Source organism: Melopsittacus undulatus, chromosome 2 (assembly GCF_012275295.1).
Source record: "Melopsittacus undulatus isolate bMelUnd1 chromosome 2, bMelUnd1.mat.Z, whole genome shotgun sequence".
In the NCBI taxonomy this organism is placed as follows: domain Eukaryota; kingdom Metazoa; phylum Chordata; class Aves; order Psittaciformes; family Psittaculidae; genus Melopsittacus; species Melopsittacus undulatus.
The window spans coordinates 110,323,177-110,584,501 of record NC_047528.1 but is presented as its reverse complement, the minus strand read 5'-3'; the positions used below and the strand labels follow the sequence as shown (position 1 = coordinate 110,584,501).

Below are 261,325 nucleotides of genomic sequence, written 5' to 3'. Positions count from 1 at the left end.
AGAGAGCTCCTGAAGCAGTGTCCACCCTCTGAGGATGAGGTATTTGGCCACCTGTGTGACACATCTAGTAGACCATCTAAAATAAAGAGAAGAAGACCAGTCACCGGTCCTGTTCTGTCACACTCAGTATCAGAATAGCCATTGTCTGCACTAGGACCTAGAGCCCAGCCCAGCCTGTGGTGTCAGAGGGTCCCTTCCTATCTGTGAGTGCTGCTACAGGGAGATCCCATCCATACCTTGGCTCTGCAGTGCAGTCTTGACAAGCTTTCCTCGCCTATATTCACCTCCCTCTGCTCACCTCACCACCATCCCAAAAGCAAGAACTTCACTTTGTTAGTATCATTGAGTGGGTAGTTTATTATTATGTAGATCTCTCTTGTCTGAAGGTCTGTTATTCATTCTGTGTGGAGGTGTTTGGCTTCAGTCACATTTATCTGTCTGTGTCCGTGTTTCAAGGATTTCCATGGTATTGACATTTCCATTACAGGAATTTGAAGAATGTTCAATTATATACAGGCCATGAAACATATTTACTTCTTTCTTTTTTCTTGTTCTTATGTCTGCCAACTGTTCCCTGCCAAACTTTAAAATGGGCTACTGTAAGATATACATTTGGGGTTTTTTTAAACATACCTACTATATTGTAGCATATACACATAGTGCATATGTGGAAGCTTATGCTGTAGCATTAGAAGGCAGCACCAGATTTGATGTGGAGGATTATTGTGGGCCCGTTTCTAATTTCTCTAATGTTTTTTGTTAATAGCAGTACCTTTTTAAAATGCCTAATAAAATAGTGTAGCATTAATTTAAATAGAAATTTCAGTCGGTTTAGATATCCCCCCCATTATAACAGGTCAGGCTTTTAACAGATGTCTCAATAACTTTGCTATTAGGAATATTTAATGAATTAAAATCAGGCCTCTTTGTCTCTGTCACTCATTGAAATGACCTACATATTTGGCAGATGGAGAGGACTTGCTTGTGCATTAGTACTGATGGATAGGGGTTTTTTTTTCAGTTGTGTATTTTTGGAGAAGAGAGAAAGATTTAACATAAGTTAACATCGTTTATTTTTTATTAATACCACACTTCAGTTGCCCTTTACAGAAAAATCGTATTAGGCACATCTTGCCTTTTAAGCATGGAAAACATCTAGGACATTTCTCCTGGGCACAAGACTTCTGTCTAATGTAAAGCTTTCAGTGAAGCAGTGGACAACTCCTTTGCAAGTGCATGGACTAATGGAGCTGGAGCAGAAGGTGCAGTCACTCAGTTGCTGCAGAGGTTCTAGATGAAATCTCCTCTGGGGACCTGAGCACTTGCAAGGCTTTTTGGGGTGTTGGGTTTTGTGCTTAAGTATCTTCATTCCTGACATAGTCTTGCTCAAAACAGTTAGTTCGCTGGCACGTTGTTATGCCCGCACATGTCTCTGTATTCTTTGAAGAATCAAAAAGGACCTCTCAAGTTGAAGATTATGATGACAGCAGAGCCTGAATCCTGCTGTAAAGAGGAAACCATAGAGAGAGATTTAGTTGTAGATGCGGTCTTTTTATCTACTGCAGAATCACTCTCTGGCGTCCTGTTCACGAGTGCAGGTAGAGATGATTTCTTATTATTTTTGTGGGGAATTTGATTGGAATGTAACTAATTACACAAACAAGTAGAAAAGCTCCACACGTAAATGTGCTGCCTGAGCAAGCAATACATCCCACAGTCATTAATCAAGAGATAAAAAACACAGTGGGATCCAGTGAAGTTACTTAAGGGATACATTTGACCCGCTATCATTGTTTTTCCTGTCTATACTAAAGACCTAAGTCAAGGGAAGATTCTAACTTTCTGCAGTTTCCATTGACATCACAGAAAGCTGCAAACTGGTAGCATTTCTTCAAGTCAGACTGTTTGGATTCAAGTATATCAATACTGTCTGGTCAGATTTAATGACATTAGTACAGCACATTCACAAAATAGCAAAGTTGGTAGTTACAGCCACTGTGATGGTATTTTATTCCTGAAGATTCTCCCTGTTTGCAAGGAAGTTTAACTTTCTCCTTCCCAGTGAGAAGAGCCTGCAGGTCAGTTGGCAGCCAGGAGTGCTTTCCCAGTCATCTGTCAAACTGGAAGGATATTCCAGGGATTGAAGAGCCAAGTGTTATGTTATCATAAACTTGTCATAAGGTAATACTGTTCCTCTGGCCTGCACTCTTGAGGACTCTGAGTGGGGATGTAAGTGGAGTGGTTATTTGGTGGTGTGGATGATGATGATGGTAATAATAATGACCACAATTTTCAGCTCTTGACTGAACCACTTGCTTAGAACAATATGAATAAATTTATACTTCTGGGATTTGGTTTCCCTTCTTGGAATTTTAGGTCTTTTTCATACTTAATTCAGGTAGAACCTGAAGGCTTTCTGGATTGATGGCCTGGTTAATTTCAACTCCACACTTCCCATTTTAAGGAGCTTCCAGGGATATAGGAACTGCCGTCATTCCAATTGGCCTGCTCTGTTACATGTTTTGTGCCTGTGTGCTATTAGAGGAAAAGAAAGCAGACACCTTTTCAAAGGAAAACAACAGTTCTTGAGGTAAAACCAGGAAATCATTGGGCTAACCATGATCTTGCTGGGCATCAGTGTTGTCCCTTAAATGGAAAATACCACTGGATGTGTGTTGTGTAAGTAAAAAAAAAGATAAATCAAAAGTTGTGATGCCCTTTTAGCATTACCTTTTAACTCTTTTTCTTCTTGCACAAAGAGTGACTGTAAGGAATAAGAAACACACTTAGGCAGAGACAACAGGCGAAAGGATGTGGTACATCCTGCACCCATTAACACTGTCAATTAGCACCATTTATCTTGAAATTTGGCCAGCTTGGAACACAAAAGTATGGATGTCAGGGTTTGGGCCAGACAGAAACATAGAAAATGATGGTATTTGTGGAGACATCAGCCAACGTGGGGGAGAGAGGAAAGGCGCACCGTGATTCTAAAAAGAGCTGCCTTTTGTGTGTGTGTGAAAATTTGATTATAAGATGATTCTTTCAACATAAACACAATTCTCTAAGGACTTATTAATGCTTCAGTAGCATAGTGGAAAGACTTTAGTGCAGTCCGCTTTAATAGCTTTCTGGCTTGAACCCCAATACATAATGTTCTAGTAATAGTTTATGGGTGACTGCAATAAATTGGTAGCAAGTGTTTTCCATTTTTTGGCTCTTCTTATCAGATCTGCTGGTGGAACATTTTGTTCTGAGAATATTGCAAAGGCAATTGATCTGCTTTGGATGTGTGCTCAAGAGTTTTGTGTCTTTTAAAATATATGTATGTAGGAGCTCTTTCGCCACCTTCTGAGATGTGCAGTGTAAAGCTCGAGGCCATTAAAATGTTATGGGGGATCTGAGCAGCTGGTTAGAACCAGCAGGACTCCACCTCCCCTAACTGATGTTCTGTGAATACTGCCAGAAGGGCTTTCCTTCCCCCTGCCACTTCCCTTCCCAATGCTTTCATTGTTCTAGTCTTTTCATGCAGCAGTGGGATATCTGTTCCTGTCCGTGCAGGTATAAAGATCTCTCACACAGGATCATTTTAAGCCCTGATGGCTTTTAGAAACAGAAAGAAACATGGAATATTTTGCATTTGGTGGTGAGGAAAAGAGCCAGTTTTTGATTAGAGATGGGCCTGACATGGTCACCTTTGATTTCTATTGGATTTGGAGCTGAACTTAACTGTAATTACAGAGTGAAATTCCATGGCCTCTATTATGCAGGAGCTGTCCCTCTTGGTCTTCAAATCAATTAATTCACAGCTCCAGATCGTCTCTATAGCCGGCCTAATTGAAACAGTCTGCTTTCATCTCCACTCCCACAACTACAAGAAGACTTTGGTAGCTGAACCCAGATTGGAAATGTCTATCTGCTTTCTGTGTGTGTAAGAGGCCAAACAAAAACCATCAACCTGATTGCCTCCGAGTTTTAATCCTCTGGATATGATAAATATTAAGTCAGAGGTACTGCGTATCGGAGAGTAAGCCAGCATTGTACATTATCCAGTGGATTGTGCCATTGAACATCCCATGCTTGTTCCTGGCTCCATTTAAGCATTCTGGCTTTTTGCACAATCATCCATCATAGCTTGTAGATTAGACACAAGATGAAAATGGGTACATTTCTGCAAGATAACATTAAACACATGTAAAAATTAAAGGACAACCGAGTACCTCCTTCATTCCTTTAATCTTCTGCATGTACTGGAACATTTGTTTTATATAAAAGTTATATTACAAAAATACTGGACTTGGGGCAAAAATCAAATCTTAAAGAATGTAAATTAAAGTCTATTCACAAGATATTGGAGAAATATTTGAAGTAACAGAATGTGGACTTTGCCCAGTTAATGTTAGAAGTATCCCAAATGACAGCAGGGGAGTCAGTTTGGTTGTCATACAAAGCTGCAGAGAGAGCTGGAGATGAACAGAAAGTACTGAAAATCTGGCCCTGAGACAATAAAATGAAGTGCTAAGTGGAGAAGAGGGAGCATTGATGAAGGAAGTTAGAAACAGAAGTGCAGAATAAGGGTTGTCATACCAGAACCACTTCTAACGGTGTTTATGCTGTCAGATGCAAAATAAATGTGGATATTTCTTCTCTGGTGTATGCTAGCCATGTTATAAAAGCGTGTTATGGACTCATAGAAGGAGAAGAGCATCTGAATAAAAGGGCATGCAAGTTGGATTCTGACTATGGAGAATTCAGTGCTTCATTTTTGCAGTTCCCATCCAGCAGCTCCGCTCTGCTTTCACAGCTTGTTGTGAGCAGGGATCTTTTTCCTTGCTGTTTATTTCTTTAACAAAGTTACTAGGATAATACCATCAACTGCTTGGGAGTGCCACCCTAAACAGTTTGATTTCCTTACTCTCCAAGGGGAAAAAACCCAACCCGTGTTCAGACACAGTTCTGGGAATCTTCTGCATATTGCATTCATGTAGAAGCTGCAGTTTCATCCTGTGTAACCACGGACAGTTTTCAAGCACTGCTGCTAGTGATGCACTAGGCTGACTGTTTCTCTCCACGGACAGAAATCTGTCCCATTTCCTGCTGAGGATTCTGGGCAGGGTTGTCCAATAGGTAATTTCCTGCAGTAAACACCACAGTAATTAGAGTCATCGTTCCAGAGCACTGAACTTTCAGTGTCTTTTATTACTGAAATCTCAGGAATTATATGAGAAGCCACTGCAGTCAGATGTGCCTATTGTTATTAGTTTCGGTTGTGCTAAGGCAAATATATATAATGTGAAAAATGAGAAACTAGATGGTCCTGTATTTGTAGCCATTTATATTACTAACATGCCCTTAAAATGTATGTACAGGAGCAAGCATGCAACTCAAGACCAAAGAGGATAATCCAAGAAGAACAGTGAAAACCCCATTTCCAAAAAAAAACACCCTCAACGTTGCTTTTTTTTTTGTGCTTCTCATATTTATGAAGTAGTTTGTTTATTTTTATTAAGGAGCAGGTTTGTAAGTCTGTGTTTAGAAAACTCCTCACATTACAATCAGTAAGGTCTAGTGTAATAGATAACATTGAAATGAACATAATATTTAAATTAGCAAAATTCAGACGCGTGGTGATGTTGAGAATGCACAATGAGGAGCCCTGCAAGAAGGCTCAGGGAGATTCCATTCAGATTATCTGCCCTGGCTTAGAGAGGGCAATATTTCCCTATACTTCTATTTTCTGATGGGTCAGAAGGAGAGAATTTGAGGGAGAATGTTCTACTTAAAATCAGTGCAAGTGGGAAGAGACATTTTTGAGGTGTGTTCCCTTTACGTTTACTGTATCTCTGCAGTGTATAAAGTGGTCTACTTACAGTGCCGGGATGTGTTTGGAATAAACAGTAGAGTGCTATATTTCACTGTAAAGTCTGTCTATAGAAAGTGCTGGCTCTCAGATCAGCTGTTTACATTTTTCTGAAGAAGCTCCCATCTGTTACATCAAACTTGTTAATATAGGTCTACAGCATACAATAACATTAATGCTGTAAGTATCCAAATGGAATGTCAGAGTCCAGTCGCAGATACCAGATTCAAATGTGGCAGTGTCCTGAATCCACCTCTTTTACTAACAGGCCATTTAATAATCCATGTAAGTATCTATAGATGTCTAAGTCTTTGAAGGTCTGTGAGGGGCCAGATGTACAAATGCAGTTACAACATCAAATCCTCACAAAAGCTTTTCCCCCACACTAACATGACCACATAAAATTTGGCCTCTTTTTTTTGGCTTCACAGCTACAGTACTGTCAAGACCTATTTAGATTGCAAATAGGCTTGGGAAGGGACATCTCTGAGCTTCATGCTGTTCCAGTGAAGTTAAAGGCAAAGCAACCACATAAATAGAGATACACCTCACTTCCATGTATATTTTGACCCTTGTTTAAAAAAACCCCACCAAAACAAAAGAATCCCAACCCATAAAGTTTATGATTTGTTTCTTTTTTTGTTCTGGTTTGCATTGTTTCAATTTAAAACATAACTGAGTCCTTGATATTTTTGTTTATTCCTATGAGCTACTATAATTTATTATTATAGTGGCCATCTGACTAGAATGAAGATGTATGCCCCTGTTTTGATCCTTGTAATGATGGAGGGTGAAATGTAAGTTTGTTATATTACCTTTCTTGTTTCTAGTCTTTTGTATCCATGGTTTTTTAATTTACATTGCATTGTGAATGAAAACCCTTATCTGCTGTTATGTTTTTTTCCTGCCACTCAAATTTTGCATCAACACAAAAGGTTTGTTCTTCAGTTCGTGTTCAGTATTTGGTCACGTTCATTATGAGGTGTATCTAGAATACACAGATCACATACATAAAATATCATTTCTCACTGTGTTTTCCTTGAGATCTTATTATTGAGGGCTATTTTTTTAGTGGACAGAAACCCAGTCTATGCATAAAACTGCATTCAAATAAGCTTTGCACATCTCATCATATCTATTTTTATTCCCAAATGCTCAGTGATCACCAGTAATTTCAAGTACAATGCTTATAAATCATATTACTCATAAACACAGTGAAACGGGCTAAATAGGTCCATGCAGAGGGTTAATAGTTCAATAATAATTAAAATAATCCTCTAAAATTCAGTAACAACTTTGGCCACCTGCCTTCGTCCAGCCCCCAACACCACCCTCAGTGCTCCTTAAAGAAATCCTCATGTTAAAGACAATCTTGTGTAACAGATTAACATATCTGGAACATTACTCAGATTTTTGGGCAGTGGCAGTCTGAACATGTACCAAAGTTAAGCTTTTTTTTCTCAACAGTGACCTGCTGTTACCTCTGGACTTTGTTTAACTCCTAACTGGAAAGCACTGCCTGTGGTATCATGGGGAGGGTTATGTCTGTGTTGGAGGGGCTCTACTGAACAGAAATACCTAATGTTTTAAGGGGCTTACACAGATAAACTCAGTACTGTGAGCACTGAAGTGTCACACTCGCTTTCAGATTTGAATGGCCACGATACCTATTTCCTAGATTGGTTTAGTCACAATAGGGGATCGCACAGATAGGGATGCACGGGTGGATGTGCAAGAGAGACATTAGAAATGCAGGATTTTTTCTCTTCAAAAAATGAGGTGATGTAATATGTCTGGGTCAGAAACAGTAACAATCATCTAAGCACAAGACTGGAAGGTAGGAAGCCTTTTATTCTCTTCTTTATCTCATCCCGACTCCTTTTTCTGATAGGTTTTCCTCACTTGTAAAGTAGGAATCATGCCAGTGGGATTTGTGATGGAAAGTGTTTGAGGCACCACTTGTTATTTTCTAAGTATGATACAACCTGCAGTTTATTGTCCCTGTTTTTTAGGTGAACAGACCTAGGAACAAAATAACTCTCTGCTCTGAATGGAATTTAACATATGAGTCCCATTTTTTTGGGTAACAGATTTCATCTTGTCCGTTGGTAAAATAATTGGCCTCTGTAAAGAACCAGTAAGTAAACAGCCAAGCAATTTTTGCTAGTACATACCGTAATTCCCATTTTTAAAATTACCTAATAAAGATTGCCTTTTAAATAGAGCTATTTGGGTATATCAGGGGTATGTTGTACTAAATAAAAAGAAGGGGAAAAAAAATCCCTGTGTCATTTGAAAGAGACCATTTAGCCTCTGAACATATTTGTTCCACACTAAATAATAGATGTAATTCTCGAATAAATAGAACATGTTCTATAGCCTTCTATTGGAAACTGTTTTGTTCTGAATACTTCACCCACTCCATGCACCTGCCCCAAAACAATAAACAGATTCAGCTAGTATGGGTTGTAAGTAAATTTTAGGAGCATCATATAAATTATTAATTTAATAAAGTTAATATTTAAATAACTTTTTAATCATTAGCAAAAGTGGAAAGTTCAGAGTTAAGATATTCTTCTTCCTCCCCATAAAAATAAACATTAACAAAACAGTCTTAATTCCTATGCAGAATGTTGGTTACTCTGGTTTGGAAAGTTAACGGTCATAGATGGATGTGAAGATATTACTCTTGGCAAAGTATTCAGGTTGTTTTCATGCCCTTGCAAACATTGTCCAAAAGTGTTATTGGCAGGTTAGTACCTGCAGTAGGAATTATTCGCGTTATCATTATTAGCATATGGATATACTCATCACTGAGTTAACTGAGAGCTTTTCGATGTGTTTTCTCATCCTGTTACCTGGGAGAAAGAGTCAAGGCCACTGTGTTTTTTGACAGGTCTTGTTGAGCATGGTTCTTTTTGGAACAGGTGGGTCAAATCAATAAATAGTGCATGTATGTGTGGAAGAAGGCGGTAAGATCGGTGACACAATTCTGTTCCAAGGAGAGGCCATTCCACTATTGGTGCCCTGGAAGATCCCTCTGCTCTTTGATAAATATGCTGATCAACTGCTTGCTGCAGCTTAGCTTCCTGGTGGCAGCATCTTTGGTTGGAGTAGTGCTCCTTGGCATCCCTCTCCCTTCCCTCCTCTCTGTCCTGAAACAGTGAGAGCTGGGCTTCAGCTACTTTGTTAAGTATCAGTTCTTCTCTGCTGGTAGCAGCCAACCAGCTATAATAAATTATTAATTTAATAGTGATACAGGTGATACATATACTTGTTGGGGAACTGTTAGCATGTTACTTTTGTTCTAAACAGGGTGAAGCACGAGCGTGGCAGCAGTGTTCCTAGCTATTGGCTCAGTGTTAACTGCTGGGCTTGTGATAAGCGTGTGTGGTTCAGGCTAGGTCGCTACACAGTAGTGCTTTGTTTTAAAGCAAGACTCTTTTGCGCTTACCTAATGGGTGATTTTTGCCAGTAACTGAAGAAAGAGGAAAAGCTTAAAACTGCAAAATCTGATTCTTGAGGTACTGCAGCTTCCTTGTTCCCTTGGTCTTGGAAGGTGATTGAGTGGAAGTGCTGGTATTCTTTCATGTAACTCCACTGGTATCCTGTGATTTCTTTAGTGAACTTCCAAGGTTTTATTTGGCAAACACACTAAGATACTTTACTTAACTTTCTATGCATAGAATGGAAGGTGTTAGTCTAAGCTATTCTTTCGTGGGAGAGACAAGCCAATGTATCTTTCATTCCCGTTGTCTGTTTTAATTGTGCAAGAAGCATCACTTTAATTTTGTGTTAACCAGTTTTCAGCTTGGAAGAGCTATTTGAAATACCACTTCACAGCTACTTCAGCGCTTCAAGATCCTATCATGTAGCATAGTGCCAGATTTGTCTGATATGTGCAAATATGAGTAGAAAAATCAAGCATTTTTGGATCCCTAAATCTGATCTCTGAGTTGAGACAGAAAATGGTACAAGCTCTCCTGGTTTTAAAAGGTATTTTGGCCACAGTCAGATTCGTTTTCACTGGGATTCAGAGCTATCTCCTTTTCTGAATAGTAGGAGTTGTGATCAAAGTCTGGTAGCAGACTTCTATCACCTTACTTGGAAAAAAATCTCATTGTGATGTGAGCTTTATTTATAGCTATTATTTATATTGTGACAACACCTTCATTATCTCTGTTGGGCTTCCAGTCTGGGCTAAAAGCAGCACAAATCTCAGCTAGACCTTGCAACTTACAGCCATTTGTTTGGCCTTCCAGTAGCTCAGGTCAACTGTTAGACTACCTGGATGCTTGCAGTACAGCTCCCAACATGGTTTCAACCCAAATACTATATATTGATGTATCTCAACTAAGAAGCAGCAATGAATTCTGGTTGTCTCGTTTATCAGTGCACTAATAGATCTATCAGTGTGCTCCTACCTTTCCTGGCATACACATATAGACCCTGGCCTGTCACCATTTTGCCTGTTAGAATAGATAGCAAGGAAATACAGAGATTTACTTTGTGATACGATATGGATATATAGCTCACTCCTCTAAATATGAGGCATGTAGTCTGGGTATTCTGTCTAGATGGAAGGGCACAAGAAAGGGAGAACCTTCTTTGGCAATTGACTTAGCCACGTATCCAAGAAGAGAAGGAATCACCCTCTCAATATGCCCACTTTGTTCCAGTGGTAAAAGGAGCAGTCTAGGCAACAGGGTCTTTTAGATGGCCAAAGTTAGGTGAGGTGCCTTCACTATTAATGCCTCCATGTTTTTATTTTATTGCTTGCAAAGTGTGGATGATCTAGTTCTATTTGGTTTTGCTTTAAAGCGCTTTGAGATTCTTGATGCTAGAGTTATGCAACTACGAAGTAGCATGACTGGAATTGCGAAGTTAACGGGGGAGATGTGATACTGGCATTTTTGGAGTGGGCTCTATATTAGTTAATAAAGAGGAAAGAAGGTTTTGTTGTTAAAGCAGTGGAGTGTAACCCGAGATAAAAGTTCATTACTCAGTCACAGATTTCCTAAGTAATTTCAACCTATGTGTCCCAACTCATGGGAAAAAGCAGCTCCTGCTCTTTCACTCATTTTCTGGCTTGTCTGAGAAGTTCTTTTATCGATGGCTGTCTCCCAGTCTGTGTTGCTGCAGTGGCCAATACACCATCTCACTGTGATCTCTAAGCCCTACTGCAGTATCGTTTATTACCTGAAAATTTAGTTTTGTATTACACAGTATGTCTCAGAATCTTTGTTCAGTCTCATTTAACATAGGAGGGCAAAAACCTGGATAATGCCTCCAAGTCTGTTAAGTTGAAGAAAAGTGGAGGTAATTTTGTGCAAGTTTGAGGAAAATCTGTGTGTAGGGCGTATTAAAAGTATATCAAGTGGATCACATGTTTTTAGGGGTATCAGCTCAAGAAACAGATTTTACTCTGTAAACTATTTGTTGTAAAGCATTCTCATTGTAAAAACACTACCATATAATAAGCAGCAAATTAAATTCATTCTTGAACCTCATTGATTGCACCAAAGGTTAGTTTGATCCACAGCTATCCCTTCACTTTTGCTGGTTAATTTTCAGCTAAAAACATAGAATCCCTTTTGGATTGTTTCCTTCAGATCTTAATCTGTACAAAGTTTGTATTTGTTCTATAAAATATGAGGCATTCTTGTAATGGGAAGATCTGCCTGCTTGCAGTGTAGCTCCTGACATGGTTTTAATCCAAATGCTGTATCTCAACAAAGGCTTTTACTAAATCAGCTGTCCTCAAAGCAGGATGAATGTTAGAACTAAAAATGTGCTGCGATCTGAGTATCTCAGTCTTCTTCATTAATATAATAGTTATTTTTGTAATAATCTTAATTTTTAATTAGACCCATTCTTATTATTTGCTTTCTATGTACTGACTTTCACATTTTAATCATTACAGAAAATAAATACTGTACCTGTAATGAATGATAGAAATGATAGGATAAAATAAGGGAAAAAGTGATGTGAGGTTTGCAGACGTGTTTTGGGTGTCATATTCAGTGCTATTTTAGGTGTGTACTTTCCTTCTAATTCTCCTTATATTTAGACTAGAGGAACCTAATGCAGCATGAAGGAGCTGTTTTGTGTCCAGAAGTCTTTGCAAAGTGGCGACTATTGAATATTTAATGTTCCCCACTGAATGTAACTGGGGAAAGAGACATTTTCTAAGAGATTCTGTCGATTGTTTTGTTTTGTGGGTTTTTTCCTAGAGGAAATGTGAACTGTGTTTCTCTATTGTGAGGCAGTTTAGGGTACGCCGTGTAAGTGTTGTACATGTATCAGAGTAATTCTGAAGTACGAGAAGAAAAAGAATGTGAAATAGGCTCAATTTTGTTTTGTTTTTGGTTTTCTTTCACAATAAAAATGTTCTTGAACGTTACTTGACAAATAGCAACTGAAGATGCTGAGAAAAGCTTTGGAACTGGTATTTTGTCAGGGATTGTGGTAAACAGTGAGGGCCCTTTGTAATAATACTGAAAATACTTCACCAGCAGAAAAAAAAATGCTTTTGCTGTAATATATTTCTGCAGAGAAGAGGTTTGTATTAAAACAAGTCTTAGCATCTGTCTAAACTACCTCCTTATTAATGGATTTATAGATATATTGACAAATTGTTTAGCAGAAGAAATATATATGTATATATATAAAAGAAAACGTTTACAAACAAGATTTCTTGCCTTTTGATGGACTTTTCCTTCTTAACTGGGGTATCGTGAGCTTCAGAGGCAACTGGAAGCAACTTGTCTTGGGAGGCCATCATCCTTCCTTCACGCTGATGTATTCACCTGGCAGATGATCTCAGAAGAACCTATTTCTTTTGGATGTCAATATTTCACTTCATCAAGAACTAGAGTTAGGGTTAAAGAAGAAACCTCCCCCAAAATTTACTATACCTGCTTGTTTCCAAGGGTATGTGGTGAAAAGAGACACCTGTATCTAAAGTGGCTGAAATAATTTGGAAGTTAAGAAGGATGCAAATAGACAAAATCGCTTCCTTTGCCCCTTTCAAAGTAATAAGTATTGCACCACGACTACTTACAGGCCATTTCATACAGGCCTTATTCAGGTGAGGCTGAAGGATTTTCCTTTACCTGGCCCTTACAGATGGCTGCTGGTGCAAGTTTGGTTCACTTTGTAACTAGGAGCAGGATGAAAAATAATACAGTTTTCCTCATAACTAAGGGCTAAAGTCAAAAATCTCCATTCCAGTGGTAGTTTCTAAACATCAGTGCACCAAAATGGCTATATAGCTATAGCTGGGTAAGTGGAGTCCCTGCTCAGGACTGCTTTCCAGCTCTTCCAGCAATACTTGGATCTGATTTGACCGAGTGATTCTCCTTTGGTACCACCTGCTGCATGTATGCACTGATCATCCTTCCCTGGGCCTTCCAGTTAGCATTGTGTATGTACATGGTGGGAAGGCTGCACAATGCATGAGTACATGGCCAACTTACCTGCCTCTTGAAAAGTGTCCTGAAAACACTTATAAACTCAAAGGAACATCTTACTTTGTCTTTTGGGTCTGGTAAAATATAAAAGGGTTGGGGAAGATTGGCTGTGTGCTTTATAGCAGTTGTCTCCACTGTTAGACTTCAGAAATTAAGAAAGCCACCTTTTCCTTCAGCTGGATGTGTGCTGAGGCTTCCAGAGGAAGATGTGAAATCAAAGGTGAAAAGAGGGATGGGCATTATCCCTAATTCTGCATCTTTGCTTTATCAATGTATTTGTAAGCTAGCCTTTAACTGCATCATCAGATACATTTTAGAGTTTTCGCTGCATGTCTTCAATTCCTCTTTATTTTCCGTAGCATTAGGTATACTTAGAAATACATCTATTACTTATACACTGTTCTCTTCTGTGTCAAACAGAATTTGTAAGTCATTTGTGTGAGCAGTACACAGTAAACCATTTTCACACAGTGTACTAAATATTAAATATACAGCATAACGTGCTAATAAAATGTTGCTAATGTAAGTAGGCCACCTAAATTAGAGGCTAAGGCAGCTCTATGATTAACTGTCTCATTTCTTCAATTGCAACTTTGGAAGGCTTCAGCAGGCAAAAAAGAAGAGTATAATACATAAATATTGGCAAAATTGCTAAGGTCTAAACCCAAGGAAAAAAACCCCAAATTATGTTGGACCATTATAGCATTTAAGAGTAGATTAATAAATATATTATCAGATGCCACGTTTGTGTGCCTTTGTGGCAATGCTGAGGGAATAGCAGTATATGAATACCTTGTTCAATATTGCCATAATGCTCTTGTGAAGACTTTTGCTTGTGTGCCGAACTTCAGAATAGGTTTTTAGTGGCATGTCTCATGTGCACAACTTCAGTATATATGCATATGTCTTTATTAATCCAAGGCTTCAAAAGCAATACGATAGAATCATTTCCAAAGAAAAGGTAGTTAAGAAAAATTGCCTGAGATTCACAGTGACATTTCTGCTGTGCTGCTGCTGTAACTTCTTCCTGCATGGTAATGACTGTATGCTGGCCTGAGGTTACTGAGGATGAGATGGCATTGTTTTACATTACTGAAAGCTGGATACTTGTGTTAAAAGGTTATGTGCTTTTATGTTAAAAAGGTGATGTGCTAACTTCAGCACTATAAAAATGTCACTGCTTTGTATCCAGCAAGGACCTTCCCTCGATTTCAGCACATCACCGGGGAAAGCTGCATCACATCAGCACTGGGTTAGGCAGAATGATGTGTCAGTAGGAGGGAGAACGTAAAGATGGACTCAGCTGGAGGTCAGGCCTAGAAGAGCATCTCGTTGTATTATCAGGGACTGGTGCAATGACTGTTTTATTTGCAGCACAGACAAGGTTTACTTCAGCAGGGTAGCTTTATTCAATAAAGAAAATGGGATTGTACCTGGCACTGTTTTATCCTTCATTGTAGAATTTCTGTCTGGAGCTTTCACCAGGTTCTCCCTCTGAATCTAGCATCTTCCTAGCACATGTGCAGAAACAGGAGAAGGTGCCTGTGCCTCACAGGAATCTCATTTTCTCTCAGTTGCAAGTCAGAAACAGCCGGCTCATTCAGTAGTGAATATGTGAATACAGGATCTTTATACTAACCCTTTTATTTCTGTATTTAAAATTCTACCAGGGCTCAGGGAGAGGAAGGTATTTTGGGGTTAATAAGAAATGTACATTCTTCAAAACAACCCCATCTCCAAAAAACAAAAAAAAAGTCCACAGCCTTATAAAATATCTGGTTTGTGTCCTAAAATAAAGCATGTATTTCATGCTCTAAAAGTCTGAGGTTTGTAGCTGAAAATGATTAAGTAAATAATTCAGAATTTGTTGTGTTTACTTGTTAATAATTAAGCAGGTTAGTCTGTGTGTTTTTTATAGACAGGGAGCTTTACTTATTTATTTTTATTTACTTGGCTCATGTTCTGATTTTTAAATTCGGAGAAGTTTCTGCCAAGGAAAAGATCATGGGAGGAAAGGCATCAAGGAGTTAAGTGTTGTACAGGAAGCAAAACCTGTAGGGACATAGTCTCTAGCGAGAATGGCGAATTGTCAACTCTCGCTTGCCTTCTGCATTCCTCCAGATGAGTCTCTGGTGCTTTGAGGGAATTAAATCTTAAAGGTGATAATGGTTTTTTGGACAAAAGCATCACCTTTGGGTCATACTTTGTGATGCCACTGACCAAGGATAGAGGAGTCTTTGTTTCGAGGTGACATTTGCTTCATCTCTGTCAAAGGGAAGTTTCAGCCTTGTTCTGAAATAGAACAGCAAAAAGAACTCGGGTAAACAGAGACACCGTGTATCTGTTTCCTTGTTGTGTGAGTTACAGTCTGGTGAAAGGGTGTAAGCTCACGGCTGTAAAGCCTGAAATCTTTTTTGTCATTTGAGGAGGTAAGAGAGGCCAACCGCAGTGTGAGCTGCTCTCCTAGGCACATTGAGATCCATCCGCTGTGAGACTGCATCCTGCGGCTGCTGATAGTTTGCTCCCGAGTAATCAGCCAGGGCATCCTTGCTCTCAGTGATAATGAACAGGCCAATAGTTTCCCAGGTTCCCGTTGCATCTTAGTGGCTGTCTCTTGAGTAAAGAACAGGGATGAACAGCAAAATAATTCTGTGTTTTCTATCCAGCATTTTTCGGTTGCTGTTTGCGTAGCCTAGACTTGAAACAGAGACGAGATTTGGGTTTGGGTTTGTTTTTCTCCCTCCCCTGGCAGGCAGTGATCCACCCCACTGCCAATCACATTCCCTCCCTGACTTAAGCAAAGGCACTGCCTAATGTTTTTCAGCATTTGAACTGCTCCTTTGGTCTTGGCAGAGTAAGATATCATTTGATATTTTCACTCACCTTTTCCAAAAGGGAATGAAAGCACAGGGTAGTGAGAAAAGTCAGTTGAAATGATTGGCATTAAAAGACAAAAGCTGCTGAAATGTGAGAGTGATCTTTGGACTGTATATTAAAAATTAAAGATTTAAAAAGACTGTTTATGTGAGAATTAATAGCCTGATTTTGTTGACAGTTGAAGTCTTCATCTGTTACCATGGCATGTTTTAATTCTCTGTCTGCATTGGTATTTCCTTCTGAAGAAATACTCAGGCTAGTTGCTACTACTTCTAATATTAAAAATGCCATTTGCTTAGAATCATGGAATGGTTTGGGTTGGAAAGGACCTTAATGCTCACTCAGTTCCAAACCCCTGCCATGGGCAGGAACACCTTCCATTGGACCGGGTTGCTCTAAGTCCTGTTCAACCTGGCCTTGAACACTGTGCCAGGGATGGGGCAGCCACAGCTTCTCTGGGCACCCTGTGCCAGTGCCTCAGCACCCTCATAGGGAAGAGCTTCTGCCTAAGAGCTCAGCTCAGCCTCCCCTCTGGCAGGTTAAAGCCATTCTCCTTGGCCTATCCCTACAGGCCCTTGTCCAAAGCCCCTCTTCAGGTTCCTTATGGCCCCTTTAGGCACAGGAGCTGCTCTTCCATGTGAGGTAATTATGGGCAGATAGTACTCTTCAAATAGAATTTAGGAGTGCACGTGTACAAAGCTTCCCTTTCTGCAAAAGAGCCAATTCATATCCAGTTCATTATCTTATACTTGCAGGCCGGGTTGATGTCTGCGCTAGGCATTTGCCTTCAGAAATTCTCCAGAATCTGTCTTTACCATGGAGTATAAAGCTAGTAATTTGATTTATTCCCCTTTTCTCTTGAAACAACAAACTCTAATTCTCAGTGGACCAAGGTGTGTATCACAAAAATATTGCTGCACTCAGTAGGAATTGATCTGTGGTTGTAAGTCCAAGGGAAGATGTTGAACCAGCCACAGAACTGCTCAGCAGGGTCCCTCTGTTTGAAGCTGGGGGGTAGGTGATGAGCCTGTGTGAGTCAATCTGTTCTGATGCTAGAAGTACTGTCCTGGAAATGAGAGGACTTTAGTCTCCGTGCCACATTAGACTTCTCCATAAGCATCGAATTCACACACAAGTTTGGGTTGTTTGTTTTTACAAAAAGCATTACAATGTCCATTTTGCTAAGGACATTCTTTACACAATGTTCATGCCAGGTTGACTGAATCTCAGAAGAGACTAGGAGATTTGATGGTAGTCTCACAGTGAATCATTGTCTGAAATCCTTTTGGCTCCTATAGTCTTAGTAATAATGAACAGTGATTCCTTTCATCCACCTGCTGCCAGAGTTTAGTTTGTGTGTGTAATGGCTGCTTTTGGAAGGAATTGAACTGTTAGAATTGATCTTACTCCCTGAATTTTGTTCTTTAAATACAGAATCTTAAAAGGAGAAGATCCTCACAGTTACCATCCTATAATATTTTTTCCACTCACCATGAAAGCTTGATAACCCTGAGAAAAAACGTAAATAAAATTTACATGTTCTTTACATATTCTTGAAGGGAATGTATTTTTCTCGGTTTCACTTCATCTGATGATAGTTCGCTGAATAGCATTTTTTTCATTAGTAGCAAATGTCAAAAGGCCATGGAGCTTATAAGGCATTAACATAAGGAAATGAACAAGTATGTATAGTTCTTTCTTGTTTGCATTTGAACAGTATGCTGTCGTTACTGTATAAGCAATTGGCATAGCACAGGAGGCATCTTTGATTTAGGACTGTTTAAGCTATCCATTTCAATTTTTGTGGTAGATCTCATTCTGCTTAGATAGTTAAAAAACACCAGAATTAATAAGTGTACCTAATATACTTCATCCTTAAAAGCACATTTTTCTAGGAAATTACCATGATCTGTCTCAAGCCTCTGAGGATTGTGATACATTGGTGATGCTGAGGTCAGGATGCCCTTTGTGAGCCTGTGCTGTGTTCACCTTTGCTTAGTACATGAGGGCTTACTTGCAGGTGGACGAAAAGTGGTTTCTTGAGTTGCGTGCATAGTTTTTCACTTCATTCGTGTCATATGGATGCATACACCCGAGTATAATACTTGATAGGCTATGATTTGAATCATCAAGAAAGTGTTGATCCAAGTGAAACCTTTAAATGTAAACATGGAGGTTGGAACTGAAAACAAAATGAATGGCCTGTAATTTTGGATATAGTATGGTCCAGTAGCTGTCTTGGTCCGACAAATAACCATCTCAAGTGTAAAGTGTGATTAATTTTAATCCGACATAAAAACAGTTCTAAAAACTATGTGGCAGAGATGTTGCCACTGATTAAACTCAGGCATTCAAATGTTTAGAAAAGATCAAATAATGATTGTGCAAGTAAAGAACAGTAACAGTTACAGAGGCTCTTGTACTTTTTGGCAAGATTCACAACTGAAAAGGACGGCTTTGTACAAAATTTCACATGCCAGTAGGCCACAGGATTGGAACTGAAACGTTTGACTTGGATTTAATCCTTTGCAGAGCTTGAGGATGTAACGTCTGTGCACAACCACGGGTCTGACTGATCAGTGGGTACAAAGTAGGAAATATTCCCTTTCACCTTGTGATCAGTTTTTCCCATGCTTTTCCCCCACCTTTCATCTCTTCCAGGTTCCACAGTGCCACTCTTGCTTGGTGGGCTCACTTAGCAGAGCCATCTCTTACTGCAGCACGTAGTTTACCAGCAAGTACAGAGTGGTTCAGTTGTTAGATGAGTTAGATGTTAGGCAAACAGCACAGTTTCATGCCTAATAGCATCGCTTAAATCAAACATATCCTTGTGCAGTACATCTAACAGCATTTAAAGGTCAAAAACCTATCCTCATTACTCAATATTTTTGGTCTTCTGGTTTGCTTTTATTCATTGTCTGCGCAGAACTGACAGACTATTCCAGACCATGGTTGTATAATGTTGGAAAGTGCTAACGGTTGCTGTCCAGCATGCCTATTCAGGCAGCTGCAGACTTTATGAAAGCTGGAGCCACGCAGCCTTAGTTCAAATCAAACAAAACTTCCCTGAAAGCAGTGGAAGCCACCATCAAACAGAGTGTGCTGCATATGCTCAGGACTGACCCATGTAGGCTTGGGGGATTGCCATAGGGAAATTTCCACAGATGCTGAAGCTGGGGCATCCTTTGGTTGTGATCATCAGAGGCTGAAAGCACACAGAAAACGAAGGCTGCAGATCTGAAAAGGAATTGTGAGCATGTCTCTGAGGAGGCAAGAGAAGCATCACTGTAGTAGCCAGGAACTGGAGGGAAGTCAGGCTTGGAAGCACTGAGCCTGAAAGCTTGCTGGTGTCAGGTCTTCATCTGAGAAAGGAACACTTTGTGTCCTTTCTGTCTAAGTAAGTAAGGGTGCTCCAAAGATCGGTTCCTTTCTGTTACACTCTGTTCTTACCTGTAACCTCAGTGGTGAAAATGCCTATTTGCCTTTGGAAACCCCTCACCAGTGAAGGATTAAACACTACTGGTACATTTAGTTAACCTAGTCCTGCCATACTTGAGCTGGTATTACATCTGGAAACAGGTTCTGCCTGGAAGGTCAGCACTTGAAAGGGATGAAGGCATCTCGCTGCTCCTGTGAAGAAGCACGAAGCCTGGGCTGGGTGTGGATGCTAATATAAATGAACCTCCTGTAATGGGGATTGGAAATGGTGCCAATCAGGTCCCTAAACCATATTCTGCACTGGTGGGAGGAGGGTGCCCAAATTTTACTTTCAGACTTCAAAATACTCTTTCCTCAGCTGTTTGGCAGCCAGTTTTGAGCATTTTAGTAGCAAGAAGTATATGGTACTAGGTCCACTTCCCCTTTTTCTTTCAAAATGCAGCCTATAGAGAGGTTTTCTGAACATTTAGTTATTCTTTAGTCATTTAGAGTTGAAAGATGTGAAGACTTTATACCCAGCTTTTAATTAAAAAAGGAAAATGAAAGAACCTCTTCAAGGTTTTGACCTGTTACAGTATTTTTACCGGGAAGTTCTTCCACAAATGCGTTTGGATGGCACTTGTAAATTGACAGATTTTGGTTGTGGTGCCCATTTGTTTTTAATTCCTAACAGGAATGAAACTACACTTACTGGAAAAAAACTAAGTTTGGGGTTGTTTTGTTTTTTGCAGCATGGAGTCTTAGAAATTGCTCCCTATTAATTTGCTGCTCAGCTGTATAACTTTTCCCTCTAAAGGATGCATAGAACATGACATTTCAGATGCTAGTACATTTAGCTTATTTGTTTGTCACTTGTATACTAAATATGAATGTGTAGGACTTTGTTTTGCCTTCCTTCAGATAACTATATATTTATATATATACAGCATTCCACCCACTTCCCCCACTGAACGTCTAGCTACTTGACTGTTATGAAAACTCACGGTGTTGTGTGTGCAAATCCCTAAACATAAGCATTTCTTTTCTTTACAGCAGCATAAGAAAGAAGTGTTGAGAGCTGCTCTTAACCCTTTTGGAGTCCGAAGTCAAAAGGTAAAACCAAGCGCCAGTTCTGGGGTTTCTGAAGGTGTTGATTGTAAGCGTTTGGAAATGCTATTTCCTTATCACATTTGAACTGAGATTTCCCACAGGAGAAAAGCAGGGATATGGTAACACGACACAAAACATTATTAGACCTCTTTAAGAGCATCAGTGTATCTGGGCATAAATTATCCAGGTAAGTTACAATTGGCAAACTGCAATGATCTATTTTAGTTAATATGAAAACATTGGCATTAAGAGTCAGTGGGGCTTTCACTGGAGTTTAATATTGCTAAGGATTTAATGATTTTTGTCTCACTATAACTTGACAGTTTTTATGATATATAAAGTTTTTTCAAATTACAGTAAGACAAATCCTGTAGCTCTTTTCTCAGGCAAGAGTCCCTCAATGGGAGTTTTGCCTGAGTGAGAACTGAATGAGGTCTAAATAATTAGCAATTAAAATATTCAGTTATTGTGCTACTGTATATAACAAAGCACTGGAGGTATTAAAAATTGCTAATCTCTTCCTTATTAAAATGATAACTGCTAAACATAATACAGTTTTGCATTTTCTATCATTCATTTTTGCAGTTCATTAGTAGAGGTGAAATGTTTGTGACAAATAGTCATTTGAACTTTTGAGGGATTGACTTTGTTTTCCTGACATTTCAGTTAATATTTCTGACTGTGTTGATTTACAAGCAGAAGTGTTGGTGGAAACCACAGATTTTAGTCAGACACTAGGTAATGTACAGAGAGTGACTTCTGATAAACCACTTGTGATCACTAGCAGATGGTAAGCTACTCACCAGGAGACAGAGCTAGGCAATTTAGGTATCCAGTTTGTATGTGTTTTGATAAGCAGCTTCTTGTAACCAGCTCCAGTAATAGGTTAAGGATTGTCCATGGAGCTCACTGGACAGATAACTTTCAGTGAGACATTAGCATTCAAACACTTCAGCAACAGGTTCAGAAGCAAAGCTGGTGAAATCCTTCAGTTGTGCACCCAGCTCTGTAAAGTAGCACATGAACCATTTATTACTATGCTGTTTAATATGGGGGCCAAACTGCTCTCATCCTACTTCACTGCACAAAAGAATAAGGAATAAGATGAGTGTTCTGCTTCCTTTGTCACACAGCAGCAGCAGGATGTGTAGAGAGGGAGAATGGTATTTGGTGAGTGGGAAAGCAGTGGTAAGTGAAGGTGGTAACTGGTAGAGAAAGAAGGTGAATTACTGAAAGGATCTGTAGACAGGTGAATTTCCCAAGGGAAGACAACTCCCTCAGTTCTGTTTCTCCCATAGCTACTCCCTGGGATAGATTTTGTTACTGATCATGCCTGAAGGATTTGTTTCTAATCTTTCTGCAGAGCCATTCTAGGCCTAGGCATCTAATTGTGCCATATAACGTTGTTGACAGTTCAGGCTGTGATTCTGCAAGGGTTTACACATATATTTCACTTACAGCATTATGAGTAATCCTGTTGAAGTAGATGAGATTAATTGCAGGACATAAAGTTAAGCATGTATATTAGTCTTTGTAGTAAAAGAGGTGTAGTCTCATTTCTTGATTTATTTTCAGTGTGGGTGATTCTTTTTAAAAATACATAAACACATGGGATTTTCCACCAATTTTGTGGCAATTAAAGAGGAGGTAGACGGTAACAACAGAAGCTTTTCTGCTTGTTACCAAAATCCACAGTTTTGTCAGGTTCTCCTCTGTAAAGTGTGAGAAAGAATAGGCTGCCATCATTTTCCTTTTTACATGCACAGTTAAACCTCCAGCCAGAATGAGATGATCGTATAATTTATTATAGAGGAGTGAACAGGGCAGAAATCAAACAGGAAGGCATGTGTGCTTGTGTGGACACTTGTTTATAATTTCATCAGATTGGTGCACACCTCATACATTTCGTGATAAGATATGCAAATTGTTCTGGAGCCAGCAGCAGTACTTCCACCTGAATGTCAGAACTGACAGAGATTTTTAAATCAAATCTCAACAACAACTTGTATTTTAAAGCATCCCTTCCTAAGATACAACCACCAACTACAGACAAATAAGCGCAGAATTGTTTTCCTGCTTTCCTTCATGCAGTTTTCCCTCCTTTATTGTGTACCCCCATGGAGAAACAGGGTTGCAAGATGAGGTGTAGATTCTGGGTGTAACTATGGGTAACAGTGCAGGGAAGCACTGTGCACAAAGCACAGAAATCCACATTGGAGGTGGGGAGACTCGCAAAATGAGATCTACCAGAGAAGGTATTTTCACATCATACCTTCCGTATCTGTGAAGGAATGGGTAGTGCAAACTCTTCTTTTCAGCTGCTTTCTCTCCCTTTGTTTTTAGTTTTATTGCATTTGTGTCCTTAGATCAGAACAGGGTAGTAGAAGCCTGTGGATACAGTGGAGAGTTGGATGATAGCTTTTTCTTGAGATAGAGAACCAAAATTCCTCAAGGCTGTGGATGTTTAGCTGCTGGGGTTTTGGTTTTGAGTGTACATACAGTCATGGGAGAAAGGGTGTCACTGAAAATACAGCTTGGGATTTAAATATTAAATGTGTTTATTTTTGGAATCCTTGTTCAGTGCCCATTACCCATAAAATGATAATCCTGTGTATTTTCTCTAGATTTGGTTCTTCCTTCTCTTTCTGTGAATGTGTGCCAATAACTGTGTCCCAACTCTTCATCCGAAGTTTTCCTAGGGCCTTTTGTGTTCTTGTTGTTTTTAGTATGTATACTCAATAACCAGAAAGACATCAAGGCTGAAAACATTCAACAAAGCCTAACAGTTTAAGTATTCCTCTATCTGTGCATGAGTCTATGTGTGTGTATGGGAGAGAGCTGTGGTTAGAGATTATGAAAGAGCGGTCCTTGGTTTTGATTACAAGCCTACCTGTGGAAATTGGCTTTCTGCATTTCTTTATATCACTTGGTCATTGTGTTCTAATAAATCCTCCTGTGTAACAGATTCCGATTTCTGGTCAGTTGCTTTAGTTGGTACCAGTCTCTTCCAGGTGGGATTTTACTTCCTGCATTTAAATAAGAGCATTGTTTTTGTTTTCCTACAAAATGAGAAAATGAATTAATATTTATTTGTGATTATAAAGATATGACCTGTCCTTATAAAGTAGCAAGTCCCACAATACATGCTCATGGACATGCTTCCCATAGCTTTTAGGGTTCCCAGTAGTATGCTGTGGAAAAGGACTTCTGAAAACTCAAGGCTTACTACTTGTATGGATTTAGGCCACTGCAGAACATTTTGTTTACAACAACTAATTCTAGTGCTTACTTTGGTGTTGTGGATACTTAACTCCTACCCACTCATACAGAGGCACTTCAAAATAATTAAAGTAAATGAATAATGCACACACAGAGCAAAGCCTTTCAGAGGGAAAGTGAGTTTATTGATGGAAGGAATTTGCCTTTTTTTGGCTAAATAGTTCCTTTCAGGGTCTTCTTAAGTAAGCAGCATATGCTTTTGTTGGAAAAGGAAAAATAAAACCGAGTCTTTGTCATTTCTGCCATGGCTGATGGAGTTTAATCATTGAGAGCTGGAAAAAAAACAGAATTTGTTGATGATGGCCAGGCAATAGTGTATTGCCTCTCTGCAAAATACAGACTGATGTAGTGCTGAGAGAAATACAGTGGGTGTTGTGGCACGTTCATCTTTAATGAACTGCTTTAAAAGAATCTGAAAGAGTTTTGGAAGAATTTCTGGAACTTTCTGGGGACTGCAGGGTAAAAGCACCAGTGGATGGGGAACAGCCATGATGAGTTTGATTTTTCCCTGATTGGTTATAGGGATGCTCATGGTTTAGTCTTTCACCTGCATGGATGCACTTTAACCATATGCTTCAGTATGAACTCCATGGCTGCAGCTATCAACATTGATACTTGCCAGTTGGCATTAGACTTGTTTGCTTGCTGCTGTGTGGGGAATAATTGCCTATAACCAATTAATCTTACCGTAAGCTATATGTATATATATACGTATATGTATATATTTGATAAATGGTGATATTTTAATTTGTCATATTCTGTCAACATTAAACATAACAGAAAATCTCCACTTCTGCACAAGTCTCACTTAAATGCAAACTCCAGTAGAGGAAATTCGGCTTCTTTCTTATGTTGTCATTGTGTTGTGTGGTTTTTCTGTGCTGAGTTTGATGCCAGGCATGCAGCAGCATACCAGAGAGAGAGTCAACCAGCATCACAGCCTGCACTGCTGCTGCTCTACTTGTTATGAATAATAGCCCACTGGTCTAGTTAATCATTACTCTAGCTTTTCCCTGTTCCTTTGTAGCTGATTGTTGCCCAGGGGACATGGGTTACCAGAGTCTGGCTGCCAACACAAAGTTCAGTATTGTGCATGAGTGTTTAGTTTACCTGCATACATATGCATTGTGTTGTTCAGGAGATATTCCAGTAAAACTAACCATGCAAAGCCAGTGTGCCTATTTTTCTGTATAAAAACGGGGTAATGTTTTACCCTCTCTCCTTTGCCAGTTTTGAAAATGAATGTGAAAGTATTGATCTCTAATCCACACACTGGCACAGCAGCGTTTCATCGTTCAGGACTTGAAGAGTGGAGTTTCAGGAGGCTTAAATTCTGTTTCTTAGAGCACATGTCTGTATCATGTGTCCAGTGATTCACATTAATTTGCCTTGGGCCATGATATGACACCTCTTCTATGTAAAAGACAACATTCCTGTCCACTGGGAGTGAAGAAATACTGACAAGGAATAGATGCCAGTGCAGTCTTTGAGATTCAGAAGGTGGTATTTAACCACCACAGGTTTTACTCAGATGTATGTAGCTGTATTGATTGCCAGGGTGGAAGCAAAGAAGAAACTTGCCTTTTGGTCATTTTGAGATTCTTCATCTTAAATGCAGAACGTCTGGTAATACCTGGAGGATGTGGTGCAGGTGACATTTTTGCCACATGGGACAAAATCTGGTATTAAATTCTTTCCTCTCTGCCAGCGAGTTGCTTTATCTTCACTTGAAAGAATAAATAGCAGTTTTGCTGTCCAGATGTCAATATTCAGGTGGCCAGACTGATTAAAGGACTGATCTTTAATATCTCTGGTGTTTGTTTTGGGAAAGTTAATTTTCTTCAATGGATAGCTCAGGACAGTGAAATTTTTTGCTCCTTCTTCTGATCAGATTTCTATTCTGTTGTCCTTTTTAAACCCAGTAGGCACTTGGCTTCTATGTTTTCCCATATAAGTAGAAATGGAGTTGACAAGAGAATAATTAACTGTAAAAGGGAGGATTAAAACCTCCATCTGGTGGTACAACCTTTTAACACCAAAACGTTGTTGTGTCCTGCATAGTTCAATAGATGCATCATTCACTGAGCAGTACTCTGAAATCCTTTCCCCCTTCTCTCCTTCCCTCTTTCCATCCCTTTATTACTCTCTTTTTGCTTTCTCTCTTTTCTCTCCCTCACTATATCCCTACCTCCATCTCTCTTTCCCTGTCCCCTCTTTCTATAGGTGGATGTCTGTCTTCCTGTTAGAGCTGAATCAGACATCGGTATGGTGAGATTGTGGTGATGCTCCTGAGCACCTTCCATGTACTGTTTTCATTTTGTAAACCATCCAGTCAAAACCAGAGTATCAGAGTAACCTTACTGCATAACTTATTGTTGCCAGCAATACAGGTCATTAAAAGACCAAACCCTTCTTCCTCCAGTACCAGCAAATGGAATATCAGACAGTAAAATGAGGGACAGCAAGAAGTCAGCGGCAGTGTGAGCTGGACCATTTACATGGCAGCAGCACATTTTAGTGCCAGGTAGATGAGGTAGACCATTCTGACTCCAAAAAACAGCTTTGAGGCCATATTAGCTATTCTCTTTGGTTGTTTTGACTCAAACTTGTATCATTTTTACTTATATTAGTAGGGCTTTGGGGATTATGCAAGTCTCTGCCTTCAGAAGGCATATCTTAAGGATGGCAGAGAGAATTCGCGGAAGTAGGCAGAGGCTCTTCTGAGAGACAAGCAGCTGAAAACTTGTATTTTTTTCTGTCAGGAAATCAATACTGAAGAAAACAGTAAAGAAGCAAAAAATGTTACTGCTCAGTCACTCATGGAGCATTTTATTTTCCTAAGGAATTTTCCTTTAATTTTGTAATAGCCAAATTACGGTCATTTGCAGGACTTTGATCGGAAACTTCTTCCTCCCTCTGAATTATAGCATCTTTACAATAATGTTTATAGGCACATTTGAATGTTCCTTATGAGATGGGATTGCCCCAAGGTCTCAATATCTGTGTCTAAGAGCTCTCGTGTAAGTTATGTTAGAACAATTTGATTGGTATGTGGCTAAAACACAATGTTCCAGTCCCACCTGCTTGCCTGGGCTATAAAAGTGAAATGAGCCAGTTCAATATAAGCTTTAAGCCTCCTTTAAATTCATCAAACTGTATGTCTCTTCAAGTAATCTCCTCCACCAAAACGGGAGACTCTCATCATTACTTCAGAGGTCATCAAGGGAGAATGTCTTTCTCTCTGCTGGGATGTTATACTGCAGCAGAGATTCAATTCATTTAGGGGTGACTGAACCTCCCTAGGTCTTGGGAAAACCCTGAATTTTACTGGAGCTATTTGGATATTTGAGAAATAGCTTTTCTTTGATTGTTTTGCAATTTTAAATATGCTTACCTTCCCAAGGTTCTCCGTTATAATTGTTGAATCTGAGCAGTGATTTATGTGGAGGCAACACTGTAATGGGAAAAACCTAGTTATTATCCAGACTGATCCAAGTAACAAAGCCCATCTTCCTCCCAGTCTCTTCAGGAAAGTGTTTGTGTGTGTGGGTTGTTTCCAGCCAGTTGTCTGAGGGGAACTGCACAGATTTTCACAGTAATGCCCACATCCATCTTTCTCTCAGGGAGATCTGCTTCCTGTCGTTTGGAGATCTGCCTATGGATTTTTGAGCAGAGAGTTACACGTGTATGTACACTGAACATCAGTAGCCTGCAGGTAATCCCATTGTCTCTAGCACTGTGCTTCAGTAAAATAGGCTCGTGTTCAGTTAACTAAGCCTTATGGCACTAACTCAAAGGCAGCAGCAGGTGAGAAACAACTTTAATATGCCCTCTCCTGGTGGTGGCCAGTTGTATTAAGTGCTCTTTTTCATTCTCCAGTTAGGTCTTCCAGAAAGTGTCCTTCAAATCATGAGTTGTTTAAATTATCCTGCTCCTCAGAGTCATTCTGTAGCATTGTAAGTCATTAAATTAAGCTAGCTGCTGGATTTTGTATTAAAGAAGTGACACCCCCCCACCTTGGTTGTGCTCCCTTCTTGAATACAAACCCTTGCCAATTTTCTGAGGAATATATGTGCATGTAAGTAATTTTCATCTCATAATGGACTCTATGTTTATCTGAATATTGATGAAAATAGCAAAAGGAAGAATATACTGTCACTCTGAAAGCAGGTATCTATTCTTATAAGACTTCTTATAAGAAGTTTTACATAGTGGTTAAACTTGTATTAACATGTTGAGATCAACTTTTTGAGGCGGGGAGACATTGATTAAAAATCTCACTTCTCTTTTAGAAGCCTTTTCCCTAACGTCCAGTAATATGGGTGTTAGGGTTAGTATGGTGTGTTGTAGGAATAATACATATAAGCCTTAAGAAAGAGACTTGAACTTACGTTTTGGAAGCTGTATGACCAGAACACATTGCTCTGGATGTAGTTTCCAGAGTTACAAGAGTTTTATCTTTGAATAAAATCTTACTTTAGCAACTGCTACTTTGACAACCAAATAATTGGATGTTTTTTACAACCAAAAAAGCATGATTTAGCAGCAGGTTTTCCCCCTTTCCTGAACAGTTTTCCAACCAGAATTTCTTTTCCTGAAGCCTTGCCAAGGGCAGAAATAAGGAGGGAACGTGTGGACTCATGCAGGGCGCTCACTAAGGCAAAAAGGAAACTGAAAGTAATAAAAGCCCTAAGCTGTGTCTGAGCAAGCGTCATGATACGTACGAAATGCAGAGCTCACTTCTTACTGCTTTGGATAAATGAGCTAAGCTGTCCATTTACAGAGCAGTTTTTCTATGTGTTGCACTTCCGTTTCATACTGGGAATCAAACAGCTTTGTTTTTCAGCACTTCTCCCTCCTGCAAATCTAATCGCTCATGCACACCCCTCTCTCCCATCCCCAAATCTATGCATCCTAGAGAATCAAAGGTTTAGGAAGGTACAATTTTCATAGGTAGTAGTAAATAGGTATAAGAAATTTTCCCATTGCATTAATTTCCTAAGGGAATAATACATGAAATCACGAAGGAAAATGCCATGGCAGAATAAGTAACAAAGTCAACTCAAATCTGGATCTTCGTTTTAGGAAGATGCAGCTGAAGTAACAGCATTGCACAGAGGCTAAAACCAGAGCAGCTGGAGTAGAACTGGTTTTGGATCTGAAGTTTTGCTTTTGACTTTGTCTTCGGTTTCCTCTGGAATATTTCTGGTTGTGGAAGATACCTACTTGTGAAATAGGAGTAAGACAAGAAATCTTTCTTTTGTATTAGTTGTATTAATTGTTATTAATGAACTTAATTTAAAGAACTTAAACTTTGGTGAACTTAACTTAAAGAACTTCGGTGAACTTAAAGAACATAGGAACTTCTACAGGAAGCATTCTTGGGAGTGATCCCTGCAGACAGGGGATAAATGCTTTGTTTCATTTAAATCATTTCTGTAAGAGGAAGGGCTTGGGGAGCATCTCTGTGGTGGGGTTTTTTGGGTTTCCTGTTTTCTCTAATGCATTGCATACTCTGACATAACCAGGCATTAAAACTTTCTCCTTACAGAAGGCCGTCATTGTTTTAAGGCCCTTCTGCTCCCTTTGATCCTGTGTTGAAACAGGTGCCTCAGTTGCTTGGCTCTCCTGGAGCAGTTTTACAGATTAAAGCATCACACAGTGCACAGTGGCACTGTTACCAGTGTGGAATGAGGCTGGGAGAAAAACTCATATAGGAGCTGCACACCTAGGTGCAGTTAGACAGAGACAGTTGCCCTCATTAAGCATAATTAAACCTAATATTGACTGTAAACTGTTACTTACCTTAAACTTCTCTGCAGACATTGTGGGAAAGGGATTAACTTTGCAGATAGGTACGCTAATTACTACCTTCTTCGCATTAAAGTTAACATCAGGAAGGCCTATATTCATAAATAAAACATAGTAGGGGATGGGAGACTGAGAAATATGTAAATTCATTTGCAGAAGAAAAGACCAAATTAAAAAAAGAAAGTTGAGTGATGCTACTGGAAGCAAAATGGCACTCTAGCTAATTACCATGAAAAGTATGATAAATCATGGTCGTGTATCCTTGACTTCTGACTGATAGAGCCTGCAGAGCGCAATCTCTCATGTGTAGCTGCCTCTGACTGATTTAAACCCCTACCACTGTCGGGTTTGATGGGAAAGCACAAAAGTGTGGTATTTTATTTCCTTGGGTATTGTTGCTACCTCTTTCTCCCAGAAATGACTTGCAATTATTGTAAAAATACAGTCTGATTTCTTGTCTGCAGAAGAATTGTTGTTTGATGCAATTGACAAACAAAGGCTCCGAAGCTGGTCTAGTTATGGTTTAATAGCTGCATTTTCAAATGCAATTGATCTGCTATATTGAGACAATTATAGAAATACAATAAAATGTCAAGGGAGGGGTTGCTTTTGCTTTGGTATATTTATTCTTATGGGAGATATTTTGTGTCCCACAGACAAGATCAGAAGTCAGAAATGGTTTTATTTATGAAGTTCTGTTTGTTTTCTGGAGATATTGAAGTGAGTCACATCGCTCCTGTGTGCTTCAGCTGTTGGCTGTGTTTCCTCTCAAATTTCATCATTTTCTGCACTTTACAATTCCTGCAAGGGACTGAACTCACACTTAGTTGGGGTGATTCAGATGAGGGAGGCTTGGGGATGAGGCCGTACTATGTGTTATTGTGTTGGTGCTGTTACTAGCTTAATCCTGTAAACACTTTACATTTGAATACATAAGAATGATATGATGGCTGTTTGTGGGGTATTTTCTGTTTTCTATGTATATCTGGCCAGAGTACTTTTTGGTTGAGTCATATCAGCATAAAAGTCTCTTCTGCTGAGCTAGCTCATGCCAGAATAATGGGAGGACAGAGTTATCCTGAGCTTCCTAAGCAGAGCTTTGCCTAAGCCCCAGGAATAGGAGAAGCTTGAGTACACCAGTATTAGACAGCCAAGGTGGAAACTTCCCATCACAGTAGTATTCTTATTACATGGGTATTTTAACAAAAAAAGTATTACTGGCTTCTATTGAGTATTACCCTTTAACTTTTTTGAACTTCCATCACTGGGCACACCTGAGAATAAATCTAGTATTTGAAATGCTCATAGTATAGCATTTTGCTAAAAGAAGGAATGGGAAAAGTGGAGTTGTTCCTTGAACATATGCAGATACTACCTAGTGAGTACCTTTTTGTTTGTTTCCTTTCTCTTTTGGGTTTCTCTTCTAGATTTATGCCTGTAATATTGATGTGATATAGAGGTAGGAATGTGTAGTTTCCAGGTATAGGTACTACGCTTCAAGAAACAATGCTAAGTAATTAACAGTATATTCTTGCTCTGGTAACCCCTATTCTTTGCATCTTTTTGTGTACCCAGCTGCAGTGTTTATTGATGTTATCCTCATATCCTCTTTCACAGTTTCACTGAGTTTTGACAGCATAGGATTTGAAGAAATAGATGAGAATTATTTCAGAGCTGCAAATTACTGTCAAGATTTGCGTGGCCAAATTCTGCAGTGTCATACACATTGTAACAGTGTTAGCAAAACAAAGAGATGCCCAAAATGACTACTAGCTAGCAAACCCACAGGTTAAAGGGAAAACAATTTATTGGAGTAAATACAAAGTTAGGGGTTTGGTTGTTCCAGCATAAAAGATATCTGTATCCCTTCTCTTGTTTAAGACTACAGAAGTGCAACAAGAAGCTTTCACCTGGGATTCACTTTTGAGGAGCCATTTCTTCTGCTCCTTCAGGGATTCCTTATTGGGTTCCCTTCTAAATCTTTTCAAAGGGAGGAGAGAAGGTGCAATGGAGAGAAAATGGATAAATAGGCTTGAGACATTGAGGCATGGGAGTTCTGAGGCTGCATAGCCTCTATATTGCTGCTTATTATCGAGGTGCCTGGCCAGATTTCCCCAGGCCTATCTGCTAGATGTCATGGGGAGTTACAGTCAAATTGCATCTGTAACAGTGGACAGTCTAAATCCCGAGCAAGCATTTTAGCATTTGGCCTCTTTGTAGCAACTGCATCTGTTTTCTGATTAGAAATTGAAATTGGGTATATCAGCTTCCTAGGGAAACACTGAAATCAAGTATTTTTGATAAATAATAAATATTGGGAAAGCTGCATTACATAAGAAATGGGAATATAAATGCCAACCGTGTTTCTGGGGAGGAAAGAAATTGCATGTTAGCAAGCTAAACCTAAACTGGATGAATTGCCATCTTCTGCCCATCCAGCTGGTGTCCACTGGACACTCTATGCCCGCCGGGCACAGTAGTAATTGATCTCTTTTATCTCTTGTCAAGCTCATTCCCTCCAGTTTCTCTAAGATTGCACTTGAGATTCTAGCAAAACAATTATCTAAGTCATAATATGCTTGAATCCCAGTTATCTCCACAAAGCATAGGCCAAATCCTGTGAATCCACACTGAGGCAGAATTTTCACTGAAGTCAAAATTAGAGGCTTTGTCACTTGCAGGGTTTTCTGTCAGGCAAAAATTCCCTACTTACTTTCTTCCCCTGTGGTAAGGATGAATAAACACATTTATGGATTGGTATAAAATTTGGACACAGAAAATTTGTTACAAAAAAGTAAGGCAGATATTTCTATTCTTATGAGCATTTTTTTTTGGTGGAGGGAATATCTCATTTCAGCAATAATATTTCTTAAATAATAGTTAAATGAAGTATTTGAAGATTAAAATTCCCATTTTCATCAATATCAGAACAGCTGGATCTTTAGACTGACTTAAGACAAAATGAATGAATGTGGACATATTTCTGCCAACTTTCATATATAAAAATGGGAAGCCAGGCTTTTAAAGATGGATGATACTCTTCATATGAATTTAAGACATATTCTTAATCAACTGGTTTAATTTTATTTGAGTTAGGCAGAATGTGTCTGCTTAAAACTCTTTTACGTTTTCTGCTGGGTGTGCAATAGGTTTCAAAGCTTTTTGCAGTGTGGAGCTTCTCTGCCACATTGAGATACACTCAGCTGTCCGTGATTTCTTTTCTCCATCCAGAGCTGTTCCTAGTGGAGCACTCTCCAGAATGACAGTAGTAGAGCTTCCATCCTTTCCCTCTGTTTGTAGTATCAGAACCTAATAGGAAATGTGTGAGGCTGTGAAGACATTTCATCACAGCAGGAGTGTTTCAGAAAGAATGTGAGGACACTTCAGCAGCATCCTGGCATCTTCCTGGTATGTAAACAGACAGTGTCAAGGAAATTGGTTCTAACGTGACTCCTTATGTCTTGGTTGCAAATTCTGCTCATCGTTGGGTCAGTTCAGCACTCTTCTGATATAATTCTTACTGAGCTGGGGCTTGAGAGAGCGAGAGAATCTGTTTCTGCTTTTTCCATTAGGGAGAGAAAAAAAAAGTGGTTTCTTCTCATCAGCAAACTGTTTGGATGAGAGCTAGAGGGGGAATTGAGCTATGAATTCATCTGGAGGAAGAGTGAGGGAGAAAGTTGGAGACTGACATTTTGGTATGGATGAAGAGAAGCACTTACAGAAACTCACCCCCAAAAAGGACAGCTTTTCCTGCTTAAGCAGGTTTGGTTACATGCCTTTTGGCATATAAATACTACAGTGTATTAAGCAGAGGAACATGCAGTCAAGCCTGTAAAAGCTTTAACAAATCAATGTGTCCGTTGCTTCTCCTGTTTCCTTTTAATCTCTTCACACTTTCCTGTTTACTCTTATCCTTCCCCAGTATGTTGTCTTCTCTAATGTTTCCTTGTCTCTCTGTTTTCATTCTTTCTTTCCTGTTTCTCAGTAGCTGTGTTGTTTTGTGGCTGAAGCCCTGAATTTCACAGCCTGTCCTTACACAAAGCAAAAAGCCTGTTGAAGTCAGACAGGGTTTATCTTCTCATGTTTTGGCCTTTGCTTGTTATCAGGTAGTTATGTTACATCCATAGCAAACTATTTTCATTCTGTGACATACATTCAAGTCAGATAAGGTCATTTATTTTATATTTACTTGTAGAATGAGACTGCTTACTTCCACCCCATCATTTGGAAGCCTGTTAGAAGTGTGCATGCTGCTATAACATGCAAATTCTAATGAGTAGGTGGAGAATAAGTATTCTTTTGTCTAATAGGTTAGTACTTTTATTTTACCCATTTAAACACAAAGATGGGCATCTGCTTGTCTAATGTTCAGTACGATCTCAGTGTTCAGTGTCCGGGGGGATGGAGTGCCTAAACCAAAATAACTTAGGAGCTGAGGAGATAATTATGTATGAGAGGAAATACTGGGAAGGGCAGGAATGCAAATGAAAGCAGGCCAAGATAGATTCAGATGCTACAGAATTACTCCCCATTTACCCCTCTCTCTAACACATAGACAATAACCCTCAATAACCTGCTCGAGTTAGTGAACGTTTCGCTGCATCAAAAATGTTGATGCAAGAGGTCATTACTTCTACTGGATGTCTGAGTGTCTGAGCCCACCCTTGTTCTTTGGAGTCCCAGCCTACACTTTTTTGTGTTGGGCAAAAAATACGAAATGTTGATGTCATTGGAGAAGAAGAGTTTTATTTGTGTGTTAAGATTTTCTGGTTAAGGCTATTTCCCTCTGCAGTGAAAGAGAACATAAGGACTTTTTACACAGAGAATAAACTGAGTGTCAGGTTGTTGTAAGAAGTAGTCCAAACCAATGTACAGTTGTCCATAATGAGTCCTGTGCTCCATTTCTCCCTTTGTTGAACCAAAATGTGGTTATCTTCTCTATTAGAAAATCATGAAATAGAGAATGTCTGTGTCTGAGGCAACGTTCTCAGCATGGTATCAAGAAATCCAAAGACCCTACTCTAAATGGCTGTTGAAATATAGCTAGTTAGCTCTATAGGGCAAGGTGGCCTATAAGGAAAAATAAAACCAGAACAGCCCCCAGAACAACAAAACTCAAGCAGAAAGCAGAGATGTTAATGCAGGAAGACTGAGATGATGTTCAGAGTTCCGTGACCACAGTTCCTCTGGACCTTGGAAAGATGACTGACTTTTGTTTCCTGATTCCTCTGCAGAATGATGCTACGTAGCTATCAATGTAAAGCTCTTCCAAACAGTGAAGAATAAAAGTACTGGTATATTTTGACTTGCAGCTATAACCTGAAGGATTTTTCAGTTTCCATCTCTGATGTGCTGTACGTGCGTAGCAGAATGCTTACAGATGAAGGTGTACTTGCCCTCTTTCACTTAGCATCCACTGCTGGCAGGGGAACATGGGCTTCTCAGTTAAACCAGTTTTTGTCTGCCCCACTTCGCCTGTTCTTCTCCATGTCAGATCCACTGCATTTTTGAAGCAATAGCTTTTGGTGCTTTAGGGACATAGAATAGCTACTACATGCCTTTGAGTTAACAAACTGTATTTAAATCACATAGGAAAATGAGAAATTGTTTCTCCTGTGCTTGTCATGACTAGTAGCTTTACAGCCGTCAAACTGAGCTTGGAATGACCAATTGACCCTTACACTTTGCATGTTGACTGGTTACTACAAATAAGAAGTCCTGCCACCCCTGCCATGAGGTTATAAGACATGGCTATGTAGTAATTAATGCGACTGTATCATTTTTTAACTGCTACAGAAATACAGTATCAGATGCTCAGATGGCATCAATTGGCTTAGCTCCACTGAAGGCAACAAAGCGCGATGCCAACTTACACCAGCTGAGGATCTGGCCCACAGTTGAAAGGAAAAAAGGGACAGGCTGCCAATATGGCAGGGAACATATTGAGATTTATGGTACTGACTTAATCAGTAAAAAGTTCTGCTTGAAGTGGTTGTCTCCCTGCACATTCACATTAGTCACTTGAGCTGAAGACATTCGAAGCTCTAATACAACCCGTGCGGGCATATTCCTGCTCTTGCACTACTCTCTTCCACATTCTGTGCTCTTAAATATCCAAGAGGATCCCACCTCACTCCCCTTCTTCTAGTTGGTGATTCCTCCTCACAGGTCTACCACAGGTTCAGGGCCACACATATATATGTATTTTAATGTAAGTTTACTTTGATGCCCTTGGTTTTTCCCTTTTACTTACATTCTGATGTAATCATTATCTGGTGTAATCATACCTAAAAATGGGGAGGAATTTCACGCGTTGCTGTTGTAACTTCTATCTAGCTGCCCTATTTGCACTGAAACACCATATTAATCTTTATGAGAATCAGAAAATCCAGGTTGCTGTCATTGTATTCAAATGTGTACTTATTTCTTTATTTGGAGATAAGGTGACTGTAGCTAACTTAATGCTTGTAAATTTTTATCTGCTTGAAATGTGATTGAATAACTTGATGGATAGAAATTCTTTTCTCTGTGTTATGAAGTTAGTGAATGAAATACTTATGAAATATGAAATAGCTGCAGATTCTCCACCACTGTTTTCTCCTGTGTTAATATAACTATTGTAGCGTTTGGTTTATAATAATTGCTGTCTCTAACTTCAAAGCCATTTCCAGTTCTGATATCTTGTTCTTGATTGTTAATAGTGTCTGGAGGAAATAATATTCTGGGCCTGTAAGTTTCCAAGCTTGGTCCCATCTGTAACATTGAGTATTTTAGAAACTCTGTGATCCATTCTTGTAATATAAAGTTGAGGAAACAGCTCTATTCTGCACCAAAATACCTGCCTTTAAAGATATAACTTACTGCTTAATGATTTGGAATTTGATGTACAATATGTATGTCCAGCCACTTTTAGATTACACTCTATGAGTACATATTTAAGCAGGATAAACTTTCAGAAGTAGAAGTATTTGAATATCTAAAGCCTGCAAAGAATGTTGAGTTTCAAACATGTAATGAACGTGCTCTTCTGTGCTCTAAAAGTATAGAAAAATAAACTTAATCATAAAACCATCTCCAGATAGAAAGGTCAGCTGCAGTTTTACAGAAGTTTCAAAGGATGCTTTGAATGACACTCAGTCTCTTACCATTATATGTTTTCCTGCACTTCAAAGTAAGAGTGAGTCTTCTGTGGCATCTGTGTTATGTAAGTGCTGAACAGAATGTCAGAGAGGCAGGACACAATGTTAGTCTCTTTTCCTTTCACTTACCTAATTATTGAAAAGAACACAGTGCTACCTCACTATTTTAGGGCAAATATATCTTACTGAATATACCTGATTCCATATCTTACTGGAGTCCATGAAAAGCTTTGTGTTTCAACCAGCAGTTGCATGTTTAAACTGAAAGCATGTAGTACCTTCAAATCCGGTTGCTAGAGGTATGCTAATTGTTGTTGATTCACTTAAACAGTACAAAAAGACACTTGAGAATATTGTAAAGTACTTATGAGAAAGGTATGACTTGTATTAAAGTATTGCAACAAATGTTTAAAGTAACACTTATTCCTGTATTCTTGGTGGGTTTTTTAGATATTCCAGTGCACTTTACAAGTTTCCAAATGGTAATATGTTTTTTAAAGAACCTCAGAGTGGCTTTGCAAAGCATCATTATCCCCATGTGATAGATGGGGAAACTGAAACAGAGCAGTTAAGTAACTTTCTCTGGGTTGTAGGATAATTCACTGCTAAGCTAGGGATAGATTATTTCGTGGCATTGAGTGTTCCACTGCTTCTCTGCTTTAAAGAATGCTGCAGTACCTTTATGATACAGTTTAAAGAAGAAACCCAACTAGTGGTGTCATCTTTACATGTCTCTTGAAAAAGCCCTTCTTTAGCTGAACATCTTCATTCGCTATCCTGACCTTTCATGAAGTTTTTTACACACGCATACCACGCAATAGAGAGGAGGACTGAATAACATCTTTGACTTGCCTGAGATCACAGTCAAAAGCAGAGGGCAGAATCTGGCTAAGAAATACTGAGTTGAAATCCTTATAAATGTACTTCAGCGCTCCAAATCCTGTTTCCTGTGTATTGGACCAGAACAGAAGGTTAGTAGGAGATGGATGTCCCTAGTTATAAATAATTGTGACAACAACTAGCAGTACAGTGCACTTGAAAGAACAGTTAAGTCTTGCTGCAAAATGCATCCTAACTACAAAACTGACAGCCTGCATGGTGCCGTGCATGGAGGGCAGCTTGTAGTGCTATTCAGGATAATAATATTAGCTTGTATCTGCTTAGAATATCCCAGAGTTTTAAAATATCTCAGAGAAAGTAATCTGCTGTTTCTTATTCTGGTATTATTTAGGAGGGCAAGAAAACATAGTTTGTAAGAAATCTGAAGGCAGGTTGTAGCACTTCTAGGACAGGATGTATAATTGATATTCTTTTAAAATCACCATAGCTTTTACCTTAGAGCAGAGTGTTGATGGTACACTTTGTGGTCTAGCTGGCACCAGTGGAGAGTGTGGTTAATTCAGTTTCTTATCTTACAGGAGCCACTGCAGAAAAGGGTATGTTCTTTGAGACTCCCCTAAGCTTTGCTGAGGGGCACACACTTGATGTAGTTTGAAGGAAAGATCCAATTGACAGAGAAGGTAACTTCGCCCTAAGATTGTCACCAAATCAGTGTGTCCTGGACTGTTCCACAGTGTCACTCAGAGTTTAAAAAGAGGGCTATTTTAAATCACTGTTGTCATTAAACTGCATTGCACGCTGTGTATTTCTGTTATTGGACAGCCTAAGAAATGTCTTTGCCTGCCACTTAGTCACTGACAACTGTGGAGACAAATCCGAGCTGCATTTACCTTAGAGCTCTTCCTAAACCTTCTCACTGTTCTCATGCCAGTGTTAGCCTTAAGGGTGACATTCTCCAGCAGAAGGAAAGTCAGTCTCTCCTACCAGTGGAGGCTGTACTACTACTTCTGGTGACAAGTAGTATTATGTGTATATATTGCTAGGGTTACTTGTCACCTTTGGTCCTTCCTGATGAATAGATCTACTTATTGAACAATGGAATGAATAGGCAGTGTCTTTTGAGATCTTAATTCTCTTTTAGATGGGGTAAGTTTCTGTTGCCACTGTCTCTTTACCAGAGGGTCATGTTTATTTGCCAAGTAATGAAATGCATTGGGTATTGTCAGTATGATTCCTGTACTGTGTTGTCAATAGGCACTTCATATTTCCTCATCTGTAGACCTGCAGGTGCATTAAGGGGAATCAAAAGCTTTTCCATATCTGTCAGCTGCACATGCTGTATCATCTCAGGCACAGAGAGGGAAGGATGTACCCTGCACTTAACATAGAGAAACATGAAGTAATGGGTGTTACTGTGTCAAGATCTTGGAACCAGCCACATGAATAAAGCTGAAGTGGTAGCCAGTAAAATGTCTTCTTGGAGCTTCATTACTGTGTATGCTTTCTGAGGTCTGTGCAGAAAAATAGGTAAGAAGCTTTATTGCTGTTGACATTTTTTGCTGGTCTATCAACTCAAGAAGAAAGTAGCTTAAAAAAAAGCTGAGAAATGAGCCTGTATTAAACATTTCTGTAGAATTTATGGCCTTTTACTCTCCAGCCTTTTGCCTTTAATAGAACTGTCCATTTCTTTTCTGATGGGAAGTAGATTTAAGTCCTAGTTCATGAACATTAGTCTTCTAGTTGAACGCCTCATACTCTTTCTTAGTGTGGAGGCAGAGCTATGACAGCAGATAACCAAAACTCAACCATGTTGGCCTTTTTCTACCTGGGGGATTTTTAGCAATGCAGAATGATTATCTGGGTTATTTAATGCCCTTTCCACTGCAACCCTGACAACATGCAGGACACCCTTAATATTCTCCACTGGAGAAGCTCTGGTGGTTTGGGATGCTGCATCCTTCACTACTGGGAGATTCTGGGTCAATAGATCTAACTGATCAAATTGTAAGGTAAGGGAGCACATGAAAGCTTTTTAGACAGAGATGACATTTCTGTCTTGTATTTGTACAGGTGTCATTGGACCATCAAATGACAAAAGCATTATAATGACTAATTCCAATTCAGGTTTAGATGAGAACATCAAACCACTTAATGCTAGATAAGGCAGCTCCAGATTTCAGAATATTCAGCTAATGCCTAACCCATGGCAATACTACCCTAAATAATTATATGCTACCACCAGCTCTCTCAAGGATCATTTTAGGAAGAGAGCAGTTGCTTTGCCCAGGGAAATTTAGATTAGATGCAAAATTGGATTTTTCATAAGGCCTTGTTTTTACCTAGCTACGAATGTTTCCTTAGCACAAGTGAAAACTTTACACATTTTAGCTCAAACTGTACTCTACTAAGCCTCCCACATTTATACCCATCTTCTTGGCAGTCATCCCAAAATATGTTTGGGTTGAGGCATTACACATTACATTTGGTGAAGCTTTAGCATTCCCTGTTGCTCACATCAATCCTTATTTCTGTTTGCTCTTGTAATTTACAGTTAATGAAAATTCTAAGTTTACCTTTGTTTTTGTTGGCGTCTATACAAGAGAACCCTTTACCCTTTTCAGCCTCTCATCCAAATGGAAAGCTGAATCCAAAAAGGAAGGTAAAACCTATCTGAGCAGTTTCATTTCTGACAGAAGCCCTTAGCACATGTGTCAGCATTGTAGTATTTCTGAACAAACAGCCCAAGTGCCTTGCTCAGGCTTGACCTGTGCCTGCTCTTGTGAGCAGGCTTTTAAGTAGCAGGTAGACACCAGGCTGGTAGTTGTTGATAACATCAGAGTGCCAGATCTTCATGCCATCTGGTTAATGGCCTTAACCAGTTCCTGCTCCCTTCCAATTTAGGCAAGATTCTGCCTGAAATTAACAGGAATTTGCCTGATTACCCACGTGGGAACATGGCTAATAACAAGCTTGCACTGATGACCTTAACACAGTGTAGGCAATATTGACAAAACAAACAACTCTGGAGTTAGTACAATCTTTTCTAATGAGCCTGTTAAAAATTGGCTTACAGTTCTTCAGTTCAGGGTATACTTTTTCTATCTACCTTCAGTACCACCTATGCACTGAGCTGTGTATGGAAAAGATTATAACGTTGAGCAGTGGGCTGTAAACAGATGGTACCTATATAATTTTTGTTCATACACGAAATCAGATAATTGTGTGGTTTATATTATGCTTGTTAAGACACTTATTAGACACTTTTGAGCATTAAACATGCCTATAAAGCTATCACTTAAGCTTTAAAATGCACCCCTTTGATTTATTTTTGGTGCTCATTACGTGTTCTGAATCATCGTGTGTTCAGAAACAGCATCTCTTACCTCAACGAAATATTTTGCAGGTGAGAAATACTGACAAATTTAGACAAAATGTGTAACGCAGAATTATAGTACAGTTGCATCTTTCTGCAAAGAAGTGTTTCCACAAAGGCAAGCCTGACCAAGCCTCCCTGCATCTGCTTATAGTGCTACGTGCAAGCTGTTTTTCTCATGTCATCACAGTGTCGCCTTATCGGTAGGAACTCTGATTGCGCTGGGAAAGTTCATTTCCTGCTCTCTGGTTCTTCTGGCGTTGCCATTGCAGAGGCTGTGCAGCCTGACGAGCTGGAGGACAAGGCATGGGAGAAAAGCACTGTTTGCACCTCTTTAAAATCTCCAGTGCTTTGTGTGGTTCCTGGGCAACAGGCAGGAATCCTGAAAGCTAGGCTGCACTTGCTCAATTGTTGCTGGCAGCTGTGACTTGGAGAGAGCACATAGCAGCTCCTTAGCAGGTTGCTTGTGTTATGTGACATGTACTGAGCATGGTAAGCGGTGAGCTGAGCTCTCTGCTGCCTGCAGGTGAGGCTGGGTTGCTTGGGGTTGGAGTCTTGGCTATGGAAATCGTTATAGAGATGTAAGGTGAGTTCCTCGTTGGTACAGGGGCAGGGAGGTGAGGCAAATAGATGTGAATCAGTGTTTTCTGGTTAGGAAAGGGGAACAGTAGCACAGGTTCTCTGCACCAAAGAGTGCTGTTTTCCTCTAGCAACGATATGTTCTTTCAGAGTGTATTTGCAATGATGCAACATACAAATACAGGGGATAACATGGGTTTGTGTGTGAATGTGTGTGTATGTGTACATGCACACGCTGTATGTGCACTGCAGTGTGCAAATACAAGATGACTTCATGGGATAATTTTAAATTTTATTATGAGCTTTGATTTCTGGGTTTTGTTTACTTTGAGGGATCAGAATTAAATCAAGCTTTGCAACCTTGATCTTGGCCTATTTAGGCAGCATCCAAGCAGCAGATGCAGTCATACTGCAAGTCTGACAGGCAAATCAGACCGTTTCACCTTCATATCTACCCAGTTTGTGCCTCTTGGCACAGATGAAGCATCTCTTTGCTTTTGTGAAAGGGAGTTAGTATGTTATACGTCTGTTTAAACAAACTGCAAAGCTACAGCATTGTTATGATCTGTTGAAATCTTCATCATGAGGCAGCAACAGATCTGCCATTGTCTTGAGATCTGTTTACACTCTGCTTTACACTGGTTTGGTCCAGGAGGAGTGATCTGCACACCCGTCTTTTCCTTATCTTTGTATCAGAGATTCTGCAGCACTAGAAAATCTTCTTTAGACATATGACACAAATATTGACAGTAGAAGTCATTAACCCAAGATGAAGAAAAAGCAGAAGGAAATTTGCCTGCTACACTCATGAAAGAAAAGTCCATCAAGGGCTGTTTAACACAAAGATGTTAATGTAACCACTTGCTCAGAAAACCCCTAGCCAGTGGTTGCCAGCAACTGGAAAGATTTAATGGAGGGCAACAAGACTACTCATTTGCAATGCTCACAGTTTGAGTAACTGCCTGCACTGGCTAGTGTTGTGCTGTTGGGCCTGTCTGAATGGTCTGCAATGGGATGTGATGTGGACCAAGTAGATTTTTAGTTGAGCTATGCTCCAGATACATGCTCCAGTGTTTTATCTATTGTTGTTGATTTTTTTAAGCTGGATAAAAGGCAGCACAAGTTGTCAGGTACTGAGGTTAAATGTGATAAAATAAGTAGAAACCAGAGTATGACATATCTCTGTATATTCAGCATGGGGCCCATGATTCATTTTGTGGTCTAGACCAGAGCTTTTGTTTCCTTATGTAGAAAATGGGAATAACTGGTGTTTGTACCTCATATTGCTATATAAAGGCAGTATATTGTAAACTTTCTTTTCATGGACCTATGTTTATCTGTTGTCACTTCATTTTCAGTCTTAAACTGGGATTATACTCTTATCTCACCATGGAGTGCCTTTTGAATTCATCATCTGACATTAGACCGGCTATCAAACAATAGAAGGGGATAAACTGAGCTAGGTATGCAAGTCTGTGTGCTTTCTTGCTCTGTTTTGTCATGCAGGCTGGAAACTGCATGACAGAACTTGCAAGTTGACATCACTTTAAAATATCTCCGTTTTTATTTAAGAAAACTATACCTAGGGTATTATTCTTCAGGAAAGTACTCATGATCTTTTTGGTTGGCCTTGTTTAGCTCTGTTCTTAATACCGTCTCCTGACTGGAGTGAGAGAATTGCCAGTTTCTTCCTCCTCTGCGGGTACAGTGAACACAGAAATTTGGCAAACTCCTCTTAATCCTGCCCCACTGTTTTTAAAATTCACAGAAATGAGATCCGTAGGACCTACTCTGATAGTTTAGAACATGTTGTTAGCTCGTAATAACAACTATGCTGCACAGTACACACAGAAGCCGTGGGCTGGATGTTTATGAAACACATGATAATAGGTGTTGCGATTTCTTATGTACTGATTCATTTAATGTAGACTGTATAGTACCAAAAACCAGCCACTTACAGGTAAAGTCCAATAGAAAAATGGCATTCAGATGCAAAGGGTATGACTTAAACTCTCACAACCACGGACAGTAAACAGAGAGACTCATTCTGGTTATATATCATACTGTTGTCTCAACTGTTTCAGCTCATGTGGTTGCAAGGACAGACCCCACTAAGAGGATTATGTGAGTAGCTGCATGCAGGTACAGTAAGTTGAATACAGTAGCATGAATTTTTAGTAGAGATGTGTTTGACAAGCATCTCTCTTTAATTTCTGACATGGGACCACTGTGGTTTAATTCATTCTGTAAATTACTCCTACGTTTTTAACATCCCCAGGTGCTGACAGTCTTCAAAATAAAACATCCCCTATCTCAGAATGGCATACGTGCTTTGTTGCCATAGAGTATAACTGCATTCATATGCCATGCCCGAGCTTTCACCATTTCACCATGAATAGAGTTGCAGAAGGAACATACTCTTCTGTGGCAGCCTTGTTATGCGAGAACAGCATGGATCATTCAGAAATGCCAGCCTGTCTCCATTCCAATAGGCTCGCTGGTCAGAATTCAGGCCTACCAAATGCACCTTTGTACAAGTTATTGTCACAGCATTCAACCCTGAAATGGTGCATTATCAGCTGAAGAACCTGAAGAGTTTTACTGATGTTAACTTGGGTCACATTCAAACACCATTTTAGAGGGAGGAGAGGAAAGAAAAACATGCGTCTGTGGGGATGTGAGCATGGGCAGAGCCTCTTTTTTTTTGTGAGGAGGGGAACAGGGCTTGTTTTCCACACTGCAGCTTCCACTTGTTTGGACAGTGGAAGGTAAAGACACTTGAGAGGCTAGGTTCCTTCTACATTATAGTTCCACCATTGCAGAAGGTAGTAAGTGACATCTGTTATCATACTTGTGGTTCTTAATATTACTCAGAGCCTGGGAAAGTCCACCTTAGCAGTGGATACAGTGCTAGCCATTGTTAACTTTTACCTCTTGGAATGGTTTATTCTAACACATGTCGTATGGAGGAAGAGAAAAAGCAGAGAGGCCAGAGAAAGAGATATGTAAAATTATTTAATAAAGCTGCACTGATAGATGATATAAAACTAGAATATCAACTAAAAGCTGAACTTTCCTTCTGAATTGCAGTCCTCACTCCCAGACTTCCCAAGTAGCCATCCTGTTTCACCATTGAGCTTCCTTGTCAGTATTCCAGAGCATGTGCAGCACTAGATAGGATTGCTGCTTCACACCTCGTTGGTGTAGCTTAGAAGTTGTCTATTCTGGCTAGCCACTGCTGGTTATGTCTCCAGATAGGGCATCAAAGCACAAACAATGCTTTGAGGGAGAGCATAACCCAAAGACACTCCTGGGTGCTGAATTTTCTGTTATGAGAATGATACAAGGATAAAATCCAGGCTGAATTTACCAGCACTTGCTGTGTTCTTGTTCTCCTGCACATTTGTGTTCTGTTACTGACCTGCAAAGAAACTTCATAGTGAAAGGTTCTGCTAAGAAACCAGACCCTTAGAAAATGGGGTAGTTTTCTGCTTCAGTAATCACCCACCCTACTTGTGGCTTCAGTTTGCTTCTTGTTAATCCAAATTCCTTTTGGTATCAGCTCAGCTAAACTCACAGATGTCCCAGAGGGATGTGCTGATTGTCTTGGTTAATACAAGTGGGCCCAGGTGGGGACAGTTAGAGCTTGAGACCACTCAGGTGCTGTAGGCAAAAGGGCCTCCCACATTTAAGAACCAAAATGGAGAAGTTGGTGGTATCTAGGATTGTGGTTCTCTTGTGGTAAGTGTTCTTTCTTTGATTGTGGCTTGGGTTGTTGTGTTATATGTGCTTCATGTATGGGTTTTCATATGTTAGAGGTGGTGGGTGAGGGAGGGGGTTTATGTTAATGTGAAAGCTTTCCATTCAAAGGAAGAGAGTTATCTGGTTATTCAGTTTGTGTTGATCCTGAAATAGCACTGTATTTCTTGATGTATCAGGATGTACTGGGTTCACCTAGCAGCTACAGATGTATGGGTTAGCCACCCGCTGAAGAAGTACTTACAAGGCAGAGTGCAGGATTGTGTTGTGTTTCTGCTATGTTGTAGCTCTAAAATGAGAGCTATGATAATACTAACAAGGTGCGTGAAGGGGGAATCTATTTTAATGGGATTTTTTCATGGAAGTGTTTAAAGCAGACTTGGAAATCTTTGAAGGTGTAAGTTTTGTGTAGGGGGTGGCAGAATATTATGCTCTTCTAACAAGCATCTATCATTTCATTGCTATTTACTCTGCTCCTTGATCATCCTTCTCCATTTCTGAGCTACCTTTATGTCTGTAACTGTCACCGAAGGCTTCCACTTGCTCTCTTGCATCTGACAAAGAGTCTAAACAGGGCAGATTCTGGTTGTTGACTTTGAGAGTAGATTTTAGCCCAATTTACATAGATAAGGTTTGGCGTGCTATCCTATCCCAGGAGTCTGTTCAGGGAAAAACATGCCGTTCTCTGTGCCTCCTATCATTTGGTTTGCCAGCAACCTGGCAGGCAAAACTCTTTTCAAGTCCTGACCTGGCTGATGGCTATTTGATGGCATAGAAAAAGAGGAAATAAATAGCAGTTAGAGTAGTCCAAAAAGTGTTAATTGGGTAAGGGTTTAGTCTAACATCCTGCAGTTCACTATCACCTTCAAGAATCCTATTGAACTGCGCTTCAAACCACCACACCTATGAGGGAAAGGCTTCAATCTTCATTTTTGTTTATAGGGAAAAGGCTTTTTCCCTAACCTGGAAGTAACCCTGTTAAAAGGTATGGGAATAGGTCAGCTAATGTGTACTGTGTTCCTGTAGTCACAAGATGATCCATCTTTCCCTTCAGAGCAATGTGGCTGCAGCATTGTTGTGCGTAACCACGCTGATGCTAAAAGAAGTACGAACTGTGTACATCTCGCACATCAATTTCACTGCCTTGAAAAATGAAGAGGGTGTTCTTTTTTCCTTTTCCCCCTTCCTTTGAAGTTTTAAATCAGAACTTGCTGCTGACCCACTTTTGCTAACAGTTCTCTTAACTAACCCCTGTACTCGCTTAGACTTTTTTTTTCCCTTCCCTTCCACCCACTGTCTGTCTAGCCTGGTTTAAAATTTTTATATATATACTTTTAAAAAATTGATTAGTTGGAGAGCTGCCCGTTCTTCTGCGCTGTATAATAAGGATTTAAAAACTGCACACTGAATTCTGTATAGTGTAATTAAAACTGACCCAGATTTGGACCTGAGAACACCAGGACTTAGCCAAACTTGCCATGAGCTGAGTTCTGATGGCAGATGGGAGCTAATGAGGACACGCTACTCTCCAGAATTTCCCAGCTGCTTGGCCCCTTTTTGTACAAACAAGGTTTGGAGTGAAGTCCCAATCCCAAGAGCATGTTCAAGCAAATGTACTGCACCCAGTGTTTTGGGAAACAAGGCAGTGCTGTCAGGCTGCTTCAGGATATTTGTGAGGCATTGTTTCCAAAGGGCTTTTACTGTGCATCCCAGTGTCATGCATATCCTATCTTCCATCTTATCCTAGGCTGAGTGTACTCAAATGCTTCAGACCCTGTCTGAATATTCTCTGGTTTCAGCTGGGGGATTTCCACCTTAATTTAATGGAGTGTTACAATCCCAAAGTACTGGGTCTCCGTTGGACCTGTGGTTCCCTTTGGTGGATTTGATGTCCTGGGACTATTCAGGCAGATGTAATTGAATCAGTTTGAAGCAGCTGTAGCTGGCATGTGGTCTCTCAGATTGCAAGCACCTGCCTGGTTGGTTGTGGGGTTTTTTGTTTGTAACTCACTAGAGTGAAAATAGTGCCAAAAACCAGCGCTTGGTCTTGGAGCTGATAAAGCACTCCAGATCCTATATCCCTTTCCCCTTCTGGCCTAGCCACCTCATTACTGGTGACTGCAGTAATGTTGGTAGTGAGCTGAAACAGGTTTATGCTTCTCCTCCAACTGCCTCCCTCCCTTTCAAACCAGTGCACTGCCAACACTGACTCTCTTCTTCATAAGCAGTACGACTTAATCGTGCTCAGGTGTGCAGAGCTTCTGCTCTCCTTAGGAAATTGGGCAGCCCATGGTTTGCTGTATCCGATGCATGCACCGAGTTTATCTATGGCTCTAACTGCCATGCCAGCAGTTAGACTGAGTTACTGTTCATGTCTAACAAATGATCAAGCAGTGCTGGGATGTTCCATTCAATACTTTACCTTTCCTCTGTGTAGTGCACTTATGTTTTGGTTGCTGTTCCTACTACAGTCTTAAGGTTTAATGGGGTGAGAGTTCAGAAGGGACTATGAGTCACTTGGTTGCCTCCCTGTATCGTGTGATTTATTGAAATCAAAGTACAAATCAAACACAGTGGTGCACTTGGCCAAGTACAGTAACAGCATGCAGCGGTGTGGATTTCAATGGGATATTACAAGATGGCATATGGAAACATTGATAATATCCCTCCACTGGCTTCCCCTTACTTTGTGTCTTCCTTTTTTCCCCTCTCAGCCTCAGAGGCAAGGATTCTTAATTCTAGCCATTCTCCAACTTTAGCCCCACGCCTCACTACTTGCTCTTTTTTTCTCTTGCAACTTTAATTCTGCTTCATGGACCACAGTTTTTGGCATCTTTCATGACCAAGATGCTCCGCTGTGGGATCCTGGTAGTGAGGAAGAGTGTGTTTCCTGACACAAGAGTGATTATGATGTATTTTTTGTTCTTTTGACTTTAAATATTTAGGTAGGCTTCTCTATTTCAGGAATTCCTGGATCAGCCTATTCCCTTGCCTTCTTTCTTTCCCTTTTTGTAAGCTCCTCTCTCTTTCCCCTCATTTATGGGTGTTACCACATATTGCCAGGGCCAAGGGGGCCTTGTCCTCAGCTTCTGTTACAGGCACTTAGTTGCTTCCTGCAAAAGCTTTAAAAATTGCTGTTGTGGGCAATTAAAAGACAGCTCCACAAAGTGTTCCAGGTGATTCTGAAGGTGTTTCTTTCTATTAACCTATATCTCTTATTTATATAGGATATAAAAAGATTATGTGATTTGACTGTAGATACTTGTGATGTAGGCAAAATCTCTTCTCCTGTGGAATATTGCATCGCCTCAGCCAACGTGCCAGTCTGCAGCTCTCTGTGTTTTGTTGAGCTCAGGCGTTTGAAGGGTGGTGTTGAAGGCAGCTTCTCCAAGGTCCAAAATACACTTTTGATTCCACGGGAGTGAAATGCCAGCTGAAATACATAGAATGAATTGTTTGTGCTTTTTCAAGGGGAGCAGTGTAGAGATGCTTCCCTTTATATGTTTTTACAGTACAGAACACTACTATTTTTACATTTAGGTTGCACTAGGTGTACTTAGGTGCAGGTAATACAAGGTAGTTTATCTGGGTGTCTGTGAAAGTGATGCAGCTAAACGTTTTTATAGTTTTCTAATGGAAATGCAAAGGAAAAAAACAAACCCTGGAATTCCAATCAAGCCAGAATTGTTTTTACTAATCCAGTAAGGGTGATGTCACCACTTGATTTTTCTCTCGTCCTGTTGTGATTTGTAGTGTTTTGTTTGTTTGTAGGCTTGTTTTGTTTTTCTTTCCACCCATGCTCCTGCTTTCTTACTCCATTCTGGTAGTCTCACAAAACATCTACAGATGAAAACACCCATTTGTAATGATAGCGTTTGCAGCTCTTTGTAGTCTGGAAGTGCTGCACGTACAGATATCATCTGCTGAATAAAATGTCAGCCACCAATTCTATGAGGGAAGTTACTAAGGCTTAAATTAAGCAATAGCTAAGGACTGTGGCTTTCAATTTTTAGGGATATTGTTGTAAAGTGATCTCGCTATAGAGCAGCAACAGTTGCTGCGAATTAAATAATGGTGAATAAATATGGAATATTTTTCACATGTTTTGGGTACCCAGGATTCATGTTGAGATCAGTAGGAATATGGAAGGCAAACTGTTCTTGAGACCATGGTGACTATGGCACCCGTCGATATTTAAATAAGCAGCAGTAGCAAATCGGAAAGTGTTGTTTGTATGCAAAAATACTTGTTATTGGTGGTGGTGGGGAACAAGCAAAGAGTAAGTATGCAAGTGTCTATCTTAGGATTTCTTGGTGCCATTTGTAGCCAGCCAGAACAAGAAAGCATCTGCCACTCTTATGGTTGTCTTGAAAATAAATATAGTTTTAGGTCAGCAGTGACTGCTAGCTGACATCTTTTATTCCTAGAATGCTTTTTTTTCCTTGTACTAAAGCCTGCTTGAGAAATGTAGGCGCTAAGTGATTGTGAGTTCTACACTAAGAGACAGTAGAAAACCAACAGGATTTGTCTTCTCAAGAAGTCAGTGTGGCATAGGTGAAAAATATATAGGTGTTTTTGTCAGTCTGCCTACATCCTAACTATAGGAGTTGTGAATCAAGTAGTGTTTATAGTGCTGAACCCTTCTTTTTATATATTTAATTTTAGGCTATCATTTTAAAGACTCTTTACATCTTTTACTTGGATGCAGTTAACTGATCAATTTTAAGTGAAGTATGCTAGCTTTTTGTGCACATGGAGTGCACAACTTTCCAAACTAAGATATATTAGTGACTGGCACAGGAGGGTGACGGAAAGGACAACAAAGGAAGTTAATAAATTGATAATGAAGTGGGATTATAAAGGATTGAGCATAGATATTAGAGCAGTTTCAGACATACTTTTTAATCACTACCACTCTGCTCTGATCCTGTCTAGTGGCTTTCTAGTGGCACCACCCTGAAATACATTGTTGGGTGTTTGGAAAAAGACCACTTGACTTGTTGCTTATTGGCAAGCATGACGGCATCCTTGACGGAGGCCAAGAGGTTAAATGAAAGATAGAGACAAGATTCTTCCATTTGCCATGCAGTTGGTTTTTCTAGATGAGCCTTTAAATAAGTTGACGAAAATATTTGGAAAACTTGCAATACTGTGTCTGATCTGTGAGAAAAGCTTCTATTTTCTGAGCTTTTCATTCCATCCTGAATCATAAACAAAACCAAGTGATTGGTGATCAAGTTAAAACTAAAGTTAATATAGAAGATACCACATTGGGCTTATAACTAACAAAACTGTGTAAGGGAATCAAACCAATACAAAGTATAGAGGAGGAGATGCTAAGCAAAAGGGAATCAGCTCTTAATCTCGGGGCATTTTCAAGAAGAAATCCAAGCCCAGTTCTTTCCATTATGTCAGCCACTTCCCAGAGCTTCAGTTTTCGCTTTTCCCAAAATTCCCTGCTTGACAACTGGACAGAAGGCTACACTGAATTAAATTTCATTGTTCTGGTGTTCTCCATCCATTTGCAATGCACATAATCAGGAATTCAGCTATGTCCCAAGAAACCCGTTTAACCTAATGAGAGCAAATGGCAATGGGTGTTCCTTACTCCGGACAGCAGTGCCAACGTTTCTGCTTAATTGGGACATATTTGGCTGGTTCCAGTGCTTCAAGTGGTTTTTAAACAGGTGTTTAATGGGTGTGGAATTCTGAACTCTGCCCTTTTGATACAGAAGTTGCCAAATAAAGATTATGAGAAATAAAAAGATCTAATGCACAACAATAATTTTTATCTTTGTGTATTTATTCAGCATAATTTTTACCTTAACTTTTAAGTCGCGGGCTGGTGGGGAGGTGTTTCTTCTCATAATTAAGAAAGTCCATTAAGGAGAACAACAGGATGTCTAACAGGGTGTCCTAATTAAAATTACCCTGTAATTTGAACAAAACATTCATTTGTATGTAGCTAAGATTGACCTAAAACCCATCTAAATAATGAAAAATTAGTAGACAATCTTTTTTTTGTCTGCTGAAATGAAACGTACCATTCTGCCAACAAACAGCATGATTCTGTTATTATACGGGATTCAGGAGTAAGGATTTGCTCCTCAGTGTTAAAAAATAATGCTTTGAGAAAATGTAAAGTGGATTTCTCTCCTACCTCCACCCTTTGATAGTGTTTGCTCATGGTTGCATTTCCGTCGTATCTTGAAAGCAGAGACAGTTTTGTTCTGGGTATATTATAAGCCCATCTGAAGCCTTTGGTTGTGGCTAGTGTACTGGTGAACTAATAAGCAACTGAGATAGCAGCTGTTTAGCAAGACTGATTGGCTTGGGCTTGACTTTGCTATCTGCAACTACACGGTTTCTGACTGGCTTGGAGTGCAAGCCGGGTGATTTTGTTATCTCGGGGAGTGTGGGCCTGCATACATAATCCAGGCTGTATACACAACTGGAGAGATTTTACTTCTGTATGTAAAAATGACCTACACGCGCTCTAGCTGTCATGGTTTAAAATGCTGCGGAGGCAAATTGTATTTAATATAATTTATCAAATCTAAGTGAGCGTTAGAGTTTACTGGCTTCAGAAATACTGTTTGTATTTAAAAGGGAATTCTCAGCGTCTTTAATTTGGTGGAACTGCACAAGCTGCAGCTTGTAGGTGTTGCATCCTGGCCACAGGATGGTGGGGTTTTGTTTCTGCTGGCTTTCTGGGCAGGTTGGGAAGGGGGAGGATTTTCCAGCACACTTGAAACTGGCCTGAATATGTTGCTGGTGAATTCAGCTTGAACTACTTCACCATGATTTGAGTGGAAAGAGGATCACACCCTTGTTCCTTTGGATAATCCCACCCATAACATCTAACACAAAATGTAATGAGACAGCTATGTACAAAAAGTGGAACTTCATAAATGCCAAAACTTAATTAGGTGCAAAAAGAGCTACTTTCTACTGAATGATTCTTCTGCTTATACCAACTCTTACATTTTCATATCTCGGCTTCAGTGGAGTATGGAACAACAAAAGAAAAGAGGGAAAAATCTGATGAACAGTTTGTGTAACCTGCTTTTTAGCTCCAGGAAGAATTGTTAAATTGAAGATCAAATTTGAGGCTGGTGTTGTGGTAAAACACTTTTAAACCGTTCGAGACCTTGACTAGAGAGTATTCAAATATTGACATATTTTAAGTTTCTTAGATCCTCCTTATTGTTCTTAATACCCTCAAAACTGATGTAGGCATCTGTTGTAACCTGGAAAGAACAGAATCAATCAAACAGTTGTTATGACAGCCAATCATACAGTCATAATTAGATATTAATAACAAGAATATGCCAGAGTGTTTTATATGTATGTGTATATATGTCTGTGGGTAGGTGCATATGTATGCATGTTTTCTGAGAGTTATAGAGAAACGTATTTGGTGACACCACAGCAAGAATATATGCACAAGAGCATTGCACTGATAAAGGCTGTATCTTGAGGTGATGAAAATGGATGATCAGGTGTCCATACTGATTCATCTAGTTCTCCAAGTTGTTTTAATTTCCAAAGATGATGAATAACTGGGGATGCTAACTGCCTAGTGCGACTGCTCCTTAGTGACTCCTTCTCCTGACGAAGTTGTTGATAATGGTGTTGTGTGATTCCTTACTGCTAAAGGATCTCTTTCGCAGGGTTTTAAATGTTCCAGTATTTGTTACCCCTAAAGCACTCAAGCTAAAGGAAGAGATTTGGACTCAAAGATATTCAGCTGAAATTCAGATACACATGGTACAACTTTCTGCACAGCTGTTTGGGCAGTAACTAGAAATGCTGATGGTTAGAGAGCTAGGTTTCTAGTCAGGCTGGAATTGTGCTCCAGTAAAGTAGCAAAAGAGATGATTAGTTGTGTAACTGTAGAAGTGTAAAAGGAAATTCCTGCTTTTTATTTCCAGATGTATGTTCTGAAGTCCTTGAAATATTTTTTGGGAGCTTCCAAATGCTTGGTTCTGGTAACAGTGGTTCTTAATCACACTCTTTATCGTTCGCCTTTGCAAGAAAACTCAATTCTTTCCTTTTGAATGTGGGACCTTGCCTTATTGCCTTAGGGAAGCGTTACTGAAATGCATGTCACTTGAGGCTAATTCAACCTGCCACTTGGAAATTGCCCCTGGTGCAGATTGTAGCAGTGCACCATTATCTCAAGCTATTTTTCATCAGAAGCAGACTGCATCTGTTCTGTATGATCTGCATAGCCTGCCAGGTTTTTCTAGGTTAGCATGTGAAGTGGGTGCTTTTCTACCTGTAAAGCCATGCTTGGTTTGGCTTCCAGCTATGTGGTAAGAGCCTTTCTTCCATGTCATACCAAAGCAGCCCCAGACATCTCAAGATGTGGTCCCACACCAGCTTAAGCTGATAGATGTTGACACCACTCTGTTGGTGTTCCTCCTCTTGTACAGTTCTGCTGCCTCCTTAGCTCTGACCACCAAGTGCCATGCTTGAATGTTGAGCTGCAACTGGGGGTTGATGTGGCTGAAAACACATGGAAAAGAAAACTGCATTCAGCTAAAAGCTCTTTGAAGCAGACATTTTATCTAGTCCTGGGTCAAGGATGGACTTGGGGGCATGAGGAGAGAAAAGAGGCGAGGGAAGGTTGGGATTATGGCAGCTCCAGTTAAAGTAAGTGTACATTATAGTTGGGTTCCGGAAATAATAACCCAGTGGTTTCAGCAAGATGTAGCTTTAAGCGTAGCATATGATAGTTAAAGGACCAGTCGCTTTGGAATCTACTTTCTGCACTGTTTCTAAAACTTGCATTTTGGTATGCATCAGAAACTCTGAAGATCACACACCTCAACCTTTCCACCCTTGAAAAGGGAAAATGATATGAAGGCTTGATTAATTTCTTTTATGAGGTTTCATTGCTATATGTCATTAGAAGCAGATCAGGCGGGGGAGAAAAAAGAGAAAAAACATATCTGTAAGCAGTAGGGAATTTTCCCCTTTGAAAACGAGCTAAAACTTCATTAACATTTCAGCCAGCTTTAAATTAAAATTTGTGTCTGAAAATAACCTATAATGTATTTTGAGTGCCAGTGAGGCATGTCAGGGCAGTATCAGCACAAGTTTCTTCTATGCACAGCTTGTGATGTGGATCCTGTATCTTCAGTCACAGTGTTACTGTGCCACACATGCCGGTGTGAGAATGCCCATCAAATTAACACTTGGCCTTCTGCTGATCATATAAAGCCAGTGTACCACATACCATGTGGCTGGCTGGGGCAAACTGAACAGAGCAGATGACTGCTGGATCCTAAATACTACACCTGCTTTGTATGCAAGCTAACTTGGCCTAATGCTTTTTACCATGAGTAGTCCCATTCCATTATGTTGCAATAGGTTTGCTTACACCAGAAAAGGTTTCACCTATCCTGTTTCTGCAGGGCAGGCCCTTATAAGATGCCACCAGAGTGACTGGGTGTTCTTTCCCTCATCCCTGCACCACAGATTGGTGGTACTTAACTTTTTCTGCCCCACTGAGCACAAGTCATTGAGTATGATGCTGGGAAGCAGAGAGTTAGGAAGGGAAGCTAGCAGCTCTGCTGTGCAGGCAGGAACAAATGGCAGGCCATTCTGTTTTGCTGGGTTTCACACATTTGAGGGGACATGGAGATGTGCAGCATGCAGCCTGAAATAATGTTTTTGGTCTGGTTTTGTTTCTTTTCCTGACAGATTTTTATGTCAAGTCCACACGGGTTATGTTTGTAGACACCCTCTGTAATTGGTACTCCCTCTGCAAAGCCTTTGGAGAAAAACCCTTTACTGATGTGTAATGGTTTTGGTAGGGCTGGTGCTGGAGTTCCTGCCAACAGTTTCTAAATGTTTTTGCTTCATGTGAGATGTTTAAGACCCTTTTTTCCTCTTCTTTTAGGGGACTAGAGGGCTTGGCGCATCCTTTACATCCTGCATTTACTCTGACCACAGTCCCTCCCTGTTCTCACAAGCGAAGCTCAGCCCTGCTTCCCTTCCTGTTGAATCCCGGTCAGCTACATGGTAAGTTTCATTATCTCTAGACTTGTTGCCACAAGGTAAAATGCTGGCAGGCTCTCTCTCACATCCATTAGCACTGGGCACTGAGGGCAGAGTACTTTGTGCCCATCGAAGATCATTCAGTTGTATTCCAGGCTGACTGGAAAGGAAGATAGTATTGAATTAGCATTGGAGCTGAACTTCAGCATAGATTGTTATAGGAATAAAATATGAAGTAAAATATGTGACAGAATTAAATCCATCAGTTCTAATAAAGGAAACAGAAGAAAGCAAAGAAATATTGGACTCTTAAATCCCATTAACCAGGCCAGAGAGAGAATGTGTTAAAAGGGAGCTGCGCTGTATCTTTTTTCATTGTTTGATGAAATAATCTTTTTCACCCTTTAAGTGGTGTGTTTAAAAATCCTGGTATTTCTGAAACAAAGAGAATACACAGCCACCGAGCTAGCTGGTTTTTATACCTTCCTTTTCTGAGTATTGTCCTTCAGTACAATACAGAGCCATTTCTTTGTTCTCACAAGCTAGCAGTTAAATTGTATGTAAATGTATGCAAATTAGATGCTGTCTAATAAAGAGAGTCATTAGATGGAAGAAATATTTAGTTTAGGGGGAAAAAAGAAAGAAAAGAAAGCAGGTGTATTTTGCAATAGAAAAATGTAAGATTGCGAAAGCCCCTCAAACTTTGGGTGAGGGCTTTTTATAAAGCCATTAAAATATTTTCTAAAAGACTTACCCTACTCTTGGTCCCTTTTTTAACATGATTTTTATGTCCCTTTTTTAACATGATTTTTATGTACATGTATGCGCACTTCTGTGGTCTTTTCATAAAGCTCACCCTGGCTGTGCTATATATATGTACTTGAACAAACATGTAAATACTGTATTCGTAAACCTATTACTTTAAATCATACAGCTAGGAATTTACACACGTGCACCTTGTAGCAAGGTGTGTTTCTTTGCTTGCCAAGTATATACAGGTGGAATTCATGTGTTAAATTTTACTTTCATGGATTGATTTATTCAAAACATGCTCTGACTGGATACCTTCTTCTCCCTAAATCATCTTCCTCCATTTTAACAACCCCCTGCTCAACAATTTTAAAGCTCCCCCCCTTTTATTTATTCACTAAATCTCAGTTATGTTTCCATTCTTTCACTTCCATTTTCTACCATGTAATCCCTTTAGGGGTATAGCCCTGACTTAAACCTAAAGCACCCGTGACCTTTGTAAACACAATGAAATCACAACTTTACTGTTGGGTGTCAAGGTGCTAAGATGCTAGAAATGTGAAGCTTTGTGTCATCCAAAGCTGGAGATTCCATACCTGTGGATGGAGCACTCGGCATCCATGTAGGCTCCAAAAGATTTAAAATTGATGAACCTTATGTTCTTGCCACTTCAAGACTTCAGTCTCTCTGCCTTAGAATCCGTAGTCCCACTTCTTGGCTCTTATTTTTGGGTGGATCAGTAAACATAGATGACATGGCTCAATTATTCTGAAGTCATTGTTGTGGTTTGTTTCTCATGGTCAGTTATCATTGTTCAGGCAGGAAGGCCTATAGCTGTATGTTGGCTGGCTTGGTTTTTCTGTTGCAGTTTTGCAAGTCTGGAAATCTAAAGACATATATGTATATGTGTAGAAAAGATATGTATATAAAAATAATGTTGTTTAAATATTTACATATAAAGCCAAGGGATTGGCTTCCTTCCCAGAATTACTGGAACTACCTTCCCCAGGAACATTTGGACTTGAAAAATCTGTACAGCAACACTTTCCTTTTGAAGCTAAGCAACTTGTGAAATGAGGGACTCGGTCTGCACCCTTTGCTGCTCACATGGGTTTCTTTAGCTTGGGGTGATGCAAAGGCCTCTGTGCATGGGTAATAAATTTCCAGCTGATTATGCCAAGTTTCTCTTTCACTGCTCTTTCGCCACACAGTTTCTCATCAGCTTGTTCTATGAGAAACTCTGGCACAATGGGAATGTTTTTGTCACTGTTCTAGGAGAGGTCCATGCAGTGTCTGGCAGCAGCAGCAATTCCTGTCTGGACAGCTGCAGGGCAGGGAGACTGATCACTCAGAGCAAACTGACTCCTTAGTTGCTCAGTGTCCCAACTGTACTGGCTGAGCAGTCAGGAGAGGAGCCATAACGTGTGTCTGCTACCCACTGGCAAATGTTGGCAGGGTCATTGTAAGGAGATGTCAGAGGGTGGGCAGTGACTATTTCAAGTGCTCTTGAAGGTGTAATAGAAAATGTAAGATGAAGATTTCTCTGTGGGCAATGCAGGGAAAATCAGAGCTATAATATCAGGATGCTAGAGAGACATTAAGTTAATAAAGTGAGGAGAAACACAAGCTGTTGTGGTGGCTAGGAGGGATGAGGTTGCATTGGCTTACCCACTCACCTGGGGCTCTGTTCTTCTAGGCTGTCTGGCATTAAATGTCCAAGAGAACTGAGTCACTAGTAATGCAGACATGTATGTAGACATTGATGTTTTCACCCAGTTTGCAGTCCAGATAGGTGCAGCTACACAGGTTCTTCAGACCTTGGGAGGTGGTTGTTAATCCTGAAACCCTAGATGTCAGATTTATACTGGAGATAGGACAGGCTAGCAGTCCCAGGAAGTATATTCCGTCTCACATTCTTGAACAGGTTGCAAAATATGCATATTTATACACAAGAATAAAGCTCCAATGGGGAAGATTGCTGCAGGCTTAGGGGCAGGAATCTGATTAATTCCATGTTCCTTTCCAGACTTCCTGTGGTCTGGAGTAATTGTTTAGGGCAGGAGAGAATTCTGTACCAACATACATTTGAGGGTATGTGTCTTTACTACCTTGCCCATCTTGACAATAACAATAATACATCTTTCCTACCCTTGTGAGCATATAAACATTTAAAGGTGTGAGATTCTGTATCTTGTGATAATGAATCCAAAAGCAGTGCTGTAGACGGACATCGGAATTGGTAGTCTGTCTCCTCAGGCATCATCCTGATAAGGTCTTTGGCTGCAGCAAAGGAAGGCACAAGGAAGCCTAAGTTGTAGTAGTGGAACAACCAATATCTTTCACTAGTGATTTTGAAAGTAAATGAGTATTTTTTAAGTTGTGTTTCTCGGGAGCTTGTGCATCTTTAAAAAAATAGTTTGAAGAAATAAAATATGCTGCACTAAACTAATCCTAGAGCTAACGAACAGGCATAGGGACTAGCAGCTTTTGCTATTACCTACTGCTTATTATTGTTATTATTATTATTTCTTTTTAATTATGCAAAGTGCTAATCAGTTTGATTATGCACAGTGCTAATCAGGTTAATTATGCAAAGTGCTAATCAGTTATTCTCTAAGCACACGAGGAGAGCAGAGGTGCTGGCAGTGAATGGTGGTTCTAGATGGGGGTAGTCACGGCAGTCATTCCTTATTAAAAGAGGAGTAGGTGAGATGACAGGGGGGTTTGCTTCCATTAAAAAGTAAATAATGGAAAAAAGAAAGCCATGAGGGTTATAGTTCTGGTGGGGTAATGTCTTCTTTCACAGCAAGGCAGACTTTTTCCAAGCCGGCTCATGCTGTTGGTTAATTTCCGTAGGAGTTTGAGTGCACTGATTTGGGCAAATACGTTGCAGAGGAGTGTTATAATGGGTGCGGGATGAGATGCCCCCACTTGATAAGTTGGGATGCATAAGTAGAAAATCACAAATTAAGGAAGTTTGTTCAATCTGGAGTCACCTTTTAAGCCCTGGTAAGTAGGATACAGATAATGTAACAGGAATGGTAGTTGATCATATGTTTGTGTGGTTGAAGGTACTGCATGAGCATACAAAATGTGTTTCTTTCAGTGTAATGCCCTCACAAGCTGTAAGAACGTAGGATGCCATCAGTGGAACGTACATTGGGCTGTGTTTCTTCTTCCTCTTTAGCGCTAAACTCTAAACTAGAATCTTGTGTTCCTGTGAAACAGGATCTGTTTTCAGTAAGCTATGTTCTTCTGACAATTACTGAAGATGCGCTGTGTCTCACTGTACTCAGTGTCTAATACTTAACCGGTATTCCTTATTTGATTATGTTTCAGGGCTGGTGTGGGATACATAGGCATTACTGTTTTGGGTTAGTAATGGAGTAGACATTTGCAGGCAGAGAGCTAGTTGCTCATGAAAGCCTTGGGTAAAGCATCTTAAGAGATGTAAGTTGTTAAATCAAAAGACTGCTTCTGTATAAGGCCATCTCTACTAGAAGGTTGCTGCACCAACAATGCAAGAGATGCTTTCCTTGAAAAACTAATCATTGAAGGTGCTCACTTATGGGAAGTTGTGGCAAATTTTCAAGTAAATTTAAGGTAGGAAGGAAAGCAGTGGTAACTTACTGCTTAACCCAGAGCCTGAATATTAATAGCATTGGCACCTTGGCTTCGTGACTACTCCACAAGTCCCTCAAAACAAGTTTACTACCAGATGTGTGGTACGTGTCTATTCTTACACATTTATCCTGGTGTTAGAAACCTAGACATACCAATGCTATACTGTCAAGTCTAGTGCCTTGGATCTGAAGGAGGGGAGTATGATACGAAGATTCTAAGCAAGAGTGAGTTACACCAGATACTAGTGTCCTGAGACTTCATATGCTTTCCTGTCAGTTGGAATCCTCTGATGGGAATCAGGTCACTACTGTCTCTAGGTGCTGCTCCAGAAGAACTTGGTCTGTTTACCTCAGACCTGAATTTGACTTGGAGTAGTCCATTCCACAACCAGACTGCTTCCGTAGACTTCCTGTGTTGCTTTCATTTATTGTCGGTGGCTCCATAGCCTGTTTGCTACTCTGAGTATGCTCCACTTTTCCCTCATCTGCTCTTTGCTGAGATGCTATAGGAGAGTGTGTATGATCTACCAAAACAGGGGGAAAATTGACTTCTTCATGGGATCCCTTGGCATCACACAGCCTGGCTTACTTAGGTTGCTGTACTGATAACAAAGCAGCAAGTCAGGCATGTTCTGGACTATTTCTCCATCTTTTGGAGGCTGGGCCTATTGTATCAGAAGGGAATTAGTTTTAAAATTACTGTGATGCTTTAGATATGTTCTTTACCATCATCCACATCTTTTCAAATGGAAGTTTAATCTTGTGGAAGGAACCCCCTCATAGTTTTCCTGTCCTATGAGTATTTCCCCATAGTATTTAAAAGCTGTTGTAGAGTGAGAGAACCCTTGAAAGGCCAGTAGCATAAACCACACACCATACTGTTTGCGTGTTAGAAATGTAATCTACCTGTGGCATAATCATAACCTCTGAATTTCATTGTCTCCAATGTCTAGCCTTCCAATGAGATGGGGAGCTAGAAAGGAAGAAAACCTGCATTCTGCTCCTATTTTTACTGCTTTCTTTGTAACCCTGCTAAATTGTACTGCCTTACTCTGCTTGAGGTTTTTCTTGATGGTAAAATGTGGATAGGGACCTAAAGCAGTGTCCTATGGGGAGTTATCTGTGTTATTAAGAAGCACCAGCAAATCTTGTGATACTGTGTAAATAGTGATAGCACCAAAATAGTTTTTGTACTCCCAAAAAGTTAAGTGGAGGGAGAAAACTGTTCCCTTGACATTAGGCTAAAGGGTTGGTGACAAATGAAGAAGCCCCATTGAAGAAATCTGTGCCTCCTGTGCTTGAAGAAGTGGATCTCAAGTGAACAGAGAATCGATTTGCTTGTATGGCAGAAAGTTACTGCTTCAGAACTCCTTTTGCATCTTCTTGAGGACCTGGTCTTCAGAGCTAACAGGCTAACTGCTACTCATTGTGTATCATTGTGGAGCTCTGTGTGTCTGCTCATTGGCATTCACACAACCAGGAGCTGGTGGGGAATTAATAACAAAAAGATTTTAAATGTTCAGCTTGACCTTTCAAAGTTACTGACCTGCATTCAGGTTACAAATACACAGCAATTTTCTCTTGAGCTGCAAAGACTCTAAATGTTACATCAGTAACTCAATCAGACTCACAGCCCTTCTCTCTGTTCACTCGTGCCCAGCTGCCATGACTGGAGTAAAGGAACAAGAAAACTATCTAAACACATCCATATCTTACTGTGACACAAGTACTTGGAAGAAGCCCCACTGACATAAACTAACACAAAGTGACACTTTGTTTAAAAGGTTGTTTTGAATGTCTTCTCCCATTGATCTTCTGCAAGGGAGACAAATAAACACTGTGTGTGGTGCAGCCAGGCTGAGTATTTTTGCTCCTCTGAGTGTTTATACATTCTCTGGTGGTTGTTTGTATTGCTGTTTGTTGACTGTAAATTCCAGACCTGGATGTTTGTAATGTATACATCTGCAGGAGCAGTGCAGTTTTGGGAGTATGGTCAGGGTGGTGATTTTATGAACACAACCAGATGAATAGTGGGTGGGGGTTTTTCCCCCCTTCTTCCAGAGCACTGAATTAGTCTTTGTGCTCCCATTGAAAGAAAGGGCTGCAGAGGCAGAAGTTAAGCAGGACCTTCTGTGCTCAGCTTACTGCAGGTAGGTACGGAAGGAAAGCTGTGTAAGGACTTGTCTGGTAGGAATCAAGTTAGTTTAGCTTTTCATCTAATTAAGCAGCAGATCTGTTGGGCTCTCAGTTTGTTTGGTGATGATAAGAATGATGCATGTTTTCTCTCAGGAGCAAGCAACTGAAGTTGTAACAGATGACAGAATTCCTGGTGGCAGAGATCCCTCCTGCTGCCCCTCTGTTCCTCTTTCACAGTTCTTTCCCTTGCCTTTGAACAAAATCTTCCTGCTTTTCACTTGCTGTTGTTGTCAGCATCTCAATCCCTAGAACGGTGGGAGTGTGTAGAAGATAATGGCAACCAATGCACAAACACTTCTTCATCCACCAAACTGAACGGCTGTAGCTTCCTGAGCATAATGTTACTTCTAAGAAGAGTTCAGCTTGATCAGCGACTGTTTCTCCTAAGAGGAATTTTCCTTAAACCTGTGCTTCTGTCGTGTTTGTGCAAGTTAAAATTGCATGTTTCTGATGTTCCAAATTGTTTAAAGACTGCCTGGTGCTTTCCTTTCTGCTCTCTCATGCACGTTATCCACATTTATGAGATGTGGATTCCACTGTCTTGCAGTTACTGTTACAACCACCTCTCTCATTTGCTTATAGGTTTTACTGAGTTTTAACTATTTCTAGTTAGGTCAATTAGTTTTAAACATAATTGTCAGGGAGAGCTGCATCTGCTGCAGGTGTGCTATTTGCAGATCTGAGCCTAGAGGAAAATACTTGATTTTGCCCATACTAAAACACCATAATAACATCTTTTAATTGTTCTTGTGCCGTCATAGTTTGGAATAATGCTTTGTAAAACATCAACTCAATGACCTTTTAGACAGGGAGGTGTTTTTCCCTTCTTGACACTCGTGCACCTCATCACTCTGACAGTAGTTGTTCCATGAAAACAACGAAGACCTACCACCATTTTCAGCTGCTTAATTAACTCGGGGGCAGAATCTGCCTGGTGGGCTGGAAGGTTGCCGCATGCACAAAGCATGAATATGTTGGTGTGTAGCAGATTCTCACTTTTCATCTGGCTATTTGAAAATCTAGGGGATTAAATGCACTAAAAAGGGGGAAAGCTTATTTGACTTTTCTAAAGTCAAATCTGTGAATCTAAGTATGAAAGTTGACTGAGCAGCCTTAATTCAACTTCCCTGCTCTTTTCCAGTTTTTAGTTATGTGATCGCATGCTGTTTTCTGTTCTCATAGTGCACCTAAAGGACCTGGTCTGAGGTTGAGTAGAGGTTCTTTAGTAAGACACTGTTTTCCTTAAGATTAATTGTGTAATTTACTGCAAACATGGAAAAATGTTTAACGTATGAGGCAAGAGATAGTGGGAAAAAGAAAGGGTGCTCTTATTCTCAAGATTACAGTGAGAGCATACATGTGCTTAAAGCAAATAATGCTTGAATTTAGTAACTTGTGAAATCCAACATCTTTAGGTGGCTTTAGACAGCATTTCTCCTTCTCTCACCAGTTCACTTACTCTTTTTAACCTAACCCTTCACTATTTCTACCTTTTAAAACTTCATGTTTGTTTTCCTCTAGAGAAAAAATAGTACCAGTAGCAGCAGCCCACCCTGGGCTTGCCTTCTTTCTCATCACTTTGCTGGTATACGAAAGACTTACTTTTGTTCCCCCCTGCTCCATTCCTTACCCTAAAGTAAAAACTTCCAGGATTTTGATTTCCAGTTAGTAGGAAGCACACCCGGATTCCACATTACTCACTAATAGAAGTGCGCACAGCTCTTACTGATGCTTTGACGGTTTCATTGGAGATGCCGCTCTAAGTAGAATGTGTCTGTCTGTAGCCAGGTCCTTTTGCTAAGCAGTGGGAATTCAGCTGTTTTCTTGTGAATTCTTCTTTTCATATTTTATTACTACGAAGAGAACACAAAGAGTGCTTGTTTCTTTCTTTCTCTTCCCCCCCCCTTTTTTTCCTCCTTCCAGTTGACACAATCAGTATTATTTGAAGGAAAAAATTACACACAGAATGGGAAATAGGGTGGGAAAATGTAATAGGATCTGCAAATCTTTTCTGTCTTGTCTGAGTAAATGAGAGCTGATGAGAGTTGCAGCACAATGAGGGCTAGGGAATGCTAGCTGAACTGGTATATAAAGATTGTTTCATTTTGCTTCATTTCATTTTACTGTATTGAATTTGAAAGGGAAAATTGCAGCAGACATGAAAGTTCGCTGTGGAAACACCTTGGGTTGCTGTACTCTTGACGTGAACCTGGGCAAACATGAAAAGGAACCTTAAATAAAGTGGTGTATGAATTGTGGAGGTGTGCTTCTGAAGCTATCCTGTGAAGAGTGCCCTTTCATGAAGGGTGGTCCTGTCTCTAGGGTTATTCTGCTTCTGATTTTGATCTCTTATTGTCCACTTAAGTTGCCAATGTGAGAAAGGTGTCACTGTGGGGGCTTTTGGTTTTTGGGGTTTTGGGGTTTTTTTTAGACCTAAAACCATTCTGATTTTCAGGTGTACATTTTGCAGGATTATGTGGCAATGTAATTTTCGCATGCAGGCTCTCAATATTACTGAGAGAACATTTCTTCCCCCATTCGTGTCCACGCTAAAGGTTCATCTCACCTTTTCAAATGAGTATAGACTCATAGAACCATCAAGTCCAATCATTGCCCAGAACTACCAAGATCACTGCTAACCCATGGTACTGAAGGTCTCATCTCCAAGGTTTGTGAGCACCTCCAGGGAGGGTGACTCCACCACTTGCAGCCTGTTCCGATGCCTGTTTCCCTCTCTGTGAAGAGGCTGGAGGAAGGGTGGTGGGTACAGGATGAGAAAGGAAAGGAAAAGGTTTTACTTTTCTCCAAGCAAAAGAATGGTTTAATGGCATTGTGTAATACAGCTCTTCTGCTGCTGTGAGCACGAAAGAGCACCTCTCCCTCTTAGTGGAGACCTGGCAAGTGTACAAGTGTCCATAGGAAGTGAGTGTCTCTGAATGTATGTCATTCCAGGGAGCATCTGTTGAAGTTAGTGTCTGAAGTCTGGGTGTCACTAAGTGCCCTGGATTCATATCACTGTGGTTTTGGAGGTAGAAAGGTTCCTCACTTTATTGTTTATTCCATGTAAACTCCATAGGCTCAGACAGGTGAATCTCAGATAACAGAAGTGAACAAAAGTTCTTCCTCCTTCAGGGTAGTGCACAGAAGAGGGAGACAATGTTCCTAATGATGCTGGAGAGGAACTCTTCATCAGGGGCTGTAATGATAGAACAAGGGGTGATGGGTTCAAACTGAAACAGGGGAAGTTCAGGTTAGATATAGGGAGGAAGTTCTTTACTGTGAGGGTGCTGAGGCACTGGAATGGGTTGGCCAAAGAGTGGTAAATGCTCCATCTCTGGCAGTGTTCAAGGCCAGGTTGGACAGAGCCTTGGGTGACATGGTCTAGTGTGAGCCATCCCTGCCCATGGCAGGGGGTTGGAACTGAATGATCTTATGGGCTTTTCCAACCCCAACCATTCTATGATGAGTAGATGTGATGGCTACCCAGTATTTAACACGGATCTGAGAATTTAAAAGCTGGTTGAAATGTGGAAGGGACTGCGGCTTTTGGTGGGAATGCTGTGTGGCAGGCAGTCTTTTCTGCCAGTTATTTTAGTCTTTATGCTGTGCAGTCTAAATAGCTATCCTATCTCATATACAATAGTAATTCAAGAAGTGTTCTTTTTAGTAGAATAAACAAATTTTTGCTGCTTGACATGTGAAATGCTTGTATAGTAAATTCCACAGGCAGCCTCTTCCCCCCCCCCAATATTGTTTTGTCTGATTATAAAACCTTGAAAGTTTAAAATTGACTGGTTTACTGTAAGAAGCATTAAGTAAATGTAGTCTCTCTATTTTTAATAACAGTAGCTCAAATTTCATGTGAGATCACACTAGTCCTCCAGTGTAATTAAGATTATGGTTTTCTTATGCACTTCAAATGCTTGTGATGTACAGTTAATAGTATTTTAAGTATTAGGACACCTCGGCAACGATGCCAATGTGGGCTGGTGTCTATCAGCAGTGCAGACACCACAAAGTAAAGGCGATTGCAAGACACTGCTATAATTTGCCTAAAAATATGCATGACAGCAAAGCTTTTTTTACCTGGGTTTAGAAAGTGATAAGGCTCTGAATTAGAGTGAAGCTTTGTAAATGAATTGGGCATGAAACAAGATTTTCAAGTGTAGCTCCAAGTCCAGTGTGTATTCGGAGCAAAGTGTGGATGAATATTGGGCATCTTCTGCATCTTGGGTTACGTATAATGTGTGTACCTCAAGTCTGGTTTCCACTACATAAATTTGGCTGTAAGCTAATGTAAGACTGCATAGGATGGTGTGGAGGAAAGCTTTGGATGAGTTTTTCTTGTGTGTACATATATACACACCTTTTTTGTTTGTTGATACAAGTACATTCCCTTTTATTTCTAAGGGAAGAAAATTATATTGAAGATGCTTAAGAATTCCAACCGAATAGCCTGAAATTAACTAAAGCAAAAAACTTCATTTAATGTAAACTGGTGGAGGTTTTTTTGTTTATTGCAAAGACATTTTGGTTTTGAAATGTTTTGAAGATCAAAGCCAAAGCTTTGGATTCGTGTGGAGGAAGATTGCTTCTGACTTGCTTGTTGAACACTGCAACTTATGGTTATATTTAGGTAGGTTTGGATGTAGGGCTGGATCCGTGTTTGCAGTGAGTGTTGCCACTGTGTAAATCAGATTAACATCTGAGTGTTCCGGTATCTTGGAATGCCTGGGCCAGAGTCTCTGGCTTAAAGAGTCTGGGAGTCTTGAGATTCAGCTTGGTTGTGTATGGAAGTGTTGCAAGTGAGCCTCTGATCCGTTTCAGAAACAATCCCCTCTAATATGGTGGGGCTATCAGAAGTATCGACAGTAATGGTAAGGTTCTTATTTTAAATAACCTCTCCTCCTCTCAAAAGCTGAAGTGCACCTTGCTTTAGCTAAGTATTTAGGGGCACAGTAAAGTCCAAGAGGAATATATGGGGCAGATTCTCAATAACCTCCTTTTTCAGCTCATGAGCTAACTCCTGTGCAATGCTTAGCAGTGTTGTGAGGACAGCAGATCTGCAAAATCTCTGGCATGTAGCCCTAAACTAGCCTTTCCCTTCCTTTCTTAAAACAGCATATGCAAATGCTAACCAACTGTTTATTTTCTTGATGCATATTTTTGCCCATGCAAATTTAGGCTGCAGGTTTCCTTCATTACACATAAACAGGTGGAATGCCCTTTTGAGTGGGAAATAACAAGAATAGTTTAGTAGCATCATCTTTTTCTTCTGTTTTCTCCTTAAGCAAGTATCATACAGATTTCAGTGAGACCACTTCATCAGTGAGGGCTGCTGGATGTGCCCCACAGGTATTAACTTGTGTCAGTCAGAGAGCGTTCTTTGCCTTCTATCTGTCTTTTATGGGGACTGATGTAGCAGGAAGCGGAGCAGTTGGGACAGGCAATGGGAGAACCTGCGTGGCTTCAGCTGCCCATTGTTGGCTGGAAACAGTGAGCTCGTATTTGAGAGAGCAAGCTTTATATCAGAGAGTGATGAGTGAATGGAAATTAAAACAAAAGGGTTGAATATAGAGTTTAATCAGTCTAGGCTGGTATCTCAATAAACCAGGGACAGTTTTTCATGGTGAGTTTGGGGCAGATACCGCAGCAAGTGCCACGATAACAGGGTCTTCTCCCCACTCCCTCCTCCCCTCCCATTAAATCTGCATTTGGAAGGTGGATGGTGCTGACTCATAAATTAATTTGGGGTAATACATACAGTGTATATATATTTCTGTCACTTTGTCTCAAATTAAACACGAACCTTCTCCCCTGACAAGATGATAGAAAAGTTAATTGCTCGCCCTGGCTTTAAATTGGAATTTGAATTTGCAAAATGCTAAAGGTTTATGAGATCTAAATCATGAGGAGCTTAAATTACATTCCTGTGATAAAATATTAATAAATCAATTAAAACATAAGCCGAGTATAATATTACTTTTTTTGTAGGAACCTTGAACACAATAATTCATTAGAGTGTGCAGTAACAATTATTGTATCTTTTTTAATTTTCTTTTTTATTAGGATTTTTTTTTCCTTTTTAAATTGGGGAAAAGGCAACATCAGATGGGAACACACCACACAATGGTGGAATAATATCCTGGTACCAAATCTAGTCATCTCCTAGTAACGATGCACATACATACAAAAGCATCTGAGGATCCTGAACTCCACGCATCCCATTGTGGTTCTACCATGTAACAAGATACATTCCCTGAAAGCTGGGGGCTGTTTTTCCCTTTTCCACCATGGGAAAGAAGGGCAGTAGCAGAGAAGGAAGGGAAGAAACCTTATTGCTGCTGTTTCTTTTTGGTTTTCATTCCCAGCTTCTTCCCATGCCATTCTATTCTTGTCTTATTCTCCTTTCTCTTTTTTTTGGTACAAGATTGGTATGATTTTTAGTGTCAAAACCATCAAAAACTCGCAGACCTTTCTGTGAAGCTGGCCTGAGTTTTGTGTTGGGGAAACCTAGGCTAAAACTGGGTTTTGTTACTAAATTCTCAGTTATGTTGTGAACAACTCTCGCAGCTCTAATCTTTACATAACCAATTTCTGTGTACTATATAAAGAGCACTTCAGGCACAGTATGAAACTTAGTTATTATTTGAGGAAGGAGGTGTTATGCTAGCTCAGCATGAATTTCTTATATGCAAACATTAATACACAAGGAATGCAATTATTACCTATACCTGCAAGCCTCTAGTGCCTGTGAAGGTGCGGATTCCTTATTCAAGTGCTTTTTCCCTTCTGCAAAGCGACTGGACTGTGTGTCTGATACAGCTGGGCTTGGTAAAGGGTCTAATTGCTATTATTACATTATTTGTGTTGAATTCCTGAAAGGTTATTTAGCACAAATTACGCGTTGGTGCCAAATTGCCAGCTCTGGGGACTGAAATGTGTATCGATGGAGTAGGTACCGTGGCTGAGTGTGCTCTGCCCACACTCCCCTACACCCTGGAGTCGTGCACAGCCATCGCTGCTGTTAGCATCGAAGGATCTGTGCTTGTTTTTGATGGATGCAGGCAAGATGCTTGTTGTGCTCTCTCCTGTGGGTTGTCTGTGCTGCGGCCAAGGGATTTTGGACTGAGTTTAGCTAGAAGCCCAAATGTGGTCCCCTGTTAGGGGCTGAGAGGATGCTGTGCGATAGGGAAGGGGTGCATGGCTGATCCTCCCTGCTCTGCCTGCTTGCAGCCTGCAGCCATCTCGCTCTCAGCAGCACAGGGCAGCTGCCTTTGGCCAGCTGAAAGCAGCGAGGGCCAGAGTCGGCTGGGGAAAGCACTGAGCAGAGATCCAGGAGCAGGTGGTGGTTGTGCTTCTAACCACCTGCCTGACTAATGCTTCCCTGTGCTGCCCAGGAGCTGTGGCAGGATGCAGCCTCCCCTGGGTATGGGAACCCTGGTGATGCTCAGGGCCCTCTGCATGGTGAGTTTGTAACTAGTGCATCCTGCTTTATTGTGCTTCTTGTTGTCCTAACTTGGAGTGACTTCAGCTTACAATTAAACCTTGGTTTCCACAAGCTTTTCCATTTGCTGATGGGTCTGTTTTGGTGATGCAGAATGTAATGAAACTTTGTGTTTCTAAGCCCATGTGCCATGTCAGCACTGCTGAGCTCTTCATCAGTATTAAAGAACCGGTTGTTAGGTTTTACATGCGTCGCTTTTCACGACCCCCTTTTTAAGGAGGAGGATGTGGGAGAAGTCACTTTCCATGCACTCTGAGTCATGGAGCAAGCCAGTGGTGGAGATTCAGACAGTGTGTCTTCCAGCAGCCCACCCTTGAACCAAACCTCACCAGAACTGGAGAAATAGGCCTGTTCATTGGGAAGTAGGTGGTGATCATTGAGTATGTTTTAAGCAGAATGAGAAGCAGCTATTGGATGCAGTTAGCTCCTTGTGGCTGAAATGGGCTAGTATTTAAACCAGTAAGGTAAAACTGAAGCTTTCAAATCACCAAGATGGTCTTGTCATCTTCTATGATGATTTTTATAGCGATAGATGGTTAAGGGTTGACCCAGTGTTGTTTATTCATGGCACTTGATAACTGATAGATTCTGTACTTACCAAATTCTTTCTTAGAGTGTGACTGAATCATTGCAAGCATTCCTGTAAATAAGTTACAGAAGCATGGATCACCTGAAGTTTATGTGTGTGTTTAAGGTGGTGGTCCAGATTTTTCTTGCGTATAGGGATGACTTCCAGCAGAAGCTAAGAACACTTTTAACGCCAGGCTCTCTGTCACTGATAGCTTTCTGCAAATCACAGGAGTTACACTGGGGAAATGCTTTCTCTTTGGCATGCTGTCCTTGCTGCCAGGGGTGGGAAGAAGACTTTGTGCACAAGAGCATCATCCTGCCCCTGCACTCCGCAGAGCTGGAAATGTATTTTAGCACTGGGTGACACCAGGTGCTTGAGGTGTTGAGTTAGGAGGTGGTGAATTGAGGCTGGCATGTTGGGCTGTAAAATGGAGAGGAGGGCATGTGCCAGTACAGGTGGTACCCTACAGCTTTGATCATCGTCCTGTCCAAAACCTTCCTTCCCTGTCCCATGCTGGGGTTGCCATCCCTTTCTTACCCATGCCCCAGGGAGGCAGGCTGCAGACGGATAGGCAGACAGATGCTGCAGTAAGGTTTTCCATGCCTGGTGGGGGCACTGAGGTTCTCGCCGACGATGGTAAACATGATTTGGCTCCCGTGCTCTTGTAATCAGGCTTGCTTGGGCTGCAACAGAGATTGCTCTATTGCAGTGCCAGGCCTCTAGCAATACCAACTGTTAAATAATAAACAGGCCCTGGTTGTTGGCAGCGGCTCCCCGGCCCCCCCGCCCCTGCCAACATGGAGTACCCATTCTCTGGGTTTACCTGCCCGCCTGTGCTCCAAAGCACAGACCAGTGCCCATGTTCAGTGGAGGTGGAAGCAGCACAAAGACATCAGTCTCTGTCTAATCTGCTTGGTTTATTATTCTCCAAGGACCTGGGGTGATATAGCAAACATGCAGTGCTCTGGCAGCATTAACAATGGCTGTGCTGTCGTTCTAGATAATATTACAGACTCTTGCCTAATGCATGGGATATTTTTTTTCAGTTCATCTCCCCATGCTCTAAGGTCTTATTTCCCTTTTATTCTTATTTGTTTCCCATTTTTTGGAGGGTTGGGATAGCTGGGAAAGGCTGGTTCCTTCTTAACCATCTCTGTTTTTTCCTGTGAATCAAAAAGATAATGTGTTTAACTGGCTTGTTCTTCTGGTGGCAGCATGGTATTTATCATTTTATTGCATTAAGAAGTATTACTAAGTCATTTCGATCTAGTTTATGGTTAGAACAGGCATTGGAATGAAGAGCAATCCATTTTCGTGAATGGAGGGACTCCATTATGGAAGTCACTTCACCAGTGAGGAAAAAAATACTGCAGGAAACAAGCCCCTATTCTTACCTCAATTTTGGCTACTTCTGTGTTTTCATTTGATTTCTGTATTACTGTGTACACTGTACACATGTACAAAACAGTATGTCCTGTTTTATGTAGAAGTGAAGTTCGAGTTGGAGATAAATCAGGAGAAATATTGTGATACTGTGAAGAAGAAGAGATTATTATACTGCAGAGTTAAGATGTAGCTGCATGAATAGACCGGAGTGTACATATTAATTTCCCTTTCGTTCTCTAAAACCTTGAGTGGAACACAAGCCAGGATTTTCACTTTGTGGGATAATGGTTTTGTATTTTTTCAAACCCATATGTGAAATTAATTTTAAACAAAGTGGATTTTTTTCCCCCATTCCATGCAATTAAGAAATCCTATATTTGGAGTCAACTAAACTTCGCATAGTAGAGACCACTTTTGTTCATCTGTGAGGGAATTTCCCCTGACTTGCGGGTTAAATGTGGTGTGGATGCCTAGAAAGATCTTTGTGTTTTCAACAAATATTTCAAGGTAAAAGGTATGGTGTTTTCCAGTGTTCTGGGGGGAATTCTGTCTTAAAATTTCCTATCGACTCTATTTGAAACTCCACCCTATATCATAATTATGGCAGGTGCAAATATAAGGAAGCAAATGTAATTAGTAATCAGACCTGGGAGCCCTGCCCTGTCACAAGCTTTTCATTTCCTCTGTACAGCTTTGCCATTATAGGTCTGAGAACCCTTTAAAGCCCTCACATAATTAGTGTTTAGTATTTAAACTAAGAAACGCAAGGCTGTGAGGTCTGAGGCACACTGGTGCAGTTTTGTCTTGAAATAGATTGCATAATATACGTATATCGCTCTATTTTCAATATATGAGTCATATTAAATGCTGCAGAGTAAGATGGGAAAACTTGAGTTTGTCTAAATCCTTGGGCCAAATGCCATCATATGGGATTTTCAAAGCATCTAGATGACGTTAGGAGACCGGCTCCCATTGCTTCCCATGGCATTTGTTTTCCTAGCATACTTGAGCACTACTGAAAATTCTTGTGTGTTTTTTTAATCATCCCTGAAGGCTTTGGCCTGAACAAGCATCTGGCGTTTGACGCAGTCTGTGTTGAGGCTGCAGTAATGACTTCTTCCCCTGTTTGTCGTTTGCTCCAGTAGGTCTCTATGGATGGTCTTTCGATTTACTCTCAATGGGAACAAGTCGGGAGTTCAGTGCTTCCGAAGGTCTTCAAAATATGGGAGAAGTATCAAACAACGAGTTTTTTGGTTAACATTTTCTTTCTGAAAGTTGTGGAATTTACATAGTTTAATATGTCTTTTTCCCTAATTTCATAAGAATGTTGAAGTGATGCCAACAGATAATTTTCAGGAGGCTAGAACAGGGCAGCTACAGGTATGCAGGGAGAGGCAGTGCACTCAGGAGATTAATTGAAGTACCTTTGCAGCTGCTATTGTAGAAGCTGGAAACCTTGTTTCATTAAGCAGAAAAATAAACTACAGAAACAGAAGACTCCCTCTCCTTCTTTCTAAAAGTGTTTCCTTTCTTAAAATGCACATTTTTAATCCAGTGGGAAGAGTCTTTTCTTACTGCTGACATACTCCTTAAATCATATTGTTTTCAGGCAGTAGGTAGAGAGTGTGTAGATGAGTGACATTTGCTTGTAACTGTAACTAAAACATAGTTTTAGTGACATCAAAAAGAATTTATTCCATTTATAAGCTGAACCATTTGCAGCAGGTAGAAGGAAAATTCAAAGCTAGAGTTAGCAATGGAGAACATCTCTTATCTCTTCCATGCCTGCAGCTGTGCAATCTTGGGCTGTGATTTATTTAGCCAAAAGTTGTCTGGTCAGTGCTTGGTCAAGAGAATCACCAGGAAGTACTGGAAGGAGCTGTGGGAGCGATTCAGTAGGTGGTGCTGTTCCCTTGAAGCCAGCTCTGATGCTATGCCCAGCAGGATATGTAGGGGTATGTATTTCTACAGCTGTAGTTTTCAGGTAGGACTTGAAAATCTAGCTATTGCCGTGAAAATCCCATTAATGCTTTTAATCAGCTGTAGCAGTATTCTTAGATACATATTTTGATACTTTTGGGAATATGGGGTGGAAAATACAGTAGAGGATAAACCATAATGGTTTCAAAGTCATGTCCTATGTACTTGAACCTGAAGCTTGAAGCAGATTTCAGGATCTGTGAATTCCAAGTCATAACTTGGAAAAAAATACCCCAACCCTATGGCAACAAACAGGGAGATTTTTTCCTTGCTGTGTGGATAGCATTCTTCCAGGTAGTACCAGACTTGGCTTCCAGCACAAGGCAAAGTTGGATCCAGAATCAGACCCAGAGAGCACTGCAAACATTCCAGCGCCAGGAGTTGCTTGACTGTAAGTTCTCAGTGATGGCTTTCCACTGAGCTACGCTCTGGTGAAATCCAGTCACTTAACTCACAAACAGAGCAACACGTTTCTTCCGAAGACGTAATCGGTGTCTTTCCAAGCTCTTCCCAGACTCCAGAGTTACTCTTCTCTGAAGTCTTCAGAAACAGTGAAACTTGCTGCTCTGAGCTGGGCATATGTGCATCTTCTTTGAGAGCTGCTTGTTATGGTCACTCAGAACATAGAACTTTAATTCTGTGGGTCACCTAAAATATAACATCTGAGATTTCCTTTCATATGATTTGAGGTCAGAAAGGACTGTTAGATCATCTAGTTTGACCTCCTGTGTGTCAGCAGCCATTAGATTTGTCCAGTCGTCCCTGTTTTGAACCTAGAGACGCACTGACAGCATCTGTCTTGAAAGCATCAGGAGGTTAAAGCTCTTTCTTTCCACTGATAGTTTTGTTCCAATGGTGAATTCCCCTGCTGTTTAAACAATGTGGGATTCGTTTCTGGTTTGATTTGACTTTTCTTTCTTTCTTTCTTTGCTTCATGTTCCAGACTTTGGTTCTTGTTATGCCTTTCTTCACCCAATTGAAGATTCCTTTAGAAAACAATGCAATAAAGAAAGTAAAAACGCCTTCCCCAGCCTACCCGCTACCTCCTGTTTATGCCTCCAGGGATTGCATTAGCGATCTTTGCCACGTTGCACTGGGTGTTCATGTTCAGTTGTTTATTTGCTGTGACCTCTAAATCCTTTCCAGAATTGCTGTTTTCCAGGGTGTAGCACACCCCACACGCACCCGTGCCCAATCCTGTGGGTGCACTCTATGCTTATTTTCCCTAAATCTGGGCCATTACTAAAAAGTTTAATTTGAAAGAACAGAAGCTTGTGCCTGATTCTCCCCATCTGTCATTACTCTGCTTACCTGATATTTTATCTGTCTTTGAGTCACCTGGAAGTTTTTATCAGGGGTGATACTGTAACTTAGGAGTTGCTGATCAAAATGCTGAATGGTGTTGGGGTTATTGCTCATTTTACCTGTGTATTACTAAAAACATCTGTGTTTGAAGACCCCATAGGTAATATTTTGCTGAGGATATTCCATTAAGTAGCTGTTCAACAGATGCTTTCATCGACAGAAGTGGAATATTCTGTACTAGTGCTAAGTCAAATGCTTATGAAACTGTAAATGTTTTTGTAAGCTCTTAGGCTTAGAAAACTTACGTACTTAACAAAGAATGAAATCAGGTTTGTTTGTGGAGACCTATTTTCCATAAGACCATGCTGACTAGCATTAATTATTTCCTTACTCTATAATTCTTTATCAATAAATTCAGTCTCAGCATACATGGGTTGCAACTTTACTGGCGTCAGTAGATTTGTACATTTTGCTCACTTCCAGTGTTTTTAATGAGCATGTATTACCAAAAAAACCTATAGGAATCAAGGCTTAAGGGTACAGCTGTGTAAGCAAGAGTACTTTAATATTTGGATAAGTAGTCTGGTACTTCTCTATGTGACTGTGGATGGAATGCACTGGTAAGTCTCAGTAACCATAGGCAGAGCAGACAGTGGGGAAGGCCACTAACTGGAATCCTAATCCATCAAAATGCTTGTGGGATTTCTTACAAAAGTTAACCTTGGATCTGAGTTATTTTATCTTACATCAAGCATATGTATATGCTCTGTGCGCATTGACACACTACCCCCACAGTCTTCTCTTGTTTGTACTAAGGCTCAAAGAAAAGCTTGGTTTTCCTTGGCTGGTCTCTTCTTTCACTGTCTAAACTCCACAAAGGCAGCCTAGCGGGGAAATCCTCAAAGCACTGCAGAGTTAGAGGTGCTGATGAGATGGCTACAAAGCATCTGCGCTGGTGTGGAGGCCAGAGGTTGATGAATCCTGTAAACACCTTGGTCGTCCTTTCAGATAGCTTGAGAGGTGATTTTCTTTCCTATCAGGTCTTGAGATGTTTTGCACTTTAAACACCTTCTTTTGTTTAGTAAGCCTGAAATATTTACCATTAGCAGTAGTCTCCAAATGAAGGGTTCTGCAAGCAAGATTCATGGGGTACTACAGTTGGCTGTCCGTTGTATGGAAATCTGCAAGATGTGGATGAGAGCTCTGTGTATAGAAGTATTTTAATCACGTAGAAAGTAAATGTGTGGATTCTGTTTTGTCTCTAGGGCATGGAGACTTGGCCAAAATTGGGCTGGCATAGATGGCAAAAAAAAAAAGAGAAAAAGAATTAGAGTATACCAGAATGACCTACTTTAAAAAATTAAATTGGAAAAAAGAGTAATGGCTTGTAGCTATGGGATAATGGAATTTGGGACACTGGTGACTACACTTCAGCCTAATCTTGCTTTTAATTGACAACAGACGTGTTTGTGTTTTATTGCGGAACGTCTTTGTGATCAACATACATTTGTTGCATGAAGAGCTTATCGTTTTTCTGATGCGGGTCAAAGGAAATAGTCCAGGATTCCAATGTCCAGGTCCAGGATTTCCATTTGTATCCATTTACACTGTATTCTGAGGGAAATTCACAGTAATTGAAAACCAAACCTGACCCTGTGTCCTTCTCCCTCAGAAAAATTCCCTACTTTTGTTCTAAACACTCAAACTTCTTTTTGTCCCAAGGATGGCATGGGGAAAACCTGTGTTTCTGATGAGCATTGCGTGGCAGATTAGTGTGAGCCCTCTTTCTGCATGGTGCAAATGATCGTTGTTTCTGATCCAGCTCTCTGGGTTTTATTGTGATACAAGTATTTTAGTTACCATGATGGATAGATTGGAGTTATTGAAAGAGAATTCAAGTGATTTCCATGTTGTAAAGACAGCTAAAATTCAGGAGTCTCAAACCTACTCTTTTAGCACTAGATTTATCAGTAGCCATATTCTGAAACTTCATGAAAGCATTCTGTCTTCAAGAAAAGATTCATTTACAAGGAAGTTTCTATTTGAAAGAGCGTTTCTTTTTTAACTTCCTGTAGTTTTTCACCCGCAAACTTATTAACATTTCCTCACTCTTTTTGATGACAGTGGCATTTTATGGCTTGGCAGTTTACCTATACGTTCAGTCCATAAGTGCCTCCACCTTAAAAGTTCATAGTACATTTGGTGAGATACTGTGTGCCTTGGGGAGCCTGAATGATTTATTAAAATCCCCACCCTTCATCCCCTTCCAAATACGACAGTCAGAACTCAAAGTGAGAATAATTACACCTGTGCAGTTACGGCAGTTCTGAAAGACAGGGTAATATGAAGACTCCAGAGGAAATGTTAACAATTCTAACAGTTTTTCATAAAAGACAGAGAGAGACTGTCAAACCAGAGGTTTAAACAAAGAATAGGTTAAAATCAAGTAAGAAAGAAAGATTTAAAGGCCATCAAGGGCCAGCTGAGCCATGGCACTAAGGATAAGAAACCAGAAACTTGTCTAAACTAGTGATATCTCCCTAGCAAAACCCCTCACATCTATTATCTGCCCCACTAGATGAGTCACAGGGGGATACAGAGGAAAGAAATAAATCTCTTTCATTACTTCTCCGAAATAATAAATTAAGCTTGGTGGCTACATTTGACAAAGTGTTTCATCTGCTCTGCACATAGTGAACTACTAGTGCAACTACTGCATTTATACAAATTGAATGGCACGCTATTGTCCGTCATCTTTTTCCTTTCCTTTTTTTATCCTTGTTTTGAATAATTCATGGGGAAAATGATCACTTCATAATGCCACAAACTCACAGCAGGCAAAACTAATTTTACATGATATGAAAACAGATTTTATTTATTTAAGAGTAATATTTAAAGAAAACAACAACTTTTTTGACACCAGCTGCTGGGAAATAAATAGAATATTTTATGACAGAAAAAAAAAAATCCAAATGCGTTAAAAGCTGTTCCTGAGAGATGGATTAAAAAATAAAATATAGACTTTGGGCAGATAAATTTAAACTTGGTGGTCACTGATGAGATTCTGCTCCTCAGGGGAGTGAAAGGATAGTTTTGAGGAGGAAAGAAAACTTCAGAGGAGTGGTAAGTTGTGCATAAGAAGTTCTTTGAATAGCTGATCTCTGTGTGCTGGTGACTGGGGGCAACTTGGGTGACAACTCCGCAAGACCTTTTACATCCTCTAGACCAGATGGGTTTTTTCCCTGAAGTGTCTGTTGCGTGAGAAGCGAGCCTCGTTTTTGTCTATTTTTTCCATATCTGACCTTGGCTCTTTAGCAGGAGGAAACACTGAAGAGCTAGGATGCGGCGTTAAAGCTCCGGCTTTCTTCTTTTCCTTTGGGCTGTGCTGCAAGAGGTATTCTGGAGAAGGGGGGAACTATAATAAAATGACAAGAATCTGTTAGTGGTGCTATGCGATGCTTTTCCTTTGCTTTCTGGGGGAAGAGGATGGAAAGCTGCCCTGCAGTGCAGGGGCAATGGAAGCAGGCAACGCTCAGTATCAAGCCTCTCCCCTCGATGCAATCTGGCTGCTGGTGTGGGGCTTGGCTGGGTGCCACAGGCTCTCCTGGGCTTCATCCCGGCTTCCCAAGAGTCCGAGGAGTGAGCGGGTCAGTGCCTGGTTCCAGCAGCACGGAGCAGGAAGGACGTGGAGAGCAGGAGGAAAGCTGTGCGATGTTTTAGTGCAGGAGCGGTCGGAATATGCCGTTGGTAATATAAATGGTGTTTATTGCATTTTCATGTAAAATTGTTTAACTTAAAAACTCTTAGTGACAGAGGGAATGTAAATCTGGGGCTGAGAGCCTGAGTCACCAGCAGAAGTTTATTATTATCCCTGATAACAGCTGAATTCCAGCCTTCCTGCGTGCTATAAAATGGGGCAGTTTTGTCTATTATTGGCGCCGTGTGCACCGCTATAGTTAAGGGTTTGTCAGCAGTCCAATGGTAAGCCCCTGTTTTCACGGGTTTATAACTCAACTGTTAAAAATTCACTCCAGGCTGAAACTTGGCACACAAGATGAAGTCTCTGCAAGTTATGCTGAAACTTAGGCTGTCCTCAGGCAGCTTCCTGACAGTGTTAAAAGACACGAGGTGTGTGTACAGCTCATCTCTAAAGACAAGAGAGAGCAAGGACAAGGGTTTGGCGTTTTCATTAGAAATGATACTGTGGTTGGATTCTGGCTTGCTTAGAAGCAGCACCCTTAGGCCCCTCGGTATTCTTGTATGTGTCCCAAGTTTGGAAAGACTTGTATTTAAATTTTATGTAACTTATCTATTCTTCTCTTTGTTAGTTTTAGATGGAGGAAAAATTCATCTATCCCTTTTCGTCTCTTTATTTATATGGGAATTAAATGCTATGTTTTAAGGTTTAAACACCATTTAACATTTCCATTTAACTAGCTGCCATTAATATTTGTATAGAGTTGAGTGATATAACGTGCTCTAAGTATACAAAGTATTTTTTTACTTAATACTTCCAGTAATATAATACAAGAGATAGATTTCAAAGCCATAATACAGTTGTAACTGCTGGGTAGTTATAATGATGCAACCTTTGCTCTGACCCAATGTCATCTGGTATGAGGCATGCTGTAATCATGTGAAGAGAGCATGGTTTGGTGTATTTGTGTGCTCTCGCTCATCAAAGTGTGAGGATCAACTCTTTTTTGAAGGAAAGTTCATCTTTTCAAACCAGTTGGATGCTTTTATGGAGTTGTCATCTTGGAAGTAATGCTGTCACGTTACTTTTGATTTTGCAGTCGGTCATGGTGTTCAGGGAGTACCTTCAGCACTGCAAACTGGCAAGAATCCTTTAAAGGAAGGAAGCGAATTGTGATAACTCTTCATGTGATTATACAGATTTATAAGTAGATCGGTTCATTTTTCCCAGGTCAACTTCAGATTTCACAGCTGGACTTTTCTGTTACATCATAATCAAAAGCATGGGCAAAATATTGTGGAAGAGAAAGTTTGTTTGAAGTTGACTGAGAGGGAAAGGGTAAAAAAAATGGGTAGGTTAAAAAGCAGCCTCTGAAAAATACCAAAAACTGGTGCTTTTCTGGCTATCATTAATAAATATAGGTATTTAAATAAAAAAGTTCATACTTTGTGCATACAGTGTTATTTAGAATATTTTTCAACACTTGACCCATTAAGGGTTTAATTCTTGGTTTATATCTGTTGACTAAAGAACAGCACTAGGAATGAAATCGGCTCAGTGAAACAAATTCTCTTAGGCTGTTATAAATCAGAAATAACCCTGCATTTTGATACAGGTGTCAGCGTTCTGGATTTGCACAGGCATATATCTAAACTCAAAATTTGGCCGGCTACCTAAAATTGAGGAGTTTCAGTTTGTGCTGTGAAGTGGCAGTTGGTTGGCATCAGTGTCCTTTTGCAGGTCATCTAGTCTGTCCGCCAACATCCATGCCTTCAAAAACATTTCAGTATCTTCATAGCCACCATTCTTGATGGATGACTTTTGTACCTAACCTTGATAATCTCTGGCAAAAATAGTTAAATACAGTCTCCTGGGATTTGTTACCAAATATTTAAATAGCTTATTGCATTGGAAATAATAAATCCATGTAATGAATTGTAACTAGCAACGAGTCTGTGGTGCATCTTCTGCAACTAACTCTTGCTAAACTTTATCCGAAGTCGGACACTGTTGGCAGAACTCCTGAAAGGGTTTGAGGTCAAGGGGTGCATAACTGATAAGAGTTCTGTGTGATCAGTCTTGGGGGTCTTAGTTTAAAAAGCATCATTAACTCAGTGTTACCTTTCAGTGCCTTTCTAAAATCTTTCATTTCAGACGAGAGGCCTGCGTGCAGAATTTAAGAGGCTTATTCTCTTACACAGAAATAATGCTGCTAAGCTGCTAGAAATCTCAGCAGCTTAATATAAATGTTCAAATAAAAAAGTTAGTATTTTAACTGTATAACCTTCAAATATAATTAATAATGAAATCCTAAGCAGGAGCCTAGGGGAAAGCATTTGGATTCTTTCTATTTGTGGAATAGGTGCAGGTCTCTGGTGTGCAGTTGAAAATAGGGACTAAATATGAGCTGATGATTTGGAAATCACTAATGTGTGCTGCTGAATACAGTCATAGTTGGGGTATAAAGTAGAGCACAGGAGAGAATGAAAACAGGGGGACCTGGGCCACCAGCTTCACACTTTCATAAACTAAGATACTTGTGTACCAGGTAGAGGTATTCAGATGCAGAGATTTTTTGTTTGGCCTGAGGATTAAATTATATGAGCCTGCCAGTGCAGAAGGTGATATCTTGGGTTTCTTTGCTTCAATCCACCCAAATGATTATTCTGGAGCATAATTATGGGAAATGAAAGTTGTAGTAAGAAGATGTATCATGGCCATATGTATGATGAGCCTGTTAAGTTTCCTAGTACAGCAAGATGTTTAGAAACACTTCTGCCTTCCATAGAAAGATGTTGTCAAGGGTTAATCCAAAAGTGGTTGGTCATATTTTAACTCAGAAAAGGCAGAAAAAAACCTGTCCAGTTAACTGGGGGCCTTCTCAAGAGCTGTGCATGACTGGAATGTGCTTCTCTTCCTGCACGTACTCCTTTCAGAACCTGTGTGCCACTTCCACTCTTGAAGGATGTATGGGAGAGCCACCAGTTTGCTCCTTGACCTAGTACTTAAGCTCTGCTGCAGTATGAGCTGTGAACAGGAGCTGTGTTATAATGTACCAGAATTTTGGCCTCAATAATGAAATGAGTAGAGAGGAAACCTGCCTGCAGGTAAACATAAGGGATGTCTACACAGAGCTCTTCCCGGAGTGTAAGTGGAAAAGGCAGAAGCCCTGAAAATGACTGGTTGTTTCTGCTTGTTTTCCAGTTCTTTAAGCAGCTTGCAGCACATGCTGTAGGTTTGATTAAGGTATAAATGAGGATCAAGTTGGAAGTTGCTACATGAAAGTCCTTGGAGTCACATAATTGGGAAACAGGGAAAAAAAAACCTGATGGGAGTGGAGAATGGAGTTTGGTGTACACAGTAGTTGGTATTCACACATCGCTCTCACACTGTGTGACCTGAGGTATTGCAGTTATTTCCTATGTAGGTATCAGTTGCTGTTTTACTGACAGCTTCTGGAAAACTGATGGTATTGGCTAATGGAGCAATCGTGCTGCTTGTCAGAGAAGAAAAAAATATTTTTAGGCTTGTCTTTTATAACAACAGCCTGAAGTGGTTGGTGATGCTGAAAAGGGACAACGTAAAAGTCAAACTGCTACTTCACAGAGCCTGCTTTTCAAATGGGAAGAAGCAGAAATCTCATAAACTGTGGAAAGGACACTGCAGATTCACTGCCAGTCTGCTCTTCTAGACCCCCACCCCTGGTAGCATGGCAGCTGCATTTCAATCCTGGGGCCACCTCCTATGTTGCAAGGGGTATGGTGTTGTACCTTATCCATTCTCTGCATCATCCCTTGTCCACCTCTTAATGGCAATAACTCTTCAGGAGTCATAGCCTAGGATTTTGTGACTGTCTGTGGTGTTTGTAGGAGAATCTCTGTTCTATGCTGCTTGGGGAAAATGATGAACTGATGGAAATGCTTCCTTGTCCATATGTAGGCTATTGCAAACCATTTAATGAATGCTTTCATTTTATACCGAATCTTTTTCCCAGATCAGGGAATTTAGGGATATATTAATGAGTGTCTGTTTAGCAACTTCAGATTGTTTATGTAGTCTTGAAGTCATTTATGTAACCTTTCACATGTGATGGTCATGTCTAAATGTGTCTTACTCCATTTAACACGGTTACTTGTTTCCTGAAGGCAGAAGCTGATTTGTTTGAAGTTGCAGAAACTGAAATAAAGTAGAAATAGACTTTTCCCTTACTCCAGATTTAGAAAAGTGCTTGGGACATCTGAAGGCATTAGCAGATAAAGATACCGGATACTGAAATGTTAATAGATTCCTCTAATAATGTTTTTGATCTTTGAGATCCTCGTTTTCTTTAGCAATGTTTGTTAAACCTCCTATCTCCATAAGGCATACAGACTGTTCATCTCGAGCAAAATTTAGTGCTTGATAGATCTGGAATGCAGGTTTAGTCTTTGGATGTCTTTAACTATCAGTTAAAAGCAGAAGACTTGGTTTTTTTTTCCTTTTCAAGATGGTGCTTGTTGATGATGGGTGTTTGTTCCACTCCAAGCAGTTAATAAGAAGACTTCTTGCCATAGGGTTAATATTTATCAGGACTGCTGAAGGTATTAGAGGAGAAGAATCCACTTGCAGTAGTTTTCAAGGAAAAAAAAACTGTTCAGTGAGCACTGGGATTCATGAATCTAGATTTTGTGTGGATTAGCGTTATGGTTGATTGACTTCCTGCCTAAGAAGGTGTGATCTCTCACTGAAGCCTTTTCTGAGATGTTTATAAGTCCAGTTCTGCAGTGCTTAGGTTGTGTTGTTGGTTCTGTCTGGCAGGAGTTATTAGTGTGTTTCTATCCCTATATCTTATGACAGTTATAGGATTCAGCTTTTACACTCAGAGTCATACCCATCTAGCAAATTTGGTTGAAATTGGTAAATTAAAAGAGTATTTAGGGAGTGGATGTGTGACAGCACAATTGTAGCCTTAAGGAAACCAAGAGAAAAAGCTGTTATCCAGAGACATATATCCTTAGTTATTCCAGGTTTAACCAATTATTTTCCCTGTAACCTTTGGCAAACCACTTATCTCCTTATGCAGTAAGAAACTATCAACTGATTAAATCCATCCCCCTGTGGGATGAGGGCCATTTTCAGATTCCTGATGGAGGATCTCACTGGTCTTTATAATCAAATACTGAGAAGGTGGAAGGTAATGGTAAACAGGCTGTCAGTATTTTCTTAAGATACGCTGACATATGTCTTGATAATGATTCATACTGAAAGGTTTGGGTAGGTTCTCCTGAATGAATAATGAAGGCGAAAATGTTTCTCTGAATTGAGGACGGTTTGGATATGGACTGTGCAGCCTGATAATAGGAAACCTAAAAGCATATATGGGTTTGAGAGGTTTTCATGAATATTAGCTTATCATTAATAAAAAATCACCCAGAAATTGGGAGAGATTTGTTTAACACTTCATGTATTATCTATGATTTATTATCAATTGAAACTTGTCATAAGGAGAAGCAGACTACCTAAGTTTACTTGCATACATGGCAAACCTCTGAAAAATAAAACATCAAGGCTTCTTTTTCACTTCTTTCATCTTTAACATACATTACAGCCAGTCCCCCCGTGGTTTTCTCAGTTGATCATATGGTATGTCATGTGAGCTGTGCAATGAGAAGCTGGGTATCAGCATCCAGTACCAGGGAGTTGATGCCTTGTGGTTGTCCTACAGTCCCAGTTGGTCTTAGTTTCCAAGGTTAACCTTGTCACTTAGGAGCCTTTTCATGAGGGAACTGCTGCCTTTATTCCTTATTTTTTGATTCATACTTTGAGGTTTTTATGCTTTGCATTCCTCTACCCCCCCCCCCCCCCCCAAAAAAAAAGGGAAAAAATGGATAATCTTGTCTGTTCCCAACATTATCTTAGTTTTCAGACAAGCACTCACTCTATCAGATGTTTTTCCATCTTAATCTTCAAGATTATTTTGGTTTCAGCAGATACCTTTCCTGCCTATTCTGTGTCCTTTTTTGTAAGTACATTACTTGTCCCGTATTTTCCTGTACCCTTTTTCTACACCAATAACATAAGTATCCATTTGCCCTTTTATTATAATTTACTTACACACTGATGCTTAGCTGTATTACAAAATGTATATGTATTTTATCCAGTTACTCTGTTAGTATTATGGTTTTACAAATTATTATATACACATGCTGGTGACTGATTGCAGTGTACTTGTGTTTGGGTTCAAGGCAAGCAAATATCCAACCTAGCATACTGAGATGTGCAGCAGCCTCTGCTTTAGCTACACCATGGCTTTTCCAAAACAAGTCACTTTCTGCTTGGGTCAGACTCTTCACAGAATTCATGTGATTTCTCTCTGGTAGCACAGGAATCTTCTGCGATGCTCCTTAGGTTGGAAGGACAGTGAGAATAACAGGTACAGCTCTGCACAGAAGATGCCTTATTGTTCCTGGCTTATAGGAGTTTATTCTGTGACCTCCAGGAACCCAAAATGGTTTTGATTAACTGAGCTTGCTGTCCCAGGGATTCTTGAGCTTTGATTGCTTTGTGTGCACAGAATTTGAGCTGTCTGTCAGGTATGAGGCTTGACCATTTGATATGTCATAAATGTCATGTTTCTTGATTGTGTAATGAAACTGTTTTAAGACTCTGTTGCAGCACTTCATAAAAGGGAGAGGGTGTTCGGTGCTGGGTTTCTCTGTTTTCTTGCTTGGGGCTTGTTTTTTCTGTGGTATGGAAAGTTGAGATGAAGCTGGTTCCTCTACAGGGGTCTGTGACACTACCAGATTTTCCACAGCTACTACTGCCACATCTGGCTTTGTGTATTGTCCGGTCTCAGCCTTCTGTTCCTGTGGGGCGTCTTCAGTGAATACCAGCCAGCAGGCATAATGAAAGGAATCTTGGGGATCATCAGTCAGAAGTTACATTAGACTGTGCCAGATTATATTAATGGGTTTTTTTAAACTCAGGTCTTCGGTTTATTTTTACCAACAGTTACTAACAGAGGGCCATCTCTGTCAAAGACGATGGGTAGCTATGACAAAGGCCACATCAGATTGCCTCTACAAATGAGGTGTGAGGTCTTGAGCTACATAGCCCTTATATCTATAGTGGAGAAAAGTAGAAGGCTGCTTCTGGGCATCTCTGTAAACAGGGCCGGGGTGGTTGTGGTGTTGCAGATGAGTTCATCACTATGTGGTTCCTGTGTCACTGCTTTTACATGGTCTCAGTGTATTCATTAAATACCGAATGGAGTCCTGACTATAAGGAGGTGGTTAAAAACTACGGGTGTTGTAGTTTGGAAGGGAGGATCCTGTCTCTGATCCTGCACTTTGTTTAGGCCAAGCAGAAAGGACTGTTGGTTTGCTTCTCAATGTTCAACTCGACATGGCATGTCATTAAGAAAATCATGCTAGTTGGTTGCAAGAAGGGATCTGCAGTGCTGATTCACTTCATTTTATTTCTTTCCTTCACCCTTGGCTGTAGCCATGCAGTGTATCATTTTGGCTTTTAATCTTCCAGTAATATCATTCATATTTTAGGGTGAGTGATACTAGCAGAATTATCTGTAGGACTTTCACTGAAAGTAGCACTCATTTAATTCTTCTTGAATAGATACAAGCTTAGGATCTTTGCATTTTAATCTCCTTTTGAGAGAGTTCAGTGTGATCAGAAAAGAAAGAACAGATCATCATTCTCTTCAAGATTCTTGTCCAGACAGGCTTATCTGTCTGTGTTTCTTTCCTTCAAGTAATGAAAATGACAGAAATTCTTTACTTTACTAGAGGACTTCTTGAAATCCTTACATGAGATTACACACAGTATCAGTTATATCTTGAAAATTCTGTGGGTTCTTTTAGCAAGATACATATTTTTTCCAAGTATTGCTTAAGAACTTGCATTAAGCAATTTAACAAACAGTATTTTGAATAACTGGAACGATAAAAATGATCTTCCTGCTTAATAGCTCCAACTTTAAATATAGTCATCCAGTGTTTGGTACTCACCAACCCAGAAGCTGTCCACTGTACCTTTCAGGGAAATAGCATTGTACCATTCAAAGCACAAAGGGAAAGTACAACAGAAAAGAAAGATAAGAAATCCTGAGACAAAAAGGCAGCTTTTAGGTAGATGAAACTATGACTATTGTATTTACAATCTGAACTGTCTGAATTTTGTTTCATAGGCCGTACCTCATAGAATGAAAACATGAAAGTGGCATAGAACACACCAAAACTTGGAATTGGTATTAAGTCCCTCAGAAATACATAGAAGGTTATGAAAGGAAAAGAACATGTGTATTTGTTTTGTATCATAGAATCATATCTACTTATATGTATGTGTGCATAAACAAACTTTCAAAGCAAAACTGTGGAAGTTTTTCACTCTCCTTTCTCTCCATCCCTACCATACTTAGTCCTTTCAGTCTCTTTTTCTACAGAAACATAGAAAAGACACAGGTTTGAATTTTCAGGGTTGCAAGGTCTCTTTACAGGTCCCTTCCTCTTTAATATTTCTGGCTTCTGGCTTTCAAACAATTGCCATTTTACCTAAAAGGGCAACGTGTTTACAGATTGTATGTGAAATCACTTTCGAGTGTAATGTGTTTCCTGAACATCTCTATTTTTAGCACGGTGATAGCTCAAAGCTAGGAACTCTTCCTAATTGGAACTGTACTTGTGGGAACTTTAAGATAGGGTTCTTAATTTTTTCCTGATATGGACACGTCTTAATGTGGGACATGTCTTAGGAAATCTGAAACAATCCTCTTATTCATAGCTGAGAGGCTTCTCTCCCCTCCAGATTGGGATTGTGTAGTTTTCTATTAGAGAACTTGCTTCCAGTGCAAAGTTAAATGTTGAGTGCATTTCTAGGGTTTGGGATTTGGGGTTTTTGGGGGTTGTTTTGTCATTTTCGTTTGGTTTTCTTTTTCTTTGTTTGTTGGGTTGTATGGTTTATTTATTTATTTATTATTTTGTAAATTTTGGATCTTTAAAATGCTGTTTAACAATGTGAGAGCCCCATCAGTGGTATGTGGACAGTCATGCTGCTTTAGGAGGAATGGTGGGAGGACATGATTATTCAGAAGTCCTACAAATACGCAATGGCCTGGAACATTTTGTTAGTATTTTAAGAATAATGAAGGAATGTAGATTTAACAGGCTAATATGTTGAAGTGACCTTGGTACCATCTTAACACAGTGGGATTTTCTGCATCCTGCAGAAGCAGGAAATAGTTCTGTACCCGTTTACTGTGTAGGACTGTCTTCTTTTGGACTTTATGTGGCTTTGAATGAAATACACCCCCAACTTTTCTCTGTAATGCCTCAGTGGAATTACATTTTGAAATACAGTAGAGAGATGTTCTTTGTGAGCATCAGGGCCCTTCTGTACTGGTTATTCTTTATTAATGCAGTCAGTGAGGACAGAAAAGAGAATCGTGACTCCATTAAAAGTTCTGGGCTGGTTTGAGTTACAGAGATGGAAAGTTCCTCTCTTGCGCAAATATAAGGTTCAATCACAATTAGTAAATACAAAGCCATTAACATCATAGCCATTGTTAAAGAGTTAAAACTTAAGCTAAAAGATAAATGCATTAGGGAGAGTAGAGTCTTGGATCAGATGGTTGCAGCAGAGGATCTGGTGGCTTAACCTCTCAGTTCTGCTCCAGCATCTCTGAATCTGCTGAGGCTATAACATAGCTGTTGTTGGTATCACTGTATCTCTTAACGGAAAAGAAAGCATATTTCCAAATAATTCTGAGATTTAAGGAGGAAAGTCACATATATATATATATATATATATATATATATATATATATATATTTGGGACTTTCTGGCCCATTATTGTACCAATTGATTATAGGAACATTTGACTACATGCAATTAAAAACACATCTCCATTCAGTTGACACTGAATAATACAGTATCCTATGTAATAGGCTCAATCAGTACGTGCAGATGCATAATGAGAACTTATAGGTCTATGTAAGTCCCAGACTATTGTTCTTGTATACTATTGCCCTGAAGTTTGGCTTCTTACCATATTTCTCTTTTCTGCTTACACACATTTGAGTAAGCAGACAGCAATCTTGGAAAAGGTAGCAACAGAGCAGAATAGCAGTTGGTGTTTTGTTTCCTGGTAATGTATTTTGGAAGTACCTTTATATTGCAAGATACAGGTTCAAATGTTATTCCTAATGCTTACCTTAATATTGGGAGGGAAGTGAATGAGATGGTGCTGGTGTCCATTATTTCAAAGAGTTCATAATCATATGAAAAGAAACTAAGCAGCTCCTACATGGTAGACCCACTTGCTTGTATAGTTATGTGTAGAGAACATATGAGAAGAGTGCTGAGCTCTTTCTGGAGGAGCTGCAGAGGAGAGAAGGGTTTTAGGTCTTCCATGCAGATTACAGGCAGGTTCATCTTTGGTAAATTCAGATGTATCTCAGTTTTGATGACGCAAAGTCTTGAATGATCTCTGCTTTTAATTCCATTATGGTATATTGAAGAAGTAAGAAGTTGTATAATATGTGAATGATCCTTTTCTTATTTGTGAATATTATCTTAGCAGTTGGGTCTGAAGTATTTTTCTGGGCTCAGTGGCAACCCAAAGACATTAGATCAAGAATGTTCCAAGATTCAGATTGGCTGGTATTTGCTTATATCACCATGAGTGAATGTTACCAGTTTTAAAATGCTTTTTTGTTGTTCAGGAAATTGTAAAACAGCTTTGATTTCAAACATGAAACTTGGCAAGTGACTGGTCCATAATGTGTTCTAATCACTTCTGGTGTTTTGGAAAAGACATGAAAAAGATTGAAGTTGTTATTTCATTAGAAATCTAGTTACCAATTGCATATCCGAACCTCTCTTCTTCTTTACCTGGAACCGAATTAGCACAATGATCTTGTAGCCCCTTTGCCCAGTATTAGTGTTAATGTGATGGAACTTAGTTTTGTGTTTTGCTGTACAGTTTTTTGGTTGGAATTCTTTTTTTAATCACTAAAAAACTATATCCCAGTTTCAACTCTGTAGTGTAGATGATCACCAGAGGGGTGCCTTTGATCTCATCTGTTCGATTTAAACATAGACTATGGAATGGGTTGAATACCCAACCATACTTTTCTAACAATAATATTTTATTGTGTATTTAGGGGTGGTTTGGGTTTCGTAGTGCAAATGGGGCCAGAGTGAAGTAGAGTCTTGGCAGTTTGAATGATTCAGTTGTTGCAGAAGCCCTACTAGCCTGAGCTCGTATCTTCATGTACTCTTCATCTTAGATATTTGAAACAGAGATAAATACTGCATAGATTTAAGCATGCCCGTGCTATAGGTCAAGGTCCCTGGTATTACTACAAATGTAATTTGTATTGGAGCAGGGTGGCAGGATGCTGAGGTCTCTAAATCCAGTCCTGCAACATGTTTAGATGCACTTTGCCTCCAGCAACAGTAGCCATTCTTTTTAAAAATCCATTTTAAACTTATCTAGTAAATGCTGTTTCTTTATTAGCTGGATTTTGCAGGATGTGGCTGGCAGTCTAGAAACCGTCTTCTTGTTTTTACTAATATTCAGAGTAAATGGAAGATTGTTTTCTCATTTTTTTCCTTTTTTTTCCCCAAAATAGTATTTCCTGTTCTGACAACATCATCAGTTCAAATCACTGCTGATATATTCTCTTTTTCTGTATTGTTTCCAGGGGGAAGTAGGGAATTACAGTAGAGCTTTGCCAAATCATAATGCAGTAACTGAACTTCTCTGAGCTTTTGTGTATTTCCAGCTTGGTCTGAATTTTAGTTACTGTATGATGATGTTTAATTAAACAAGAACTATATATATTGACTTTACTGGGAAATATTTGAGAACTCACATTAATGTTACATTAAATGTTTAAGCAGCAGATTTACAATACAGTCCAAAGGTCTTAAAGTCATCTGGTATTCAGCTTCCAGAGATTTGACATGAATTTGGGGTATTTGGTAGCATTTTCCTGTAATATTGAATGTGAAGAGCCTTTGCGATAACATATTGTTCAGTATCCTTCTTGGTCTTTGAGCTTAATATGGGCGTTACATAAACTGAAATAACATGGAACTTCTGGGCATGGTTTGTGTATAACATTGTGCAAGATGAAGCTGGTTCTTCACTTAAGGTTAATGGCGAAAGAAAAAATAATGTGCCTGAGTAACAGAGTGCATTGGTTTGTCCTTCTGTACATGGTGGGATAAACTTAGTCTGTGCATAATCTGGAAGAATCCTGATACCTGCTTATATGAAGTCCAAACTTAGCCTGTAGTCCTAACTTTACTTTCTATTACTGTACTTTATATTAAAGGGTAGCATGTCCCATCTTAACATGTCAAAATCCCAAGTTCCTTGGTAGCCCTGCAGAGATCAGTTCCAAAGGAAGTGGGCAAAAGACCCCTTTAGAAGCTACTTTATATGGGCAGAGTAGGTGGCTGCTCAAGGCAGCAGAACAGTGATGGACCTCCTGTCTGTCTAATGTATTCCAGGGACTCGGAAGCCCTGATACCACTTCCCTCCTTGTTTTCTCCTGTAAGAGGAATGTCACACCACCTTCATCTTAATCCCTTCTCTCTGCAGCAAAGGAGGGAGAATGGAAGCTTCTCATGTGGACAAGGATTTTCACAGTGCAAACAGAGGGAAGGAGGAAATATGAGGACTTTACAGACTCAGTTTTCTTTTGCTGTTTCAAGAAAGAGGACAATAGAATTTACTTTGTTCTCATTCTTAGGGCAGCAGAAGTAAGCTGAGGCCGTGGTGCTGGGGGTGTACTTTGTACAGGGAAGAGGAAGGTTCCTGCATTAGTTAAGAGAGAAAGAGGCAGGATATTGTGAACTTCATCTCTTGCTGATATTGCTGATTTTATCCTGGAACTATGGAACTGCCATGTTTAATTGCTCAGCACTCGGGGATCTTTAGAAATCAAAATAAGGATTTGTAACTTTGATCTTCTCTGCCATATGTCCCATAAAATGTATGCTCATTGCCATGTAGTTTTTTTTGTTTCACCTCACTCTGTTGCCTTTCAACCAAGATCTGGTACTTTTATAGATGAGGGTCAGACTGAACTTCTTTGGGACAGATCTGGGAATGAGGTGGAGAGGGAATACCCATTAGCCTGTGAATATTACATGTATACACTGTCTCTGAGTGTAACTCATTGTCATCTCCTGTACCAGAAACCAGACATGAAAAATCTTTAATATCTACTGTGCAGGACAGTGGATATTCAGGACTACAGTGAAAGGAGGACCCCATTCCCAAAGAAGCTTTGGGTGGGTTGTATTTAAGGACATTATGTGCGATTACTTTTTAATTATACATATATCATGTATATTTTAATCATTGGAACTAGTATCTGTACTCTTGAGAGAAGCCAGGTGATCTTGAGTTGGGGTTTTTTGGTATGGAGAAGGCTCAGGGAAGACTTTATCACAGTCTTCCTGTACCTCTGGAGAGGGACTTTTTACAAGGGCTGGTAGTGACAGGACAACGGGGAGTGGGTTTAAGCTGCCAGAGGGGAGATTTAGTTTATACTTCAGGAAAAAGTCTTCCCTGTGAGGGTGCTGAGTTGCTGGCACAGGGTGCCCAGAGAAGCTGTGGCTGCCCCATCCCTGGCAGTGTTCAAGGCCAGGTTGGACACAGGGGCTTGGAGCAACCTGGTCTAGTGGAAGGTGTCAATGCCCATGGCAGGGGTTTGGAACCAGATGAGCTTTAAGGTCCCTTCCAGCCATAACCGTTCTATGATCTTCACTGACAACAGTGGCTGGAATTTTTGTTTTGGTTTGCTTTGCAAGGGAGCCAGTTTCACAACTAGACCATATTGGTGCAGAGTAACGTGATGAAGTTGTACAGTGAAAACCACCTGAGCTCAGAGCCAAAACCTGTATCACTTTTCAATAATGTTACACACAGTTTAAGGTATGTTAAATGCCACATTATTCTGGCTTATGCACATCTTCATTATTTGGCTCTTATAATTTTGATTCCTTTCACATCTGGTACATTTCTTATTTCTGAATCATCGTTTTTCGATGCTATCAATATTTACCTTCTTTTTCTCATCCTTAATCAACCGTTTTTATAATAATAATCCTAGCACCTATTACTCTGTATTGGAGCAGATTCTTCTTTCTATTTCTAATACCTTTGATTAATAACACATTGCTTCCTATTTGTCAGACAGTTTTTATCCACCTTATTGTAGTATTACCCAGACCATAATTCTCTAGTCTCTCTATGAGCTTCCTGTGTGGTACTGTGTCAAAGGCCTTGCTATAATCCAAACAAATTATATCCGCCACATTTCCTTTATCCGCCCAGTTTGTCACTGCACTGAAATACCCATCACAATGAAACATTTATTGTTGTAAGTTTCTGTGTTAAACCAGAATAAATGTGAAGGTTCTGCTGTTATTATACGATAGAGCCTGCTTCTTAACAGTTATTATCATTTTATGCACTAAAGGTAATTTGAGCCATGGGAGATGATACCATTCAACAGGAGCGGTGAGGCTGTGAAGATCAAAGCATTATGAACCTTGAAAAGAAGTGGGAGAAGCTTATATGCTACAATAACTTGTAAAGGGCACATAAGCAAAGTCCTCAAGCTGTATTCCAAGGGATGCTCAGAGAATATCGGCTTCAGAGCTGCTTCACAAAAACCCTGTATCTTTAGAGAAAGAATTGTTTGGGCAAGGCCTCGTGAAAGCTGCATGCTGTCACTGTTCCTGTTCCTTGGGAACATAAACAGGATCTAGGGACAGCTTGTACAAGAAAACAGTTGGAATAGGGAATATCATGGTTTTCAGCAGCCAACTTGATTACCATCATCACCCCCGCGTAGGAGGAAAGCTTCAAGAGGTATTTAGAAGGATGCTGGGTCCCACCTGGCTATAGCAGAACTACTGGTTAGACTGCACTTTAGGAGTCCAGGTCAGGTCTTAAGTACAGTTATAAAGAGACTAACTCTTCAGCAGGTTGAGAAGTTCAGCTTCTAATGTGCTTTCACAGCTGGGCTTCTCAAGTGCTTGTTGCTTACCCTGTTAGCAGTAGGAATAAATGAGAGGGGTGGACTGTGCTATTAAGAGATCCAACACATTTAGCAGGCATGAGGGCCCTTGTGGTGAAATTGTATCCAGTACCTGTTGCGAAGTGACCATTAGTGTGGATTATGCATCATGGCTTCATTAAGTTGAGTGCCTCTAACTTTCTGAAAACCAAATTTCAAGGAGTGTTAGTCTTTGCCCAAAAGCAGTATTTTTCATACTTGAACGAAAATAGTTCAAACACTATTGGGGGGTGTAGGAGGTGTGTGAAAAGTAGCCAAAAATACACCTTTTTCTTGATTAAAATGCTTTTCTAGCTGAAACAGCCACAGTTTGAAAATTAAAATTTGTAATGGATACAGTCTTCACTGAGAAAGTGACTCAAAAGATGAATGTCATCAGGAAGACGAAATCTCTGTGGGCACCCAGCTTTGCAGTGAACTAGTAACAGATGGAGATTTACCATTTTCACAAAGAAACCTTTGGTCTCCTGTTGTCTGTTCCTGCAGTGTCAGGAACCCTCGATCCCAGCATGTTGCTGTAGGTTGTCCTCTGCTCCTGTTCTACTAAATCATGAAAAACCAGCTTTCTCCCATCAGCTGCCCTGTGACCCAGTTTTGAGCTACAGTCTTAAGGTTAGGAGAAGGCCAAGTTCAACACTGTTATGCCACACAGATGGCCATGAGTTCAAAGATAGAATTGGAAATGGTCAAAACTCCTGTGGACTTTTCAAAGTGCACAGAGGGCTCCAATGCAGGAAAGCATTCCTTTTGGGAAGATTCTTTAAGCAAAGACATTAGTCTCTCCTCCTCCTCCTCCCTTTGCTTTTTTCTTCTGTCCCCTCAAGACAAGAGAATAGTGACAAAATAAACCTGTATATAGTGAAATAATACCAGCTGAAGTACATTCACCTTAAAAAAGCAATAGTAGTGTAATGCCGTATCTATGTTACTAAGATTTATCTTTTGCATTACTGATAAGCCTAGAGGGAACATCATGCTGGTGTGTCTATACCAGTTCCAGTTTCAAAGTTGGCTTATTTGTTGTTAGATGAGGAACCTGTACAGCATCGACCTCCCTCTCTGATTTCCGTGATGCAATTAATCTGTGCCTCTGCTTATGTTTTGAAACCAAAAATGCCAGGAAGTGATCTGGCCCATATCCTAAGTCATTATTTGGATTCTGGAATGAGGTCTCTTGACTTACTTGAAAAATCTCTTGAAAGTAATGGGCTTTCTTAAATATTATCAATGATTATTTGTTTTCCTCGAGTAAGGACATCAGTATTCTGCTTTCTGTGAATGGTTATCGCTGGCAGTTGCTTCATCATTGATTTGCTCTTCCAGAAGTGAGAGCAATAATAAAGCAATAATATGAGCAAGTACTTTGAAAAAGATCAATTGACCCATGATGTAAATTCTATGTAGAAAATTCAGGAGGTATCAGTGAGTGTTGTGCTGTATTATCTCCCAGCCTTCCCTCTCCTTGTAACTAATCAACTGTCTGTGATCCTCATTAACCTGCTCCAGCTGACTTCAGGTATTCAAGGAAAAGCAAACCCTTATAGATACAAAACTTCTGTATTCCCAGGAGGTTGCAGAAGGGTGATGTCTTCTGAAAGTTTTCCAATAAAAAATGATACTTTTTTTTTCCTTCTCCTTAATTTTTTTGATGGAATGAATGTGATTCTGATGAAAGTGGGGACTAGATCATAAGCATGAGTCAGGCACAGTAGAATGGGGTGCCATACAAGTCATGGAATATTGCTAATGACCTTCAGTTCTTGTGCAGTTGGTAGCTTTGGTTTCAGATTTCAGGCTTTGCATAAACTTTATAGCACATAAGAATAATGAGAAAGCAAAGTGAAATGTATTTACCATCAGACACTTGTTTTTAAAGCCTTTGCTGAGAGCTAACACTTGCTCTCCAGTCAACACTCTACTTAGGTACCTCATTCCTGACCTGCCATACTCCTCATTCCTGCAATTCCAGCTCTTGGGCCTCTCAAGCAGAAGTTCACTGTCTGTTCTCAAGCCACGTCTCTTGCCTTCCACAAGGGGACTAAGGCACTCTTTTCTGACAACAGTCTCATGCCTTACAGTGCTAAGTGCTCACCTGTGCACAGGAATGCGGGCCTCCTGGCCTATTTCTACCTCTCCCTTGTACATACCTGTCTAAATAGTTTCATCTTCATGGGTTTCTCAGTTTGTAAAAAGAAGAAGGTACTGCCCAAGTGATAACAATTGGTATTCTGAGTTTAATGAGGTTTTCTGTAGGTTTTGCTCTGGGTTTAACTCCAGCTTGTACCTAAAATACGTCTTTAAGATGCTCTGGCTGTGTATGTTTTATGTCATGTGTTCTGTTAACTAGAAATCTTTAATTGAAGCTTTTCCACATGGCAGTGAATACACTCTCACAGTGAACTCTTTCCCAGAGTTCATTCCTTTTAATGGGTGGATAGTAGCATGTGTCAGTTCACTTCCATGAGGAAAGGGACAGCTTTATCTGCAGGCACTATGCCCTGGTGTTTAACTTGCAGAGTAACCTACATGTTGCATTTCTTCCTTTTCCAATCAGAAGAATGCACACAAAGCAGGAAGGACTTCAGGCTAAAACTACCAGGAAAATACACTCAAGAGCAGTTGTCAGGATGGTGCCCTGCATGGGAAAGGGGTGCTGTGCCTTTGTGCGTTGAGGGTACAAGTGCTAGGAAATGGAGGACACAAAATTAGCTCTAGGAGAGGGCTAAATGCTTCTACATTCTCTACAGGAAAATGGGGCTTTTGGTCAAAACTCGCTGTGATGAAGGCCATGCACCAATTTATTCCTATTTAGGTCATTGGAATAGGGCTTCAGTGGTGCAGTCTGTATGCTGGCTCTCTATACAGGGATACATTTCACCCTCAGTGAATGCTCTTTGTTTTCTCAGTTGAGGTCAGTTTTTCATTGCATTCATTAAAAGAAATAGCTTTGGATTGCAAATACTGCTGCCCCTTTCCTTCCCTGCCAGCAAGCCAGCATTACAGTCCTGAAGATGCTAGACCAGGGATAAATTTGGGAAGGGAAAGAAGGGGAAGAAATGGAAGTTCAGAGGCTGAAGCTGTTGTTGCTTATCCAGCAGCTGTGCTGTTGCCTATTCTGTGGGGTTTTTTGCCTGGATTTCTGCACTGTTCCTCTGTTTTACTGGATGCTAATCTGGAGAAAGTTACTTGGTAGATAGTCTAAAGGACAAGAAACAAGTTTCCCAAATGGTGCTTCCAAGAAAAAAATCATCCAAGCTTATAAAAGTTATCATATGGCAGCATCATCCCACTGCCTGTGCTCTTGTTCCTTCATTCAGATGTCCAATAAGTGGTTCTGTGTGAGATTCGCTAATTCTTGCTGTGCTCTCCACTTCTGTGCTATCTGCTTTGCATTCGCATGACAGTGTGGGAAAAGTTAGACCAAAAACCAAGGTCCTGAGCTTGTTCCTGTTTGTGATATCCATGTGTGCTTGAAACATGTTGGTGCGACAGTATAGCTATTGCCTGACACAGTGCATTGTGTTTTCAGTATCTGTAGGGACTGATTGGGAAGGCTGCTATAACACTGGAGTCCGGAGAACTGGATTTATACTTGTGGGAGATCAAATAGCAAATTTCACTTAGGAATTGCCCCCAGCCTGTGAGACATTCAAAAATCAATATGAAGTTCACATCCAGGATTTATTTGCAGCTCTGACAGTGTGTTGCTGGTGAAGAGAATAGCTTTGACTTTGAATGGGGTAAATTAAGCAAGTTCTGCCGTCACCTTTTAAAGTAAAATTAAGCAAGTTTTGATTTGTTCCCTTAATGAATCATTGGTACATTGTATGTGTCTGTGTATATTGCTATATGGTTTGTTATTATGAGGCCAAATCCTGACAACTTATTGCAAAATTGTTTTAATTTATTATTAATATTCCTTTGTTTTTCTCATTTCTCCTGGTTTTGGAGCCTTTATAATTAGCTATAATTAAAATCACAGGTTTTAAATTCCATCTAACATTTAAAGTCGTATTTATGGTGCAACCCCTGGAGTTTTATTGTCATTCCAACTGCATTTTGGAAAAAATAAAATAACATGAAATACTTCTTTTTGCATCTATTCAAATGCTTTGTCTACAGCCACCACTTCTAATCATCTGTTTTGCACAGTACAGCGATGTTTATTTTACAAGATAAGAAACCTTTCAGTTTTATAGAGTAAATATTTCGTATCCCTTAACAAAAGGGTGCAGGGAACCTTTTGCCTTGTACACTTTAAACCCAACTTTCCTCTTTTTGAACTTGTTTTTCTGTGCTCCTCCATGTAACAGTCTGAATGTACTACAACGACTATTAAAAATATGTTGTTGGCTGGCATTATGTAAAACCATATTTTCCCTTTTGGTGCGTATGTTCTGGTCCTAGCAATGTCCTTGTTTTGCTGAAATGAACATTTTTCCCCTCACAATCGTTGGTATGCGATGGTGTTTTTCTATCTTCTTTAACTGTGATGCTGCTTTCTTTTTGTTTAATTAGTATAAGGTTGATGGTTAAAATTAAGTGGCAGAAGGCTTCTTTCCAAGTTATTCAGTGATCTTTTGCTGAAGAAATATATTTTGCTACTCTCAATTGCCTTTTTCCCCTTCTTCTTTCATTGCAAACTACTCTGGGAAGAGCTTCTTTTAACAAGAAGGGGGGAGAAGAAAAAAAAGGCTACGCTTGACTGATAATGCATTGCTTTGGATGGTGAAACATTATGAAAGTTTAATTTTTAATTAAATCTGAAATAGCAATTATAACTGAAAGAGATTTTAACCTGTTTCTTTTCAGACTGCCTGAAGTTACATTGTAGATGCTGAAATCACTGCACCTTAAAAACAAAAAGATTAAGCCGCGCTGCATTCCTGTAAGTAAAAAGCTTTTCCGGTACCTTTTGTCCTTATTTTTCCTCTATATGCATCCAGAGTGTTAGCACAGTAGCTGCTCTTGGATAAAGGTCAGAGTCCCCTTGAATGGGATTTAGAAGTTCAAAGGATGTTTTAGTTAAAAATTAAAACTCAGCTTACATCTTGCAGATCTTTAGTTTCAGACCCATAAATAGATCATTCTTTTCTGCTTTGAATTGAATATTACTAGGAATAGTGTGCATCTCTGCATTTGTTGACATACAGCTCCTGTTGCTTTGTCAGTTAGGGTTTCTGCACTTCGGTGCAGAAATAACAGAAAGTAGAAGGTTCCTCATAGCGTAAAATACAGTGTATTCTCTTTTCATGTTTTCATAACAAATTCTTCTCCTTTATACATGAAAAAGCCTAACAACTTTGTGATGACATCACAGGGGATTTCCGCTGCTCTAAGGTGTAGATGAAAGCAGCAATGCTTAATTCATCTGTGCTGTGACACAACAAAACAGTCAGTGTCTTGTGTCTCTCAGCAAGAAAAGAGTCTCTTTGTAAAAGCATAGTTATTCCATAAATGCTGGTTGTACATCGGTCTGATCTACCCTTATTTAGAATCTGTTTATTGAATATATTTGGGACAATAATTAAGATTTGGAACTTCGGTGGCTGAGCAACACGCATGCAAAAGAATTGGAAAATAAAATAGATTTGGATCCTCTAAAGGTAATGGAATAATACATGAATTGTAAGTGGTGGGAAGAAATTGATTTTAGTTGGACACTACAAAGCTATGGAGTATTACAGAGCAAAGTCCATTTGTTTTCTTGCTTAAGATCAAAATGTGCAGTCTGTAATGAAATCCAGAGCCTTCTTCCAAAGTGGTACTTTTGTACTTCAGTGTTCAAATATTTTAACTATTCCATGGGATTATTCCTCCCACCCTGTTATTCTCTCCCTTTATCCCCCCTCCATTAACCTCCTTTTATAAACTCTATGTTTATGATTTTATTTTAACCTAGCTGAAGGGTACAGTACACTGTGGGCAGCTAATGCATGCCCCTTCCAGCGTGGAGTGCCAAGCATGACTCAGACAGGCAGATTGTGCCATTCTGGCTCTACTCCATTGTGTTTTTGCATTACTGGCAAGGGCCGTGCCATTGTGTTGTTTAAATATTGTGTATTAACTGCAGGCTGTGGCCAGTGAATGGTATTTAGCATTTTCTGCTCATCATTCCTGAATATGAGCAGCCTCCCTGGCCACCAGAGGTTAACCTTGCAATTGCAGTGGCGAGCAGAGCTGAAAACACTCATGGATTCGCTTGGTCCAGCAGCAATTTAAAAGGAGGTGTTGGGGGAAAAATGAGGGAACACTTCTGACTCTGTGAGTACAGACTATCAAAGTTGTCTTCCAATTTTGTGTGAACAACCAGGAGAAATTTTGTTGGAAAGTGGAAGTAATTCTCTTTCCAAAGTGCAGCAGCAGAGTCAAAAGTGAATTAAGGCAAGCTCTTTGAATTCTCAGGATCCAGATGGTCAGCAAGTTCTGCATGGATAGCCCTAAGGCAAAATACCAGGTAGCAATATATGTGCCTGATGATGGTTCTGGCTGGAATGGGCTTTTCTTAGTTCAAAGGCTCTAGGCTTTGGAAGAGAAATAGAACACAAGTGTAAAACTCATGTATAGGAAATACTATTTATTTTCTTTGTCAAGGGTGGCAAGCACGTCAAGGCGGAGATGTTGAGCAGCTTGCTCAAGGTCCAAGTAAATCAGTGGTCAAACTGGAAATGGAGTGTGGGATCACGACTCCCATCTGTTCTGTTCTGCCTAGTTCTTTTTTGCATTCCATGAAGTAAAGGCCCCAAGTCTCTAATCTTTGAGTTTCTTGTGTCATTTGCTTTGTAGCCTCAGCATCAGCTTGTCACTGGAACACAGAAGTAAAAGGTGGGAGAACTCTTACGTATGCACATGTATGCTGTAACATAAGGATGTGATTCTTACTGTACCTTGTCTGTGTATCTAGTAACTTGGCACAATGAAAATAGGGTACCTTTCTTACAGAGGAAAGTATACTTTAAGAATTTCCTTTGCTTCCTATATAAGTTTGCTGTAGTCAGATCTTTCTAATAGTAGGATCTTTATTGAAGTGAACTTCCCAGCATGGCTTTCCTGTATTAACCCCAAAACAGCAAGAAGAAAAGGCAAGCTGTGCTTTTGTAGTTTTCTGGGGGATGTTTTCTGAATTGCATTTTTTAATGCAAGGTGGAAAACTTGCTTTAGGGTAGGGATGTCCCTAAAGCAACTGATTACTGTAAGATGGGCCAAATTTTTGGCTAATCTAAAAATATGCTTGACTTGATACATGGCATTAGAAGAAGTTATAGATTCATAACACGTGAATGTCTGGCAGGCAGTTGCGTAAAAACACAGCCTTTTAAATGTAGGGTAGGCATGCTCTTACTGGGAAATGTCTGTGGGCTAGATTCCTGCTATGCTGGGTGCCCTGGCCATATTTTCACTATACTAAAGTTTCGTAGCTTAATAGGCAAGTAGATGCATTGAGGTCCACGGGACTACTCAAATACTTAGCTTTAAGGATGTGGTTAAGTACTTTGCTGTTTGTGACAAACCCCAAATATGATTAAGTCAAGCATGAGGCGTTACCTTCTCTCACTTTCAACATTGACTTGATTTTGGAATGAGACTATGACAGCGTATTGTGTGTGAAAGAAAACGATTCTGTGCATGCAACCTGATGAAAACCTGTAGAAGAGATGCACTGGATGTGCTTTCAAAGCAGTGGTTTTAGTTACATTGCCATCAGCTGAGGCCAGTAAGGAATGTAGGATACATTAGCGTTGTTCAAAAAAGGTTTGTCAAGGTTTCAGCCTTATGCAGCCTTACGATCTGATTATTGAGTAAGAGATCCGGTGCTCTGCTCTTCATAGGTGCTGGCTCATTAGAGTGGCATTGGACAAGCTGTTTCACTTCCTTGTGCCTTGTTCAGCAGATCACTTTCTCAGTCTGGTTCAAACTGATACAGCTCTGTGAACATTACTGAGTTTGTGTTTGCAAAGCTCTTAGGGGAGAAATAGTAACCATTGTTGTTATTATTAATAAGTATATTGTGTAGACAAATCATGTGGGGTGGAGATACAGTCACTCATGGGGGTGATCTTTCACAACTCGCTTATGCCTTTGTTTAATTCCATCACTCAAAGATATCAAGGCCAACTCCAATTTACAGAAGTATTTCTCATGTCAGTCTCCCCACTGTTGAGTATTTTATTGTTCGTGTTCCCTCTGTCTGTTCTACTTTCCTCATGCTGAATTAACCTTACGTACCAAACTTTATTCCCCTTTTTCTGTATTATTCAGCAGAACCATTTGTGTAGCCTCCAAATTGTAGACAGTGAATTCATTTTGTCTAGTGATTGTTTGCTGATGATGTATGAAACAGACAGAAGACAGTTTGAATTTTCATATGTTCAATTGAGCTTGCAGGCATAAGGAAAGGAACAGGCAGAACCCGAGTCAATGTGACATGGTAAGCTGGCATCCCAGAGTGCACACTGCATGTGTAGCGTCAGGATGTCAGGGTTGAGAAGGGCTTCGCCCATCACAGTAGTGCTTTTACATGAAGGAGGAGTTTTGCAGCAACAAACAAGCTACCCTAACCCCATGTTCTTTACAGTGCAAGGATCCTTGCAATTCCTGATGGATACAGAATCTGTCCCTCCCTCCTGTAACTTGCTGTTTTAAGTAGAATTTGTGTCTAAGATGGGCTTTGAGCCTTGCAAATTCCCAGTTTCTATTCCTCTGACAAAATGTAAACCCTCAATAGTTTAGTCTGTCCTGGGGTTTGGGTTTTTATTTTCATGTAGAGCATAGTGGCTTATAGAAGTTATACTGGAGAAGACGTGCAGATGTGAAATGAGTATGGAAGTGTGTTTCCTTTGAACAAAGATCAATGTCTTGGGGCTGACTGTCACTGAGGAATTGTGACAGCACTTACAAAGAGAATTAATTTTGCCTTTTCCCCTTCCTATACCAAGGCATTAATCCAGAAACTCAGGGGGATAAATTCTGCCCTGATTTCTACCTGTGAAACCCCAGTGGAAACGTGGAGAGGTCAGAACTGTTTGTCAAGGCAGAAACTGTCCTGGTGGTAAAACTGTTGAGAAAGCAGAAACTGGTTGATTGTTACCTGGCCCCAGGGCAAGAGGATAGGTAGGAGCCCTATGCGGCATTGTATGATTCTGGAAGTGTTGCTTTTGTTGTATGTTAAGGAAAATATGAAAAAGAAATATTCCAGTGAGTGGAAAGTTATAATCAGGAGCACAGTGATTAATTGTTCTTCATATCCACTGGGAGAAAGACCTAAAGAAATCAGTTCAATGAGCAGTAAAAATTACCAAGTTACATATTAAAACCATGTTCTGACTGTATCGGTTGTATAGCATTGGGATGCACAACCTGTAGGTATTGTGGGCGCAGGGGAGGCTTCTTTTCTAAGGAATGGCTTGGAAAACCATCTCTCGGGGTGTGCTAGAACTTGCTGTAAGGCAGACGACCAGCCCGGATGGGTTCTATTGCTCCCTGGCGTTTCTCTGATTCAGCGTACCGTTTGGGAATGTTGGTATGTGGCTGATACATTCCTGATTAATAAAGCTTAATGTTCCCGAAAGTTCCCCAGGGTTCTCATTTTTCCATCCTCTCATAACTGAAACCATACTGTCTCTTCAAAGATTTCATTGGGCTGCCAGCGTTTTGCTTTGACCCTTCTTTTTTTAGAGGAGGACAGGGGAGGGAGTCATATAGACACCGAAGGACAGATTTTCAGCTGTGGTGAGTCTGTATGGTTTCTCTCCGGTCAGGGTACAAATGTTGATCTGTTTCAGCCTGGTTTATTAAATCTGGATGAATGGAGACACTCCAGATATTGCCTTGATGTAAAGGCCTCTGACACAGATCATGGAGACAGCTGAAAGTTGCAAATTGGACTGATGATTAGAGGAAATACGTAATGAAGCTGGAGTAAAGCTTGCTACAAAAAGGTAAATGTCTCAGGGCATTGGGAGCTTTGTAATTGTCTCTGTTTTCTGATGGTTGTCTCTGCTTTCTGTATTTTCCTGTAAACATCCTGGAGAGATGTTTTCACTTAATGAAACTGCAAATCTCAAAGTGCACTTGGCCAGCCTGAACATTTTGATAGTTCTCAGGTTGGTTTTAATCAGTCCCATTCACAACTTAGCACAAAAAAGGAGTTGGTTGGTACTAAGCCCCTCGTGCTTTTTTGTTTTCTTGCAAATGTTTAAGGTTTGGGGTTTCTTTTTAGGAGGTGTTGTATGGGGCTTTATTCATTGTTGTAGGTTTGTATGTTAAGGGCATCAGTTCCAGTGTACAAACGCGTAGAGTCCTGATCTTTTTCGTGGGTGGCAGCTCTTGTTTTTGCAGAACAGTGGCCACAACAGATAGGAAAATGGCTCTCCAGTGTGTGGTTGCTTTAGTACATAAAGAAGTATGGGCTGTGATTCACTTGTATTAAAAAGGCATGGGAGTATTAGCATTGATTGCCATGCAGCACTACTTTTGTAAGTTATAAAACACGTGGGCATTTCAGCACCTGAAGATATTATGGTGAAAGCAGAAAAATCTTTCAATCTGTTTATCAAAGTATTTGCTGTCTATTTCAAAATAAAACAAAGCCTTAATATTATTGAGCAAGGAAAGTTACCTTAAACCAGAGATGTCATCAGATGAGCTACAAAAGGAAGAAAGGCAACACAGACCCAACCTTTTCCAAGCTTTGATGCTCTTTATTTTATCCTATCTGAAATGAAATTCTTCAGCTAAACCAGTGTATAATGGGAGGGACTCCACAGAAAGGCATTGTGGTTATTCTATATTTACATCAGTGTCCCTGAGGACACTCTCACTGAATCATTTCAAATTCCAGAGTCTGGTGCAGGGCGGTCTGATGAATGTAAGTTACCCAAGCTTTCTGGTGTGTTTTCTTCATTAGCATGAGTGGTCTAGCTCTGAATTTTACTATAGAGGATCTGGTTCTTATTGCCCTCTTCCCTATCATTGCCCCTGCATCTAGATAATAGATTAGAAGAGATTTTAATCTCAGTTTTGTCCAAATTGGTCTGTTGTTTTCAACAGTTTCCACTGGCACGAGAGAGATCAGAATATTTGCTTTATTTTATTAATAAATCATCTACAGAGCTGCACTGCTGACACATCTGTGACTGGTGCCAGTGCACGATCTGCAGGGCCTTCCGAAGTCTGACAAGAATGCTGTCCTTCAGCTATGTTTTTTAACAGGCCTGTATTTCCTCATGACAAAAGAATTCCTCTGTCATCTTTTGTTCTGTGTATGTGTCCTCATCCTATAGTGTTTTGGTTTAAAAGGACCTAGTTCTTGCTCCTTGATTCCTTCTCTTATACCTCTCTCCTTTAGGAGCTGGCAGCGAAATAGCTGAATTGGAGATAGCGAGCACTTGGCAGATTGGTCTGTGACGTTAAAGGCCATTGGAAAAGTGTTTGGCTTTGCAAGATGTTTTGGTGTTAGTAATAACTGAAGGCACCTCTGACTCAGAACCTTCATTAAGAAGTATTTTGAGCCCATTGCTTTCCCTTCCAGATTCTATTTTCTTTCTTTCCTTTTCTCTTTTTAAAGTTGTCTTCACAATGTTTCAATAGAAGTTTCATTCTAGTTCATTTGAAGTTTTGAATAATGAAAATCTTTCATGAAATAGAAGAGTGTCATCTCATCTCTTTCAAGACTGGCAATAAGTAATTGAGAATCCTGTGACTCTTAGCAGCGGAGCCATTTCAAGGGATTAGGTATATATTTCCCAGCAGTAATGGTGGCAGTTGTGTGCAAGATCACTGCATGTCCTCTCTGAAGATGACATGTTGGTTTAGGTCATGACCCTGCAGTCCCAGTTCCTTTAGGTAGGGTATAGTGGCATGGTTCCTATGTATATATTTGCACAATCAGACCACCAATGGGGAAATCTGTTGAGCATTAGAGTTTGAGCCAGACTTGGCTAAATTCTTTTCCCAGTTTCTTTTCCCATTCAGTAGGGTTTCAGTTGAGGGAGGGTAGTCTGTTCTGTTCTGTCTCCTGCCCTGTTTTGATACACAACTCACCTTATTTCTGAGTCTCTGTCACTTCTTCAGGACAAGTGACACTGGATTCCTGAAGCAAACAACTATAAAATGATCACCCTTAGGGGCAAACTTAGTGTGTAAATGACAGCTTTTGTCTGGATGCAGTTAACAACTGGAGGGAAATTCCATCAGAGGCATCACACAAGCCTGAGGAATGCAGAGAGAGGATGCTGAGGGACCCAGAAATCAGGTGACCAAGAGGATATAGAGCTGTGTTAGTGTATAAACTGATGAGGGCTACATCTGCCCTCATTCTGATTAGGCTTGACATTCAAGAAGATGTTTGCCATGATAAACTCCAGTTTGCTTTACCAGTCTTTGTTATGCTGTGGTGTTCTCTGTATGTGGTGTGTATGTGCTGAGACACATGGCTCTAGAACTGCACTGAAGAAAACATTCAGATATTAGTACAATGTTAAATATCTAGTAATCAGTGTCCTTTAGGATATTGGTCATGGTTTCCTGCTCTGTCCAGGGAGCTGTCCTTTAGCAAGAGTACAGGAGATGATAATCAGAAGTAGAGGCAGTGAGAGGGGCAACTCTAGAGGCTAAAGCCTCTGTGATACTTCCATGGACAGGATTTTTTACTAGTAAGAAACCCAGAAAGGATCTTTTCCTTAATGTAATCATTAGTGTCCCAGAGCATTCCAAATGTGCCAGGTAAATTTTCCTTTTTATGAAATTATCAGCTGTTAAAATACATTTCCTATCCCCCTATAGGATTTGACTTGCAGCAGCACAAGATAGACATAGATTTCCCATGCCTTCTGATGGCAGAAAACATGTCGGATGTCCCTGTATTGTCACACTGTCAGGGGCACAGTTTATATGTGATTATCTTTATTATGTTTTAATTACATTTAAAAGCATTTAATTTCTGAAAATCTCTTCCACTGTCTCTGTCATAATGTTTAGAGTATATCTATACCATATCGTAGTTATTCTTTAAGCTGCCTTACACCCTTTTAAAAAACCCTTATAAAAAGAAATACACTGTATAGCAAAATAAATGTTCCTTATTTAATGATTTTCAACTGATTTTTAAAGCTGCATTGTGATTAATCATGGTTGCGCTGGTTGAACTTCTGAAAGGGTAATAGACTTCTCCTCCTGCTTTTTCTGAGTTGAGACAGTAGGAAAACTGAATATCTGTGTTGTGAAGCACTGAGTCTCACTTTTGCTGGTGCCAGTACTTCATCCCACTGTCTGAATGGGCATAGGACTTTGCCTGTAAGTCCTCTCTGCTGCTTCCTAGAGCTGGCAACTTAGGGCTGTTGAGCTCAGTGAAATTAAGGGCTGCAGGTGTGACAAAGCAAGTTTTCTTTGTAGGTTATACAAGCATGATACTATGTGGAGTCCCTGCCGGAACTCTACACACCATTTTCTGTATTAAGTGATGCCATTTTCTGGTCATTTCTTTTAGAAGAGACATACATAGAGTATGAAATCCTGGCCCAAATAAAGTCAGTGAGATTCTTCCACATTCCTTTCAGTGAAGCCAGGCAGTTTGGCAAATAATGTGCTTGAGCTGCCCCTTTACATAGGGTAGGTTATGGTATGCCTGGTGCATTTACATATTTCTGTTCCCACCTCTGTAGCAGTGTTGTTAATGTCAGCCTCGAGATACAGGAGGAACTGCAGGACTTCCCTTAGTTGATACAGGGGGAAAGGATTTACACTGGGAAAATAAATATGTTGTGCTTTCTTGAGAGAGTTGTTTTTTTTAAAACAACTAAATTTATACTGTTTTAATATTAAAGTGACATGAAAGTTATCATATGCACGGTTTTCCCAGCAGTGGTTGAATGAAATGTTTGGTTCTGATCTCCTATTTTTACGTCGGTTTGAGTTCTTTTGTGAAAGTTTATATGACTATTGGTTATAAATCATTCCCCTCTCCATTTTATCTAGCCCAGTTTTAATACTGGCTCACGAAACAATTTGTTCTTCTGTGGAGCTGCTGAGGAGCTGTCAAATTTAGTAGGTGGTTCAGACAAATCGATCCTCTGTTGGACTGGGCTTGGGTTCTTGTTTGCACTGAAACCAGGTGTAAAATTCCCCATCTCTGTGTCTCATTTTGGCTTTTCTACTCCTCTGCAGCACTGATGCATAAATGAAAGGTCCTGCACTGACAGCTTTCAGAACTGAGACTTTATTTGGGCTGTATTTGTTTGTCCTGGGTGCAGCATTGTTTAAATGTAGAAAAATAAAAAGATAATGGAACTTACTCTGCACACTGGAATTCTCAGTCTTCTCACTCAAAGCTAGGTCAAATATTCTGTGTATTTGCAAGTCTCGCACTAATTCATTTGACTAAATGGGCAATAATGAAAGAATATTAAAGATGGGTGGTACTGATGCCCTTTAAAGCAGGGCTTCCATTTACTTGAATGTGATTTGCACCGGTATCAGTGCTTGGAATGTCAGGCTTTGTGTCTTTCAACATTTTGCTGGTATAACAGTATAGTTAAAATTCTTCCCTAGTCCATTCCTAATGACTGCATCATTAGGATGTTTAGGTTTTAGTAAGATATTGATGGTGTGATAAGAAAAGGTAAGAGGCTAAACAAAATATCCTAATGCAAATCTTGCCTAACACAAATTACAGGCAGAGGTGGCGCATATAATGGCATCCTCCATGCTGCTTTGTTTCCTGTGGCTGCTCAGTTTACTAGTCCCAACTAAAATGTACTCTCTTTTGCCCAGTAGATCTAGACCAGTAGAGAGGAAAACAAATTGTTTCCCCTCACCTCCCTGCTCTCCTCACTGCATAGCTACAATCCCAGTTGTCTTGTCAAAGAGAAGATTTTATGGGAAAAAGCTAACATATCAGCACAATAACTTCAGAGCAAAGCTCATGCCTCAGGACCTGGTGTAGCACAGAAAGTCTTATTTTACCTCTAGGCCCTGTACAAACAGAAATGCCTAGAACAGTGAGCCAGCAAAATGTGAAATTAAACAGGGGCAAATGTACATTTATTTTATGTATAGTCACACAAATCAGACACATCAATTTTCTTTGGAAATGACTGTTTCAATAAAAGCAAAATTATAGCAATTAAAAACATAAGGAGGAAAAATAATAGTATTGATTTTGTTTTGTGTGGTTTTGTTATTTTTTTGGCTTAATTTCACTGTACATAAGTACCAATGCATGTCTTGCTGCACGTCAATCTGTTTGTTAAACTCCAGAAGGGACTTAGGTTTAGGAAGGGTGAAGGTGAAGCGCTAAGCTAATGCTTAGCGACTTTTTTCATTGCACAAAACACTGCTAGTTTTTCTACAGTGAAATAATGCAAATGTAGAAATAGAAAAGAATGGAAGAGCTTACTTGAAAATTCTAATACACTGAACTTTCAAAACAAATTTATTTTTGGCTTTTTAATTATGTGGGAAGGTTCAGTATCACTTCTTTATGAATTCTGACTTTGAAAGCAAATGAGAAGTCAAATTTCTGCCTTTACTTGTAGCTTAGAAATGCCACAAAGAGCCTGGTAGCTCACTAGCAAAAGTAATGGATTGCCTTAACTTTGAACTGTGAGGCACAAGAAAAAAGATCTGGGATCTGTTGCTTTTTGAAATTCTACAGGGATGAACTGTGTGCTCTTTGCAGTGCTGCAAGCTGCTTTTCTCTCTCTAACTTTCTCTCTGTTCTTCCACCATCATTCATGTGTCTAGGTACATCTAATCCTTTGTTTTCTCTTGGGTCTTGAATAGATGAATTAAGGTGACAACCTCCCTTTTTGCTGACAAAGGCCACTGTAATAGATGAGTATATGCTATGGCTGCCAGGAGGAATGACTGTTTTGTGGACAGATATTGTTGTAGACAGAAGTATTGATTGGGTTTCATTGTAATAAGCATTGCCAGATGTTATCTCAGTGTGTACTGTTTGCATTAGTAAATAAATAAATCCTCCAGAGCACAATTATTCCCTATAAAGCTTTTTTCATAAGTTTACTATTGTCTCCTTTTATAAGCCTAAAGTGAACTTCCTCTGCTTTCTGTACAGCTTGAGTAACTAACTGGGACAGTGAAACTAATTGTAAGATTCAAATCCTGCTCTAGGTTCAGATACCATATCAAGACCAAATCTGGTATGTGTATGTGATGGCATCTTCCCTTTGGGTATTCTTTCTTTGTATGAGACTTTCTCCTGTAGGAAGTATCTGAACAGGGTGGTTTTTTTTCACTGTCCATACTGGTGATTACCTTGTCATGGCAACATAGCAGTAAACGTGTCCTCTGACTCTTGGTAAAGGCTTGTGTGTCACTTGGTGCACAAAATGATGATCACATTCCAGCATGTGTGTAGTCACTAAAGATGATGATTAAATGCCTGTGTTTGCAAGCCCAACATGTCAGTTATCAAGTAAATTAAACCAGTTCTGCATAAAGATCTGAGCTCCCATGGAGACTGACAATAAAAGTCCAGATTCACTGATGAAACCCCAAAAATCACATCACATTGATGTGAAAAGCACACCAGTGCACACACAGCACATCATCACAGTGCTTAGCATGTCGGTGTGGGCCTATGTGTAGCTCCTGCATCTTGGTTTGGCTAGTGCTTCCTCTTTCCTTGAAACGGGCAAGGCGGATTGAAGCATGCTGAAGTTGAGTTCTCTTCAATCCCTGGTGGTACCAGCCCTTCCAGAAACACTAAGTAAGTTCACAGGTGGTTTTTTGAAGTGCAGTCAGTGTCCATAAAAATTCATGTTAAATGAGAGCTGAAATGGTCTACTGGGCATTCTGAAAATGATTTATTTCTGCTTTCAGTGAAGCCATACCTGTTTCGCTGTAGTAGTGGTTCCATGCTCTGCTGGACTAAACCAGCAGAGACATGTTTTTGAGTCATGTGTGCTGAACACTGGCTTCCACAAGATTGGTTCCTTTGGCAAGCTGGCTTATTCCAGACTCTCCCTAAAATGTACTTAAAACAATTTCCAAGGTTTAGAAAGATGCAATGTTTATTTGAGGTCTCTGACGGTGGTATCAGCATTATTAACCTTACAACTCCTAAATTAAATCATCGTTCTCTGTGTCAGATCCTAAGTTTAAATTCATATTAAAGATGCATTTTTTTCCCCCAAATTCATAGTAGTTTTACTAGCTATGTTTGTCCATTACTTCCAATTTATCAGCTGAATTTAACTGTACTTTTTCTGTCTACTTATTTTGTATGCATTTTACTGGAACTTGCTGTGGTAGAAGCATTTGCACATATGTGTTTACTTGTAAAGGCTGCCCTCTCTTAAGAACTTTCATTTTGGACAGAGACCATCAAACCCATGTGTTCATTTTTCATTTGTTTGTGTCTTCCCTTTTCTTCTTCTTGGCAAATAGGGAAAACAAGAAGAAATTCATGATGAACAAAGGAAGGGGTAAATGTCTGACCTTCTCACCAGCTTTTTCTTGTTGTACACATGAATTCTTCCAGTGGCATGTCTGGAAACTTTGAGGAGAACTACTTGCTTCCTGATTTTGATCCCTGTGTAAAAGTAGGAATACTTGGCCATTTAAAATGCAGCTCTATTCCTCATCTGTTTGAATAGTCAAGTGCACGTCCAGGCAACAGACACTGAAGGAACAATTTCAGGTTGCATGCAAACGTGGCTCTTCAGCTGTGCATTTTTTCCTGTTTCTAAGGAATAAAGATCACAAGTGTGAAATGAAACATAACAGAGAGGCACCAGAGTGCAGATCCGAAGGTGGAATTTGCATTGGCTGCACTTCAGCACAGATGGTGGAAAAACTTAAATCTACTCTTGGGTCCTGAGACCTTTACCTCCCCTCAGGTTAGCAAATGTGTCTAAGGGAGGAAGGTGGAATAGGTAATTCCCAAGTGATTTTAATGATTCATGCTTCCTAAAAGAAGCAGCCATGGGAAATACGCCTCAGTATGGTTGTTTTGTTGTATGCCATAGGATGGTTGTTTAGTGAAATAGCTTTGTTAATCAGTCGTGTCCCAAATAGAAAGTGCAGCTCAGCCCTGCTCAGGTTTGGTCTTCTGCAAAGTTAAATGAGTCATTTGTTCCTCTTACTTAGGCAGCAGAAATGGACCAAAGAATGACCAAAGCCTGCAGTTGCTCCATGTGCCTTTTGATTTTAAGCAATAAGGAGCGCATGGTCTTGCTGCTTTTTCCTCGGGAGTGATGATGGAAAACCTTTGCTTTATTCTCCTCTCCTCCTGCCCTTCCTGTCTCTCAGCTCTCAAGTGAAACAGGGGCACACCATAAGATACCTTCTGGTTCTGGGGATGGTTAGGACTGCTGAAGTCTTTGAGAACTAGTTCATGGACAGAGTCTTGGGTGATGTGGTTTAGTGTCACAGGTGTTAGGGCAGAGGTGTCCCTGCCCGTGGCAGGGGGTTGGAACTAAATGGTCCATTCCAACTCTAACTATTCTTGATCTATGTTTTGGGTAAATACTGCAGTCCCTAATGTGACTACAGGTAGGTTGCTTTGTGTTTGGTCGGTAGATACATACGTGTTTCTCTGTGCTCCACATTTGTATAACCCACCCTGGTTTTAATGGCTGGTTCCCAGGATAAGGTGGGAAGTCTGCCTCCAGGACCAGTTTGGTTTTTGGCATCTCCGCTGTTACTGTGTGCAGTGATGCCAGTTAATGCTCATTGAGGCAGTGGATTTGCGATTCTGGTTCTTGGCCTGAAGTAGATTGAGATTCATAAAAAATAATCTCAAATCACAAAGCCACCATGGGAGGCTTATAGCTTCTGTGACTATCTCACTTGGGCTAGATTTGAATCAGCAATCAGGAGGTGAATGGTTTTGTTTTTATCCCACTGCCAATTTCCTGAGCTAACATAAACCGAGTGTGTGTTGCAAAACTTTATTTTCCAATTGAATGCATCCATCCTTTAAAAGCAGGTTAAAAAATAAGAGGCAAAATGTAAAGGAAATGTAACATCCAGAAAAATAAGGAACAGTGCTCAGGACTTTAAAATATATGTAAACATCAGCTCCTGCCAAGTTAGTCATTACTAAGAGTTGTTAACACGGGGGATTGATTGAGAGAATGATTGTTGCTGTAGAATGATGATTTAATAAGAGAAAATCTGATAGATTTGACATGCTACATAAAATGTGCAGAACGGTTTTTCTTCAGTAAATTGCAACTTTTGTTTGAGCCCCTTGCAACCGTGTTTGTTCTGTGTCTTGCCACATTCCCCTTACTCCCTGTTATTCTTCATTGCAAGACATCATTGGTATTCACCATTGTTACACATGACACCCACAAAAACATCCTCACACCCCATTTTCCTTCGCCTTTTGCCTTCTCTCACCCCTTTGCCTGATCTGTTCTGCATTCACCTAGCACCTATAGTGTTAGTAGAGCATTCCAAAATGCTCTGCTCCCTGTCTTGGAAAGATGGCTACCAAGAGCTTGGTTTTATTTGCTCTTCTCTAGCACTTTCTCCATATGCAACCACTCCTCACTGTTCTGTCTGATTATTATTTATCTGTTGCTTAGTTCTAACAACATGATCAATGCTTTTGAAGCCAGCAAATGAAGGCTGTCTCAGCACAAGGAAGTTTTGTATAGGACAAATAAATGAAATGGCCCTTCTATTGTTCCCATCTTCACTGATGTAAGTGAAGATGTATGTATGTAAGAAGTAAGTATGCAAGTACGTTGTCCTTGCATTTTTCAGTAATAATTTATGAGGTTGGTTTGGGGGTTTTCTTGCCTAAATCTGAAATGCCCAGTGCCTCTGTGAAGATGCTATTGCAAGTATTGTCAGTGCGCTTGGTCTTTTGTAAAGCCTAGCAGTTCATGCAAGGATCATGCCCAGGTAATAGTAATAACCATAACCTGAGCTGTGGCTGGGCCCTTTTATTGCATATAAGATATGCTGGTGTCAGAGGGTGTGCTACAAACAGACTGCTTGCTTTGGAAAAATGTGGGACTAGCCTTGGTACTTGTGCTCTATGAATAATAATAATAATAAAAAACAATCCTAGAGTCTGATTACAACAAATAAATTCCATAACACCCTCTGCACTATATCTGTTTTTGTGCCAAAGAGCATAACATTAAATGACTGAGAACAACAGCAATTCAAAACAACAGCACACAATAGTGTAATTGGACCCTAAGCACATAAAAATAATGGTTTAAAAGAAAGAAAAATAAGGCAAAAATGGGAGCATGGGCTGGCATCAGGGACGGTGTCATGAAACTGTGGTAAGATGCATGAGCCTAGTAGAAAGAAAAAGAGAAGGGGGTGTGGGGGGGGGGGTGAGTTACTTATGAATCAGTACAACTGTGCTTTGTTCTGCATGAGTGTTTTAATAGAGCAAGTGTAATATAAGGATCAGGTGGGCTCGTGGGAATGGAACAAAAGGTTTTGTAAAATTAAAGCAAAATAATTATAGCTCTAGGTGTAGAGTGAGCACACTCCAGCAGTTGATAGCAGGAACCTGCTCAGAATGGAGAAGGGAGGAGGGAGAAAGATGGGGTTAGAAAGGGGTTTTGGTTTGGTGTTTTTCATACGTACGTACATGCACATACATACACATGCATATATAATACAGATGGATTTGTATGTGTATGTTAACAAAGACTTTGATTCAGTGACAGTTGTACGCAACTTTAGAAGTGACTAATATACCCACACAAGAAAATGCATTAAAATGAAGATTTAAGGAATAGCCTCAAATGAATTGATTAACACCAACAACAAAATTCATGGCAGAACATTATCTTTCTAATAGAATAAAGGACTAAAGTCTAAAACAGAGACCAGTGGGATTAGAACGTGTTCTTGCTGTAAATGCCCAATGAGGAATTATGTATAGAGTGCCCAGTACACTAATAAACCAAACTCGAAGTTCCAAAAGTAAATGTGATCTTCTGGGGGTCCCAAGAAAGCTGTCAGCAGTGTGCTGTGTTACAATATCTCCTGCATTTGGGCAAAGCATTCTGCTGTGCTCCCTTGCAGAAAAAAAGCTGTTTGCTACCTGAATTTAAGTGTAGTTTTAGCAGCAGGATGAGAGCTTGGTTGATCACAAGGTGGCCTCCCTGTATCTAGTTGTGCGCTTTTTCTCTCCTGTACCGTATGTGTATATAGGTACCAAAATGCACGAGGATGCTTTGTAAAAGTAAAAAACCAAGAAAAAAAACCCAAAACAGACTCATATTTTCTCTTCAAAACATATTTTCTCTCCAAGTTGCTGATTGTTCTCAAAGATGTAATGAAAGTGGAGATGCCTGGGATCCAAAAATGGAGAAAGACTGTATTCAGGTGTGCATTCTCTTTCTAGGTATGTTGTGTTAGGTTTAAAAGGTTCAGAATCTGCTCCTGTTTTAGGCAGTGACTTCCAAACAAATAAGTTCGTTTTATTTGTGGATATATTGAAAGAGATAGGGAATTTTAATACCAGCCCCATTAACTCCCCGTGGCACATGTGAGTTAGGATGAGTTTTCTTCTGCCTATGCACTGCTGGGTGGCATGTTGTAAGAAGTATTAGCAACTACCTGTGATAAAATGGACCTAAAGTGAGGAAACTGGTTTTGTTACAGTACTCAGATGACTTCCCTCCCGTGGTGGATGATCCTGATGGGCAGGATGATGGCCACCTCATCGCAGTGTATGGTGCAGGCAGGCTGTGGAAAGGAGGCTCAGCAGCGCCCACAAAGCACAGTTGCAGGCACAGCTACTACAGATGGCTGGCATGCGAGATAAGGCCTTGGCAAGGGAGGGGGGCAATTAGCCTCCCTCCCACCACATTTCCCCTTATTCTGTAGTCAGATTTCCCTTATTCAGAGTTTGTTTGGGATAATTGTTCACAGACAATATATTTTTGTGCTCACGGTGCAATCAGGCTGTTCTCACTTGAAGCAGAGCACATCTCTTAGGTAGTGCTTTCTGCCAGAATGTGGAGGCTGAGATCAGAGTGAAGCTTTATGAGCTCCATTTGGTGCTTTTTACTTCCGTCTTGTTTCTCTCTCTGCAGGGGATGTGAAACTAGATTTGTCCTGTTTCCACAGCAGGGTTTTAGTTTATTTTGTTTTTCCAAAGCATTTCATTCGGTGGCGCAAATCCAGAGGAGAGTGTGTTGCAGAGATGGATTTGAATGTCAGACAGAGTTGTGTTTAATAAACTCTTTGTTGTAAATTTTAGAAACCAGAGAACAGGAGGCCCCTGTTTAATACAAACATTCTGTGGTTAAATTATCGCTTTAAGTATTTACCCCGTAACATAAAGAGCAATGAGACAAGGTAACTTTACTTTAGCTGCTTATGGGATCTGAAGCTAAAGACTGAAATTCTTTAGTTCTGGGTACTCCTCTCAAATGCTGCCTTCCATCTGCCTTTGTCTTTTGCCTTAGAGAGAAATGCCTAATAGAACTGAGTGAGAAAGTATAGCACTACTTAAAAAAAATCCCAAACAAAACCAAATAACCCTACCAAAACCCCACAAAACCCAAGATAACAACAAGCAAAAGTTTTGCAGGCTTTAGGACAAAGAAAGTATGGTTAATAATATGATGTAGTATTTGAGGATTATAGCCCAACATTCAAACAATTGAACAACTAGCTCATCTCATGTATGCTACTACCGGTTATCCCTGTTTTCCTTTCCAAAACACCTTTCTGTGTGTATTATAGCATGAGTTAAGTTTCTGTGTTGATCTCATTTAGAAGTGATTTGTCAACATAAAGTCAGTAATAGGTCAGGTATTCATTGGGGTAAGCACTGAACACTGCAGAGGGGAGGTCAGGGAGAGCTACGTGCATCCCAAGTCTTCAGATGTGCCTCGTGAGCACTGCATTTTGCTGTTTAGGAACAGAGATGCTGTAAAGCTTCAGAGCCGAGCTCTCATTCACAGCAAGACACAGTATGCCAGTATCTGTCACATTCCAAGTCCTTGCAACACTATTGAAGTCAGAGATTTCAAGTCCCAGATTCTTGGCTTCTTTTGAGAGCAACTCGTTTTCTTCCTTGCCATTCTAGTAAATCCGACATACATACATGCACATGCATACTCGTAGAGACATGCTGACAGTTTTCCAAAGCATGAAATTCAAGAAATAAATTAAAAACAAACAAACAAAAAAGGAACAATAACATGTTTGGTTGGGTTTGGGTTTTTTTTTCCCTTGTCCTTTCATTTTTTTGACAAAAAGAAGTTTCTTAAGTAGTTTATATTCCACCTTTATTTTCTTCTATTCGCTGGAGTGAAGTCTAAAGGGTTAATGCAAGAACAGCACTGTATTATTTCTATATATAATTATGTATATGTATTATATATGTTATATATTAAAAAAACCCAAGCCCTGTTCTAAATTGTACACAAAAAAGAGGATAGTATATCTTGCTTATAAAGAACTGATGCAACACTGCTTGCATTTCACTGCATCTGTTTTGGAACTCAATGAGCAGTAACATACAGGCATCAGTAAAAACTGCTGGCCCTGCCTTTGCTCTTTTGTCTGCTTCTCCTTTCCCCAGTCTGTAGGAGAATGAATCTTGTCTGGCTAGAGTATTTGCACCCTGATTTTCTCCTAAGGCGGATGAAGTTTTTGAGATAACAGTAGGGACAATTTCTGGTCTTATTGAAGTTGTTGGCAGTTCTCCAGATGATTTGTTATGAGATTTGGCCTTGAGAAAAAGGATCAGTCACACTCATCTCCTTTTATTCTGAACTAGAATGACCCATATCACTACCCAGTGATGGCTGCCTAGGATACTAGCAGTGAATTTTTGGAAAGTGATCAAAAGTTCAAATAGATGCAAGAATGCATGAAACCCACTGCCTAAGACACCAGAGAGAATGCAGTTGGACACAGGGAAATAAGTGATTAAATAGAACCAAATAAAACTGGGACCTTGTTATCTTCTATATCCATTTTGTTATTTTTCTGTATACTATCATGCTAGGATGAGGCCTGGAACAGTTCTCTCAGGATTATGTATTATGTCTTTCTGTGTTCTCTAAAATCTTTTTTATTGCAGACCACTATAAATGGTGCAAAACAAAGTCTCTTTTCCAAGTTCCCTACAGTGAACAATTTAAGAGCACTTAGTTTTAGCTTGTATTAGGACTTAGTGTCCTCAGAGAACAAATCCTGCCCCTTTGATCTCTAGATATAAAAATCACTGTTTCCCATGTTTTCCCCAGATCACTGGGGCCCCAGAAAAGAGCCAGGGAGACACAGAATGGAGACCTTGCAACTGCAATCCATTCCTAGCATTGCTGCTGCCTTCTCATATAACTGGAAAAAACCTATATAGTGATCTCCAGTAATCCCTGCTTCCGAAATGAATTTGAGAGTACTTACCTGATTTAACAACATGCATTAAGGAAGGTAGAAAATTATACTGAAGAAATACTCTTTAACCTTAACATAACTTCTTTCATGTTTTTATGAGTACAGATAGTAAATCACAAGCATGTGTTTTTAGATGTCTCTGTCCCATGCCGTGCCCCTTCCTATGGAAAAGGAGTTGATCAAAAGCAATACTCAAATCCAGCAGGTTTCCCTGTCTGTTGGAGGGAAGGAGAGGTAGCCAGTCACAGAGAATTCAAGACTTCATCACAACACAGTTGTATCTGCAGCTGATTTCACTCACATGTTGCTATCTGGAGTTCTCCTTTCTTTGTTTTTATACTTTCCTCTGGTTAAATGTTAGGAGTAAATAAGTTGAGGAAAGTTTTTATATCTTTTCCTTTCCTTCTTAAATTCCTAACCTGTTAAACAAGCTGCTTGTATCCATCTTTACAGAGATAATTTGAAACCACTGTGCTGAAAGTACAGTGCAGAAACACGAGTTCTTGCTTCAGAGGCAAAACCACTTCAGTGACCTTCAAACCCTGTGTGTTAAACTTGCAAGTAAAAATCCCTTATTTCATTATTCTTGTTACTTCAAGGTTACTTCAGGGCTAAGGTTTCCTGTGAAGATCAAACAAGAGGGCCTTTTTTTCCTGTCTTGCACATCCTCACTTATGCCCAGATTATACCCTCTGTGAGAATACTAAACCATAGACATTGTGGCCTTGAAGCTGGAGGGAGGATTGCTTGGTGTTTTTCAGGCTCTGATCAGCCAACCAGGAGAGATCTGGCTTCTCCTCTCAGGCTTGGTAGCCTTGGAAAAGGCACTAATATCTTTGTGCCTACATTCCCCAGCTACTAAAGGGAGGGAATGCTCTTTCCCTGCTGCAGAGGTCCTTTGGAGATAAACTGATAGTGAGCCCCAGAAAAAGTATGTGTGGGATGAGTTCCCAGCCTGCACCATGATCACATCATCTCTTGGTTTCCTCCTTGAGATCCACCAGGAATCCATCCACACTTCAAGGCTATCTTAGAGGATCTCTCTGTTCCACCTGGAGCACACAGCAGCTGCTTTGGGATACCTCCAAGGCATCCTCGCTGCTGAGCAAGGCTGTTGTTGTAGGAGAGGGTTTCTGTGTGCTCCTCTTACCCTTGCTGGATGCAGTGAGTGAACTTCCCCAACCTGGCTCTTTATAATTGGAGTTCTCAATCCCTTTTACAGGGTGAAAGCGGCTGGTTTAGAGCTGCAGTGTAGTGATTCTTCTGTGATTTATTATTTGCAAATGCTGGTGTTCCTGATACTTATCTTTTTTACCATTTTGCCTTATTCACATGGGCTGATTATGTGCAAACAGGAGCACAAATGTATCCAGTTCAATCTGCTGCAGTCCAGAACGATTTTATCCAGCATTCACCAGGGAAAGCAATTCTGAATTAAATGGCACTAAGCTGTGCATTATTAGTCTGATAGGATAAAGTGGGTTTTTAAATCTCAGCTGGAAATAAGTGCTCTGCATGAACTCTAAGATGTATAAAACAAAAAACCACCCCAACAACATTAAAACCTTGAGAAACACCAGAGGCTGGAACATCAGTGTACATGTACATCAGTGATGTCTGCTCAGCACCTGGACTGTTGTTAAATCTCTTCTGCATGATTCTCCCACCAAAATATGTGGCTAACCCTTCTCCAGCAACTTGCAGCAGAGGTAGGCAGGAAACCCCATCAAAAGCCAGCCAAGCAAACACATCCCCCTTGTATCCACCAGTGTTTGGAAATGAACAATTAACAACTGCAACCTCTTCACGGATGCCCTAAATTCCTTTGTCACTTAGTAACAGCCTGTGCAAACTACGCCTCCACACCTGACTTAAGTTGTATCATATTGTCATGTTGTGGAATAATCTATTGTTGAATGTGTACAGAAAATAAGATTTATTTAGTGGAAAAAAATCACTTTAATATAGCAAAATAAAAATAAGTTCACATGCCATGCTGTGACTGAGAGACATGTCACTACATACCTCTGAGGCTTCCTATGACTTCGAATTGGAAACAGCAATAGTGTTCATCTGCTCCAAGAGCCCTATTCAGAAAAGTGCTTGGCTGCAGTGTGGACCATGGTGAGACCTTTCCATAGCAGGCTGTCTTCTTACTAATCACAAAGTCTTTCTTAAGGCATTGCTGCCTTAGGAAAGGTTTAGGTTATGGTCAAATTTGTGTTAGCAGTATTGATTTTAGTAGAAGTAGCTCAGGTTTGTATCAATGTTACTGATGAGAAGTTGTTTATTTCAGTAGGAATAAAGACTGACATTAAACAGCTGAATTTCAAATGCTGGACTTTCTGTTACTTAGTGTACTTAAACATGGGCTTAATTTGCTGGACTTCTCTATCTTTTCCTCCAAATTAACGTTTTCTTTAAGTTTAATGTTTGGAGTTCTACTATCTTCATTTGTTAGTAGCTGGAGAGATGCTCAGCTGTAGCTAGTGTGTAGTGGTGGTACATGTTAATTCTGTGAGTTAATTCAGTGGGGAGATGGGATGGAGATGTTAGTATCGAGAGCCCTTATGAGATGTTAAAGGAGGGAATTGTTTTGAGAGAGACTTTTATTGCTATAAAAGTCATTGGAGGATGCCTGTCCAGCTTCAGAAAACACGAATACCTTTGAAAGCGAAAGCAAATAGGTGCTGCAAGCAGGGAGAAAACAGTCGAGGTTAAAAAGTCAGAGTGACCACAAACCCCTTTTCCTGTCAGTTGGATATGGGAGGGTTTCTACCCAACCGTGCATGTTAAGACACAGTGCTGCGTTCATCCCTGCTGCTAAAACCCCGTGCCACGTGAGCTCTCACTCGGGCCGCACAGTGGGAAGGACTGCTGCACTCAACTGGCGTCCCTCAGGGGATGAATGTGAAGGAAGGAAGCGGATCACCGTGTATGAAGTCTGAGAAGTGACAGCGTTTTGCACTGGAGGCAGCTGCACGGGGTTACCTGAGGACAGTGTCTGGCTCTACTAGCTGATTGCTTAGAGCACTTAAAAAAACCCAGTTAATGGGGGCACCTCCTAAGCAAACCAGATATCCCTTTTACTGTGCAGTCCCTGTTGGAAAGAGTATAATTTTATATTAACTACAGTGGATAAGTAAGAATTTGTTACGTTCTGACTTTATCCAGTAAATTCCCATTTAACCCAGTTGTCCCTATTAAGTGTGTCAGCTTTCCTTTCAAAAGCTCTGCTGTGCAAAGACAAATTAGTACATTAATGTGAAAGTACATAATTTAAGATAACAAAAACGAGGAAGCCCTTATCAATTTTTTCAGAAAGACTTATTTATTACAGAATATTACAACAAACTCTTCTTGCTTATGGTTGTTTATAAAAATTAAGGGTTTTTTTTTTGTTGTTGTTCCTACTGTTTATTTTTCCCTTCTAAGCCTTAACCACAGAATTACACTTGTCACTTTCATTTTCTGTAATGTACTTTAATTTTGTTTAAAGTTGACTTAAAGTTTCATTTGGAGATTCTCATCTAAATATTGAAAATGTGACCTGAAAATACCCACTTAGACTGATCTACTCCTCTCTGCCCTCTTAAATTGCATGTAACATAAACCAGACAATAGTCAGATCTAATTCCTGCCTAAGGGAAAACAGTTTATCTTAGGTGCAGTTAGTACATAAGTGTTTAACCACAGTTCAGTCTATTTCTAAAGACTTTCCCTCAAAAATGGCCATTGGAGAGCAGATGCATCACTGTCTTCTTGAAACCCATGGTAATTCTGTTATTTACATCAAAGAATAGATGGCATGCCTTACCTGGGCACCTTTTTAGAAGGCACTTGTATAGCCAGGTGCATTAGCCATCAGGTGTATGGTTTGTGCTCTGGTTTTAGAGCCTTCTAATAATAATTTATAAGGTGAATTAACAATCAATTTGAGCATATGGTACTATGAGATAGATGTGTACAAAAATCCTAAAGATACTTGTCTGCTTTTTAGCAGCTGATATATAGGATATATATAATACATTTTATTAGGGATGTTTGGTGCTCCGGCTTATTTTAAAATGTATATTTGTAGGTGAGGACTTGTTATTATATTTTATCACCCTGTGGTTTAAATTTGTGGAGATTCCATGGTTTTCTTCAATATCACTGCCTCACCTGAAATGCACACAGTCCTCCTAAATGCAGTGTAGGTGTCCCTGATGTGATGCTGATTTTCAGGTTTTGGCCCACAAGTTGTTTTGACTCCTTTGCAAAGTAGCCAGACCCAAACTCGTTTTGACAGATGATGCATTTTTACCCTAAAATAGATTAAAATGGATTCTTTATCATACCACTGAATCCCAGGTGGGTCATGTTTTTCTTTTCTATACTACTCCCTATAATGGTGTTCCTGTTTTGTATTTCAGAGCCGAGATTTTCATTTAGCAATTAATGTGGGTGATTCAAGTCACTCCTTCTGTATTTTATTAATTTTTGCCAAATATAGTATTTCTCTGCCTACTGTTGATTGAGCAGAATGGAACTTGCCTACACAAAATTTCTTAGGAAATACAATTTGCACATCCAGATTTCCAACTACACCCACTCTCCCCATTATTGCAAGGTGTTAATCTAGTTGTATGATGCTGCCTGCGCAGATGCATACATACATATATACCCTCTTTAAAAATAGGTTATGTGCCTAAATCCTGACAAGAGAGCTCGTATACTAAGTTTTTCTAGGTCTGTGTGCTCACTGAGTATTTAGCCCTCGTGGTTACTGCAACAGAGTTTTTGTGAAGGCTTTTCCGTGTTTTTAGAAGGTGCTTTCAGTAAGTAGTTTAATCCTGAGTAACAACTGAGTTCTTTTGCAGCAAAAGCAGCTACTAATTTTAAAAGCAGTTTTAAATTTATGCATATCCATTTTAACCGTACTTTTGATTTGAGCAAAATCTACCCTGGAGAAAATGGGTTTAATCAGGTTAAAATGGAGGGAGGCAAGATAGGGGGGGGAAAAAATGTTTGCTGTGGCGTGACTGCAGCAGTGCTAATGAGCTCTGCTCTAATACACGGAGGAACATATGGCCCCCATCTGAATACAAACTGGACACAAAGCAGTAATTCAGCTGAGATGTCCTGAATATTGTAAACTGGGTGAATGTGGTTGAAGGTGTTTATAAACGGTGGCTGAATCCCACACACTGACTCACTGCCTTCTAACGTCCGGGGCTCAAGGTGCTGTTTGTAAGAGTATAGAAAATGACCAGTAGAGGGAATTCTTAATTAATGCTAACAAAATAGCAAACTGAAGTGTTATGTTACAAAGAAAAGACTTCTTGTGCTCATGACGCAGCAAGGGACGGATTATGGAGAGGGCAAGTTAGGAGAAGCAAAATCACAGGGCAAGCAAATTGAGTATTTACTGGCAAATAATTGCTCTCTTAAGCTGTGGCTCTCTTCCTAAATTCTTGCCATTCCTGAGCAGTAGAACCATTTTCAAATGCATCGTTACAGAGTAGATGTTAAATAAAACTCTCAAGGGCTGATGGGACAGCTTGAGCAGGTAAGAATGTGTGTGTATTGCTGCATATATTCCTTCTGAAGCTTTAGGTTATCCATCGTTTACAGGACTGCTACTTTTTGTCTGTTTCTGAGAGAACTGATGTTTTGGTTTCACAGCTATATTTCGTCTAAAATATACTTCTAGTTGGGCAAGTCAAGGTAGTCTTCTAGGCTGTAGTGTATGCTTTTCTATCAGCACTGATTTATCGCTATATAAGAGAACAAAACAAGGTTGTGGGAGAAAGTATACGGCCCAGTCTTCAATGGGTTCTGGCTTTTATAGAGGAGCCTCTGATTAAAAAGCTACACATCAGCTTAATGTAGTGCAGGAACGTGTTACCCTTATGTGCTTGCATTGCTAGGCAGTCTGATTTCACTGGAGTAGTACCTGTGAGATGCTGCAGGAAAGGAACTTGTCCTAAGCAACTCTTAGGGACTGCTTGCATCCCTAGGGCTCCCCTAGGTATGGCATTTGCCCCAGGGAAATGAGGTATCTGGGAACCCACTTTGTTGCTCCGTTTATATCCAAAATCACCCATCAGGGACCAGATATGGACAGAAAGCCGTTAAGGAGGGAGACTGCTTTGGATCCCTGTGAGCTGTTTCAAAGTCACAGATAATTCTATTTTAATTTGTTACATGTGTAAGCTTCTTTATCTAATAGTACAGAAGGGTGTTAGGGTGTGGAGATATATAGGTGGAAAAGTCTGTTAGAATGTGGAGGTGTATAGGTGGTTAAGAATACTCTGCCGTAAAAGATGACTCCTATTGATACCTTAACCATCAAATAACAAACCAGTTAACATTAACATTTTTTTATCAAACCTACAGAATGTTGTTCTTCATTTGTACCCCCCATTTCATCATGTGCATTGAAAGAAATGGCTGAAGCAACCTCACTTCTCACAGGTCAATGAAAATAACACATACCCCTGAAGAGCAGAAATGTTCATTTGATTTTAAAGGGATTTTATTCTGGTTGTGCAGACCCTGGTCAGATGTGATATCTAAGCTGAACACTTGATTTATGGGCATGTGTACATGGCAAACACCCTCTAGAAAGCCACAGAGTAAGCGTCACAGATCCCAATATGAGGTCCTACAGGTTAGTAATGATGATTTAACCTTTCCCATGAAGTAGTTTCTCCTTAATAGGTAACAAATAGTAGTTGCTTTATGTCTTTAAACTTGGCCAGTTTTCAGTCATTATACTTCATTGTACCATAATTGTGGATACTCTCTTTATTCAGCACTATGCTAATTATGTCTATTAGAATATATTTATCATTATTATAATGGGTTTTATTATTGTTATTATTATTATGGCAATAATCAGTCTTTTTTTTAAACTCATCAAATCTTGGCCTATCTGATGTCCTGGGTACAGAGTACTGCAAGTTAATTACAGAGTATGTGGATGAGAAATAATAATATTTTTGTTGGTTTTAATGTTCAGCCTTTTAGTTTTAATGACTGTCCCCTCTTTTCTTGGGAGGTCGGTCTTACTTTATTTCCTCTGTGCAGTTACATTTATATCACTTCCACTCTGTTCAGTCTTTTTCATTTCCTCTGTCAGTTTGAAGCTTTCTAAACTTTTCACATATGGAAAGCTCTTGAGGTCTTTAGTGAGTCTTTTTACTCTCTGAATGCTTTTTGTTTCTTCTCAGTCCTGTTTCAGACAAGGTGATCAGGGTTGACTGCAAAATCCAAACTGATGGCATAACAGCAACTTGTGTCACTGAATTATAGTATTATCAAAAGAGTTTCTTTTGCCCCCTCATGTGTGTGAGGCACTGAGCAACCCCACCAGATCCCTTGGTTTCCTTTTCCTGAGTTTGGTTCTATGAACTTACCATCCTTTGAGAGATAGAACCAGTGCTCATTATCTCTTTATTTCTGGTAATGGGAAAGGCTAACTCAAGAATCCTATGGAAAGGGTTTTTGAAAGTCAAAAGAGAGATTTGTGATGCAGGATCCTTGTACCTTGTGTGCAGCAAACTGGAAGCATTCCATAAGATGGGGATGGCTGACATGGAAGGGAAGTACAGCTTGTTCTGTGTCTTCTAGACCATCTGCAAGTGACTTGCAAGAGATGAGAGGATGCCAAACAAAAGTACAATTGTGATATAATGGAAGTATGAATTAGTCATTGGTCTACTCTTAACTGGAAAAAAACAGGCAAGGCTCGGGACTGTTCCTCAAGTGCCAGTATGATACTTCATTCTTGTGAAAGATGCATGTTGCAGGCACTCATTCAAGACCAGAAGTCACATTAAAATGTCTAGGAAAAGAATTTTTCACTTTAGATTGTAAAATTTTATCTTTTTATTTCTGCAGATATATAGAGTCATGTTATAGAAATATGTAATACGAAGTCCCCAGGTCTAAGTAGAGCATATTGAGCTGACTTTTGCTGGAAGCATGTGAGTTTTATCTCCATTCCTTTCCTCTTGCTTCACTTCCCTTCCCCATTCTTTTACTTCTTCTTTCCCCTCCCTGCTTTCCACCAGGAATTTTCTTCCTTTCATCCTTACTAAAAATTATGCCTGGCCAGGTGTATTTTCCTAGTGTAAAGGACCACTTTCAGCATTAAGATGATAAAATGTAACTTTATGCCTTCTTGGTTGCCCAAGAGGTAACAAATAGATCTTGAAAAGCAGATGGTTGACTAGAGAGCCCTGAGGTATCATGGAGCCAGCAGGTGCAGCTCCCTGTTCAGATTCTGCAATGCAAATAAATCCCATTTCCTGGACAAACCAGAAAGAAAAGGGAGAAACAGTGAAAGGATGAACTTTAGGAGTCCAAATACATGTATTTTGAAATTGTATTTCTGGTAGGTGATGCGCAGACAGTGTCTTTATGCTGAAATTATAGCCCTCTATCACTAAGAACAAGTCAAGCTTCATGGCTGAGGCAGGGTGCTGGAAGATAAAGACCTGAAATGAATTCTGTTTATGGCCATTGACTAGCTGAGTCATTTGCAAAACTCTTTTTATATCTGTTTCCCACAGAAAAACAGGACAGCAGCAAAGGAATAACTAGTGTAGCCTTCTGCAGATCATTGTGCATTGTCAACCCTGTATAGAAAAAGCAGAGGAAGGAATTAACTGCTGAAATGCTAGATACTGATGCAGCTCAAAACATGTTTCTGAAAAGAGTAATACCTCCAGCAAAACAACAATGCAGATCATTAGCAAAGAAAGAAAAATCATACCATTACCATTACCTCTTTCTAGTCACGTCTGTCCTGTCTTACAGGTGTAATACGGCATAGTGAAAATCTAGCCAGCCTTCCGGTGGTTAAGGAGCTATGTCTGCACTTCTTCAGTTCTTCATGTTTTGATAGAGCTTGGCTTCTGTGAGCTATTGATAACTTCAAATGCAATTTATTCAGGGTTTTGGTCACACTATCATAAATCCCAATTCAGAATGAAAATGGTTGGAGAATATAAATGCTTCATTATTAATAGAGTCATTAGGCCCTAATTTTGTGATCTTAAGCTTGAGCCATCCAACTGAAATCCCTTGCATGTGCTTACTGAATCAGGGCTGAGAGCTTCATTGTCATAGGTGCTCTTAAGTGTATTTGGTCTTGGGGTATCAGAGGATCATGACATGGTGCAACCTTTCTCTAAGAGACTGGAAGAGTTATCCTTATGGAAGCAAGTAATTTATACATGGCAACAAAACAACTTGCGTTGCTGGAGGTAGAAAAAGCAGAGACCCTAACTTCTGGCCTTCCAATGTGAGTACTGGAGAATAGGGTCTTCAATTTTAGGGGAAAATAATCATAAAGGAAACCAAAAGGGTAACTAATGAGAAGTTAGTAGCGAGAAATTAGGAAAGGGCAAATAACTTACTGCCTAAGGATTCAATATTAGAGTCTTGACATTCTAGATCGCAGGGGAAGTGTTTCAGTGTGTTTAGTCCTTTAGAAAATAAATCCATAATAATCTCATTTTAAAATCAATGAGTACAGGAATAAGAGGTTATTATAAATCAATAATATTTTGTAAGTTTTTCTGGGAGTCATGGAATTTGGTCCATCATACTCTCCATTTTTCCGTAAAAACATTTTTTCCATTAGTCATCAGGTTGGAAGACAGTTTGTGAAAGCTGGAAAACAAGTCATCAGAGCTGCAAAACATTTTGAAAAGTTAAAATGAAAAAATTGGGAAATGGATGGAAAATTGTCTGAGCAGTTGGGAGAAAAAAGTAATGGGGAGGTTTTCTTCTGGTTTTGTTCAAATGATGGGGTCTTGATGGAGAGTTAAGCAGGGAGAGCAGCCAGCTGTTGAGTGGATGATACTCTTGGAGGAAAGACTCCTGTCCTATTCGTGTTTTCAGACAAACCACTTTAGTGGTCCTGGTCCTTTGGTTGCACAGAATTACCAAGTGAGCTGAAGGAGATCTCCCTATACCTGTGAGTAGTAATGAGGCTTTGGTGTTTCTTTGCACGTTACTACTAAAATGTGACCTCTCTCACTAGAAGGCTCACGTTCTAATTATAAAGGTGTTATTTCTTTTCTACATAGCCAAAGAATCACTCGGGTTACTGTACAATCCCTTCATTGTGAAGTGGTAGAAAATTCAAACCAACAGTAGTTCGAGAGCTTCTTCAACCTTGGAAGTGAGAGGTGGTCAGTGATGGAGGTTTCAGTGTGCCAGGGCACACGTTTTGAAAGGCAGCAAAACAATTTGATACGCTTCAGATTGTACTCAGAATATTGTATAAATGAGGCAGGAAATGCAGAGCAATGCCACAAACACATTCACATAGGGATATGTCAGAGACAGAATGAGAGCTGCCATCCAGAACTGTGATGATATCTGAAATGTAAATAGATGTAAGGCAGTGATGGTATCCTTTTATAAAGACATGTATTCTTTCCATGATGATTTTTCACCTCACACAAGTTCACACACTCATCTGTGGCACAGAATTGGTGACCTAAGGAAATTCCAGGAAGAGTGGAAATCAGACAAAATAGATATTTCTGCATTTGTTTTCTATCTGTTTCTATTATTTCTGTCAAGTTTCTAAATCTATTTTCCTCTTGTTTCTAAAGGGCAAATTACCCAGCCCTCTTAGAAGTGAAGGATGTGATGGTGTGAATCAGTCCTCAGAAAACGATACTCAAAATGAGATGGATGAAAAGTACTTGAGCACAGAAGCTCTAAGTGCTGTGAGGAGGTGATACTGTTCGGCAGGTTTACCTGGGATTTATGTGCTAGCAGGAGGACAGGTTGGGGGGGTAGGAAGGCTCTTTATGATCAAGCAGTGTAGCTCAAAGCACCGTTGGTTTTATGTGTGTGAATGATAGACAGTGGTGAAATGGAGTACAGCAGAATCCTAAACCAAGCGGTTGTGATTGGGCAAATTATAGGGGGATTTATGTTCACTGCAGCTATACCTTGGATGATTTTGCTATGCTTTTTCTCACCCTTTTTCCAGTTTATTTTGTATTATGTATCAAGCCTATAATTGTGTTCTCTGTTGTTTCTCTCCTGACATGTTTAATCCCACAACACAGTCTAGTCTTGATGTTTTCCTTCTCCTTCAAAGAGTCCCAAGAGAGAGAAGCAAGGAAGGTAGATGTATTTGACTTTGGAAAATGAGTTGATGCCAGTTGCAAAGGAAATAAAATATATCACAGGGGTCTACTGGGGGCGGGGAGTGAAATTATTGCTTGTTTGTGACAAAAGATTGCCTTGAAAACTGCTTCAGCTTGATCAAGTCTGAAACCCATGTCTCACTGTTTCCATTACAAAGGCTTTTATGTTCCTGTGTCTTTTGGTAAAGGACTTCATCTATTTTGAAATAAATCCAAGGCTCCCCAAATGTACTGTTTGCTTTCAGGCCCAGCACATGAGAGCTGTGCCTCAGGGTCACATTGCAGAGGGGTTCAGAGAACGTACATTATTTCAGTGTGAGCCAAAGAGTCCTGCATGTAACCAGCTCCATGGCAGCAGATGAGCCACAGTGTTAGAAACAGTGTCCATTACTTCTGCAACGGCTTTGAATATGGGGACATTTGGGCAGCGTGGTTGTATTGTAATACACGACCATGTAATACTCCTCCCCAGCCCTGGGCGATGGGTGCAGTGGGCTTAGTGCACCAGAAGACAAGCTCTGTGCCTGGCACAAGGGGACCACAGGGTGGGGGAGAAGCTAAAGCACTCCCATGTGCATGCAGTGCTGTGCTGCAGTGGGTGACCACAAGGCTGGAGTCATCAGGTAATCTCAGCCTGACCCAGTGAAACACAATAGACCTTTATTTCACATGGGGGCTTCTCTGCTTTGCATATGGGAGGCAGGTCTTTAGGGCCTCTGTGATGCATAAAGACAGGATAGTATTCATGTGATGCTTCCTTCCTTTCAGGTCTCTAACTTGGTGCTAATCAATCCTTCAGATGATCTCAGTCTGGATATGTTCATTGGAGTTGATCATTACAGAGCCTTAGTACATTAATTTGAGTTCTTAGCAAACAGTGGCTCAATATCCTCCCTGTGACTTCCTATCCTGAAGACATAGCTTTCTGTCATGCTTTTTTCTCTCATTACTCCTGAGATATCCATAATATCTTCTGAGCACCAATCCCTATTTTTCAGGCTGCAGCAGATAACTTTTTCAGTGCATATCTGTGGAGCTCATTCCTAACCTATCAGTTTGATATTAATAGCTTAACGTAGTGTTAAAATACTGCTACAGTCCTGATATGTAGAAAGAAAGAAGGAAAACAAATGTACCCTCTGGAAAGGGAGAATGCAGCCTTTCAATCAGTGACAGCCATCCCTGGTGGAATCCCTTGTGATATGTTTTGAAGTTCAAGGTCTTCTTTTTGTTTTTCTTTCTTTAGCGTGTTTCTCTATTTGCATCAGCTGCTGTGATGCTTTTACCTTAGATTTTTTTTTCTTAAAAATCTTCCAGTTTTTTATTTTTTTTGTAATTTCTGTTCTTCAAATTCAGCTTTTAAAGGAAATTCTAAAAAAATTATCCCCTGAAAAGAACAGCTCATATAAGATAGCTCAGGTGAGCTGCTGCTGGCTGGTGATTTCTTTGTGCTCTAAGTGAGCTTTGTCTTTCCCATCGTGGCCTGCAGCAGTTCTGCGTAACAGTCCCTGAATCCAGACAAATACATGGAATTATAGCATGGTTTGTCTTGGAAGGGAATTTAAAGATCATCCACTTCCAACCCCCTGCCATGGGCAGGGACAATGTAATATGGGTATATATGAGTAATGGTGACAGAGGTCTTCTCACTGTTAGGTTGCTAACACGTGAGCTTGACAAACTGATTGTAATGTCTGCATCATGAATTCTTTATCTCTGAGAGAAGAATGAAAATACATGTGTGCTTCAGAGGGGAGCTGAGATACTTCATCCATTTGGCGATGATTTTTCTCCTTTAGGAGACAGATGCTTTACCTTTTCCATGAAAAGTTGTAAATGTTTCAGAAACAATTAATGAAGCTTCCTGCCATCCTCTTGGGTGAGGAAATGTGATTGCTGTGGGAAAACTGAGGCAAAAATCTGTCATGTGAATATTTTATTTTAATAGTTAATGAACAGGGAAAAAAGAAGTTATTACTGTAAAACACATGAGCAAGATTGTGGAACACTTTGGCAGAGAAAGGTACTGAGATAAATTCTGCCTTGATTGACATCTCTTGAAGGTCAAAGTGTCTACACAGTGTATAAGGCAGCATTAAATTTGGTTCATGGTGTAAATATAATCAGAAGACTTAACCTCTCAGTGTTTCAAAATGCACATACTGCATAAGGCGGGTTTGTGGATTAGAAGTAAAAGCTTTGGAAAGCATCTACACCAAGTGATAAACTTCCTTTGGTCTCATGTCAGCAGCAGTACTATTACTTTTTACATGAATACCTCAAATTTTTGGTAAACAGCACCTAATCCCCAGACAGATTGTCTCTTCAGTTGATAGCAGAACTTGGTCAAAATGCACCACACCATCTTGGGGCATTGGTGTTGTATACAATTAGTATTTCCTATCTAAGTATTTTCACATTAAGACACAGAGAAATGAAACAGGCAACGCAGCAGTTGAGGAAGAAGAAAACAGATGCTCTGACCTTTCCCTCGCTGTTTAGATCAGGAGATGCATCATCCTTGGAAACACACACGTGTCCTTACAGTTGAAGCTGACTTTTGTACTTGCAAGATTGTGTTACATCAGATGATGAGGGACTATTCATTAGGGAATGTAGTGATAGGACAACGGATAATGGTTAAAACTTAAACAGGGGAGGTTTAGATTGGATATAAGAAAGAAATTCTTTACTGTTAGGGTGGTGAGGCACTGGAATGGGTTGCCCAGGGAGATTGTGAATGCTCCATCCCTGGCAGTGTTCAGGACCAGGCTGGATGAAGCCTTGGGTGATACGGTTTAGTGTGAGGTGTCCCTGCCCATGGCAGGGGGGTTGGAACTGGATGATCTTAAGGTCCTTTCCAACCCTAACTGTTCTATGATCCAGTCATTTTGACTCTCTCATCCTGAGACCCAGGTAGTCAAACCAGTAAGCCTAGGTAGTCTCACTTTTCCACTAAGGCAAGCCTCCCTTTATGTCTCTAGTAGATTCCAGACTGAACGCATACCAAGCAACATTTTGAACTGCATTCACATCATGTTACTGGCAGATTATAATTATGCAGGTATGTATGTACCAGTATGCATTGAATAGGTAACTGTAATATCTGTGGCAATCACTCTTCCCTTTTAGACTTCTATACCTTTACAGCAGTTTGGTATGTAACTTCATCTGCTAGTCAGGAATGTTATAAGAAAAAGAAACTTCAGCTGATAGAAAATGAAAAACTTATGGTGAGAAAAGACAGAGCCCCCCCATAAACATCAGATACATACTGAGACTAAGTGATTATTTTAGGTTTCTGGGATTCTTTTTTTAGGGTAAGCTTCTGAAAAGCCAACAGTGACTTCACTTTATGTCCACTGGAGACATTGTGCAGTTTACCAGACACTTTAGATGAAGTAAAACAGGAGTTTTACTTCATACTAGGTTTGTATGGAAAAAAACCCTCAAACACCCAAACAAACCAATCAAACAAAACCCCAAAACCACTTGTGCTTTTTTGTTCCTGAATCATATAAGCAAAGACAATGAACAGAAATGGGCATTATTTCCTATCCAGGGAGAGCTGGTGCTTTCCAGCACCACACTAGCCTTATTTCAGAACTGCTTAGATTTTTATTGCCTTGCCACCAGTTCATCTGTTCATCCAGAGGGTTTTCTTCTTACCACCTTAAATCCATAAAGTTGCTGAGTATTCTAGACAAGAATACTCTGCTCTTTCTGCTTGTTCATGCCGTACCTAACTGTAGCACAAGTAGAAATAAAAAGCTAATTCCTGGAGGTGGTTCTGGGAGAGGTAAGTAGGTGAGGAATGCTCCTCAACTCCTGTGTTGTCTAGATGCTATATGTGCCTGATCCCTGATTATGCAATGAGGTTAGTTATGATACCTAAGAATTATCCTAGTTTTATTGTATTTCTGTTGTTCGAAATATTCGAAATGGACATAATTTCCTCTGGCACTCAAAATCTGAATGGTCCTTTATTTTGTAGACAAGGGGAAATTCACTTACTGGTGGTGTTCATGACAAAAACATGTGGACTGTCTGTTTCCATTATGGCCATACTGTAGTCTGGATTCTTTAATGATTGTATCAGAAGCAGGCTTAAAAAGTTGTGGATCTGGCTACCAACTGGTCTTTACTCATAAGAAATACACATTTGCATTCTTTGTATCCCTGAATTGTAAATTGGGAGGGACAGTCCTCGTTCTGAATGCCATGCTTATTCTCAGCATGATGTGTGTGGTGAAGAAGGCATTGAAAGAAAGCATTAAGGCTAGGATAACATCAAAGAAAATGCTGCAATTTTTATTCTCCCTTCCATGGTGGATTAATTATAAGACAATGAAACACCAGCTAACTTAAAAATAAAAGCAAATGTGTATGTGTAGACCATACAGTTTATTCTGAAGAGCAGAGTTTGTTTTCTTCCTTTCTTTCCCTTTCTTTCCCTTTCTTTCCCTTTCTTTCCCTTTCTTTCCCTTTCTTTCCCTTTCTTTCCCTTTCTTTCCCTTTCTTTCCCTTTCTTTCCCTTTCTTTCCCTTTCTTTCCCTTTCTTTCCCTTTCTTTCCCTTTCTTTCCCTTTCTTTCCCTTTCTTTCCCTTTCTTTCCCTTTCTTTCCCTTTCTTTCCCTTTCTTTCCCTTTCTTTCCCTTTCTTTCCCTTTCTTTCCCTTTCTTTCCCTTTCTTTCCCTTTCTTTCCCTTTCTTTCCCTTTCTTTCCCTTTCTTTCCCTTTCTTTCCCTTTCTTTCCCTTTCTTTCCCTTTCTTTCCCTTTCTTTCCCTTTCTTTCCCTTTCTTTCCCTTTCTTTCCCTTTCTTTCCCTTTCTTTCCCTTTCTTTCCCTTTCTTTCCCTTTCTTTCCCTTTCTTTCCCTTTCTTTCCCTTTTTCTTTCTTGTCTTCTTCCAAACCATAGCTTTAACAACATAATGCTCTAATAATGCAATCCTCTACCTTGCTTTCTTTGACATACCTTCTGAGATTTCACTGGCCACCCCATATGGCTGCATTGAGATTTTTTGTGTCCTATATCATTTGGCTGGCTTACAGAGCTATAACAGGTAACTCTGTTGGACTGAGTATCTGCTGATATCACATTGTGCTTGGCACATTATGTCAAAGGATGTTACTTTATTGCACCAATCCTCCCACCAGGCTTTGAAATAAAATGTTCAGATATGTCCCCATTCACTGCTCAGCACATGGTGGTGACTATAGGAAAATAAGAAGTAGGAGCTTTTCAGGCAGAAGGAGTCTTAGTAGATGAGCTCAGACTGTGCCCTCCTTTGAATTAGAAATTACATGGCACAATAGCCTTGTTAGCTAAAACCAAGTGTCTAATCCAAGTGTTTATTCCATAACTTTGTGCTTTATTTTATTTTACAATGACTACGCCCTTTACGACAACATCCTGTCCAGCAGGCAAACATAGCTGTGGAATACAATCCTAAACTCCACCAAACCATTCCCACAGTCCAGACAGGCTGTGTTCTGCCTGGGGACACACCAGGACTGTCCCAACACTGACTTTTATTCAGCTGGAACTATGAGATGCTTTGAGTATTCGACAAAAATAAGTCCAGAGAGTAACTAAATGAATTCTCAAGTAGCGGTCAAGGTAAAATACGTGTGCATGAAAGGAGTGTAAGAGTCAAATCCCAAGTATGTAATGTGGAAGCCAATTGTAATCAACAGCTTACTTTTCATATGTTCAATGAGGAAACATTTAATTGTTTTCCCAGCTTTATGAGGCAAGGTGTCTCATAACGCATTTTCCTATGCCTTACGAGGCAGGATGGGCTGCTGGTTGAAGCAGGCATTGTGCTACTGCATTGCTCTCTAGTCTTGGGCAAGTTAGTAATTATGTTGGGGTTTTGTTAGCCAAAGAAAGTGTCACGGGTTTCTGCTATAAGCATCTTGTGAGAATTGTTGGTGTATTAGGGGGGACCAAGCGCATTGATCTGAGTAATACATTTGTCTGAATAAACCTATGTTTTCAACTTTGATTTCAGTGCATGAGCATGGGAACAGAGGAGAGACATCCAGCTGTACAAATCTACTAAATATGTCTTCTGTTATTTGTGACAAAGTAAGGGGGTTTTTTTGGATCCTACTGACTAGAACAAGACACATAGTCATTGCTGAGGATATCAGCTCTAGGAAAGAAACACTGTCTCAGCTTTATACCACATATCCCATTCTTTTGTCAGCTTACATTATAAATAAATAACAAAGCAATTTGACACATGCCCATTGATTAAAAATAAAAGTTGTCAGAGTGAGAGGAGAAAGACAAAAATATGAATTATTAATAACAATATTAAGCAATGCAAAAAAGATGCTTAACATGCAGGAAAGTCCCTGAAAAGTCACTTCGTGAAGGGGAAAGAAAGGACAGCCATGAAGGCCTTCCCTCTGCTACCACTTTGTGGCCTTTTCTTTGCTACTTGGGCTTTGGAGGTCAGGGTGGCCATGTGAAAGAGAAGGATGATTCTGTAGATTTATGTAATCTCATTTACCTAATCTCTGGGTTTTCTTACATGCACTACCTACAAACATGGGGATGCCATAAAGGAGTCAATTTAAAGGAATCACATTGCATTGGGATTGGGATTGGCCTTTCTTATGTTTTTGAGCAATCTTTCTGGCAGCGGGGTTTGAACAACTGATTGACAATGCCAGCCCATCCATTGGAGAAGCTAAGCTAATTTATATGCTTTTCTATACATACCACATATACCTGTGATTCAGCGTGCAGATATTAACACATGCAAAAATGATAGTAGTAGTTTGTGTTCTGTATACTTTGTGATGCTTCAAGTTGATAAAATATAAATGGTACCCTAGTAGCTGGCACATTTATGCATTTCTTTTCTCACCTTCTGTCACTTATTTTGGTTGCAACTATTTAAATGCTTTCATTTATCAGACCAGTTTGAATGGCTGTTGGGTATATTGACCATCCTGGCAATACTTAATTTTCCATCTGTGAAGATCGGATTTCATTTTTCACTGAAGAGGAAAGGAGAAATATGAATACTTGCAAAGAGCAAGAGGTACAACTGCACAACTTCCTCAAAAGCTATAGGAACCTCCTTGGTGACAGTCTTGTTTGATGAAGAGTGCTCTTGCTCTAAAGGCAGTACAGTGTGTGCTGTCTCAACAGAAGAGATAACTGGGAAGTTTCCCTTATAGGGTAGCACCAGAGGTCTGATTAAAGTGATGATGTCTCTAGTGGAGCATCTCATATTCTTCATGGCCAGTCTGAACACCGTATTACTTGTAGCTGGAGAGATGACATCATCTAAAAAAAGACTGCATGGGCACTGAGGCTCCTACCCTGTGCTTATGATGTTAATGTTGTGAATTAACAAACTGTTAATGAATTCACAACATGATCTCCCAATTACTGTGCTTTAGTTCTGGAAAGCTCTTTCTTTTATGCGTCTTTGGTTCAAGTAAGGGCTAAGCGCTCATAGCTTTTATGGATTTCATTAGGTGCCAGAAATGCTCAGAGCTTCTGAAAGCTGGAGTCAAAGGATCTTCTTGCTGGCATTTAGTTGCATGTGGTGCAGGTAACTTCATCCTCATTTGGACTCCCTTTGCAGTTAGCTGGAGACTTAAGAGGTGTGATTCAGCCTGTCACAAGGAAAAGCATCTGAAATAGACCATCATATAAGGGCTTACCTCTGTTCATAGACTATAAAGGAAATCTGGATGAAGACTGTAAGCGGTTTAAATTTACCTGAGATTGCTCTATGCATGGGTTATCAAGGTGAATAACTGAAATTAGGGAGTTGTCTTTAAAATATTAGTCTTTGCTTTTCTTTTTCTGTTTGTAAAGTGCGAGCAATATGAAGCTTTGCAAGTTATGAGAAGATAGACTCCTCTTATTTGGTATATAATTATAATGATGAGACTTCTTATTAGCTGCTAAATGGTTTGCATTTACATTTTATGAGGTCTTTTTAGTTTCATATATACATATGAGTAAGGATTAGCAAGGAGTGGCTATGCCTGTTAGTCTCAGCATAGGTACCTTAAACTATTGTTAAATTTAGCTATATATGAAATTATTGGTCTCTCTTAAATATTAATTGATGTAGTCTGACTCCCCTTAGTACTTCTAATCTGCTGCATCTGATCCTCGGGGCTTTGATGAACATTAATTTGTGCATTAAAAGACTGAATTTGAAGTAGTTTCATTGGTTTGAAATACTTATACAAGCCAATAGTTGCTTGGCAGAGCCCAAGCACAGACCAAACTGAACAAAATGGAATGGCTTCTGGGGCAGAACTGAGATGACAGAAAGCAGCTGCCCCTTTCTCACATGTACCCAGAACTATAAGCTAAAGTCAGATAAAGACATGTAAAGAGATCTTAGCATATTATGCCACTTTCTGTTGGCATTTGAAGGTAATTATACCTTAAATTGTTTCTGTCTATTGGCACCATATGTAGCTTTATTCTAAAGTCTTGTACAGAGGTATGCAAGGAAATCTTTAGACACTGAAATAAACTTGTCCTTCTGAAGGCGACTCTCAGGAAAGTGAGTAGGCTTTAAAAGTCAGCAAAGAGGGTTAAAAAAGCCTTTGATAAGGATTTTTTAAAATCTGGGAGAAAGCACTTTAATAATACCATTATAGTACTTTTCATCAGTCTTACTGCACCCATGTGCAGTATTTCAGCTCTGTAAACTGAAGCTTATTTATGTTAAATGATTTGCCTAATATCTTATCATGGGTAAGTGGCAGGCCAGAAATGGAACCCAGGAGTCCTCATTTGATTTCTTGTTGAATTCAGAGACAGTATACTGCCTCTGGAAGCAAAACACTCAAGAATTCAACAGTAGCACTCTGCACGAGGAGTCTCCCATTTCAATAAACGTGTGGTTATAATATGTCTGTGCTCCACTGACCGAGGTCCCTTAGGTTGCTTTCAATCCAAGCCCATGTCTCCTTTGTGGGTGCACATTGCACTACCAAATCTTTCAGCGCTCTAAGCCAGAAGTCTTGTTCTTAATGGACATGTTGGGGAAAATAGAACCATCGAAAAATGCCACCACTGCCAGTGAAAAAAGTAAAGATGGGTGAAATAAAAACAAATTATAGAGTCATAAGAATATAGGCTGCAGTTTGAATGCTTCTACCAGTGCTGGGCTTCCTTTCTTAGAGTAGTGAAGTCAGAAGATGATAGTATTTATCGTAAGAGCCCTAATAGTGCATACCATCTCTGTGAAATCTTGAATAAATACGGATAAATCTCTATGTTTTTCAAATTCATATTTTGAAATCTGACAACACACTGGGTGAGCTTTATGGGGAAGTATTGCTGGCTTTTGAGAGAAGCCTCTTCACATCAGCTTGTCTTCTCAGTAGCTTTCGCAGTGTGTGAAGAAAGAAGATGAGAACAAGAGCAAGTAATACTGTCCTGCGGCATCTGGACAAACAGTTGGAAGCAGTGGGTTTCTTGGCTGGTATAAGAGACTAGAGAGACTAGCATAGGTTCTGGAGAACCCAATCTCATAATCTTGAAAGGGAAATTCAAGGGCTGGGAGAAATGCAGTCCAACACAATTTGTTCAGTGAGAACTTTGTGAATTCCTGTCAGGATTGAGCTCGGTGTCTTCACAAAATGTGAAAGTGATGTTCTTTCCCAGAATTCCAGACTTTTCCCTCAGTCCGAGGAAATTTTTGCATATGTTACAGCCAGTTTATTTTACAGAGATAGAGTATGGATTTCCTCAGCTAAGGCATGGAGAGCATACAGTGCAGTTTTGTGTGCAGAGTTTTTCATTAATGTTACTTTGTGTTTGGCCAAAACCAGAAGGAGTTTGATTTTCTTACATGAGTGATGAGGATAAGAAGGTCTGAAAGCAATGAGTAGATGGAAAGGTACACATGCACTGTCTGCTCATTGGGGGCTCAAACACAGGTGTTTGTTACCATGTGAGATTCTATAGGATACACCTCCTGACTTTCAGCTGATTTTCCTAAAAGACAGGTATCTCAGAAGTGGTTACATCTGCTAGCCATGGCTTAAACCCTAGGGCTTCTCTGATGCCACTTAAAAGCTATGTTTAGGCAAATGCCTTGACCCCCAAAACCACAAACTCTACATACTTGTAACCACCTCTAACATATGATTTATGATTCGTTGATAATAGTCTTACCATATAGTACATTAGGAGAAATCCTTTTACAGCAGTTATTGGAGGAAATTTCTGACTGTTAACATGGTGTATCCTAGAAAGAAGAGAGGCCAGATCTAGATACGTTGATTTCATTAATGCTGATTTGATTACATTAGTGATCCTCTGGCAATTTAGGTGACCCCATAACCCAAGGTATTTACCTGTAAGTGTTCATTCTGATTGTACCGCATAGTGGGGGTGTGATGGGCAGTTAAGAGTAATTATTATGCAGTTTAACTGTTCATATACCTGGCACAGTATGAAAACCCCTCAGCACATTTGCTGAGTGCTGTGATTATGACTACAGTTCCCAGATTGCCATGTATTCATGCCTACTTATCGTAGACATATTTACTATTACTTACAATACATATCAGGCAAAAGTGAAAAAACAAAAGTTAAGTCCATGTCACTGAAATCCGTGCAGGATAAGAGAAGGAGATATTAAATATCTACTCTTTGTTAAATTGTGGAGCACAAAGGAAGAATCTTTATTACCTGAAGTTACTCAAGGTGCATACAGGATGTTTTAAACAGCTGTATTATGATTGTAGATGCTGTATAGCATGTGTTGGTCTTGTCCTGTTCTGCAGATACCATTAACTTCTTTTAAGTATGGTATTACCTCTTTTAAGCTGCTAACATAAGGTTATATATCATGTCAGGTATCAGCTAATTGGACATGATCAGTCTTGTCTGCCGAGTCCTTTTTTGAAGACGTAATCCTTATTAGAAGCAACACTGTGAAGACTGAACCCTTTTCTTCCATTTCATGCACTGATGTTCTGCAGTTATTTTCTAGCATTAAAATAAGAAAAATGGCCTTTACAAAGTTTCAGCCCTTATTCCAGCAAAGCTGCTATTGACTTCAGTATTTCACCCAAGTAGAAACCAAATCAAAAGTTAGCAAAGTATTTAGGGTTTTGTGCTCCATTTAGAGGAACTTGAAAGGATGGATTTCTTTGGTGGTGAAATCTGAGGAGCTTTTGAATATTGCCAGCTGTGTTTAAACCTTTGCCAGAAAGAAGTCTACAGATGCTTTGAGCAAAAACCTATATTTTGTTGATGATCATGAAACTTCACCTAGAACTTACGTTAGAGAATAGAAATTAGCAAGATCGATTTGTTTTATTCTCTAATTTGTTAATTTTCAGCATTGGACAGCCTCTTTTGTTGCCTGCAAGCATAGCAAAGGAGAGAGGGACAGTAAACCTGCCTAATGATCATGCAGTGGAACAATATACTGTTACCCTGAAAAACTTGGTGTTAATTTAGGGAATTGTAAGTTGTGCTTTCTCATTTTGTATTTCTGATATTTCTGGTTTTCCCTTGCTCTGCCTTAGTAAAGGCAAAGTTTGTGATCTCTGCATACTCTGACAAATTGATTTTGATTGTTCTCAGTGCTTGATGAATTTGAAGAAGCCGCTGTCACTCAGTGTTATTATTTGATGATTTGTCTTCTGGTTAAGACTTGGAATAGGAGATAAGAGTGAGGCTCATGTCTGCACCTATCGCCCAGGGTCATTGGGTGGACTCCAGCCAACTATTTCCACTGTAGAGGTGGTGCTAGCATTGATTAATTCATGATCACAAAGTGCTTTGGGCTTCTGGGATAAAAAAGCAGAATAGAAGTGCGAAGTATTATTAATGGAACGAATGCTTGACATACTAAGTATACGATGTTAAATATCATTTGAGGATGGGTGCATTACGAGTGTGAATGACTCAACTGAAAGTAATTATGGTTATGTCTTTAATTGAGAAAAACAGATTCTTAATCAGTGCATCACAGTTTCAGCCCTCGTGATAACTTCCTGATTAGGTTTATGGATCAATTTAGTTCATCTGACTAACGTACGGCCTAGGAATTGGATGCTGACGGTATCTTCTGTGTTTGGGGAACGTATGCCTTCACTTTTGGTATTGATGGCTGGGAATTTCTCGTCCACTCTTAGCTAGATGCCAAGCTCTTAGCTGTGATTTCATTTCAAAAAGCAGCATCATGCTGCAACACATACATTTTCCCCTTTTCCAGGTGGTTGGTGGAAGAAATTCGTAGTTCTTTAGTAGCTCTGTAAAACATAACATTAATTCTGGTTGTATTTACACTGGGAGAAATCTTGCCCAGGTTTATATTAATATGAAATTTGCCACTGTGTCACCAAAGACAGGTTTTGGCATTTTATGGTCCATTCCAATGTAGTAGGAAGCAATTGTTGATTGACCTCTTTGTGAAATCATGGATGTATTACAATATCCAGCTTTCCTCCAAAGCAGCTCACAACTACAAGGCTCTCTTTGTGGAATATCAGCATTTATGCATGATGTGAAAATCAGAGGGATGTGCTCACCTAGATTAATGTTTTACTTTGCTGGCAGTGGTTGCAGTTTTACTGAAAGTGTCACAATATCTGATGTTTTTCTTAAAGATTCTACTCTTGAAGTGAACAGATAATGTCAAGATCTTTATTTTTTTGTTTGTAAAATAAGTTTCTAGTCCTTGTGATTGGAGGGAAGACACTGAATTTATGATCAAAGCAGAACACAAAGACTCAGAAATGAGAAAAATATAAATATAAAGGCTGGTACTTACTAGATTGGTTAATAATATTTTAAAAACACATTGGAATTTTCAGAGGGAAAATGGGGAAAATGGTGAAAGGCAGGAGGGAAACAACATGAGATCAGGATCAGCAGTAGTTCATTTGCATTTTGTTTTCAGTTTGGTCTGGGGAATAGTTCCGTCGTCTGAATACTAGCTTTGAAATCCCTGTGCAAGTTGAATCTGTATCTACAGTATCAGCAGCGGGACTAGAAATAAAATTCTCACCTTCACACCTCTACAAAGAACAAGTATAGCAGTGAGATTTTATTACATATTTTGCTAGCCATTTAAACAAAGATTACTGAAACGGTTCTGTCTGGTGTTACTTATCTGTGTCTTTATTAGTTGACCAAGAAATGCACTATTCATCATTCATCTGTATGACGATTCTGTGCCTCTGCCTGTTTGCTTGGCTAGATTTCCTCTTCCTTCCCCACTTAAAAGTGTTTGGGCAGTGAAAGTACTTACTAAAACAAATTTCGAAGGTATTTCGTGACATTCTGCTGGTTTAACTCCTTAAATTAAGATTGTATGTGTTAGCAAAAGGTATGCATCCATTCAGAGATGACTCATTAGAACTGCTATGGGAATTACTGGGTGAAATTGTAAGTTCTTTATTTTATGGGAACCAGACTACCTGATACTGAGGGTCTTCTATGGCTTCAAGAGCTGTGAAACAGCTTTCAAGACTTAAAATGAGTGGTTATGAATAATGTTGTTTTTTTTTTTCTCTGAAAACTCCAGTACGAAAAGAATAGTCACAGTAAAATTGCAAATAAAATAGTTTGTTTGCCTTGGGAATTGTTTAGTTTGTTATTTGGATTGTACTGCTACCCAGTCCCCAAACAGAATTAGGGTTTGCCTTTAGTAAATGTTTGAGTAGAAATTAAGGGTTTGCCACTGCTTTTTATATATTCATACTCCATATTAGAAATTCATACCAATGAGAGGGGTCATTGCTATAGGCAAGACGTCAAAGAACAAGATGGGCCAAGCTATTCTAAAGCTTCACTTCTGAAGCTGCAAAATATGGTAGGTGTAGGGACAGTTCTGCAGATGAAACAAAACGATGTAAATTGTGACTTTTGGGGTTGTTTTTTTCTTGTGGAAAATGAAGCATTTTAAAGAAACTGTTGAAAATTGACTTTTTGTTTTCAGAGGAGAGTTTTCCACAAAAATTCTCAGCGTTTTCAGTAAAAGCATTTGTCTTGCAAAACCCCTGTTCTGCTGCAAATAAAATGTTTAACAGAGTTGTCACAGAAAAGTCTGTTTATCGGCCTTTGTTGGGGAAAAGTTAGAACCTAGTAATGGTGGCCTGTGGCTCACTGGTTTTGTGACTGCCATGGCTTGAAAGCTTATTGAAAGGAACTTAAATGCAAATATGACTTCCTCAGGGCAAATGCCAAGCCGTTGTCTGCACACTTTTGGAAGCTGTTGGGATTCTTACTGGGGTCTTCCTTCTAGAGTCTAACCAGAAATGGCATTGTCTGCAACAGATTTTAGGTAGAGAGTATCTCCAGATCCTAACTCTGTTATGCTGATGAGGGGGAGAAGTTGCACTTTTCTTTCTCTTTCCTTCATTTCTTTGTTTCCTAAACATAATGACTATCTGCAGAAGGAAGTAAAAAGAGACATCCAGTATTTTGTCCCTGCCTTACTTCCACATGTAGATAATCTCCTCTAGTAAGTAAATCAGGGCAAGTGTCGGGAATGCTGCTTCCCCAGCCAGCAGCATAAGGAAACTGTCTGGCTATACAGAGCAAGTTTTCCCAGCTCTGTGTTTATTGAAGTTGTGAAGAGAAGCAGAAGCATTGAAAGCTTTTTGGAAACTTAAAAAAAAGGCAAAAAAAAGCATCAGCTGGCATTTGGTTTTCAGGAATTTATACAATGCTGACACGAAGCTAAACCCTTAAAGACTGTATTTTCAACCAGTCAAATCTTTAGAAGCTCCTGGAAAGCTTGAAACTTGATTTGTTTTACAACCACTGTAGAGCATCTATGAAGCTGTTGTCTTTTAAATTTGTATTGTTCTACCTCCCACGATCAGGTGGACTCTTTTGGACCCTCAAGAACAAAGGTGAAGCTACAGAGAAAGTTGTGTATCTGTCCTATAGATGCAGTGCTGTTTAGGATGGGGACAGTTACATGTTAACAGGTCTTGAACAGGAACCTTTGTGCTGCCACAGAAGGACAAAGGACACTGTAATATTTAAATCAATCTGAATTTCCTCTGACTAAAAATAAAATAAAGGAAATGGTGCAACTTGGCAAATACATCTTGACCTCATGCTATTTTTACAAGTCAGACAGATGTGCAGCCACCGATAAGCTGGTACCCAGGACCAGCTATCAAATCAGAAATCTGTGGACTCACTCTTCAAATCCCAGCACTAATCGCAATGATAAAGAGCTACCTTTCGATTAATCCTGCCATGGACTTTAGACGAAAGATACTGCAGTTTAATTACTGAGTGAAATCCACTTTGTCTGATCTGCCAGTCTGCACTGTAATGTCATAATATAATCAGCTTCACCCCTGTCTGAAGCTCTAGGGCTGTGAAGTCCAAGGACTTGTTTGATTGGAAGAAATAAAACGATGTTCAAACAACCACCAGCTACAGTGCTGTAATTACCAAAATCCTGTTTGCATCTGTCTGTCATTTTCACCATTGTTGTTCTTCATGACACGAAGAGGCAAGGGGAGCTCGTGGTGGTGAAGAGCAGCAGCAACCTGACAGGTGACAAATAAAACGTGGGAAGGTTTGCTTGCAGAAAATAGTAATTGTAAAGTATTCAGGCTAATTAAACTGGGTCTCTTCCTTACATATTTCCCATCGGCTTCAGTGACACACTCCAGTTCAAGCAAAGCCAGCCATCGGTACTGTCATCTCATAATTAAAACCTGTAACTGATCTGGGAGTGTCTCCACCATGGGTTCCACTGCAGGGATAGTGTCTTGTGAGTGTAAGAAATCGTATTTCTACCCATGTGAGAGAGGCAGCAGGGCTGCCACAGCGTGAGGTGTTCCCTCCCACCCCCCTTAGGAGATATTAGCCATGATATGGAGGGAGTATTTCATCAGACAAAGAAAGAGGCCATGGCTTAGTGAAATGCGTTACTTAACATGTCTTGCACAGGTGTATGGCTCCGTTCCTGCGGCCACGTGGGAGCTCATTGCAGTGATTTCCACTGAAAGCAAAGGGAGGATTTAGGATGCTCCTGATCTCCCAGTGTCAGGCCTTCATTCTCCCTGACCTCCTTTATTAAGGGTACAACCAGGGAGAGTCGACAGCAATTTCTTTTCAGTGTCCCATGGAGAGTTTTATACTGGAAAAGTTCATTAGCTTTTCCAGGCTCGTTTTACAAAGCTCACTGCATACCGGTGACTTCCTCCCACCTCTGACCTCAGCAGAACCGGTTCAGTAACAAGAGGTGAGAAGATCCAACGTGTGTAATGCATGCTTTGTTTGGATACCTTTTTGGCCATGCAAGGGAGGTTGTGATAGTGGTATGTAGAGAGAGTAGCTGACAATGCCCTCAAAAATGGATTGTTCTCAAGTTACTACTAGACGTAGATGCTAATGACCACAAAAGGAAGCACAGTTTTTATCCAGCTGCAGCTTTTAGGGAGGGCACTCCACCTGTCCTCACTAGGTGAACTCTGGTTGAATTGTCTGACATCTTTTCAATGCTTAGGCTTTATTCCCCCAACCATCCCCAGTAATCCTGATTTATCTCATCTTTCCTTCTCATCGTTCAATGTCTCTGCTTTTTCCTTTGCATCTTTTAAGTCTTTTGACCCTTTCCAGATAGGTCTTTCTTTCTCACATGATGTATTCTGTACAACTCATACTATCTGAGCTGCACTTTTGACTCTATTCTACCCTTCTAGCATGTTCTGTCACTCTTCTTTCAGGGCCTCTCCCCTAAAAGCACTTGCAATTCCCATCTCTATCCATCTGTTTTTATAGAATGAGCTGGTAGACTCTCATAGTGAATCACAGCCATAGTTTGATGATGAGTCCTGTGCTGCTGCTGCCTCAAAGGACGGGCTTGTCCAGCACCTATGACTAAGGAGGCCAAGCATGGGGTAAGATGAATATTCTTTGGATATCCTGGAGTTATATAGCTTGTGGGTATATTTCCCCCTTATTGCAAAATCAAAGCAATGTCTTGGGGCAGAGACTGGGGATAAGGAAGAGTATCAGACAGCAGTTGTTAGCAGTATGTGTCTGTGTCTTAAACTTGTGATACGTTTACTTTCTTCCTCTTCCTTTTGTACCCTGTAGCTGACAGCGGTGCCTAGCATTGCCTGTCAGCAGGGATGGCACGAAGGGTGTTTTGCAATGGAAATCTGGCTTTAAACCTAACTGGGTTTGTCACTACTGTTTTAACTTCTGAATGGTATTTAAACATTACAGTCTGCAGAGTTGGTTCCAGCAGGATCTGTCTAGAGGAGGCTGCTTTGACCAGCAGCAATGGCTCTAACACTTTATTTGCACAGTACTTTGCCCAGTCTAACCCTTGGCTTTAGAAACAGAAATGTCAGAAGGAAAATGTTCATGGCTTCTTTTAGATTCCCAAGAGTATTTTTCAGCATGAAGGAGTCCATCTAGTTGCATGGCCTTGCTAATACTATTCCACTGCACTGATGATCTTGCTTCCCAGGGGAAAAATACCAGGGGAACCTGAACAATAGTTGTATGGCCAGTTACTACAGAAATTATTTCTTTTCCAAATGTGAGGATAATGGAGGGCATAGGGTAGTGTATAATAGCACTTAAAAAAGAAAGGCAGAAATTAGTGTATATTGATCAGAATAAATTGTGTTCCTTTACAATAGGAAAAAGATACATGAGGGTGAAGTACAGGCTTAGCGTGGGAAAGTCTTGTTACAATGTCCAGTGACGTGAAGTTCCCATCTTTCTAAAGACCTCAGTTCATACTTACAAACACAAAGAGAATTCTTAACATAGTGGTTGTCACATACTTCGATGTGTGAAGGTTTGTTTTCATAATGCTGTACTGCAGCCCAGTTACAACTTGGGGGGGTTCTGCAGAGATATGGCACTGGTTCTGGGGTAGCTAAGACTACCATCATGTTATTTAGAATGCCATAGGAACATATCAGATAGCCCAGCTCACAGTGGTCATGGCTGTATAGATTATTTTAGCTTATCTGCTCTAGAGAAACGAGTTTCTTTTCTCTCAGTGGTATTTGTTGGTCCCACTTGTCTTAGAATAGATGCCATCTAAAACCTAGCCTTATACTGTGTGATCTAATGATTTTTGCTGTGCAGAATTGTTCCGGGTTCAGCTGTAACAGTCATTTTTCTCCTTCCTAGTAGCTGGTGCAGTGCTGCGTTCTGTCGTTGACCTGAGAACAATGCTGATAACACCAGTGTTTTCAGTTATTGCTAAGTAATGCTTACCCCAATGAAGGACTTTTCTGTCTCATGCTCTGCAGTGTGGAGGGACACAAGAAGCCATGAGGAAGCAGACAGGACATCTGACCCAAACCACCCAAAGGGGTGTTCCATACCACAGCACATCATGCCCAGTATAGAAACTGGGGGAGTTACCTGGAAGGCCCAGATCGCTGCTTGGATCGGGCTGGGTATCGGTCAGTGGGTGGTGAGCAGTTATATTGTACATCACTTGTGTTTATTGTTGGGTTTTTTTCCTTTTCCCTTTTTAATTTTATATTCTCTTCCCTTGTTATTTCCATCTTTATTATTATTATTATGAGTTGTAGTTGTGTTATATTATAGTTATTGGACTGTTCTTATCTCAACCCATGGGATTTACTTTCTTTGGATTCTCCTCCCCATCCTGCTCAGAGCTGGTCTTTCAGCACTTATTCCTTAGCTCCCATGCTGCTTGTTCACTCATAGTCTTGTAACCGTGCTCATGTTAGTCCCACAGCTTAGACTGAACTCCAGTGCAGATGACCCACAACAACAGGTTTACAAGTACCTTGATTCCATCTTCCCCAGTTAATATCCAATTACTAAAACAGCTTCTACTAATTTGGGGGCAGGTTATTGTTGGATTACTGAAAGCTCAACTTAATTTAGGAAGGTGACAAACTCAGAAGACAAAATAAAAGGGTAGTTAAGTGATACTAAATGTAATCAATGTATTCCTAGGCCCCACATGGCACAAGAAAGATGTTTCATAAGAAGAGTGATACTTGTAGAACATCTTGAAAAGTTCCATTCAGATGCTGGATTCAAATCCAACTCCTGGAGAGGAGCAAGAGCTGAATCTCAAGTCTGCTCCTCAGATGTGCAAGTCATAGGAAAGTAACTCTCTTTCTAATTGAAAATTGTATTGTGGTGCTGTGGTATTGATTTTAGAGCAGGTCAGAACTCTATTGACAAGGTGTCACTTCATCATAATATTTCCTTTTCTCTGTAGCACAAAGACTTTGATGAAAAGAACTGTCTGGTCACTTCTGATGTTAGAGAGATTGAAAACTTCATGGGTTTAGGTCTGAAGGCATTTGGCCAGCTTGTATTTTAGAATGTTTGAAACCTGTGATTTCTGTTCGAGTGAAGAAAGCTAAATTCCCATCCACTGGCCAGCTTTAATTAAAATTACCCCCTCCCTAGCAACCAGCCTGATGGCAGTTCACTGAGAAGAGATGCTATGCTGAGAATCCCAAGGAAGCAGGGGGAGCCAAGTCATCTGCTCAACATGGAGAAAGTATAGCATGCCCCACAGCTGTGCAGGCTGGCTCCTCACCCATTCACTAATGGGCACCTTCCTGATATGCCGTGGCCATCAGCCAGGTCACCTTGGCATTCATCGGAAGGCAGGGCTATGTTCATATTGCTTGTGGTCATTCTTACCCCCCTTTTTAAATGGAGGTTGAATTGAAGCCCCCACCATTCGCCAAGAGCCAGAGGAGAGTTAATGTTTTTGGTCTCTGGTCCTGCCGATGCTGCTAACATTTTAAGGGCAGAAGGCAACTGCTAATTGTGATGTAACTTGAATGATTTCATCGCCTTACTCCTCTCACCCCACTGGGACATTCATCAACTCTTTCTGGTCACTGTTGACCTGGGACGGTACAATCTGGCAATCTCAAATAGCGATTTAGCCAATTTGGAGTAGATTTATCCACTCTGGTCCGTTTCTATAGATGTTTTTCTTACCCCGTTATATGCAGAATATTCTCGTGCTTAGAGTTGTGTGGAGACTTTTGCTTTTGTTATGTTTCATAATAGTTTTATTCACACGATTAAACTATATCATGTCAAGGGTGAGGAGAAACCTCATTTAACATCTTGTTGCCAATCCCCCAAGCTACACGTTTTTCCCTAAGACCACTGCTCTTGTAAATCATAAAATACTCTTTTTGGAGCAGTTATCAGTTGTTCAGTCTTTCTGCCCTTTTACTTAAAGAGTAGCTGAGAAACCAGGGGGCATCTTACTTGACTGTCAGAGCCTCTGTTGAATTCATCCATAGGTCTAAAGAGATCAAAATTGTTTGAATTGACCCTTTCTGTTGCTAGAGTGGAGAGAAATCCTTGAAGCTTTCTGTTTTCTTGTCATGTACAGTCTCCCTTTGTCAGTTCAGGTCCAAGGTCCCTGTTTTCATTTTTGTTAGGAATAGCTGCAGCTTTAGCAATATCTGCCTTTATAAAGCCTATAGTGAGAGAGCGAGACTGAGCAGGAGAGTGTGAAGGGTAGAATATACTAGGTGAGTATCTGATCCTTAAGTACCTTACACTGTCATAGAGATCTGCAGCCTTCTCAGGAATCACAGTTGTGGCTTCTGTGGCAGAGAATGACAACAAAAGCAACTTTGCCCACCACAATTACTATTCAGATTTGAGGCCTGGGTTTTAAAACAAATGCATTTGGAGCAGAGATGTGAAAAGGAAGAGAAACGCAAGTGTGGCTTATTGGGGGCCCTGCAGACAGAAAATGATTGTGTTTCTAGCACTATTGATTTTTTGCAGCAGCTGATATTTCAATCTGGGTGCAGCATGTCTGAGAGTCTACGCACACTGTCAAGAAGAAATATGATAGTGTCTTAAAAGATTAATAATATCGCTGGTCCTCAGGAGGCCTGTCTTAATTCACTGGCCTGTTCCTTGGCATGTACTGTAATTTATCTAGTCTGATTTGAATAGCAAATGGCAATCGGCTGCCATTAGGGAAATAGGCATCAGTCTTATTGATCCAGGATGGGCTGGATTTTATTTAAGGAGAGCTGCAAAATGTTATTAACTTCCGGATGAGAGGCTGGAGGTGGAGAATTTTTTGCAGTGTTCCACGGGGGGGTGAATTACATAGAATCTTGAAAGTCCTGAAATAGATAGGAACAGGGGAGACCTGGGAAATGGGGGATCAACTGCTACCAGTTTGTTTCCAAAGACACTGGTTATTTCCACCACAGCTTTTCTCTTTCCTGGGTTCTCTGCGTGACTGTGAATGATGTGTTCAGTTGTCTTTGGGTGAAGGCAAGGGTGCTTTGCATTTAGAGAGAAGAACATGTGATGGTTGATCCTTCCAGGTAAAGCTGGAGTTGACTCTTCACTGCGATGCATGAGCTGTTAGTTTTCCAATCCCCCTTACTATGCTTAACAGGAGCTATACAATTTAACCTCCAGGCACCAAGGGGAGTACGAGTTCCTGATGCACTGCTTGATGTGTGTTTGGAACTGCTGCCAGTGCTTCCTAAGGGAAGAGCTGATGCAAGTAGAAGGGAGGTAATACTGTTTTTGTTGTAAAGGTCCTGTCCTGGTTCCCTCTTCATACCAGTTCTCATCAGAAGTCACTGTGGGGAATAAAAACAGGTTTTAGGTTATCTTTGCATACTGCAAATTTAGCTTTTTTCAGTGGATGTTGTTGGTAAATATCATGCTGAGCTACAGATGTGAGGAAGACTGGTGCAGTTCCAGTCTCTACTAACAGAGAAATCTTATGGGAACATTGGGAGTCTGAAAACTAATGCCTGCTTAATAAAACTAAACATAAAGAAGTGAAATTACACCGAATACCTTGGGAAATTTCCTGTCTCATGGCATACCGCTGTGGAATAATCTGCCCAGGAAAGAGGTGGGAGCCTGGTTATTTGGGACTTCTTAAAATGAGTCTAGATAGAACATCAGAAAAAAGAAAAAAATAGTGTTAAGGAATACCCCAGCTCAGGTGGGAGGATGGAGTAAATGATTAAACACCATAGGTCTCTCCAGCTTTAATCGCTGTAATTCTTTGATACATCAGACTCTCCCAGCAGGAATCACTCAAAAGAAAGATCCAGGAGTGCTGTCTATTAAAAAGCTTATAGGTACTTCCGTTCCAGCAGGAGACACTGTAAGGAACAGTGGAGGAGTGTTGTTCATAAGGGAGTTCAAACCTGCTCTCCAGTCCCACTCGTGCTGGGAAGCCTGCTCTTCAGGGAGCCGTGCAGGAATGGTGGCTCTGGGGAGCAAACAGGCTCCCTGCGGAAGGCACTAGGAGGACTGGGCAGGGACTGCTCTTTCAGGAGGTGGGAAGCATGTAGTGAAGAAAGGGATGGGGAAGGGATGGTGCTCACAGCTGGTCAATGTTAGCTTCTTACCTTTGAGAAGCTTCTTTAGGCTCACAAGAGGATCTTACCTCCTTCTTTTTCCAACAAGCATTTGCAATAAGGAGAAAAAGGTGTGGGAACATTTCAGAGAAGTAGCTTTTTATTTCTTGCATTCCTTTTGCACCTCAAGCATGAGGATAGAGAATAAAGCACTACAGGAAATGGCCATGCACAAAAGCAATGAAATAAATTGAAACTGACTTTGGTGGGGTTTTTTTTGAGCAGTGGTAATTGCTATATGTTGTGATGTTTGCATAAGAAATTAGTTAATGTGTAGGAGAATGACATGTGATACATTTTATTTGCCTGATGACTGTAGTCTCTGAATGAATGACTTATTAAGGTTAATAAAAAAAAATTTGCTTGTGACTTGTAATAATCCAATTGCTAGAATTTAACATCCCCTTATGCAGAGTTGCCTAAAGGGGGGAAAACTAAATTATACATACGTTCTAATGACCGACTGGCTATGCTTTTATTTATTCCTTAATAGCGGTTTGAGAACAAACAATGTGTTCTAAATTGTTGGTCTGTCTGTCTTTCTGCCTGCCTGGGCAGGAACGTTATGGCTTTCTTAATTCTCCTGTGTGATTTATCATCCCCAATTCATTGTTTTGCATAACTCTGCTCAAAATGAAGAAATGTCATTATTTTGCAGTGAAAAAGTTGTCATTTGCATAATGCCTGCCATTAATTATTGTGAGACTAATGCAGTTGTTGATATTTTTAGGGCACAGTGGTACATCCTGCACCTTGTATAATGTCATTCTGAAAACATGGGTAGTTAATGGTGCCACAACACTGCACAAATGCAAGAAAGGAGGAGAAGAGGAGGAAGGGCACATAATGGAACAGGCTGTGATCTTTATTTAGGCTTTGCTTTTCCTGAAATACATGGTGAGAGACAACTATAAACAGAAGCAAAAGATAGGAAGCTGTGACAAGAGAATGGGGGAATGAAGAAACAGAAATGTTACCCTCTGCATATGTTAGTCAACATGGACCTAACTAAAACTCCTTCATGCTGATGATCTCTGGAATTTGAGAAAACTCATGGCAGTAGTTGAGTGACTGTTATCCCATAGCTGTATCTTTCCCTCCTTGGGGAAGTCATTTGTTACTTGCTTTAGTGGCTTATTTATTTTTATAATGGAGTTATTTCATAACTCGTTTTCAGACATATAAAGGGAAAATCCGTGCATATACATAAGAAATATTATTTCATAATGTCCTTTGCATCTCTTATGGGAGAGCATAACAAACAGTTCTGATTGTCATTAAGAATTCAGTAACTCTTAGTTACTGAAGTATAGTTCTTGATCTTATCTTCGCATCCAGAGCTCACTGCTATTTGAAAGGGTCACTTGATTCAAACCACCAGTAGTTGTGGAAAAATATCCTTGCCCAGATGGGCTTGCACATTGCCAGAGAAAACATCTTTTTGATTACTTTTTCATCCTCAAGGTAGTGCATTTGGCCCACAGAAGTTGGAAGTGGGGAGAGAGAAGGGTGGTTTCCTATACTTCTGTAAAATCTAGAAATGAAGAACATGGGACAGGACTGTTTCAGCTGCCTTTTCCAAGGACTTCCATTGCTCCTTGAGTAATTAGGAGCTGCTGTTCTCTGAATAACATGTGCACAACCATAAACCATAATGATTGAGTGAAACAAGTATTTGGGTCTCAGGCTGGCAGATGTTTTCTTTCCTACATGTTTTGTAGAACTAATATTGCTGCTGCAGCATTGCCTTCATGCATTAGCCTTTCTCTACCCTGCTTCTTTTTCAGGCCTTAGTAGGAGAATGGTAGTGAACAGCTTCTGAGTCTGTAGTCATGATTGAATGCTAATGGAAGAAATTAGTTCAGAAGGACATAAAACATCAACAGATCCCAAAGTTTTTGGTATCTTTACCAGGAAACTAGAAGCTTTACATCCCTTTGCCATTCTACAGTGCTGTTAGGTCTTTTTTCTGTTTGCTAGTGCATCTTCAAATGCCAGAAGGAGAAAACATGGCCGTTTACTCTTCAGATCCTGAGATTCACTGCCTCCAGAGGGATGTTGTTTTTTCTCCTGTTTTCTGCCATTAGAATTAAAACAACAACAAAGAAAATTAAACCACAAAAGTTTAAATAATGCTAAGAGTCTAACTGAAACCCACAAAGGGCAGGAAATTCATCTCTGAAGATTGCCAGTCTGTCCTCAGCTCACCCTATTGTCACAGACAACTGAAAGTCGTTCCTACAGTGGGTGATCTTACAGACCACAAATGCTGCAATATGTAGGCACAATAGGAAAAACAATAGAACAGAGACTAAGCTTTGTTCTCAGTTTCTTGGATTTGGTAGGTGTGAGACAGATCCTTAAGGTAGCAGTACATCAGGCTAATTTTTTGTGTGTTTTTATGGACTTGGAGCACAAGCACAGTGCACAAGGAGTGTTTCATAAAGTTGTAACTCATAGTTATGGCCTTCAGTGTTACAGAAGCAGTCCATGTGTAAGTTGTTGATTTCTTACACCCATACCACTGCCCCTGCTTGAGACTGTTGAGAAAGATACGATATAAAATACCTCATGTTGACAATAGTTATAGAGAATGCAAATCAGAAATTCCTGCAAAAGATTGTGACAACAAAATGTCATAACTTTGCCATTCATCGTGCTGATGATCTGAGTATCTTCAAGGGCTTTGCGAATCTTGCAGTGTGGAATCCTTAGAGCTGCTTTTCCCAAGTCACAGGATTACATATATGGTGCAGTGGGAAGGAGGTCCCTGTCCGTGGTATCCTACCCCTGTTGGAGAAGTTTATGCTACAGATGAGCTATGAATTTGCTGGAAGAGCATGAATACTCGGGAGTGCTGCTTCAGTAGGATGAGTTCAGGAGATCCTTGACACCCTTTAGAATGAAAGAATCTAAATTGTCTTCCTGTCTTTGATACAGACTCTCTGTGTGACCACAAAAAAGTCACATCGTTTCTCTCTTAATTCTCTACAATGAGGAATTTAAATCATTCCAGACATCTGAGGGTACATTGTGAGGATTAATTCACCAAAATTGTTGAGATATTCAGGCTCTATATTGATGAGTACCACAGAAAAGCCAGAAACAAAAAAACATCTTATTTCATGCAAGACTTGGATGGCACTCAGTAAACAAGGCTTGGGGCCACACACTGAACAGAGAGGATAAAAAAAGAGTATTTGAATTAGTCTCATTCCCTGGATGCTATCCATTATACAGAACACAAAATATACAATCATAACATGGAAGATTGTATTGTAACACTACAGCTGTTGTGACAGACTTCATTTTGATATTTTCATACTTCAGCGTGCTTTGCTTTGTGACCTTAATGTTTTTACTTAGTTTTTAAAAGGCATTTTTGAGTGTAACATGCACAATAGACTAGCAACAGCTTCCACAGAAAACACTCCATAGTATGAATGTTGAACACTCATTAGAACCAAAGGGGGTATCGTCAGTGGTAGCTACATAATGTAGTTTTCATCTCAGGAATGAATATCACCTATTGGAATCTCAGACAGTTACGAAAACCTGCTGTATCACATGTCTCCTGAGAGAATACCTTGTTATTCAAACACCTCTGTCTCACTCTTAACTGTGTCCTTAACATACACTTTGACTATGGTTGTACCTGGGGAAAGATATTAATCAACAACCACTAGGCTGACAGTGCAATAGTAAATCATCAGTTGCAGCCATAATCCGTGTGCTCCATAAATTCATTTTAAAGCCAGAATCTCTGTGATCTATGTGTTAGATATGTTGAAGCTTAGCTGCTGTCTGATATACATGTCAGACTGGTTCATTCTGCTCCTCAGAAATGTGCAGATGAGCCTTCCCATTTCTTAGTGTGGGGTAATGTTTTCTGGTTTTGCATCACTGTGTTTAATAGCTCTGGTAGAAAGGGCTATTAAAGCCCAAGCTTTGTTTTCTGATTTTGTACTATTGCTTTTTGAAACCATTTTCGCTTTTGGCATTGAAAACATCCTGTGCCAGTGAATTCCACAATTTAATTACATACTGTGTAAAAAACATGCTTCCTTTTGTTTGCTTTAAACCTGGTGCTTGATAACGTCTTTGGATGCTTCCTAAAAACATGTAATGAAAAGTGGGGAGCAATTATTAACAGTTTGCCTTGTCCTTGTTTGTTATGATTTTATAAATCTCCTTTATGTTTTTCTCAATCTTTCATTTTCCAGGGCAAAGAACCCAACTCATCTTAATCTGTCCTTGTACAGAAGTTATTCCAATGCTTTGAACATCTTGCTGAGCTTTTTTGCATCTTCTTAGGCTGCTTATATCTTTTTGCATTGAGAGTTGAAACCTACATACGGTGTTCACTATGTGAGACTACTGTGGAGTTATTAGAAGACTATAATTATTGGTTTGGTTTTATTTTCTAGTTCTTTTGTAATAATTCCCAACTTTTTTCTTTACCAGCACAATACTGAGCAGGTACATCCACCAGGATTCCATGCTATCTTCCCTGTGTGGTAATAGCTAAATTAAACCCTATTATGTTGTATAAGTATTTACTGTCTTTTATAACATAACTTTCTTTTAGGGTCTTTGGTGAGGGTGTGCGTGTGTGTGTTTGTTTAATAATGAGAACTACTTGAATCTCTCGCACATATGCCCATTTGTGAATTGGAATTTCCCTGTGTAAAAAACTCATTGAATCTTCTCCAGTTGATCTCCCCAAATGTTTGTTATTATTTATTGTATTTTCTATCAGTTTCCATGGCATAGAATGTAGACCAACTGACCTGTGAAGGTCCCATTAAAGCCCTTTTTCACTATTGCCATTAAATCACTTTCTATTCTTTTGATGCCCACCCTGATGATGTGCAAGAGTTATTTAGGTGTAAGCTCTTTCACGCTGGAGTTTCTTTCTAATTGTAGATAGGAATCATTTATTCTCTCCATTATATATGTGCTCAGACTTGACCTTCCAGAGAAGGGATTTCACTCACAAACCTTTTTAAACTTCTTCATAGTGAACACAAGTACAAAGAATTAATTTAGGGGTTTTGTTCTTTGAACACGCTCTTTTACACCTCATCTGGTGACAGGAACAGATTTTGTGTAAGGTGTTTAGAAAGTTTATTTATGGCTTTAAAAAGTTGTTCCATTTTCATGGGACTGCTTTATTCTACATTTACTTTCTTAAAAAAATATATATATATTCAAAATATACACTTTTCTCTGCTTTAAGCATTTAGATAAGATTTCCTTTATTTAGATGGCGTCATTTTACTTCTATTGAATCCCTTTACTTGGCTTACTTTGTAAAAATCCTATTTTCTTTTTTTTCCCCCATGTGTGGTTATACATTTGCTTTGTGAATTGTGAGTAATGAGTAGAAATAAATTACTGTAGGACAACTTTAAAGGTTCCTGTATCTAAAGGAACCATATCATGCTTTTCTCCTGGAGATTTTTGCCCTCTTGCAAAAGATTTGCATCTGAAGTGGCAGCCGAATTATGACAGTATAGAACCTAGCACATTCAGGTAAATCAGAACTGTTCAGGGATTTCTTTAGTACCTCAGGCTGTAATTTGCTGTGTGTGTGTGAGACAGACTGCTGTGATGTTCCTCAAAATGATTGAGGCAGACAACTGGGGGTCAGGATTATTACAGCTATTCTGAGGTAAGGCTTTCCTTTTACTTGTAAGAGATGTGAAACTCTGATAACATAGCTTCTACCAGTAGCATCTTAGAGCATTTTACCCTTAGCTGCTTCTTTTTTAGTTTTGTTTTCCTATATTCCTTATTTTAAATAGGATCTTGTGTTTTCTTTTTTTCCGCTGTAATTACATATTGCTGTAGCGGATTTTGTTGTTATTATTTCAGTCCTATAAAGAACTGAATTTATGTGCCTTTTGTTCATTATTAAAAGGTGGTTCTTTAATACACACATACTGAAGTAGGTTTAGTGATCTTAACTAAAGCAAAGTTGCCTCTTCTTCCATAAGTTTTTTGACCAGCTCTTGCCTCTCAAGTCTTCCATATTGCATTTCATAGTCACTGTCAGGATTTTGGTAGGATGTTGCATAGTATGATTCTAACAGCATTCTCTTCCTTTTTATGTCTGGAACGAAAACTAATGTAGATTTAATGGTACTTCTTAACTTTCTTTTACTCCTTTATATATGTTTTAGTTCACAGCAAGATTCCCTCACATGTGAATTCTATTCTGATTATTATGAAACCCACCCTAGTACTGAAAGACACAACATCTTCTCCAGCTACTGAAGTTGTCTTGCATGTCTTTGGAAAATAGGCTTTGCATTTATCTTGATACTGTATTGTAGAGCTTACACATTTTACCTGGCTACCTGTACAGATGCTCTGCTCAAAGTGAAAACAGATTTCGTCTACTGAGGTAGTTCTTTGCCAAATTTGTGACCTGAAGTTTACCAATTTATATCCTTTTTTGCAGAGGTACAGGGGTTTCATGGTTTCATCCATAGATGAGGCATCATTCTGGCCTCTACACGGTTCTGTACCTCCAGCCTTAGAATTTCCCAGGTAATATTTTTAAGTCTGGTCCATTTTGCTGTAGTTGGAGCCATTTCTCCTTTGTAGGATACCTTGCATCTAAAGGGGCTTTTGGACAAATTTCCCTTTAGTAGAGACCAGCCTCAAAAAAAGAGCAAGTTTAATGTAGTGTCTAACTCGCTAGCATCCTATTCAGACAATCAGTCACTCATTCAAACTAGTATACTGATGGGATTGGAAACTGTCAAATTGATCTCAAGAAATAGTTTTGATTTGGTATTACGTATTGGCTGACACAATTTCCTGTCTTTTGGCTTGCCAAGAGTGCTGTCTCCCACAGTCTTGGGGATGCCAGAGGACCTACAAGACCTGGAAGCTCTTCCAGTAACACATTGTGAAAAGTACTTTAAATGGTTTTCAAAGTACATCAGAATCTCAATTATCTGAAGAACATGGGAAGAACACTGAGTAGAGCTCGATAATCGCGTTTACCAGTAACTAAAATGCCCGCATGCCCATAGATCTGTGGAAATAATTAGTAATAGAAGCAATTTACCATTTAATTAATAAATGACAAGGGGCAAAACCTTGTCTGGGTTCACTGAATTTGAATAATTGAGGCTCCACTGTATTTTAAAATCTGAAATATTAACCATTATTCTGTGTGCCTGAGATAATAATCGTTTAAAAATGTGACTATAACAGGATCTAAGCCTAGTTGTATTATTTCTATAAAACCAGAAGAATTTCATAATGTTCTACATGTGAAGATGTGCTCTGCAAGAAAAGATCACCTTTTGGTTTTTTTTTTAGTGTCTGGAATCTGTTCTTAATCTGTTCTTAAATATATAGATCTGTGTCAGCTTTGAATCTAATAACTATATTCAGGAGTCAGTAAGGAATTTCAGAGGGTGGTGAATAACCTTTCACCAAGAGGAGTAAGAACCAGTGCAGCAGAACATCTTCAGACTGGTTCTTATCTCAGCTGCCCACAAAGGGATTTGAGATTGATGAGAGAACCTGAATTTTATAATGAAATAAGAAAGAGATTAGAATTGATCCCACCATAGATAGCCATTCAAAATATGCTGTAGCACATGGAACGTGAAAGGCTGGGATTGAAGACAGACGTTCTTGGCTTATAGTATTTTCCAAAGAGTTTAACTGCCATAAAGTACTGGTTTGCTGCTTCTTCAGTTCTGAGTCAGTGGAAAAAGAGTTCCAGACTTATGCCTTCCTCTGCTTTGCATGTGTCATGCCATCTTACACATTTAGTAACCCCAGCCTCTGAGGCATTGAAGCAGTAGGAGTGAAGAACTGAGCCCCTAAAAGGCAACATCCTTAGTGTTCCTCTTAAACCATCAAAAAACAAGGTGATTGCTGCTTTTTTATCTTTTTCTCCTCATGTTGCTTATTGCATTCGGTCTTATTGGCCCTCAGATTTCATCCATTCTGGCACGGTTCTAAGGGATACTGCAGAAGAAAATAGGTGTGGTCATAACTGAGACTCTGCATTTAAATCTGAAACTGGAGAGAATGGGATGAGTCTAATATTCAATTTTCTTTTCCTATATTCCTTATTCTAATTATATTCCCACTATAACTGACAGAAAACTGTTGCTGGTAACATTCTGTTCCTGTACCCAAGAGACTTACTTTAAATCAGTTTAGTTGGTACTGTCCTTTTCAAATACACAGTAGTCATCAGAGGATAGGCAGAAGCTGAATTTGAGCCCCATCCAGATGTTTTATCCATAAGGAACTGGAGGAATGACCAATGAAACCATGCTATGAAGGTCTAGGTGTCAAAGGTTCTGTCTGTTGCTTCTGAGGAGGGAAGTAGCAATAAAATTGGACATTTCAATCAAGTTATTAATGTGCTCCTATCAAAAGTATCACTGAGTTTGGTGTGTACGGTTATTTCTGCTGAAGGGGTCCGTTAGCTGAAAAGCAGGGGAGGTTGCATCAGAAATGATGAGTTGGCTCCATTTGTGGTGGTAGGGGAAGCTTGGTTATGCAGTGAGCCACATCCTGCTCTCCTAACTCTATGAGTAGCTCTGTTGAAGTCAATAGTAATTACATCTATTTAAATCGGTGGAACTACTTGCATCAATAAGATAAGTAGGATTTGGCCAAAAGGTTGGTTAATATCAGTGTTTTTGATCTCTAGATTTCATAAATGCTATGTTCATTCAAGCAATATAAAGTGAGGTGAATAAAGAACATTCTGTGCTTTGAATAGTTTGGCATCATACACAGACAGGGCATGTGATTAATACCATATTGTTGGCTTTGTTCTTTGCTTTTCAGTTGTGGCTGGCAATGTCCTTTTCATAATTGCTGGTATCCCCCTGAGCCTATATAATCACTCTCTCTAGCTTTTCTATGATGCCCTTAGATTTTCCTGTACTCAATGTAATATGTTTCTGTATTCACCTACCCTCCCATCAGAACCATAATGTGTTCCTGATTGTGCTACTCTGACGTGGTCAGAGCTGACGTGGGGCAATGTATTCACCTGACAATGTTTCCCAAACCAGATATGTTATCTGTACTTTCTTGAGCATAACCATCACACTGCAGAGCTGTGCTTTGTAGTTGTGCTTCTGGGAAAACCTGTGGAACTGCAGCACACTGGTTCAGTTAGTGGTGTTAGATAGGAAGTGCTTGAATTTCAGATAGCATAGTTCACTTGGCTGCCTAAAATAACAGAATTAGTGGCTAAGTAATAAAAAATTGACAATCCTGTTCTCATCGTAGATCTACAAACATAGACTTCTTGTTGGAGCATGATCATCTTGATGCTTTCTCCTGAAACAGTCAGTATATGATACTGCTGTTAAAGCAGAACTGTGATTTCTGCAGAAACATGAACGAGGAGTGAAGGTACTTAAGATACACTTTAGTATCAATGTTGGCAAAATAGCATAGTGAGAAATACAAGCCTCATTCTTTATAACTTTTCAATAAGTGTTATCTAGCGAGTTTCTTTCCCTCCAGTGAACTTCCTGACAGTATGTAACTTCTTGGCTGGGCATTTGTTCTCACCAGGAAACTTCTTTTGTAAAAGAGACAGTAAGGACTGGTAGTTGTCTGTGCTGTTTAGCGTGTGTCAATGAAGTGAAAGCCTTACCGCAATCAGAAAAGATTCATTAATGTGCCATGAAATCCTGCAATGCCTTCTCACAAGAGGTTTCTGTTTTGTTATGTTCTCACTGACATGCCATTCAGGAGCAGATTCTGCTTTCAATGAAATGTGAGGTCATTTGACTGACATTAAAGGATTTGTACTGATTTAACAGCAGAACGCACGATTTATGTCTACACAAGGGTAAAGTGAGAAATGCTGTCAGTATTATAATTGTTGCATAGGTAAAGCTTTCATGCATTCATAGTAAATCATCCATTCATTGGTTAAGTTCCTTAAGGAGATTCACTAATTCCCTCTATGTATTTACTGCCAGTGTTCCTTAGGGTTGAATTTCCTACAAGGTTCTGAATATTGGAAGCCATATGGTTCCCTACTGATGCTGTAGGAGTTCATGGTTGATATGTCACTGTGGGTGCAATTTCCTCAGTTTTCGTGGATGTTTGAGAGATCTGCAGATACTATGCAGATGGGTGAGATAAGATTTGGATCACCAGCTGAGGGATGAGAAGGATTAATCCTTGTGAAAACAGAAAGCTATTATTCAAGTCTTTGCACAATGAAGTATTCTGTGTGTTTACAGGTGCTTTAAATAGCCCCCTTGCAAGTTCTTTCTTGCATCGTTTATCCAGCTACACTTATATTGATGACACACTTTATAAACAATTTGTAAAAGTTTATATATGATTAATCAATATCCTCAGAACATTTTCAAGATAGATATTATGTATCACACATTTTGTAAGCACATCACAAATCTATCTGTAGGATTTTATAAACATCAATTGGCTTGTTCCACTTAATCCTTTATAGCAGTTAATAGCATTTATTGAACTCTATACTCATCATCTTATAAATCTTCAAAAGTAGCTCCCATAAAAGTGTGACCTCCTGGCCATGTGAGGAATTTCAATGTTCTCAGGTGAGAGTAAAAGATGGACATTCCAAATGCAAATTCTTCTTAAAATAGAATTGGGCCGTAATGATTAAATTTGTTTTTAAATTACATGGGTGTCCTAGCATTTCTTCTAATCATTATACAGCATAACACATCGTTTAGCAATCTTATCTGAAAAGACTCACTCTTGTAGATACTTAAAGATATCCCAAGAAGGTAAATGAATTTTAGTTCTGAACAGCTAAAAATTCAGTAGCACCGTGCTCTAGGTGTACCTTGCAAAGACTGATATGCCTGAGAACATTGTCTCTTAAAATTGGTATCTTTTAGGTTGCAGAAAAGCCAACTGTGTTGCTGTATTTACCATTTAGTGCTTTCCCCCGTATTTCTGAGGAGATCAGAGGACCAGAGGTGATGAGAGATGAAGAGGACAGGCTTTTGCTGTGTTTTGTCTTCATTGATTTGGCATGTTTGACTGGTTTTAATTCTTCAGAATATAGGTTGCTCTCTATATATCCAGTTGTGCTTCTCCAGACTCAGATTTTCTAGTCTGGGTGGTTAGTATCTGCTTGGTTTTTCTGACTGTGGAACCTCAATGGAATTATTATTGCTTAATTTCTTTGTGTGCTGCGTTGCTGTGACTCTTTCCAGTTCTTATTTGTACCAAATAAAGATAAATAATGGGAAGACTCGTTAGACTTTTAGGAATTATATCACTATTTTATCTTGGCTTGTAAATAATCATACTTTTTGGAAATTCAATTTAGGGTAGGTGAGAGCTTGCAAATTAGTATTAATTATGTAAATCAGTTGGGTTGGATCTGTTCATACAACTGTCGAAGTTTCAAAGTGTCTGTTAGCCTAGAAAAATGTATCTGGCTGAATGTGCACAGAAGATCATTGCTTCTGTCTTGAACAGTTTTACATCAGGTGGATGAAAGAGTCTTTAGGCTTTGTTAAGATGCAGAATGAAGATTTGATTTCTAAAACAAGGTGTCATGCAGAGATAGGGAGATCTGACAGTATATAGATTTTGGTGACCTGAGTCCCTATCATACTCCAGCAGCTATCATAAACAAAGTACATGACAAAGGATGTGCCTTTTGCTCCTTCTGAAGGCATTTTTAAAGCATATCGAGACTTTTACCATCTTTCTGTTAACCTTATACAGCCTGGACTCATGCTTTGTATTCCTGAGCAGGACAAAGTTCGATAAAGCCAGACACAGGAAGATATTTTAATACATTTTAGTGTAGCTCCTAAATTTATATCTGAAAAGAAAATTTTAAAGAACTATTGAGATTGGAAGGGATCAGTGGAGAATTGTCTAGCCTAATCCTCCAGCTCAAAGTGGTGTCTGAGCAGGTTGCTTGGTGCTATGTTGAGTTAGTTTCTGAGTATCTCCAAGGATGGAGACTCCATAGTCTCTCTGAGAAACCATTCAGGTGTATGAGTGCCCTCACTGTCAACATTTTTCTTTCTCGTGTTTAAATGGAATTTCCTGGATTTCCATTTGTGTCCATTCTCAGTTGTCCCTTCACTGAAAAGATGGAGAGCAGCCTGGCTTGGTCTTTACTGCCCCACATCAGGTATTTATACACTTTGCTTAGGCTACCCCTGAGCCTTCAAGATAGCTTCCCAAGATAATTATCTACAAAAACCTTACTCATTAGCTTCTCAGTGCTTACTGCAAGGAGGATACTTTTCTTTCATTGTGTGAGGAAACAACTTATTTGCAGCAGTTCTTCAAGAAAGCTGGGGTGATCAGTTAGTGATAGGATGAAAATTCCTTAGGCTTTTTCCACCATTTTATTTGTGAAGGTAATTCATTGTTTTGGTCAAGATGATCTCCAATTATCCACTGTTTTATTCTTTTTTCTCAAGAAATGTGTTTCTGCTGGTGGCTTCCAAGGAGGAATACGTTTGTTTTCTGTGTTCAGAGAATCACAGAATATTTGGAGGTTATAGAGAACTAGGAGCTTCTGAAAAAACATATCAAATTCAGTTCTAAAGCCCTGGAGCATTGCCATTTGAAAAGGTCCTTTGTGATGTTTTAAATTTCATCTATTGATATCTCAGTTTCAAGAGTGTATTTCGCTCTTAAGCTATCCATACTACTTGGCCGTGCTTTAAACAAGAAAGAAAACCTATGCATTGTGCTAAGCTAGGCATTCCTTCAGCAGTCAAGTGTTAGTACAGCTCTACTGTTTCCGTTACTGACTTTTTTAAGTTGCACATTCAGTCTTCTGTTATGGGTATGGGTAAAATAGTTGAGATGGTGGAATGGCAGGTTTCAGGAAGCACGCTGCCTACTCTGTTATCAAATTCTAAGTGTTGTTGGCCATATGAGAGCTTCTAGCGCATAAAGAGATGATGATGGTGCCAAGTTGTGCTTGTATTTCTGCAGTGTAAGTTTTTGTTTGTTAGGAAGCAGCATCAATCAATTGTTGCTGCTTTGGTGACGTTTCAGCCTGTTCTAAGAATTGCTGCTAAGCAGACTTAGTTAGTTCACAGTGTCCACGTAATTCTTTTCATTTGTCCCACTAAACCAAACAAAATAATTCCCTTTTCTATTTTCTCATTATTGTTTGTCTATAAATATATTGGATAAATATTTTCTTCTTATCTTTAAATGCTCATAGTTGGGGGTTGGAACTAGATGAACTAAAGGTCCTTTTCAAACCTAACCATTCTATGATTCTGTGATTGCTGGTCTCTGAAATTCTGATTCTACATGTTAGTGCAGAGCCCATGTGATTTATTTGCTTTCAGTCTGAGGGGCTGTTTCAGCTTTGTTGAAATTAATCAGGAATTTTGACCATTGGAATGGACATCTGGTCCTTACCATTTTGTTTTAGGAGGTCTCAGAAGGTTACTAAGGCCTAGTACATGCGTAGGTTTTATACTAATATAATTGTTCTCTTTGAAAGAATGAATGTTTTTACTGAAGTAATTATACTAGATCAACTTCATGCATGGATATAGTTATATAAGATTGAGTTATAAATCCATACAGTTGCATCAGCATAAAATGACAGGAGTCTTTAGTTGCGGCAGGGATAGTGCTTAAGTTTTATATTTTAATTTATTTGGAAGTAGAGGGCTACTTTATCTGATTTAAATTTTAACATACCATTAAATCTTCCCCAAGAAATAATATCATATGCTTAAGATCATAGATATCAGTTAACAAATTTAATAGAAGGATTCCTAAAGAGGGATAGATGTATGTCAGATATTAAGATCCTTCAGGCATTATAAGATGTATTAGACATTTGTCCCGGCTGTATTTTGAAGTGCATTGTATACAGAGAAAAGGATGTGTTTCTTGAACTCTGATAATATTCACTCTCTTTGTCATAAGAAAGAAGAGAGTTTGCATTAAAAAGATTCCTTTTATGTTCTACCTACAGAATTTCAAAGAGTGCCGAACAAATGAGGTAGGAATTTGTACATTTGTGCATCAAAGCAATGTTTAAATAGTTTCTTATATGTATAAAGGTACATTGTAGGACACTCTCAAAGAGAAACTATATTCTCTAATCAGTCTGTTGCCACCTGAATAATTAAATGTTTTTCAATTTAGAAATGCTCTTAGAAACAGTAAAACTATAAAATACCCTGTTGAGAAAAAGACAAATGGACTGGTTGCTAAATGGTCACTCCTGAAGATAACATAAATGTAGAGTCGTTACAGTAACCACAAAGCTGTCATTTTTAGCATATGATAGTAGTTTTGTAATAGACCTTACCAGACTGATGGTGCTCAGATAATGCAGAAGTTAATGAAAACCCTTTCTTTTCCCTCTTTCACTTTGGTATTTTATTTCTAGATGGCAGAACAGAACTTTTCAATGTCAAGTAGATCCCCTATTGCTGTGTAAGTTGTGCTGAGCAGTTAAAAAATAAGAAGAGGATAGAATTATATTTGAATTTTAAAATAGTTGTTTCAGGTATCATGGATAAGGGCTAACTTTAAAGTGAGGAAAACATGAATGGAATTTTGTTCAGTTGCTGCAGTTCAGTAGAATGATTGAGAAATGGGAATATTAAGACCAAAAAGAAATGAAATTAAGATATACAGAGAATCTGTCTACATGGAAAGTATATGCATAAAATATTTAAATACCTTCTTGTCTGTAGATTTTCAGAAAACCCTTTCAATTGCACCATATAAGACTGGATAAGCATAAAATAACTACAGGAACTGTTCCTCAGTATGATCAAGTGAATGAAAGAATTATCCAGAAGTCTTTGATATAGGAAGTAGTATTTCTGGTTTAGTTATCCAACATGATCTTGACATTTAAAGTCTTCTTAATTTTCCATGCACGCACATTTTTTGAGTTACAGGAGTTCTTTTGGTGTTTTAAATATAGCCTAATCATTTGTTTGTCCATTATGTTAATAATTAAGATACTTATTCCCTGGATTTCAGGGGAGACATTTTTTAGACATGGTTATAGGTCTTTTTACCTCTGTGAAGTGCCAAGATACCTTGTTTGGCCATATTTGAAGTTTTGCGGGATTTCGAAAAGATTATGGATAAGCCATCTTTTTAAGCTGCCCTTGATGCCCAGTGGGTTCTTTGTACCTTATTTCTTTAGCCTATATATGTAGTAGGCTTTGACATAAGGATTCCTGATTCTTTCAGAATAGTCCAGATATTACATATTGAATCAGCAGTTCATTTTCAGTGCCTTATAAGCAACTGGGAAGCAAAAATATAGCTTCTGCAATGAGGAACACATAAAGAAAACCCCAGTGATTTTGTTGATTAGCTTTGATCTTACCTTGTGGAATCTCCTCCTGCATCACAGAATGGTTGAGTTGGAGGGGACCTTAAAGCTCATCCAGTTCCAAACCCCTGCCATGGCCAGAGACACCTTCCACTAGAGCAGGTTGCTCCAAGCCCTGTTCAAACTGGCCTTGAACTCTGCCAGGGATGGAGGACCCACAACATCTCTGGATGAAGAGATAGATCTCTTTGAAGCGATAGGATGTGAATGCATTGAGTATTGAATTAAGATCATCCAGTGGAGTACATGCTATAATCTGTTTACATAACTGGCCTAATGCAGGCTTTATCACATTATGGCACCATAGAGACCATAGTGTCACAGACTTCAGTTCTGTCATCTCCTTTGACAGTTCTGATAGACTTAACAGAAGCCTAGCCAGCAAAAGGAAAGCTTGAGGGAAGACATACCTCCACTCTAAATAATAGGACAGAATACCTTCAAGTCTGATGATATGGGCAAGTGTGGCATGCTAGTTTCTACTCGTGTGAATAGCCCTGTATATCCTATGGTAATCTGGGAGAACGTTGTTTATTTTTAAGGTCTAGGGAATGTTTGGTCTTAAAATGGATAGATTAACCTGAATCTGGAGTTGCACTGTTTTCCTCCTTTCTAGGGGACTGATGTCCTGAACTGGGACAGGGTGGCTTAACTCTGGCCTTTTTAATGGCTAGCCTGAGGGAAACTGATAGTGGGACCACCAGGGAATCAGTCTACAGACAGGATGGCAGTGATTTCACAACTGTGCCAAGTAAGCTTATGCAGAGAAAGCTCCAAGCAAAGTAACAGCAAAAATTGCTACTGCTTGCAAAGCTACAGCAGCAGAGTAACGTAAAGGAAACTAATTGTACACAATCCTCTTGACTAGGCAGCCTGCTGAGTAATAAACCTTCCTAAAGCCAGCAAGGCATATTCATGTAATTGTTTATGGTTTTCTTTGTGCATGTGCCTTCATTTGTATTGTGTATACTGCATATGTTTATATTTATACAAATCTTACTGTTGAACAGAAGCCTCCTGTAAGTATGCATATTCTTGGGTATGCCCGTATGTGTGTTTATATATGTCTGTATATTTGTGTGCATGCACGCATGTGTATGTATATATGTCTATGTGTATGAGAAACAGATGCACTGTAGGCAGATAAAGCAGATAAATATAGATCTAAATAGAAGCATAAGCCTATAAATGCAGACACTATATAGAGTGAAAGCAGGCAGATCTGCACAGTTTCATTATTGCTTGCATTCTGTATAATAAAAGAGTTGCTGACACTGAGATGACTGAGGGGATGACACTGTTGGCTCTCTGCAAACGTAGTAAAAAGGTAAGAAAACTTATTCCCAATATAAGCAGCTATTACGATGGAAGATTTACTATCTAATAATTTGCCTAATAGAAGTCATTGTGTAGTTTCTTCTGGGGATGGAAACAAAGCATTTATAATTTTACCTTAAAATAAGTAAATAAAATACAAATCCTGACCCACAGACTGAGAAAGCGCAGCTTCCAGTTTCTGTTTTGCAATAAGCCTCATGCATTGTGTTTGTCAACTTTCTGCTTCTGTACAGCAGATCTTTGCTTCAGGTCCTGTAGTCTCTCCAGATGAATTTGGGTGGCAGATACTGGGAAAAACATCGAAGTTCACGACAAAATTAACTTTCAATAGAAATAATGTTCTGAGAGTGTGTGTATGTGTGTATTTTAGCCTTCTGTTCACAAATCTCCGTTGACTGTTTTAGCAGTCAGCTTTCTCCCTGTTGTAGCAATATAGCTTTGTCTAATCCATAGCTGTAATATAGGTAGTTCAAGCAAAAAGGTTGCAATCTTACTAGGTATAAAGAAAACATTAGAGCTATTCAAGGAGGCCTGAAAAGTAGATTTTTTTCTTATTCTGTAACATTTTGATGAGGGTGTTCAGATAAATCAAGATTGCTGGAGAATGCCAGAAGACTGTCAATACTGTGTTTTCTTTTTCTTTGTATAATGCAGGTATTATTGAGGTGTTTACAGCAAGCAGCTAGCAGCCGAGAGTTTGGTATTCTCTTTTCAACTTGACCACTCAGAGGGAGATCTTGTACATTTGTTTCTTTAAATCTATGCACTTATTTCCCCATTTGTGAGTAGAATTGATAATAATTATGTCACAGAATTAGGTAATGGAGTAATACCTTGTTTTGTTAAAAGGTCTCATGATTTCTTTGGAGCTCCTCATGGAGCAAGGTGTTCGGGAAGAGTAGATCTCTTTTTACAAGTGCTCTGACAGTCTTGAGGAAAATGAGGAAATAACAGTAGAAAACACTACTGCTGATGTTCTGTATTGTGTTACAGACAGTTCACTTATTTTCAGTTTAATTGCTTTCAAAGTGTGCCATCAGCTGATGAATATTGTCAGGTTTCTGTTGAGGAACTTACAGCAAAACAGAAGAAAGGTAAACACCAGCATGTATATATTCATACTCAGACCAACAGTACTGGATGTGACAAAACATAACCAAAGACAGGAAAATCACAATGTCAAGTGGTGGAAGCCTTGCTGTGGTATTCAACTCATGCAATGATAGTTTTCTTAATATATCTAATCTAAGCTAATTTTTGTCTCTGGATAAAAAGCTCAGAACATCTGGGTTCTGCTCCTGAGTTCATTGCATTGTTTGGTGCAAGCTGTTTTTCCGCTCACATTTCTTATTTTGATACCTGAAAATGCGTTCTTCTGGGTATGTTTTAACATGTTATTCAGGTTAGACCCCAATTTCCAATCACCTGGGTGCAGTCTAAAAATTTGATCTCTTGAGTCATGTGGAGGATCATGAGAAGAAGCTGCTTATGCTTACTATATTTATTGAGATACCTGAATTAAACACAAAAAGGAATCTGCAGTCATGTGTATATGAACAATAAGCTATGGGGAAGTCTGTAACTGATGCAGGAGGAGATGGCACTTTCTCTTGTCCTTCAGCTACTGGAAAGGCCTTATGAACCAGGGACTTGCAGACATTGTTCAGGTGCTGCTGCTACTCATGGTGACTGTGGCAGCAGCAATATCCCTCACCTCTGGGCTGGAGGATGCTCTGAGCTCTAAGCAGAGCTATTATGTGCCTCACAGGAGTACCTTGCCTTCTGCATTCTGGGGACTCCTCAGATGTGCCATGTCTGAATATCCCTGAGTTACTCGGGCTCCTGCAGGATGAAACCTGTGCAGTGTACGACTGGTATCTTGAGAGATTAAGGGTGAATGAATATGAAACATTACAGTATTTCAACAGTTAACTGGCTTATCCAGTAAATTCTTCTGAGCCTCTCCTAGTATCTTCTGAGTCTGCTGCATATTATAACAGCCACACTTGCTTCAAAATAAGATTTTGCTTTTATGGACCAAAACAAAGATTGAAATTTGTTGGATAGGGATTATACCGAGCCCCCAATTACTATAGAAATATGGTCATTTTAAAATCTCACAGGGAGTATCTGGAAGGGAAGTTATGCAATCCCAGAAAGCATCCACTGTGAATTCTGAATTTTGTTTTCTGCATCCCTGCTCCTTTCTCTTCAATATCCTAATTAATTAATGATTCCTTACGGGATTAAATTATAACATTAGATTGTTTTTGCAGCAGGAGAAATATATATTATTTGTTAAAAAATTGCTTTTGACCTAAAACCTTGTGTATGTTGATTTCAGTCTGGATCAGATCATTGCAGCCGACATACAGTCTTGAAAACTGAAGTTTATTATGGAAACAGTGACATAACTTCTATTCTTTGGTTCTGGCAGACAGGGCAAAAATATCCAGAGACCTCTTTTTCTGACTCTCTGTTCTTTTCTAGTCTCCTTGGACTTTGCTTTCTGAGCCTTTGCCAACTTTACTTCCATTCATTTTGACTAAAACCGTGTTGGAAGTACATCCGTCTGTAGGAACCATTAGGAAATAACACCATTACACATGTTTAATAGGTTGGTTGAGGGGTGGGGAAAGTTTGGTGACTTGTGCTGTGTCATGGTCGTTCCAGAATAGTGGAGTCCAAATGATTCATGTGAAAGACAAGTCAGTAAGAGAAAAATAAAGGTAGATTGCCAAGAAAAGCATAGTTGTTGTGAGTTACTTTCATTGCAGGGAAAGCCATGTTGCAGGAGGTCTGCAGAAGGTTTATTGATTCTTTAACTAGCAAGAAGAGTTGGCAAGCATCTCTAATGTATTTATTTTTGTCTCTATCATTTTAATATTTTTTTATTATTCATTTTGCCATTAAAAGCCCATGGCAGCCTAGCACTGTGCTTATCTCCTCCTGTGGTCATTAAAAAGACAGAAACTGTATTGAGGAACATTAAGCTTACATGCAAAATCATGAAATCCTAGAGTAATAACTTGTTTATAACCTTAGTCTCTCCCTTATGATGCAGTATTTACTGTGAAGTCATATTGTTTTTCTGCAAATACCGAGCTATAGAATCTTTGATAACATGCAAATGACATCTACTATTAATGTGTTTCACTAATCAAACAAACCAACTGTCTAGCATAGTGAAAAATAATGCTATTTTTGTAGGTATGTTGTCTTGTAGGGAGAACTTGTACAGTTAAAAACTGTAACAAACAGTTACATACAAAAAGGTTAGGGTAAACGTTAAGAATAGAAGATTTTTCAGTGCTTGAAGCCAAGTTGATTATAATGGAAACTTTTGTCAGCTTCACTCAATAACCTCAAGTGCAAAATAGATCAGAACTGAACTCCCTAATTTGTCTCCCTATATTTTTAGGGGATTCAGATTTCCGGTTGAACCTCATACGTACAGTCCGCATCCTGTTGCTCACACCCTCACATGCAAGCAACTGCTTAAATATATGTGTACTCTGGACAATGATAAAGCAAGCATACCAGCATTGGAGCTGCTCTTATTCATATCCAAGCATGGTTTCCTTTAGCTGGCATTTCTTTAGTTTCTCTCTGGATCTCCTTTATGTAACATCCTGTAAGATTAATGCGTCCCATGAGATGAGGGCACACTAAACATCCAGACTAATTTACAGTGTGTAAATGGTGCTGAAGAATACGTTACTCTTTACATGTAGTCTGTGCAGAAGAGTGGAGGTTTTCCTTGTTCGAGATGCTGGTCTCCCTGAAATACTTTGCATAGTGTCACTCAGAGCTTGATTATGAAGCATCATTTCTGGTGACCACATCACAGTTAAGTAGAGTTTGTCTTCTGTGCCTCATTTCTTTCCTCTAGCATTCTCCTGGTAAGCAAAGAAAACATGCCTGAACACATTTTGAGTTGGCCCCGTCTGTACTGACTGCTTAGTCCAGATTGCGTGCCTTGGTCCTTCTTTAGCTTTTCCTCTATGAATCAGTTTCATTTTAGGACAGATCAGACTAGTTAGGCTGCATATGACTTTTTGTGTAAAATTTGTCTGTAATTTCAGTACCATTCCAGTTTGGTGCAAACTAACCAAGTGTGTTTAAGATTGACTTACTGTTTTATTTTCCTAACATCCTGACAGAGATCCCGATTTCAGGCTGGCTGGTAGCATCGTAGTTAATATTAATAGATGTGGATCTGGGGAAAAGAAGAACAAAGTCAACTGAATAGTCCGAAACATTGCATATCTGTGGAATTTCCTTTAAATAAGGTTTACCTTTCTTACAATGTGGGGATTTTTTGTTTGCTTTCTTTGCTAATTTATGACCTGTAAAATTGTTTGATGCCAGACCTGTAAAGAAAAAAATCTTGTTGCTCATTGCACATAATTTGAAGAAAACAATATGGGGAATGCATGTCTTGCAGTAAAGATAATGCAAAAGAAGCTGTAAGAACATTGATAGGTGAGGATTTTTGTTTGTTGGTTGGGAGGTTTTTTGTTATCATCGTACTGAGCTTCATTTCTGATACTAGGCTAGGTGTCTACTGTGGCTTCTAATAAATCCACTTTTAGCCTTCAGTCTCTCAGTGTGCCTTAGAAACTGTGTTAACACAGTTTAGGATCACACTGACACTATTAGCAAAATCCCCAACCCAATATACATAAATAAATGCATGCCCAGCAGTCCAGTGTCATGCCAGCCTGGTGGGGTTTCCTTGCCTTGTAGGACCTAGTGTCGGGTGGAGGCAGGCAGAATTTGGAAACCCACATGTTGCCTTGGAGGCACAAGATTGATCAGCATGTTTGGTGGGTATTCACCTGTGTGAATGAGAGGATTTCACCTTACTGACTCAAAATTCCTCTTATTGCACTGGTGGTTTGTATCTAAATTGAGGGCACCATGTGTGTGTTCGTGTGTAAGAGAGAACAAGGGGAATATTCTGGCAGGCCTAATGAGTGAGCAAAATAAGTCAAGCCTTCCTTGTTTCTGGTCTCTAAATTCCATATTCCCATGTCACCTATCACCTCAAAAAATACAAGGCTTTGTGTTACATACTGTACAGAGTGCTTATGTTTTCACTGCTCCTACAAGCCTGTAGGTTCTGACAGAGTAAGTCAAAAGTTGGTTTACAGTATTACTAAAGAAAGATTTCTTCTAGTAATCTTAATGACCCTAATGGCTAAATGTAAGCTTGCTATGTATCTTTATACCTAGTACAAGAAGTGCCTCAGGGGAATTAATATGCATTTTCTGTAGATTCTAATAGGATTTGGGCATGGGTTTGGGACGGAAACCTTGCTTTTGCACAGAGGGGTTCATGGGTTCTGTTAAGCATCTGCTTTTCTAGCAAAGGGCACAAAAATGAAAAGGTTGGGAATCGAATGTTTGGTTCAGCAGGGCATAATTCTGTTTCTAAACGCTTTGCTTTCCTCTTTCCATGGTGCCCTTCCCCACGCATACCTTAAATCCACATCTTACCCCTCTGCATTTCTTCATCTGTGTCTCTCTCTCAGAGCTCTGAATTCATTATACGGAGTAGTGTAAATCAATAGTAAATGCTAACCGCCCACTCCCGTACTCAGTTACGCAATATCACATACCGTGTACACAGAGACAAAAAGGGAAAAAGCACACACAGGCTTTACATTCAAAAGCTCTTGCATAATTTTGCTTTTCTACAGCCAAAAAGGAAAGAAAAAAAAAAAAGAAAAAAAAAGGAAATAACAGATGGGGAGACTTGCAGTTTTTTTCCCTTTTCTCAGACTGTGCAGAGGGGAGTTAGTTTAACATCCATGGTCATTTCTAATTGCCCTGTGCTGCAGATAAGCAAGGCAGACTTGCGTGTGCTTTTAAAATAAGACTTTTTTCAGCAGCTTCCATGATGTGGTGCACTTTTCAGGTAATACGAGAAAAACTGCTCTGAAGTGTTAAAGGCTGAATTGGTTATTTGTTTAGTCTTAATGGAGAGAAGGAAAAGAAACCCCTCACTTCGGCTCCTTGGTACAAAGCGAAAGAGGGACGAGGAGCGAGGGAGGTTGGGTTGAATTCTCTGGCGTGGTTTCGTGCTGCTTGTTGGGTTTTTTTTCCTTTAAATATCGTTGGGTTTTTTTTGGGCTTTTTTTCTTCCTTTCTGAAAAGCAAAATATCTCTCGATGCAATATTTATGTAAAAAGCCAGTTATGTAACTCTCGCCTGCCTTTTGCTTTTGTTACCTCTCTGGGCTGTACAGCTCTACTGTTTCTCCTCACGACAGATTGTATTAAAACCTGCAAATCCTGATGAAAGGAAAGAGCGACCGGGTGCCCACAGCACAGACTTTAATTTCAAGCCTTTTTAAGGGCTTCAGGCTGGAAGACAATGGATCTATTTAAGATCTGGTTTTGGCTGGAGGAATTCTTATTGAGTATTTTCTTGTCACAGTGCGCGCTGGAACATCCCTGGCTTCTGCACAGTGTTTCTGTCTCTCTCCTCCTCTCTCTTCTCCCCCCTGCCTCCCCAAACTTTGGATGTATACAATGAAAGCTTTCTCCCTTTCCTCTCCTGACCTTAATGCGAGTGTCAGGTCAGTCACTGTGTGAGAGCAGCAAGTGCAGAAGCATAGGGAAGTTTGAGGTTGCACTGAACTTTGTTCATTTTCATTTCATTTAAGCGATTGATGTCCTGAGATTCTTTGGATTAGGATTGGTTGGGATATTTTAATTGATTTCTGTCAAATGCAAGTGAAAAATGTGTAACCCTGCTAAAAGAATAAAAATATGAGGAATTTAGGAGGGTTAAAAAAGGGAAGAAAAGGGTGAATGCTAAGAAAAAAGTTCATACTTTTTGATCGTAGGAAGAAATATTTCCTGCAGTTATTGCAACCAATTTATTCCTAGTTGGATCCTCTGAGGATCTGACCTGTTTGTGGTTGCGAGCATTGTGTCGGGGTTTGTTTTCTTTACAAATCGCTCTTGTCTGCGTGCACATTCTTGGACAGATTCTTCCCTAGTGTAATGCTGCTAATTCTGTTGATATTATGTCAGGAGTCTATTAGGTCAATTATAAAGTTACAGAGCTCGATTCTCAGTTATTTTAAAGTGTTTTTCTGGCATTGAGAAGGAGTAATAAAATGAGCCTCAGCGTGAATTATGCCCACTTCGGGCATAGTAGAAAAAATAGTTAAAGCTGACATCTTTCAACAGTGATCCCTGAGACAAGCTTTAAATGAAACAGGCTTTGTGAAAACAGGAAATTGAGTATTTTAAGCTCTGTAAGTATATTATAAGCTGTATATTTCACCAAATTGCCGGGGAATGTGTATATATTCAGAAGTATATCGGAACTCCTGGATTTCGTGCCTAATTCTGAAGCCAGCCCTTGCTTTGACTCTGGGCAATGAAAACTTCTGACTCCGCTTCTGTCACAGCACAGAATCTCTTAGGGATTACAGTGGTAGATACTTTACTGTGCCCTACAAAAACACTCTAAAGTTACTTTATTAATGTTTAGAAAGTGGATTTAAATGCATGGGGAGAAGGTGTTGAAATAATTTGGACAGGTTAAAAAAATCATTTCAGCTTCAGTCAGGTGTTGCCACAAAGATCAAACTGTGGGCACCAACCATATATAAATGTTAGCTGGAAATCAGAAGATTACCGAAGCCATCAGAGGATTAAATTCTGGAATATCATGCTATGGGAATTACAGGGCCTGGAAGCCTATGTGGTTATAAGATGGGGTTGGATGAACATATCAGTAGCAAGTTTATGATGTCGTCGCATGCAGTAGAGGAGACTAACCTTAAAATCCCTTATCCTGGTGTCCCTAATAGCTGTCAACCCTTTGTAAAATGCTTGGAAGCTGTAGGCTGTGTAGCATTACAGAGAACATGATAAATAATGATTCCAGTGTTTAACTTAATCAAAAGCGTGGTCGTATGTCTTTGAAAGAAAATTACTTTCTGCCCATCTTCTCAAAGTTTCAGTCTATAAGCTTTTTGTCTGCACTAATTACAATGGAAGACTTGGAATAGGTGTACAAAACCTGATAACTTTAAGCAATAGAGGAGCAAATTTTCCTTTTAAAGGCATTTTACTTTTCAGTTTCCTAGCATGTCACTAGGTTACTTCTGACTTTCCCAGTCTTCGGTCCCCAGCTTTGCTTTATATGCTTAGGTGGACTTGTAATAAGGCAGTAACCTCCCTTAATGGTTAAACACACATTTAATTATTTTCTGGGTATTTACTAATTAAACAAGAAAAACAACCTTGGAAATGCCTGCTGCTAAAAGGCTGGTTATATATACACGCTGTTGGAACAGCAACCAGAATGATGGAATTTTGTGTTTTCTGCAGAATGGAAATCTGATTTTAATTTATGGAGAAGAGGGTGATTTGACTTGACCAGATGCTAGACATGCAACCTGTGAAACTTCTGTCTTCCTAAATTCATAGGCAAAATAGGCAAAAGGGATGGTTTGAACAGTTTCTGAAATGAGATGTTAATATTCAGTTTTAATGAATAAGTCTTCATTTCACAACTTTAAAAGACGCTGGTATTTTATTTTTAAACATAAGCTGTTTGAGTACTGTCACTACGAAGATCTGCGCCTTACTTTTCTTAAATTCAAGTACGTTATTTAGAGAAAAGGTTAAATATGAGCCCTGAAATTTTAAAAACAACAACAAAAAAAAGGAGAAGAGCTCTACATTAATTTTTATTTTTAAATATCATTATTTTTCTTCCCTGACATGTTTAGATTTGGGTATGTTGGAAAAATAGCTAGCTACTATGGTTTTGCTGCATCCAGCAATGTGCTGTATTAGCTGCTGTAGTCCTTTTTATCTAGTACTTAGTCTGCAAGGTTTCCTCCCTCCCTTCCTCAGAACACCGTTTTTTGCAGCTCTGACACTTTGGTTGAAGTTTATGACAATTTTGTGGCCTTCACTATCAGTAATTCATTGCTGGAGCCTTCAGTAGTTTCACAGGTTGGTTTGACTTGCGGAAGTCCCTAAGAAATGAAGCAAGAAGCAGTATGTTTGGAGTAGTTGTAGCCAAACTATCAGGCCTAGCCACACGGAATGCTCCTGTGCTCCTCCTTTCAAAAGTTATTGTCTTACATGTTCACAGCAAACGAAGCAGAGGGTTAATTTCTCACATCTGAGAATCTGTATATTCTTGTCTTTGCTGTTAAACCCCATGTGTGCAGGTAAGCCGTGATACCTGCAGAGAAGCATCACTGCTATCCAGTGGCATAGAGGAGTTGTCTGTGGTTAGAACAGAGTCAACACCTGGATGTTCCTTGCTCTTTCTTCTGTACAGTGGTTCATACTTTCCTGTTGTCAGTAAACAAAGAGGGCTCTGTTTGGACTGAGTGCCTACATCAGTGTGAGCCCTGCAAGAAGATGTACCTTGCAGTCCTTCATACCCGCTTTGGGGAAGAATCACATCCTCATTTGCTTGTGGGCTTATTTCCTGGATGTCTGGTTTCATCACTGCCAACTGCTTGGTTTCTGGTGGGAGGGAGGGAAGGATGGATAAACTCTCTTCACCTTATTGATGCAGAGGCTTAAAATCAACTCTTTAGGATGTGATCTTTATAGCTGTAGTAAAAGAGAGCAGGGAACTAGATGTGATAATCCAGAAAGCATGCTTGAGGGTAAAATCCTGTAAGGTAACTAACTGTAAAGAGGTCAGTTTATATGAGGACTCAATTTGGGGTATCATTTCATAATTTCCAACTGAAGAAACCTCTAACTTACTTGGTTTCTAACAATCATGATGAAACTCACCCCTTTAGGGAAGTTCTTTCAGAGGCAAGATACAAGGAGCACTTGCCTGTGTAAGCAGCAGCGAGGATTGTCCACTCCTGAGTTTTTGCTGATTTTACTTGTGACTGATGGCAGCAGAATAGATGGACTCACTGCTTTGACTGTGCTGTGAACAAGAGAAAAACACACTCAGCTGAGAGCGTTTTAAATCAAAACAAATAATAATGCCCTTTATGGGCAGCCTGTGGAAGGATTAGCAGAGAACAGTGCAGAAAGTATCTGAAACCATCCTTGCCCATAGTTTTCACTACATGTAATTTCTTCAACTGTTTTTCTACTAACCGTTTTTATTAAATATCCTGGTTGCCTTAGGCCCCTTACACAACTAAGAGAAAAATGACAGAGTTTCAGTCTCGTCTACAGGGATCCATCTAAATCTACATTTCTGATTAAAAAGTGTCAGTTGCCACTGAGGTTGGAAGTGGTCTGTTCTGCTTTGAGGAGGGGAGAGGCAGATCCATAATGGTTGCTGGGGCTGTCATGTTTCTGAGAATCAGCTGTTTTTTTTCCTTTATACTCCAAAGATTAAACAAAGAATGTTAAACATTTCCCAATTTAGCATTTATAATGGAAAGCGGCTGTAGGGCCACAGCTCGCTGCTGCAAGGGCAAGCGTTCGTATTAGGAGTCGCTTAAAAGGGCTTTTATTTTCTTTGAAGGCCTATCCCTTCCTCTCCCAGCCCGGCTGCTGTGCTTTGCAGGCAGGTGGAGGCAGCTTTACATCTTTTACTTTCAGTTAAGTAGGAGCTAATTTACTTTTGGAAATGAAAGTTAAAGCAGCTCAGCCATCTGCAAAGTGGAGGAGGAGGCAGTGGGTTTCTTTAACTTCTCAAATCTCTACAATTCTATGTCACACCAACAGGCAAGCAGAGATTACCTTCCTGAGCTCCTATTAGTAATAATACAGAGTACTAGTGATCTAATGTCTTAGCTTCAGTTCTTCAGCTCTGTTTCTAAAAGATACCTGTTGGCTGGGTTCAGATTTCTGTGTACTTGCATCCAGCTCAGGAGCTTTGAAGTAAAAAGTTGTAGTCTTAAGTGCAACAGAAGCACATTTTTTGACCTACTGTCAGCACAGCTTTTTCTGTAGCATTTCATGAGTGATGATGTGGGGCACTGTGACTTCCTGTTCCTCATAGTAAAGGCAAAGAATGCTTAGAGATGACTGGTTAAGGATGGGGGGGTGAAGTGGGGGGAATGGCATTTTGATTTCCTGATGTTATATATGCTTTTATTGTGTTTATCCACCTTTCTTATTGTTTAGTTTTAGTTGAAGGGTCCATAGTGGAAAGAAATATATTGTTGAAGCTTTCTGAGTTGAAGCTGAGGTGAAATTCAGTTTCATGTAAATGTGTATTTTATGCCCTATCAGTGAAATAAGTGTTAATACAGCTGGGGTTTTTTAACAGAGCAGCTAAAAATGTCCTTTGCCTGCCTCTCCATTGGCTAGTTTTCAGAAATTCAGTAGTTCTCGGTCGTCATATGAGGACAAGATCTGAATATCTTACATAATTCAAACATTTTCAGAAGAAAACGAAAAAGAAGATTTCTGGTTCCTTGTATAAATTCTAAACACTATAAAGAAATCAGATATCCATTTGCTGCCTTCTCCAGCCTGCCTGAAAGTAGGTTTTGTCCAAACCAAATAGCCTTGCACTCAGAGCTCACAAACATCAGTGTGTTGCTGTCATGGCCAAACAAGGACAATTATGCAGGTACCTACATGAGTAATTTTGTTGGCCTTGTACAGAAGCTTAAATACACTTGTAAATGTTTGCCCATCTTTTGTTTCTTAGGTTAGGGGAAGATTTTTACAGTCGATCGGTTTGGAATAAGTCAAAAGTTTGAGTTTAAAAGTATTTCAATCCTCCTGTGATTGCATTTCTTACAGAATGTTGGCATTTTTGGACTGTGCATCTGTTTAGGCACGTGGAGAAAGACAAGACTGAGATCATGTAAGTCATGAAACTGAGGGTGAATAATCCATACATTGCTCTCTCACCATTTCTACAGTTTATACCCAGATGCAAGTAAGAAACCAAAGAGGAAAAGAAGAAGAAAATCTAGTTAACTTTTGTTTTTAAAGTGATTAATGTAAAGCAAAGTTCAAATGAGGCCACAAATCCTGGTGGTGCACAATGGGTTGATTTATTTTGTAAATAGACCATGGATAATTAACCATAAAACAAAACTTTTTGTTGTTGTTGTTGTTTGAAACTTGCATAATGACACTGGTTTCTTTTAGTTGCTGTGAGTTGCACAGAGGGATAACGACTTATTCACAACTGGTTGCAACTGGTTACAGCCAAGAAAGGAAAAATCCCAGAGCAGCTAGAGGAAAAAAGGCTGTTAAAACCCTGCTGCACTTGCAGTTTTATAGCAAGATGTTTACTAATGGGTACAAAACAGGCAAAGCTACCCTCGTACAAGCAAAAGAGTAGATACGTACAAACTCTGATGCTTGCCATAGTATCCCATGCTTTGGCTTAAGTCCCGTAAGCAAAAGGCAGCCCCTGCAGCTGGCCTTGTAGTCCACGATTTTGTATTGACTTCTAAACAGCATTAGTTTATGCTTTGTTACATGCTTCCACAATGCCTGCGTCTTACCACTCTGGCACTGGGGGAAGAGTCCTCTGGATAGTCATAGTCTGACTTGCTGCCAAGTCCTTTTGTGAGCCAGAGTGTGATGGTGGTTTTTCAGATATGTGATATGAGAAAACTGCCTGCTCAATGTCCCTCAAATTTGTCTCTTCATATTCCACAGTCATCTGTAGAAGGGATCTGTGATGCTCAAGAAGGATAAGGTCCAATTTGTTGTGAAAGTACATTCACTACTAATTAAAACTACCAGCTGGGATTACAGCCCCGGAGACTGTAAATAAACTAGAGCATGAGATGTTCAGATAACAATATGGCCACTTTTGTGGTCTTTTGCATTAGTTGCCCATACTCAGATTTGCTCATCTCATGCCATTTTATTAGAGTGAAGAGAGTATTTATGTAGGTAGCAGTCAAGAGGTTGGATTTGCTGCACAATAACTGTCTATATAGGCCATTTAGCTTGCTATCACATGCTTCAGCGTGCCTGAATGTATTTTTGTCCATATATATAATGTCTGTAGTTTACATGGAGCTAAACTCTGACTATGCTGTGTGTTCACGTGAGAGTTGGCTGTCGGTGCAGCTCTGCTGTGTTTCACAGATGGTGACCCTAAGGTACTTGCAAAAAGCCACCCTCATCCTAAATGACAGCCTGGATAGGCAGAGATAGTGGGTAAAAGTGATGAAAAGCACTATGGATTTGCATGTGTGTTGAATCAGAGACTGATGGGACGAGAAGCAGGTCATTAATGTCAGACCATCACCCTGCTGTCTGTATGACCTTAATGTAGATAAGTGGGTATAAGTGTTGTGTGGTTTTACTCTAGATCCCAGTTGCAAGACAGGGTCTTAGATCAACACTTTAAACCCATAAACTGCTGAGCTCCCACTGTGTTAGTGACACTAGTAACTGCAACACATAGGCTGCCACTTCTAAGCTTTTTTTAGGCCAAAAACTCGAGTTAAAATAGCACTTAGTTTGAGCAAGAGTCTTCTGTTGTGGGTGGGAGTCATGCTGGGGGCAATATTAGCATCGTACTGTCAAAGACATTGCAGTGAAGACAAGACCCCAAAAGTAAGTTAACTCTCCAAGACTCAGTACAGTCTTTGGCTTCTCTTACAGTCCTGTTAGGGGGGGAATTCAGTCAGGCCACTACCACTACTACTGTGGTAGTCCTAACTCAATGTGTCTGTTGTATGGGTTATCCCTTGAAACTGCTCTTTGTCAGGCTTTTGCTTCTGGGAAGTATGGAAATGTATGGAATCTGCTACATACTGGTCATAAGTTAGAACTTGATTTTATTGGCTAACTGAACCCTTGTATCTTGTGACAGTCTTTTTCTGCACTCTGCATCATGCCAAAGAGACAGGGGAGTGGTGTTGGCATATCTTTGTATGAATAGGTCTGTCATTAAATATTTGAAATAGAAACATCTGAAATAGATCTTGCCTGAGAAGAACAATGGGACAACTAGAGAAAGCCAGTTTTCTCCAAATTTGCTTTTGGGGGCTGGAGTTTTGAGCAAATAGAAGAAAAGAGCAAAGAGACCAGGTATTAGTGCAGGGCTTAAAACCAACAAACCATGGGAGGTGCAAAGAAAGTTGAGAGAGGAGAGGGGAGAGATACTTAGCAAAGCCAGGGGTTTTGTTTTCTTCATGTTTTAATAACTAAGACCAGCTAAGGCAGAAGGAAGCTGGTAGGAGAGGATTCAGAGTCCCTCCTTTGGAGGAGGCACTGTGTTTAGCAAAGGAAAACTATGTGGATCTAAGTCTGAGCTAGTGCTGAGGATGCTGAAGCATGGAAGTGCATTTGGGTCTTTTCTGTTTCCTCTGATCTCTAAATCTGTATTTTTATTTCATGAAGAGTGAGGGAATCAGTCATCCTCCTTGGGCAGTTAGCCTGTGGAATCTTACTGCTAGGAAGGGGTTACAGCCAGCCTTAGCTTGAAGGCACATGCAAGATGAAGGAGAGCGTTCAACTCCTTTCAGATTGTGGAAGGTGTCAGCACACGTGCCCAGTGTGCAGAACACAGATTCAACAGCCTGCTTGGTGTGCAGCAGGAAACACTCTGTTAGAGGTAATTGTAGTTCAAGGCTTTTGAACAAGCCTTTGTATTTCTTTTGTATAGTAATAACCTCTTTATAAAGATACACAATCCAAACTCCTTTTGTTGTAGCCGCCCTATCTCTTCCCAAATAGCTCTTCCCAAATCTAATACTTTGACAAACCTACAGGTGAAGTAATCCCAACAGTTCTCCCCAAGGCTTTCCCCATCTCTACTTTGTGAATCATTGCATCTGATGTTATAGTAGGCAGTTTCAAGTTCCAGTTACAAAGTGCTTTCATGTGGGACTAAGCAGTATGGTTGTTTGAATCCTTGGACTTCTGCTCCAAGCACTGCATTCAGAAATTCACTTTATAAGAAACAAAAATTATTTGGTTCTTACTGAGATTCTGTCCCTGTTACAGGAAATCCTTCACCAAATGGCACGGGAGACAACCACTTCTCATAACACTGAAATAGCCAGGGAATGTCGGTCACTGGGAATGATTTGCTGTCACTGTTAAAGGCTTAGCTATACTTCAGCTCTCCTCCTGGTCTTCCTAAGTGAATATTTTCATATGTTGGCGTGCTTACTGCTACCTGATCTAGGTGAAATCCTGAATTCTTCCCATTCCAGGATTTGTCTCACAGCTTTGGTCAAGCTTCACCTGACTTCATGGTATTTTGCATTTTATTCATTTAGAAATATATGAGCAATGAGCAGGAGCCTTCTGAGTCGTTGGAGCAAATGGTTAAAGAAAAAGGAATTCTTAGATGTTTAATCTTATTAATATCAACTGCTCTTACATTTCTCTGCCAGTTAAGTTGAAGCTTCCAGGGACAGCTTCCCGCACTTCTTCTTACTCCAGATTCTTCTGTAGGACAATCTGTGACTTTCAGTTTGCTGCTTTATTCTGCTCAGAACTGGTTTTGATACTTCCCCAGATCACAACAGTAATTATAAGGGTACTTCACCTGACAAAATGCTTGTTAGTTATTAACAAAATGACTGCTTGAAAAAGTCTCTTACCTTCATACATCTGTAAGTTCCACCAGTTCTTGGACAAGAACAACATACCAGCTGGATTATTAATAATATCAGGCTGTCACTGATACATTGATAGTGCTGCAGAGGCAGTATAAACATCTGAGACTCACTAAAGAGTACCGAAGGTCAGGACTAGAATCACCAAAAAAACACCTAATGGTGTTCTCTTCTAAAAAATAAAGGAAAAAATAAAACCATCCCAAATCCCCAAAAAACTTCCAGGACTTTTATTTATTTCCATCATTCATATTTCCGGATAAAGCTTTTTGGCATTTGTGGAACAGAAACGCTTGTGTTTCAAACTTTTCTCTCAAAAATGTATTCGATGTTCTAATATAAAATTTAAATCAAAACTGAAAGTAACAATCAAAACAAAATTATTTTGTCAAAACAAAACAGTCAATTGATTGAAGTGATTTTGTATTTTTGTTTCATGGGCAACTTTGCAATGCAGTGTTTAATTCAACTGTGAAGCAAAAGCAAATTTCAGTCTGGAGCTACCCTGTAAAGCATGTAAAGCAAATGTTTGGTGGTGTTTGGGCTTTTCTAGGTGCCACTTAGAAGAATACTTCATCAAAATTCTACTGGATTTGGTTGTGTGTTTTCTTTTTTAAATCTATTAAATCTATCTTTAAAAAAGAAATCTACTAAATCTGTCCTATTAAAAAGTATTTTGTAAATAAATTTATATTTAAAACAAATTTAAAAATGTGTGAGGATCCTTAGACCGTGCTGAGGTCTTCTTGCATTGTTATAATGTGACTTTCTGTAATAATCAGAATCTATCTCTGCAGCTATTTGTAGTTCTACCCTGGAAATATGTTCTGTGTTTTGGCTCAGCAGAATGGGAAGCCTCTGATACCATTTCAGCTGTCCTGGCTCTCTCTCTGTCGCCTGGTGATGGACCAAACCTTTCAAATTCTGGGTGTCTATCTCAGTGCAATTGCTTGCAAAGTTAGCAAACAGTTGAATGTAATGATAGTGTGAGTATAAAGCATATATAGTTAATATTGGTGTACTCACTTCCATCTGATGCTTCTTAAATTTGATTTAAAAGGGACCTTCCCTTAGTAGAGTGCTTTCTGGTTATTGTTTTGAGTCTTTCTTTGTCCTACATAACACTCAAAACATTCTTTTTCTTCCTAATGCCTTGGAAGTTTTTCCTCTCCATTCTCAAGCAGTATCTGTAAGCTTCAACAGTAAAGTTCTGGCTGCAGTCTTGTCCAGGGCTACAGTATGGTATATGCCTTGGAGGCATATTGCTGCAGATTATGTTTGAATTCTTCAGCATTGGCCTGAATCAATGGGAGCACCTTACGAAAGAAAACCATGAATTTAAGGGGAGTATTTTGGACAAATGGGGCAAGGGTGAAGCTTAAAAGCAAAGAACAACTTTATTGCTTGAAAATGTAAAGCATCTGACCTTGTCTTACCACTGTAATGATCCTTATTTTTTGAACAAGGACCAGTACTTTTGAACAAGAACAGTACAAACCAGCTCTACTGATGTGCTACTTTGGCTATTTGGATCTCGCTTCCTTACATATGTAATTACATATTACGTATTTCTTACATACAAAGTGTCATATTCCTTAAGAACAACAGTTAGGTATAGAACAGTTAATGTCCCATCACTGATTCCAGAGAAATTGTGGCTCTGCAAACTTAGGAGTTCTCACTCTGGTTGGAGGTAAACACAAGATGACAAAGTAATACAAACTGAAAAGCTTTTCCATTCGTTTGACCACCTAACCTTTTGTTTCTGTTCTTCAGACCTGGAAAGGGGTATTTTGGGATATAGAAAAGCTGCTTTAAAATAAACATATACTTGGACAGTAGTGTAGCTGGCTCAGTTACAGGCCTAGACAAGACAGGCAGGAAAACATGCTTTGTTCGATAGCTGTCTCCTGAATTCATCGGATTTTTCTTTATGTGACTAAGCACGTAACCTGTTGTATCAGTATAGATGGAATTTAGTCTTAAGAAGGCTGATTTAATCCATAAATACAGTTTTCACTGACCTTGGACATGAAAAGCTGGTCTATTCATTTAAAAACATAAAAAATAAAAGCTCTTCCACCTCAGAGCTCTACAAATAAATGAATACAACAGTTTGTGTTGTGGACACGCTCACAGTATTGCCTGCACACTAGTGGAGCAGCACACATCAAGAAGATAATAATATAAGCAGTAAAATACCCCAAGCAAACAGAAAGCATCTGTAGATCTTGCCTAGCTGGCTAATACTGTCAGGACAGTTGTTTTTAGCTTACCATGCCATTAATGCTTTGCAAATGTATATGGGCATGCCGAGGGTTGGCCAGGAGTTGAACTGTCTTTATAATGGTTATATTCAATTGCTGCATTGTGCCTGAATGCCTACAGATGCATAAGAGGACAGGAAAGGTACTCAAGAAACTACTAGCCCATGCAGGATTTAGTCTGCCAGCTCTAGTCACAGGAGAGCATAACATGCTATAAACAGGATGTAAAGAAACATTTATATATAAAGGTGTTTGGGAAAATCCTGGGATGTATCTGAGGTGTTTGTTAGCTGTTACCTCAGGATTGGTAGCCTATATCCCTTTTGTTGTGCTACTGCCTTTAATAAATAACGCAACAAGCTCAGAGATATGGTTTAACTGGAAAGATTTGTATTGCTAAAAACACATCGCAAATCTAAAGAGAAAGCTATTCTTCTTTCCCTTTTCATTCAGTATCTCTTCCTCTCTATTTGTAAGAATCAGATACTGACACATCTCTCTAGACCTTCACTCCTACCTGATACTTGCCAGTCTGTCTTGAGAAAGTCAAGGCCATTTCTGGAGGGTATAGGAGTGAGGATCTGAGGAGTACAGACAGGAGGGATGACTATGGTTTTCAAGTGAACAGTGCTTCACTGTGTATAACATTTATTGCAGAAGAAAAGATGAAGTCGCCTTGGAGCATGTATCGAACCTGTTTTAAATTCTCTCGTTGGGTTTAGCAGGCTGCGGATCAACTCCATATTGGAAAGTCTCCATTAAAACTGCTGGATGCAGTCAGAACCCGTGACTGTTGTTCAAGTTACTGCAGCCTGTGCTGCCCTCAGCACAAACACAGTGTTGGCAGTACTGCTGCTGTGAGTGCAGAAATCAGAAAACTTCTGATGTTAACTTCTTGCTGTTACTTGAAGGAATACCCTCTTGGAGTATGAGTTTTGGGAACCCCGAGATCTCCTGATCTGCTTTTATATCTTTCCTTACTGTCTCTTGAGATAAATGGGATGCTCTGCTGGAAAATTGAGATTGGAAGCAATTTATTTGAAGGGGTTCCTTATAGGATGATGTTGGCAACACAGGTACTAGAGTCCTATTATGAAGGCAGTCACCCCTTCAAGAGTCAAAAAGACTTTCTCAAAAGTTAATTTGGTAACAGTATGTCATGGATTGTAGCACCTTCCAGAAGTATTCTTATTCACAGGCCCTGACAGTCCAATGTCACTAGAGATCCTACTGTGCATGGTATTGCTTCCAGTGGTAACTTCTAGATAAGAGTGACGAGTTATTCCCACTATGGCTCCCACAAAACCAACAGCAGTGCACTAGACATAGAATTGGCTCGTCTTGTCTCTGCTGTGCATTTGGGTTAATTTTGGGTTCCCTTTTGAGGTTCAATTGTGTAATGGTGATGCAGTGTGGGCTTCAGAAATTGCTGTTTTCTGACTTGAGGATGACAACTTTCATAGTATATTCTTTAATTCCTATTTCTATGGCAGTTCATTAAGCACCTTCACATAGGGTTTTCTAATATTGAGTGAGAAATACATTTGCCAATAGGGTCCTTCATTACGAAGCCTGTTGCAGAAGTCCTCTGGTCATTACATTATACAAGAAGTTAGGATTTTTATGTTTGAAAGTTCTGATCTAAGTATAAGATCGCTGTATTTATGGGAAAATCTTGATATGATCTTCCTGTTATATGGGCGTTTAAGAGATCCTGAAGTATTTTTTAAAGGTGAAACAATGGGAAGCTGGTTACCTCATGACATAATAAGGTAAAATAAGGTCATTAAAAAAGTCATGGTTGTAACTCCAGCAACAGATCTGAACAAGTTATTTGCCACAAATAATTCAGTTGCCAAATACAGCTTTTCTTGTCCTGTCAAATATGCATAAGTTGATCAGTCTCTGATTCAGGAATCATTGGAATTTATTTGATGACTACCCTCAAAACTTACATTCTATGTACTTTCTGTAAATGGAGGTGAAAGAGGGATGGCTGTGGTTTTAAGACTGTTTGAAAAAGCCTATTCTGGAGTTTTCCTTTCTGGCATCCACCTTGTAAATTTGCATTGCATGATGCTGGGAATTTAGGAATGTATAGTTTTGATAAAAGAGGGCAACAAGTTCAGTCTTCATAGAAGAGTTAATATTCATACAACAAGTGTTAATGTTTAGCAGGTAAGAGGCTTTGCACAGGTTCCTGAATCCTCACACATCCTTCACATTACATTTATGTTATTAACCCTGTGACTGAAATGGTACATGAGGTACAAAACAGGATAAAGGAGATCCTGATGCTGCATGGGTGATGTGGGGAATGGGGTGTGATTATTTAATGAATGCACTGATTCAGAAGATCAGTGTGAAGCTGGATGCTTCTGTTCACTGCACGCAATGGCAGAAACATGTCAGAAGTTGTTGCTGGTAGTGCTGCATTCATAAAAGGAGCATGGCATTCGCTTTCCAGCCACTGGGGAGTAAAGGGAAGACAGAGAGCTGCAGACATCTGTTGTTGTGTTTGCTTACCTACCCCTGTTCCTGGAGGTTTTGAAGTAGGATTTGGAAAGCACGTATGACAGGCTTTGTTTTTGACCATACTTTACAATGTCCTACTGGCTCCAAAGAGCCAAAACTTGCACCTCCATAATTTAGCCAGCAATATATGCAGGGCACTCTGAGTGAAAGGGCTAGGAACAAAACTTACATCCTGGTTTCCTGCCTATTATTTAGTACGTATCTGATTTGAAACCTGTTTTGTTCGTACCCGTGCATGCATATTCCTTGGCACATGTGCTTCTTGCCGTTATGGGGCAGATCCCATAGATTTTCTGCGTCATTAGTAGAAAGAGCCAGTCATTAAAAAAAAAGCAAGCTTATTTGCCTGAGCTGCTAAGATTTTTTTCTCACAGTTCTGCCTGTGGCGCCTGTCACTAGCAGTCAAATAAGGACAATTTTACCATTCTCTCCTGCTGCTCTAATTTTTTTTTTCAGTGCCAGTACATGTATTTGTTATTCTTTATAACTCCCTTTGAAGTTGGGAATCCAAGGGGAATCTAAAACCGACCAGATGTTTCTGCTGCTGGAGACGCAGAAGACAGCGAGGATGAAGTTTAACCGAAACTTCGCTTTCTCCTAAACTCATTACAGTGAGAATTCATCCTCAGATAGTTTTATTTATTATTTATATTTGTGCTTGCCATCCTGAGTAGGTGATACCTCAAGTGATCTTGCCCGGGAGGAAAAATGGATGATTTATCCAAGTAAATAGTGTATCAGCAGCTGCCTGCGTTGATTTCCCTTATGGGGTTTCAGTTCCATTACACTGCATATTTCCCACCCACACTCTTTATACAGCGTTTCATGTTGAGGAAAATCATTCCCATCTCTGTAACTTCAGAGGACAGATATGCGGAACCATCCATAGGGAGGGCAGTGTAACTTGTGTGTGCGTGGGGAGCGGTGACATACTTAAGAAGGTACTGGCCAGACAGCAGCATGAGATTTTAACTCCTTCTCTTGTTATGGATGGAAGATCAGAGAAAGGAGTAGAAGTCAGAATGGGAGGAGACTGGCTATGGGAAGGAAGGGATGTGCTAACCTCCTCTAAGTGGGGGCAGAAGTCATCTCTCAGGAGGGAAAGGATGGAAAGAAATGCTATTGCTGACTTCTGAGTTTAAAGTTAGATGCTTTTGAAGATGCAAGACCAGAAAAAAATTGAGTTTTACAATAGTCTGTGATACAGAATACATTAGATGGTCCTGTGGGGTGTCCTTGTCCAATTTCTGCAATATGAGATCCTGCTGGCCTGCTTCTGCAGTAATGGCCACAGGAGAAAATAGCACATGAGCAGACCTCATGGAGGTCCAAATAAGAAGGCAACAAACAGAACAAGGCCTCAGTCTCTCTATAGCTTAGGCATGGCTTAAGCTAAAGTTTGGATCTGCTTCCAGATTTTAAATACCCCAGATTTCTTGAGTTGCCAAGTTATCTCATCTAAGTTTATGGGACTGCCTGTCCCTTGCCTGTCCGTCACACCCATACATAGCTGTTCAGCGTGCCAGTCGCTTTCAGCCAAGTCAGAAAGAACTGAAAAGATAATCCATTTCCTACAAAACAGGGATCTAAGGAAGGGAGAAAAATTCCAATCAGTGCCCCTGTTGAGGGAAAGACAAGCAGAACTTGCCAGCTAAGCATGTTCTGCTGAGGACAGCTGGCTGGCCAGCACAGGCTCTGCTCCAGAAGAGCCACAGCACATGCTGTCTTTTTCTCACCAAGAAATTCATCTTTGTTGTAGGAGAGGAGACCGGCAGTAATTGTGTTCGTATTGCGTAGAGCTCATAGGCTCTGTTTGCAGGTCTGTAGTAAGGCAGGCGTTGTCAGTACTTGTTCCGTGTCTGAGCGTTTTGTCTTCTTTAAAGTCCAGCCCTCTTTTTTGTTGGCAAGTCAAGGTGCGTCTCTGGCTGGTAGAGTTCTCCCTTTCCTCTCTGCTGTGGGGTTATGGGAGCTTTCCCTTGATTTCTCTCTGTATGGCTTCACTTTATGTTTCACACCAAATCTCGCTGCTTCTCAACTCTCAATGTCGCAGCCACCATAATTGAGAAATAGTGTCAGGCTCTGCCCAAGTTACTCTTTAATTGGCCAGATGGATCGCTAACGCCTTCACTGAGGCACTGTCCTCCATCATTAGCTGTTGGAGTTGGCTCCTGATATTGCAAGGCCCTGCACACCACCCTGATTTGTTTTTAAACAGGAAAATCAAAACCTTGGTAATTATATAGAGCCTCCTAATAAACATCAGGTAAAAACACATGCACTGTAACAAGCTCTTTTCAGAACAGCAGAAGGGACTGGAGAAAATAATTTGTTAGTGCCTACACTTATTTAAAGCTGCATTTCTGTTTTTTAAATGTATAAAGAATTGAGGTTCTGGGAACACTGGGGGATTGTGGATGATCTGTGAGGTTTTGAGGCAAGGTAAAAAGAAAAGAAAGCAATCGTGTGTTTATCATTTTGTATTTTTAGGACCTCAATTTCCTGGCTTTATATTAAAGGCAAACAGGTTAAAATCAGAGAGTTTTGGACCTACGTATTTTTCCTCTTATTTTTTGTCAAGACATGAAGGCAGATGGTATGAAAAGCATTTATATTGGTCTCTCTGCTGACAGAGCTTAACCTAATAATCCAGGACTTGGAACTGGGTGCTTCAATAAAAACACTTTCCGAGAGATTTTTCCATTCAAAACACCAGGAGAAGTTGTTTAATTGACAACATCAGAAATTAGTATCCTGCCAGGACTACATATCTTTGCACCTTATTACTCAGAACAAAAGACTAATACATACTCGTTCCCACCATGGCTGTTTCTGATGTTTTTTTCCTAAATTAAACCAAAGATGGAGTGAAATGGTTTACCACAGGACTGGGACAGTGAAAAAGGGGGAAATCCCAGTTGCATATGTGCTGGGTTGACCCTTGGCTGGACCGCCAGGTGCCCACCAAATCTTCTCTATCCTCTCTTCAGCTGGACAGGGGAGAGAAAATACAACAAAAGGCTCATGGGTTGAGATAAGGGCAGGGAGAGCTCACTCACCAGTTGCCATCATGGGCAAAGCAGAGTGGACTTGGGGAAACTGGTTTCATTTATTAATAACCAAATCAGAGTAGAATGACGAGAAATAAAACCAGATCTTAAAAACAGCTTCCCCACCCATCTCTTCCTCCTCAGGGAGGACTCCTCACACTCTTCTCCTGCTCCAGCTTAGGGTCTCTCCCACATATACAGTCCTCCATGGACTTCTCCAGTGTGAGTCCTTCCCACAGGATGCAGTTCCTCATTGCTCCAGCATGGGTCCCTTCCATGGGATGCAGTCCTTCAGGGTCATTGCACCATTTCTCCTTCTTCTGCACTGACCTTGATGACTGCAGGGCTGTTGTGCTCCTATATTCTCACTGCTCTTTTCTCCAGCTGCAGTTGCTGTTGCGCTGTTTTCCCCCATTTCTTAAACACGTTAGCATCAGAGGTGCTATCACCATCACTGGTGATGGTCTCAGCCTTGGCCAGCGGTGGGTATGTCTTGGAGCTGGCTGGCATTGGCTCTGTTTGACATGGGGGAAGCTTCTGGCAGCTTCAGACAGAAGCCACTTCTGTAGCTGCCGTGCTATCAGAGCCTTGCCATACAAACCCAATACACCATGTCAGTTATCAATTCGTCCTAGTTTAAGCACTTGACTCTTGTCTCGTGGTTGTTCCATTTTCTTGTTTTTATAGTGTGCTAGATACTTTGAAATTTGCAGACATAGCTCAGTCTTTGAAATGAAGAAATCTCAGCTCTGGAAATGCCAAATTAAACTGTGATTCTGAGTTCCCCTTAATTGTGAGCAGCTTCAAGTACAGAAAAAGCAGCACTCCAGTGTGGTTCCCCTTCATTCAACTTCAGTCTGAACTCCACCTCATAACCCAGCTGTAATGGGACAAACTGAAAGACCAATGTATACGAAGATAAGATGGTTCACATCTGAAATTTGGAGCTCAGGTCTGTGTGAACCCCACCTGTGTTCATAGAATTTTGTATATGTGTGTTCTTGAGACACTGCATTCAAAATATATACAGGAAGCCAAGCCTAGCTGAGAAGATTATAACTGGTAAACATTCTCCTCTGTATGTTTTGATAGAATGGTATGGGGGCGGTGGGCAGGGCTGTGTGTTTAAAAGATAGTTTTGTGCTTTCGTAACACTATCCATAGTCCATGTGAGACTTAGTTCTGATTAAAGATATGCAGGTGTGCAATGGAAGTTAGCAAATAATGAAATGGGTTTCTTAGCATTGTGACACTAACACTGCAAAGCAGCCTGACCAAGAGGGACAGGACACATGCTGCGTTCTTGGGTCAGTTTGTCATTTGCTTTTTTCTCCTAGCTGCTGTATAGTGGCTTTATAAGTTACTCCTTGTGTCATTTGCAGTTGTTTTCTTCCATATAGGAGCACTGCAGGGAAGAGTGCAGTGGAAAGGGCCAGTTCTGCAAACAGCAAGTGCAAGGACATGGCTTACCCACTGTCAGCAACATACTGTCTTACAAAGGCAAACAGCAATCTCTCTTTTATCTCTTGTAGTCTTGGGTATTAGGGTATATAGGCAGTGAGTCCAAACCAACAGGGAGCCAGAGGGTAGATTGCACATCTGACTGTGAGAGTCATCAGCAGGCCAAGTACTCCATCAGGCCAGTTGGAAAAGCATCTTGTTGCTCAGAGGTAGGGCTGGATTTATGTTCTGCCCAGCATGTTCATTTAGAGAGGGAGGATTAGATAGCCTACAATATAGCTGTTGATACCCTTGAGCATCAAGGGTTTACTAGTCCTTTCTGCTGGGCTCAGGGTAGTGAGTGCGTGGATAGGGTAAGGACTTGAATACAGCCCAGTACCCCCCAAACCGGCTGAGTTATTCCAGAGAAGAACGTCTGTGGAGCACATTCTCCTCTGATTCACATGCATTTGTGTTCTGTTGGTCTTGGAAAACATTGTGCCTCCTGTGATCACTTTCTCAAACGACGCTCCTACTTCCCTCATGATTTAACAGCTGCCTTGCAGTTGTGTTTCTTAGATCTACCTTTCTTAGATCTCCAGTTTGCCCCATGGCCTCTTTCATCTTCCTTTCCCAGGGCCCAGGACAGATTCTGAGCTTCCTGCTAGCTCGCTGTTGCCTTGCATCTGCCCTCAGATTGCGGGTGCTGCTATTCTGACAGTCTACCCAAATCCTTCGTTGCTCAGAGGAAATAATAACTCTCATTCAGCTGCTTTCTTAGCATTTATTGTGACATCCAAAGACAAATGCAAACTCATCTCTAGAATCATTATTCTCTTTGAAGAACAACGGATTGTCAGGGGAGACATTTTTTTGTGTGGATTCACTTAGAAGTTCTGTCCCCCAGTGTGGTTCTCCAGCTGCCCTTGTCATATCTTCTGTTGTTGTTTATCCAACTTCTAATAATTTCCTTTTCATGCTAGAAAGGGCCACATAATTTTCTCTCTGCGTGTGCATGTATTTGTATCTACTTCATGTTTTTTCATTTCTTTCAATTCATAACATACAAAATATATAGGAAAAGGCATCCATTGCACTAAGTACATGTATTATTTATGCACGTCTGGTATATACTTTGGCCTAAATTTCATTAAATGCCTAGGGATTTTGTGCGCCTCTATTTTAAGAGCTCTCTTACAGTCTTTAAGATATCTCTTAATCAACTCACATCATAATTAATTTTGGAAGAGACATACTGATATGTGAATAGCCAGGCTACACACACTCCTATGAAACAAATGGAGGGAAAACTTGTTGGGACTACTGAAAGAGATAGGGACTATGGATATTGTTCTACTTAATCAAAAGGAAGAATATCACTTAATCACATATTACCAATAACATTGCTTCCTACACTTGAACATCAGCTTTTCTGGATCACAATAGTTACTTTGAAGCATTGGTGTAATAGTTGTGTGGCTTTGGTTAAATTAGTTTGGCTTTTTTCTTGCCTCCATTTCAGATGGGAGATCAGGCCTGGCCTGAAACCAGCCCAGGGTGGTGTGAAAAACCACGTAGCTTAATTTACTCTATTAGCATAACACCTAAAAGTGTTAAGATGAGATCAGCACAAAGCTTGCTATTACAGCGGAGTGCACAAATACGAGGGTGGAAAATTGCTCCGAGAAACTGTCATTCAAGTTCTTTAGGTAAAGTGGGAATGTTGTTTATTCTCCTCTGAATAACAACGGCACCTTTACTTACAACAAAAGAAGCAGAAGGAAGCAGCAGAGAGAATGCCCTTCGGATTTGACAGTCTCCAGTGAAATAAATGTTTAAGCAATGGCTAGCATTCTAAAAATGTGATGACTTGCAAGAAATCAGATCCAACATCACTGATTGGGGGTGGGGATGGAGAGGAAAATTAGTGGAGAACTTTAGAAAGTGCAGCACATCTCCCACTGGATTGAGCAGGATTTTTGTTGCCATCCTTAAAGTTTTGTGTCCCTAAAACCAACCCATGCAGCATGCATTTGAGAGAAAAACAGGATAGTGATGTTGTCAGGGTGCTAACCTGAAACACATAAGCCCTGGGCTGTTTCCCATGCTCTGCCACCACTCTCCTAGAGGACCCTGGAAGCAGCTTGCTCTGCCTCCTGCGGGCAGGGAGATGGAGGTGCTGGAGGTCAAGAGTTGCTTAGGCACAATGGTAGCAGTAGCCTTCCAAGGATGTTAGATACCAAGGTTGGATCTGATGAATGATGTTGATTGAACTGAACGTAGAAAGCATGGATCTGTGATGAAAATGATTCCTCATACGGGGATCTGGGGTGTGCATCAGATACAAGCCTGGCTTTTCTGTCGATGTTTTGTTTAAAATTTGCACAAAAGTGCTTGTAGTATAATAGTGATTTTTGTTCCTGCATTAACAGAAGTGTAATCTATGTATTGTATCATGAAACAAGGATTTTGCACGCATGAAGAACATTGATCTGTGTTACATAACCATAGATACTTTTTGGTTTCCTTTTCCTCCTCTTCCCGTGTGTATGCTTCACAAAGAACTTACTAAAGCAGGTACAGTTATGAAGATTTTAGCTTTAATCTACACGTGATTTTTAAACCTTTTCTCACCTCATAACATATTGAACTGCTGCTTTAAAAGCAAAGAGGAATTCTGTGGCTGGGAACAGAGGAACATGAAAGGTGTAGTAGCCTTCCTGTGAGAGGAATACGATAATACTCACTGACAGAGGAACTATGAGGAACAATTATCCCAAGCTGTGTCTTTCAGACAACGCTGTCAGTTTTTCCACTTCCATGAGCACAGCCGGGCATGTGGTGCCAGGGTGAGAAATTCCACAGTGGCTAGAGGCTGAGTGCATTGGGTGCCGGCCTGGCCAGCGGTGCTGGAAATCAGGAGCTGAAACTGGAAACAAAAGAAAGATGACTTTCTACAGTTTGAGACTGTAAGAAAAACAGTTCGGGAATGTAAGGAGTCTTTGAAAGATTCCCCTTCCTGGACTGCTGCTTCTTGGAGATTGAGTTTGATTGTCTGGTTCAGGTTCTTAACATACATGTACCGGCTTCAGAAGACATTTATTTACATCTCTGCCTTTAGCTAAGGATTTGGTCTTGTGCAAATTTGCAGTTTACTTTTATCTCTCTCTAAAGCTTTGTGGTTTATTTGCTTAGTTATTGACTTTTCTCTGCTACTGGTACTTTACCTGGGATTTTGTCATGGTTGAGGTTTGTTGTTGTGGTGTCTTTATTTAGGTTATTGTTTGGGGTTTTCTTTGGGGGGAGGTGTGGGAGTTGATGGGGTTTTTGGTAATCAAAGTACATGTCCAACGTTAGCTCTGAAGGATAAGGAAATTATGCAGGTCATCCTCTGATGGGCACCAAAGTCCGAGTTCTGGTTGGATACGGAGTTTCAGTCCCATCTGCTTCCTTTGGGGCCATTGAAGGGTATAAACTCTCTGACTTACATGTATGATAGTGTTTGTATTAGGCAGACTTCCAGGTGATAAAGTTGGTTGTATCCAGAGAGGCAAAAAGGTGGAGAGGTTCTGAACAAGCAAGAGGGGAGACAGAGAATTCTCATTTGCTTGTGCTCCAGGTGCTAGGGCCTGTGTTTCCCTTGTATACATCAAGTTTTATATATTACTTGGAATATATAATGGTATAGCAGCCATATGTTACACCTTCTGTTTTGAGCACTATGTGCTGTTCTTCCTAACTTTTGGGGTTTTATTTGTTTAAGAATGGTTTAGTGAATACTTGAGTTTGCTTATCTTTGGGACTCTATCTAAAAGCTTACCTTCTTCAGTGACTATATGGATTGCTTGTTATATCAGCTTACTTCGACTTTTACCTACTGCTTTGTCTTAGTGCTTGGAAGGAATGGTCTCTTTTCTCATTCTTTGTATGAGTTGTTTCATAGAGCTGTTCCCTGGCCTACCTTTTAATGTTTTCTAATTTCTCCTTTGAAAAGTTGGGAATTCTGGATCATTCCCTTGTCAGTCAGACAGCTCAAATAACAGACCCCAAAATGTAGGCTGTTAATTATTTTTCAGTGCAATGGCAATGTAATGTGTGACAACGGAGCTTTTTGGTAACAAGCAAAATAATTTTGGACATACTGGAGATGAGAGTGATTAGCACTTAAATAACACTATGCTTCTGAGGATATCAAAACACTTCAGAGCATTTAATGAAGGAGGCCTTCCTTAGATACCCAAAGGATGTACATCACTGCTACTAGCTCTCTTCATAGAAATGAGAGAGGAAACTGGTTCAGGGAAAGGTGAGGGATGAGGCAAAGTTATAATTAGTGGCAATATTGTCTGGTGACAATCTCAGTCAAACACAGACCAAAAGACTGCATTTTAGTCCTTTGTGTGAACCCTGGAGGAGCCCATTGCCAGCAGGGAATTCCCTGTAGCAACTACTGCCTTACTGGGGCTCTCCATGACCTGACAGAAGGGTGGCTGCAGCGGTAGAAAGCCCTGCTATGCTCCCTTCCCTTTTTATGCAGTGCCTAAAAGAGGGAAGGGAGAACATGAATGCCTTGTAAAACCATTAGTAGATATCTGATTATGAACAGAAAGGTTGGAGAAATGTGAGGGAGAAAGTAAATGAGACTGCGTGTGTTTGATGGGGAGAACTAGTGTGTGTGTGAGTCCAAAAATTAATGAGCAAAGGAGAGAAAGATGTGGAGTATGATCATATTTGCTTCCAGTTACTAGAACATAGACATTTGTCTGGTTCCCTGTGTAATCAGCACTGCAAACTGAGCATTTTGTTGTTAATTCTTGGTTCTGAACAGCAAAGTTCTCTACCTGTGTTTTCCAACACCTTTGAACTGGACATACATAATAAAAATAGCCTAACAGGATTATTTTAGGATAATGGTCAACTTGAATGTTATAGCCTTTATGTGGAAAGGAATGATGCTGTTGGTTCATTGTTGCTCTGACTAATTTCCTTAGCAATGGAAGAGTACTATACTGTGAGCATCTTCCCTGTGTGCTCAGCCTATCCATGAGATAGGGAGGTCAGACCCCAGAGTCTGTGTTAAATTCCTTTGTAAATAGGTACAGCTGGTTTGATATGGGTTTTTTTTCTCGGTAATTACAGTAAAAACACACTCTAAGTTACATCAAGTTTTAATGTGTTGTTTTGTTGGGGTTTTGCTTGTTTGTTTGCTTTTACTTTAGCTCCAGTGGTATTTTTAAATCCATAAACTAGGGACTTGTGTTTTTTAAGAGAGACACTCACCCCACCCCAGGCATAGAAATACAGAACTATATTTGCTTTCTAGGCATTAACATAGCCTTAAAGTGGGCATGGAGACCAATAGCCAAATGACTCTCAAGGACTGATTTTGCTGTATTAAGTAAGTTGCCTTTTAAATTGAGTATCCTGGTCTTAGAAATGGCCTGTGAGGAGGGCAGACATCTTCAGACATACATGTGTGTGACATTTAAAAATCAGATTACTTGAAAAATACCATCACTGTTGCAGTTTATTCACTGCTGAAGCATACATACAGTTAAGAAAGGTCTGTGCTGATTAATGAGACAGTTATATACATTAGTACCAGAGTAATCAGACCTTATAGTTTTAAGGCACCATCAGAAAGATACAGATAGGTTTTCGAATGCAGTATCCTATCTGTAGTCATCACTGGCTAGTTTGGCTGAGAGGTACACCATGATAGGTGCACTGCACAGGACTAAAACACCGTCTCTAAAGACATTTCTTGCACATGACATATGAAGAAAGTAAAATACCAGTAATATGAAAGGTTTAACCAAGCCCATGAAGCAACTTTCTGTCTGGTCAGCAGCTGACACAGGAATGCTGACATGCAGACTCACACCGTGGGTTCTCAGCTGTTACGTCCTGAATCCTGAATAGGTGTGGCATGAGAAGTGTGTAACCAAAAAATGTTGTCTAGGTATAGGGATCCATGTTCTGTAGCATCCTGGATATGCTTTCCTGATCTTTATGAAAACTGTGGCTCTCTTGCAGGTGTGCTTAATACTGACAGCAGATGATGTTTAAATGAAATAATGAAAGTTTTAGCAGAGAATTACAGGTTACTGGAGCTCTTCAGACCTTTGGCTATGAACAAAAACACATTCAAGTCCCACTACTGCAGTCAGCCAGATAAAGGGTACCTCTGAAAGCTTGCACACTTATTAGGTGAAACAGTAAAGCTCACCCATTTATTAGGGAGAACATGTTTTAAGGCAGAATAAAGATGCGTTTCTTCAATTCTTCCTGTGGCAGAAGGTGGGCCTTGGCCTCATTTATGTTGTCGCTGCATTACAAAACTGGTTGACCTTGAGCACGTAGCATTTGCAGCAGAATTTGAAGGCAATCTCATTTAATGCTGAACAACAGTAGTGTTTCTCATCTAAGGGATTCTTCTGCACAACAATATTGTGTTCGGTAACATGAGGTTGCGCCCCAGTTCTTCAGTTTGCTTTAGCACACGTCCATGGCTCCTCAGTGGCTCCTGAGAGGCCTTTTGGCTGTATGTTTTCTTATTTGTGTTTATTATTTTCAGTCTTGTTGCAGTTTTCGCTTTAAACAGTAGACAGAGCTGATTCCCTGCTTTCGAGTCCTTGACCTGCTTCCCATTCCAGCCCCCCCCCTCCTTAGAAAGTTTAGCAGTTGTCAGTATATCTCCTGGGACTGATGTCTGAGCAATGCAAAAAAACCATTCAGAAGCAAAATGAAGGTAAAACTCCTTTTGGCTTGTGTGGTGGGAGCTCTGGATTGGTGAGCAAACACCTGCTTTGCTGATCCCTGAACCTAGGGAATGGAGGACCGGAAAGGATTTCTTCCTAAGCAAAATGATCTACTGGAAGTCAGAGCCCCGTCTTCCTCGATGTATTAGCCAGTAAGAGCACAAGTCAAAAACAGCTTCTTTTTTTGCTCTCCATATAAAATGCATTTAGACATCAGGAAGAAATTAAGTAGTTTAGTGAACAGTGTGTGGTACAGGCTATGGATTTTAGTTTGGATTTACCATCAACTCACTGTGTGACTTTGACCATGCGTCTTAGTTTTCCTCTGTGTTAAGTGAATGCTGGAAAAATATGTATTGTTGTTTTTGATGTTGTGCTTTATTTATATAGATTCCAAGAGACCCCGTGGTGTTTTAACTATTGTCCGCCTATTATGGAAGTGCTGCTTAGATTTCAACAACATACAGTTAAACTAAATTGTGATGGGCAGAAGCTTCATTCTGCTGTCTCCATATATAACTTCTCCAGTTGAAAACATACCTCTGCTTTAAGCCTCAGTGAAGCACATTTCTGGATATCTGAAAAGGCTCAAATACAGCTGAAGGAATTTATTAACAACGTATTCCCACACAGGAAACAGATTTGTGCTCTCCTATAATTAAGCAATACAGAAGTAGTACTTGTCACCTTCCCTTTAGAGAAAGTGAAAATAACCACCATACAGTGTTAGACAGCTTTCCCCAAAATTAAAGTTTTATTGTTGCTGAATCCTTGCAAATCTTGTATTAACAAAAACATGTGTTTGATTTTCTTACATGTTAATACAATTTTTTGTTTGCATTTAAATGTTCTTGTGGAGTGTTTATACCACTCTGAAGGAAGAGCATTGTTCATGCATGAAAATGTGTAAGCAAAACCAACTTGAAACAAAAGTAAAGCTAGCACATCTGGTTTAGTATCTGAGAAAGTAAACCAGCTGTGTGTATATATATAATATATACATGATAGTAGTAGATGTTAAATTAGATTTGAAGATTTTTTTCAGCTTAATAGCCTAAAATGTTATTAGTAACATAGATAAGGAAATTACTTAATAAAAAATATATGATTTTTAACTTGACAGTGTCCCTCTTAATTAAGTTATGAGATCCACAGATGACTGATGTTATAAAAGTGCAGTGTGTAGTTTCTATTATTTATAACAGAATGCCAAAGAGCTAGTTCAAACCGATTAAAGCAAGGAAAATCTCACTGAAACTTGCTGTTCTGAGCGAGTGAATGGTGAATATATCTAGAGAATTCATACAGCCTCAGCATCTCAAACATAGTGCCCAGCTAGCTCTTTTTGATACAGGAATTGCATATGTTGGGAAAATAATGATAATAATTCATTAATTAAAAGGATGGTTTTGGAAGGTTCTGGAATGCAAAAAAATATAAGTATTTCAGTTGTGTTGACTGATGAAATTTAATTTAAAAGTCTGTGTGTCTTTTACCTACCTTACAAAGTCAGCCTTGCTTTCCATAAAATCTTCTAATATCCCTAGTAGGCAGCTAATGGAGCTCCCCTGGTAGAGACCCCTATGGGGCTTATTTCTGCTTGCCCAGAGCTGGCCCAGATATATCTACCCTTCAGTACAGCAAGCAGTAGAGACCCACAGACCTTTAATCTACCGGTCTCCTAATAGTCATAGCAAAGATTTCAGTTTTTAGCTGTACTCAGGCATGTGAGAACTTTGAGTTAAACCACTTGTGGGGCTGAGAAGGGATGATGTATGATGCACAGCAGGGCTGTGCTGGCACAGGGCACTGCTGAATCATTTCCGTCCCTCACTTGGGGGGACCAGGGAGGCCAATATTAGCAACTCACCCAGCATCCCAGCTGCAAGCTCAGCTCAGCCCAGTTGTGCAGTAAAACAGCAGGACCCTTGAGAGAGTCTGTGCTCTCCAACCTGTGAATTGCTTTTGGCGGTCCCATACCACATATCTTTATTTGTCTGTGGAATGTGTCTTGTGGCTTTCAGCTGTATAGAGATTAGGTATGGTGTGTGGCTTTAAAGGCAGGAAGGGTAGTTGCTTTTGATGTAAGAGAATTAAAAGGGTAAATATTGGTTTTGTTGTTGGTTAACTTACTGTTAGTGAGTGTTTACCTCTGCCCACTTACTATATCAGTTAGGTACTTTAGTAATTATCTACAATTTCAGCCAAGAAGAAAGCTTAGATCCCAGATACACTGAAACTAATGGTAAATGGTTTCTTTCTGGGTCCATGATTTTATCCTAAATATCCAAATCATTGAGGTGGGACTCTCTCACTTTCTCTTTCCAGTGCTTCCCACTCTCTTGAAGGTTATAAAAGTAATGAATTATGTGGAATTTCAGTCAAAATGTACGAGAAGAACTTGTACCATATTTGAAACTTTTTCTTCTGTTCTGTCTTCAGAAAACTCCTGAGCAACACAGATAATGAAATAGTTTATGTTAAAGGTTTGATTCTGGGAATACTGAAGATGGAATTGCTAAACACATCTTTACGAAAATACATGTAATACGTTAACATGATTATAATTTTCAGGTAGTTTTCTATAGTAGCTCAAGCTATAACCCCTAGAACTGATAGAATATAGTCATATCTTAGACTGATCATGCTTGGCATAGAAAATGAATGTACACAAGGCTTCAGCTTAGATTAACCATGCACCACAGATGTGTTCAGTGAGCCTGTTTCCTGTTTTGCTTTGTAAGCCCCCCCCAGTCCAATCCATGGAGATATGTTTATCTGCTAATAAGCATAATTACAGTCATTCCTGCTGTCATTTGTAAAATTATAAGACATTTATGTAGTCAGTTGTGGTGTTTAAGGCTGCTAAGTTTCCCTGACCAGAGTCAAAGCTCTGCTGGCAACTACTTCCTTAGGACTTCAGGGCAAACCTGGTCTTCTGGTTGTCTCTACAATAGATCATTAGTCTGTGATGAGCCGTTAACCACACAGAGGTTTGCACCAGATACGCAGAAAGTTCCGGTTCTCACTTCTATCCACTTCATACCATTTATGATTGCATATGGAAGATCTGATTTTCCTCCTGTCTGGCAGATGTGAATCTAGATCCTGAAGCCTGGAGGGTTTTAGCACTGTACATCTCTGCAAGAGGAAAGGTCCAAGGGGTTTAAAGCAGAGAAATAGAATGTTTATGGCTTGTAAATTGTGCAAGACCCTTGTAAAGGAGTAGAAGCGTGCTGAGGAAACTGCCATAAACAGCACGTCTTCAAAGACCTCAAGGGAAAAGAGGCCTTCGAGTAGGTCTACTGCTCAAGATAGCTAATTGGGCTATATCTAACTTCAGCCATCATTCTTCCTGTAAACCATTTGAAAACTCCTGTTTTTTAGTCTCTTATCATGTTTTAAGCTGTAAATAATTGACACAATTTGATGAATACATCTGGAGACTGGGGTTTCGTTATATAGTCTGATGTTACACGCAAAGTGTCTAACACTAAGGCCCCGTTTCCTATTTCAAAAGTTGAGCATATCTTTTTAAATCAACAGGAATTTTGCCATTGACTTGAATTCAAACTGTTGAAAAGGCTCTTGTTTTGAGGGAAGATATCTAAAAGTTCCAGAACAAGCACATCTGTTAGCCAGACGTCACTTCAGAATCCCGAGTTTAGTAGAAAGTTTTAAAGTCTTTGTGGGAAATAATGGATTGCTCTGGGGAACTGCAGAGTGGTCAGATTAATCATCTAGACAAAAGTTTGTGAGTCTAGGGACTCTTCACTATAGAAATGCTGGAATCACAAGCACAATGTTATGGTAGGTCACTCAGTTCTACTGAGAAAAGTCTATCATCCTTCTAACTTGTGAAATCCTGCTGTCCAAAGGTACCTTAGAGTAAGGGGCAGTATCACTGAAAACTGACTGTTACTAATTCATCCTCCCTGGTATTTGTTCCATACAACTGCTGTTTCCTCTTCCTAATTCATATTATGGTTGAGGGGCTTTTTTTTTGTTGTTTATCCACTCGAATAGACAAGCTCATGAAATGGTCTCAAGCAGCAAATGGCTTTGGAAGGCAGACAAAGTGAACTAATCTCCAGTTTATAAACGTATGGCAATGCTGAAAGAACAAATGCTTCAGCAAGCAACTTTAAAGAGGAATCGGGGTGTGGAGTTTCTGAAGGCAAGGAGTTGGAGGTGACAGAGCACAAAACGGCCTGAGCACAATGACACACTGAGTAGAGTTTAATTATATAAAGAGGGATAATAGATGAATCAACTAGAAAAACAGAGAACAGAGAGAGCAGGGAGAAAAGAACCATTTGACCGTAGGAAAATAAAATGAAGAGAGCTTTGCAGTGTCCTACTCCCAGCCTTTGAAACTAGAGAGAGCAGAGGAAATTTTGTCAAACTTTGTTGTTTCTTAGACTGCTGGGGAAAGTAGACTGCAAGGCAAGAAGTGCCTCTGCTATCATATGGCTCAGACTGCTTCAAAGGTCTGCCTGGTGCGATAAACAGTGCAAAGCCCTTTGTGATCTCTGGATGAAAGTCACGATATTAAGTCCAAAAAATCATTCAAAGGCCAAGTCCAGCAGTCCTTAGTCCTGATTCAGGCGAAACTGCCATTGTTTCACACATGAGTGTCTGGAAAACAGAGGATACAGGGCACTGCACCAACTGTTCTTTTTTTCTTTTTTTTCTCCTTTTTTACCCCTTTTTTCATTTATTGTAAAAAAAAAAAAAAAAAGGAAAAAGAAAAAAGAGAAGAAAAAAGAGGAAAAAAAAAGCTGAACAGCTTTTCAGGGTAGAGGAAATAGTGGGAAAGGGGGGGGGGGGGGGGGGGGGGGGCACCCACTTGTGATTCAGGGCTGAGCAGATCCTGCACCAGACTATTTCCACCTGCCCCCAGTTTGCCTTATACTTTGCATCCTTCGTTTGAGGCCAGTCTTTCAGCCCGAAAGGAGAGCTCTGCCGAAAGTTTATGGGCAAACAGTCTGAATGGAAACTGTTCTGCAAACTTAATTACAGCATTCGCAGTTAAATGCAAACTAGCAGCAAAGCAGTGGGAATAGCTGGGCATTCAGCAGAGGGAGGCTAGGTACAGATGCTTTGATAGTGAGGTGGATCCGAATTTGAATTAAACACCTTTTTAGCATGTTAAAAGAAACAGTCTCACCTCTGAGTCACCATGTATCCCTTTTTTGTTGTTGTTTTTCCTCCCCCCCTCCCCTCCGGTATGTACAATGAAATCATAGTCAAAGCAGCCATGGTTCTCCTTAGGGCTATATTGAAATCAATGAAGCATCTTCGTGATCTATTGTTCTTAAAAACATACACGCTGAGTCACTCCCTCAGCATCTTCTTGCCGTTCAGGGTAGAATTTCACCTCGGGTTTCAGTGATTGTTTGGGAGGATTGTGGCTGCTTTCTTTTTCCTTGGGAGCTAGCTTTCCTAGTGCTGGTAAACTTCGCAATGACTAAGTAATAAGAAAGGCAGTTATTTGGGTGCCATCCTTTTCAAGTGTTGAAGCCACTGTGAGTTTGGAAGGGCTCAGCAGAACACCTAAAACATTGCTTCATGCTGTGTTTTAAGGCAGCCTTAACTCAGGCAAACTTGCACTGAAGTCAGCTGAGAAAGTGAGAAATGAGTTAAAAACTGAGGCAAGATCCTGATCTCTTACCCAGGCACAACTCCAGCAGCTTCAGAAGAGTTGCTTGTGACTTACAGCATTGTAACAGAGATCAGAATCTCGGCTTCAATAAGGGCTTCGGCATTTGGCCCCACTCCTGTGTAGACCCTTATTCAATTTATTAACTTTTAAAATGGACAATTGCATTGACTCTAAGTAACCCTTACCTCCAAGTTCCCTTGGAAGAAAGCTAATAAGACTTTTTACTTAAAGGGGGGAGGGAAAAAGAAAAAACTAAAAATACAAGTTTAGCTATGGTCAGCCAGGGTGGGAAATTCCATTGTGGCTGCAAGCCCATGGCAGGTAGAGTGGAATTTAATGAAGGAAACTGCTGTGTTTTTGTGTCTTTCTGTATGTTTTTCCTTTAAAACCAAGAGCTGGGCAGGCTTCCCATTTGACCTGATGTGACCCAAGCAAATTGCTTCTTATATAAAAACAACTGCAGACTTGGAGAATGTGAAAATGCACTGTATCCTTTTTCCAGCTCAGGGAAAATGAAAGCCTGAGAAACAGGACGGCCCTATCAATACTCCTTGAGCAAAACTATCACTCAAGCCCGATGAAGAGAGATCAGAACAGGCTTCCTTATGCCAGAGGGATTCATTTTAAGTTAGATCTCTTTATGTATTTATTTCTTTTAAAACAGGAATGTTTCCTGTCAGTAAAAGAAAAATCTGATTTTTCAGATACTGTTTTTTTTGTGAAGGGAGAGGGAAAGAAGCACTTGGGAGGAGAGAGAAAGAGGAGAGAGGAAGAGAGGCTTTAACGAACGCACCCGAACGAGAAGAAATAAATAGATAATTGTTAAAATGTAGGCAAAAAGCCCAGCTTTTAGCTTTTGCTGTGACTTGGGAGAGCACAGGCGCGGGGATCCAGGGTGTGTCTGCTGATATTGTATTCAGATGTGTTGCTTTGGCATGTGTACTGACGGATTTATTTAAAAACAAAGCAACAAAAAAAAGCAAAGGCATTGTGTGCTCATGAAATGACTTCATAAAATCCTTCCCTTTATGAATTATTTTGATCACAGGCCTTGTTGTTTAAATTTCTAAAGTACTGTGCTTTTTTTTTTTAATTGCCTTCTTTTCAGAACTGTCTGTTCTCAAGTTGGCACCTTCCGCATAGCAGCATGCAGAGATTAAAGGAGAGGGGAGGGAGGGGAGGTGCAGAGGCTTTCATCAGACCAAGGGGGTGATGCGGTGCATAAGCAAACTCGTGTGTCTTCTGCGGGTCACCCCTGAAATGAGTCTGAAGCTCTCAGCCACTCTTCTCCCCTTGGCATGTCTAATCTGCGGCACCTACTCAGAGGAGAGACAAGCAAACACTTGAACCGTCGCACGCTGCCGTGTCACTGGAGACAGAATAGACCTTTGTTTGCTGTATCTATGCTTAAAATGGAGGTGAAGGGCTTCCTACTCAGGAGAGCAAGATGCTGTAATACTTTCCAGTTTTGGCAAGTCCTCTGTTTCCGAAACGCAGGGTTTGTTCTGTGCTCTGTGGGCTTCCAACTGTTGCTTGAGTTTTTCTCCTGCAGATGATAGACAATATGAGCACTCCTGGCATTGCACTAATGGGGCAATGTACAGAAGGAAACTCTTGACTGTTTTGCTCCAGACATTAAGGATCTGCAAAATCAGTATTAGTCACTTCCCCAAGATCAACATCCACCAGCATCATCATACAGATCCTGTATTTATCCAGAAGTTGCTGTGTTATTTCCAGGCTAGGCATGAAACCTCAAATGTTTGACTGGATGAAAACACAGTACTGGGGATCCAGGGGAGCTGGGGTTCTGTTGCTGCTGCTTTTTGTGTGCTCGGGAACAGTCACAAGGTCCTTATTATATTTTTTGCTACTTGATAAAGTCTGAAGTAAGGCAGTACTTGTGACAGCCCTCCAAGACTGTTTCTGCTTGTGTAAAGGAGGAGGCTGGAAAGCTGCCAGTGGAAAAAGACCTGGGGATGTTGGTCAACAGCTGGCTGAACTTGAGCCAGCTTGTGCCCAGGTACCCAAGAAGGCCAACAACATCCTGGCCTGTATCAGCAATAGTATGGCCAGCAGGGCCAGGGCAGTGATTGTCCCACTGTACTCGGCACTGGTGAGGTTGCACCTCCAATCCTGTCAGTTCTATGCCCTTCACTACAAGAGAGACATTGAGGTGCTGGAGCACATCCAAGGAGAACGATGAAGCTGATGAAGGGTCTAGAGCTCAAGTCTCAAGAGGAGCAGCTGTGGGAACTGGGGTTGTTTAGCCTGGAGAAAAGGAGGCTCGGGGGGGATGTTATCACTCTACAGCTACCTGAACGGTGGTTGCAGGGAGGTGGTTGTTGGTCTCTTTTCCCTAGTAACAAGTGGTAGGATGAGAGGAAATGGCCTCAACAGCAGGGGAGGTTTACATTAGATACTAGGAAAAATGTCTTTGCTGTATGGGTTGTCAAACATTGGACCAGGCTCCCCAAGGAAGCGGTGGAGTCACCCTGCCTGAAGGTATTTAAGGGATGTGTAGATGTGGCATTTAGGGACATGGTTTAGTGGTGGACTTGGTAGCATTACGTTAGATGTTGTACTTAACCTCTAATGGTTAAGGAGCTTTTCCAGCCTAAATGATGGTATGATTTATTTGGTGTATGGAGTTTATCTGCAGGTAGCGTAACTTGCTTTTAACTGTGTACAGGAAAGCACCAATAGACAAATAGTGCAAACCCAATTATCTTATTCTAGAGAATTTGCTTCGCAGTTTAGAGACACACTATTTCCAGAAACTCATTTCCATAACGTGGTAGATCTTCACTCTCCTATATAAAGAAATAATACTGTATGTAGAAATTTTCTGTTTACTTCAGGCCCTTTCCGTTTGCAGATTACACATCACTATAATCTTCAGAAGTGCATTTTGGGTGACGTGAGATACATACCATTCAAGAAGCTTTCCTTGGTGGCAGCTCCTGTCACTTAGCGAGGAGAGTGTTTGACATCATGAAGTTTATGAAAAACTATGTCAATCTAAATGTGGGGTTTTATTTCCTGTGCGTAAACACTAGTACCACTTTGTGCATATTCCATTATGGGCTGAACACTAAGCCATCTATATCTACTGTGTACATATATATATATATGTACATATATATATATATACATTCATCCAGTAACAGCTGACTATATACCTAGCATGAATTGTTGTAAGCATGGTTGACTGTTGTTCAGGCAGTTGGTTTTGTAAGTCTGTTAACAGGTATAAACTATCCACACAAATGTTTTTCAGCCTGCGCTGATTATGTCTAATGAAAAGTGCAATGTACAGTCAACAAAATGTCTGTGGCATTCTTATTGTGCAAACTTTAAGGAGAATTCCTACTTTAAGAGCTTGTTGGGACATACAGATCTTTCTGGGAAATACACCTCTTCTTAAATTAAGTAATCGACCCCAGGTTGAGGTTAGACTTACTGGTTTTTATGGATTTTTAGAAATGCATACTTTCAGCAGTAAAATGCAGTGCCAAAGCTGACAAATGAATCCTTTATATTATTTTAGAGGACAAAGCATTTGACAGAGTAAGGAGAACAATTCAGGTACACAGGTGTCTTTCTGGGATTTGAAAGTGAAGCACTGTGAGGTGTCTGTATGTTTGACAATGGACTTCAGAACTGTTCTGAATTCCAGCAAAAGGCCTAAGGAAATCCCTAAAATGAGGTCAAAGGATATTTGGCAGGTCATGGAAAAAGTCCTGGTTTGTGTCAGTTGTCCTGGCTTGGGCACAGTGTCACAGGACTGTGTCATCACAGTCAAGTGGACCATGACCATGTCAATCCATTATTTGAGTTAGATAAATTCTGAACTTCCTTTTTAGCAGATAGTCTTCTGTTCATGTTGTCCAAGAAAAAAAGTCAATAGTGCTTTAGGATTCAGTGCTGGATTTTTATGTTCCTGTTCCTGACCATGTATGTGACCAGATTTCTGAGTTTAAGGCAGAACAAAATGAAGATGAGACTATATGAAAAGCAGAGGAAGGAATTTCTGGTTTAAAAATCCAAATTAAGGTGTCAGCAGGAGACTTTCAGTCTGTTTAGAATATTTCTAATTTGCACAAGTCCATGTGGGCCTATTCCTTCCTCATATCATGGCACACCCAGAACTTCCATTGGCGTCAGTGCAGTTCTTACAGCTCTGGGATCCTTCCCAATAAGCCTGCAGCAAAGGCCATGTAACTAAGTGGGAATGCTTCCAGTAACATCTGTATGCCCTGGTCTGGGCTGTATATGCGGGTACTTCTGAGCTGAGAATTACTGAAGGTAGTCTATGGTGTTGTTTAAAAGACATAAACTTAGTAGTCCTTTTTTGATGTGAAAAGTAGTAACAACAGGGAAAGCTATTGATAAGACTTATAGAAATTATGTGGTGGATACTACAATTTACAATATATAATGGCTTAGAAAGGAGGCATGTTTCTTCTGGAATCCAAGAGTGTCACTGACTTTGGGATGTCCTGGTTCCACTGGGAACTGCATTTTTAAATAACTGCAATATTTACATTACATGTGCATTTTATATATTATATATTTATACATTCTGTGTTAAATATTTGTTACATTTTCAGAGCAGTGTCAGTAATATAAACACTATTATTGGTATTTTGAATTTTGGTGGGTTTCTACACCTGAAAAACAGATCTAATAAACTTAGGTCTTGCTCTTGTGAATGCTTATCACCACTTCCTATTTGTGTGAGTAGTCCTGTAGGACAGGGGAATAGCTAAGCAGATGTAAGCTGAGTCTATGAGTGCATATTTTCATAATCAGGGTCTTAAATTTTTAAAGGAAGTGCATAGATATCTTATCATCTACTTCAAAAAAAAACCCCAGGACCACTTTTAGAGTGAGAAACAAGAACATCATTCACTAACCTAAAGGAGAGGGGGGGAAAACTTACGCTGTTGAAACTGCAGAACGGACTGCAATGAGGAAATTGTATTTACCCGCTTTGGATTTGGCAAGCGCACTCGAAATACTTTTTTCTCCCCTTTCTTATTCATGAAGAGTTGCAGGATTTGAGTTAGGTCTGAAGTCAAAATAAATACGATGCCTCACTCAAGAAGAACTTACCGCCTTTATGTAAGAATTCATAAAAAAGCATTTGACAGGGTTGAGTGGTATTTTATTTGGTTAAATTAGGGTTTGAGGTTTGTGAAGTTTAAACGTGGTCCCCTTTTGAGAATGATTTACGACAGAAATGCTATAATCATCTAGTTATATGAGGCTGGAGCAGGTGCAGGGTATGGAAAAATGGTCTTTTCTCCTCCCATCTGTTCTCTGAAGAACTATTTACTTCTTGCAGGAATCTCTTAAATGCTCTTCCTAAAGTTTCCCCGTAGGCAGACTATTTGCTGCAGTGCCTCACAGGCAGTGCCTTTAAAGGCACTGGGAGTAACTTGTGCCTAGGCTCTTTCTGCATCTCCAGGTAGAATGAGAAAGAGGAAAGTATGCTTAGGGATGCTCTCTGTACCCTTCTTCCAAGTGTATCGGACATTGGACTGACTGAAGGGTAGCATCACAATCTATTTCTGCTAATGGGAACAGCATTGCTTTCTGTTGCATTTAGAACAATGAATGGAATTGGTTTGCTTTCCCTCTTATGAGCATGTGTCAGTTATTCCAGCTTTGGTTTCTGAATATCCAAACAAATGATAAGCGAAAGCGAAACCACCTAGAAAATGTGGTTGTAATGAGTCAAATGAAAATGTCCTTTGTAATGAGCTTATCAGACTAGATGTCCTGTTGTTGGAGAAATAAGCTGTGCTACGTTCCTTGTTTCTCTGTTTGTCTCTTTGAGAAGGGGTCCCAGATGTCTGAGCTTTGATTTCTTTTTTAAACTTAGGGTCATACTCTCAGTGCAGATTTCTTCACAATACTTCTGCTAATATTAAGTGGAATCAATACATAAATCCCATTTGTGAATATAGAGGAGGGGATCCCAGATGTGTTGTTAGTCCCATCTGCAAACTGGGAGTGCCATCAGATGGAAAGGAAGAAAAGAATACCAGTTTACAGCAGAAAAAGTATTAGAGCAATTCCCTCAACGCACACATCCCCTGCAGCAAAACAGAAGCATGTGCGTGCAAGAAAAGTCTGTCAAGTTTGGTGTGAGCTGGGATTTAAACTTGTTTCAAACTTTGAAATGCTGAAATCCAGCATTTGGGTCTGACCCATTGCTACTTTGTGAGCTGGCAGGGTCAAAGTCACAGCTAAGGGTAAAAATCCTTCCTGTTTAACCTTAGAAATCTGAAGGTGGGACAAGGATAAGAGGCTTGCTTTGGTTTTATGTTTCCTTCTAGATGCATACTCTTGGTCTCCATTGGAGAAGGAGGACTGGGCTAAATGGAGCATCTGCCCCATATATCCCCATGTTATTCTGGAGACTTTATGCGTGTACAAATACCCACATAGACATCTCATCATTATACATTATAAGGCCAATTTAAACTGACTAGCCAGAAGATGGAAAAGGATAGTTCAGTCCAACCCTGTATGGGTTTCAGGGGCTGGACTGCCCTATGAGATTGTTAAGATATTAATGTTAGAGGAGGGCATGTAATTGCTAGTCTTCCTGCCCAGATGGCAGGAGGACTACTTTCATGCTTCCCAGTTGTTCTTTGCATTAGAGTAAGAGTTGAGCCTGCTCATGGAACAAGTCTCAAATATACAGTGCTGCTGCCATGCCAAGTAATTCTATGTTAGTCACTTTATGATGTGTGTATATGTTCAAATATATGTAGATGTATGTCAAGTTTATGTATAAATACATGAAAGTATACAAGTATCCCTACATGCACCAAAGAGAAACACTGCATTTAGCAGCTTCACTTCAAATGAGCTGGGAGTTAAGGTTTGAAGGCAATTTGAATGTCTATCACAGTCCTCCTTTCTTCTCTGTAAAAGGGCTGTGCATGTTACATACCTGCCTTGCAACATTTGTTCTTTCCGGAGACTTTTGAATAATAGGATTAGGACTGTATTTGTCTTAAAGAAGTGTGGATGATCTGAGCAGTCACTTCTATGATAATGAAAGCATGCTTCAGATGCAAGAAAGAGTTCTCCTAATCCTGGTTTCTAATAGTGCTTTATCTGACAGTGTTTTCCTTTTGTGGCCTCGTAGAGCACATCACCTTTTTGCCACTGTTTTCCCATCTCAAAGAACCGTTATGAGCCTTGACTAAGTAACACTTGGAAGGATTTTGGAAAAGCTGGCTGTGGAAATGCATGGCTAGGAAAGCAAACAGTATGATCCTGGACTGGTGTTTTCCATAGGCATGCTGGTGAACTTTACCTGAAACTTGGCTCTCTCTGTATCTGTGAGTTTTAAAAAGCAGAGTCGTATTGCATTTAGTTTTACTAATTAAAGAGATGTTTGAAATACACTATTCTGTTTAGTCCAGCAAGCAGCTCCAAGTTTAGTGGTGTGTTACAAGCTCCAGTTTTGGCATTGTGACCTGACATTTATGTATATTGCATAAAGCAAATTCTGAGCATTGCAGCTTCACTAACTTTGGATCGACAACGATTTTTTGTCCTTTTTACTTGCTTTTTATCATTTTCAAAGCAGTTAACATGCTGTACTATGCAGCTCTTCCCAGATAGCACAGAAAGGCTTGGTCACAGACTTTAGATGAGGCTGCGCTATAACTGTTTGTTCATGTCCAGCTTTTCAATATAAAAACGCTTACCTGAGTTCAACCAAAATGGTTGTTCCTGCCTGATTATATCATCTATTGAAGCCAAATAATCTAAAGTATGCATGGTCTGATAGACAAAGCATCCAACAAAAGCTTCCTTAAAATGAGTCATATCTTTGATTTAAGAATCACATTAGTTGAAATGAATCAGTCTTCCTTTGCTGGCGCTGGGAAATATAAGAAGAAAAGCAAAAGAATTGCTGCAGCATAACAATGCCATCCATTGTAAGGCAGTGCCAGCCAGGGATACCAGGCAGCAACCAGCCAGGCCAAATCAGCACTTATTTGTTAATTCCAGGAATGTGTCAAATATTTGAGGGCAGTTCCGGACAGAGCAGCAATGGCGAAGGGTTCTGGCATTACAGTTTGTCAAGGCGTGATGGATCTTATGCTTGAAAGTGTTCACATTAGGGCACTCATTTCATTACACTTGAAGTAATTGTCCTTCATATGGTTCCAGCAGGAGTGGCAAATATCTGCATGGACAAATAAAGCAAACAGGACTTCTTTCAGCATCCCACCGGGAGGCCAAGTTAATTTTTGCTTTCTGTCTTTTTGAAACTTAGTTTTACATCGAACAGGAGGTCAGAATTCAAGTGTGATAGTTCAGGTGTGCTCACCTAACAAGTTTGTACTACAGTTACTACATCCCTGGTCAATTTTGGGTATGAAAGGAATTTGTCTTTATCCTTTTTTATCCTCTTGCGGCCTTCGTGCTGTCTTCTCTGTATTTATGTTAGAGATTTATCAGGTCTCTTGCAAGTACCACCATTCCGTGTACAGCCTTCTTTCAAGTGTTTCTATCCCTTCATTGCATATTCTTAACTGTAAGTCATTCTCCCAAGCCAGGTCAAGCTCTCATTTCCTTGTTCTCTCTTCTTACCTATAGTTTTCCTTCTGTTCTCACAATTTGAAGAAGTCTCTCACCGTATGGACTGAATGTAGACATAACTAAGTGAAATTCTGTGCCTTACATTAGTTAGGAGGTAAACCCATGCTACTCGGGCAGACTGTTTGACCTGTATATTGATTCCATGGACAACTGTTTCCTTCTGACCTCTGTAGTTGCATCCAGACTGGCATGAGCAATATTTTAGATTCCATTGTGCAAACAAGATGCCTAAGCACCTCTTAGGTCCAATCTTGGTGACATAAACTGGCACTGAAAGAAAGAATTTCAGCCTGAAGAAGAATAAAATGCAAGGAAACCCACCATGCCTGAAAATACAAATACTCAATTCTATTTTATAGATTATCATTCTGCAGTCATGGTATTTGAGCATGTCATAAATGTTCATTAAGCAACACAGCTGATACCTGACATGGATTTACGGCCCTGTTTGGCTTTTGCTTTTCTTCATCCAGCAATACACTATGGAACACAACTTGTAGCCTGTGTTTTTGTCACTGTGTTTTACAATTCTGTTTCTGGTTTCTCCTGTCACTTCTCTCACCTGTTTTCATAACTTAACTTTAATTTAAATATAATTTAATTTCCTTGGTCTAGCATGTTTCCTAGAGATGTGGTTCTTGATCTCTTTAAAACAACCTTTCTTCTTGGTATAAGCAATGCTCTCCTTGTCCGCTTCTCATGTATTTAGGCCTGGTGTTAGGCCAGGCCTGTTGTTCTTCAGAACTGAACAAGTGACGCTTATTGTAGCTCACTCAGCTGCTGAGAATTTCCTCATGCTTAACTTTTCTCCAAAGGATGATGGAATTTGTGCAGTTCCTGGTTTTGCGCCCTGCTCCAAACACTGGTCAGGGATGACTGTTTCCCAGTTAACACTAGCCTGGTCTTGCCTGCTATACATCTCTCTTCCAACCATCAAGTGCAAAACAAGGTTAAGATTAACTGCTTACCCAAGAGCAGTCTGCGTTGCCAAGCAAGATATCTGAGATAAACACAGTTTCCTTCAAGCAAGATACCCAAGATAAACACAGTTTCCTTCAAGTGGCTGTAGAGCTAGCCAAAAAAAGGCAATTATAGCCTGACACAAAGTCCCAGGAAAAAATGGTTAAAACAGAGCAGCTATAGCTTAGTGTTGTAGGGGTAGTGGGGAAACAGTGGATACTCTTCATTAGTAGGCTGCTGGCTCAATGAAATGTAGGGGTTCTTTGTTAGCATATATGTAGGTCTCAGACTGGGCAGGCTGTCTCGTTCCATGCTTTTTAATGTATTAACCAAATGCATAAGAAATTAAGACTGCAGAATGAGCAAACTCTGAGCAAACTTACAGTGCACCAGCTGTGAGAGGGCGTGTGTTCCTGAGGACATGCAGTTTTTATGCTTTTCTGACTAGCACCATATAGTTACATTTTCAGTCATTAAACATATGTGTCTTTAATATAGATATACACTCATGCATATATATATCATTTAAGTAAATAGCTGTGGAAAGGAGGAGAAATAGTTATAAAAATAAGCATTCTGAATAACAAACAAGCTTAGTGTATAACTAAAGGAAACTTTGAAGAAACAGGCTTTCATGAAGAAATAATGTTGTTGAAACCATATGTTTTCCATGTACCAGAAGACTGTTTTAATAGTTTACAAATGTATTTAACCACAGAAAGTCTAAAATTAGTCAGCGTTTTAAAGGGCTAAAGATTGACACAAGTCATTCCAGTTAGTAAAGGACTTCTTTTCATCCCGACCTAGTGAATAAACTTAGGTGACCGAGCAGGAGGAGGTGTCTGGGGGGACTGGGGTGTCTGTGGCTGCTGATCAGAGTTGTACAAAACGTTGCTGCTAATTTGCAGTATCCATTTTCTTCAAGCATTGTGTCTGGTGGGAAGTATGGTGGCCTAGACCACAAGTCATAGGAGTTCTGTCCCTGCTCTGCTGCTGGTATGCTAAATGATCTTGAACAAGGCATATCCTTATTGTACTAGTTTTGCGCTCATAAAACAGGAAATCCCTTTGTAAACTACTTTGACAACTGCTGATGAAAGGTGATGGCTATGAGCTTTGCCAGTCTTTTCTCCCAAAGTTTGCTGGAGTTTAGCCACCCAAAGCAAAACGCAGATGAGACTTGAAGGCCTCCAAGGTTTGTGCTGAAGTTGTACAAAACCTTGCATGTGGCGTGTTTTCATTTTAACAGCGCCAGGGTTAGTCTGTGCTGCGCCCCGCGTTGTTAACAGGGTTTGTGAACCTCAGGATACCCTTCATCATCTGATCTGAGTTATGAATTGGCAGTGAAATCAACGTCTTCTGTTGAGCAGCAAAGGTTTTATGAGTCTGTGTAACACTCCGCAAAAGCCTGCTTCTCTTTCAGCAGTGATCAAATGCCAGCTCTGCTCTCCTGCATGCCCTATTCTTTCTCCTGTTTATCCTTAGGTGACCATAGAACAGTTAAGGATGGAAAGGACCTTTAGATCATCCAGTTCCAACCCCCCTGCCATGGGCAGCGACACTTGACACCAAACCATGTCACTCAAGGCTCTGTCCAACCTGGCCTTGAACATTGCCAAGGATGGAGCATTCACAACTTCCTTGGGCAACCTGTTCCAGTGCCTCACCACCCTCACAATAAAGAACTTCTTCCTTATATGTAACCTAAACTTCCCCTGTTTAAGTTTGAACATCATCCTTACTTGATTATGGACTGTGCATGACCAAAGCTGAGGCATGCATAATGGTGTCACCTTGTTCTGTGATATCACAGTCCTCTGCTGAACGTGATCCGGGTTCCTACATATGTTCTCAAATGCAAAATAAATTTGTCCTTTCAATCCAACTGGACATCTTCCTCATCACGACAGCTATTTTCATGGTGGTTTGAGCTACATAGAACTAAGAGCTAAGTTACAGAGAACTAAGTCACAGAACTACCTGATAATGTCAGTCATTGAATAGTGTTTGAGCATGCTTTCCTGCTAGCTGTGTAGTAGCTCTATGCTTGCTTGACAGATTTCCTTTCCGACGGCTCTTCTACTGGGTTTTTAGTCTGGAAGGAATTAATGCTTTATTTTATACAGCCCTCGGTAGGAAGAAAGTTAAGAAAAGAAAACATAGAGGATGTAGAAGAACAGAGGAAGGTGGGTTTGGTCCTCAGTAGGTAGGTGTGGTGCTTTACCAGAAATCTGGACAGGATCTCTTTTTTCCCATAGCAAAAATGCACTAACGCGAGCAGAACAATCTTACTAGGCTGTCTGCAGTACTAGAAATCCTATCCAGGTCTTTTATTTCAAACATGGTCAAAATAAACCTGGGAAAAGGAGCTGTGTTAGGTCCTTTAATAAAGCATTCCTTTCAGTGTCTGTCAAAAATGGTCACATGGTAAACACCGAACAAAAAATTGAAATGTTAAAGGAATAAAACTCTTCAGGGAATAAATTATTTTTACAACTGGCCAATATAAAATCATACAGTACAAGTCTCTTAAAGTAGTAATTGATAAAGGAATAAAACCGCTAAAAGAGTATATTTTTCATTTGCTGGAGCTAACTGTATAATAGCACTCAGCTGTATTTAATCTCTAGGGCACTACGGAACAGGCACGAAAATGAACCTGACTTAAAATCAACACGAGCGATCTTTCATGAGATCTGTGCTGCCTGCTGCCTACTGGCAACAGCCATGTTACTGCAGCAAGCCTACTCTCAGCGCCACAGTACTTTGCCATTCTGAGCCTTTTTTTATCTGGATGTTAAGTAGGTAATTCCCAAGGCATCCCTATTAAGTGCAAAAGAATGACTCTTCAAGCCTGACACCTGGGGAAACTGAGATACAGAGAGGATAAAGCCTTTGCCCCTGGGTAAGGCTGGTTTGTTCTGCCATGTAGTGTGGTTGTAATGGGCCTCGAGCCTTCCATAGAGTGATGGATGGAAACACATTAGAACAGAAATTATACCTTGTGATTCCACTGGATGCTGCAGAACAGGATTACAACTGCATTGCAACCAGGTCCTTCAGCTTCCTACCGTGCGTACCTGATTATCTCCATATAGACACCAAGTGTCAATTCTATGTTAGTAATATTGGTTAATTAAAGAGCTCTTAAAATGTTTTATAGGGCTGTGCGAGTGGGGTTCAACAGTTGACCTCACATGGGCAAAAAAAGAGCATCTCCCCAAGATGGAGAAAGTTCTCCTACTGTGTGGCTATAGTGTGATTCTGGCTTGCCTTAGAAACAGGTCTGCCACAGAAACTTTTTAAACTTTCATTGAAGAAAGGACATTTTTCATTAGGCAGATACATTCAGGCTGATTCTTTGAAAAGAGTGGAAAGAAAGCAGAGACATGGAAGAATGCATACAAATGGCATTTCATTTGTCCCTTTTATGTCTTAGGGTCTTTGAGAGGCCAAGTGATTTCTAGCTTGTGAAGGCTTCACCCAGTGATACTCCATCGATGAGGTCTCTTCCTGTGTTTCTATGCACTGTTCAGACTGTCCGTCCCTACAGAACTAGTTTGTTCTTCTTGAGATCACTCACACTGATCAACTGTCTAGAACTGGGCTTTTAAACTGTCTGTCAACTAGTTTTGGGTTTGCTCATGCTTCTCTCCCACCACCTGCAAGTTCATTATCAATTAATTTAATCAAAAGTAAACCCAACACCTTTTTATCTGAATAGTCTTAAATTTGGAGTATATTGTAAAATGGAATCCTTCTTTCTATTAAGGTTGCAAAGCTGCCTTATTTTCATAGCACTTCCGTATAGAGCTATTGACCCAATTGTATTAAATTTGAAGACATCTGAAATTTAGAAATGGATCTACATTTTACAGCATTTCTGGGTTTGAGAGCCCCTAAAAACAGAAATAAGGGGCTAACTGACTTGGTTATTTTCTTGCATTGTTTACTTCATTTAGTTCTAGAGGAGTTTATGCAAGAAACTTTGAGTGGGTAAAAACAGTAGAAGGTAAAGGTGCCTCTGTGAAGTTCTGTCCCATGCATACCCTGTGCCCTTGCATCATGGACTACACTCTCCTAGCCTGTTCATTGTAAACAGACTGCATTGGTTGAGGAATAGTAACATTCTCTTATTAATAATAGAGATAGTTTCCCTTTACAGTCCACAGTATCAGTTAAAATTTTCTCTCACTAATTATTTTAGGATAGAAATTGTTATACTTTGAGACCTGGGGGAGGATAAAATTTAAAACAAATAAGCAAACAAACATAAGACAAACTAGAAAAAAGCCTCAGTCCTTGTTTTTTTTTAATGGTGTTTTTGAGCATATAGACAGAAGTGAGGAAAGAGAGAATGAGAATAAATAGCAGTATTCCTAAGACACCCAGTAATACATTTTGTTTCTGCCTCACTACAAAATGACCCAAATGAATGTTGTTTAAACTTAGCTTATTTCGTAGATACCCTTGAGAATCTGGTAATAAATCAAATGCCAAACAAGTTGGTTCAGTAGTTTCAAAGTGGTGTATATACATAACATATGTAGACTGAATATCACTTGTGCCTGAACCTCACTGTTTTTCTCAGTTGAGATCTGTCTCCATTCTCATGGAAACCAACCACTGATTGACAGTAATGCTGTGAACTTCCACGTATTAGCTAATGCTGACTTTTCATGAAAATAGGAGCTGAGCAGAGTATTATGGAATATTCATGGAACAAAATTCCAGAGAGAGAGGTCTCAGGGTCAGGAGGAGGGAGGGAATGGGAGATAGATGCCAGATTGCCTGTAGAGAGTCCAAGCATGTGTTTTTGTTTGTAGCAATGATGCACATGCCTTTTGCGGGTGCAATTATTGCTTCTGCCTTTGAAAGTTTCACCATAAATCTGTTTCTCAATCTCCCTTCATTTTTGACCCAAATTAACCTCTTCTCCATACAGATCTGTTACTTAACCTCAGCTTCTCTTGAGAATATCTATGCACCACCATGCTGTAGGTGTTCTCTCCTCAATTTGAGAGATCACTCTGAATTCAAATCTGCTTCTGGACAGATTTAACTCATTAAGTATTTCTGTATTTTCATGATCTTCATGCACTGGATTTTATATTCACTGAGTCATTGCAATGAACAACACCACATGAGTGAAAAAAAATCATTCGCCCTTTATTTTTGGTCTCTGCCTACCCTCCAGCTTTAAGCAAAAGGCATACGATCCGTAAGTAGCTGAAAACTGAGACCTAAAGTATTTGAATATCCATTTAACATATCGTGACACTTTCCTTTTAATCTATCAAATGCCTAAAAATCTGATTTCTCTTGTTCTAGCAATAGCTTGTCTTATTTGAGTGACACCTCGGGTCTAATGAAGCTGACTGCAGGTGACTCACAGCTAACTGTGCAACAGATGTGGGGTGAAAGCTTTTAGCAACCATGCACCTCCAAGTGGGAATTCCCAGCCTGTAGTATCTGTGACATTGATACTGTGCTATTTTTCCCATGTCAGGCTTTATTGTGGACCTGACAGGCTCAAAGTCACGTAAGTTATGTCTTGTCATAGAGTGTTTTAGAGAAGAGGCATTTAAGTGTATTAGCATTTATTAGCTTTATTTAGGAAATGGACAAAAAATTGCATCTCCATTATTCTTGTACTCTTAGGAAGCTTTGAACCTTCTGTGAATTTGGCCCAGATCCCTAAGTTGGGATGCTAACAAATGTGCTTCAGCTCATTAGGTAAAGAGACTGCCATTAAATTCAGCTGCTTGTTGGGTGGTATCCGACTGAATGGAAGATGCACCCCAGTTTTTCATGTATCTAAGTTACCATGAAGAGCTAAGCATCAGAATACAGAGTTGTATCATACTATGTACAAAGTCAGGCACTTTTCTATGCCCTATCCTTCTGGAAGGAGAACTTCTTTGATAGCCCAGGAGCTTGTTCAGGAAGAAATAACACATTGCCTGTGGGTTTCCCCAAATACTTGAGGTGCATCATGATATGTCCTGCAATGTGCAGGACTGATGTTGTGAGAGAGTAAGAGCTGTGGAATAGCTCACTAGTGTGAGCCTTGTGGTGCTGGGTAAGTCAAGGAGGGTCAGATGGGTTGGCAGAGTTTCATAGTTTCTGGTGTGCTGCCCACAGTGGTTTGAAGTAACTGCAGCCTGCATCAGTTCTGTCAAAGCTTGAGTGGTAGAATGCATTCCATGTGGGATGCAACCAACTAAGTAGGGTCGGTCACTTGGAATAGCTGCTGTGTATGGATGCCTGTTGTCCTAAAGGCACTGTGAGCTTAGCAGGTTCTAGCCAAGAGCTTTCTGCAATGCTGTTTGTTGAGAAAACCATTCTTTTGAGCTAGAGGTGCGTATCTGGGCCCTCAAAATAGAAGTAATTTAAATGCATATATATGTATTTTTATTTATTTTATTTTATATGGGGCAAAGTTGCCTGAAGCCTGTTTATTAGTTAATAACCCCCTCCAGGTTAGCGTCTCTAATCTTGTAATGAAATTGAGTTAATAAATCCAAGATATTATTAAATAAAGTAAGTATTTAATATTACTTGTCCTCTTTGAATCCAAGTTGCAATACAACAGAATTTCATTTTATAAATAACACCTTTCGTGCTAGCACCACAGGGCATGATTCAAAAGAATCTAAATAGAACATGAATGCTGTAATCAAATGCAGACCCCAGGAAGGCAGATTAAGAAGGCATGTTTCTGGTTAGCACAGCAGACAGGGTAAGTATAGCAGGTCACAGCAGAAAAGCTAGTCACAAAAACAAGGGCACAATCAACTGAAAATTGTTTGCTTGCCCACTCCAAACCATGAGTGACTGCTTCTGTGTCCGTGACCTATTTTTTGTAATAAAGGAAGATTTTGAGAGGTTGTTACATTTTAATTGCTTTGTACGAAACAACAAAAATCTCGACTCTGTGTTTGCATCTGGAGGACACTGAGAGAATACCTATTTATAGACAGAGACACTACATCTGGAAAAGACTTTTCCACTAGGTTTATCTCATCTCTCTCTGTTTATCTCATCTGTTTGCACCCACTGCCAAAGGCTGTGTATCTATATAGAAGCACATAGAGCAGAGGAGAAAGCTGCAGGGAACTGCCATGAAGCTTCCCTTGCAGGTGTTCAGCACTGATGAGGGCAGGAGCAAAGGAAACGTGCTCTCCAAATCCTGCGAAGCCCAGGATGCAGAGGCAGCCCCTATAGTGGTGTCACTCCCCTTTGTAGTGCAGCTACCCGGCCTGCTGCACGTCTCCTACCTGCACCGTCTCGTTGTCTTCCCTGTACGAGGGTGTCATGAAGGTGGAGCAGAGGTTAATGGAGCAAAAAGCTGTATTAACCTCCATGTGCTTACCTGCAGCTGCTCCCGCGGTCTGGTTGCAGCGTGGCTTGTCTCTTAAGCGCAGAGCCTGGGCTGTGTGGAAGGGAAAGGGGAAAAGTCAAGGTCTCCAAGCGCTCTCTTGTCTCTGTTGGGTTTCCTCCCCATTACTTTGCTGAGAGAGGGGAGAGCATCAGCCTTTTTGTGGCTTGTCCTCTCTAGACTGGTGCAAAGCAGGCAGAGAAACCCTTAGGTCCTACTGTCATTTTTAAGAGGATTCTGTTTAACTGTGTGTTTTCTGTGTGTGCTTATGTGGATTTGCAGCCAGACGCATTCAGACTTTGAGTTCAAGTGCTAACAGCCAAGTCAGAGGGTGCACATAATTAATTAAATAGTCTTATTATATATATATATATATATATATGCCCGTGCATACAGGTGTATACATTTGGGTTTGTGTGTGTAACACTATTGTGAATACTGCAGAATAATGAACAGATACATGAATATTACAAAATACCCTATGTTTTAATGAGGTATCACCTCCCAAGACTCCTGATGATTTGAATACTGGTCCCAAGAAGAAGGAACATCAGTACAGTTGCCTCACCAAGCTTACATAAACAATTACAGTATTTCTGTAGGCAGTTTGCTGCTTTTACTTGAGCAGGTAGGATCAAACTAGCCTAATGCAAATAATGAATTGCAAAAACTAGTCTGTAAACAGTATTGCAGAGAGAGAAAAAAGCCCCAGCCTTCCAGAGTGGCCTGCTGTACTCAAGGTAAATGAAATATTTAGTGGTGGCAGCAGCAAAAAATGAAATATGAGATCTTGCATCCCGAGTTATTAGTGACCTGTTCAGAGACAGGCTGAAAAGTGCCTTCACCAAATTAAAACTTTGAAAAAGGGCACAAATGGGAAATGTCAAAATAAAAAATCGAAGGAAAATGATTGCCCTCCTGGCTCTTACTGTTTTGCAGTTCGGAGGCTGTGGCCACTGTTAACGGTAGTGAAACAAGAATGGCACAATTCAGTCTCCTGAAAGCTGGAATGGAAATAGTCTGCACTGACAGGCAGACAGTTGGAATTTGCTGTGATTTTGATCACAGTTGCATGATCTGTTTGGTTTGGGGTTTTTTGTTTAGTCTAATTTTCAGAAACTTCATAGGGGTTTTTTTGAGAGAGAATTTATTCGGTTCTCTGCTCCTTATTTTTATCATACAGCCGTCCTTAATGCTTAATGATACTAAATAATAAGACTGCCTAATTTAATGCCTGCTATTGATCTCTGGACTGTTTAGCAAATGACTTGTTAAACACAGAGGGCCCTCACTTCCACCTATATGAATCACCTAAAGGCAGCTGAGGTATTGGAACCTAAGGCCCCTGCTAATTGTGTTGCCTGCTTAGCAATGTTGAAGGTTTCTCTCGGTGTGGACAGGAATAATTTCTTCAGATTCCATTCCACTCTTGCTCTCCGGACACCTCTCAGCAATAAGGTTTTATTTGAAAGTGCTCAAATTTGCCTCAATTTTCCTAAGTATTCCTGGCAATGCTGGTAAGCATACAGGCAGTGATGGGTGAATGATGAGCTGATCTGTAAGCGAGCAAAGAAGTTCTTGGTGAGGTCAGATCAGTTGACAGCTTCTCTCTGTTGTCCAGAGTCCTTTCAGGCTTGGGACCTCTGGTATCAGCACAGATGAGTAGATGGTCAGATTTACAAGCTGCCGATTAGGCTGGTAAAATCAGATTCTCCCCCCCTTTTCACAATGCTGTATCAGTAATGTCACTTTGACTGTTCTGTCTTAAGAAGTCTCTTGAAAAACACTTCCTTCTTTTACTTATATTAAGATCACCTTGGTAATGTAGATGTAGAAATGCTTTATCAATAGCTTCCCAAAAGATCTGAGCCTGAAGGAGCTGTGATTTACTATAAATTTTGCATTAAAGGCTCTCCGCTTTTATTTTCAACCATACTTCAATCTTCTGCTTTATCCACCTGCATGGTAGACTGATCGTTGCTAACAGGAGCCTGTGACAGCATTGCTTCCCCAGCAAAGAACACACAGATGTAAAACTAATTAGTTTAAAAAACATGTTTTCGTTTGTGCCTCACAAATACAGTAGTGCTCAGGAATTTGACAGATTAGGCAATTTTTCTTACATTTGGGAAGCTGAGTTTTGGGGTGGGTGCTGTGCACATTCGGTGTTGCAGCTCTGTCTCAAATGGAAGAGTGCCCTAGAAATAAAGTGCAGGTTGAGACAAGCAGGGCATTTTCAGTTATCTTATGAACTTCTTGGTCTTTTGCCCTGCTTCTCTGAAGTAGGTCCTCACTTGCTGTACCCTGCTTCACTGGTCATGACCCGAAACACAATACTGCAAGCACCTTCGTTGTTATCCGCAATCTGAGCTTCCAATGTTCTACATGCGAGGCAGGTTTAATAAGCTCTCTAATAATGACTCGTAGCATCCTGGTTTCTTGAGACTCGGGCCATCCCCCATTCTAGGTCTCCAAATGTGCTTGATAAATTATTGGAATTACTCTTTCAATTGCCATCTGTAGTTCCTCATAAAGAGACTGCTATTTGCCTTGTGCCAGATCAGCTGAGAGTTCTTTTGCAAAGCTTAGGGACTGCACTGAAATCACTGAACTCATGTCACTTGTGAGCTGCAGTATGATAACGTTAGCTTTAAGTAGACTACAGTTGCAGTCCTGTGAGATGAGAAGGCAGGACCTGGAACTCCAGGCCCTAAAGCTCCAAAATTATGGGGAGGTACAAGAGAATTTCATGTGCCTCGGGTTTTAAAATGTATCAGTAAAAGTATTCCTATAAATAATCATCATAAAATGTTCCTGTTGTGCATAAATAAATATACACAAACATACACACAGATGCGTATGCACACATCTATATGCTGTGACCTCCTCCTTCCCCTTGCCTTGAACTTCCTCTCTGAATGCGTCCTAATGGCCGAGCGATGATCGGATCTAAGGAAATGTAGCACTGCGTGAAACCTTGGACTGGTGACATCTGTTGAATCTGGGCAGTTTTGTTTGCCTACTGGGAAATCGCATGAACTTCCCAATATTACGGCTTTTTTAAGTTCGTGTCGCCCTCCTCTTTTCCCTCCCCTCCCTGCCTTCCCCCCCCCAATAGAGGGTAGCTTCAGGAGACATGGCTGCTTTCTTGCTTTTCTGGTGTGGTGTAAAGTTTTCCGTCGAGAGACAATAATGTACATTCCTCTGGCAGGACGGGATGGATTTTTTTGTTTCTCTTGCTGTTGTTTATTTATAAGACATTTCCTCTTGCTTAGTGGAAGTTTGATCGTAAGAGGCTCCAGTGATTTTCCTTCCCACCTCTCCCCTCCCTAATTCTCTGCCTCGGCACTCACCCTGGAACAGAGAGAACTCAAAAAGCCCATCGGCGCAGGGCGAGCTTCGCAGCCAAGCCCTGCCACTCTCCAGAGACTGTGAGGTGATTCTCCTTCGTCACCGCTTGGACCAGGAACCACAGCCCTGGTGAGTGGTGAGCTCCCAGAATTTGATGTGTCAAGGCTTCTATTCTCGGGGCTGCTGCGGCGAAGCAGGAAATAAAGAGGTTTTTTTTTTTCTTTTTGTTGTGTTTTGCCCTTTTTTTTTATTCTTTTTTTTTTTTTCCTTAATATATGAAAACAAGCCCAGCATCAAGCACAGAGGAGGATGGAGCTTGGAGCAGAGGCTGCCGAGCCGAGGGCAGGGGAGCTCCGCAACCCCTGGGCATTGGGGCTGAGCCCAGCTCGGCCTCCCCGCAGCCGCCGGTGGGGGTCAGGCTCGGCACCCGCGGCCGGGATGCAGATGAGGAGGGGGGGCAAGGAGAAAGAGGGCTGGGTGAGACGGGAATGGAGGGGGGAAGCATGGGAGAGAGGGATTGGTGGCGGGGGGGGGGAATGTTAATCCTTCGCTTGGAGTTTCTGTCTGGCAAGTTTTCATGCCTCTGTGTTCTGAGCATTTACATTATGCTCTGAATACCTGATTGCCCAGCCAAGCAGAAAAGAAACTCTACAGTGGATGCATAGTAAAAGAAAATGCTTGTGTGGAAGCCACCTCTGGGAATAGGAAGAACTAGTTGGTTTACAGGCTGCGGGTCCATTTGAGGAAAGGGCTGGATTTTTAAACTTTATTATTATTATTATTACTGGTTTTAACTTTCTTGGTTCCCTTCTGTTCTCTTTGTGTCTGTATGGGGAACTGGGGATCACACACACACACACAAAAATGCTTTGGAGAACTTCATGTACAAAATCTTGGATGTTTAAAGAACAGGGTGTCTCAGCCAGCATCAAGGTACTTTTGCAGAGTTATTTCCAGCTGTTGGATAGGGAAGCTGAGGCATAGAAAGCTGCAGTGATTTGCTCACGGTCACCTGGGAAAGCCAGTGAAAGAAAAAGGAGTAGGATGAGCATCTCTAGTTCCAGGCCCAGATTGTCTCCCTTTGGCCTCTCCTGCTCTGCTGAATGTATCACTTCTGTTAATCTTTTACTGCTGTATTGCTAAAGGAGGTCAGGGCTGTGTGTGGGCTGTTCCGTTCATCCTTCATCATCTCCCATACTATCTGGCTCGAAGAAACAAGTCACTTCTTGACTAATGTCTTCAACTGTTAACAAAGTAGGCATGTAAGAAACATGGTGGCAGTCAAAATATGTGGGGTTTTGAGGGTATTATCTTGCGCTTTGAAACACATCCCTGGTATAAAGAATGAGATGTTCAATGGCACCGGCATATCTGCTATAAGGTGTTAACTAGGAAGCATTCTCCTCACCCTTTTCTTGCTTCTCAGTTGGACTTATTTAGCAAGTGCATCTTTCTGGCCCCCTCTCAAAATGCTGCTGGTCACCTGTGACATATGGACAAGTCTGTTCACCTTTTCCCTGGTTTCACGCCCAGTGTAAGTCCTGAGGACAGCATGTAAAGGCTGGCACTGAATGGTCTTTCACTGGAATTACTGGTGGCTTTGCTGTTGACTTCAGAACTGAGCTCTCAGTATCAAATCGCCTCCAACCCAAATTGAAGTACTTGCTATTTCTTATAACCAGTAAGTAAAGTCATGCAAGATTTGGTGGTTTTACTGCTTGGCAATTTTTGCAGATGTTTCTGTTGGTTACAATCCACATGGGGTTCTCAGTCCCTCCCCTGGCTTCAGTTTCAGCCTGAAAGCTTTAAGTGGGAGATAGACAAAACCTCTGAGTTTCATCTGGTTTTGCGTTAGAACCATACAGAACCGTGAACGCCTCTTTCTCCCATATACAGAACCATAAGTTGACTGCAGACCTTTTTCAGCACTGAGCAGCGAGGGTTAGCTCTTTCTCTTCATTCCCTGGTGCTGTGGAACCTCTCTCTGAACCTAAACTAAATCACCAGCTTTTAACAAACCCTGCAATTAAGTTGGCTTATCCTCTCAGTGAAGAGTCTTCCATATACATAGAAATAACCTTTACATACATCAAAGCCCCAGTCCGAATGGTCCCAGCTTTTGACTAAATTGATGTTAAGATCCCGACTCGTCTGTTGCATCACCTTTCTGCAGTGTACTCAAAGCAGCTGACAGATCAGAACATCCCAAACTTTCAGGCAGTTCACATCACAGATAGAAACATAATGGGTTTTTTTTTTCTTTTCTCTAAATGGGCTATACTGAACGCCCACACACACTTTTGGGTCTGATCTTTGAAGCTTATCTCTGATTTACTTTCTCCCTCCAGGCAGTGTAAGTCTGAAAGACATAAGTACTTCTGAAATGGAAAGTTCTCAAAGCACAGTGCTAAATGTCTGAAACTTCAAACTTCTGCCTGTATAACACTTGTTCTCTGGATATACTGAAGGCAAGGGCTGTCACTCCGGCAACTTCCGCTAAGAAGGCAAAACAATGTTCAGTCTCTTTCTTTAAGAGTCCCTATGTTGCTCCAAACCTCTCGATGTTTAAATTATTTAATTAATGTATTTATTCCCTAAGTCTCTGTGGTAGCAAGGGAACTTCACTGGTATTTACGGATAGCAATGTGGAGAAAATCGGCAGTCTTTCTTTATACCATAATGGTATAAGCTGCTTATAGAACATTGTCCAAGGTTATAATGGCTTGTCTATGGTCTAAAATCATTAGGGTGACTATCTGCAATTCCTAATCATATTTTCATCCTCTGTTTAAGAACCCTGGGATGGTAAGGTGATGAATTGCCTCATTAGTAGTAGCTTCTTTGTCTATTGTGTAATAGTTTACCATAGTTGCTTAAAAAAATTGGAATGAATACATATGGTCATTCTTGTGCAGGTGTAATGTTTGCCCCCAGCAGTAGCCATTCTAGTTACAGCATCCCTTCCAACTACTGATCTCCAAATGCTTTACATGCACTGCCAAATTAAACCTCCTTTATTTACCATTAGGTAAAGTGCAAAAAGTATCATTCCTTGCCTGATAGCAGAGAAGAAAAAATGGTAGTCTTTCACTTGTGTTCAAACCACCAGTTTATACTTTGGGGGAAGAATATATATATTTATGTAGCAAATGAAAATCGCTGTTTTCTGTGCAGCAGTTTTGTTTGATGTGATACGCTTGTTGTTCTGTGACTGTTAACTGCATCAGACAAGAGCAAAGCATAGAAAAGGATGTAATGATAAAGGTACATAGATTCATAGGTAGTGGGACACTTCAGAAGTAGAAGAACTGAAGCTATATCCAGAGATGATTTTTGCATGAGAAGCACATAAAAGAAGCTGCCTCATTTTAAGGTTTGAGGGTTTTTTTTTTTCTTACTGTATATACTAGGCCTGTCTTTCCTAAAAGTTGACCAACAGCTTGTTTTCCAGGGTCACAACAATGAAACAGCACTAATTCCCCTTCCTGTAAATCAGAAAAGAAAGTGAAACTTGCTTTTGAACCACAGGGAAAGTTGTGAAAGTAAAAGGGAGCTGCAAGCTCCTGAGGTAAAGCAGCCACTAACCACAGATCATAGATTTATCAGTTGCAGAGCTGTATTGTGACATGGAACATTTGAACAAGTAAGTTATGGTTTAGTGTGAGGTGTCCCTGCCCATGGCAAGGGGGTTGGAACTGGATGATTTTAAGGTCATTTTCAACCCAAACCATTCTATGATTCTGTTTCCTTAGTTAAGGAAATAGACAGGTGCACCAATGGTGGTATGAAGGGTTTTTAGGTTTTTCTGGGGGATGGATGAATAGCATAATCAGAATGGGATGGATGAATAAGGTAATAGGAACGGAAGGAAAAGGAATAGGCTTTAGGAGACCTGAATCTATATCCTAGGTTCATTGCTATGTGATCTTTACCTCTATGTATGTCTCCCTTACCCACCTGTAGAATGGAAGTACTCTTTTCCTGCCCTCACAGGGCTGCTGGAAAGGAAAACTTGATCAGGTTTAGCCAAGCTCAGGCATGCTGAAAGAAAACCCTGTAAATACAGCGTGTAGATCCCCCCATTGCTGCCTTGTTTGTTTTTTCCTCTGTGCAAGCTTCCAGTTCCTGGAACTGAGGCGAGTTCCAGAGCTAGCATGGGTCTGTGCTGCTGGCAAAACAAAGCAGGTGCAAATTACGGTGGAAATGAAATAGCTGGTGCTTTGAGGCGGTGGAGTGCCCAGTTCACCTCAGGGTATATGTCTGCGTTCACAAAACATGGCTATCACACATGCCCTGATTCATTAGATGTGTTATCCAGCAAACAAGAAGCCTAATCATGTTTTAGAGGGAACATTCTTATGATAAACTCTGCTTTAGTGAAACTCTGCGTATAGCGCAATTTCTCCTGCCCGTGTATATTACACGGTGAAGAAAAGCTACCCCGCTGCGTATCAGAAGGCTGTAATTTCATTTAGGGGTTCTATTGACATCATAAACTGCAAGAGCAGAGCTCAAGTGGCTATTTAAGTCATAGGAACTTCAGATTGAAATTACTGCCTGGCAGTAACCGGCCCTCCCCCCACGGGCCCCCATGTACATACTTCATGTTTTCGTCCCTATGCCTATAAATAATAAGTCTCTTCAGTGGCTTTGGAAGAGAGTGGTTCCAAAATACTGGCATTATCCACCACCCTCATTGTCGGTGTGCCTTCCGGACAGGCAGGGGAGGGAGCAGAAGCCCCAAGCCCATGTGGGACCATGCATGGGTATAGCACTTTAAGGGCTCTGGCTGAGAGCAGCAAAAGGTGAATATGCCCGTGCTCGCTAGTGAGGCTGTTTGTTGCCATCATAGCTGACATACCTGACCTTTCCCACTCGTAAGCTGTAGATATCCACCCTGGCAAATGTGAAGATGAATGCACTGTGCCACCTGCGAGCCATAAGGCTGCAGCACGTCTCCTATTTATACCCAGGCTGGCTAAGTCACTCCCTGCAGCTCTAGGACTGCCCCATAGTGCTGTTGGCAGTGTGGGACAGGAGCAGGGAGAGGGCTCAGCGGTGCCCCACATCCATGCATGGGAGAACGGAGTTGAACATCCCTGCGGTAATATTAGCACCCCTGATGCACCTGAGCAGGAAAAAAAATCCCCCTTTTTTGTATTAACATTTAATAATGTGCAGAGCAGCAGCCGCATTGACAGAAGTTCACACATTTCATCCATATGGGCTTGCTTCAAGAAAAGAGTGAAGTCAGGGAGCATTTGCTTTTTATCAGAAAAGAGAGGTTAACCATTCATTAGGGCATGTCAAGAAACCTCAGATTTAAGGCAGAGGAAGAGACTTTCAGTAGGACAATGGACAAGAATCATTAGGTTTGTGCACCATAGATACCCAGTGTAGGCATTTTAATTTGGCTACCTGAAAACCAAAGCATCTCAAGTTCCTGTAAATGCTAATCTTTGTTTTCTGTATCCTTGTTTGTTCTAGATAGTGGGAAAGAAGTGGTTTTTATTCTCCCTGATTCCGAGACCTTGGGGTGGGAGATGGGTGTTAAATTACCAGTGGGAATGGAATTAATATGTATTTATTTTCTCTGAACCATTTTGTCCCTTCTTACATTTCATTAAACAGAATGACGGCTCACCATGCAAGTTAGAAAAAGCACTCAGTTATATTATTAGTATTTCCATTCTTTTTAAAGGAAATTGTATTTTGCTCTTGGACCCAGGTTTTTCATGGAAAATCAGTTAAATCGTTGCCTCTCCTTCTTAAATGCCAGCGTCCTGTGATTCCTGAGACCATGGTAGGGCTTAAATGAAACAGCAGCCTTGAAATGAAATAAACAAGGTTTATATAGCTATTAGACATGGCAGTCTGCAGTAGCAGGGCAGACGTTTCTGCTCTGAAGGTAGGCTGTTCACACTTGCATTTCATCTGCTTTGAGCAACAAACTACACTGAGTCTGGATCGGCAGTTATCCTAGAGAATATGCTTTCAGTATTCTCCATGAATCTGTGAGAGCAGCTTACACACACACACACAGTATAAATGGGAGAAGTGATTTTTGAACTCTGTTGCTGGCTGTGAGGGCTGAGGATGCAGGAATCAGTAGCATCTCTTCTCCTTCTGCTTCTGTCCTAAAAAACTCTAGCCAGGTCTTTTCGTGCCATTCCTTACCCACTTCCATCTGCTTTATGGACTTCTGAACCTTGTTATGACTAAAGTTACTGTGCTGGCTGTGTGCATACTGCAAGTGAGAAAAAAAATGAAGTCCACAAACTGTGGATAACAGCAGATCCCACAACACAGTGAAATCAAAATAGGATGTTGTATGCCAAGACACAGAGTTCTCATGGTCCTTATCTCTGTATGGAATAACTGGAAGTGGTTACAGTTTCCTTCATTTAGCATAACTGAATGTATCGAGGGCTGAGTATCTTCAGTGAGATATTGACTGCCTGATGGCATGCATCCTAATTTCAGGACGTGATGTCCTGGCATGAAGATAGGGTAGCCTTTTGTCCCACCGAGTCTTGAGTGCTTGAAATCTAAAGCTATGATACTGTATTGGTGTCTGTCCAACAAAGATGTGTGTTCTACTTGTACCATGTGGAAAAATGAATAAAATATCTAAAGTTAAAAAACAATTCATAAACACCATATGCACATACATACTGCCTGCACAACTTCTCTTTGAAAATATTACAATGGGACACCCTTCCAGATTCTGGTTATAAAAGTCTGTAACGATTTCTTCTAGAGGTTTTTAGTCAAAAAAATACTGCAACAGAGTCTGTTTTCTTTCAAATCAGCAAAACTATAGTAGAATAGGGAGTATTCTTTAAAATGAAATATTGATCTGTCTGTCTACCAGGCAGTGCTTCTGAAGCTACCGACCTCTTAACTTGTAGGTGCCAAAAACTAATTCACACTTGGGGATACTGAGGCAGAAACTGGTGAGATGACTAATATAACACCATGTCCTGATGGAGTCTGTCTGACTTGAGTCCCCTGCCAAAGCTGCTTTGATTAACTTGCCAGAAGAGCTAGAGAAGCCTGCATGTGAATGTGGGAGTGGGGGGCTCTGCAGGTCCCCAACTCACGTTGTGGGGATGAAGCTTGCTGCTTGGGAGCCAGAGCCTCTTAGAGCAATGGTAGCTGAGCCTTGGTGAGAAAAGGAGCTGTTCCCAACTATGAAGCACCAAACTTCTCGTGGCATGTATATTCTAGGGGAGATAACTTCATTTCTGCTGAATGGCTGGTTCACCAAAAAGAAGCAAAACACAAAGAGGGGCTTGAGTGCTCTTTTGGTTTCCTGTTTGTTACAGCAGTACCATCATTTGTTTTGCTGGCATAGTGCTGTCTTTGTAAAACTGGAGAGAAGCTGTGGCATTGGGTTAGAAATGAGATGGATGACATTGCTGCAGCAGGGAAAGAAGAGAGAATATCTGAAGCGCTCTTTCTTCCCTACCCTGAGATCTGCATCTGAGTTTAATATTAGATAGGATCACTGAGGATAATTGTGGTTGGCAATTTTTACTTTTTAATGACTTAAAATGACCTGTGATGTATTAGGCTCAGCAGTGTCGCTCCGTAGCGTGACTTCATTGTGAGACTTCCTGCCTCCGCTAGAATGAGAGGTGCCAGTGGTACCACTTCATCCGTATTGCTGCTTTCAGCGTGTGGTATCCTGCCGTGTAGGGAATGCTACAGCTGTTTTTACTTCACAAATATTAGTAATCTGTCTGATATTATATCAATGGGACTTGCTGCTCCATAAAATTGACTGCTCTGTGGAGCAAAGACACAAGTACAAGGGCAAGCTGAGTCACTGGCTGTATTTGAATGTGTTTTCGCATACTTCTGTGGGGAAAAGACATATACTTGACAGGAGGAAGGCTAATTCTTCTCTGTCAGTCAGGGAAGGCAGAAGGTTTAGTGAGAAGAGATCAGATGGGCTTGAATGGATTTTGTAATTCTGAACGTATCTAGGAAATAGAGCTGAATGATGTATAGAGAACTCCTCTGTCAGGGTGGAAAATTAGAGATTTGAACAAGATGAGTTTAATACTGAAATGAAATGAGAAGAAGTTTATGATTAATAGGGTCTGGCAGAGACAGCATACTTATATATAATTTTGGAGGCTTAGGAAATGATCCCTTGGTAGATGTGGGTCTGAGTGCTTAAGGGGAGATGGGTGGCCCTATAGGAAACCCCAGCGGGCTTCTCTCTTTTCAGTGAAACCCAGAAGTTTTACATAGCAGGTGTAAAATGGAAGAGGTAAATCTTCAATTTCAGAAATTCAGAGCATCTTTTAAGGTATTTTACAAGGTCAAAAAGATAAAATAGGAACAAAGAATTTGTTGAGCTGAAGCAGGCTTTTTGTTCATCTCATCTTTAGCCTTGCTTCTGGAGCAACAACCATCAGTTGTTTCAGGACAAGACATTCCTTCTCTAGATACGGCATCCACCCAACTAAGCAATACCAAATGATGGACATGGAGGTGAAGTTTTCCGACCCCTACATTGAACAGTCTGCATCCTGAAACATCAGTTTTTTACATTTAATTCATAAATGGCAAAATATGCAGATAGAGGAAATTTGCCTTGTCTTACATGGCTACAGATGCAGCTCGTAATCATTAAAATTACTCATTGGCCTGTGAGGAAAACAAAGTAAATTATTTTTGTAGAAATAACAGAAAAGGGTAAGATTCACAGCTCACTTGTTATCTTTATTCTAGGCAAATAATTAGCTGTTTATTACATTCTAAGGAACTTTAGAAATTTGGGTTGTATTCTCCCCCCAGGACATGAAGAGGTTCTATATATTTTGCCTTGAGCACTCCTATTTTGAATTTTCCTTCAGAGTGAGAATTATTTCTCCTTTAAACACCTTTATATCTTTTCCCTGTGTAAGAGAAGAGCCATGTTCCCGTACCAATGTTTTCTGACTTACAATTATCCATGTAAAGTCAGCAAACACAGAATAATTACTTCTAATGCAGAATTTGCAATAAGCAAGTTTTATTAGAAATGGGAAAAGCGCAACTCTGGTCTTTGCCTGCCTCTCTCCAGAGTCCCATGCTAGTGCACTTTCCTTTAGGTGGCACTCCCACATTAACTTGTGTACGACCCGAACAGCTGTTTGTGATCTGTCATCTGTGTCTTGAAGTATGGAGAGGCTTAGAAATGATATTAATTGTGGTGTCCACGTCCTCTCTTCATTAAAAGTTGAAAATTGATGTTCAAATATTTCATAATCAAAAATTAATCCCAGTCTACCTGTTCCAAATCATATATTACGCCCTCTGGGAATGAATCCCAAATCCCTGTTACAATTTGGATGCTCTTTCCTCTGGGTATTGATTACAAATTCTGGTTATTGTTCACATACTTTGTCATAGGGGGAATTAATCTCAAGTTCCCGTCTACTGTTCTGGGACTGAAAGCTATCTATAATTAAGATTTTTCTATTAAATGGATATTGACGATGAGCTTTTCCACCTACATTTTTGGGGTTATCTTCTGGAAGGGAAACTCTGTCTCAGCTCATGGAAAGACTCTTCATGATGAGTATTCTAACCACCAGTTTTCAGGCCACTATGAGTGCAGGCATTTTGCAGGAGCCAGTGGAATAGCTGGGGTGTTCTTTGATGTTGGGTAAGAAGACATGCACATTTTCACAAGGACTCAGCAAAGTGGAGCAAATGGGATGGCTGAATAAAACCAGAAGCGTTGCATCAGAAATGTAGTGGAAGATGTGAATGTGCAGTTTAGCAATCAGGAAGCGCCCTACAGTTGCAGACCAGTTGCCACATGAAATCATAATGCAGAAGGGAGGAATAATTTGTCCTTTTTGTCATTGGGTAGAATAAGAATGAAAATACTTATTCTTGTGAGAGGTAACAGTATAAAACCACCAGAGAGATTGCATATTTTTGATGTGTGAAGCTGCGCTCTGTCTGATTGGTTTCAGCAACTTCGACTGCAAAAACAAGTGATATTATTTCCACGTAGGTACAGTCACTTTCAATATAAAGATGCAAAGCACGAAGATTAAAAGTCTTCGGTTCCATAGCTATGTCTGTCCCTGTTTCTTCATGGGTGGAAAATTCGATCAGAACAGCCCTGCATTTTGGAGAAGCTGGAATCCAAACCTAGGTTTTCGTGCTTCAGACCCGCCACTGCTGCTAATAGACATGGTGTTTCCAGTGGCAACAGTTGGCTCGCACATTCTTTAACACTTCAGAAGAGATCCCTGTTTCCTTTTTTTTCCCCTCTTCTTTAGCAGTGGGCAGCCCTGCAACCTTTTGATCATACCGACTTTGTATGTTACACGACTGAACTCAGCTATGCCAAACATCCTTTTAGAAAGTTTGACATTTGTGCCATTTGAGCAAAAGAGAGGGAGAAGAATGAATCCTGGCAGCTTCCTCCTGCCCTTTTGATTAAGAGTGCAGTAAGTCAGCAGAAAAGGTGGGACTTTTAACAAGCAGGGGGTTGTGCAACCTGGTTGTGATCTCTGATGTATGCACACACATGAACATTGAGGAAAGGAAAAACATGGGAGGTAGGCAACAGTAATCAGACACAAGTACAAGAAATTAATTAACTGATGGAAGGTGTATGGTTAACAAAGAGACTAGATGAGGCAAAGCAGATGGCCTTTGATACTGTCCTAACCCAGGTGAGGGAGAGCTAACAAGGTCCATTTCAGACCTAACTTTCATTCTGCAACACCTTTATTCTTATTCATTCCCTTGCAATTCCTATTCTGTGTGTCCCATTCTGTTCTATTGTGTGCTAAATTTCATGTAACCATCAGTACTTCCAGTTCTTCTAAATTTTTGCCCACCTCTGTTATCCCAGTCTTGGAAATGGTGCAGAGTTTATGGAACTGGGATGGCTGTTGTAACATTGGCATGCAAAGGGAACAGGGACAAGACTTAGTTATTCTAGTACTTACAAAAGGAGACAGAGAGAAGGCTATTGTGTAACTTTAGACAAGTCATGAGACTTTGTTGTGTCTTCTCAGTCCCTTCATTTAGTCAAAATACCAAAGGCTCATTGGAAAAAAAGTGTCCTAGCCTTGCAGTGTTAGATAATTGCCTGTCTTGCTCCTTTCCTGACATGCTCACATGAAGTGTTGCTGTGCTTTATAAGTTTGAGCTTCCTTTTTCTGTTCCTAAAGAAAAGAGACAAATCTCCCAATATAGTTTTGTTAGTGGTGGCTGCCATGTGAGGTGGTCATGAAGCAGACAGTGTTTGCATTGCCCAGGATACACACCACACTCCTGGAGAGACATGTGTCAGGTAGGCTCTGAGACAAGCCTGCCACATCCTAGCATGTACTCAGGACATGAAGGGACCCAAAGGCACATCGTCATGCTGGTATTGCAGAAAGTCTGGGTAATCAGTGCTCATGAGGAGCAACTTCATAGCTTGGGCACATGGGCTTCTTTGTGTGCAACAGGGATCATCCCACCCAGTGCTCTGCCTCAGGCTTTAGACTGAAGCCAATTCCTACTGAGGTATAGGAGAAAGTTTATGTAGAAGGGGAATACTAAGGGGCTTTACATCTTTTTGCAGTACAGCCTTTGCTGAAGATGTGCTACTGGGCTGAATGATGCTCTGGGTTAGTATTTTGTGATAGCTCCTCATTTACTGTTTTTCAAAGAGAGAGGGGAAGAAAAGAGAAATGAAAAGGGGGGTATGTGGAGAAATAACAAGCCAGAAGGGCCAGTAACGTTGGGGTCTTTAAAAGTCCTAAGGAAAAAGTACAGTGTTTTAAAGTAAGTATGCAATGATGTGTAAAATAGTTCCCTCTGTGAAAATCTATATTGATTTTCCCCCCTCTGTTTGTATAGAGATTGTTCTCAGAATAGAAAGGCTTTGACATTTTGCCTTCTCATGTACTTAATCAGTCATTTGTGTCATCCACTTTTACACGCATGTGTGCTCTCTCTTCTGTCTGGCTGTCAGCAGAGGATGGCTACTTGCTACTTCATTCAGATCACTTATAGAGCTACGGGCAGTTGCAGACCCTGCTGCTGTTTTGGTGGTCAAGGGATGTGTGGTGGTAAGGAAGACATGCTTTGGGTGGTGGCAAGCATGGCTAGCCATTGCTTCCTGTCTTGTCACTACATGCCCTTGCGAAAAGTCCTTCTCTTGACTTCTTGTAGGCCCCTTTTAGGCACCAGAAGCTGCTTTCAGGTCTCCCTGGAGCCTTCTCTTTTCCAGGCTGAACAATCTCTCAGTCAGTCTTCATAGGAGAGGTGTTCCAGCTCTCTGATCATCTTCATGGCCCTTCTCCATGCACATTCATGCTCGCCCTGCTCAGTGTCATTGTATTGAAGAGAAATCTAGGAGGAGGTGAAGGCAGTTGAGCCTTATGGGCATCAGTGCCTGTGCCTCTGGGAATGGGGGAGCAAATGGCTGATGGAGCCCAGCTTCCAAGTGGCTGTGTGCAGGAGGGCTCACTGGAGCTGTATTTTTAACACAGTTGAGTATAAATGGCCCATTTTTACCTCTGCATACATCATCTACTTCATCCCTTCACTTCCTTCCTCTTTAAATGATGTCTTATGCATAGATTTGTCATTTGCACTTGAAATGCATTTTGCATTATTACATTTTAATGATATTTGAAGTTCTTGCATACATATTTGAGTTCACTGATATAAAAGAAAAAAAAGATAAATAATCAGCATACTTGGTTTATCTGATGGCATAAAAATGTTGTAACTTTGGCAATTCTTGGATAAGATCAAGCACAACATCAAATACTAAGAGAGGGTCCAAGTACAGCTGTCTACCTGAATAGCTCTAAAGTCAGGGTCGTTAAGAGTCAACAGCTAAACTTTGTAGTTTGGCCCCATTTATACCTTAGATTAAAAACCATTTAACCAAGTCCACCCCTTGAGCTTTGTGACTCCTGGGTTTGGTTAAATGAAACTGGATCTGAGTGGTCCTTGATGCTCATTGTTTTTTGTATAAATGAATCTCTCATGTATTGGCTTTGTTTGAGGATGCTCTGCATGATCTAGAGGGTCTAACCTCCTCCACCCTGTATCTCCTGCTGATTTAAGATCGGTTCTAATCTATTTGGAATCTTGAGGCTCGAGGGCAGAATTTTGTGTAGGGATAAAAGATGCTTTCATGTTGGTGCCATGGGATATAGTTTTATTTTTTATTTTTTTTTTTAATTCTTTCTCTCATTCTCCTTTTCATGAAAATTCATTAATCTGTGACATTTAAAGACTCTGTCTGAGAGGTGTCTGGAGCAGCGGCCGGCTGCATACATCAATAGTTTCTCAGAGTCTGGCACTCTGTCAATATTTGGGGGCCTCAGTAACAGCACTTAAATGCACTGCCTGCCAGCCGTCACGCTCTTAGCATGTCTGTAAGAGTCTGAATGAGCGGATATTAGCACGTCAAGTCCTTTCACAACTGGCAACACTTAAGAGACAAACCGCTTGGTAGGTATCTCTCCTCTTCCCTCCCCTCCTGTTTTCTGGCATGTCTTCTTTGTTTATCTGATGTGATTTATGTATTTACACACAAATATGCATCCTGCGAGGCGGCATCATAAATCCTGAGGCTAGAGGTGGTATTATGGCATAATCTATATAACAATGGAAATGGGCTGAAGCTGGATTTGGACCCAGAACCAGATTAAGCTTGGGTTGACTTCTGGGCCAGTTGAGTCAGGAACAGAGTTTTGTTTGGATTTCACAGTGCCAAAATCTTTAGAGTTTAGTTCCAAATAATGAGAATCTTGGACAAAAAAATTACAGGAAGTGCTACTGTGGCAGTATTTCAACCAGCTCCAAACCAGAAGTGGAAAACAAGCCATTTCAAGACTTGGGCTGTATTCAAATCAAAACTGTTAGAGCAGGTTCAGAATCCAGACCTTCTGTTCCTTTTTTAATCCTATCCCACTGCATAAATTGGATTCCCATATGAATATTACTCTAGATTACCCGTGAAACCTCTTTTTTAAGTGGAAAAAAAAATCAGAGAAGCAAAAGACAACTTTTTCTTCTTTACCCTGGTGGAATAGGAAGTACAGTAAAAGAAATTTGAATTCGCAGACATTTATTGCTCTGTGTGTGTCCCTTTTATTTGGCTGAAAGGTTATGGCCAGGGAGCAATCTGTGTCTTTTATCATGCAGTCATGTTTATTTACTTCTACTCGTTGTGCTTTACCTTTTGCTTATTATATTGCTGGATCTACAGCTCTGAAACCAGGTTGTCTAGAGAAGTGAATGGCCACAGTGTCTGGAAGTTTAGATTGGCTTTTTAGAGCTGAATTGTGGGCAGAAAGGAGGCCATGAAACTCCATCTGAATGTTTTCATTTCTAAGTCTCTTTAGAATATTCTTTTTTTCATCCTATTTCATGCTGTGTGTACCAAAAGGAGACGAAGGGATGGATGCAGAGTGAGCCTTCCATTAGGAACATTTCCTGACTGAATTTTGGGAACAAATTCTTTGGAAGAATAAATCTGAACTTGGAAGCTCTCTGAAACCACTTCCTTATCATTCCTACTTCACGAGTCTAGTAGAGCCAGCCAGTGCCCCTCAGCTGTGACCTCCAGCACATCCTTCAGTGCTGGCTTGAGTCAACAACTTCTCAATCTTTTTCCAGCAATGCCCAGAAACGTTTTTTGGTTTTCCCCACTAAATTTCCAACCTTCCCCTGGTCACACATGCGAAAATTTGGCGTGATAACAAAATAGACAAAATCATTCTGCTAGAGCTACCTTGCAAGAGCAAGTCAGCAACAGAAAGAGCTAGCAACCCCTGCTCAGTCATTCCTTTCTGCTCTTTTTAGCCCTCTCTTATCTGCTGCGTTTATCTTGATTTTCCCTTACTCCAACTACAGCTGCAGCTGATCTCCATTTTCCTGTTTGTGTCCCCAGAGCACCTGCAGTTAACGCAGTATTTTGTCACCTGTTGAGGGAAAAAAGAAAGGAAAACCCCGTGAAAGTTTACACATGTCTCCGCAGAGGCAGTGAGTAACAAGGGGTGCATTTATCCCTGCTTCAGGCCAAGCGGCAAAGGGAAAACAAACAAGCTCAAAGCTTCTGTGAATATTGGAGGTGCATCTGGCTAGATGGCAGCAATGGCCAATAAGTACAGACAATCAACAGGGAGGAGGATTTACTTTTAATTATAATAATTGCTCCTCTAGCATGGTGTTGGGGCACTCATCTGTGGAGGGGAATGGCCAACTGCAAATGCTGCCCTTGGCCAGAGCAGGATTGGCAGCATCCAGCATGGTCTGTGCACCTGTGGCAGTGCCCTTGGTGGAGGCTGGGGTGAGGGGCTGGGAAATGGTGTTGGTGTCTCCTGAAGGTGAGGAACAGCCGCAAGGATGGAGAAAAATAGCGTGGGATAGGATTCCAGGTTACCTGGGGTGCCCAGGATCAGGCGCATACAGTAGGAATAATCACCCCACGTACTCGACGGTTGCTCTTTCTCAGTCTGTACTTTGTGCTGCCTTTTACGGGCTCAGCAAAATAACACACGTAACCCACGCACCTTTTGTACCCAGGGAGTACATCTCAAGACATAATGGGGCACATTTGCAACTCTGTCCCCAGTGTTTTAAAAACGTGACTGACTTTATTGTCAGTGACAGCCATGTGTGCTCTGAGAAACCTTCCCACCCCCGAGCGCTGTGCATTGAAGTTGAAGACTTTGCAGTGTTGCATTAATTTCTATTTCTGTGTTGTTTGTTTTCTAACAAGCTATAAAGTTGTCTTTTGTTTAAGCAAGGTGCGAGATGCAAGGGGTCTCCGAAACAGAGGCAGGCAGACCTCTTCCCTTCAGCCTCACAGGCTGTTTCCACCCCTCTGCAGACACTGAACTTGCGTTCCCCATTCGTACTGGTGACAACTGTGTGCCTAAAGCCCTGCACAGAGGATCCGCAGGTTGCCTCTGAGGCTTTCCATTAAACAGCTCTTTCAATACAGCTACCTTGCCTTCCCTGGAGGGAAGAGAGGCTACAACAATGCCGAGGCGATCCTGTGTTTCAGTTTTCATTCAGTGCATGTCCCCCTTGGTCCCTGGTAGCTGTAAACGAGATGCCTTCTTTGAGCATTGAAATTGATGAAGCAGGAAGAATCTAGACTTGTCGTCCGTTCATATTTTACTTCTATTAATAAGTAATTAATTAAGAAGGAAGCTGACGTTCCCATGATGGGCCGCTAAATATATGCAAGTGAAAGTATTGGCATTAAAAAGAGATTTGACTGCAGTTGAGCAGTTATTTATATTATAGTAAATCATATAGGCCCCAGTTGAGATGAGCAATCTATTGCGCTAGGCACAGTACAGACACACTGTAGGAGCTGCATCTAACACTGACGAGCTCAGAGACAAAGCGTGGATAGAGAGACAACCATAAAGAAACAAAATAACTCGCCTTGGACACAAAGACAGAGGCTGAACCAAGGAAAGAATGTGGATCCCCTGCCTCCCTGGGTCGGTTGACTCACAGTTCAGCCCTTAGCTTTAGATCTGAGTACAACTGTTAAATGTTTTATTTGCTGAAAACTGCTTGCCTCAGATACGAGTTAGCCAAGACTATGCAAAAAAAATAAACCGAGAACAAATTGAAAGAAGTGTTTTGGAAATCCGAAAGGTTTTGTTTTGATATTTCTAAAACAAGGTTTCTGTTTTTTGTTTTGAAACTAAGTCAATTTTAATTGAAATGTATTGAACACAAACAGAAAGCTAGCCCATTTTGGTAAACACCTAGGTAGTTCTTGTTTTGGGCTTGGTTCTTTTCCTTTCTGTGCTCTCAGTTTGGTCAGCTAGCCAAATAAATCAGTAAATTGCACAATTGTAATTCTAATTAGAATGTTGGGCCCTGGCAACTTAGGCTGTGTATTTCAATACAGTACATATTTATAACAGCAAGTACCCTGTCTGGTACTCCATATGTAATAATAGCAAGCAGTCCATTCACTGGGGCCCTGAGGGCACTGGGGAAGACCCAGTGCCTTTTAGCTCTCACCATTTTTATTTTCAGTTGTGGTAGTATTTGGAGGGTATTGCTTACAAGATAAAATTTGCATTTATCTGAGAACTCACAAATGGGATTCACTGCAAAGCTATCATTAAAGGGAAATAAAGCAGGAGAAGGAACAAAGACACATTCTCAGCAAAGTCTTGACACGTAGACACTTTCAGAGATCCTTGTCGGCACAGGAAAATGCTGTCTTCTCACTCTACCACCCCAACCCCTCCCCAAAATCCTGAAAACCAGCATATATATACATAGGCTTTTCATAAAGTGATTCAACTCAAATGCTGTTTGGCTGTTTCGTTGTCTGTTTCCAGTGTTTCTACCTCACAATTTAATGTTTTCTATGTGAACATTCCTGTCTTGAAGCAGGTTCTTCTCATTCCAGTTCAAAACCACAATGCTCATTTACTGGCACTGTGAACAGCTTTCAAGGGGGGCTGCTCTGGCACTGGGTGTTCCTGGTGTGCTTCTTGTGTAGGTGTTGCCACTCTTTATGGGTAGCTGATAGGAACTGAAGGAGTCACTTGAAGTTTGAGTGTATGTTACTCTTCCTCTTCTTGTTTTAACTGATATTGTTTCCTCCATTTACATACATCCCTGAGAAATAAACCCATGCTGTTATTCAACCTTATATAACCTTGTCAGGGAAGCACTTACAGGACAGGGTGAGAAGTGTTCTTCCCAGCAGGGTTGGTGTGGTATTCATTCTGTTTATTTCTTGCAGAAGAGCCCCATAGCCTGAGTTCTGACACCAGAGCTTTATGAACCCAACTGGCTTGGTGAGTTAGTGGTGATGAAAGATGCCTTTGATCCTTTGCCTTAGGATCGTTAAGCCTTGCCTGCTAAGTCCTTGAGGATTAGGGGTAGGCTTTCTAGTGAAGAGCTTTTCCGTGTTCACTTCCTTGGCTGAAGAATAGTAACTGTAGAAAGTGCTGATGCCAGTCTTGATGGGATAGTCTAGATGCAGAATGACAACCGAATAGGGAACCATGGATAAAATATAGAAACAAGACTTTGCCAAGCCGTCTTGACTCCCCACAGGTACTCTTCCATGAGGTTGCTTTGTGCCTGTTTTAGAAATGTCTTTTGGCATCTGTGAAAGGCCTGGTGTCACTTTGTCTTTACCTGCAGAGGTCTGGGGCATTGCTGGACAAAGGGAGGGCCTGCTTCAAGCTGTCAGATTTCTTTTTCTCTTCCATTACCTCACAGCTACCCTGTTTTATACTACCTGATGGCAGGTGCCATGGGATTCAATATAGGTGGAAATATGGTAGGAGAATGGTAAATAAGATGGGTGGGACTGGATTCTTGACTAGGGCAGCTGAGAGTACACTGTAGCACGTAGGAGGATGGAGAAGCATCTTTACTGAGTACATATGCTGCCTTCATTAGTCTGCATTTGTTCAGGATTTCTGCTGCTACATTTTGGCAGTCCTGGAACTCAACCCTGATGCTCAGAATATTCCCATGAGATGATGTGGAGCCCGTGAGACTTGCAGCCCCAGCAAGAGCACAGGAGCACAGGTCCTCCTGCTATTGCTGGCAATGCCCTGGCATAACAAATCCTGCAGAAGTGAAATTTTTACCTCTGATGGTTGCTGTTTCCTTTGTGGGCTGACTGCTCCTGTACCAAGCAAAGGTTTATCTAGACCAGAGCTCAGGGCTACTGATTATCCTCATAATCCATTTCCTTTCGCCAACAGCAGTGGCTTATGTGGGTAAGTCAGAAGGGAGTGCTCACATCATGGGTAGCCTCTTTTCTATGATCTTCATTAAGCTTTGGACCATTAGCTCAAGATGCGTGATTATTTTGTTTGTTCGAACAGCAAGACAAGCAGAGTCTCCTCTGAGTGTTTCTTTCAAGCAAACCAGCATGACTTAAAACTGGGAGTTTGCCAGAAAATGTTACGTGAAGTAGTAGTGGCAGGTTCATTTTAAGTGTGGGTGGAGAGAGAGCTGTACCCTCTATTTTACTACTTCAAACACGCAGTGTCCATATGCCATAGTTGAGCTGGTTTATGGATGGAGTATGAAGGTTACTACTTGATCTACTTTGTGCAAACACTGCGAGCACCGTAGATCTATAGTCTTATGGATGTGAGTATCAGCTGTTGTTGCAGGCCAAACGCACAGCATCAATATTCAGTATGCTATAGACAGTCCCGTTTTTCTCCTTTATATTTAGTGTTAGTACACAGAGCCAAATTCTAAAAGGGGGGTGTTGGGTGGGTCACATGATTAAATTAATACCATTAATTATTTAGAAACAATCAAAGGAAATACAAGACATCTGGCTTTAAGCCCAAACAACTCACGGCACTGCTGTTGCCTTGTAACCTCTTCAGCTTTCAGTCCAGTCATCTCTCTTCTTTCATTACGAACACAGGAGATGCCCCCTCCCGCCCTTCTTTCCTGCCTTATTTCTGGCAGCTTGGAACACAGATCACAAGACTGGGCTGTAGAGTTGTCTAATTTTGTGTGTATAAACTCTGACTAGTTCTGAGATGAAAAGGTGTCTTCCCCCACTTCCCCATGGTATACAATAGTGTTTGATTAGCAGTGCGTTGCAGCCATAGGTTGTGCTTTTCATCTCTGTATTGGGAACTAGCTTCTGTAGGAGGGAAAAACACTGTTGTTACTGCAGTGCTGAAAGTCATTAAACACGGGTTAAGGTAGGCTGCATGCAGCATACTGTGAGAGACTGTTCCTGCTCTGAAGAGTGGACAGTCTATGGAAGCAGAAAGGCTGGAGGAGAAATAGCATCACGGAGAACAGAAGCACTTTGCCCATGGTTGTGCAAGAGGACTGTGGCAGGCTCAGTTCACTGACCTTGGCATTCACCTTCCCCTCGCTGAAGCCAATGGTCCTATCCTTTGTAGCCGTGGCCAGGTATTTTCCATTGGGATGATTTTCCAGTGGAAACTCTTTTTCTTGAAAAAACAAAACGAAACAAAAAATATTCCTTGGGAATAGCTGTTTTACCCAAGAAAAGTAAAACTGCATATTTCCCAACTGCAGGTTCTGGAAGGCTCTTTTTGTGTTTTTCTTCTTTTTCTCCTTTTTCTAGCTTGTTGATGGAAAAATTCTGTGTTATCCGAGAATTCAACTTTTTATCTGAGAGATGTCTGAAAGGTGAACTTTTGTGGAAATGCCTTCTCATGAGGAAAAAAGATCCATTTGCCTGGCTTTTTTTGTTCTAACTCAGGATAGAACATTTTGGGACCACTTTCCCTCCCCAAGTGATTATATCTTCATGGTAAAGTAGTTCCCCTTTCTCTTCAGATCAGTCTTTATTTGTATAGATGATTTAATCCAATCTAATCTTGTCTTCTGTAGGTAAATTAGTACATACAACTTCCTGAAATTAGAGTTACTGGGGCAAAACAAAGTTTCTTGATGATCGTTAGAACTCCACTTTCTGTGCACTAGTGAATGTGGAGCCATTTTGATTACTAGCAGATGTATTGAGGTCATTCTTAACAGGGGAAGTTCAGGTTAGATATAAGGAAGAGGTTCTTTACTCTGAGGGTGGTGAGGCACTGGAATGGGTTGCCCAAAGAAATGGTAAATGCTCCATCCCTGGCAGTGTTCAAGGCCAGGTTGGACAGAGCCTTGACGACACGGTCTAGTGTGAGGCATCCCTGCCCATGGCAGGGAGGTTGGAACTAGATAATCTTAAGGTCCTTTCCAACCCAAACTATTCAATGATTCTATGATTCTCATTACGTCTACATCTGCAGACAGGCACTGACTTTCATTTTCTTACTTTAATCCAAAAAGTGTAGCTTCAGTGTCTGTTGTCTTAATGGTTGTTGAGAGTTGCTTTGAAAAACACTGATTTTATGAAAAGACATTGGGATTTCTGTCACAGTAAGGATCTCTAGACAGCCTTTACCTACCCTTGACTACTATTTTGAAGGCGCACATTCCCAATTATCTGTGAAAAAGTAGCAAAATATGTTTCCTTGATTCTGAAAAGCTTACTTTAGACTACTGCTCTGTATTACTTGTAGTATTCCATAGCCTACACTTGTCCTCAGAGAATGATGGCATCAGTTGAACATATTGGGTGTGATTTTTCAAAGTATGCAGTTATCCACATTTGGTTCCCACTGCATTCAGTGTGTGTTAACACTACCTTCAACAAAGGCAGAGTTAGGCCCATGCAGAAGGCTTTAAAAACAAAAAAACAAAACCCACCTCTTGCACCCTGGGCTATTTGCAGGCAAGAACATATGTTCTAAGTGCTTCTGCTGCTTTGCAGGGTGTTGAAGGGGCTTAGTCTGCTCTCTGAGTAATGGTGTAGTTCATTTTAATGCTATGATAGGTTTGATTCTTTAGTGTTGTCCTTTTAAGTTTATCATATGTTTCGAAAGTATTGTATCTCTTGGAACTAAATTTAACCAAAAATTCTCTGTATCCAGTGAACTAAAAAAAAACCCTACCTTTTAGAGTGAGCTGTTCCAAGGTTTTGTTTGTTTCCTTATGCTAAAGCCAGTACTTTTTATTTGTTGCCCTCAGATGTAATCATTATGTACACATTGTTGTTTATGTAAAACTTACATTTTTCCTTTTCTTTTTCTTCTCTCCCTTTACTTTGCTTTTCCCTAACATCTACATCGCGTGTTGATGGCAGAAGCAGCAGTGGTTGGCAGTTTTCCTCAACTTTGCAAGAGAGAGAGAGATTCGGTTGGAATGAAACCTTGCTCTCCGTACAGCCTGCTTGAGATGCAGCATTGAAAGGTATCGTCTCATTTTCTGTCTTGAAACCAAAGATGAAAACCACAAACAGGTACAAATCTCGGTGCCAAACCACCTGTTGGTTTGCAGCCGAGAAGCCCTTGGCAATACGTTTCTCCCTGTATCCAGCTGGAGTGGTTGCATGGGTGATACCCACAGTATCTGTCTGTACCTGTGAGTTTGGTAAAGAGGCTGATTCATTTGAGAAGATTTGGATTGAAATTTAGGTAAATGAGCAGGGCAAAGAATTTTCTGATCTGAGTCTCGCTTTTTGCCTAGAGTAGCATACGTCACTCATATAACTTGGTTCAGCATTGAAAATACCAATCCTGAAGTCACACCCTGTGCTTTATAGGGCAAAACGTGATTTGTTGAAACAGCTGTATGTGGAGAATCCAGCTCTTCAGTAGTGTAAAATCCTGGAGGTCAGAATTGAGGTGGGTGGATGTAACTGTCAAGACAAAAGTTGTGAACTGCCCTGCTAGTACTGTCAATACTTTATCTTTTGAGAGTATTATAATTCAGAAAATCACTTGAAATCCAGTTAAAATGCCATCCGTGGACTGCTACACATATGCTCCCTGTGACACGTGCATCACAGAAACAGCCACTGTGTGCTAATATGACATTAAGATTTTGGACTCCACCCACAAAAATTAATAACATTCTTGAAATAAGAGTGATGTAGGATGCTGACACATTTAAGTCCATATGTTCTTGGACATGTGTCCTCCAGTGCATGAGAGAACTAGAAATCCCAGATACTCTTTATTTTCCTTGTTTCTTGTAAAGCCATGCTGCGAAAGTACATGATGGCAGGCTGGCAGGCTTAGGCCCGTGGATAGCTGTACAGTAGAGACATATTTTACATTTTTACATGCTCTTTTCTGTTCTGTTAGTGGTACAAGTTGACTTCCATGGATTTGCATAATTAGAACAGATTTGGGCCGCACTATTTATATTTGTGCAGACTGCTTCATGTTTGTGAAACAGTTCTTTCCTGTAGTTCTGTAGCGTTGTCCAGTGTTGGGCAATGCTTTCAGATGTATATATTACAGGATGAAACATGAAATGTATTTTGAAACAACATGACAAAGATCAGTAAGAGCTGCACCGTAACTGAGCTATGCTTGTCTGTCCATATAGTCTTCAATTAATGTGGTTTCTACACTCCCAAGCCTTTCCAAGGCTAAAACATGCTGTGGCCTGGTAAAAGACATATTTTTTCCCCAAACTTTCCAGAGATTTCTGTTGCAGATGCTACAATGACATGAGGACACTGTAATCTGTATCTTTAGCAGCAGTAACAATGAAGGGTGTGAAGTATATCCCCAAAATCTGAAGGTGTGAATTCTAACCCATCAGCGAGCTGTGTGTGAGAATTCTATACAGTAAAACCTAATTCTGTGCTGAAGAGGAACACTGAACTCTCAGCATAAAATAAAAGATGTTCTGTTCTCTACTGCTCTATCTTGAGCCAAACTTGGTATCTAAAAGCCAAGCGAGGTTCTTTCATCACCAGTCATAAAGATGCTGTAAGTCAGATTGTCCCCTCAGGCTATATTTTGACAATGTAGTAAATTGAGCTTTGGGAACTTTCTACCAGATCGAGAACTCTGTCACCTCAAAATGCAAAGCACGGATCCATTATAAATTCATTCTTCTCATGCAGTTTTTAAAATATATTTTTATGTGTTGACTTTTACCAGCAAGCTCCATGCCTTATCTGATATCTTTTGTTCCCCACTGCTAACATTAACTCATGCAAGGGCTGGCAGAAATGTGATCTCATGCCCTCACATGATCCAGATGAAATTTGTACTGCGGAGTTATCCATTAGTGCAGTCTGTTAATGTCGTTAATGATCAAGCACCATCAGCTCAGTTACTCCCGTGCATTTCGTTCTCTTCCTATTCTGCACTTAGTACTCAAGTGTACACTGAAAGGTGGCACAGGCATCGGGAAAAGCAACATTTGATCTGTGTTCTGAATAGGATCAGAAAATGTGTTGGATTTTGCACATGTGTACACTTCCAATTCGGTGAGCTGTGTTGAGAAGAGTGAAAAACCCGTGTCTTGTTTCTTGCACGAAATGAAGCCAGAGTGGTATAGGAAAAGTATATGGGCAAATTCCTTTTCGCCTAACCTCTGGAAAAGCTGGTGAACAGGCAGAGCTTCAGAGTTTTGATTTGAGGATGAGTTTGGCCGGTATTAGAATTTGTCTAAAATCCTCATTATTTTCTTCTGCTCTCCCCCTCCTTTGCTTTTCTGTGTTGTGCGATGAATTATCTCATGCCCAGATTTTGCAATTGTAGCTTTGTGCTTAAAAGCCACATTGACACAATGAAAGCCTTGCTAAATTGTATTTCAGAATTTTTCCAGGGACTTTGTCGTTATGAAAGACAGAGCTGCTTGCAAAATTGTCGATTTCAGAAGTGTTTTGTACTTGAACCTATATGATTTCCTTGATCATGGAGAGGCCGAGATAGTTCTCAATCCGATGACTGAGGAGGAAGGACCTTACCATGAGGTTATTGATACTGCTGTGTTTAAAACCTATTGTTTGCTGAAGTTTTGAGAAGTTGTAAAATTGTTTTCCTTCTCTCTCTGACCCAGTTAATTTTATGGGATATCCCCAGGGACATAATTTATATGACAAATGAATTAGATTAAAAGTTGCTGTCATGGTATGAAATCCCTTGCTTATGGTAAATTTAATGTGTTTCTGTATTCTTTCCCTCTATAAATAGAGAACTATGAGTGATCGTTTATTTTCTTTATTTTTCAGGAAATTTGGGGTGCATAATGTCTTACTGTCAGTATTAAAAATACTAAAAAATATAAACCCCACACATTATTAGAATTCAGCTGTGGTTAGCAAAGAGCTTCTGCAGTGCCACTAGCTGAGAGTTAGGGCTCTTCCCTTTGAATTTTTCTTGTTTAAAACAAGATTTATATAGAAAAGAGTCAGATAATATAACTGCTATACAAGTCTACTCATCAGTTTTCAGCGTACTGTAAAATACAAACATTTGCCCTCAGGAAGGGAGTTTTAGAGGGGAGAGGCAGATACAGTTTTCATTGCTGTGTTAAGGATGGTCCCATCTGCAGTGTTTGTGTTAGTGAAGCTGTTTAACCTTTTGAAGCCCACGGATCTTTGTGCTTTTCATGAACCCTTTTTATATCCACAAAACCTACTGACTTCAGGATGATAATGCACATATTAAAGCGTTTACTATGGACTTCCAAGGCTGTATGTGCTTTTCTGAAAGATTAGAGACACAGGGGGTAATTTCTGCTCCTGGTAAAAGCAGCAGGCATTTTGCTACAACAAGAGCAGGAGCAAGTTTGCTGTAATTTGGGACCAAAATACAAGTTTGGAATTTATTTGGATTTAAAAATTTTCCAGTAGCATTGCAGCTAGGTGGCTTATTCCTGAAGTTGGATGGTGACACCGAGTTTCCCTTTCCGTAGAGAATGAAATGCAGAAAATAGCTTACGTGGGGATAAACCGGTACAGCACGTCTTTAACAGCTTTTGTTTTGATTAGAAGGAATAATCCAAGGAAAGGGAACTTCTTTTGTAAAAACATACGTAGCAAAAAACATCCCAGCATTAGTTCAGCAAATATCCAAGCCGATGCTTAAAGTTAAGCCTGTGCTCCAGCACTGACGTGGAGCGCCTGTGCCCTGGCACGGCCCTTTTGACCCAACAGCCGTGGCCAGGTCCCAGTGGCTCACCCACACCCTGAGCAGGATTTGGGGAGGATCTTTTGTTAACTGGGAGGGACTGCCAAGCTGGTGAATTTTGCCTGAGGGGCTGATAGGAGGGGAAGGGTGTTGTGCAGGGAGCTTATTTGGAAACACTGGATGCACTTTTTTTAGGTTTCTATTTCCATCCTGTGTTCCCGGCTTTTCTAAAGGACTCCTGAGTAATTTCAAAATCAAATGACTTCACTGGCAGTTTACTGGCCCCATAAATATGATGAAGCCTGATTCTGTGTCTCACTTTTTCTTGAGGTGCTTAACAGTCTTATGGCATTTAAAAAAATCTCCTATATGAAGACAGAATATTTCTTTAGTTAAAAGATAAGGGTCGGAACAAAAGTAAAATATTTATGTTAGATCCGAAGTAACTCTTTTTTCCTCTTTTGAGATGGTTATTTTCCTTCCTTTACACGGATTCTAGAGAACACGGTGCTGTCCCAGTTTCAATTTAAAAATGGATCAAGTTTAGGTTCTGGCATACTTGGCAGAGTACCATCGTTTTTCTACCCCTCCCTCAATCTGGGCCATAATTGTGGATATCCTGTGGACTGCAGCCCAGAGACTGCCAGTACTAGGAGCATACGGAAAGGAAGAGATGATGGCAATAGCTTTGTAGCTTGACCTGACATTTGCATTGTTTCTCAGTCACTAAGTGTGATGAGGGGAGCAGAGGGCTTGGCATGAACTGTAAAGGAAGCTGGTCGTGATTTGGAGGAGCAATCTCTTGTACCTGACTTAGATGTTATAACTCGGTGCTGTTTGCACTTTAGAAAAATAATAGTACAAATAAAGGGTATTTTAAATACAAAAAAAAAGAAAGCAAATACATAAAGTCATACTCTAGGTAATTCCACTGCTTATAATGAAGTTGCACTGGGGATAGATATTAACCCCATAAAATCCCTGGGTCACAGGCACCCTTATGACAGACCTTGATAGCTTTGTGGAGACAGATTATGTCAAGCCCTCAAATTTGGAAACATAGCAATTCCTCTGTAGTAAGATTGCAAATGAACACCCATTCGGAGATTGCCAACATTATCACAGTTTGTCAGGGTGATCTCACAGCCCGCAAAGCACCGTAAGAGATAGCTTTACAAGTTCTGAAAGATTAGAGTGCTGAAGTATGTGACACCGGAATGATGCTTTGATGCCTGGCTGTGTCAGTCAGCCAGACAAATAATATCCAGTGTTTTTATTAGTGTAAAGCACAACAGGTAATGGAAATGTACAGAGAAATGCTTTCCTGTAGCAGCTACATGGAGCACAGAAATGTAGGCTAAACAAAAATGGGATGTGTTAATGTCAAATCCTTCAAACAGGCAGTTGTATACCTGTGTGGGTCAGTAACTGCAGTGCAGCCATTATTGCTATTTCAGCAGGTAGTAGTTTAAAGCATTACTATTATTGCATGGCTAAATGAAACAGCAAAAATAATTTGTAGGTCTTGGGTTTTGGTCATCTAGTGAAGCATGAAAACATATATTCGAGTGAGGAAGGATGGAGCTCTGCTTAGTAAGGAGCAAAGGACCTGGAGTATGGAAGCCAAGGGTTTCTCTCTTAGTCTGGGAGAGAAAGCAATGCAAATGTGCAGTTAGAAAGTGGGATGGAAGTAAACAGTCAAAGAGTATAAAATCCAGCATTTCTTCCTTGGAAGGAATTGTGGAAAAGCTTTTGGGTAATATGGCATGCTCAGGAGTTTTGTTACAGGTTTCAGGTACTTAAGAGATCAACGTGAGAGTAATCTACAAGCATGAAATTGGTGTTTGATGTTTTCTGTAACAACTGAATTTCATAGGGTACCTTTTTCCAGATTCCTTCAACATTCAGCCTAGATTTCCACAAAGGGTGTGTGGTCTGGAAATCATTTTTGTAGCCTCAGATGGGAGCCGTTCACACTGGTTGAGAGTTCCAAACAAGGCAAATTTGTCAGTCTTTGTGTTTTGCCGCAAAATACAGGTATATTTCTGTACAGACCAGAGTTGCACTGTGATTAGCACCAAGATTAGCCATGGAACTGATTTATGTCAATTTTTAGCCTTTAAGCTTTGTGGAACAGAAGATCTATAAGGTGCATGTTTGTTTCAGTCCTTCTTCTTACAGAGCCATGAAGTTGTAGAAATATAGGCTCAGTTACTAACTTCTGCATCTCTGTTCCACCTGTTGTTAGAAAACCATCATCTGCAGTTCTCTCCTACCTTGAACACCAAACCATAAATTGTCCTTGACCTTGGAGAGCTTTTGCCCCTATTTCTCCATCCTTGTGAGCAGCGGAATACTCACAGGTGCCCAAGCATTAGTGATTGCTTACTCAAACCTAGAGAAGCTTGGATGAAACACTCTGTGTAAGGGCATAGAATTATTATGACTATTATTAACTGAATGCCTAAACCTAGACAATGTATTTGCACATGTAAGTAATTATGATGCACTTCAAGGCATTCTGTTCGTAATGCTTTGTAATGCTTTGCTCTCCATTTCCTACAAATCAAATTACTGAGGGATAGATTTGATTTCCACATCATTTTGAAAATATTTTCTTTTTCTTTTTTTAATTTCCTTTGTATTAATTTTTTTCAAAGTTCAAAACACAACCAACTGTGACTAAATGCATAAAACCAAACAAAAACCCCCTAAAGTATAACAAAATTAAAGACAGCCTAAGATGATATGCAACAAACAATGTAAATCATACCTAACAAACATGGTTGTAATAATATACCTTATCCATGTCTGATCCACTAATAACAAATACTTATTCAGAGAACAAATAACTCATTCTTCTTCTTAGTGAGTGAGAGAGGCAAGCCCCAAATTCAAATTATATCTTACAGTCTAAACAAATATGAAAAACCTGCCAAATCTTCTTATAGAAATCCCAACAATCTTTATTTTCTTTATATCTTTTGGGAATAATGAGATTGGGAGGAGGGGGAAGAAGGCCAGTTTTTACTGGGAACATGTGGCCTGATCCTGTGTCTTTTCCCTGAGAAGTCCTTGCTGCCTTCTGTTGAAAGTTCTCTGTTGCGGGTACTGGATTCAGACCAAAACCTGAAGGCAAAGCCTGGGGTTGTTTTTAATAGCAGGGATTTTTCCCCTCACTCATGAGAAGTGTAGGGTTGACAAGCAAATTACAAGTGATACCTCTGGTCAGTTTATAAAGATTCCTACAAGAACAAAGGCTGTTAGTAGAGATGAGGGAATGCTTTTCTCTCTGTCATGTCAAAATAGGTTTTTACCATCTTCCATTTCCTTTCTGGTTGCAGAAATGATTATTGTTTCCTTAATGGAATAGCATTATCCTCCCCATCCTACACTGAAGGTGTATCACCATCTTCCCCCAGCCCCTGCTCCCTTTACTGAGGTCAGTCTGATTCGGTTTAGTTCGGGGCCATGAGCTGCCATCAATGTAGTTGGCACAAATTGGCACAAATACTTCTGAGAGGGGAAAACCACAGATGTTCGGGTATCCTGTAAGCCATGGTACACCTTTGTCGTGGTTTAAGCCCAGCTGGGAACTCAGCCACACAACCCATTCGCTCACTTCCCCTGCCCCCCTTCCTCCCTCAGCTCCCAGAGGGATAGGGAGGAGAATCAAAGGAATGTAACTCCCACAGGTTGAGATAATAACAGTCCAGTAACTAAGGTATAGCACAAACCACTACTGCTACCCCCAATAATAGTAATGAGAAGGGAAATAACAAGGGGAGAGAATAGAGCTGCTCACCACCCACCAACTGATAACCCAGCCAGACCCCAGCAGTGACCTAGCCCTTCCAGGTAACTGCCCCCAGTTCTACATCCTGGGCATGACGTGCTGTGGTATGGGATACCTCTTTGGCTAGCTTGGGTCAGGTGTCCTGTCTCTGCTTCCTCCTGGCTTCCCCTCCTCCCTGGCAGAGCGTAAGACTCACAAAGTCCTTGGTCAGAGTAAACATTGAGCAGTAACTAAAAACATTGGTGTTATCAGCGCTGTTCCCAGGCTGAAAGTCAAAAACACAGCACTGCACCAGCTACTAAGAAGGAGAAAAAATTACTGCTACTGCTGAACCCAGGACAACTACATGCAATGCAGGGCTTATTTGTTGTTCATGCCCAGGCCCCAGTTTAGCTGGCTGTGATGCGAGCTTTGTCGCTTGCACCCATCAGTGGGAGAGCAGTTCTGGCCTCATTGCCTGCATGTGAGAACTCATGAAGTTTGAGGAAATTGTACGAAATAGTTGCCTTCTGTAACATTAGAGACTTTAGGGTAGAAAACATGTCTGTCTCGTGTCTCTTCTGTCACCCTTCCTGCTCCTCCTGCTTATCACTCCCCTGTGGGCTGTGGTTGTTGGGGTGAGAAGGATCTCATTCCACTGCCTATCAATGCTGGTGAAGCTGCTGCAATTGTAGGGGCTCTGTGCCAGGAGGCATAGCAGGGTGCCTCTCTTTTCAGGTGTCTTTTGACACCTGAAAATCAGGGTGTCTTTTGATTTTGCCTTGAGGCTTCTTATCATTCAGCAGCCCCCTCACCAACTTGCCTGCCCCACATGTCTCCTTAGCTATTGTCCTACCCAAAGTGTCCCCAGGCCACCCCTTGCCCAAGGTGGTCCTGATGTGCCAGTGCAGGCAGTAGCAGGGATGGGGGAGAGCAGTGTTGCCCAGACAAAGACCACTGCTTTTAAAGGAGACCAGTGTTGTGCTCATGCTGAGTCATATTGCTACTACTGGCTTTCGGCTCTGTGCCCCTTGCCCAGGCTTACACCATGTCCTTCAAAGCAGCTTATGATACATACATCAGAGAGAGAAGTTCTCAGCAGTGATCAGTATGAGAATGACCCAAATGGATGATTTGTGTTGGAAACTTGAGGTGGGGTTCTTGTATGTTCTCAATATTTGTATAATACCCAAATCAGTTTGGAATCTGCTGTTCTCCTTGCCTGGTCTAGGAGGTTATGGTCATGAATTTTGCTATTTCCAAGTGATACTTCTTGTTACTATTATTACTTCTTGTTACTATTATTACTTCAGTTTAAAAAGCACCATTAGAGGAATCCAGGCTGCCTCTTGCAAAGTCCCACAGTCTAGTACATACTGATAACATATGTACATAATGATAACAAATTAGAGATTAGTAGGATCACTAGAATGAGGTAGGGTAAGGAAACACTTTTAGAGCTTCTCATACTGTATTTTGCGTCATGAACTTTAGTTTAGATTCTGTCAACATTTAAAGCCAAAGCCATAGAAATTTCTCAGTATCACAGCTGAGAAACTTGCCTGTAAAATGTGAGCTAGGCTGGTACAATATCATGTCTTAGTGTGTAAGATTCCAGATTACTGCCACTAAAAATTATTGGTTGCTTTTTATTGAGGAATATCTGATTCCACCAACATGATTTCTAAAAAAAATGGTTCCTTTCTGGGCTAATAAATGATCCTTTTAGGCTGGAATGTGAATGTAAGAGAAAAATGGCTGTGCCAGCTGCAGAAACACAGATCCCAGCTTCAGACATAGACCAGTCTCCTAGAAGTGGCAAACAGCCTTCACTCCCTTCTGAGTACCAGGGAAAAAAGATCTTAATGCACTTTGTGTGTATTCTCATTGAGATACTTATTAAATGTTGGGTATTGGGCCTTTTTCCCTGTGCATCCGTATCAAATCCTGACGGGGAAAGAAGGATTTGGGAAAAGGTAAGGATGTTCATAGCACATCTTCTGAGGGGCTATGGAGGGCAAATTAACTTCTGTGATATATGGACTTAGGAGGAGAAAAAATGAGAAATTCATGTATAGGCACAACCTCTAAGGACAGTAATAGGTTAAAAATTTATATATTCTTTCTTTTTATAGCAAATTCTTGTGCTGTATAAAGCAGTGTCTTAGGTTTTTAATCTGTACTGTTTTCACAAGAATGCATTTCCGTTTCCAAAGAGACAAAGTGCCCAGAACATCGTTTAGGAAATGGAGAGAACGTATATTAGTTACATCTGAGTTCTATTTTCTTTGTATTGAAATGAAAATTAAGTTTAGAATACTGGTGTTATTCTTTGATTAAGAGACTCGAAGCTACAGAATTAAGCTTAGAATGCCTGTCATGTAGTTGGGCTCTGCTTTAGTCAAATTGGCCAAACCATCAGAGAAAAATAGGCTTCCGAATTTAACTTTTTAACCTCTTATTTCTAGCATTGCAGCACATCACTGCACTGCCCTGTAGCACAAGAACAGGGTTCTGTGCTCAAGATATGGTTCAGACCTTGAACTGCTGGTGAGCTAGTCCAGAGCTGCACTCTGATACCTTCAGTTAATATTTCTAGTTGAGGATAATAACTTACATATCTGCTGAGAGCTAGTGTCTGTTCTTACGTTTGCACATCTCTCAGCTTCTCCATGGTTATAGTTGTTTTAATGCTCTTGGATTTTAGCCTTGTTGGATCTTACCTTTTTAAGTTCCGTTTATTCTGTCAAGGTGAAGACGTGTCCCTCTAGAGCCCCACGTGTTTTTGCATTCATGTCTGCTCTGTGAATTCTCAGGGGGAAGAGGTTGTATGCGTGAGGATTGTTTAAGGAGGCTGCATTCATTTCAGTTTCAGCATCTCCTGTTGCACTGCGATAACATGGACCAGTTAAGGTTGTATTTGTTTTGCAGCAGCTTAATTCTGTAACTCCTAGTGGCAGGATGTCAGTGGTATCGTCCATGTAAGTAGGATTTGCTGATGTGTTGGAGGACTAAGGTGAGGGCTTAAGATACGGCACAGCCCAAATAGCCTGTTGTCCCCAGAGGGTGGCAATAGCAGGTGTTTGTGAATGGCAAAACCAAGCCTGTGTTATGATCAGGAAAAATTGTAAGTGGAAATTTCACTTCATTGTGCTGAAGAGAAGTGAAGCACCATTTATTGATATGATTGAAGAGTTCTACACTTGTGTTTTGGGTAGAGAAGAATGGTAAAACAGCTTCCACTTAGCATGTTATCAGTGCAGCCAGCAGTTGTAGGCGATTCACTCATGCGCAATGCCTTCACACCAGGCAAAGTAAACTTCGGCAATACCTAGCATAGTCATCAAACTCTGCATGTACATCTAATCTGTGCAACCTTTTCCTGGCTTACGTCTAGTATGAATACAGGTATACATCACTGCTTCCCATAATCTTGTCAGTGGACAGCAATAATAGACATACAGAATCCTAGGAAGGCGTGATAACATATTCTCCATTTCTCTCTCTGTGCAGTCACCATGTATCAAGAATCACAGATATGATGATACATTCATTATATGTTGGGGGAGAAAACCAGACTATACCTCATGCAGCCATCACACCTTGAAAATAAGACATAAAATGTTAAGTCAGTATGAATACACAGCTCCTAACAGCCTAATAGAATAGATCACACCACAGCCAGGTACATCTGTTCTCAGCACTAACCATTATCGTTAGCTTAAAACACTTAAAATCACTGGGATTGCTCAGGTCTGGGGACAGATTATACCAAGAAGAATCTGCTAAATAGATTTAGCAATGTAGCAAGCAGGGACCTTGACTACATTAAAACGATGCATTTTGCATCTCAAAGGCTGTAGGCTGTTTTCAGAGAAATAGTCTGAATGAAGAATGACACTAACACTGGATAGCAATTTCTTTATCAGTGTTTAAATACGAAGCTTGAAACCCTTGGACAAGCAATTGTGCCAGAATGGAAAACAATTTGTTTGTGAAAAAATCAGGCTTGTCTTGTATGGCAAGGCATCCTCCATCCTGTAGCACGATGTTCTCATCAGACTTCTGCGTAGGATGCGAAGACATGGCTATGACTGGACTTCAGACTGTGTGTCTGACAAAAGGAATCAGATCTCTCTTATGTGGGGAAAGAAACAGGGAAACAGAAAGAGCAGCATATTTCTCCTTGTCTATCTGTCTTTGCAGTGTGGTATCTGACTGCTGTGAAATGTGAGATATGGGTTCTTGCAGAGACCTTCAAGTCAGTCAAGTCACAAAAGCTTCAGAGAAGGTTTCAAAAGAAACAAACAAAAAAGCAGTTTGATATTCGTGCAGCAGTGACTGCTAAGGTGGTGCACTGCTGCTTGTTTAAGACTTGCTCTGAAGGAGCTGATGAGGAAGGTATGTGACTGATTCAGTGGGAATAGAAGTGCCTGGCTCTTCAAAAGAAGTGGAAGTGGAGACAGGGGCAGATGACCATGATGGAAATAAATGTGTGAAGTACTGGTTTTGATGATGAAAAATGTCTGAAAGAAGCAGAAAAAAATGCATGTATGTTTTGCATATTAGTTGAGAACAGGTCTAAGGAAATAGATAAAGGTTTAGCTTTTATTCTTATACTTATTGTCAGGATAACAAAGCAAATAGAATTCCATGGATGAATATGAAGGACAGATAAATCTGGGAGAACTTTGGTTCTGTGTATCTCACCCAGGCTCTGAGTTCTTCCAGAACACTTCAGCTCTTAAGAGAAAAAGCAATAGCAAGTATGGAAAGCCATCCCATTTTTTAATCAAGCCCCCTCTTTTTTGTACCTTTGTATATGAGATCCCGTGCTTTTAAGTGTCATCTTTTCCATATCTTCCCTGCTCCTCCCTTCCATCTCGTGCCCCAGATTTAAGGCTGACAGGTGTTCTGTGTTTCCCTACAGCTGAGCAGTCTGGCTCTAAGAGCCTGGTGCCAGCATGGGAAACTGCTTCACCATTCCGATAGGATGAAGTCTCTTTGCTGTTCACTATCTCAACCTGCAGTTTGGTAAGCTGCTTTTCCTGTGTCTGGAAGGCCACATCACCACCTTCCCTTGCAAAGTCCTGGGAATGATTCTTGGCAAAGGAGATTCTGCAGTGTACACTTTGAAGGATGTTTTATCAAGGCATTATCTTCTAACAGAAGGAATTTGAAGAGTCTTGAATTTTCAAAGCAATGTGAGCACTTTCATGGAAAGATCACTCATGCAAATAAGGAAGGTGTAACCAAACTCCTATCCGTTCCCAGTACGTTCAGCATTGTCTTGTGCGGGACCCACCTCTAATGCTATACAATGGCAGCAAAGCAGAGATTCTATATTCCTAGTTTTACCTTCTGACTGTCAGTTCTCTCTTTTGAATAGTATTTCCTCCACTTACTTCTCCCCAAATCTGGAGGTCCACAGTGAAAATAAAAAGGAAAGTTGTGTCAAAGGCATCTGATTGGTAGTTTAGACATCTTTGCAGAGCACACGATAAGGTCTTACAAAGCTTCTTGGAGTACTGTTTTCTGACTTCTGTATTATCCTGTATTTAAGCTCAACACGACCCAGCACTGTGCACTTGCAGCCAGAAGGCCAACCATACGCTGGATTGCATCAAAAGGAGTGTGGCCAGCAGGCTGAGGAAGGTGATTCTCCCCCTCTGCCCTACTGCCCTACTCTCATGAGACCCCACCTGCAGTCCTGTGTTCAGCTGTGGGGCCCCAACACCAGAGGGATGTGGAGCTGCTTGAGTAAGTCCAGAGAATGGTCACAAAGCAGATCAGAGAGCTGGGGCATCTTTGCTATGAGAGAGCTGGGCATGTTCAGCCTGGAGAAGACAAGGCTCCAGTGAGACCTTAGAGGAGCCTTCCAATGCCTAAAGGGGAGGGGGCCTACAAGAAATCCAGAGAGGGACTTTTTACTAGGGCATGTAGTGACAGGACAAAGAGGAATGGCTTTAAATTGAAACAGAGGAGATTTAATTAGATATTAGGAAAAGGTTCCTTACTATGAGAGTGAAGGGATATTGGAACAGGTTGCTAAGAGAAGTTGTGAATGATCCCTCCCTGGAAGTGTTCAAGGACAGGTCTGATGAGGCTTGGAGCAACCTGGTCTGGGTGTCATGGGTTGGAACTAAATGATCTTTAAGGTCTCTTCCAACCCAAACTGTTCTATGATTCCATCTATCTCATCCTAATGGACAGTGCTTTCACCTTGAGTGTAGCTAGGCATGAGAACGTTGGGACTTAGAA

The 261,325-nt window shown here is 40.2% G+C and overlaps 1 long non-coding RNA gene across 1 annotated transcript; it reads left to right on the top strand.

The window, feature by feature from the left end:
- Window positions 1–20,677: 20,677 nt before the first annotated feature.
- On the top strand, window positions 20,678–180,065 carry LOC106023407 (uncharacterized). The gene is made up of 4 exons (XR_001197832.2): window positions 20,678–20,739; window positions 55,427–55,548; window positions 98,446–98,521; window positions 179,977–180,065. It is a non-coding gene; the product is annotated as an uncharacterized lncRNA (long non-coding RNA).
- The last annotated feature ends 81,260 nt before the right edge of the window (window positions 180,066–261,325 follow it).